General features: G+C 39.2%; 4 protein-coding genes, 1 long non-coding RNA gene and 1 other non-coding gene across 12 annotated transcripts; 2 read left to right on the top strand and 4 right to left on the bottom strand.

Moving 5' to 3' along the window:
* Window positions 1–25,020: 25,020 nt before the first annotated feature.
* On the bottom strand, window positions 25,021–25,127 carry LOC122673686. The gene has a single exon (XR_006334796.1). It is a non-coding gene; the product is annotated as a U6 spliceosomal RNA (small nuclear RNA).
* A 4,095-nt stretch (window positions 25,128–29,222) lies between these two features.
* SPP1 (secreted phosphoprotein 1) lies at window positions 29,223–36,289 on the top strand. Its single transcript, XM_043871261.1, has 7 exons — window positions 29,223–29,369; window positions 30,461–30,528; window positions 30,651–30,689; window positions 33,071–33,151; window positions 33,700–33,741; window positions 34,528–34,833; window positions 35,536–36,289. Exons 2-7 carry the CDS (start codon window positions 30,475–30,477, stop codon window positions 35,854–35,856), a joined length of 843 nt encoding a protein of 280 aa, XP_043727196.1. The 5' UTR covers window positions 29,223–29,369; window positions 30,461–30,474; the 3' UTR covers window positions 35,857–36,289.
* Window positions 36,290–51,011: 14,722 nt separating this feature from the next.
* On the bottom strand, window positions 51,012–56,316 carry LOC122673311. Its single transcript, XR_006334664.1, has 3 exons — window positions 56,061–56,316; window positions 53,419–53,486; window positions 51,012–51,719 (listed from the first exon to the last, which is right to left on the bottom strand). It is a non-coding gene; the product is annotated as an uncharacterized LOC122673311 (long non-coding RNA).
* Window positions 56,317–56,419: 103 nt separating this feature from the next.
* PKD2 (polycystin 2, transient receptor potential cation channel) lies at window positions 56,420–114,979 on the top strand. Its single transcript, XM_043870960.1, has 15 exons — window positions 56,420–57,141; window positions 65,617–65,730; window positions 85,893–86,026; window positions 87,661–87,911; window positions 91,845–92,069; window positions 94,965–95,193; window positions 97,568–97,735; window positions 100,195–100,376; window positions 101,518–101,638; window positions 104,814–104,912; window positions 107,339–107,460; window positions 107,715–107,832; window positions 109,163–109,326; window positions 112,275–112,422; window positions 112,776–114,979. The coding sequence occupies exons 1-15, from the start codon at window positions 56,541–56,543 to the stop codon at window positions 113,010–113,012; spliced, it is 2,913 nt and encodes a 970-aa protein (XP_043726895.1). The 5' UTR covers window positions 56,420–56,540; the 3' UTR covers window positions 113,013–114,979.
* Window positions 114,980–122,358: 7,379 nt separating this feature from the next.
* On the bottom strand, window positions 122,359–253,128 carry ABCG2 (ATP binding cassette subfamily G member 2 (Junior blood group)). 6 transcript variants are annotated; one of them, XM_043871255.1, is made up of 16 exons: window positions 252,836–253,128; window positions 166,425–166,643; window positions 159,417–159,476; window positions 158,435–158,549; window positions 157,463–157,615; window positions 154,672–154,829; window positions 146,921–147,072; window positions 144,803–144,907; window positions 143,420–143,670; window positions 135,286–135,368; window positions 130,664–130,753; window positions 129,061–129,185; window positions 127,680–127,834; window positions 125,795–125,884; window positions 124,895–124,977; window positions 122,359–122,569 (listed from the first exon to the last, which is right to left on the bottom strand). In XM_043871255.1, the coding sequence occupies exons 2-16, from the start codon at window positions 166,631–166,633 to the stop codon at window positions 122,422–122,424; spliced, it is 1,977 nt and encodes a 658-aa protein (XP_043727190.1). In that variant the 5' UTR covers window positions 166,634–166,643; window positions 252,836–253,128; the 3' UTR covers window positions 122,359–122,421. The 6 variants fall into 6 exon arrangements, with proteins under 6 accessions (XP_043727190.1, XP_043727186.1, XP_043727188.1 ...); XM_043871251.1 differs by lacking the exon at window positions 252,836–253,128 and adding an exon at window positions 241,008–241,590; XM_043871253.1 differs by lacking the exon at window positions 252,836–253,128 and adding an exon at window positions 232,925–233,060.
* Window positions 253,129–256,888: 3,760 nt separating this feature from the next.
* On the bottom strand, window positions 256,889–281,006 carry PPM1K (protein phosphatase, Mg2+/Mn2+ dependent 1K). Of its 2 annotated transcripts, none has more exons than XM_043871020.1 (7): window positions 280,803–281,006; window positions 274,404–274,905; window positions 273,167–273,267; window positions 265,874–266,039; window positions 265,579–265,723; window positions 264,366–264,500; window positions 256,889–260,758 (listed from the first exon to the last, which is right to left on the bottom strand). In XM_043871020.1, the coding sequence occupies exons 2-7, from the start codon at window positions 274,829–274,831 to the stop codon at window positions 260,627–260,629; spliced, it is 1,107 nt and encodes a 368-aa protein (XP_043726955.1). In that variant the 5' UTR covers window positions 274,832–274,905; window positions 280,803–281,006; the 3' UTR covers window positions 256,889–260,626. The 2 variants fall into 2 exon arrangements, with proteins under 2 accessions (XP_043726955.1, XP_043726956.1); XM_043871021.1 differs by lacking the exon at window positions 280,803–281,006 and adding an exon at window positions 280,011–280,662.
* Window positions 281,007–288,358: the final 7,352 nt, after the last annotated feature.

The raw sequence follows: 288,358 nt of genomic DNA, 5'->3' as shown, positions 1-288,358 counted from the left end.
CTGGAAAATGTTCCATGTGTGCTTGAGAAGAAGGTGTATTCTTCTGAATTTGGATCAAATGTTCTGAAGAAATCAATGAGATCCATTTCATCCAATGTATCATTTAAGACTTGTGTTTCCTTGTCAATTTTCTCTTTTGATGATCTGTCCATTGGTGTGAGTGGAGTGTTGAAGTCTCCTATTATTATTGTGTTACTGTCCATTTCTCTTTTTATAACTGTTAGTGTTTGTCTTATGTATTGTGGTGCTCCTAGGTTGGGTGCATAGATATTTACAATTGTTAGGTCTTCCTCTTGGATTGATCCCTTGATCATTATGTAGCGTCCTTCCTTATCTCTTGTAATATTTATTTTAAGGTCTATTTTGTCTGATATGAAGATTGCTATTCCAGCTTTCTTTTGCTTCCCATCTGCATGGAATATAGTTTTCCATCCTCTCACTTTCAGTCTCCATGTGTCCTGAGGTCTGAAGTGGGTTTCTTGTAGACAGCATTTATGGGTCTTGGTTCTGTATCCATTCAGCCAGTCTGTGTCTTTTGGTTAGAGCATTTAATCCATTTACATTTATAATAATTATTGATATATATGTTCTTATTGCCATTTTCTTGATTGTTTGGGGTTGATTCTGAAGATCTTTTTTTGTTTTCCTTGTATTTCTTGACTATAGAAGTCCCTTTAACATTTGTTGTAAAGCTGGTTTGGTGGTACTGAATTCTCTTAACGTTTGCTTGTCTGAAAAGTTTTTTATTTCTCCATCAATTTTGAATGATATCCTTGCTGGGTACAGTAATCTTGGTTGTAGAGTTTTCCCTTTCAGTACTGTAAATATATCCTGCCATTCCCTTCTGGCCTGCAGAGTTTCTGCTGAAAGATCAGCTGTTAAGCGTATGGTGTTTCCATTGTATGTTACTTGTTGCTTCTCCCTTGCTGCTTTTAGTATTATCTTTTGTGTTCAGTCTTTGTTAGTTTGATTAGTATGTGTCTCGGCATGTTTCTCCTTGGGTTTATCCTGTATGGGACTTTTTGTGCCTCTTGGACTTGATTGACTATTTCCTTTTCCATGTTGGGGAAATTTTCAACCATAATCTCTTCAAAAATTTTCTCATATTGTGGAGCAATCGCAGGGCAAGGGTTGCTGTTGACTGTGGAGAGACACATCAAGGGGATGTGAGAGAGGAGATTGTGGTGGGAAATGCCTATGGAGGAAAGCTGGGCAACCATGGAAGCAAGGCGATCTGTATTGTTTTTCAGTTAGGTTTTCTCCTAGAAGAGGATGATTATTTATATGAAGAGTCGGAAGCCTGTATGCTAATTATTGCTGAATATTTTTTAAATTTTCAAAAATTAATAAATGTTACACTAAAGGAGAATTTAAAATGCAAGTCTGAGCATGTCACCACTCTGCTCAACATCCTTCTTTGGCTTTCCCCACAGTTTATCAGATACATTTAGAGGGGGAATCAATCTATGTGTCCTCATTCCTACAGCTTCACTCTGCAGTGGTATGTTGGAAATGTTCAGAAGAATTCTGCCACATGTATTAGCAAACATGTATAAAAGCAGTTGTTAGCAAACATGTATAAAAACACAGTCACTGATAAATGTTTGAGAAAGAAATGAATCATACTTCCTTGTTCTGTTGAAATTTTCTCATGGGGAGTTCTGTTAAAGAATCATGCCAATGAAATGATAGTTGAACTAACATTTCTAGTCCAGTCTACTCTTATCTTTAGGATAATACATAAAAGAAGAACTACTTGCAGGAAAACATTTTGTTCAGAAAGTACCCTCTCCTCTTATCCACACTGTCTGAGGTACAAAGATCAACATGTGGATTTTAACATATTACCAAGTCTACTAGTTCTTTAAAAATGTCAGTGTAAGCAATGAATCACTAGCACCGGATATTTAGAATTTCTGAGACAAACCATAACTTGAATGGAACGTCCCAGCCCTGGAGAGTAGGAATGTTGTTAAGACAATGTTATTTTGTAAAAGAAACATTGGAATGAATCCTTGTTCATGTATTACTTTCAGTTTCTGGGTAATGACTGCAGTATCATGGGTCATATTTATGTGAAAGGACAATCAGAGGTAATATTTATATGGGCACCAAGTTGTGGGATGACACATAGAAGATGTGTCATCTCGTTAGCAGAGCTCTCGTTCATCCTCATCCAAGCAGAATTCATTGGGTCCTCATTTGTTTACACTGTATCATCATTTTATCTCTCAACACATTGCATAGTAATCAGTTCAGACCCCTGCCATGCCACTTACCCTTTGTGCAACCCTGGGTTGGGAAGATCCCCTACTGAAGGAAATGGCAACCTATTCCAGTATTCTTGCCTGGGAAATCCCATGGACAGAGAAGTCTATCAGGCTACAGTCCATGGGATTGCAAGAGTCTTAATGACTAAACAACATGGGGCTGTTAGTAGGATTTAAGCATTCAATAAAAATTAGCTATTGATTATGTTTATGCCTCTCTTCCCTACCATGACAACTTAGGAAAAAAGGAATTCAGAAGAACCAAATACTAATAATACTCATCAAGCATTTAACTTAGATATCTATAACACAGTGATTCTTTATTATAGGCAGGTTAGGTCCAAAAGTTCCAGTTCTGGTGACATTTTAGCTGGGCCCTAATGACACACACATAGAAATGCATGAAGGGCAATATCAGCACAATCAAAGGTTTTGTTCTTAAACCCCTCTTCAACCTGTTTATTTCCTTTGGACCCTAGCCACCGTGTTTCATTCTCTCGTCTCTCCTACCGGGTTTTTCATCTTGATTCACCTTTTGAACTGTCTCTTGGTTCATGAAGGTTTCATTTCTTTCCCAAAACTTTCACTGACTTGTGGCTTCCTGGAATAGTGTCTCATTATTTACTGTCCTTTGGCAGTGACCCAGGACGCCTTCCCTTCAGGGCTTCCCACCAACCACTGTGCCCCTCCCCCGCTGTATAGGGCCCTGCTGAAACCAGGAGGGGCTGGCCACAATTGCCAATATGTAAACTGATGTCAACTAGGATGGGAAAGTACAATGCAAAATTACTAACAGTAATCTTAGAGGACTATGATTTAGGGATAATCCCCCAAATATTCTTTTTCATATTTAGAAGGGGTCATGAGGAATATAAATTTGGACAGACCTTATGGTATCCAAATATTGAAGACAAGACTTAAGAGTGTTGAGAAATCCAAACTCTTGTGAGAGTTTGAAAAGTGGAAGTCTCTTATTTCTACTATTCTTATGCAGTAAAAAGAGTGGAGACAGTAGGACCTGGCAGACAGAGATTAAATTCAGATTCTGTCACTAAATAGCATAAGACTGAGACTCTGACCAATTAACTCTTATCTGCTAAGTCACTTCAGTCGTGTCCAACTCTGTGCAACCCCATCCCTGGGATTCTCCAGGCAAGAACACTGGAGTGGGTTGCCATTTCCTTCACCAGTGCATAGAAGTGAAAAGTGAAAGTGAAGTCACTCAGTCATGTCTACTCTTCAAGAACCCATGGACTGCAGCCTACTAGGCTCCTCCATCCATGGGGTTTTCCAGGCAAGAGTACTGGAGTGGGGTGCCATTGCCTTCTCTGAACTCTTATAATATCTACCTGACAGGAATGCTGTAAAGATTAAAGACAATATAGATCAATTGTTCAATAAAGACTTCTTGAGTGATGAGTGCCGAGAGTGCCCTTGAATTGAAAAGGAAGTCTTCAGTTCCAAGTGAAATTGAAGGAAGAGCTGTCAGGAGAGACTGTGGATGGAGAGGCATGGTGAGTCAGGTGTTACTTTGACTTATTGATGATGGGTAACAGTTACGCAATGGGTAAACTTTTATTTTTAAAAATATCCTGAAATGCATGTATTAGCAACTGAAAAGGTATTCCCTTTTCAATCTGAGTTAATTTTTATGAGTTCTTTTTGTAACTTAAGTGAATAAATTCAAGAGAAGATATATGAGTTGGAAGAAGGAAAAACCAAGCATCTCAGCCAACTCCATTCCATCCATTGAGTCTTGAGGGAACTCTGGGACAAGGAGAATAATCACATGTGTTCCTCACATGTACAAAGACTGATGGAGTACTGCCATGGAAATTATTTATATTGGAGGAGAAATTATACTTTTAAAACTTTCACCTGAGCTAAAAAAAATGAAATCTGAAAATAGACATCATTTTGTTTCAAACATACAGAGAGGTTTTTTTTAATGGAAAACAAATTTGTTCTGCTTTAGAAAAGGAATTGAAATTTGGGGACTGGAAAATGGCAATAGAACATAAAAGAAAGGACTTGGGAAATAGGAGACTTAATTGTGTCCCCCACCCTCCAAATTCTTATGTTGAAGGTTTAAGCCCTCAGAATGTGCCTGCATTTGAAGACAGATCTTTACAAAGATGATTCAGTTCAAATGAAGCGGTTAGGGTAGGCTTCATTCTGACTGGTGTCCACAAAAGAAGAGCGGATTAAGACACAGGAGAGTCCCCAGGGATGCATGCACAGAGGAAAGGCCATGCCAGGACACAGGGAGTAGATGGTCATCTGCAAGCCAAGGAGAGAGACCTCAGGAGAAATAAAATCTGCCAGCACCTTGATCTTGACTTCCAGAGCTCGGAGACAATAAATTTCTGTTTTTAAGCTTCCTGATCTGTGATATTTTGTTCTGGCAGCCTCAGCAAACTAATATGAGAGACAACAGGGAATGGTCAGGAGATGGAGGGTGAGGCCTTTACCAGAAGTGAAGGCAGAAAGCCTAAGGAGATATAGCCAGTAAAAAATGGTGGATGGATGGCAAATAGAGGCCACGGTAGGACCATAATGACTCCTGTTAAATTTTAATTTTTGGCTTGTAGTGAATAATGTATTTCCACCATAAAACTTTGAAACTTCAGCATGGTCTGCTACATATAAATGCCTTGTGTTATTGGTATTTTAGTCAATAAAGGAATGGAGCAGAGTTCAGAATGGAGAAAAGTGATTCAGAGAAAAGACTGCAGTTGCAAGAATCAAGAGAGAGGTTAAAAACTAAAAATTCAGCAGATCCAGGTATCAAAGCAAGAGGAGACAATGGAGATTTGATGACATTCAAACAGCTGCTCCTGGAGTAGTTGGTATAACCAGACAGTACTAAACGAATACCCTGTGGGAAGGTACATTTCTACTCTAAAGAGCCCAGAGGGATTGTAGAGTGCCTAGAAAGTGAATCTTAGGTAGATATGAAAAAAAAAAGAAATGTTTAATAGGTAGTTACCACTTGGCATATTACCTTACACTGAATTTCACATTAATGCAAGACCCACTGAGACTAAGCTCAGATTCCTTCTGAAAAGCTCCAGTGAAGTAGATAGTAAGGATTGTGCTACAAAGCAATAGCAAAAAACAGGCACTTAGGTAACGTGTACTGCATCTCTGCTTAGGCTTCCCTGATGGCTCAGCAGGTAAAGAAACCGCCTGTAATGCAGGAGACACAGGAGATGCAGGTTCGATCCCTGGGTTAGGAAGACCCCCTGGAGGAGGAAATGACAACCCACTCCAGTATTCTTACCTGAAAAATCCCATGGACAGAGTAGCCTGAGGGACTATGGTCCAAAGGGTCCCAAAGAGTTAGACACAACTGAGAGACTAAACACAACCTTGATTAGACTAATGTCTCAACACTCATCTTTGTCTTGATAGATTGCCACATAGTCACTAATAAATAAATATCCTAGTACATAACCAAGAACAAATATTCTAGTACACTGATGTAAAAGATAATGAAAAGAATGAAAATGGACTGAAATGATTCTCTCACATTCTAAATACTTCAGTACCTCTAAAGCACAATTAGATAACTGTGTCTAACATATAAAACAAAGTACTGTTTAACAGACTACTTAATTTTACATTTTACTTTATTTTTCCAGTCAGCTAAAGAAGTGATTCTATATAAAAGGAATAGAATTTTCCATCTAGTGACCACTCTTTGAAGAAGAAAATTTTTTTATTATTGAATTTTGCCTCTAGTAATTACTATTCTAAACAACGACTTTGGGGTGCTCAAGAACTGCTCTTGTTATAATTGTAATCTTTGTCAGTTTAGGTTTTCCAGTATAATTCCTAAGTTCTAAAATTGGAATGTGGATAGTGCAAGTTTTGTCAATTCAGCAAAATGTACATATATGCTGTGGTGAGGGTTTCATCTTCTTAATGCTATGCTTATGGGCAGGAAAAAAACAAAGTTTGCCAACAAACAAACTGTCATTATCGCTTGGTCAATAGCAGACTTTCCTAGACTTCTGTTCAACTACTTAAACAGGAAGTTAAAGAGACAAGAGCTTTCTTCACAAACCTAACTTTATATATTTGAAAAAAATGTTTAAACTAGAAACCAAAAATAACTGCTTATTTAGCTCCAAGTTACTCTCCAAATTTCTATACCTTATAAGGTATTCGACTGCATTTTACAAAGGAGTATGCTTTCCATTATTTTCTAAAAAGACAAAAATTAAAGTTTTATAACAACCAAATTTGAATATAAGTACATTGATAATTAACACTATGAACACACTCTACTACTTTAATACATTTATCATTATATAATGTTATATTGCATATTTATTTGTTAACTTTATTGCAATTAGCTTTGCCACTAAAATTCAGACCCTTTGAAGGCAGAGACTTTGTATGGTTCAATGCATTTTTGTTAATGGAATGAATGAATTTCTGATAGTTTTTGTACCTGCTTGTATATCACATTCCTTTTCTTCTAAAAATAATTAAATTAATTGCACCATAAAATTAGGTTACAAAATTAAGTATTTCTGTCACTTCATGACTACAGACCTTAACAAAATTAATCAAAAGATATTTTGTGACCACTTTGGGTAGTACATTCCTCATGTAGTGCTTTTCTATGTTCAAATACATAGGCAAAAAGTAGACGACATAGTAATAAAGATCCTTCATAAGACCATATATCTCTCAAGTTGATGAAATAACAAAAGGATGCATTATGCAAAAATGTGATTATCTTGTCTTGAACTTTCAGTATATTTTTAAATGGAATTGCATCCAAAAAATTCCATACACATTATGAACAAAACTAAACTTTAAGTAGAAATTTCAATTGACAATTATCCTTTTCTGTTTCAAGTTTTCCAGTAATTAACAAATCATTTCTGCATTATCTGCATTATACAGAGTATGCTAAATAATATGGATAAATCTACTGTGTCTAGTCAAGCACTATAGTCCAGAAAAAAAAATGATTTTTAAAAACCATTTGACCAATGAAATTAGATGTGGTATAGTCAGGCTCTCTTCTTTTATTTTGGGGGAGATCAGGGGATATGCTGTGGCCAATGGTTTGGCTGGGTGATCAGGGACTTGGAAGAAACATGATTGGGAAACTGGGGGCAAAGAAACTGGGGGAAGAGGTATATGGATCAATTAACAGAATAGCTAAAGATTGTGAGGGTATTTGTGTCCTATATGCATGCTCACCAGTAGAGGCATATTATAATAATAAGGATGACGTGTTCTGTCAACACCAGTCAGCCACGTTCTCTAGTCATTGCTGTAATCAGCTGGTGGGCTCATAAGCAGGCCTGGAAGTTTTGCATGGGCTCAGCAGCACGGATTCCCATTCACCAAGGCCCACCTGCTATGCCCACTGCTGAGTGCCTGATCTGCAGCAGCAGAGACCAATGCTGAGCCCCCTTACGGTGCCACTCCCCAGGGCAATCAGCCAGCTCCCAGGTAGCCAGTTTATTACGCTGGAACATTTCCATTATGGAAGTGAAAGGTTGTTGCTGAGCCATGAAAGATGCCAGGATCCTTGGCCTTTAGAGGAGAAGAATTCAATTCGGGACCACTGACGAGGCTTGATCACTCAGAGCTTTTGTGTAATAAAGTTTTATTAAAGTATAAACGAAATCTTACATAGACATCAGAAGGGGCAGAAAGAATGCCGCCTGCTGGTCTTTAGCCAGATGTTATACAGCTACTAGCGTCTGCTAATTGGAGAAAGGAAATGTCTCAAAACTCAGAGACTGGCACCAGGCCCCTCACCAACGTGCATTTTGAGATAACACTGGCACAAGGTGAGTTGTCCTGGGCCATAAATGATTGGCATGAATCTTGAAGAAAGGCAGGTTTCCAAGCAAATGGAGCCTTCCCTAAGGCTCCCTTCTGTGAATGTTCACTGAGTTCCAGTCAGATTGGCCTGCAATCAGCTCCTCATACACACCCACGGTCCTTTCTTTCCTTGGGCCTTTGTGCATGCTGTCCTATCGCAAACATTCTTTCCTCTGCTTTCACAGCCAGTTCCTGCCCATTCTTTATACATCTACTCCTCAAAGAGGCCTTTCTTGAACATACTATCCAAATAACTTATTTGTAAATACCAAATCTGTTTGTTTAGATTCATTCGCTGTATTATTTTTTTTTCCTTTTCTCCCACCCTCATCCAACTGAGAGGGAGAAGAGATGTGAGTTACCATAAAAGGGGGCATTTTTAAGTTCTACAATAGCTTAGAAATATTACTACTTTGAGGATGCTAGAAAAAATGTGTAGGAGAGATGCTGCTCCTTGCACACAGTGGGAGAGATGGCATTCCTCCTTGTCCAGGTGGCTCGTGGAATCAGTGTGAATATTCAGGACAAAGGGAAGAGTTGTCCCACATGAGTCTAACTTCCTCTCTTCTCTTAGCTTTGTAATGTTGCTGCCTAGTTGTCAATCTCACTACCTTCACTATGTTCATTTTTCTTTCCTCTGTTCATAAACTAGTGATTAAAAAGTTGTGATTCATCACATTTACCTTAGCTGTTCTGAGGCTTCATCCTTCTGAAAGTTTGCAAAATGGCACAGTCTCATGGGAGGCAGGAGTCCAGGAGCAGTGGTACAGAAACAATTCCACAGACTATGCAAATAAAGCCAGAAGAAAGAGTGAGATGGCTGAGAGAGGAGTACTGAAACAAATACTTTAACATATGTAAAGTAGACAGCCAATGGGAACTTGCTGTATGATGCAAGGAACCCAAAGCTGGTGCTCTGTGAAGACCTAGAGGGGTGGGATGGGGAGGGAAGTGGGAGGGCAGTTTAGGAGGTGGGGGACCTCTGGCTGAATCACGTTGATGTATGGTGGAAACCATCACAACATTGTAATTATCCCCCAATTAAAAATAATTTTTTTTAAAAAAATGGTACAGAGTGTCATGGGAGGTGGGAGTCCAGGAGCAGTGGGTATGGTAACAATTCCACAGACTGTGTAAATAAAACCAGGAGAAAGACAGTGAGTTGGATTTTTTGAGCCCCCCCAACCCATCCCTCCTCAGGCCAAGGCACATAATGACTGTCCACCCTCATCGCTTTTACTCACAACCACGTACTCTCATTTCTTGTTCTGTAAATTTTGCTCTACAGTCATTTTTAATCAATGTTCTGTGCTACCACTGCACAAATGAGAAAGTGAGGGCATTAAACTCAAAAGCCATCGGTGTTTCCCAAATCTAAGGAGGAGGTATTGGGGTCAAAATATGGCCTGTGTTCTACCTTAGGTGCCACAGGTCTATCAGTGGGTTCACTGTAAAGAACTGCTCAACACTTAATGAGCTCAAAATCACTTCCCATATTTTCCTAGATTCATGGGACTATCCCACTGGCTTGGAAATTTGTTCCAGTCAGATGAGTTGTGAGAGATGGGAACACCAGCTTATCTGAGCCACCAAGTATTAACTTTGTTCTAGCAGCGGAAATTATGACTGTAAGGTCCCTGACAGTATGTACCCAGTTATTTATACTTTCCTAAACTTGAGTGTATTTACAAATAGTGCCATTTAGCTATTTTTAATTAAATCTCTCATTTCCACAGTTCTCATACAGGAAATCCTGCATGGACCTGATCCACCATTAAAGTCATTGTAGCAGAACTTGGTCAAAACCTACTAAAAATTTATGTTTCAATGATGATAGTGATAGAATGCATGTCCACTCAAAATATAGCTGGCAGCCTTTACTGCTGGGTTGATATTTGTTAATATGAAGACTGAGACTACCACCCATCAGAAGGAAGGAAGGTGGGGGTAGAAAGAGGGAAAGAGAAGAGAGAGAGGGAAAGTTTCTCTCAATTGTTTTCTATCTAAGCACTTTTTAAAATTTTCATTTTCACTTCTCATGGAAAAGGTGATGTTGCTCAGTTAAGACATGTGTTTATTTTCCTAAATAGCTCATAATTTTCCATAAGTTAAAAAAAAATGTCATTTGACTTAAGTAGGCTAAAAATTCTCAAGAAACAAAGGGAACCTAAGATGAGTATTAATCACAGTCTCAGACCTAATAAATGCCCAGCTAAATGTGGTGACTTTATTTTGCTGCAGATTCCCCAATCCCAGTTATTCTGCTTTCTTTGCTACTGTAACAGAGCGTCACTTTTTTCTTCAATATGTACATGCAGAATGTGCCTATAGAAAGGAATTTCATTTTTTAGCGTTTTAAATGTTTTTCTACTACTATTTGTTAAATCTCCCAGCTGTCAATAAAGTGGGTTTTTTTCCTTCTCCTTGGGCTTGTAAGCTAGAAGTTATAAACCAACAAAATTTTTACATCTAATATCATATATAAATGTATGCATTTATCTAAAATATATTTCCTATGCTTTGAATTTAACACAGCTCTAAAATCACAGGTATCACTTCTGAGCTATAATAATGTTTAACTTTTATTGTTTACTGAATTACAGGTGATGGTCTAAGCTGTATATGTAGGCACACATTTAATCCTCACAACAGAGTTCTGAAGGAGGTGTTGTTTCTGCCCCTATTTAACAAAGGAGGCCCAGAGAAGTTAACCAACTTGCTCAAGATGCCTCAATTAGGAACTAATCAAAGCAGCATTAACAACAAAACTCTTGCAGAAAATGGTACACTGTATAGCAATAACGCCTCAGGACATTTAAGAAAGGCATTTATATTTGTTGCCAGAAAGCAGTGACTGGATCTGTGACTTACACAAATTCTAGTTCAGGGTTTGACCTTGCCTAACAGGTCAACTAACAAGGCCCTTAGCTCACAAGATGAAAGGTAAATTTTCTGGAGTAAGGCATTTAACACTTATACTAACCAAGGCCATGTTTGTACCACCCCTCCATCAGGTTTGTGCCATTGCTGCCCATTTGTCTTTCACTATGAAAGATTATTCCTATCCTTTGAGGGCAAACAAAGAGTTCACTGAGAGGTTGTGATTATTAATATTTACAATGTCTATAACAAATATCATTTCCTATGTTGTCTATGGCTTATGATTTCACTCAAATAACTGAAACGTGTTACTGAACCTACAGGGTTATGGGCAACATTTCTGAGAAAATAGATTTTTTAATCCCCCTTTAATCAAAGCTATTGCCATTCTCTCTAAGAGGATAGCTCATTATCTGATTCCATGTCATCTTCCTATTTTTCCCCTTATCTCTGAACTCCTTTTCCCCTTCCATTTCATTCTTTGTTCTCTTCTCCCTTACATATTCATTTTAAGAATTATTGATCTAGAAATAATACCATCTCCCCTCCACTAGAAAGAATGGAATTATCTGTATTCCTTAAGAAAATAATGGAAGACTTTGAGGCCAAGTGCAGGTTCATGCTCTACTAGCCAAACACATTCTTAGGAATCATTTTATCTGGAAGATCCTGATCCAGAGCAGTTTTGAAAGACAGAAATCATTAGTGCTATAGGAACAGTTGTTCACTCATTTACTTGAAACTCCCTGAAGATGATGTCAAGGAGAAAAGAACATGGATCTTTGATTTTCTGATATTCTCTTAAAAATTTCCATGTTCCCTGTATCGAGCCAGGTCTATCCAGAAACCTAGAAACAAGTACATAAAACAGAAAGACTTTAACACAGGGCTACCGTGGAAGATCTGAGAGGTCAAATAGGCTCCATGAGGCAAACCCTCAGGGACCACTGCCCTTCTGAAACCAGAGCAGAGAATGGGAATGGCAAGACAGCCCAGGGCCTGGGGCCACCAAGGGAAGGCTAAGGCTAGGAGGAAGGCATGGGTTCTGTCAGAGATGCTGCCCAATGCAGAGAAAGAGGAGAAATCCCAGGCTGCTCCCTTCTTCTAGCCTATCTCCTGTCAACACCATCCTTTAACTTTTGAAACTAGCCAAAGGCAGGATGATGCAGAGGCTTGGGGGATGTGCTTGGGAATGCAGCCTATGGGGCCATTCTCTCTGATTCAGAGCTGAGCCCAGAGAATGAGAGGACTGGAGCTGACAGCAATCAGGTTCTGGACGGCACACACTCCCATTCTATCTTCCACTTTTCTGCGGCTTATACATAGTCATCTTTTCCCCACCAGAGAGCTATTAATCAATCTAAAAAAGTGGAACTTTAGAACTCATGTGGTAATTGGTCAGTCATCCAATCATATTACATCATCAAGATAAATTTCAAGGAATAATGTGTTTAAAACTACAAAAAAAATCTCCTAAATCAATGTACAAAGGACCTTGACACAACGCTCCATCTCTGGGACATTTACTGAAATTTAGTTGCAGACTATTTCCTTATTGAGTTTTGTTTTTCTGTTTTCCTGGAATATAGTTATAAAGTCAAATTTGGCAAACTTATACTGATAAATCATATTCTGCAAAATTGCATTTGTTTTTTATACTTCCACAGAGAGATTTCAGTGGTTATTTCAAAAGGGTAGAAAAGCTGATGAAGACTCAAAGAAAATAATGCAATGTTTGAACTCTAAAGTTTTTTTTTTAATTTCTCAGTTTTCAGAAAAACATTTTAGCCTTCAGCATTCACTACAGTTTTAAATTAAACTATAATTTAATTATAAATTAAAATGTATCATTTTAAAAACTTTGTTGTTCAGTTACTAAGTTGTGTCTGAATCTGCAATCCTATGGATTGAAGCATGCCAGGCTTCCCTCTCCATCACTATTTCCCAGAGTTTGCTCAAACCCATATCCATTGAGTCAGTGATGCCATCCAACCACCTCACCCTCTGGTGCCCCCTTCTTCTCCTGCCCTCAATGTTTCCCAACATCAGGGTCTTTTCCAATGAAACGGCTCTTTGCATCAGGTGGCCAAAGTATTGGGGCTTCAGTTTCAGCATCAGTCCTTCCAATGAACATTCAGGATTTATTTCCTTTAGGATTAACTGGTTTGATCTCCTTGCTATTCAAGAGACTCTCGGGAGTCTTCTCTGGCTCCACAATTCGAAAGCACCAATTCTTCAGCACTCAGCTTTCTTTATGGTCCAACTCTCACATCCATACATGACTACTGGAAAAACCTTAGCTTTGACTACATGGACCTTAGTCAGCAAAGTAATGTCTCTGCTTTTAAATGTGCTGTCTAGAATTGCCATAGCTTTTCTTCCAAGGAGCAAGCGTCTTTTAATTTCATGGCTGCAGTCACCATCCGCAGAGATGTTGGAGCCCAAGAAAATAAAATCTGTCACTGTTTCCACTTTTTCCCCATCTATTTGCCATGAAGTGATGAGACTGGATGCCATGATCTTAGCTTTTTGAATGTTGCGTGTTAAGCCAGATTTTTCACTCTCTTCTTTCACCCTCATCAAGAGGCTCTTCAGTTTCTCTTCACTTTCTGCCATTAGAGTGGTATCATATGCATGTCTGAAGTTGTTGATATTTCTTGCAGCAATCTTGATTCCAGCTCATCCAGTCCAGCATTTTGCATGACGTACTCTGCATATAATTTAAATAAGCAGGGTGACAATATACAGCCTTGACGAGCTCCTTTCCCAATTTTGAACCAGTCTGTTGTTCCCACTCAGTTCTAACTATTCCTTCTTGACCCGCATACAGGTTTCTCAGGAGGCAGGTAAGGTGGTCCGGTATTCCCATTTCTTTCAGAATTTTTCAGTTTGTTGTGATCCACACAGCCAAAGGCTTTAGCATAGTCAATGAAGCAGAAGTAGATGTCTTTTCTGGAATTTCCTTGTTTTTCTATGATCTAATGGATATTGACAATTTGATCTCTGGTTCCTCTGCCTTTTCTAAATCCAGCTTGCACATCTGAAGTTCTCAGTTCATGTACTGTTGAAGCCTAGCTTGAAGGATTTTGAGCATTACTTTGCTAGCATGTGAAATGGGCACAATTTTGTGGTAGTCTGAACATTCTTTGGCATTGCCCTTCTTTGGGATTGGAATGAAAACTGACCCTTTCCAGTCCTGTGGACTCTGCTGAGTTTTCCAATTTTGGTTAAAAAAAACCCAAAACACCCAAAACAGTAAATTCAAATTTAACAAGGCTTCTTATATTTTCATTTGCTAAATCTGGCAACATTATCCTAGGATTAAATATTCTGTTTTATCATGGTTTAAAAATGGCTTAATTATCAAACATACTGAATAGAGATTGCCACCTAATGAGATTAGCCAGGCATCAGAAAACAAACTAATATCTATCATTCTTATAAATAATTTTAATAAGTTTTCTGAATAAAACAATTCAGTTTAGAAATAAATAATCCAATAAATAAATAGGAAAAAAATCTGTGACATTTAGGAAAATTATGCTTGAGTCCTGATCCTATGATTAAGTGAACATATGCCATTGGAATGCCATTTATTCTCTATAACTTTATAAAATTATCCTAATTTCTTTTTCTTGGAAGAAAACAAAGACACAGATTAAACTATTATTAAACTATAAACTATTAAACTATTATTTCCTTTATACTCATTCCTCTCACACTCCCTTCCATAGAAGTAATCACTTCTATAGTATGAATATTTTTTGTCTTTTCACAATTCTATATTGAAGCCTAATCCCCAGCATGTAGACTTTAGGAGGTAGGGTCTTTTGGAAGTTATTAGGTCATAAGGGTGGATTGATTATGAATAGTACTAGAGACCCCAGAGAGCTCCCTAATCAATTCTGCCATAAGAAGACACAGCAAAAAGGTGGCCATCTATGAACAAGGAAGTGGGCTCTCACCATACATCTAATCTGCCAGTGTCTTCTCTAGGACTTTTCAGCCTCCAGAACTGTAAGAAATAAACCTTTGCTGTTTATATGCCACCCCGTCTACAGTATTGTTATTGCACCTTGAACAAAGACAAATCATTGATCTGTATCATTCTCAACATTTTGTGTGCATTTATAGACATACATGTATTTATGCACATGTCATTTTTTATTTAAAAAAATAAAAACATTTCACACATTATTCTGAGACTTCATTTTCATTTGTCTTAAATGCCTAAAATTATTTATATCATTTCAGTAAATAGATAATACACACAGGTGTGACAAGCAGACTCTAAAATGATCTCTCTAGGATCCCCAACTCCTGGTATTCATGCCCTCAAGTTATTCCCTACCCTTGAATGTGGGATGGTCTAATGACTTGTTTTAGCAGAAACAGGCAAAGATGTCCCACAGAAGTATACGATGTAAAATTTTGACTTCTGTGTTGCTATCAGACTCCTTCTATTGCTTTCTTAGCTTGCATGCTTTGATGAAGAAAGTTGTCATGTTGGAGAGGAACAGAGGCCTCCAGCCAACAAACAACTATGAACTGAGGCTCTCAATCCAAAAGTCCTCAAGGAGCTGAATACTGCCAATAATCATGTAAGCCTGGAAGCAGATCCTTTCACAATCAAGTCTTCCAATGAGACTCGCCTCAGCCAACACTTCACTTACAGCTTGTGAGGAAGCCATGCCTAGTTTCTTGACCTACAGAAACTATGAGGTAATAAATGTGTGTTATTTTAAGCTTCTAAATTTGTGGTTATATTGCTATCCAGTAATAGGTAACTAATACACATACAATACAAAATTTAAAAGCTATCCAAGTTAGGTCTGTGAAAATTTAAGTCTCCTTTGCATCCTTGTCTCTAGCCAATCAGATCCCTTTCCCACAAACACCATTACAAGATCAGTTCACATCATCAATGTGAAAGCACTTTAAATGCTTACAAGACAATAAATAAAGGTATTAAAATTATTCATACTAAAATTCCCAGATTTACAAGAGATACTAAGATTTTGAGTTGCTGGAGAGTAGGAACAACAGGTGTCATTGTACAATTATCTCACAAGGGATCATATAGACAAGGCAGAAAAAGTGACAGGTATCAGATGAGCACATGGAAGAAGGGCTATTTACACACAACAGAAATTCCAAGGACATTTACCAGATTGTATCAAATGAACAATTGCTTATAATCAGAAAGAGTTCTAAGGATCATTAAAGGCTTATCTTTAATACAGTTGATTCAGTGTCCTGTGTTCACTGTAAAGCAGGACATTATGAGGATGAGAGAAAACAAAATAGAAAGCGTTGTATTGCATGATTCAAAGCCAGGTCCCTATATCAGACACCACACATGGAATACTGTTCACAACTCAAAACTGGCTTGAAGTAGCTAGAAATGACAGTGCTGGAACTAGGGTGAGAGACTGACTCACATACTTGAGTTAAAGAATAGATTTAAAAAGAAAGATCTTTCCTCTGGAACAGGACTGAGCCCTTAAAGGGACAGATGGTATTAAATATTTTAAGCTTTGCAGGCCAGATGGTCTCTATTCCAACTACTCAACACTACTCTCTAGCTCTAAAGCAGCCATGAAAAGTGAAAGTGAAGTCGCTCAGTCGTGTCGGACTCCTTGTGACCCCATGGACACCCACCAGGCTCCTCTGTCCATGGAATTCTCCAGGCAAGAACACTAGAGTGGGTTGCCATTTCCTTCTCCAAAAGCAGCCATAGACACTACATAAATAAATGGGCGTGGCCATGTTCCAATAAGACTTTATTTACAAAAATAAGTAGTGGATTTGGCCCAAGAGCTTGCTGAGAGATATCTAGAAAGGTAAAACAAAAGGTAAATACAGTTGGAAGTCTTTCAATTTGGCACCTGGTTAAAACAGATACCAAGGGTGGGAGGGGGGATCGGGATGGGGAATACATGTAAATCCATGGCTGATTCATGTCAATGTATGGCAAAAACCACTACAATATTGTAAAGTAATTAGCCTCCAACTAATAAAAATAAATGGGAAAAAAAACAAACAAACAGATACCAAGAAGAAGTCCCCCAGCTCATGCCAATTCCCATGATGCTTTCTCAATACACTGATTTGACTATATTTGGAGATACCTTTCTTTGTTTTATTTTTTATTGAAGTATAGTTGATTTACAATGTTGTGTTAGTTTCTGGTTCACAGCAAAGTGATTCAGTAATATGTATATATTCCTTTTCAGATTTTTTTCCCTTCATAGATTATTATAAGATACTGAATATAGTTGCCTCTGCTGTTCAGTGGGCTTCCCTGGTGGCTCAGAGGTTAAAGCAAATCTGCCTGCAATGCGGGAGACCCGGGTTTGATCCCTGGGTCGGGAAGATCCCCTGGAGAAGGAAATGGCAACCCACTCCAGTATTCTTGCCTGGAGAATCCCATGAATGGAGGAGCCTGGTAGGCTACAGTCCACGGGGTCGCAAAGAGTCGGACACGATTGTGCTGTTCAGTAGATCGTTGTTGTTTATCCATTTTGTATATGGTAATGTGCATCTGTTAATCTCAAATTCCTAATTTATCCCCCTCCCTTTTTCCCTTTGGTAACCATAAATTTTTTTCTGTCTGTGACTCTATTTCTGTTTTGTAAATAAGTTCATTTGTATGATTTTTTAGATTCTACATATAAGTGGTACTAGGTCCATCCTTATTGCTGCAAATGGCATTCTTCCACTCTTCTTCATGGCTGAGTAGTACTCTATTGTGTGTGTGTGTGTGTGTGTGTGTGTGTGTGTGTGTGTGTGTGTGTGTGTGTGTGTGTGTGTGTGTGTGTGTGTGTGTGTGTGTGTGTGTGTGTACCACAGAAGATACCTTTTTACTTGAACTGAGACTGGTGCTCTGATCTCCATTTTTAGTGATTTTCTGCCCATCTAGAATCTAAGCAGTCTTAGAACTAGAAGAGAGCCACAAGGAAAGAACTACCCTTCCTTCTCTCAATGCCCTGCCCTGTTACCATTTCTCTTCCAGGTACTTGGGAGATTCTAGGACTATAACAATAGTGTTAGATTGGGAAATGCTATCTTTAATAGAGGTCTCCTCTTTATCTTTTGGGATTCCTTCTACCTATTTTTTTTCAAATAAAATTTTTTATTAGCTGAACAGTATATACAATCCACATTTTAAAATTCTATTGACTAGATTAGTGTTTTTAAGCATTTGGTACTAAATTATGTTGCTTCAAGGCAACTAAAATTAATATTTATAAGCCCAAATATATAATGACATTTTCTCATTTTCTATTTTTCTGCTAAATTTACTCAAATATGTATAATTTTTATTCATTTCATAGCATTTTCCCAAGATCTCTCAAATATTTATTATATATTTTTATGTTTCATGGATTTTTGTTTAAAAAGGAAAAAGACTCCAATCCTTCCTATGAAAGAGCTACACACAGACAGCTTTATGTTCACACATAGCTGGTACAGTGGAATAAAATTTAATTGAATTTATTTCCCAATCCTAGTTCTCTTGCTCATGTGGTTAACACTCAGGAGAGAAGATAGGACCACCAGAAATAAGTCAGTTGCCCAATTTAATGAAAATACTATGAAAGTAAAATATATTTTAGGAAAACAGACTTCCTGTGTATATGATTCTTGTCTTTTTCCTTAAAAAGAAGTTAAATGCTTTCATTAATTTACATCCCCAAGCATTCAAAGATTATGAGGTTTAAATCAAAGTGTGTCTCTTTCATCTTTCTAAATTCAGAATACTATCACCTCTAAAATACAAACTAGATCCTTAAGTGACCAAGCTTGATGAAGCAAGATATAAGTCTGAAATCTTACTAGAGGTTAAGACACCACAATTTCACTTGTGTCTGAACCAACTCCACATAAACAAAAATAAAGTGAAACTCCAGCCTGAGACATTCTGGCACTGTCTAAAAGCGGGAAAAGGCTGCTCTCCTGACCCCAACCTCCACTTCCTCCCAACCTAGACGAGTGGGTGTACCAGCTCTGCTGAGATGCCATATGCCACCTCTTTCACTGCCCCACTAAGAACTCTGGCTAAGCTATGATCCACAGACCAAAAGACCACTACGGTTTGGGGAATATCAGTGAAATATACAGGAAAGTGTCAAAACTCCAGCTCCCAACCATAGACAGTTTCTAACTTAATCTACCGTTTCCTCTAATTATGGTCATCTCTACAGTGGGAACCATGGTAAAATGTTTTAAAACTCTTCAAGTTTCCTCGAACTTACCACTTACACAATATTTAATCTGGTAAAAGGCAACTAAAACTAAAATCAATCTATAAATACATTCCTAGCAGGGAAGAGAAGTCATCCAAAACCTTCAGAGGATATGACTTCAAGTCCTCAAATATAACTAGGTAAGTTGATTTTAATTTCATCCCTACTTGCCCACCCACCCCTTGATGAACACAAGGCCCAAAAGCAAAAGGTACCCAAACGACACTAATTAGTCATCTAATTAAGAAATAAAAGCAAATGATACTGTGTGAATAGTCAGAAGTTCCAATATCAATTTATTATTTATTGGGCGATAACTGTAGCCTCTCTCTTTTCACAGGCAAACTAACTGAATATTTAATAGAGCTTGCAGTATAGTCAACAAAGACCTCAGGTTCCCTGGTTTCCAACATCAGACTCTATTCACTAAAACCTGTACCAAGGCTAATCCTCTTCTGTTAAAAGTGGGAAAAACAAAAATAGACAATCAAGAGAAACCTGTTAACTTAATCACTTAAAATATCTACTGATACTATACATCATCTCCTTTTAGAATTGATGTACTTAATGTATAAAGTAATTAACTCCAATTTTAATAGATGAGAATTTCACAAGGACTAATTCAGTGTTTTAGAAATGGGGAATCAAAAATGAATAGAAATTTAAATAAACAGAAATTATAAAATAGAAATCATATATGTGTAATATGTACATGTGAGTTATGGTACCACAGTTTAAATCCAAACTCATGTGTCTAATGATCTGGCACACAGATGCTAACATTCAAAAACTATGGATTGAGAATTATGATGTGTACAGAGTTGCATTAATTAATGTTACACCTGTTACTGTAACAGATAACTGGGGTATATGGTAACAGAAACAAGTTTCTCCTTCATACAGTATCCAATACCAGGGTCCCTAGTCAACTGACAGTTCAAGCTATCTCCTCCTTGGATTTCTGCCCTCCAAAAATGTTTCAGAGTTCTTTCCATTCAGCCAAATGGTGAAGAAGACTATGGAGGAGACATACTTAGTTTTGAGGCACTTGAGCTTGAATGTGAAACATACAACTTTATTTCCCATTCCACTGGCAACAGCTAGTCACTCAGCCACACCCAGCTGCAAGGAAGGCTGGGAAGTGTAGTTTCAGCTGGGCAGCTGCTTCCCAGCAACTACTTGAAGATTATGAATCTTCAGTGTAAAGCCAGCAGTTACTTACCACAACATTATGGTAGGTATATAAGTGCTTAGTCATTCAGTCATGTTGGACTCTGCAACTGTAGCCTGCCAGGTTCCTCTGTCCATGAGGATTCTCCAGGCAAAAATAGTGGAGTGGGTTGCCTTGCTCTCCTCAGGTAACAGTTCAGTTCGGTTGCTCAGTCATATCCGACTCTTTGCGACCTCATGGACCGCAGCATACCAGGCTTCCCTGTCCATCACCAAGTCCCAGAGCTTGCTCAAACTTATGTCCAGTCAGTCAGTGATGCCATCCAACCATCTCATCCTCCTGCCTTTCTCCTCCTGCCTTCAATCTTTCCCAGTATTAGGGTCTTTTAGAATTAGTCAGTTCTTCGCATCAGGTGGCCAATTTATTACAGTTTCAGCTTCAGTATCAGTCCTTCCAATGCATATTCAGGACTGATTTCCTTTAGGATTGACTGGTTTGATCTCCTTGCTGTCCAAGGGACTCTCAAGAGTCTTCTCCAACACCACAGTTCTAGAGCATCAATTCCTCAGCACTCAGCTTTCTCTATGGTCCAACTCTCACATCCATACATGACTATTAGAAAAATCATCACTTTGACAATATGGACTTTGTCAGTAAAGTAATGTCTCTGCTTTTTAATATGCTGTATAGATTTGTAACAGCTTTTCTTCCAAGGAGCAAGCATCTTTTAATTTCATGGCTGCAGTCACCATCTGCAGATTTTGGAGCCCAAGAAAATAAATTCTGTCACTGTTTCCATTGTTTCCCCATCTGTTTGCCATAAAGTGATGGGACTGCCATAAAGTGATGGGACTGGATGCCATGATCTTAGTTTTTTGAATGTTGAGTATAAAAGTACTAAATGTAGTAAGACATAAGGCTAACTATGAAATATGCCTGTCTAGATTTTTGGTCCCTGTCAAAATATGATGAGTGATTCACTCAAAATTTAGCTAATGAAAAAAAACTAATATTTAAGGTCATCATATTAAGTATGGGCTTCCCAAGTGGCACTGGTGGTAAAGTACCCGCCTGTCAACACAGGAGACAAAAAAGATGTGGGTTCAATCCCTGGGTCAGAAAGATCCCCTGGAGAAGTGGGTTGCATGGCAGCCCACTCCAGTATTCTTGCCTGGAGAATCCCATGGACAGAGGAGCCTGGCAGGCTACAGTCCAAAAGTCAAAAAGAGTCAGACACAACTGAAGCAACTTAGCACACACACATGCAATGATATTAACCCACAATCAGTAATCATTGAACTGCTGACTCACAACAGTACGAGATTACGAGAGACATACTAACCTTCTATCACATTGTGTGGCTCATGACTGTACCATGATTTAGCTGCATAGCATATGTGGAAAAATAAAGCTTTACATTTTTATTAGATTTGAACCTATTAACAAAAATGTTATTCACCCTCTAAAGGATTTCTCATCAATATCATTGTAACTTACAGCTTCTGCTGTATGCTTGTTTTTTTTTTCAATGAAGATTGGTCAAAGTTGAATGCTTATAATTTTGATTCACATCTTAGAAGTTAGTCTCTCAAAACTACAATTCAAAAAGATACATATATACCTACGTTCACAGCAACACTATTCACAATAGCCAAAACATGGAAGCAACCTAAATGTCCATCTGTAGATGAGTGGATAAAGATGTGGTACATATATACAATGGAATACTACCCAGCCATAAAAAAATGAATAATGCCATTTGAAGCAACATGGATGGACTTAGAGATTATCACACTAAGTAAATTAGAAAGAGAAAGACAAATACCATATGATATCACTTACATGTAGAATATAAAATATGACACAAATGAACTTACCCATGAAACAGAAACAGACTCACAGAGAACAGGCTTGTTGTTGCCAAGGGAGAGGGAGGAAGGGGCGATTGGGAGTTTGGGGTTAGCAGATAAAAACCATTACACAGAGAATGGATAAACAGGGTCCTACTGTATAGCACAGGGAATAATACTCAATATCCTGTCACAAGCCATAATGAAAAAGAATTTTTAAAAAAGAATGCATAAATGTATGCATAACTGAATCACTTTGCAGTACAACAGAAATTAATACAACATTGTAAATCAACCATAGTTTGTTTTTTTTAAATAAAAAGATGGAAAACATCAATTCCTCCTCCGTATTGTATTCCAGAGTCTTCTAGGAAGTCTTCCTACCCAAAATTGTAGAACTAACCACTCACTCCTCTGGGCCTTTACTTAACCCTAAACATATTACATTCAAAGTTTTTGTAAAGAGTGAATATAATCATGTATATAGAAGTGACTGCACAGCAGATGTCTTCTATTATAATTAACTGAAAAATTAAGGTCATAACACTGAATTCATAGATTGTTAAGCATATTAGACATAATATATACTTTCAAATCTAGTACATTATAGGTGTTCCACAAAAACCTATATAATTCCCTTTCTTATTATTTTGAATAGCTCTCCTTTTAATGAACAAAGGCAGAAACTCTGGGATTACTCTTTGTTACTATAGAAAAGATAAATTACAGGGAAGTATTTCTCACAGAAAAAACAAGCAGAAATTTGCTAAGCATGAAATGGGTGAAAAGAGGAGAGGAATAGGTCACAAACTTTGATTCTTGAATAATTTCATCACGTACAAAGTGAAATTAATAGGTTTCTAAACCATTCTTATCCACAGATGCTTGAAAATAAAGAGGATATGAGTGTGGGAAAGGAAAATCTAAAAACATCACCAGATTATGCAGAAGCCTGATGTTCCTGATCTGTTTGGCAATGAAATTGCCTCCTAAAACCACAGAGGGCATCTTCCAGGAAAGAAACAAGACAACCTTTTCAGTTACTTTGTCCTTGATCTCCTATTCTTGGTGTAAAAGAATCTGAAAGAAATTCACATGACCCATATTGAGAAAAATGCCTCTAGAAAACTCATTTTGGGGGAGGTAAGAATATAAAATTCTCAGACCATCAAAGATTGACTCATGAGAGTCATATGTTAGGAGTTATTTCTCTACTCTTTAAAAATTAAAGGTTTTACTTTTATTAATATTATAAAATTATTATATAAATTTTTATCCATGATTTAAAATATAGCAAAAAATACATGATAGTTTACTAAAAAACACCTTGAAGACTCTTCAACTTTTCACATCAGGGATTCTTTGTGTTTAAGTCTTCCCTTTTTACTGATGGACCTATTTGCAGGGCAGGAATAGAGATGCAGACATAGAGAACAGATGTGTGGACACAGCAGAGGAAGGAAAGAGTGGGATGAACTGAGAGAGCAGCATTGATACATACACACTACAGTGGGTAAAACAAATAGCTAGTGAGAGGTTTGCTGAATAACACAGGGAGCTAGCCCAGTGCTCTGTGACAACCTAGAGAGGGGGATGAGGGGCAGGGTAGGAGGGAGGCTCAAGAGGGAAGCAATATATGTATACTTACGGCTGATTCACATTGTTATATGGCAGAAACCAACACAGCATTGCAAAGCAATTATACTCCAATTTAGAATAAATTTTTAAAAAATCTTCTTTTTCTGGTTTTTAACCTGAACTTCTCTTACAATCTTGACACCATCTCTATTTTGAAAACCTGTTTGTTTTTTCTATTGCTTTGGCAATATTTTATTACTCATGGGACTATAAAAAAACAAAATTGCAAACTCTTAGAGCTGAAACTGATATTAAAAATCATCTCAATTAACTTTATCAAGAAACCTGAGATCCGGACAAGTTAAAGAGCTTGGCAAGAACCTCTTAGAGAATGAAAGAGGGGGCTGGCTCTTCAAAGTCTGCAATAGCATTTTTAAATGTATATATAAGTTGTTCTGAGGACCCAGCAGTTGTGCAGCTCTCTGGAGCTAACAGTAAAATTAAGTTAGTTGCAGCCCCCATAGGTGTAAGCATTATTAGTGTTCCTTCATTCACTGTTGCCCATTTACTGAGTCCTAGCAGGAAAATGCAGATGCAAACATGAATAAGATCCATATGGACTCAAGCATAGCACCCATGCATTGTATTGATAAACAAGAATTATATGTTCAGAATTAGGTGCTATGGATGGAGAGTTGATTGCTTACTCATTAACAATTTATTGAATATTTATTTACTCTATAACAATTCTATGGGTCTAAAATGAAACTTTTTTAAGTGACACTACTATTTATTGATAGACTATTTTTTAAGGAGCTGAGTTTTGTTGGCTAATTTATTGAGCAATAGGATACAAAGTTTGGGGGATTTTTTTTTGTATTTCTGAAATATTCTAATTTCATGTCTGAACTTTCAAAAAAACTTCAAACGAGTTCCTTTTTATGGCTGAGTAATATTCCATTGTATGTATGTACCACAACTTCTTTATCCATTCATCTGTTGGTGGACATCTAGGTTGCTTCCATGTCTTGGCTGTTGTATACAGCGCAGCAATGAACATTGGAGTACATGTGTCTTTTTCAATTATAGTTTTCTCAGGGTGTATGTCCAGTAATGGGATTGCTGGGTCATATGGTAGCTTTATTCCTAGTTTTTATTTTATTTTTTTAAATATGGAATGCTTCACGAATTTGCGTGTCATCCTTGCGCAGGGGCCATGCTAATCTTCTCTGTATCGTTCCAATTTTAGTGTATGTGCTGCCGAAGCGAGCACTATTCCTAGTTTTTAAGTACTAGCCATACTGCTCTCCATAGTGGCTATGTCAATTTACATTCCCACCAACAACGCCAGAGAGTTCCCTTCTGAGTCAGTTATAGTGAGGTGGATGAACCTACTGCCTGTTATACAGAGCAAAGTAAGTCAGAAAGAGAAACACATATATCATATACTAGCGTATACATATAGAGTCTAGAAAAATAGTACTGATGAACCTATTTGCAGGATAGGAAAGATCCAGACATAGAGAACAGACTTGTGGACACAGTGGGGGAAGAAGAGAGTGGGACACATTGAGACGGCAGCATTGAAACACATACACTACCATATGTAAAGCAGATAGTTAATGGGAAGTTGCTATTCTTCTACCCGGTGCTCTGTGACAACCTAGAGGGGTAGGATGGGGGAGGGGGAAGGTTCAAGAGGGAGGGGATATATGCATACTTATGGCTCATTCATGTTGTATGGCAGAAGCCAACAAAATATCATAAAGCAATTCTCCTTCAATTAAAAATAAATTTTAAAAAACCCTTATCATCAACCCTGTTTCCCTCCCTCTAATAAATAATTCCCTTCTTCCCTAGACAACATATGAGTAAATGATTGAATAGTAGGCTTCCAATTAAATATAATTCCCAACTTTTCAACGACAGATAGCAATGGCACAAGATCAGCGTTTTATCTGAAGCTTTACTCAAGGGAAAAAATATTTACAGAGCTGAAAAAGTCAAAATTGTTGATTATACTTAGTAAAATATAATTACAAATATCCAAATAAACTAGAAGTCAATATAATAAAGTCCAATAAAACAGGTGGACACAAATTTTCTTATATGAAAATTTTCACTTAATTTGTGGGGGAAAAAACATAATGTTTTTTATGCCTCCATACATCCTCTTACACGGTTTATATTTTATGATCACAACTCACTCTTCATTTCAGTTTATCACTAAACTTATTCCCTTTCTGGATACAAGATTTACAAGGAATTTGATCATGTTGACCTTTTGATTATAACAACCAAGGATTAAACTAATTCAAGAATGGAAATAGTGTGGAAATGTTACAGATCAAGCCTCTCTGATTCAAGTCATTTAACATGCTAATTCTGACAGCTGGAAAATCTTACTCCGAAAAAAAAAATTAAGTGTCAGCAGCATGTCTGATTATGAAAAGCTGGAAGCAGGAGTCTCTTCAAAAATCAGAATGGGGCTCCCTCAGTGTCTCAGTGGTCAAGAACCCGCCTGCCAATCTAAGAGACGCAGGTCCAACTAATCCTCTGCGCCACCTCTATTGATTGAGCCTGTGTTCTAGAGCCGGGGGAGCTACAACTACTGAAGCCTGAGAACTCTGGAGCCCGCGCTCGGCAACAAGAGACGCCACTGCGATGTGAAGCCCAGGCACTACAACCAGAGAAAAGCCCAGCAGCAACCAAGACCCACCTCGGCCAAAAACAAAATAAATAAGTAAAATTATTCAAAACAGTTAGAATGACGCACTATACATCTTATACTTTGCAGAACCGTCTCTACCACAAACCATTTTATCCTCTCTGAACATGCCAGACGTGTTCCTTAACCATGAATTCACAAGCCTTTACTCTGAGTGAGCCTTGCGATCAGTAACCTCTTGAGCGAGGGTGAAAAACAGGGGAGGAGTCCACAGGGTACACCTGGGGTTGCCGAAGACAACACAGCAGAAAAGAATGTTTTTCTTCTCTTGGCCTCTGTGTCCCCTGTTAATGTGTGACGGGTCATTGTTGGGAAATATATCCTCACCTGACATTCCAAGAAATGGAGGGCCTCACGGTTGTTTTATGGCTCGGTCATTAAATGCATGAACGTTCCATCCTGCCGCAAATCACTGACGCAGCCGGACTGTGAAGTCCTTCTCAGAAACGCTGCCACCGTGTGGTAATTGGGAGCTATGACCGGAAGAGCCGTGTGGGTCATATGGTTCATCTCAAGATGGCTGGGCGCCAGCACAATCTATTCCTATAACTTCCTGACTTCCTATTAAATCATTCCCGTGGGCACAGAGTAAACCATACTGAATCCTGTGGAAATCTTGGGGATTTTTTTAGAATGTGTGAGCTTCCCTCCGCTACATTGACAATATGACAGTTATGTGGGTAATGTGTTTAAAGGGAAACAACAGTTTTTAAGAGCAGAAATAAGAAATCTGTTTTTGCAACTTTATAACCTATGTGTTTTATATTTTATAAAGATAGCTGCCATTTGAGTTGTTAAAATGTGTGCTTAGAACCCACAAATAAATTTATTTGAAATGCATCCAATTTAAAAGAGCCATATTCCACCTGCTCCCCACCCTCAGTCCGCCACCAAATATCTACAAATCTATGGATTTAATCAATTAAATTTCGATTTTTTAAAAATTATTTTGATTAAATAATCCAAAAATTATTTAATTAATATTTATATTAAAAAGCAAAATTGGGGGGATGTCTCTGGTGACCTGGCATCTAAGACTCCACACTCCCAAAGCAGGGGGCCCGGGTTTGATCCCTGATCAGAGAACTAGATCCCAATGCCACAACTAAGAGATCCCACATGCACCTAGGACCTGGTGCTGCCAAATAATAGTTTTATAAAAAGCAATTTTGGTAAATAGGAGCTGACATGTTACATAGGGCCATTTATAATAAATAGGCCATTATAATAAATAGGGTCATTTATTGTTACTCTCACTTTTTACATGATTCTTACAATGGAAGTGTGAGATAAATGAATAGTACAATCTCCATTTCACAGCTGAGAAAGGTAGATGAAGAGGTTAAGTAATCTTGAAACAATATTAAATGTTTAAAATGAACTCAGAGCTCTGCTACCCCTAATTTCTGTTCCAATATTCAACCATCATCCATAATTTTCTTTCAAACACCTTTTAAATGCCCAGTAAAGTTTTTTTTTAATATAGAATTTTAATTTTCTTATTCAGTAACCAATTTTATATATCCTGAGAGAAAAATTAGAAAATGACAATTAAGAAATCTAAGCCAGTCCTTCAGAGGAGTGCAAAGTATCCTGTTGACGTGCAGTTTAAAATTCTTATATCCGATCTTATTCCAATAAACCATTCCATTTAGAGTTAATACAAATCATGACTACCTTCTTTTCCTAACAATCTTAATAATTGTTAACATACATACAGTGGTTAAAACATACAGGGCATTTGCAAATATGTGGTAGGTATTTTTAGTTTTACGCATTCTAATTCACTTAAATCTCTCAAAAACCCCACGAACTCTGCATTTGACAGACGAAGAAACAAGTATAGATAGGCTAAATGATTTGCCCAAGGTCACACAGCTAATTTGTGCAGAGCAGAATTCAAAGCCACATGCCGGTTCCTGAAACAGCACTTTCAAGCAGTAACCCTGCTCTCAGTCATAAGCTACTTTATTTCTGCCACAATGAAAATAAATTACCATTCTTTTATTTTATATAGCAGTTATCAGATCCATCAGCTCCAAATAATTCAAACCATGCAACAAAAATCCATGTCCTTGAAAGTCATTGTGAATCCAATTTAATGAACGTGACTGGGGATTTTAATGTTTCTAATGCCGTTTGTCTAAATGACAAGCTGCTGCATACTTGAAACTCAAAATGAAGCTTAAGTAAATATGGAGGAAGGGTATCTGAACTCTTTGTATGTAGCTGAACAATAGCCTGGTACCTCTTAAATAAGTATAATTCTGTTGCATATATCACATTAATCTGTTATTTAAACCAAAAGAAACAAAAATCTATTCTATTTAATTTTATCTAGGACTGATTTAGACAATATTTTCTTCTAACTCAGAAATAAACTCTTTTCCCTCTCCATATGTCTTCCTGGGCCCTCTAAATGCCCTTCCAGGATGCTGAGAGTCAGTGCTATGAACGAAAAAGACAGTTAATGATATTGTACATAAGTAATGTTTTAACTGCAGGGTAGTGGGTGTTTGCGTGCGTGTGCGCGTGTGTGTGTGCATGTGTTTGTTCTGTGACCACAAAACCAGAGGGGGAAGTGTGGGAGCAAGTGGGCTGGGTAATGGCAAAACGCCTCATGACACATCTCCCCGCCCCCCGTGTAGGTGGAGAGCATCTGGAGCAGCCTTTAAATTCTGCGAGATCCTGGTTGTCAGCAGCAGGGAGAGCAGGCCAGGAGGGCAGCAGTGAGCACTGCATCAGCATCACAGGGGACTGGACTCCTCTCTGCAGCCGCAGACCAAGGTAAGCCTGCAGTTTGCTACATGACCCCTGTCCCCTCTGTGCACTGCCTCATTTCATTGGCAAGGTCAATTTGTAAGGAAAAGAGTATAATGGTAAACGCTGTTAATCAGACTTAAGTTGTTCTTGTCTTCTGAATATGCATGCCAGATCCAGGGCGGATGTCCTGCAGGAAAGGTGGCCGGTTATTTTGAAAGACAGTCGAATATAAAACTTAAAAATATTTCCATGCAGTCCTCAAAAGAACTGAAACTACTTTTTTCAGTCAGGAAATAAAAGAAAAATTCTATGCCCCTTTGGAATGATTGAATATACATCATTTTAAATGGATAGATGACCATGGGACATTTAAAAGGAAAATCCTTTTTAGTATTCATATAAGCTGATGTTAATGCTAATTTTTAATGATTTGATTTATCCCTCTTTCAAGGGAAAAAACCCTTTCTGAATATTTTCACCTCTGTATTTAGCTATTAAAATTTCACCAAAATATCTATATGATACTGTTTAGACTTACAAATAGAAAAGCTGTTGACTTCAGTGTTTTCATTTTCATTTCAAACTTCTAGAATACCTTGACTTACTAACTTTAGAGACAGCTTCATCTCACCTAAGTAATACCTTTTAAATAATTTAAGTTGAAAATCACATTTGAAATGCATGTTGGAAAATGGAGACAGCAAGTTTCTCTTTCTTATTTTTATTTTCTCTCTTTGTGTTTTTCTTCTCTGAAAAATAAATATTCTCATTCTTGCTTTATTATTTTAATTCAATTACTGCTGATCTGTTTTTAGGTTTAGATGGCTGGAGCTATCAAGTAGTCATGGTGTAATCTCTGAAATCCTAAATGTTAAAGTTGAATAAATATAGACTTGTAAAATTCCTCTCTCCCTTGCCTAATAGTGAGAGATGGAAAATAGAGGTGGCAGTACAAATATTAACTCGAAAGATCATAATATTAAAAAGAAATTTGTCAAGTCTTTCCACACAAAATACATATTTATTTGTGGTGATTTTGTATTGTGGTAGCCTAAAAAAGCATCACTGTTTTGACCTTAGAAAAGATAAAATATTTCTTACAAAATATTTTGCAGGAAAAATCATTATCATGAGAATTGCAGTGATTTGCTGCTGCCTCTTGGGCATTGCCTCCGCCCTTCCAGTGAGTACCACTGAATCTTTTTTGAAAAAAAAAAAAAGTCCTTATAATAAATGAATTGTCTGTTTCAATGTTGCTAGGAACACACTCACACTGTAATCTTTCTTCACCTTTCTATTTCAAAGGTTCAACTGACCAATTCTGGCAGCTCTGAGGAAAAGCAGGTAAGCATCTTTTTGGTTTATTATATAGTTATTTATGCAACTGCTGCAAGATGTACTACAAACATATGACAATTTTACTTATTTGCACAGTCAAACAAAATAACCGATAAGTATTTATTGGGTGCCTGCTGTGGTTCTAGTGCAGTACCAAGCATAGAATTGCTTTTAATTAATACAGCCTCTTAAAACTAAACTAGATTTCTTAATACAATAAAATGATGCTTTACGTCAATCATTTCTATAAAATGAGTTCTGTGAAGTTGTGTGACTCTTGTTTCCATGAGTCAACCTAGTTCTAGAAGTAAAAAAATCCATCTTTCACTTTACTTAATGGCAAGCTAAGTTTAAAATTCACTTCACGTATTGGAGAGTTGGCATAACCATAATATTCACAGTATCTCTGAAGATATTTGCTAAGAAACCCATTGTCTTAAAAAAAAAAAGTACATTTATGCTGTTTGTATCTATTGTGCTTATCAGATGACTTTAGGTTTTTCTAACCAAACATAAGACCAAATCAAACTCTTCATAATTATTCCACCCAGCACCATAGATGTACCTGTCCCTCCACAATAGGTGAAACCATGCCAGCCAAACAACAAACGGGTATTGTCCCAAGGAGCTTGGACAAAAAGGCACACAGGGTTCAATCCCAGATAAATAGAATAAAGGCCAATATAGAGCTGTCTGAGGTCACTGCAGTTAGATTGCTCAATGAAGATGTTAGGAGAAGTGCTGCAGGGGGTGTTTGGATATGCAAATGGGCATGTGTAGTGTGTCTGTTTTCCAACTGATCTAATAACACAAGTATTGAATCACAATAATAAGCCAGAAAATTAACATTTCCAGAGAAAATAGAGGTCACGCTCTTCGAGGCAAGAATTAGTGCCTTTTTAATAGAATAAAATATGGCACATGAAGCTATGGCAGTGTAAGTGGTTAAATGTTACTTAAGAGATAAGTGGAGAGCAGAACCTTCTAGAATCCTAGAAATGTAGAGCCAGTTGGAAGTATGGAAAGTCTACAAAGAGACACCCCTGAAGATGAAAACACTGGTTATCTATGAATGATATAATTACTGAGCAATTTTAGTTTGTTTTTCTTATCTGTATGTTCTTCATATTACTTTTTAAAAATTATAAACTTATAAATACAGATAAAGCCTGATTACATATATCATCAGAAAAATATATTAATTATATATCAATTATAACATATTTGTGTAAATATAATATGTATTTATATAAATATATATTTTAAAGAAAAAATAGGGAAGCTTTGAACTCATCTACAGCAGTACTATTCACATTTTTTAAAGAAAGCCCTTCTTTCAGCAAAAACCTTCATAGAAGTCCAATATGAAACTGCTCTGGTTAGAGCCAGACATGGGGAAGCCCCAAGTGCTACTGACTAGTTTCCTTCCTTTCTTCCGCTCCTTGGCTGTGAAAGAATTCTTGGAGCCCCTACGGTGGCTCTTCCCAATGACAGAGATGTGAAGTGATTGCCCTGGGTCATGCAGCCCACTAGATGACACTTATTCAGAGCAATTTCCACTCCTCTGCACCAGCATCTTATTGCCATTTTCCAGATAAATAATTTGGCTGAGTGAAAGATCATTCCATTCATGTCTTTGGCAACTTACATCAAGAAAACTTTTATGCAGTGGTGTTGATATTATATTTCTGCACTGTCCACTAAGGTAGCCATAAACACGTGACTATTGGACAGTCACAATGTAGCTAGTGCCAGAGAAGATAGTTTTCTTTATTAACTTAAATAGACCAGTGCTAATTAAGGGCACCTCTGATTTAGTTGTGTTTCATCTGAGGAATTTCAGCTATCAGACATAGAACAGGAAGGCAGTGTATCATCAGTGTGAGGAGCCACTGGATTTAAACCCTGCTACTTACTATCACTGAATTTTATTGTGGGCTTCCCATCTGGTGGCTCAGTTGCTAAAGAATCTGCCCACAGTGCAGGAGACCTGGGCTTGATCCCTGGATCAGTCAGGAAGATCCCCTGGAGAAAGGAATGTCTATCCACTCCAATATTCTTGCCTGGAGAATTCCGCGGACAGAGGCTGAAGGAATAATAGTAATAATGATGAGACTCATCTCAGGATTAAATGAATTAGTATTTATAAGTCACTTTGATAGTGTGCCTGGCTTACAGTAAGTGTTATGTAAAAGTCTGTTAAATGAATCTATCAGAAAGAATAAATTATGAAAGACATCACTAAGGTTCTAATTGACTAAATAATGCATATTATGCTTATCTGTCAAGATTGGGGAAGAACAGTTATTTCAGCTTATCACTTAGAGGCCCCTGTTTCTTAAAAAAAATAATAATAATAATGACAAATATGTAACTCTCTTTTGTAGCTTAACAACAAATACCCAGATGCTGTAGCCACATGGCTAAAGCCTGACCCATCTCAGAAGCAGACTTTCCTAACACCACAGGTATTTTTCATTTTAATTAACTCTAAATATTAAAATTCTCACAATTAAAGAACAACCACCACAAAAAATAGCCACCAAGCAGGCCATTTGGGCTGGTTAAATGGATCTTTCCTGCCTGGTGGGCTTCCCTGAGTTGGTAAAGAATCCGCCTACAATGGCTTCCCTGGTGTCTCAGATGGTAAAGCATATGCCTGCAACGTGGGAGACCCAGGTTCAATCCCTGGGTCGGGAAGAGTCCCTGGAGAAGGAAATGGCAACTCACTCTAGTACTCTTGCATGGAAAAGTTCCATGGACTGAGGAGCTTGGTAGGCTACAGTCCGTGGGGTCACAAAGAGTTGGACACGACTGAGCAACTTCACTTCACTTACCTGCCTGTTTGTAAATGTGAGCTTAGGACACCAACTGATCTGTTAGGTTGTCTTCCCGCTTAATCCTTCCACCAATGAGGCTAGAAAAATAAGACCTGCTTTGGGTGGAAAAAGCAAACTTTTGAATAAAAAAGTTAAGTCTGTATGATGTACACTGATTTGTGTCTTTTCTTCTTCAGAATTCTGTGTCCTCTGAGGAAACTGATGACAACAAACAAAATGTGAGTTTTCACTTTGATTCTGATGTCTGTTGTGCCTTAGACTCAGGAAGGCACTCTTTCTCCTAATGACATTGCCCAGGTTCAAATTCTGGCAAAACTCCATTAGCAAATCCTCCAGGAACTAGTTTTTATTGGGACTATTAATATATTTGCTGAGCAAAGGGATAAGTTAAATTTGCTTTCGTTAAGATTCTATTTGAAGATGCTAAGAATCTGTAAGAGAAGTTAGGTAAATGACCCAGGATATTTGCAAATCAGAAATGTAATAGATATTAACTGGTTAACTGAGCTGCAGTTTCTACACATGGATAAGAGAGTCACCTTTTGATTATCCAGGCTAATAGGGAGGTGATTTCAGTTTTGGGGTGTGCATTAATACATGGATTCTCTGATCCCCTGAGAATTCTCATTTCAAATAGAAAAGGTAATCTCACAATTATGTATCTGTATTTATTGGATCATTGAATTTGGTAAGTCAGTGTTTAATATGAACAAGGAAACACAGTGTCATTGATACAAATCTTGTAACTCATACATTTGGCTTGAAAATATCTATGAAAATAGTTTTTATGAGAAAGCAAGAAAGATGCCTTAGGATTCCATTTACCCTTGTGTTAAAGCGGAAATTGGAATAGGCTCACTTTAGCATTTAAAAGCCATTAAGTGCTTTGTTGTGAATACAAAGATTCTAAAACTAAATAAAGATAGTAAAATACTAATTCACTGTAAAGACTAAGGGAAAATAAAAACCCTGACACCCATTTTTCTGGCCGTCTTGATTTCTAGACCCTCCCAAGTAAGTCCAATGAAAGCCCTGAGCAAACAGACGACCTAGATGATGATGACGATGAAAACAGCCAGGACGTCACCTCTAATGACTCCGATGATACTGATAACACCGATGACTCTGACCATTCCAACGAGTCTCACCATTCTGATGAATCTGATGAAGTTGATTTTCCCACTGACATTCCAACAACCGCAGTTTCCACTCCACCTATCCCTACAGAAAACACAAATGATGGCCGAGGTGATAGTGTGGCTTATGGACTGAAGTCAAAATCTAAGAAGTTCCGCCGATCTAGCGTCCAGGTGAATCTTGAATAGACACATCAGATGGTTATGATTAGAGCCCAATTCTAGGAAACTAGAGTCTGCGTGCTCACTTATGCATTCATTCAGCAAGCATTATTACTTTATGATCACTGAATACAAAACCTTTTCCCACTTGGTTTTTGCGGTCAAGTCCACGTAACTTCTCCTTAATTTTGTTTCTCAATCACAATGCAATTTTTTCAAATCCTGCTTAAAAAGCACTTATTGTATTCACTTTTTTAAATTAAAAATGACTTTGGAAAAGAGTAATTATTTTCACAATATAGTGGTCATATCTTGAAGTTAAACACATAAGAACTGGAGAGTTGCAAATCACACTGACTTTATAGTCAAAGGATCTGGATATGGTGCATAGCCTTGCCATTTACTATTGACTTTACTTTTAGCTTTCGATTCATTTTCCCTTTATGTAAAACAGATAATGAGACATACCTCATAGATTTCCTCACATACATAATTCATGTACTTATTAAACTAAAGGAGATGACATAATGAAAGGACTTGATTTTTTAAAAAGTAACATGCTAGTATTTTCTTTTCTTTTCCTTTTTTGCTTCAGCCAAATTTAGACATTTTTATAGAATACTTTGATGTGGAAGTTAGAAGGCATTAGAGAATTACAGTGCTTCCCTCCCTAGCTGTTCACTGAATTCTTCTCCTGTTTGTGCTGTGATTCAGAGTCCAGATGCCACAGAGGAGGACTTCACATCACATGTAGAGAGCGAGGAGATGCATGATGCACCCAAGAAGACGAGTCAGCTGAATGACCACAGCAAGGAAACCAACAGTAACGAGCTTTCCAAAGAACTCAAGCCAAAGGCCAAGGATGAGAGCAGCAAGCATTCCGATGTGATTGAGAGTCAGGAAAATTCCAAAGTCAGCCAGGAATTCCATAGCCTTGAAGACAAGCTAGACCTCGATCATAAGAGTGAAGAAGACAAACACCTGAAAATTCGCATTTCTCATGAATTAGATAGTACCTCTTCTGAGGTCAATTGAAAGGAGAAAATACCATTTCTTACTTTGCTTTTAGTAAAAAGAAAAGGATACATTAAAGCAGGGTGGGAGACAATATGAAGTGCATATTTCTCAGCTTAGTTGGTGAATGTATATGTGTGTAGATCTGGAAACAGGTCATGTTTTTGATCATTAGTTTAGTGTGTGGCTTCATAGTAACACCCTTATAAACTAAAAGCTTCAGGGTTTAGTCTATGTTCTTTCCACATAAAAAATGCAAACCATCACAGCATTTTAATGTTTGCTACCCTTTTATGAATAGAAATTTATGTAGAAGCAAACAAAATACTGTTACACACTTTTAAGAAAGAATATAAAATTTCATGTCACTATGATCTTTTGTTTTTTTAAATTAGTATATATTTTGTTGTGATTATTTTTGCTGGTGTGAATAAATCTTTTATGTTGAGTGTAATGAGAGTCTGGTGGTATCAGTTGTGTTTCTTATTTGGTTTCCTACAGTTGCCTAGCAATTATAAATGTAATCAGTTTAATTACATTAACATGCTGGACATAATACAGAGCAATCTAAGACCTGCTGGGTCAATCATACAGCCACTGAGCTAAAGTTCCTGTCAAGGAAAGAAAGAGTCAAGCAGGGGCTGATATTCAATCAGGAACACTCCAACCATGCAGGGGTCCGTGGGTCACTTCCACTCGGTGAAAGCAACCTTTTTCTAGTGTTCACAAAGCTGATGCAAAAGTTAATAAGGGCTTCCCTAGTGGCTTAGTGGTTAAGAATCCTCCTGCTAATGCAGGGGACGTGGGTTCAATTCCTGATCCAGGGAGATCCCACATGCAGCCCGAGCACCACGACTACCGAGCCCACACACCTAGAGACTGTGCTCCACAAGAGAAGCCACCACAACAAGAAGCTCCCGCACTGCAACCAGGAATAGCCCCCGCTCCCCATAACTAGAGATGGCCTGCGTGCAACAACAAAGACCCAACAGCCAAAAATAAATAAATCTTTTTTAAAAAACAAAAAGCTAATGAATGCCTAGATGCAACAACAAATAAATTTTATTGTTTCTTATCATTCTCCATTAATTCTCTCAATAAGTTTATTGCTTTCTTGCCCTTGGATGACAACTTGGTAGTTCCCATAGCTATTCTGATCATCTGTAGATATTGAACAAATAGTCCTTTTTTTTATTGGATAAAACCTAAATGCAGTTTCAGCTAATACTCAGAATTTTCAACTTCATTCAAAACTAAAAGTTCTGGAAATCTGAAGTGGAGCATGTGCCTTTATTTCATGCTTTGCTCCTCTGCTCTTCCTAAAACTAGAAATCCCATTGGAAAATTGTTAATTCTTTATTAAACAACTCTTCGGATAAAGTGGAAAATTTTAACTTGCAGAATTTCTAAAAAAGTGTTGTAATGAAATGTAAACTCAATAGAGTACAGTTAAACTGGTGATCACAGAAAATTCATAGCCTTAAATTCTTGCAACAACAACAAAATAAAAGAATGAAAATAAATATATAAATATATTTAGTTCCCACCTTAAAAATTAGAAAAGAACAACAAAGGAAAAGAAAGAATAAGGAAGGACATAATAAAGTTAAAAGTAAAAGTAATGAGGTTGAAAACAGGAAAGCAACAGAAACTAATCAATCAAAATGCTGATTCTTTGTTAAAAAACCAAATCAGCACAACAGATAAACCATTAGCTGAACCAATAAAGGAAGAAAGGGAGAAAACACAAATAAGAAATAAAAACAAGGAGATAACCAAGGGCATGACAAAATTTTAAAAATCAAAAGTGACTTACTTTGCACAAGTCAAACAGAAAATCTAGGTGAATTGGATTATTTCCTAGGAAAATACAATTTACCAAAATTGACTTTGCTAATCATAGAAAACACAAATGGAAATTTTCTATAGTGGAAAAAGAAAAAGTTATCAAAGAACTATCTATAAAAACTAGGCCCAAATGATTTTACAGTGGAATTTTATCAAAACTTCAAAGACTAGATAATCTCAATACCATTTAAATTGTAGCAGAAAAGGAAAACTCTCAAATGACCTTTATAAAACAAGTATTACTTTGACACAAATCTGGTAATGATTGTAAACACACACATACACACACACACAACTATAAATCAATCTCACTTGTGACTGGCAATGGGAAAATCCTAAATAAAATGCCAGCAAATAGAATCTAAAATCAAATTTAAAGAATGCATCATCATCAGGGGGATTTATTTCCAGACAATGATGCTTCAGTGTTAGTAAATTCATTCCTATAATGGACCATATCATTAAATCTAGACAGAAAGATGTCATATGATTAGATCTCCATCCGAATACTAGCATCATTATTAATGAAGAAGCATTACAGGTATTTCCATTAAGAACAAGGACCAAATAAGTTTCTCCTTTCTCTCTGCTATTATATAACATAGCTTTGGAAATACAAGCTAGCAATCATAAGCATTTAGATGCATAAGAAGTGAGAAATAATGATGTTTTTATGTAAACTAATAATACACCTAGAAAACAGAGAATAAGTACTAAAAATAACAACTAACAAGTTCTGTAAGGAAGCATGATATAAAATTTAGCTGAAAGCATATTTACAAAAAACACTAAGTGATCATTTGAAAGATATGATGTTATTAATATATAAACTAATAAAGATAAAATACTTAACAGAAAATGTGCTAAAACTATTTTGGAAAACTGCAACACTCCCGTAAACCAAAAAAAACGAGGCCTGAAACAAACGGAAAGGCTCTGTCTATTCTCACACAGGAAAATCCATCACTAACATATCAATACTCCCTTCGTAATATATAAATGCAATGTGATTCCAAATAAAATAAAACTCATTTTTTCCCTGAAGCTATGCAAGCTAATTCTATAATCCATATGGAGAAGTAAACATACAACAGTATGAAGGAAAATCCTGAAAAATAAAAGCAGTAAGGGAGAACTAGCCCTAACAAATAATAAGACCATAAAGCCTCGCTAATAAAAACACTGTGGTATCAGCAAATAAATATATTTTTTGTTGTCCAGTTGCTCAGTTATGGCCAACTCTTTGCAACCCCATGGACTGCAGCATGCCAGGCTTCCCTGTCCGTCACCATCTCCCAGAGCTTGCTCAAACTCATGTCCATTGAGTCAGGGATGCCATCCAACCATCTTGTCCTCTGTCATCCCCTTCTCCTCCTGTCTTCAATCTTTACCAGGATCAGGGTCTTTTCTAATAAGTCAGCTCTTTGCATCAGTGGCCAAAGTATTGGAGCTTCAGCTCCTTCCAATGAATATTCAAGACTGATTTCCTTCAGGATTAACTGGTTTGATATTTTTGCTGTGCAAGGGACTCTCAAGAGTCTTCTCCAACACCACAGTTTAAAAGCATCAATTCTTCGGCACTCAGCCTTCTTTATGGTCCAACTCTCACATCCATACATGACTACTGGGAAAACCACAGCTTTGACTAGATGGATGGACCTTTGTTGGCAAAGTAATGTCTCTGTTTTTTAACATGCTGTCTAGTTTTGTCATAACTTTCCTTCCAAGGAGCAAGCGTCTTTTAATTTCATGGCTGCCGTCACCATCTTCAGTTATGTTGGAGCATAAGAAAATAAAGTCTGTCACTGTTTCCATTGTTTCCCCATCTATTTGCTATGAAGTGATGGGACCAGATGCCATGATCTTTCATTTTTTGAATGCTGAGTTTTAATTCATTCTCCTTTTTCATCTTCATCAAGAGGCTCTTTAGTTCCTCTTTGCTTTCTGCCATAAGGGTGGTGTCATCTGCATATCTGAGGTTATTGTTATTTCTCCTGGCAATCTTGATTCCATCTTGTGCTTTGCATAATGTACTCTGCATAGAAGTTAAATAAGCACTGTGAAAATATACAGCCTTGATGTACTCCTTTCCCAATTTGGAACCAGTCTGTTGTTCCATGTCTGATTCTACCTGTTGCTTCTTGACCAGAATAAATAGATAGAGTGAACCAAAAAGCAAGCTACACCACATCTACTGATGCTTTGATCTTGTACTTTCCAGCCTCCATAACTGTTGGTATTTGTAAGGCACCAGTCCATAGTAGCCCAAACAGACCAAGACACCACCATCCTTGTTGTCATCATTAGTCAAGTATATCGGACTCCCAATATACTTGCTTTAATTGTCAGTTCATCACAATAAACTGTAGGTAATATCTTTATTAATTGTTATGGTGTACCAAAGAAGACAAGAATCCATTTCCCATTGGTAAGTGGTCTAGCACTATATTCAAATCCAAGGACATGACCAAGTTAATCCTGAAACTGCAGTTTGGAATGGTGGTACAATTAAAGACCATCCCCTGCACTGTATCAGTTAAGATTCAGTGAGAAGACAAGGAACATATCAGTTATTTAAAAAGGGAAAATTTAATATAAAGACTTATTAACAAGAAGCTGGGGATAAACTAGAGGACATTAAAAAAAAAATCACCTTAACAATACCATAGGATTACCTGCTTGCTCAGTCATATCTGACTCTTGGCAACCCCATAGACTGTAGCCTGCTAGGCTCCTTGGTAGATGGAATTTTCCAGGAAGAATATACTGGAGCTATAAAAAGGAACACATTTGAGTCACTTCTAATGAAGTGGATGAACTGTTATATTACACAGAGTGAAGTAAGTCAGAAAGAGAAAGACAAATATCATATATTAATGCATATATATGGAATCTAGAAAGATAGTACTGACAATTCTACTTGTAGGGAAGCAAAGGAGACACAGACATTTTGGGCACAGTAGGGGAAGGAGAAGGTGTCATGATTTGGGAGAATAGCATTGAAACATATACATTATCATATATAAAATAAACATCCAGTGGAACAATGTATGATGCAGTGAACAGAAAGCCAGTGCTCTATGACAACATAGAGGGGTAGGATGGGGAGGGAGGTGGAAGGGGAGTTCAAGAAGGAAGGCATATATGTATACCTAATGCCAATTCATGTTGATGTATGGCAAAAACCATTACAATATTGTAAAGTGATTATCTTCTAATTTTAAAAATTTTTTAATTAAAAAAAAAAAAAGAATACTGGAGTGGGTTGCCATTTCCTCCTTCAGGGGATCTTCCCGACCCAGGAATTGAACTCATGTCTCCTGTGTCTCCTGCACTGGCAAGCAGACTTGTTTACCACTGCACCACCTGGGAAGTCCACCCTAGGATTGAGAATACTCAAGGAACAATTTGGAAAGAGGGGCCCTCTCCCCAAGGCTGAGATTCAGACTTCATTAAAGAGAGTGTAGCTGTAGCCCAGGGGATGACGGAGCAGTTTGTGGTGTTACCCTGGGCCAGCCCTGGTCCATAGCTGGTGGGCTGAAGTTGTCAAAAAGGGCACTTCCCACCGGAGTGCCTAGGTCTACTCAGGAAACTACGGGCCACGACTGAGCAGGAGACTGAGCAGGAACTGCCTGCCAGAATGACAGCAAAACCAGCTGGAGAGTGAGCTGCATTGAATGTTCTGCAAGCACGTTACAGCAACGGTTCTTTAGGAGCAAAAAGAGGACCTACCCAAGCCCGGGCAGCCCGCTCCTGCGGTGTCCTTCCAGTGCCCTCTGCTGACGATGCCTGCCATCTGGCAAAGGAAACATGCTTACAAGGTCCAACTCCATTATCACAAAGCAGAGCAGAGGCAACGGACTCTGCGAAGGACCGCAGTCAGCTGAGAGCTGTCACAGGCCACTGGGAGGAGGAAAGGTTTATTCCTGTTCTTAAGCAAAACAAGTTAAAAAATAGGCCTGGAAAATCGCTTTGATGATAAAAGCAAGGAATCATTCAAAGACAAAATGAAATCATATACAAGGGACCAAAGAGCAGACTTCAAGGAGACTTCTATTGGCCGAAACTGGAGTAATTTGAGAATAAAAAGGATAATGGAAGTAATAGACTATAACAAATTGAATTTCTTAATTCCATTAGTATACAGTGAGACTGTAAGAGAGCATAAAAGAAAGGTCTTCTTTGTAGATGAATGCCAGTTAATAATAATAAATGTAGAGGAAAGAGAAAATTACAAACTCATTTTGCAACCCACAGTGTAATATTGATTCAGGAAACGATCACTAATGAATGTTAAAAGTCATTGCAGAGAAGGTTATTAATTCGACTGGTCTCAGAACATTACTTCACTAATTACTAATTCCAGGAGAAGAAGATGCTTTTAACTAGAAAGATTTACTACTCACTCTCTTCATCCAGTAATCAGACAGCTTCACTAATGGAACTGCTAAATATGTGCCTTCTAATGTGATCTAATAAGAAGATATACCATCACCTATGAAAAAAATTTTTCAAAAACTGTTTAACTGATTCAAATCAGAAGAAAATAGAGCAAACCTAGAAACAGCTGCTCAGCTATACAACAGGCCTCAACTTTCCAAAAAGCAGAGTTGCCAGATAAAATACAGGACACTCACTTATATTTGAATTTCAGACAACAACAAATCATATTTTAGTATAAGCACAGGGCATATGATAATAAAAGATGATTCATTGCTTTTCTGACTTTCAAATTAACTGAGCATCCTGAGCATATTTTTATTTTCTAAAATTTTTCAACCCTACCAAAAAAAGAAAAAAATCAATGTGATGAGAGAAAAAGGAGGGAGAAGATGAGAGGATACTAGATTAAAAGTTTAAACAGGCATAGCCAAAGGCAAAACAGGAATTTTGATTGACTCTTGGATTAAAAAAGAAATATAAGGACAAAGCACATTTGAGGAATTATGGCAATTTGAATATACACAGTATGTTAGGTGATTTGTGGAATTATTAATAATTTTCTTAGGTATGATCATTGCAGTACATTTTTGAAAGTGGTTCAGGCTTTATTCTTAAGAGATATACAATGAAATATTTAGGGGTAGATCTAGGAAAACCTCTAAAGCAATCTTGAGAAAGAAAAGCAAAGCTGGAGGCATCATTTCCTGATTTCAAACTATTTTATGGTACTGGCATAAAAAGACACACAGACCAATGGAACAGAATTAGGAGCTGAGAAATAAATATATGGTCAACTAATCTTTGACAAAGGCACCAAGAATACTCAATGGGAAAAGGATAATCTCTTCAGAAAACGATGCTAAGAAAGCTGGATGTCCACATGCAAAAGAACGAAATCAGATCCTTATACCAAACACAAATATTAACTTGAAATGCATCATACAGTGCATTATAGTGCTGGTAGAAATGTAAATTGGCCCAGCCCTTAAGAAAAAAAAAGGAGGTTCCTAAAAAGTTCAAAATAGAATGAACTAACAATGAGCTGTATGAACTAACAATCGCACTTCTGGATACATGTCGAAAGGAAACGAGATCAGGATGTTGAAGAGATGCCTGCATTTCCATGTTCGCAGCGGCACTATTCACAATTGCCAAGATATGGAAACAACACGTCTATTGACAGATGAATGAATAAAGAAGAAAAGGTGTGCACATATACAGTGGAATATTATTCAGTCATTAAAAAAAAAACAAGGCAATCCTGCTGTTTGCAATAACATAGATGAACCTAGCTGGAGGAGGGCATGGCAAACCACTCCAGCATTCTTGCCTGGAGAATCCCATGGACAGACGAGCCTGGCAGGCTATAGTCCATAGGGTTGCAAAGAGTCAGACACAACTGAAGCGACTTATCACACATGCATGCATGCAGATGAACCTAGAAGACATTATGCTAAGAGAAATAAGACAAGACACAGAAAGACACATACTATATGATCTCACCTCTGCATGGAATCTAGAAAATCCAGACTCACAGAACCAGCCATTGCCAGGGCTGGGGTCTGACAGAAATGAGGAGATGTTGGTCAATGGTACAAACTTTCAGTCACAAGGTGAATAAGTTCTGGAAATTTGATGCACAGCAAGGTGACTATAATTAATCACACTGTATTTATTTGAAATTTGCTAAGAGAGTAGATCTTTAGTATTCTCACCATGACACACACACCTACCCACAAAGTAATTATGTGAGCTAATGGGTTTGCTAATTAACTTGATTATAGTAATAATTTCACAATAAATAGGTATATTAAATCATCATATTGTACAACTTTATAAAAATCACATCATACAACCTAATTATATATAACTTTTAATTAAATCAAATCACAATAATGCTGGAAAAAACAAATATTAATAGATGAAGCCCCTATGTTCAAAGAGAGATCAGTATAAGGAGAAAAAGTAAGATCATAAAAAATGCTACATCATTTTTGTTTCTCTTTGTTTTATGTGTTTTCCTTATAAACAGAATCATTTTTTAAAAATGATTGCAACATTACTGTCAAATAAGTAGAATTAAAAAGCAAATAGCATGCAAGACAGCTATAAGTTTATTCTGTATTATTAAAGGTCCAATAAAAATAAAACTATGATGAACCATTACACACTGAATAACAGGAAGACAAAATGTTACATAATAAAAACTATTACAATCACAGTAAATAATTGATGAAAACATAATAATAGGAAAACCTAGATGACCTTGGATATGATGATGACTTCTTAGATAAGATACTAAAGTTGTGATCCATGAAAGAAAGGATTTGTAAGCTGGACTTTATTAAAACTTAGAAGTTCAGAAGTTCTGCTCTGCAAATGATAAAGTTAAAAGAATAAGAAGACACACTACAGACCAGGAGAAAATATTTTTGAAAGACACATTTGACAGAAGACTGTTATCCAAAATATAAAAAGAACTCTTGAAACTCAACAATAAGAAAATAAACAACACAATTAAAATATGGACCAAAGACCTTAACAGACATCTTACCAAATAAGCATAAAAAAACCCTCCATATCATATGTCATGAGTTCAGCTCACTCACTCAGTCATGTCTGACTCTTTGTGACCCCATGGCCTGCAGCACACCCGGCTTCCCTCCCGGAGCTTGCTCAAACTCATGTCTGTTGAGTTGGTGATTCTATCCATTATCTCATCCTCTGTCTTTCCCTTCTCCTCCAGGCTTCAATCCCTCCCAGAATTAGGGTCTTTTCCAAGGAGTCAGTTTTTCACATCAGGTGGCCAAAGTGTTGGAGCTTCAGCTTCAGCATCAGTCCTTCCAATGAATATTCAAGACTGATTTCCTTTAGGATTGACTGGTTGGATCTCCTTGCTATCCAAAAGACTCTCAAGAGTCTTCTCCAACACCATCAGGGAAATGCAACTTAAAACAATGAGATACCACCACACACCTATTAGAATGGCCAAAATCCAGAACACACATGACATCAAATGCTGGCAAGGATCACTGTTGATAGGAATGCAAAATGGTAGACAGTTTGGTAGTCTCTTACAAAACTAAACATACTCTTACCACCTGCGTTTGTGCTCAGTCATGTCCAACTCTTTGCAACCTCAGGGACTGCAGCCCACCAGGATCTTCTGTCCACTGGGATTTTTCAGGGAAGAATATTGGAATGGGTTGCCATTTCCTACTCCAGGGTATCTTCCTGACCCAGGGATCAAATCCACATCTCCTGCATCTCCTGCACTGGCAGATGGATTCTTTTACCACTGCGCCACCTCAGAAGCCCCAGTTCTGACCCCAGGATACAGCAATAGCACTCCTTGGTATTTAGCCAAATGAATTGAAAACATAACCACAAAAACCTGCACATGGATGTTTATAGCAACTTTATTCATAATTGCCAAAACTTGGAAACAACCAAAATATCATTCAGTAAGTGAATGGCTAAATAAACTGTACTTTTTCAGCACTGAAAAGGAATGAGCTATTAAAGCCATTAAAAGACACGGAGAAAAATTTAATGCATAGTACTAAGTGGAAGAAGCCAATCTGAAAAGTAGATGACTCTTAACTAGATGACATTCTGAAAAAGACCAAACCATGGACACAGTAAAAAGATCATCCCTCCTGGAGGGACGAACAGGCACCACTCCAAAGATTTTTACAGCAGAGAAACTATTCCATATACGCTAAAATAAGGGATATAATGTATGTCATTATGTGTTGTGTTATGCTGTGCTTAGTCGCTAAATTGTGTCTGACTCTTTGCAACCCCATGGACTGTCGCCCACCAGGCTTCTCTGTCCATGGGGATTCTCCAGGCAAGAACACTGGAGTGGCTTGCCATGCCCTCTCCAGGGGATCTTCCCAATCCAGGAATTGAACCCAGGTATCCTTTATTGCAGGCAGATTCTTTACTGTCTGAGCTACCAGGGAAGCCCAAGAACACTGGAGTGAGAAGCCTATCCCTTCTCCAGGGGATCTTCCTGACCCAGGAATTGAACCAGGGTCTCCTGCATTGCAGGTGGATTCTTTACCAGCTGAGCTACCAGGGAAGTCCATATGTCATTATACACCTGCCCAAAACCATATAATGTACAACACCAAAAGTGAACCCTAATATAAACTCTAGATTGAGTGATAATATTGTGCCAATATAGGTTTATTAATTGTAATTCATGCATCATTCTGATCAGTATGTTTATAATTGGGAAAGCTAGGCAAATGTGGAGGCAAGGGTTAGATGGGAACTCTGTATTTTCTTCCCAACTTTGTGTGAAACTACACTGACTTAAAAAATACAAAGTTGTTAAATACAGGGAAAGAACATAACAGTAGTAAAAAAAATCTAATGTATCACTTAGATTCACTTAGAAAACAGATGACATACTCAACAGACTGTTTTGACTAGATGTTTTACAGAACAGATCAGCTTTTACTATAGGTTAATCCAGTTTTTATTCTAGGCTAAAATCACTGCAGATGGTGACTGCAGCCATGAAATTAAAAGATGCTTACTCCTTGGAAGGAAAGTTATGACCAACCTAGATAGCATTTTAAAAAGCAGAGACATTACTTTGTCAACAAAGGTCCGTCTGGTCAAGGCTATGGTTTTTCCAGTGGTCATGTATGGATGTGAGAGTTGGACTGTGAAGAAAGCTGAGCACCAAAGAATTGATGCTTTTGAACTGTGGTCTCCTGCATTGTAGGCAGATTCTCTATCAACTGAGATACAAGGGAAGCCCAAAATTTTTATTTTTTAATTTATGTTTTTGGCCACGTGGCATGTGAGATGTTAGTTACCTGACCGGGGATCAAACCTGCATCCCCTGCATTGTAAGCATGGAGTCTTAACTACTGGACCACCAGGGAAGTCCTGGTAATTCTTCCCTTTGCCTCAGGAAGATTCTTCAAATGCTTTGAAGACTCAAAGGCAACACTTTGGACATCTCTGGAGCTCTTTGCATAGCTCTCTCCTCTCTGGTACTCTGTGACTTCCATAAACCTTGGCTTCCCCAAATTCTCAACTTACTCTGCCTTTTCAACTAAAGAAGACTGTACTGTAGCCTGAAATCACGCTTTAGAGAATTACTGGGGAAACCGTAGGATTCATGTTGTTTGTTTTTCTTCTTTCAAGGATTACTATTCATCACTGTCTATTGTCTAGTGTTTGAAACCATTTTTCATAAGTTTTAATTGGTTATTTATTTATTTAAGGAAAGTGGGTAAATATGCTTCTGTTGTTCCATGAGGTCCAGGAACAGAAATCCTTTAAAAATAATGTTAACTTTAAAAAAAACAAAAAGGAACGGAAAAGATCAAATAAAATATATGGCCATGCAGAAATGAAAAGCGAGCTGGCATAATTCATGAAGAGAATTAAAGATTTAAAATAAATAGCTAAGCAATATTGAAAACTACAAAAATATGAAAGTTAGAGTAAAATGAGGGATAGGACATGTAAAAACCCTAGTGAAAACAAAACCAGAAAAAGACAAAAGGAGAAACCATTGGAAAGAGGATAATATGTAAATTAAATAAGAGCTTCAACATATGCATAATTGGTATTCCTGGATTAATGGAACAAAACAAATGAAACAGAATATTTCAAAAGTATAAAAGTAGAAAGCCTTTCTAAAATACATGAAAATCTTCATTTACTGATTAAATTGTACAATATTTTCCAGAAAAACAATTATGCAGAATGATCAACCCATATATATATATATTCTTGGAGCAGAATTATTTTAAAAACTCACTAAGCAGGTAACTTTTGGACAGAAAAATCAACTCATATGAAAGTTGAGTTGAGAGAGAAAAATGTGGGTTTAATCGGACCTCCTACTTCTCCATAGCAACATTTAATGACAGAGGAAGGTGGAGGAATGTTTCCAGAATCCTGAAAACAAGAAAAAAAAAAGATTGAGCCAAAAATATTGTGCCCAGCCCATTTGTTTTATGTTTATGGCAACAGAAAAGCAGTCTCAATTTTGTACAGATTCTGGGAACAAAGAAGCATTAATGAGTCCTTCTTTTAAAAACAAAAAAAGAAAGAAAAGAAACTCCTTAATAAAAAATCTATCGCTAAAGGATTAAATCAAGAGAAGTAACCCAAAAAGGGGCAACTCATATTTTAAAAGTACTGACAATGAGTACTGAGCATATCTAAATATAAAAAATAGATATTATATTTATCATTTAAGGAAAAAAATGAAAGTTTATAGACTGGCTACATAAAAGTTATTATTCATTTAAAAAAGTGTTTGTTTGTGGAGAGTATACATTTGCTAATATCCTTATTTTTCAGAAAAAGAGTCAAAGGTTACTGAAAAATTGATGAATTAAAAAATAATTGCTTGCTTCATTAAAAAAAGGTGATTGACATTAAGAGTTTGTAAATAATTTCAAAATATCATTTAGAGAGAAAGCCAACATAGATCACTAATGCTCTGTGATAAACTGATTGGCAGCAGCCCTTTATGGGTTAGACCAAAGTAGGGACTGAGAGTGTCATTCAGTAAAATTAAACTATTAAAATTTACAACTTTAAAAGATCTTATATAGCCAGTGAGGGAGAATGTGAGGGTAGCTACCATAAACAAACCAGGAAGGAATTAGTAAAGGTTAAACACCTGAGTCAAAGGAACAGAACAGATTACCTAGAAATAAACTCACACACATGTAGCCCATTGATTTTCAGTAATGGTGCAAAGGTGATTTAATAGAGAAAGGATAGCCTTTTTGCTAACAGTGCTGGAACAATTGGATATCCATATGCAAAAAACAGAGACCCACCCTCCATACCTCACATCATATACAAAAATTATCTCAAAATGGATCATATGCCAAAATGTAAAATGTGAAATTATAAATCTTCTAGAAGAAAATGTAGGAGAAAATGTTCATGGCTTTGAGTGAAGCAAAGATTTTTTAAATATAATATCAAAGTTTCACAATCCATAGAAAAAAGTAATAAACTGGACTTTAACAAAATTGTGAAGTGATGCTATTAAAAATACTGTAAGAATGAAAGATATTTTTTAAAGGCCCTTTGGAAATTACACCAAAGATTTCAAAGATATTAAAAAAGAAAAGTAGGGTTCAGCATCCCTTCAAATCTCTAACCTGTTAACCCTTGCAGAGTGGCCTAGCCTACTAGCCATCTTGTATACCCTATTTAGCCAACTTAGTTCAGATTATCAATTATTCATATAGCATCTTACACACATCATTACCACAACTCTTACCAGTCTGTATGATCTACTTCTATTCCAATCTATTAACTAGTAGTATTTCAAGTGCAAGGAACAGAAATTCTAACCAAAAACAATCAAAAAAGAAAGTACTGGTTATTCAAGCCCAGGAACAGATCTAATTTCAGTGCTGGTTGCAGGGGCTCAAAAGATGTCATGAGAACCTGGTATTTCTCCATCTCCTAGGACCCAGCCAACATACAATCAATCAGAATCCCTAGGAGCTAGACTCCAGACCCGTAAATAGAAACCAGAATAAAAACAGCATCAACAACAGCAAAAACCTTCCATATAGCACTCACTGAATAATTGCTTTATCTGTGTATAGCTTCTCCTTGCAAGCTAATTACAAGTGTTGTAGGCAAGGACAACTTCTTTTGCACTCTTTTGCACATAATATATAAAACTATGCTAGATGGATATAAAGCATATATTCTGGCAAGTCTGATAAATCTGGGAAAGCTGTAAACATCATCCATGTTGGCATCAAAAGGCTCTGGAAAAAATTCTGACATCCTTTTGGAAATTGAACTAGTGAAAACAGAGCTATATTCAAAATTTTTGAACAACTGCACCCAAATTGTAATAGTGAAGAAGTTTAAACTGGTGAAGAGAAAAGCTTCACACAATATTCCAAAGAGCTCTATTATTGATCCTATATTATTCAAAATTCTTTGACTATGGATAAAGACATATATATCTGCATCTGACAAAACTGGAATATATTAAGTTATAAAAATGTATTTTACAAAGTTCTTGAATAGCATGGCCACCCAAACATTATCACCAGTTCAATTTTGGTATTCTTCCAGTCTTCACATTATATATTTTTATGTATATATATTGTTGGCTTCTATTTTTCCCCTGGCATAAACATTTTGGCTGCCAACTTGTCTAGACTTACATCCTTACAACTCCAAATCTAGTGGGAAGAAAAGCTTTTCTTTTCCAAGAGCTTGGAAAAAAATTATGATGTCCTGATTTCCATTGGACAGAACCATCTCCCATGCCTGTTCTTAAATACCATTCACAGGTGTCAAGGGGATGATATACTCTGGTTGGCCAAGCCTGAGACCCACACCCACCACTTGGGAGTTTAGTGATGGTGTCAGCCACATCTGAGGAGCTCATGGACTCAGAATGGGAGAGAGGGTGGCTCCCCAGGAAAATCTGATTACTGCTATAATAAGAAAGGGAACTGGCTGCTGGGCTGCTAAACTACAAATAAGCCAGGGTCTCTGCTCCCCAGGGGTTACATTCCTACTCAGAAAAACTACTGTGTTAATAGATAGTTTCAATATAAGGTGGTAAGTGTTCTGATAAAGGTTTGCAAGGTAGAGTGACAAGTAAATTCAAACAGCAAGGCCAGGATTGTGGCTAAAGAAGTTTCCAAAAGGAGATGATGCCTGACTCTAGATTCTTAAGTCTTTATCAGGTTAGAAGAGGGCTTGTGAGTGATGTAAAGATGTGTGTTTTTGGGGGGAGTGAGGTGGGAGGGAGGTCCAAGAGGGAGGGGACTTATGTATACCTATGGCTGATTCATGATGATGTATGGCAGAAACCATCACAATTTTGTAATTATCCTCCAGTTAAAAAAAAAGTAAAAAAATTTTAAATGCTTGTTTTGTCTTTTTATTGAGGTATTGTTAATTTACAACATTACATTAGTGTCAGGTATAAATGGCATCCTTGACTGAGAAGACCTGATTCCCTTGAAGGCAGGAATCATATCTTTGCCTCCCCAGCATTCCAAATGGTGCCTGATGACTAGTCTGTGTTTGATGAATTTATTAACATTCCCTCATTATGTCTTCAACAAAAACTCTGCAGTAATCTGTAAGGTTGATATTTAATCTCATTATTCAAAGTCAGAAACAGAGGGAGAGATTAGATCATCAAAATCACAGTGCCAACCAACAATGGTGCCATGGTAATCCCCCACAGAGGCAGGGACATATCCAAACCAAACTCCAGACATGAAGAATACCACAAATCCCAGCCTTGCATTAACAGAGCAGTAAAGTGAGAAATTGAATAAAGTAAACATTTTAGTATGCTTGGCAGTTCTTATAAAGCCCCAAACACCAAATTTTCTTCTAATGATTTCAGATGTCAAGTGATAAAAATTTATTTTAAAATGTTCTTGAATAAATAAGGACTGAGAAAAAAATTGAGAGGGAAATATGTTTGTTTGGGTGAGTTGCTAAGCAATCCCACACATGCCAGAGACTCCTTTTGGATTTCCTTCTGAAGGTGGAATCTGTGGGACCGACGGTACTTTGGCTTGCGTCGGCTTCATTGGTTCACACTGGAAAATTAAAGCAAAACAGGAAACAAACAAGCAATTCTCATAGTACTGAAGTCAGAGGTGTGGAGAAAACTAAGTATTAAATTAAGCTAGACTATTTTGAAAGTTGCCTTTCAGATGGCTTCTGAGTGTCCTCAGTGGCACTAACATTAATAGGTGAGGTTTTATAAGTGTGTCCCCAGAAGAATCAACCACACAGATGAAATAAAACCAAATTGCATTCAGGCTATTTTATCTATTCCACACAGTATTTTAGGTCCTATAGATGCCTGAAATTTGTAATATGGCAATAGAACGTAGCAACCAGATGAAGATAAATATGAGTTGTGTATCTCATTTAATTTAATAAGGGATAACTTCTTAGAAAAACAGAGTTTTACAATGGGTACTAAAGGAAGAAATTCTGTGAGAAAAGAAATTTACAACCTCAAGGCCTGAAGGAAGAAATTCTGTGAGAAAAGAAATTTACAACCTCAAGGCCTGCTTGAGCAAAAGTTAGGGAGCTCTGAAGGGGCAAAACATGTCAAAGTAAAAGCAGAAAAAGAATATTAGTAAGCCAGAAAGAACCAATAAATATTTGAGCAGGAAACATATTCAACAGCTGGGGAAGGGTTTAGAAAGACTAAGATAGAAATTAGTACTGAAATTCCTGGAATGTAAGATTTAAAGATGCTATGGATCAAGTACTATCCAAGTTACACTACACAAATATTGCTGTACATTTTAAATAATCACATTTTTTTTCAATGATTTGTGTTTCAAGTAAACACACATCTAAGTTTGAATTATGTATATGTGGACACATTTTCCATCAATCTGATCAATCCATCAATCTTTAGAGGACAGGGGTATCATCTTAGAATATTTCAGATTATGTTTTAAATAGCTGACACTGTAAAAGGGGATGTATGTATGTTATTATTATTAATTACAGAATAAAGTCTGTACTCCTTATCATGTGTCTAAGGCTTCTCATGATTCAGCTTGCCTACCTGCCCCTCCCACACCAGCCTGAGTAGTCTCTCCTCTCATTCCTCCCAAGTCGAAAATCTTCACTACTAACCTGATACTAAATTATATTCTCTTGTCTATTGTTATTTAGATTCAGTGTGTGTATCTCTCTAATGAGATTATAGCTCCCTGAAGGATCTGCCCAAATAGTATTTTGTTTCATATTTTCTAACTAAAATAGTAATGTTACTTATTATGTATAGTTAGCACAGAATTTGAACCCACAAATATTCTCCTCCTTATGTCTCTGTACTCTAGGCCTGCTAGCAGAAAATATTAATAGGAAGAGCAAACAAAAAATGAATAGGCAGAAACTTACTGTCTTCTAAACCTTGAACTCTGGAAAACCAAAATATCCTTGGGGGACAAATATCACAAAACTGAAAGCAGCATTTTGAGCTGGGAATGTGATAGCTTCATGTGGGCATAAGCTATTCCAAGGGACCTTGGAGCCCAGAGGAGAAATGGTGGTCTGCAAAAGTTAAAAAGAAATCTACATGAAGAATTAGGAACTCCCTGTCAGAGTCAGCAGTCTAGCTGTGTGGCTTAAATGATTGTATCTGACTAGATTCATTCATTCCCCCAACCAATCTGCAGGGAATACAAGCTCTTTAAGGGTGGGGCTCCTCACTGGTGTCATTGCTTCACTCTCTCCTGGTGTTGGGCCTGGCACCTAGCAGGTACTCACTTAGTACTTGTTATGGAATCCTCTGTCCTGGTCATGGAGTGGTCATCCTCAAGAAGTTCACTCTCTGCCTAGGACAAAGATTTCCAAATATGCAATTATCACAGATGAAAATATTTCTCATGAATAAGCTATAAGAGTGCATAATGTTTACACTTGAGCATTTACCCTGTGCCAGGCGGTGTTCCACATGCCCTTACATGTATAAATTCACCTAATCTTCACAACAACCCTACGAGGTGAATATTATTATTATTTTCATATTCACAGACACAATAAGGTTAAGCCACATGCCCAAGGTCACAGCTAGGACGCAGCAGAGCAGGAACTGAAGCAGGGTTCATAATTAGCACACTGTAGGCTCAAAGAGTTAGTCAGATTTAAGGACCACTGATGTTTCTTCTAGACCTGGATTGCAGATGATGGTACCACTGGTGATAACAAAGCAGTAGAAATACCGGGGAAATGTTTCATGAAACTCTAACCACTTGGAACATATCAGGACTTCTCAAATGTAGGGTGCTCCAGAATTCTTCAAGAAGATACAGAATTTTAGGCCTGAAATTCTGGAGCTTCTGAATCAATAAGGTTGCAGTGGGGACGTAGAATCTGTATTTTTAACAAAGCATCACACCAATGTCGATAATCATATTTAAAAAAATACTATACTAGACCTATTCAGACATGATTTAGCAGTTCAACAAGACCTATTCTACAGTAGAACACTTTGGTTGAGATTCTGCACTCTTTTTTCAGGCCTGGCTCTCCTCTGGCCAGGTGTCTATTGGGATTTCTTTGACTACTTGATCTGATAATGCTCTGCTGGGGGCACTGACATCTTTAGAAGCTCCTCAGATGACAGGCATCAGAGCCCTTACCTAAGACAATTATTTCTGGTTTATTTATCTATCTTCTCTTGATGTGGCTCAGATGGTAAAGAATCTGCCTGCAATGCAGGAGACCCGGGTTCAATGCCTAGGTCAGGAAAGATTCCCTGAAGAGGGTAATGGCTACCCACTCCAGTATTCTTGCCTGAATAATTCCATGGACAGAGGATCCTGGTGGGCTACAGTCCATGGGGTCACAAAGGTCAGACATAATTAAGTGACTAACACACTTTTCTTGAGGGCAGGGACTGTGTCATACTCTGCTCTACATGCTAGCTCCTAATTCAGCAAGAAATGTCTTCTAAAGGAATTGATGGGTGGCATGAGCCAGGTCAGTGATTGACATCCACCAGCCCTGTCCTTGAGAACATCATAGTTAAGTGAAGGATACAGATACCTGCAGATAAACTGCAGGATTAAGTGATAAAATGGCTGTGATTACCTAAATCCAAGTAGCATTTGATGAGGGCACAGGGAACCAGCAAAAGGTGCTGCATAGGTGGCTGTATGGGGTGGGAAACCATGCTAGAAGAGCAGACAGGGAGCTTTAATGGGCTGAATTGTGTCCCCCTCAGAAATTCCTATGTTGAAGTCAAACACCCTCCTCTCCCCCACCAGAGCACCTCAGAATGTGCCTGTATTGGAAACCGGGTCTTTTTTAAAGGTAATTAAGTAAAAAATGAGATCATTAGAATGGGCCCTCATCCAGGAATCTGACTGGTGTCCTCATAAGAAGAGGAAATTAGGACAAAGATGCACACAGAAGTAAGGGCATGTGAAGACTCAGGGAGAAGACAGCCACCTACAAGCCAAGGAGAGAGGCCTCAGAAGAAACCAGCCTTGTCAGCACCCTGATCTGAGACTTCTAACCTCCAGAATTGTGAGAAAATAAATGTCTGCTCTTTGAGACACCCAGTCTGTGGTACTTTGTTATGACAGCCCTAGCAAAAAATATAGGAGCAGATTGTGAAAATTTACTAAGTCAAACTACAGAAATTAAACGCTATCCTTTAAGCTGTCAGAAGCCTCGACAGAGGTCTAAGCATCAAGGTGACATGAATAGGTTTGGTTCCAGAACATGCTTTGGAAACAGTGGATATCAGCAAGTGGAGAAGCAAGGTGGAGTTGGCAGATCCATTGCTCCAATGAAGAATAAAACAAGTTCTAAGGGCCCTGGACAAAAATCATTGACAATGCGAATGGGTATCAGAGGTCCTATCAGAGAGATATTTGTGGGGCATAAGTAAGACAGTTTGGGGAAAATGAAGTGTAGGAGAAGAGTAGGTAGATGAGGATAACATGAAGTGTAGTTTGGGGAGTTGAGGGATGCCTCAGATCGCAACCGGTGATACAGAAGGTGAAGCAGGCTTAAAGAAGAGGTGAAAAGATAATAAATGTCGTTTGGGATGAACGAAGTTTGAGACAACTGCAGAGCGTCGAGCTGGACGTGTAGGATTCCACCAGTCACGGGTGGTGGGAAGGGGTGGAGGACCTCACGCGGAGTACCAGCCATTCAGGAGCCCCAAGACCATATCCTTGGGGTCCCCACAATGTGTGGAGAGAGAAGCCAACCAAAGAGCCCATCCAAAAAGCAGCAGAATCGGGGCGAGGAGGGCCGCCCTCCAAAGGCCAAGGAAGTCAGCGCTAGGAGTTTGTCGGTATTGGTAGTTTTCAAACGAAGGAAAGATTTTGCCCCTGCTGCGGACATCAGTTCAGGCTGGATCGCGTTTTTTCTCACTATCCCCTAAAGTGGTTTACCTCTCTTCCGCACTTTGGTCAATCGAGGTAGAAGTGGCTGGCGGCTAACGGGGACCCAAGCATTATCTCAAGTCACGCAGGCAGTGACAGCTCCTGAAGCCCTTTGCCTGCGGGCAGGCAAGCGGGCGGGTCAGCGACTCCCACCCCGCCCGCGCCCTTCCACCCGAATGGAATGTGGGCGCCCGCGCCCGGGCTCCGGCTGCACTTGGAACTCCGGCCCGGACGCCGCTCCCCGAGCGCGCCGGCCGCGGGGGCGGCTTCCTCGCGCCTCCCCCTGCAGCGCGCCGCGGCCGCTGGGCGAGGCGAGGCGAGGCGAGGGGGAGGCGGGCCGAGGGGGCGGGAGAGGGACGCGGGACTGCGGGGAGGTCGGGGGCGGGGAGCAGGAGGCGGCGGGCCGGGGGAAGAAAGGAACATGGCTCCTGCGGCAGGCGGCGCCGAGGACCGCGCGCGGGGAGGGCGCCCCGGGCACCAGTGACCGTGATGGTGAACTCCAGCCGCGTGCAGCCGCAGCAGCCCGGGGACGCCAAGCGGTCGCCGGCCCCTCGAGCGCCGGGCCCCGGGCGGCTGATGGCGGGCGGCGCGACGGCCGGCGCCGGCCTCGCTGCCCCGGGCGGCCTCCGCGAGCAGAGGGGCCTGGAGATCGAGATGGAGCGCATCCGGCAGGCGGCCGCGCGGGACCCCCCGGCCGGAGCTTCGGCCTCCCCCTCTCCTCCTCTCTCGTCGTGCTCGCGGCAGGCGTGGAGCCGCGACAACCCGGGCTTCGAGGCCGAGGAGGAAGAGGAGGAAGAGGAGGTGGAGGGAGAAGAAGGGGGAATGGTGGTGGAGATGGACGTCGAGTGGCGCCCCGGCAGCAGGAGGTCGGCCTCCTCCTCGGCCGTGAGCTCCGCGGGCGCCCGAGGCCGGGGGCTGGGGGGCTACCACGGTGCGGGCCATCCGAGCGGGAGGCGGCGTCAGCGAGAGGACCAGGGCCCGCCGAGTCCCAGCCCCGCCGGCGGCGGGGACCCGCTGCATCGCCACCTCCCCCTGGACGGGCAGCATCCCCGAGTGGCCTGGGCCGAGAGACTCGTTCGCGGGCTGCGAGGTAAGAGCGCGACCCTCAGCGGCTGACGCACAAACCAGAACTGCGGGCGCTGTGGGAGCCTTCCCCGCGGAGGGCAGCTCTCCCGGCCTCCAGCTCGCATCCCCTGGGCGTCCCCGCCTCCCTTGGAAGCGTCTTCCCCACCTCTGCTAATTCTGGTCTATTTCCGGTACCTAGCGCCGAATTCCACGGCGCCCTTGTTGGTGCAAATGTATTGGATACCTCCTTCTAAAAGAAAATTTGTCAGCTTATGTTTGCCTTTGGAAATAAGTTGAAAGTCGTATTAGAGTGAAGAGGGTACATCTGAAGATTTTTATCTTGTCGGGGAAAGATATTCTAAGGCTGCTAATGGTGGTTGCAACTGCATATTTGCTAATTTCACGAAATAAAAACGAAAATTCTGTGCTAGCACCCATGGTCCTCCACTGGCCTGGATGCCCTGTTGCCCCTTATCCCGTTCTGGAAAGGGTAAGCAACGCAGTGTCCCGGTTATGGGAGGGGTGTCATTGTGTAGTCACTGATGTTGTTTTGGTGATGTCTGTGGTTGTTTAGGGGAGAGGGAGCTGTTGAGAACACTACGAATAGAATAAAATGCTTAGGAAAACAGTTATTTGGCCATTTCTAATTCTAGGCATTTTTTTCCCTAAACAGTTGCAAAGTAAATGTTAACATTGTTTGAAAAACTTGAAAGTATGTTTTTTAAATAACTAAATTAATGTTCTTTGACATTCCAATGAAACAGTGAAGTCATCAGATACCAGCTGTGTGGAAATATGTCAGAGTTCGGTGCACCCAGCTCTCCAAAAGGCAGAAAAGGAATTTTCAAAAATTGCCAGTGCCTTTTAAGAGGACACACATTTTCCAGGAGCAGATGGGATCCTGTTTTTGCAAAGTTTTGTCAGAGGCATCCTTGGAAAAGAGTTGCATTCGATCTTACCATCCAAATGATTTTAATCTCTGCTTTTAAGAGTTTTTTCCATTCTCAGTCTTTTGAAATTCCCCCTTCCCTTCCGTTCCTGTCAGTTTTGAAAATGTTGCACAAAAAACTATCCAGGTATTTTCATAGCAACATGATTAACACCAAGTCAGGCTTATACCCGAATCCCAGTTCTACCACACGTTGACTGAATGACCTTTAGCAAACTGCTTAATTGCTCTGATCTCCAATTTTTGAATTTTGTTTTAAAAAAGAGAAAATCATAATACTTAGCTCTTAACATGGGAGAATTAAATGAGATGAGACATAAAATATGTAGCAATGTTGTTGTGATTGCTTCACAAGAAGAGATTAAATCGTGGATTCTAAAAGTGTACCTTTTGGTGCTCTTACATAGTGATTGTACTAGTTTAATTGATTCAGAGCATGGTGGGGACCAAAAGATCCTTTTTAGTCACCTGTGTGAGAAGATAAGTAAAAAAAAAAACTCATTAGTACTTTTTTAAGGTTCCAAATTGTATTCAAAGTTTATTTTGTTGAAAATTTTTGAACTATATATTGAATATTTTTGAACTATATTCAAAGTTTATATCACTTTGTATTAACTGTGCTTTTTAAAATCTTCACTGAAATGAGAGGTTTCTTATAAGTTAATAAGTAATGGAAAGTCATGATTCTTTTAACTCAGCTTAAGTATTTAATAACACATTTCATATTGTCTGAAAAAGCTCAATAATTGAATATAATTAAGTGAAATATGTGAGTGCATTTATAAGTTTATTTCTTTTAGAGAAAAGTTTCAGAAAATTTACAGTGAATAAAGTAATAGTAAAATTTCTGGTCCAACCTTATCAGTGGTTGATAAGATCTCCTAACCTTATCAGTTAGGAGAGTAGAATCATGAGAATCTTTTTTTATAGAAAATTTTAGAAATAAATTTTAATTCTTTGTGAAGGAATATGATTGATATCCTTGTCACTTATTAAATAACCTTTGTTAGATAATCAGTAGTACCTACTGTGAAAATAGACTGCTAGTTGCCACAGGAAAAAAAAAAAAAAAAAAAGGACTAAAATAACACATCACCATTTACCTATGGACAGAAACCCAGAAATGTGAAATGAGTAACCGTGAATGAGTTGTGATATTTTTTTCCCTCATGGGATATTGTTATTGTTGTTTAGTTGCTAAGTCATGTCTGACTCTTGTGACCCTGTTGACTAGCCCGCCAGGCTCCTCTGTCCGTGGGTTTTCCCAGGCAAGAATATTGGAGTGGGTTGTCATTTCCTTCTCCAGGGAATCTTCCCGACCCAGGGATCAAACCTGAGTCTCCTGCATTGGCAGGCAGATTCTTTACCACTGAGCTATCAGGGATCAAACCCCCGTCTTGGGATACAATGACAGAAATCTTTAGTGCATTATATAAGTAGTGCCCAGAGTCAGAAGAGAGAGAGTGACTTGGAATTTCTAAAGATAGGAGCCAAACTCAAGTTTGGCGTTTTCAGGCGCTCCCCTGGAGGTCTCACATCAGACTTCCTAGCCTTAGTCTGTCATTTATAAAATGGAAGAGTTGAACCTAATCTTCAAGGTCCCTTCTAGCTTCAGCATGTTGTTTAATGACACGAATCTGAGTTGGAAAACAAATTATCATTTCTCCTTGGACACTGAATAGATCTGTTCTCTTAGCAGGAGTAAGAAGGCAAAGAAGAAGTTTGAGGCCTAATTATGGAAAGCATTGTGTCTAACCAAGGAATTAAGAAATTACCTCTAAATATTAGGAAGCAGTTGAAAGTTTTTGAGCAAGAGCAGAACATGCTGAAAGGGAATATGAGTCAGGCCTCGTGTGTGCAGGAGAGCTTACAGAGGGAGGGAGGGAGGCAGGAGACCAGGTAGGGGGCAGCCAGTGAAGGGGAGATTGATGACCTGGACCAGAGGCAAAAAAAAGAAGGCTGAAAGATTGAAAGACTTCTCCAAGCTTAAAAACATCTCCAACCCAGTGATCTTGTTTACTTTTTTCTTAGCAAACACTTTTTAATGCAAAGATAAAATTTGAGACTCTATATGAGTTATCAGATTTTCTGAATTTCCAAAGTTGAATGTGTTTTATGGATGTATCAGTTTATTAAAGTCATTTTCTGTTTACTGTTTCAGACAAATGTCATCACTGTCCATGTCCAGAACTTTTTCATCATCCCAAACAAGTCTGCCCATTAAATACTAACTCCCAGCTCCCCTCCTGTTCCCTGCCCTGCAGCCTCTCTGTCTTGATGAATTTTCCTGTTCTAGGTACCTCATATTAGTGGAATCATACAGTGCTTTCACATCTGGCTTATTTCACTTAGCATAATGTTTTTAACGTTTACGTATGCTGTAGCATGTATCTGAACTTCATTTGTTTTGATAACTGAATAGTATCCCCTTGTATGTATACACTACATTTTGTTTATCCATTCATCAGTTGATGAACATTTGGGTTGTTTCTACCTTTTGGCTATTATGACTTTCCCTTTATTTTTAATCCAACCCTCACTCCATAATTTCTTCCTTTTTACCTTTTTATTTGCACTATAATTGTGAACAAATGAGACTTTGTATTTTCATTGTGAAGGGATTTTGTTTGAGGGAGGGCTGTTACTCTGTGGGGTATGATAAGACTCTGCTAGTAACAGAATTTGTGCAGGCAACAAACATTTATGGAGCATCTCCTTTGTGGTAGGTACTAGGGATACAGAGATGAATAATATAAGATCCCAACTCCCAAGGAGTTTAGAGTTTAGTAGGGGGATCACAGGTGTAAGTAAATAATTGCAGTGCCAGGTCCCAGATATGGCAGGTACCCAAAGAAGAGAGGACCAGTTCTATCTGGGGAGGTTAGAAGTAAAACTTGAATTACATTTTGAAGAATTCAGTGGGGGGAGTTGGGAAGGGAAGAATAGCAGAAGTAAAACCAAGATGGCCAGTACCTCACTGGTATTAATACTTTTTCCTATAGACAGAGACAGTGAGGGCTTCAAGCAGGGGGCTGATACAGTCACATGCCAACCTGAAGATGATTCTAGCAAGGATGTAGAGAATGGGGTGTGAAGGGGAACAGGTTAAGAAAAGGTGACAAAGGCTGCAGCCAAGGATTGTGAGCTGGGATGGAAGAAAGCTAGATTAAAGAGAGGCAGAAACCCTCAGAATTGTGGACCAGCCCCATGTGAGGGTTATGAAAAGAGCCTATTCTAGAATGAAACCCATGTTTCTGACTTGGTACCGTTAACCCACCTATTTAGCCACAGGGAAAACAGTTTTCTAGACAAAAGGAAAAAAGAGAGACATCTCGGTTTGGGGCATGTGAGTGTGAGTTGTCTGTGGAATATGCGTGTAATCTGTGACACATTCCTGTCTTCACCTCAGGAGGAGGCTGCCTAAGAATTGGAGACTCAAAAGTCAGTATCATTTAAAGTAGCAACTGACTGTTCTATAGAAAATGGACCAATAATAAAAAGTCACTTCCCTTTCTGAAGATCTCCGAGCAATTCAAATGACTATTAGGAAGGATTGTATTCATCTTTCTAGCAAGGTCCACATGTGTCCAAGCACAAAAATGGAATTCTTTTATGACATGAATCCAATGAGAATTCGGTCAGGCTATTCACAGTGACTTCAAAGTCTATATGGATTTGGGTCTTCACACCAACTTAGCATCAGAAGTAGGATGTCTCACAAATTTGAACCTATTTCTGAAACCATAAATGGGCCTCTTCCAACCACTCTAAATGCTGTACATATATAAAATTTCTTATTCCCAGAGCAACCACAGAGAGGTACTCTTATCCCATTTCCAAATGAGGAAGTGAAGGCTCATGGTTTGAGGTAAGGTCTCATAGCTCCTAAGGGCTGATTCTTCATTTAAACACAGCTCAGACTCCAGATGGAGAAGGCACGGGCAACCCACTCCAGTACTCTTGCCTAGAAAATCCCAGGGACAGAGGAGCCTGGTGGGCTGCCGTCTATGGGGTTGCACAATCGAACACGGCTGATGCGACTTAGCAGCAGCAGCAGACTCCAGACCCCCCACCACACCTTGTCATGATCAAGGTGTCCTGAGGGGTTATTGCATTTCAGATGAGACAGGGTTAATGTGAGGCAAAAGATCCACACTGAATCTTTTTACCATAGTACTGAGATGTTATATTAACAAGATGAGATGATATGATTACTGCAATTAGTTTCAAGATAATTGAGGAGGACTTCCTTGGCAGTCCAGTGGTTAAGGCCCAGCCAGTGCTTACAATGAAAGGGGCGTGGGTTCAATCCCTAGTCGGGGAACTAAGGACCCACAAGCCCTGTGGCATGAGCAAAACAAATACAAAGAAACAAAAAAAATTGAGGAGTCGGTGAGGGTTTTGAATAATCAAGGTTAGTGTGGAGTTGATGGTAATTGTTAAAGCTGGGTGAGGAATACCTGAGAGTTCATTATATTGTTCTCTCTGTGGTACTTTTTATAAATTGCAAAGTAAAAAGGGCTTAGAAGCATTTGGGCTTCCCTGATAGCTCAGTTGATAAAGAATACGCCTGCAATGCAGGAGACTCCGGTTCGATTCCTGGGTCAGGAAGATCCTCTGGAGAAGGGACAGGCTACCCTCTCCAGTGTTCTTGGGCTTCCCTTATGGCTCAGCTCATAAAGAATCCACCTGAAATGCAGGAGACCTGGGTTTGACCCCTGGTTTAGGAAGATCCCCTGGAAAAGGGAAAGGCTACCCACTCCAGTATTCTGACCTGGAGAATTCCATGGACTGTATAGTCCATGGGGTTGCAAAGAGTCGGATATGACTGAGCGACTTTCACTTAGAAGCTAAGTGAATAAAAGAGTTGCAAAATGGCATTTTTTTCAAAATCTTTTTGTTGGCTGTGCCACACAGCCTTTGGGATCTTAGTCCTCCAACCAGGGATCAAACCCATGACCCTTGCATTAGAAGCCCCTAGTTGTTTTTTTTTTTTAAGATTTTTTGGTAGACCTTTTTTTTTTTTTTTTAACGTCTTTTATTGAATTTGTTACAATATTGCTTCTGTTTTATGTTTTTTGACTGCAAGGCAGGTAGGATCCTAGCTCCCTGACCAGGGATCAAACCTACATCCCCTGCATTAGAAGGCAAAGTCCTAACCACTGGACCACCAGGGAAGCCCCATCAAAGTCAGTTATGTTGGAGACATTTTTGGTGTTTTGGATTATCCATCTCAGAATTCCCCCATATGCATATTAATAGGGAACACTATTTAGGTAATGTGCTCTGACTTTGGGCTCTGGCATTGACTAAGCAAGCACCTTCTCACACAGGAAGGAAATTGCATATTGCCCCATGTCCTCTTAGATCATATTCTGCTAACAGATGGAGACACGTTATCTATAGAACGTGAGTGCCTTCAGGCACTCCCTCCACAGCTGGGACAATGGTGGGAAAAGACAAGAGTTACTTTTGAAGAATGCTGCCATTTTGGACGTGAACTCTACCCATAACCATTCCTATTGTATCATTCCTGCTAAACATGGGAAGTAGTTGGCTGTAGGACAGCTATTTTTTCCATTTGTAGTTGTAGCCATTTCTCACCCATCAAGATGTGAGGGGGTCCCTGTATCCGAAGACTGACCCTACATATACCCCCAGTGGGGAAACTCTGAAATTTTTATAGCAATACATGTTTGAGGAGTTAGCTATAGTAATTTAGAAAAAGCAAATGCATAGAAATACACTTTTATAGAATATAAATAAAAGGGCTTGTTTCATTTTTTTTGAAATGTTTCCTTCAAGGGCTAGAATTAAATTACCATCGACCATTGCAAATTTAGCTTAAAGAAAATTTGATAGGAGTTTGGTTTTTCTATTTATAGGTCAAGCAAAACCATTTGTAAATATTAAGAACTATGACTTTTCCTTAGTGCATAATTGTTTATAAACCATGGGAAAGAGTGAGCTCACTGACCAAGTGAAGCAAGGCAGCCGTCTCTCCTGATGGTCAAGGGACTAGCAATTTCCGCTTATGTGTATGTTTTAGGCCTGGCCTCCAAAAGAAATACACCCAAAGAAATGGTGTGGTCGTGTCCAGGGCTACTGAGCCTAATATTTGGCTGCCTCTGTGTTATTCTGAGTTGTAATTTTCCATGTCATCCAAATTTGTAATAATTCTTTAATATGATAGAGCTTCAGCGAACAAACATTCTACTTGCTGCATTTCTTCTGAGTGAGTAATTCCCTGACAACTACCAGATCTTGGCAGAAGCAAACCTTGTCATAAGTTATGCTCCACTTTCGGCGTGGTGAAACCTGGGACGCGTAACACAGTGTCTTTGAAGGCAGATGCTGATTTTTCCAAAAGAAGTTTGGGAGAGAAAAAGAGAAGGAAATGAAATACCCCAATTTAGGAGTAGAACTAATGTATGATTATAAGACTTAAAAAGTACATAAACACTAGCGATGAAGTCATTTCTTCCAAGTGCAAGACCATATACCATTTCCCCCCGTTCTCTGTGGCTTGATTGTGGCGTCAGTAGCTGTGTGAGTTTCCATGAGGAAGGGGTTAAAATCTGTATACTCAAGTGTGAGGCAATTTGCCATTCACAGCCAAGTTAATCTAACAAAAAGGATGGAGAGGTTTGTCTTTTTTGGAAAATGCTAAGGCTCTTCCAAGTAACCAGTAATGTGACTTGACCACACTCTTCACTAGCGGGGGTTTGGACGGCCACCATGTCTGTCTGCTGGCCACGTCCAAAACTGCGGGATCGCACTCCAGCCAGCTCACCAAGGCTTATGTCATCTTTGCTCAGCCGGCCCAACACTTTTTCCATCTGCTAAAAGTGGAGCACGGTTGCTGATTTTACTCTTTCTCCAAAGAGAGAGAGAAGGCGGATGAGTTGTTGCTTTTAATTCAAAAATCATATGCTACTTGAAATTTTAAAAATCTGTTCAACTAAGCATGTTTAGTGTAATCAGTCAGCATTGAATTTCTTAAAAGGCAAAAATGGGTACAGAGCAGAGATTTTACACCAGTGTGTTAGAATATTGATAGATGTTTCCACAATGAAGTGATGCTCCAACCAGGACTTCTTTTTATCAGAGGTGACCTAAAATGTATCATTTACAATGTAGTTACTTAAGAGGATAATTAATTTAGTAGTACGATAATTCCTCCTGCATATAGGAAGAGCTGATATGTATGCATAATTATTTAACCTCCTCTCATAGGCTGCCCAAATTTCCTCTTCTCTTTGTAATTTTTTACTAAGATATTTTCTAATGAGATTGGGAGCTTAGACGGTGATCAGACTGTTGCCTTGTGTTTTGCACATCTTGTGGGGGTGAGACAGTGGAGACTTATGTGTTCCCAAATTAAAGGTACTTCTACTAAAACCATTTCTCAGTTGTTTTTAGAGCATGCTTAAAAAAAAAAAAAATCAGGAGAACCTCCCTTAAAGTACACTATTTTTTATGTGTTTTTTTCTTTCGCCATTCATGAGATTTTTGAAAAATACAATGACATCTTTTATTATTATTTTAAAGGTCTCTGGGGAACAAGACTCATGGAGGAAAGCAGCACTGACCGAGAGAAATACCTTAAGAGTGTTTTACGGGAACTGGCCACATACCTCCTTTTTCTCATAGTCTTGTGCATCTGTAAGTAGAACATTTCCTTCCAATAGAGGAGCAGTTTTGAAAATATTTGACCTGTCAAAATCATGACTGAAAGGAACTAGGGATGCACCTAACCAGTTACTTCAGAAGTCCTCTTCTCTGTTATTAATTCTAGTTTAGAATTTGGTAAAGTTCTCACCTCTCCTCAGATAAACGTGGCTCAAATTTCGGCATTATCTGATTGGCCACTTCATTATCAGTTGTGACCATTTTCACTGTGACATGCACGGAGCAGACACCAAGATTCCCAGACATCAAGAAACCAAGTAAAAGGACTTTTGTATTAGATGTTTTAGCAATAGTTATAGTGTCAGTATCATTACATCAGTTAGTGTAAAGTCTATATAGGAATTAAGTAGAGTATGTAGTTTAACTTTCAGAAAATACATATAGTGTCACCTAATATTGCTTTTATGGTTCTATGTATTTAGAAGTCCCCTTTTTCTGGATTTGGATGTGTTGTGTGAATGCCTTCATTCTCATTCTTTCTTCCAAATCTTCAGTAATTGTGGCTTTTCACTCTACAGGAAACTTAACTGCAGACTCATCTCCTTCTTTCAATACATACCCACATCTTCGGAGAACTGGGGAGGGATGCCTTAGCTAGAAACATGTCTTTGAAACCATGTGCCTCAAAATCCAGAAAGTCACGGGTAATGGATTACCTCTGAATCAAAGGATGTTGGATGATAGAGTGTTGTCCTGTCCCATATAAAACCCTTTATGAGAACAGAGAGGAAACAGGTTTATGACTAACAGGCCCTCTTGCCATATTCCTCGGGGAAAGGAGTTTGTTCTTACAGTGTCCACTAAGAAATGCTTAAAAACCGACACCACCTTTGCAAAGTGTCCCCTTCTTTGTAAATGGACAGAGTTAGGATTTAATCAATACTTTAATAATGCCATTCTTATTATATTAAAATTGACCACCTTGAATTTAACCGAGTGCTAAAAGCTTACTTAAAAAATGGATTTTTTTTACTAGATTTATAAAAAGATGTGTAAGTTGAACATAAAAGATTAAGAAAACATTTAAGTTTTGATATTTATAATTTTAAGAAATTAAATATTGATTTATTTAACATCCCCACACTGGTTTTTATTACTACTAGTAAGCTTTTAATGAGCTTCAACAGAGCATGACTTCTTCTTACACTTTCAGAGACTTTGCCTATCTGAATGGGAACTTAAGGGGGAAAAAAAAGTTAGTTAAGCTAAAAAGTGTATATGTATGAGGGGCTTCCCTGGTGGTTCAGTGGTAAAGAATCCACCTGAAATGCAGGAGACACAGGTTCGATCCCTGGGTCAAGAAGATCCCCTGGAGAAGGAAATGGCAACCCACTCCAGTATTCTCACCTGGGACATCCCATGGACAGAGGAGTCTGGTGGGCTAGAGTCCATGGGGTCACAAGAAAGTTGGACACAACTTAGCAACTAAACAACAACATATATGTATGAACAACATCCATCTTCTTGCTTTTTTCTACCTAATTATCAGAAAATTTCTGTTATTTGTTTAGGAAAAAATCTTTCATTACTTTTGAAAAAACATGTTATCTAGGCAGTGCTGAAAAGCTAGAAATGATCTATTCAGTTCTTTAAAGGTTATAAAGCAAGAGATGGGATATTTTGAACTTTTATGTTCTATGCTGTTAGAATAAATACTAAAGTCAAGTTTGCTTCCCCTGTAGAAATGGTGCTTAAATATTAAACTGTGTTGTTTTTGTCCAGTCACTCAGTCATGTCCAACTCTTTGCAACCCCATGGATTGCAGCATGCCAGGCTTGTCTGTCCTTCACCATCTGCCAGAGCTTGCTCAGACTCATGTCCATTGAGTCGGTGATGCCATCCAACCATCTTGTCCTCTATCATCCCCTTCTCCTCCTGCCTTCAATCTTTCCCAGCATCAGGGTCTTTTCTAATGTGTTGGCTCTTTGCATAAGGTGGCCAAAGTATTGGAGCTTCAGCTTCAACATCAGTCCTTCCAATGAATATTCAGGGCTGATTTCCTTTAGGATTGACTGGTTTGATCTTGCAATCCAAGGACTCTCAGGAGTCTTTTCCAATACCACAGTTCCAAAGCATCAATTCTTTGGTGCTTAGCTTTTTTTATGGTCCAACTCTCACATCCGTACATCACTACTGGAAAAACCATAGCTTTGGCTAGACAGACCTTTGTGGGCAAAGTAATGTCTCTGCTTTTTAATATGCTGTCTAGGTTTGTCATAACTTTTCTTCCAAGGAACAAGTGTCTTTTAATTTCATGGCTGCAGTCACCATCTGCCGTAATTTTGGAGCCCAAGAAAATAAAGTCTCTCACTGTTTTCATTGTTTCCCCATCTATTTGCCATGAAGTGATGGAACCAGATGCCATGATCTTAGTTTGCTGAATGTTAAGCTTTCAGCCAACTTTTTCACTCTCCACTTTCACTTTCATCAAGAGGCACTTTAGTTCTTCTTCACTTTCTAGCCATAAGGGTGGTGTTATCTACATATCTGAGGTTATTGATATTTCTCCCAGCAATCTTGATTCCAGCTGTGCTTCATCCAGCCCAGCATTTCGCATGATGTACTCTGCATATAAGTTAAATAAGGAGGGTAACAGTATATAGCTTGACGTACTCCTTTCCCAATTTCGAACTAGTCTGTTGTTTCATGTCTTATCTAACTATTGCTTCTTGACCTGCATACAGGTTTCTCAGGAAGCAGGTAAGGTGGTCTGGTATTCCCATCTCTTGAAGAGTTTCCACAGTTGTTGTGATCCACACAGTCAAAGGCTTTAGCATAGTCAATAAAGCAGAAGTAGATGTTTTTCTGGAACTCTCTTGTTTTTTCTATGATCCAACAGATATTGGCAGTTTGATGTCTGGTTCCTCTGCCTTTTCAAAATCCAGCTTGAACATCTGGGAGTTCTCAGTTCATGTACTGTTGAAGCCTAGCTTGGATAATTTTGAGCATTATTTTGCTAGCATGTGAAATGAGTACAATTGTGAGGTAATCTGCACATTCTCTGGCATTGCTCTTTTTTGGGATTGAAATGAAACCAGACCTTTTCCAGTCCTGTGTCCACTGCTGAGTTTTCCAAATTTGTTGGCATGTTGAGTGCAGCACTTTAACAGTGTCATCTTTTAGGATTTGAAATAGCTCAGCTGGAATTGCTTCACCTCCACTAGCTTTGTTCATCACGATGCTTCCTAAGGCCCACTTGACTTTGCCTTCCAAGATATCTGGCTCTGGGTTAATGATCACAGCTCATGGTTATCTGGGTCATTAAGATCTTTTTTTTGTATAGTTCTTCTGTTTATTCTTGCCACCTTTTCTTAATATCATCTGCTTCTGTTAGGTTCATATTGTTTCTGTCCTTTATTGTGCCCATCTTTGCATGAAATGTTCCCTTGGTATCTCTGATTTTCTTGAAGGGATCTCTAGTCTTTCCCATTCTGTTGTTTTCCTCTGTTTCTTTGCACTGATCACTGACGAAGGCTTTATCTCTCCTTGCTGTTCTTTGGAACTCTGCATTCAAATGGGAATATCTTTCCTTTTCTCCTTTGCCTTTCACTTCTCTTCTTTTCCCAGCTATTTGTAAGGCCTCCTCAGGCAACCATTTTGCCTTTTTGTATTTCTTTTTCTTGGGGATGGTTTTGATCACCACCTCCTGTACAATGTCATGAACCTCTGTCCATAGTTCTTCAGGCACTCTGTCAGATCTAATCCCTTGAATCTATGTGTCACTTCCACTGTATAATTGTAAGGGATTTGCATTATGTCATACCTGAATGGCCTAATGGTTTTTCCTACTTTCTTCAATTTAAGTATGAATTTTGCAATAAGTAGTTCATGTCTGAGCTACAGTCAGCTCCCAGTCTTGTTTTTGCTGACTGTATAGAGCTTCTCCATCTTTGGCTGCAAAGAATATTATCAATCTGATTTTGATATTGACAGTGTGGTGATGTCCAGGTGTAGAGTCGTCTCTTGTGTTAATGGAAGAGGATGTTTGCTATGACCAGTATGTTCTTTTGGCAAAACTCTGTTAGCCTTTGCCCTGCTTCATTTTGTACTCCAAGGCCAAACTTGCCCGTTACTTTAGGTATCTCTTGGACAAGGAGGCCTGGCATGCTGTGGTTCATGGGGTCGCAAAGAGTCGGATACGACTGAGCGACCGAACTGAACTGAACTGAACTGACTTCCTACTGTGCTTTCCAAATACTAAACTATAGTGGCCTTAAAGTTCAACAGGTAGATTAGAATCATTATTATTATTGTTTTTTTCAAGCATGACACATATTCATACACATATATTATGCAAAATACAAAAATTTGTATAAGTAAGTCTAAAATTTCAGTGTTCCCCCAATTGCCTGAACATCAGAATCACTGAGAGAATTTTTTTTATATAATTATAGTATGCCCAGATCTGCTAAGTCAAAGCCTTCCAGTTGTGGCTCAGAGAAGTGAGTTTTCAGATACACTGACAAGGTTTGGGAACTAGGCCAGATAAATAAACTAAATAGCTAGCTAGCGTTTTAGGAAACAAGCTTGTTGTATAACTAACTTGTCATTTCTTGTTTATTTTAGAATTTTTATGCTTTTTGTTCATTTTCATACTCATCACATTTTTTTCTTATATCAGCTACCTTTTATTTACATCAAAGTTTTATTTTTACATCAAAGTTTATTATTTTTAATTTTTTTATTTTTACATCAAAGTTTATTGTAGAATCTCTGGGTAAGAGGGAATTTTGGCAGTCATGGATCAAGCCTCCTCTGAATGGTAAAATTCCCTCCTCTGCCTGGCAACATCTTTCCTAAAAGGTCAGTCATCCTGCCTCTGACTGAGCAAGAGTTCCAGATTAAAAGGAATTGACTCCTTTGAAATAGTTCATTTCATTTTTCTATGACTGTGTTGGAAAGTTTGGAAAGTTCTTCCTTATGCGAAGCCAAAGTCCATCCTCATCTAACTTCCCCTCTTAGTTCTGCTCTCCAAGCCCACCTAATACCAAGGACTTTTTCCTTGTCTCTCCTGCAGCCCATCAGAAGTTTGGAGACAGACATTCGATCTCCTCCAAGTCTGCTCTAAGTTAAACCTTTCCAGTTCTGTTAACTATTGATCATGTGATTGGAGACGTGCTTTTAAACAACCCATGTGATAGAAATTCCCTCCAGTTTATCATAGTCTTTGAATGTACAGCAGGAGCCTCACCACGAAAGAGTGGAGACATGGGGCCATGGGCATTCTCGTCCAAATACTACACTGCAGTCCATGCATCCTACCATTACCTGACTCTTCAGATACATCATTCCTTAGTCTCTTCACCACAAACTATAAAGCACTGTGTCCCCCAGCTAGTATTTGAGTATTTTTCCTGGAATGTAGTGAAGGCCTTCCCTTTCAGCTCTGTTCAATTTTAGCTCATTAGGATCTGCTCATTCCAATCTGTTGAAATTATCTTGGATCTAGATTCATCCATCTCATGTATCAGTTAGCCCTCTCAGCTTTACAGCATCAACAGAGTTGATATTATCCAAGTCCTTATCCTAGTAAATTAATAAATCAAAAAGGTTTGGTCCAAGAACATCAGTCCATTAGTCAAAGCTTTTTGGGTGGAGTTCACTGAATTATATTATCTTCTAGCTCAGACTGCTCATGAAATAAGATAAGAAAGGTTTTTTTCAAATGCTTACCTGAGAAGCATTACTCAGAAGAACATTACCGTTCTTCTGATCTGTTAGCCAGTCTATCAGCTGTTGACCAATTTAAAAAGGAAGTGAGGATAAGTAGGCATGATTTATTCCAAGCAGAGCATTACTGGCTCCTAGTGATTGAGTCGTTTCCCTTTTGTTCAAAATCATGTTTTTAATTACCAGTTTTAAAATCTTACCAGCAATATCAATATCAAAAGACTACTACTAATATCCATCTCTTTACTCTGTGGGTAAATAAGATAAGTACTTATCCTTGTGCCTTGCATATTGGAGGCCCTTTATATGAGGTTGATAGGGTTCGAGAAGGCAGCCTAAATGGTAGGAAATGTGATTCTTTGGCATCACAGAGATCTAGGTTCAAGTGCCACCGCTTACACACTAGGTGAACCTGAGCAAGTTATTTAACCTTTCTGAGCCTTTGTTTTCTCATCTGTAGAGTACTTATCTTGAAAGATTCTTGTTTTAAAAGTGGCAATTAGGAGTAATACACAAAAAGATCTGGGATGCTGTCTGTCATTTATTATATTAATAATAGTATATAAGAGCAAGATTTGTCCCAAAGATTGTTGACAATGGCTGACTTCTCTCATCAGTAGGTTCTACAGAACTGTAGTTTCTAATAGATTGAACATTCATTTGGAGCAGTTAAGTGCCCATAAAGAGGTTATTTTCCACCTTAGCAGTGTTGGTTCTAGCCTCTGTGGCTTTAAAATCAGTCTGATTAACCAAGAGGATAGGAATACCATGGAAATACCAAGTATTCCCACTTCCCCTGTAATTTAGGTTTTATTCTTACATGAAACCTAAGACTCCTATGAATTGGTCATCAAAGTACTTCCTTATATATATGCTGTTGTTCAGTCCCTAAATTGTGTCTGACTGTTTGTGACCCAATGGATTGCAGTCTGCCAGGCTTCCCTGTCTTTCATTATTTCCCAGAGTTTACTCAAGCTCATGTCTGCTGAGTCGATGATACAATCTAATCACCCCATCCTCTGCCTCCCCCTTCTCCTTTTGCCTTCAATCTTTCCCAGCATCAGGGTCTTTTCCAGTGAGTTGGCTCTTTGCATCAGGTGGCCAAGAATTGGAGCTTCACTTTAGCATCAGTCCTTCAAATTGTTCAAATCTCTTATGTTTAAACATAATAACAGAAATCACACAAGAAGTTGAGTCAACATCATAGAAATTAATAATTTCTATACGTCAAAGGAACAGACAGAATTAAAAGCCAGGAAACAGTTATAAAGAATACTTACAAGAAATACGACAAAGGATTAACATTTTAACATGTTTCAGTTCAGTTCAGTTCAGTCGCTCAGTCGTGTCCAACTCTTTGCGACCCCATCAATCACTGAGAAAAACACTAAGATTACACTAAATATTTTACAGAATAGAAAATAAAACCTATTTCACAGAGTAGAAAGTATAAACAATTAGTTTGGGAAAGTCTTTAATCTTAACTCTCTAGTAGCTAAAGAAGTAATGAAAATGGAGAGAGAAACAACATATCATAATCCAGTATGCTATGTCCTAGGATGGGCTTCCCAGGTGGCGCTAGTGGTAAAGAAGCTGCCTGCCAATGCAGGAAACACAAGAGCCAAGGGTTTGATCCCTGGGTTGGGAAGATCCCCTGGAGGAGGACATGGCAATCCACTCCAGTATTCTTGCCTGAACAATCCCCATGGACAGAGGAGCCTGGCAGGCTACAGTCCATAGGATCGCAAAGAATCAGACACAACTGAAGCCACAGCATGCCCTTTTAAGAAGAAACCTAGGAACCTCCATTTCTATATCTTTGAAAGAAGGAGACTTTGCCTTATATTCTACAAAGAGAAATAAATAGTATCAAATCCACACATTGTACGCCTTAAACTTAACACTATAGTATTTGTTAATTATATGTCAATTTAAAAGGGAATGAATGTTTTATTTTACTTGTAAAAATCTTGTAAGCATGATAGTATACAGATAGGTTTCTTAATTCATAAGAGAACCCATGCAGATTAATTGTTGACAACCAGGTCAGTGAAGTGGAAGTCAATGGGTTAATCATCACACTGGCGGGAGCTAATTCCATTTCTGGTGACAAATAGTCAGATCCCCATGGAGGTCCCCATAGCAAACATGTGCAGTTTTAAGTTCGCAGTGCGGTTTTAAGTTCGCAGGCTTCAGTCTGTGGGAAGTAACTACTGAAGACCCCCTGTGGCTAGAAAGCTGTTTGTCATTTTTGGTAAACTAGACAAAAACTACAACAGCAAGAAATGTATATCTTCATATAAATATTACTTTAAGCACGGCCTTTACGTGCATAGTTTTCTTCGTGGTAACTTCTTTGTAAATATTACATATCCTTCTCTCTTGTTTTTTTTTTTTAAAGTTACACTACTTAATATAGGCATTCACTAAAGCACTTGCATTGACAACCTCTATCCCTCAGAGATTTCCATCATAACTTCTTACTTACAAGTTCCTTTGAATGTTAACCAAAACTGGATTAAAATATTTGGGAGTTGTACTAACTTTAATTCACTAACATTTTAGTGACTGAATTTTACTAACTTTTTCTGCAGCTTCACTCTGCCTCCTGAAAGGCCCTCACCCAGGTCACCAGGAACCTCTTAATCACCAAATTTTATGGGCTGCTCTTAGCCTTTCTCTCACATCTGGTCCTGTGGCATTTGGTACTCTAGAAACTTCCCTCTCTGGCTTCTGTGACTCCCTCTCTTTCTGTATTCCTCTTTGCTCTATTCATTTTCTTAATTTTTTTCTTCCCAGAATGTGTCTAGACAGAGGATTTTCTGTGACTGAGTCTTTGGCTTTCTCCTTTAGGGATCTTTTCCACAGCTTCAACTGGTCCTGTGTGCTGCTCTTTCCACATCCCTCTCAACCTCTCTCGTGAACTACAAACCTCATGCCGACTTTTACTGGACCCTCCCCTGCTGCATCTCACAGGCATCTCCTCCTTAACATTCCTCAACCTGGACTCATTATCCTGTCCTTCCAAACATGCTTCCTCACATTCTCTAACTAGATTAAAGTTAATTTGATTACTTAATATTAATCTAATTGGATTAATAATGCCCGAACATGGGCATCATCCTAGATGCTTTCCCTCACTCTTCTCCTGAGATTGTTCCACATAATTCTTCCTCTGTGGTGCTTCTCAAATCTGTCTTCTTTCATACATTGCTGTTATCTTTTTTAACCTTAATCATCTCTTTCTTCACTCATTCATTTATTGATTCAATGGACTGTTTAATAATTTAATTAAAAACATATATAGCCCTAACTTTAGATGTGGTAGTAAGTGATAAGAAAGACAATTGGGGAAGAGGGTTTCCCTACAGGGAAGGCCTCTCAGACCTGAAGCAAGAATGGGAGCCAGTCAGTTGACGAAGGGACAGCAAGAATGAATAGTATGAGGCAGGACAGGGTTCAGAACATTCTGGAAGCTGAGTGCGGTGACTGGAGAGAGTGCCATCAGATGAGGATGGAAAGGTGGTCACAGGTCAGGCCCTGCAGGTCCACTGGGCTTTGGTAAGGGAAAACCAGGGTTTTGAGTTGGGGGCTAATAAATATATTTAAATTTTAAGAAGATGGCCTTGAACACCATTGGAACACAGGCTGGACAGCACCCGATGTCTGGACTTTCAACTCCCAGGTACTGCCTCCAGACTTCCGTCTCTGACCCTGCCTCCAGACTTCCGTCTCTGACCCAGGTTAAACCAGGTCATTCTTCCATTGAACATGCTATAATCACCTCACCTTCCAGATAAAGTCTGAATCTTTATGTAATAGATTTCACTGTATGGTCTTTGCTTACTTCTTCCAGCCTTCTATTCCTTTTTTTTTTTTCTCTCTCTTTTTTTTCTTCTGTTCCTTTTGAATATCTGGTATTTTCAGTTCAGTTCAGTCGCTCAGTTGCGTCCAACTCTTTCCAACCTCATGGACTGCATCATGCCGGGCCTCCCTGTCCATCACCAACTCCCGGAGTTTACTCAAACTCATGTCCTTTGAGTCAGTGATGCCATCCAACCATCTCATCCTCTTTCTTCCCCTTCTCCTCCTGCCTTCAATCTTTCCCAGCATCAGGGTCTTTTCAAATGAGTCAGCTCTTCGCATCAGGTGGCCAAAGTACTGGAGTTTCAGCTTCAACATCAGTGCTTCCAATGAACACTCAGGACTGATCTCCTTTAGGATGGACTGGTTGGATCTCCTTGCAGTCCAAGGGACTCTCAAGAGTCTTCTCCAACACCACAGTTCAAAAGAATCAATTTTTCGGCACTCAGCTTTCTTCGTAGTCCAACTCTCACATCTATACATGACCACTGGAAAAACCATAGCCTTGACTAGATGGACCTTTGTTGGTAAAGTAATGTCTCTGCTTTTTAATATGCTATCTAGGTTGGTCATAACTTTTCTTCCAAGGAACAAGTGTCTTTTTATTTCATGGCTGCAGTCACCATCTGCAGTGATTTTTGAGCCCCCCAAAATAAAGTCTGTCACTATTTCCACTGTTTCTCCATCTATTTGCCATGAAGTGATGGGACCAGATGCCATGATCTTAGTTTGCTGAATGTTAAGCTTTCAGCCAACTTTTTCACTCTCCACTTTCACTTTCATCAACAGCCTCTTTAGCTCTTCTTCACTTTCTGCCATAAGGGTGGTGTCATCGGCATATATGAGGTTATTGATATTTCTCCCAGCAGTCTTGATTCCAGCTTGTGTTTCATCCAGCCCACCATTTTGCATGATGTACTCTGCATATAAGTTAAAAAAGCAGGGTGACAATATCCAGCCTTGACGTGCTCCTTTTCCTATTTGGTACCAGTCTGCTGTTCCATGTCTAGTTCTAACTGTTGCTTCCTGACCTGCATACAGGTTTCTCAAGAGGCAGGTCAGGTGGTCTCGTATCCCATCTCTTTCAGAATTTTCCACAGTTTATTGTGATCCACACAGTCAAAGGCTTTGGCATAGTCAATAAAACAGAAATAGATGTTTTTCTGGAACTCTTGCCTTTTTCATGATCCAGCAGATGTTTTGACAATTTGATCTCTGGTTCCTCTGCCTTTTCTAAATCCAGCTTGAACATTTGGAAGTTCACGGTTCATGTATTGTTGAAACCTGGCTTGGAGAATTTTGAGCATTACTTTTCTAGCGTGTGAGATGAGTGCAATTGTGTGGTAGTTTGAGCATTCTTTGGCCTTGCCTTTCTTAGGGATTGGAATGAAAACTGACCTTTTCCAGTCCTGTGGCCACTGCTGAGTTTTCCAAATTTGTTGGCATATTAAGTGCAGCACTTTAACAGTGTCATCTTTTAGGATTTGAAATAGCTCAACTGGAATTCCATCATCTCCACTAGCTTTGTTCGTAGTGATGCTTCCTGAGGCCCTCTTGACTTCACTTTCCAGGGTGTCTGGCTCTAGGTGAGTGATCACACCATCGTGATTATCTGGGTCATGAAGATCTTTTTTGTACAGTTCTTCTGTGTGTTCTTGCCACCTCTTCTTAATATCTTCTGCTTCTGTTATGTCCATACCATTTCTGTCCTTTATTGAGCCCATCTTTGCTTGAAATGTTCCCTTGGTATCTAATTTTCTTGAAGAGATCTCTAGTCTTTCCCATGCTATTGTTTTCCTCTATTTCTTTGCACTGATCACTGAGGATGACTTTCTTATCTCTCCTTGCTATTCTTTGGAACTCTGCATTCAAATGGGTATATCTTTCCTTTTCTCCTTTGCTTTTTGCTTCTCTTCTTTTCACAGCTATATGTAAGGCCTCCTCACACAGCCATTTTGCTTCTTTGCATTTCTTTTCCATGGGGATGGTCTTGCTCCCTGTCTCCTGTACAATGTCACAAACCTCTGTCCATAGTTCATCAGGCACTCTGTCTATCAAATCTAATCCCTTGAACCTATTTCTCACTTCCACTGTATAATCGTTAGGGATTTGATTTAGGTCAAACCTGAATGGTCTAGTGGTTTTCCCTACTTTCTTCAGTTTAAGTCTGAATTTTGCAATAAGGAGTTCATGATCTGAGCCATAGTCAGCTCCCGGTCTTGTTTTTGCTGACTGTATAGAGCTTCTCCATCTTTGGCTCTAAAGGATATAATCTGATTTCGGTGTTGACCATCTGGTGATGTCCATGTGTAGAGTCTTCTCTTGTGTTGTTGGAAGAGGGCATTTGCTATGACTAGTGCATTCTCTTGGCAGAACTCTATTAGCCTTTGCCCTGCTTCCTTCTGTACTCCAGGGCCAAATTTGCCTGTTACTCCAGGTATCTCTTGACTTCCTACTTTTGCATTCCAGTCCCCTATAATGAAAAGGACATCTTTTTTGGGTGTTAATTCTAGAAGGTCTTATACGTCTTCATAGAACCTTTCGACTTCTGCTTCTTCATTACTTCAGCATTACTGGTCGGGGCATAGACTTGGGTTACTGTGATAGTGAATGGTTTGCCTTGGAAACGAACAGAGATCATTCTGTATTTTTTGAGATTGCATTCAAGTACTGCATTTCAGACTATTTTGTTGACTATGATGGCTACTCCATTTCTTTTAAGGGATTCTTGCCCACAGCAGTAGATATAATGGTCATCTGAGTTAAATTCACCCATTCCAGTCCATTTTAGTTCGCTGATTCCTAAAATGTCAATGTTCACTCTTGCCATCTCCTGTGTGATCACTTCCAATTTGCCTTGATTCATGGACCTAACATTTCAGTTTCCTATGCCGTATTGCTCTTTACAGCATCAGACCTTGCTTCCATTACCAGTCACATCCACAACTGGGTGTTTTTGCCTTGGCTCCATCTCTTCATTCTTTCTCCAGTTCTTTCTCCACTGTTCTCCAGTAGCATATTGGGCACCTACCGACCTGTGGGGTTCATCTTTCAGTGTCCTATCTTTTTGCCTTTTCATACTGTTCATGGGGGTCTGAAGTGGTTTTCCATTCCCTTCTCCAGTGGACGACATTTGTCAGCACTCTCCACCATGACCCGTCCGTCTTGGGTGACCCTAAGATCATCTTGGGTGGCTCAGTTTCACTGAGTTAGACAAGGCTGTCGTCCATGTGATTAGATTGGTTAGTTTTCTGTGATTGTGGTTTTCAGTCTGTCTGCCCTCTGATAGAGAAGGATAAGAAGTTTATGAAAGCTTACTGATGGGAGAGACTAACTGAGGGGGATACTGGGTCTTGTTCTGATGGGCGGGGCCACGCTCAGTAAATCTTTAATCCCATTTTCCATTGATGGGTGGAGCTGTGTCCCCTCCCTGCTGTTTCCCTGGGGTCAAACTATGGTGGAGGGAATGAAGAGAATGGTGACCTCCCCTAGGAGATCCCAGGCGTGTACTGCTACAGTCTGTGCCCCCAGCCCTGCAGAGGCCACCACAGACCCACGCCTTCGCCGGAGACTCCTGACACCCGCAGGCAAGTCTCCTGTGGGCTCACTGTTCCTTTCTCCTGGATTCTGGTGCACAAGGTTCTGCTGTGCCCTCCAAGCGTCTATTTCCCAGTCCTGTGTAAGTTCTGGCAGCTCCATACTGGGGTGAATGGCGACCCCCTCCAGGAGGACTTATGCCACACCCACACCCAGAGCCCCTGTCCCTGCGGCAGACCGCTGCCGGCCCGGCCCTCCACAGGAGACGCTCAGACACAGTTCTGTCTCAGTCTCTGTGGGGTCCCTGGGCCCTGGTGCACACGAGGTTTGTTTGAGCCCTCTGAGCGTCTCTGATGGGAATGGGGTTTGATTCTAAGTGCAAATTCGCCCCTCCTACCATCTTGCTGGGGCTTCTCCTTTGCCCTTGGACATGGGGTATCTCCTCACAGCCGCTCCAGTGTCTGTGGTCTTACTGGGGTTTTTCTGACCTTGGACATGGGGTATCTCCTCACAGCCGCCCCAGTGTCTGTGGTCTTACTGGGGTTTTTCTGACCTTGGACGTGGGGTATCTCCTCACGGCCAGTCCAGCGAAACGCAGCGCCTGCTCCTGACCTTGGACGTGGGTTGGGGGGAGAGGTTCCTCTGGTACTTTAACCACATCAAAATGCTTACAGGTCTCAAAAGGGTTTGGACTGTGCTGTCCCCTTCCTGTCGGTCTGTTTAGTTCCTCTTCATCCTTCAGGATCAGCTTGAGAGCCAGATCTCTGGAGAAGCCTTTATCAACCTGCCCCCTCCCCCAAGTGTCTGCCCCTCAGGCTGGGTTGTCAGACTAGTTCACACACGTCTTCCTCAGTGCCAGGAGGCAGCAAGGCAGCGGGAAGGTGCATCTCAGAGATGGCACACCAGTGTTCCCACTCCATGTGGATGACTTTGCCCATTTTCATTTTCTCTCACATTCATTAGTACTTCTTTTCCTTCACTGCCTGCTAAGTCGCTTCAGTCGTGTCTGACACTTGGCAACCCCATGGACTGTAGCCCACTAGGCTCCTTTGTCCTTGGGATTCTTCAGGCAAGAATACTGGAGCGGGTTGCCGTTTCCTACTCGCGGGGATCTTCCCGACCCAGAGATCAAACCCACAACTCTTACGTCTCCTGCATTGGCAGGCAGGTTCTTTATCACTAGTGCCACCTGCGAAGCCTCTTTCCTTCACTAATACAGAGCTTTTCCTAATATGACAACTGGAACTGTGCAAGCCTAAACTTTCTTTGATTTCTGTGTAGTACTTTGCGTTTGTAAGCACTTTTTAGTTTGTAGAGTCCCTTCAAATATCTGTTGCTATTTAATTTCCACCACATCCCTGTGAGGATACAGTACAACCAGAGGTAGCAGAGAAGTCACGTTTCCTGTTAATCGTGATGGCGTTACTCCCTCTGTGGTAGATGATCTGGAATACTGAGACTTGGGCACGTTGGTCCTATTGCCTTTACATCTGGTATATTTATATTTGTGTGACAGTTTTTTCTTTCCTCTTTGGCTGGCCCAAGAATTATTAAGAGAAAACATTTTAATTTCTACGTGGTTTGATTTTATCTGTATCTTTGTTCATCCTTTAAAAATAAATTTCTGCATTTATGGTCTAAAAACTACTGTTTGGTTGGTTTTGGGAGGTTTCTTTGATGGGGTTGTTTATTTTAGAGGTTTTTGTTTGCTTTGGGTTTTTTGGCTTTAAACAACAAAACTACTCTGGAGGATAGAAGTCTGAAATCAAGGTGCCTGCAGAACCATGCTCCCTCTGAAACCTGCAGGGAGTTTTCCTTGCCCCTTCCTCACTTATGGTGGTTTGCCTGCAGTCTCTGGTAATCTTGGCATATAGCTGTATCATTCTAATCCTCCACCTTCACAGGCCTTCTCCCTGGGTCCCTCTTTGTTCACATGGCCATCTCCTTATAAGGACACCTGCCTGGTTGATCTTTTTTTTTTTCCATTTATTTTTATTAGTTTGAGGCTAATTACTTTATAATATTGTAGTGGTTTTTGTCATACATTGACTTGAATTAGCCATGGATTTATGTATTCCCCATCCCGATCCCCCCTCCCACCTCCCTGTCTACCCAATCCCTCTGAGTCTTCCCAGTGCACCAGGCCCGAGCACTTGTCTCATGCATCCAATCTGGGCTGGTGATCTGTTTCACCCTAGATAATATACATGTTTCGAAGCTGTTCTCTCGAAACATCCCACCCTCGCCTTCTCCCACAGAGTCCAAAAGTCTGTTCTGTACATCTGTGTCTTTTTTTCTGTTTTGCATATAGGGTTATCGTTACCATCTTTCTAAATTCCATATATATGTGTTAGTATACTGTATTGGTCTTTATCTTTCTGGCTTACTTCACTCTGTATAATGGGCTCCAGTTTCATCCATCTCATTAGAACTGATTCAAATGAATTCTTTTTAATGGCTGGGTAATATTCCATGGTGTATATGTACCACAGCTTCCTTATCCATTCATCTGCTGATGGGCATCTAGGTTGCTTCCATGTCCTGGCTATTATAAACAGTGCTGCGATGAACATTGGGGTGCACGTGTCTCTTTCAGATCTGGTTTCCTCGGTGTGTATGCCCAGAAGTGGGATTGCTGGGTCATATGGCAGTTCTATTTCCAGTTTTTTAAGAAATCTCCACACTGTTCTCCATAGTGGCTATACTAGTTTGCATTCCCACCAACAGTGTAAGAGGGTTCCCTTTTCTCCACACCCTCTCCAGAATTTATTGCTTGTAGACTTTTGGATAGCAGCCATCTGACTGGCGTGTAATGGTACCTTACTGTGGTTTTGATTTGCATTTCTCTGATGATGAGTGATGTTGAGCATCTTTTCATGTGTTTGTTAGCCATCTGTATGTCGTCTTTGGAGAAATGTCTGTTTAGTTCTTTGGCCCATTTTTTGATTGGTTGATCTTTAATTTTAAGGACTTGCAGGTGTTTTCTTTGTGGCCTAGAATATTCTTAAATGTACCATGGAGATTCAAAAAGAATGTGAGTGATCTCCTTTGACACAGTATTAAGTTTTATATATATACATTAGGAATTCTCCTGGCAAGAATACTGGAGTGGGTAACCGTTCCCTTCTCCAGGGGATCTGCCCAACCCAGGGATCAAACCCAGGTCTCCTACATTGCAGGTGGATTCTTAACTGAACTCCAGGGAAGCCCATACGTTAGGTAATCTATCCTGTTAAAACCCCTACTATCCCTTGATCATTTTTATCTTTTTTTTTCTCTGTCAAAGTTTGAGAGAGAAAAATTTAAGTTTCCAACTACTATTGTGGTTTTGGTAATTCCCTTCTATGTCTCTTGATATTGTATCTTATGTGTCTTGGTATTGTTATTCAGTACATAAAAGTTCACTATAGTTATTGTCTAAAGTATCAGTTATCAACATAAAATAATCTTTCACTTTAACTCAGTATTCACCTTATAATCTCCTTATCAGATTATTGTACCACTTTACACCGTTTGTATATATAATGTATATTTTCTCACTCCTTTATTTTTTAATTCATTTTGAATGGGTCTCATAAAAATTCTAAAGATATATTTAAAAATTTTAATTAACATTTAAGACTTTGTCATCTGGTAAGTTTAACCTCTTCACATTTCATGCTTTTGTCCAATATTTCTGCCATCCTATTTTTCCTCTCTTTTAATGCTTTCCCATTACTTTCCATTTTCTTTTCTTGTTGTTGTTACGTTGGAAATTTTCTCTTTGCTTTTTATTCCACTGAATTGAAGTTTATACAGTGCAATCCCCTTTATATAGTTGTTAGTATTTGAGCCAATACTGTTTCAACCATATTAAGAATAAAATGAAAAAAAATAAAAAATAAAAAAAAATAAAAAAAAAAAAAAGAATAAAATGGTATTTATAGCCTATTTTGAAATGCAGCCATGTTTTAAGAGAGATTCAGTTAGTTTACAGGCTGATTCTTTGGTGATATCGTGATAATATTTTTTATTCTGGCTTATTTCTTAGAAAATCAAATTTGAGAATTAAGGACTAAATGGCAGAAAAAGATGCATGCACATGGGGTGTATATGTGTTCTTTACCTTATATTTTAAAATATTTTCCTTTCTTTTCTGAGCTTCACTTATGGTTGTTTCAGGCTATAACTTTTTTTCTTTACAATTCAGTTCCCCTAAAGAGCATATGTTACCTTCCATGTGGGCTTTCCCTATCAGAAACTGAAAGGAGAAATGATGTTAACAGTCTTACATTTCTGTTATATTTAACAGTATGCAAAATGTGTGTTAACATGCATTATTCCAGGTAAACTACACAAAAAGCCCTAGATGTTGTTATTCCTATTTTCTAGATAATAAAACTCAAGCTCAGTAAAGTTTAATACTTGTCCCAAGATCCCAAGATACTGAAACCCACAATTAACAACATAGAGGCTGACTTAAGGGTGAAGCAAATCTGAAAGTCACACCCAAATCATTCTAACTCCAAATCCCAAATGTCCTTTAGCTACAGCCTAGGTAGACTTAGGGTGCAGCTGACCCCTGGAGAGTGTGGAGCTGTCCCTTGAAGATAACCAGCCCACTGCCTGGCACAAGGGAGGGGCTGAGTTCCTGTTTGCTGATTCAAGGTGTTAGAATCATCATCCCCTTCAATGCTGGGTGGGCTTGTTCCTCTGCATGTCCAGCAGGTGGCGCTGTGTAGCCAAGAAGCTGTATTACTTCCCTTTAGTTAAACTGTTAGGTTCCATACAGGTCCTGAGAATTTCAAAAGCAGTCTATTAAAAATAGAGGCCAATAAAGGAGATACATTTAAAAATCAATGGCTAAATATATATACATATCTATATACGTATATATATATATACATGATATTTATAAATAAAAACATTTAAATAGTTTGTCATAATTCTTTTTCAACAACCAAAAAACCCATATGTAAAAAATTTAAGCATGATCTACATTAACCAGCCAATCCAAAGCAAATTGTGATTTTAAGTAAACTGAAAAAAAATCAGTTTAATAATTGTTTAGTTGACTTTGGGGAGCCTTCACACGTCCTCTTGAGTGTGGTATCTGCTTTGGATCTGAAGGCCTTTTGTAGAGTACGTTGTACTTTGTCCACCCCTATGTGGGGGCTGGTAGGCAGCATGCCCCTTGGGGACACCATGAGCTCCTCTTCTTGAGGACAGAGATCACATGTTGCTCATCTTCATGTACAACATCTTGTCCCATCAGTGTGAGTGGATTAAAAGTCCAAACCTGTAACTCTGGTCCAATATGGTTTTAAGAGGTGGCAAGCCATGTAACACTGAAAGAGGAGTATTCTTGTCCTAATTAGTGGGTCATAGGATGACATGGAGGGAGACTAAGGGAAGGGACTGGAAGCTGTCCCTACCCGTCTGGATATAGCACACGAGCCATGTGGTTGTGTGTGTTTATTGCTCCACTGACTGCTCCAGTTGGACTTGCAGACTCATTCATGTTTGATCACTGTTATCCACTCCTCTTTTAATTCTCTGTTATGCTTGGGTGGGAAAGGGACCTAGGTGAGGGAAAGATTTTACTAAATACCATTTAAACCCCTAATCACTTACTATGAGATTTTAAAATGCATTTTATGCTGTCCCGAAGATTATTACAGAGTCAACTAAGTATTCATCACTTCCTGAGTGTTGAGAACTGTGGTCAAAAGACATATAAAACCTCTGTGATCAAAGGAAACATAAGAAGTATTTCCTTCTTCTTGAAGTATATAGGCATGCTTAGGTATTAGAGCGTATTATACCTGTAGTCATTAGGGTTCAGCGCAAGACAGCACTCACGAAAGTGTTGAGATTTTTGATAGATTTGTTGTAGCGGTTTGGATAGGGAGGAAGTGCCACCATTACTAGACTGTTAAGTGTCAACCACTGTACTGGATAAATTTTAGTAATTTTTTTTTAAGTACCAAAAACTACCATGAGATAACTCATTATCTCCATCTTATAGAAAAGGAAACTGAGGCTTAGAAAGTTTAAGCTACTTGTACAGGTCACAGACCTGATTTGTACAGATCAGATCCAAATCCTAATCTCCTGTGACCCACTCAGACTGTGTATGATCTCCCCACCTTTCTCCAAGACCATTCAGAATGGGCTGGTAAGATCAGCAAGTCTTCATGGCAGGGCTGTGGCTTGAGTTTAGAGTGTGCCATATAAGAACTGGTAGGTGGTAGGAGGCAGATGTGTCTGTGTTAGTCAGCATCCCAGAAGGAAAGACATGGGAGACACAAGTGGTAATTAAAGAAAGTTTAACAGAGGGGCTGTTTACAGAGGTGTGGCAAGGTTACAAGAGTCAGTAAGGGGACATGAGGTGCTGGAAAGGATTCCCACCTCCAGGCCTGAAGAGACAGGAGAGGGAATGGCATGGCGTGAGGCCAGCGTGACTGGAGAAGAGATGCTCCCAGCAGCTGTGGCCACAGTGAGAGGGTCCTGCCAAACTGCATCCAGGTAGTGAGGGAGAGGGCGGAGGGGGAAACCCAACTCCTGGGCCCCCCGATCTCCTGTCCTGCCTCCTGTTGACTGAATGCAGGGGAGCCCAGTGGTGCGGTCTGTAGGGGTCAGCCGTGAGGCGCAGAGTAGAGCAGAGAAGAATGGAGAATTGATCTGAGAACAAAGGGCCTGCCCATCCTATTGTGGGGAGAGTGAGCAGCAGCCCACAGCAGGGGATGAGAAGCTCCAGGTGGCCTCTGCTGGGGGCATCAGGCTCACTGGTGTGGAGAGTGTTTCGGGAGGTGGTGGGAAGTGAAGTTGCAGGGCACGCTGGAAGTCCCATGTGTCAAGATCAGAGATGCCCGATCTTAATCTGATATTCAGTAGTAAGCCAGTTCTGTTTCACATAAGCCAATGTTAATTTATTTCTTTTATAAGCCAGAGAACTGGGGAGGAACCCTGGAGGAATGATGAAGGGAAGGAAGGCAGGATGGCTATCAGCGTGTCCACTGGGATGGTGTGAGCGAGTGTGCCAGGTCCTTTGCACAGTTCATTTGGCTTATTCTGTCTTGCAGTGACCTATGGGATGATGAGCTCCAGTGTGTACTACTACACCCGGATCATGTCACAACTCTTCCTGGACACCCCAGTGTCCAAAACGGAGAAAACTAACTTTAAAACTCTTTCTTCAATGGAAGACTTCTGGAAGGTATTTGCAAATGACCTCTTTATCATTGAAAATCGTTCATTTGGCTTCATAAATTCAGTTCAGTGGTGTCTACAGATCCAGCTATGCACTTAACACTGGGTGAGATGCTCTAAGTTATGGTGAGTTGTTAGCACTTCCATTGAGAACCTTGCATGTACCTTGTCTCATACCTTACCTTATTTAACCCCCATTGTAACCTAATAAGATAGGTACAAAAATCATGTCCCAGATTGTAAATGAAGAAACTAACATGCAGTGTTTACATGTGGCTAAGAAGAATGGACTTCTCTCTAGTGTGGACTTCCTCACCCTAGGTTGTCATTCATTCAGTCATTCATGATGCAGTAAATATCTGTTGAGTATCTCCTAGGATATAAGGCCCATGAGGGCAGAATTTGATTGTTTTGTCTTGTCTTACTTCTGTTTTTGTCTCTTGTTGATGGTGGCATGTACCCCTGAACAGGGATTCATGTGCCTAGTACAAGGCAGGCACATTCTTTCAAAGATCTCTAATGTAAAATTCAATCCAGCCCCTCCCCAAATTGTCACAAATTCCAACATTAACATTAGAGGATAAGCAATGAGCGATATCATAGGAAAAATATTAAACTGATCTCAAAGATATATACAGAATCTAATATGGGGAGGGAATTTGGAGAGAAAATGCTTGTTACCTCCTGGGGAAATAGTTTCTAACATTCTTCTTAAACTCTGGCGTCACAGCTGTTATTTTAAAGATAGAGGAACAGGATCACAAGAACCAGAGTACACTAAATAATGCCTAAAAATTCTTGGAATCAAAAAATCACATATATAAATCTTCCCCATCTCAAGAAAGCAACGCATTCCATCTCAGTTGACCATCTGATAAAGATAAGATACTGAGAAACAGCTGGGTTTGTCATCCCTAGAGGCAAACTAATAAGAGATACCTCACATATACACAGTTCTGTGATGATGAATGCCAAACTCTAAAAACGGAGAGGAGGAAGAGGTGGTGGGCGGTTAGAGAGTTCACAGTATGACAGAAAACTCCAGACAATTTAAAGATCCACCAGAAAGCAGGCTGGTAATCAAAGCGATAATCTTTTTTCTCTGCAATGATAATGAACCATGATTACTGTGTGGGATGCTGTTTTAATAAGGGAAAGTGAAATTGATGATGGTTATAGATTTATGCAAATGACACCATCCCCCCCAGCCTTTAGAACTCGGGTAAAAATCCAAGTTATTATTTATGAAGTGCCCACTCTGCCAGGTATAGCAACCACACAAAAGATAGATATTACAGGGACTTTCCTGGTAGTCCAGTGGTTGGGACTTCACACTTCCACTGCAGAGTGCGCAAGTCTGATCCCTGGTCGAGGAACTAAGATCCCACGTGCCACATAATGTGGCCAAAAAATAAAATTAAAAAAAAAGATAGATATTACAGACGCTCAAGTCCTCGCAGCTAGCAATTAAATGGTGGAACACGACTGGAGCAAGATCCAGTTTTTCTGACAGCAAAACCCACCCTTGTCACTCTACCCTATTCACAGAGTTGTCAAACTATGGGTCACACAAGCATTCCAGGAAGAAACAAGGCAGCCTCTGAGCTTGAAGCTTTTCAAAAACATTGCCTTTGCTTTCAGTTCGCAGAAGGTGCCTTGTTGGATGGGCTGTACTGGAAGATGCAGCCCAGCAACAAAACGGAAGCCGACAACCGAAGCTTCATCTACTATGAGAACCTCCTGTTAGGGGTACCACGTATACGGCAACTCAGAGTCAGAAATGGATCCTGTTCCATCCCCCTGGACTTGAGAGATGAGATTAAAGAGTGCTATGATGTCTACTCCGTCAGCAGTGAAGACCGGGCTCCATTCGGTCCTAGAAATGGAACTGCGTAAGTGTCTGTGACTGAGGACCTGGGCCCTGGCTTCTCATGGACATTCATTCCGTCATTCTCTGACCCCTTCACCAAGGAGAATATGCCTTTAATGCTTATATTTAAGGCTGTGGCCAAACTTTGGCTTCTGAAGTTTTCTTTACTTTTTACATGCTTCAGCTTCCACATACATATTTTTCAAAAGAGTTAATTATTGACCACATCCCCACAGGCACAAAGCTACCTGGGCCTTCAGAGGTTTCTTTTAAGATGCCGGGATCCTATGTTTATAGTTCCAGTGCCATGGTTCACTGGGTTGTTACTAGGAAGTTCTTTTGATACAGAAATTCTTTTTTATTAGCTGTTAGAAACAAATTTGTGTTCAGAGTACAATTATTTAAAGTGTATAATAAGTTTTTGAGGCCGTTTTTCTGTTTAGTTTAAAACCTGTCTTCAAATGTGTGTTTATGATTTTGAGTCCATATCTACGTTGTATATATTTGCAGGGATTTTTTAGTGCTCTTTGATAACCATACTTAAAACATCTTGTGTATTAAGGGAGTGCAGTCATTATTTCTAGAATTATTACAAAAAGTGAGAAGAGCTCTTGGGCTGTCCCAAGGTGGATCTCTTGGGTCATGGGCCCTGGGTAAGTCACTATGGTTAGAATTTTCTCCTAAGCTTTAATTAAACTCTTTCAGTTTATCTAGATCCCTTTGTTGGGAACTAAGACACCAGAATCCATATTAGTTGACACATATGAGGGCAAACACCTTTTCGATAACCATGTTCTTTGTTATCCAGTGCACACCCTCTTTAATGCCCCGGCCTGTAAGAAACAAACTCACTACACATCAGATGTAGAGAAAAGGGACTGAATCCTCAAAACACAATTTTTCCAGGTGGTGACAAATGAGTTTGTTCTCTAATGCTTCATTTTCTAGTTCCTGCAAAACACAAGCATGAGTTTAAACTGTGGCTCCTTATATTATTTATTTATTTATTCTTATCTCATATTTTATTTCATGTCATTGGTAAGAGAGATGTATGCAACCTCTAGTCCGTGCCAGATGCTATTTAAAAAGTGAATTCCTGCATTATCTCCTTTACTTTTCACAGAACAACTTTGAAATAGGTGTCAGCTCCACTTTATAGATGAAAAGATGGAGGCTCACTTACGCAAAGTGTTTCTTCTAGTAAATGGAATCATGCTAGGATCTAACCAGCTTGACTCCAAAGCCCATGTTTCTTCTGTGATACCACATTGCTTCTTCCATATTAATTATGTTACTCTGGTCGCTGCTTGTTGCCCTAAGCTTTCTGTCAGAATTCAAGCTTCTTGATGGCAGGGACTCTGTTTTGTTCAACCAGTATATTTCCAAAGCTTTGAACAGTACCTAGAACATCCAAAATGTTCAGTAAATACCTGTTGGATACACAGTGAATTAGTGATTTTCTATGCAGGGTGGGCTAATGAAGGGATCCTTCCTGTGTGTAGTTCGAAACCATCCCTGGTCCTGCCAGAATCTGAGTTATTCCCATTTCTCCTTCCCTTCATCACCATACTTCTTGAAAGAAGAGTCTTCACGGCTTCCTCCTTTTCATTACCATTGATTCACACCTTAACGCTTAAGCCTTTGCTTTTGACATCTCTCTTGGAAGCTACTAGTGGGTTTGTTCTATTTGCCGATCCACGGATCCATTACCAGCCTAATCCTCATCAACCCCTCTGCGGGATACGGTCTTGTTGATTGCTTGTTCTTTTGACTTTGGTGAGTGATAGTGAAATAGAGTTTCTCTTAATTCTACAACCCCCTTCCTCTCTCTTATTTCCAGGTTCTATATTCAGATATCTATCTTTTCTTTCTTTATACTCTCTCCTTTGATATTCAGATGGCTCCCATTCTCATCTCTGTTTGATGATTCATTGTTTCTTCCACAAATATACTGAGTGTTAACATGCGCCAGGCATGTTCCCAGTGAATTCTCCCTTTTCTAGGAATGCCCTTGGTGCTGGCTGGAGTGAAAAAGCAGCAGTAAACACAACAGAAGCACACGCGTGTCTTGGCACTGCCAACATTCGAGTGATAGAAGATGAGTCTGCATGCCCCCTGTAGCTCCTGTAGTTCAAAATGCCCCAAACTGAGCTCATCACTTTCTTGTTGGAGCTGAACGCCCTCCTGTACGTGCCACCACTATCTTTGAATTGTCCAAAAAGAGACTCAAGTCATTTTTCAGAGGTCTCCTCTCACTTGCCCCAACTTCCAGATCAGTGCCAGGTTCTGTTGACTGCCATGGCCCTTTTCCTTCCCACCTAGTTCAGGCCTCGTCACCTCTTGGTTCTTGTAGGGACAGCTGACTCAGCTGTGTTGGGGTCCCCGGGACGACCCCCAGGTTCAACAAGCTGCTTGAAGAGCTCCCTGGATTCAGCTTATATTCACAGCTGAGGTTTATTGCAGTGAAAGGATAGATGGAAAAGCAGAGAAAGGGATAGGCACCTGGGGCCGAGACTGGAGGAAACCAGGTGTAGTCTGCGAAGGTTGTCTCCCAGCGGAGTCGCACGGGGCATGCGTCCTTCCTCCAGGAACACATGGGGACAATTCATAGGAAACGTTGTCTGTTCAAGATGCTCATCAGAGAGTTGGTGCCTGTCCTCTTTTACTGGGTACTGGTCACACAGGCAGGCTCTGCCTGGCACATCCTCAAATCCCAGACTCCCAGAAGAAAAGCAGGCATGCAGCATAAGCCATCTTGTTTGTATAGAAGCCTCGGTACCTCAAGCCACTGTTTCTGGTCAGAGAAAGTTTTTTATCAGTGTAGGGAGCTATTTATCACCTAAATTCCATATACCAACTGAGGACCAACCTGGCAAGTAGGGCTTTTTAAGAAAAGGTGGTCTAAGACCCACTATATTGACTCTTTTCTGCCCATGAATTCTCTGTTCCTCACCACTTCAGGCTTGTCCTCACCTCAGCCCCCAGAGTAACCCTGTTCTGTGCCTCCCAGAAACCTTCTCTTTGGTGACCCTGTGAGGCCTGCCCCTCACTCCCTGACCACAGTCTATCTTTCAGCCTTCTCTTCTTCATCATATGGGAGCCAAACCAAACTACTTAGCAGATACCTTGTACTTCCTTGGCTCTGCCAGGCTCAGGCTTAAAAATACCATCCCCAACTCCCTGTGTAAGTCTGAATCCTGCTTACCTTCCACAGCCTATGTTCAACATGTTTTCTTCCCAAATCTTTCTCTCATTCATGTTTCTCTTCATCATTGAAGCTTCAAAGAAGGCTAGCTTCCCTCAGATTGGTCCAGGCAATCTCTCTATGCTGCTTCTTTGGTTCTTATTATCTGCTACCTTGCAATTTCATGGTTTAATTACAACTTTTCTCTCCCTACTTATTATAAATGGGGGAGAGAAAGGATCTTGGTTCGTCTTTCTATCCTCATTAATGCCAAAGGATCATCTGCTTCCTGAGAGCCTCTGTAAATGTCTGTGGATTAAATTCCCAATGCTCTGTGGAGTCTCACTTAGTTCGGTGGCTGCCAGTGGCATTTGATGAATTTGTACCTGTTTTGGCTGCAATTTTGGGGAGGCCTTGGGTCATCTAGTCCCAGAGTTACCCTGGGAAGGCAACCATATCAGCTGAGGACTAAAAGAATAGACCTCTGAATACAGAAAGTTCTGGGATAGGTTTCTGACTTTACTGTAAAAACATTTGAGACAAGAGCTGACCTCACTAAGCCTCAGGGCCCTTATTCCTAGAAGGGGGATAATAGCTATGCCAGAATTATGTAAGAAAACACAAAGCACAGTGGAAAGCACATTACCCAGCTTGATGAGACTTGCATTTATTTTTTATCAATACCTATTCTGTCTTACCAGGAACCAGTTGTCTCTGTAATTGCTCCAAGTGTTCCATTGATTTTACCTGTTTGTTTTGTTTTTTAATTAGTTGGATCTACACAAGTGAAAAAGACTTGAATGGGAGTAGCCACTGGGGAATGATTGCAACTTATAGTGGAGCTGGTTATTACCTGGATTTGTCAAGAACGAGAGAGGAAACAGCCACTCAAGTTGCTAACCTCAAGAAAAATGTCTGGCTGGACCGAGGAACCAGAGCAATTTTTATTGACTTTTCAGTGTACAACGCCAATATTAACCTGTTCTGCGTGATCAGGTGTGTATGAAGGGCACTCATTCCTTCTGCTTGTGTATTTGTAAATACATCCTAGTCTGGATTTTAAGTCAGAAAACCATTGCCTGCAGTTGTCTGCATGAGAGTGTCAAGGATCAGAACTAATAACAAGGAGATGAAAACCAAAAGCTTATTGGGATGGGGACATTTAGGGGAAAGGAGTTAGGTTCCCTGAATATTGCAAGTTAGGAAGAACCTTAAGTCGGGTCCAAGTTCATCCCAAAGCTAGAACTTTCTCAGATAAAGCACTGTGTTTTGCTAGCATTTATCCTTTCCCATTATGAAGATGCTCTGTTACCAAGGAGCCCTGGCATCAAATCTTGTCTCACTTTCCTGAGTTTCCCACTCTCATACGATGCGCCTGCTACCAGAACATAAGCCCAGTAGTCAAGGGCTATGCCTGGGTTGAGCAGGATACCTAGGTATCTGCTCACACTTAAAAAGATTTACCAAAGACACATAAAGTTCCTTCTACCCATTCTGTGATGTCACCATCATGACCACTCTGCTGATAGTGAGGAAACTAACAAAAGATCTCACTGGCTTGTTTGGACCTCTCATCCATTCATTCAACAAACCTTTATTAGACACTTAGTATATGCCAGGCACTGTTCAAGTCTTTTGGCCTGCATCAGTGAACAGAATAAATTTCCCTGTCCTTGTAGAGTTAGCATTCAATCAGGAGGAGATAATAAATGATAAACAATAAACAAAATAAACAAATAGCATGTTAGAAGGTAGTGTACTATAAAAAAGCAGAACTCTGGAGATTCAGCATCCACCCATTTTAATCCTCCTTGTGAACATGGTGGCAACATCCAGACACTGCCAACATGAATTACTTCCGCATACGTTTGTTTGTCTGTGTTGTGTGCTCAATCACTCAGCTATGTCCGACTCTTGCGACCCCACCAGGCTCCTCTGTCCTTGGGATTTTCCAGGCAAGAATACTGGAGCAGGTTGCCATTTCCTATTTCAGGGGGTCTTCCCAACCCAGATCGACCCACATCTCTTGAGTCTCCTGCCTTAGGAGGCAGATTCTTTACCACTGCGCCATCTGGGAAGCCCTGCACATATGTTTACCCACCACATCATAAGGATAAATTGTTGTAGTAGCTTTATTTTTGAGACTAAACTCAAACTCTACATTATATAGCCAAGTGGATTTTCCCAGTCTTTATATCTAACAACTTTTATCACGTTAAATCACATTGTGATTTACATTAAATCAAGTAACAGATATTACTAGAAAGGAATGAACATTTGCTGCAATTATTACTGAACATCGCCTAATGATTCTAGTGAACACAGAAAGAGGATAAACACAAGCAAGCAACTCTGGTTGACATTTAAGGAAATAACATATATATAGAAAGTATAAATGAATATGTCTCACTTCCTCCCCATACTTCAAGAGCGAATATTGTCAAGACAGTTGCTTCAGTTTTCTGCATTGTTGCCTCAGTGTCTGGAGGGGTTGACCATGCAGAACCACAACGGGCAGAGAGAGATGACTCAGCACACAGGCCACTTCCTGCCCTTGCGAGTTTACACTGAGGCTGTCACAAGGCTCTTCATTTCAGTATTGCTCTCTGGTTTGTGGTTCTCACCCCTATTCTCTAGCACATCAAATAGGAAGGAAACAGGATACTGATACTACGAAGGAAGGAAAATGTTTCACGCTTCTTTGACCAATTCTAATTTGCTATAGTCCCTGCATGTACTTGAGTGTTGCTCATGCTTGAACCTTAGATACTCAGGTTCTAGAGGTCCTGTCCCGTCTATCCTGTAATGGGACAGATAGTTATGCCTAATAGCAGATTGGACGTCTTTTAAAAAAATCTTAAAGTTAAGGGTCTAGAGAGTCTATTTCTAGTGTGAAGGGAAATTATACTATTAAGTGAATCATTTAACCTTCTCACTGTGACACCTGCAAAGGTGAATTTGACAAGAAGCATCTTCATTTCAATTATGATAAAGCACTAAAGACCAGGGCCTTCAGTGTGAATGTAAAAACATATGTTACTATTTCAGACAATCAGACATTTACTAAGCACCAATTCACTATAAGGTTCTAGGAAGTTCCAATAGCAGAAAGGTTTTCCTAGGCAAATATTTGATGCTGATTCACCAGATGCATGAATGAGAAACTCGGTCCCTATCTTTATCTGTATACAAAATAGACATCCTACTTCTCAGCTGGGCCATAGGTGTTTTGAAAGATGACACAAACTTCTTATGTTCTTCATTGCCCAGTTGAATGACTTACATTTAATAGAAGTCTGAGAAAGGCTTGTTTGATTAATTTCTGCATTTAAAAAACAATTATACAGCATTCTGAGTAGTATGAATACCAGAAAGGTAAATGGGAGACTGAGGAGAAATAATCTCTTTGGTCTGGGAGGATTTGGGAAGACAAGATTTGTTCTTCTTGTGACACAGAATTCTATAAGGAGGGGGTTACTGGCTGTGATAAGAACATTTTGTCACTTGTTTGGAGTGACTTGTGGTGGTCATCCCAAACTAGGATGACTAGGGCTTCCCAGGTGATGCTAATGATAAAGATCCCACCTACCTATGCAGGAGATGCAAGAGTTGCAGGTTTGATCCCTGATTTGGGAAGATCCCTTGGAGTAGGAAATGGCAACCCACACCAGTATTCTTGCCTGGAAAATCCCATGGACAAAGGAGCCTGGTGGGCTACAGTCCATAGGGTTGCAAAGAGACACGATTGAGCACACACACACAATTGGGGTGACTTGTGGTTGCAATTTTATTACCTTCTAGTGCAGGGACAGAGTAGATGATGTTCTTCCCTGACTGCATCCATGGGTTGTTATTGATGTTATTGTTTTAATTGTTCTTATCACAATGCAGGTTACTGATCGAATTCCCAGCAACAGGAGGTGTGATTCCATCTTGGCAATTTCAGCCTGTAAAGCTGATCCGCTATGTTACAACTTTTGATTTCTTCCTGGCAGCCTGTGAGATTATCTTTTGTTTCTTTATCCTTTACTATGTGGTGGAAGAAATATTGGAAATTCGCATTCACAAGCTACACTATTTCAGGAGTTTCTGGAATTGTCTGGATGTTGTGATCATCGTGGTAGGTTGGAGAACAACACCAAATCTCCTCTCTGTTATAGAAACATGTTAGAGTCTCTGCTGTCCTCACTATTGTGGATCTTTATATTCCTGAAGGAGAGTCTAAAGTTCTCCTCCGTAATAACAGCTTCAGTGTTCCTAATTGTCTCATTTTGCATGAGTAACCCTTCTGCATATGAAGTGGAGAGGCATTTACAATAGGCTGTCGTTTGGCCACACTAATAATAAGAATAGCTTAGTAATTCATATTTGGCTTTGGCATGCCATATGAGATGTGGGAGAGAAAACAATGTTTTGTTTATTCTGTTTTGGTAGTGGTGTAATAGGTACATTTGCAAAATCATACACATCATAGAATTTTAAATGTTTGGATAAAAATAAATACAGAATTCTAACACTTTATTATCACTTGTGTAGGAGTTTTAATATTTTCTTTCTTGTTGATATCATGGAAGTTGAGGCTAGTTTTTTGGCTCAGCAGCCACAGAATTTTGCAAGTATTTTCTTGGAAACTTGCTTCCCTATGCTATTGTTGTTATTTTTTTTAACTCTTAGTACTGACAAGACAACAATTCAGACAGTGTGCTTTTTTAAGTTCAGGAAACAGTTACTGGAACTCTACTTCTCCTTTGAAACCATTTCTGACCCTGTAGAAATAGGGCATGCTTTCTGTGAAGCTTATATCCAAAAAAGAAAATTCTTCTGTAGATAGAGCTGAGAATCTCAAAACTCAGAGTCACATAATGACCCAAACTCTCATAAATTCTCTTTCTTCCCTTTACTCTCTCATTCTCTATTTTGAAGGAAGAGTCTCAAGGAAATTCAGTGTCTTTCTATGATATGATATTAATGGGCTTCCCTGGTGACTCAGCTAATAAAGAATCCGCCTGCATTGCGGGAGACCTGGGTTTGATCCCTGGGTTGGGAAGATCCCCTGGAGAAGGGAAAGGCCACCCACTCCAGTATTCTGGCCTAGAGAATTCCATGGACTGTATAGTCCATGGGATCACAAAGAGTCGGACATGACTAACTGACTTTCACTTCACTTTACTTCCATACTTTTATAAACATTTGCCCTGGGCAGAGCTAAAACAAAGGGTACCTAGTGAGAGTTGATAAAAGTTATTTTTAGCTTCAGTCAGTCAGCCATTTTTTTTCAGCTAAGTCTATGCAGAAAACACTTATCTGTGTATTCTAAAAAGCTCAAAGGAAATATTCCTACCACCAATGCTAAAAATACTAGGTTAAGACTGGAACTCCTTTACAGAGAAGAAAAGGAAGGTGGTGAGGTGGTCGTTTTCATCTGTGGCTGGCAGCCAGTCAGGTCTTGACTCTAATACAATCACCAAGGCAGCCACCCCCGGAAGGGCTGATGAAGTGGTCTGTGATCATGAGAAAAGAAAGAGAATGAACAGCAAAGGTCACGGCACTTGCCACAGCCCAGCTGCCATGGATTCAAGATCTACGTGAGGGCCAGACATTTATGGTTGACCGTTAGCACTTTCCACACATACATGTTCGTCCAGTGATGATGGGATGCAAGTAGGGCCCAGTATTCCCCTCAAACCTGGCTTTATAGCCCAGAACCAAAGCAGATATGAAGAATTGTATGGTTGTGAGTTAAAGGACAGAAACAGGCAAGGGGGACCTCTGGGCTACATCTTCCCACTGCAAGCCTTCTCAAGCCCTCCATCATTCCCACCATCTAAGACCAAGCTCCTTCTTTCTTCTCGTGAGCACTCCTTTTAATACGTCTCGATTCACCCTTCACCTGTGTTGTATGATGTCAGCTTCATCGAAGGTTTTTGTACTATTTGTCTTTGTGTGTTTATTTGCTCTTGAACCAGAGTTTAAGTTTCTCGAGGACAAGGTTTGTACTTCTTACTTCCATTTGTTCCTCTTGATCCCTGCCACAGTGCTGTATGTGCAGATATCTATGTATTTGTTGAATAAAGGAAAGGATAGATGGCTAGGGAGTGAGGAAATAGCCCCACAAATGAAAACAGAGAGTGAGATGAGGCCTGAGAAAGAAGAGTAAGTGATTTAAAGGAAGGTGGCAGAAAAAACAGAAGGCGTTCCTGTGTGATTTGTTTTGTAGTAAAGTGACATCTCGGGTGTGTGCACACACGTGCTCTCACTGAAATTCTGTTTCTAACTAAGGAAGTGCAAGCAGTGTATTGTTTCACTTTTTATGGCAGTGCTTAACACTTTCTCTTTGGGTATGTGAGTGACTTTTATGAATGCCATTGGGTGAATAGAGTGGTGAGCCCTGGAAATAATACACTGATGAAGGAAAATAAACTAGTCATTTTAAGGTGAGCTATAGATTTCTAGAACACTGTAATAATATCTTTATTTACTCTTTTGTTTTCCAGCTATCAGTGGTCGCTATAGGAATTAACATATACAGAACATCAAATGTGGAAGTTCTGCTACAGTTTCTAGAAGATCAAAATACTTTCCCCAACTTTGAGAATCCGGCATACTGGCAAATACAGTTCAACAACCTAGCTGCTGTCATAGTGTTTTTTGTCTGGATTAAGGTAATTTATAAATCTCACCTTCAGATTTTTCATATTTTTTCTTCTTTTTGTTAGTGTGAGTCACAGAAAATGTTGAAGGACCTGCATTTGTTTCTGTGGCCAGATTGAAGTAGCCAGAGCTGTTCCATGTATTATGACTGAAACAAACGAGCAGGACTCTCATGATCTTTTATCTCACTGTTGAATGAGGCTCCTGGTTGCTTGCACTCTTGCAAGAACTGTCTTTGTAGGTTTTGTTTAATAAATGCATCAAGAGCCCTTTTCAGCGTGTCTGCTGGCCTAGGGCCCCTGGCTTTACGGAGACAGAGACGGGTTCAAATGTTACCTAACGTGGGGTGACCAGGTGAAGTAAAAGGAACTAAGAAGGGGGAAGGGTGGGGAAGTGGAAGGGAGAGAGACTGCATTGGAAATGTTCTCTGGAAACATAGCCTCCTTTCCAGGTGGAGGTCTTAAGGAAGCTTTACCTAGAATTGAGATTGGACGGACACCACCTCCAAGTAGTGCCTTCAGGACTCATTTCCTTCTAAGGCATCATGTGCATTTCCTTATATGTGAAAGCGTGAGTCATGTCATAGACAACAAGCCTCAATTCTGGAGATGCAGGACATTTTAGGTCTTAGACAGCTGCCAGACTGTCACCAGTTAAATTCTATGATTGTGCCATCCAGATAGTAGCTGCTATTAAGTCACAAGTGACTAGATTTTAATTTAAATTTTAGAGTTCTGTTGAAGAGCACCTTTACAGAAGGTACTTTCCAGCAGTTACTTATTTTTCTGGATGGTATTCATAGCTGGAAGGCCTGAGATTTATCAGGGGGGTTAGACCTTGTCCTGAGTCTCTCATGCCAATTTTTCGTTTACATATTTGTTCAAGAGAAACCATCACTAACATACCAAGCCATTATCACAAATTGCAACAATGATCACAATCTCATAGAAATACTTCTGGGAGCTGTATTAAGTAATGTTTCAACAACCATCGAAAATGTCTTGTTACGGCCAGAAACAGTTTATAAGAGGTCTTTAAGTAAAATGCTGGATATTTTCTTTCAGTATGTGCCTCAGGCTGAGTGTTGAATTTAGTGCTTCACCTATGAATATTTTATTCCCAAGACCATGGGAGCCATTAAATTCTTTAAGGCAGGGATTAGAACTCTATTTCTGATGGATCTCTCCACGTCCTTCCACCAGGGCTCCTAGCTAGAACTGTGTGGGATTCATACCCTCTGGGCTGGAGCTGCCCAATTTGGGCAGCATCCTCAATGCTTTGTCTACAAAAATGCACAGTGTGGCTATGCAGTCAGAGCCTGGTGCAGATCCTTACTCTGAGCCCTGGCCAATGCCTGGCACACAGCTGATGCTCAGTAAATAATAGTTAATAATATTCAATAAGTATTTTCTGGAGTTTTTTTAACTAGTGTTTTTTTTAGGTTAACTCTTTTTGTTTTTTTGGACTCCAGTTAATTTACAATATTGTGTTAGTTTCAAGTGTGTAGCAAAGTGATTCAGTTATATATATCTATTTTCAGATTCTTTTCCATTATTCCTAGAGAAGGGAATAGCTACCCACTCCAGTATTCTGGCCTGGAGAGGTCCATGGACAGAGGAGCCTTGCAGGCTGCAGTCCATGAGGTTGCAAAGAGTCGGACACGACCGAGCAACTTCTACTTTTCCATTATAGGTCACTGCAAAATACTGAGTATCGCTCCCTGTGCCTTACCTAGCTAGTTTTCATTTGTGGGTTTTTTCTTTTTTCTTTTAATCTTTCTAGGCGAAAAATGTCACTGATCATTTTAATTATAATTGAACTTGTTTTCTCTGTGTTTTAACCAACATGTGAACTGTAAGTGACATGAGGGCAGGGGCTTTGCTCTGTTCACTGGTGTATTCCCAGCTCCACGAACAATACCTGGTGTATGGTAGTCCCTCAACAAATACTTCATGAATGAGATTTGGGGGAAAAAAAAATCTTTCTAGTCTCTCTCGTTTTTTGTTGTAAAATATATGTAAAAAGTTTACCATCTTAACTACTTTTAAGTGTATAATTCAGTGGTATTAAGTACCTTCAGAGCGTTGTGAACCATCATCACTCTGCATTTCCAGAACTTTTTCATCATCTGCACTGCAACCTTTTTATCCACTCAACACTAACTCCCTGTTTCTCACTTTCTGCAGCTCCTGGTAACCTCTATTCTCCTTTTTGTCTCTGTGAATTTCCCTATTCTAGGTATAAGTAGAATCATGTAATATTTGTCTTTTTGTGTCTGGCTTATTTCACTTAGCACAGTGTTTTCAAAGTTCATTCATGTTGTAGCATGCATCAAAATTTTATTCCTTTTTAGGACCGAATAATGATCCATTGTATGTATATACCACATTCATCTGTGGTATATTTTGTGGTAATGGGTAATGTGGTATATTACCCATTCACCTGTGTGTATTTTCCCTCTCTTTTGCAGCTCTTCAAATTTATCAACTTTAACAGGACCATGAGTCAGCTCTCTACAACCATGTCTCGGTGTGCCAAAGACCTCTTTGGCTTTGCGATTATGTTCTTCATTATTTTCTTAGCATATGCTCAGTTGGCATACCTTGTCTTTGGCACTCAAGTTGATGACTTCAGTACTTTCCAAGAGTGTATGTAAGTATATATGAAATTAAGAAGACAAATTGAATCAGAGAAAACACTGCCTTCTCAAGGTTAAAGAAACCTTCATGGTGGCTGTGTAACTACCAAATATTTAAAAGTAGTGGTTTAAAATGAGAATTAATTGTCTTTCCAAAAACATTAACCCACCAATGCAATTAGGACAATAATTTCTGAAATGCTAATGTTTAAAATAGAGCCTATAAGTACCATAGTAAGATATAGAATAACAGTTATCATAAACCAGCTCTGTACCAAAGAATGAGGTCTTCTCAGCACCAAATGCAGATGGTAGCATTTAAGACACAATTTGCCTCTGTTTTTATACCTATCAAATATTGTTGCCATACATTTAAACTTCAGCTTGTTTTCTAAGAAAAAAAGCTATTTCTAATATTCGAGGAGAAGCACAAACTAATACTGGAATTTTCAGGTTTTTTCCCAAAATTCATAAATATTATGTTACAAACAGGTAAAGTAGCCAGTATCATACTTCCATGGCCTGTAGAAAGGAGTTAGTTAGGAAAGATGATGGTAATGATAATAGAAGTTAATAGGGCTTTGTGTACACGAATGCCTAAATAATGTTACTCTTTCATGAAAGTTGGGAATGGAAACAATTTTACTGATTAAGACCCAACATCTGGCAACACACAGCAGTTCTTGACCCCACTTTAAGTGCATTGAGAATATTGGATCTTCAAACACGTACAATTTTGGCTATCCTTCAAAAATCTTTTTTTCTTAAGAGATTTAAAATTCATATGCAGGGTGACCATTGTGAAGGTTTAGAGTTATCATCTTTTACCTAGATTATGTATTAAATTCTTATAGTCAATTGCTTTGTAAGTCATCTAATAATAATTATTATGTTTTCTTTTTAACCAAATGAAAATAACATATTTTGCATGAAAGCATATTATTTTTATTCTAGAAGGTTTTTAATTGCTCATATAAGTAGCAAAAGTTTTCCCAAGGGGTTGACAATTTTCTGTTATTTGGCAGCTTTCCACATTGATTTTTAAAAAAATGTCCAAAAGTATGAAATTATCTTTTGAGAAATGTTATGTCTAAAGAATGCTGGACACTCTTTGTTTTTGTATTTGTGGTGTTGTGTTGTGTTTTGTTTTTATAGCTTCACTCAATTCCGTATCATTTTGGGTGATATCAACTTCGCAGAGATTGAGGAAGCTAATCGAGTTTTGGGACCAATTTATTTCACTACATTTGTGTTCTTTATGTTCTTCATTCTTTTGGTATGTACACTTTTGTTTATAGTGAGGTGATTTAAACTTTATAAATCACCATCATAAATGATCATCTTTTCTTTTCTCTCACACTTTATTCTCTATCAGTTTTTTAAAGACCTGAGAAGTAGAAAAATGTAGATATTAGAAAACATGTTTTATTTCTCATTCATTCACAGTTTTAAGTCTTCACCAACTATCTTTTCCATGATCTTTCATCTATATATATATATATATATATATATATATATATATACTCAATTCAAAAAAAAAGTAGTAAATCAAGTGCAGATTTAAAGTTACATAAAATAGTGCTTTGCCTAAGAAGTAGAATATGCTTGCATGCTTTTTTTTTTTAACACAAATGTCAGCACTTTCATGGTCACTTGCTTGCATGACTTTTCATTTCTCTCCTTCTTCTTTTCTTTTTTAAAAATAGAAAATGACAGAGCAAGCCAGATGCAGGGTACCAGGAGTGACCTTTGAGTGAATTGTTACTTGTTGAGGTCAAGATAGGTTGTTTTAACTTATTCATATTTCATATATCTAGAGACTACATGCAAAGACTATTTCAAATTTTAATTTAAAACTAAATCTCACAATGAATGGAAGTTGTTTTAAATTTTATTTTAAAAAATATTCCTCTTATTCTCTTGGTTTGGTACAAATTCAGGTTTTTAGCATTTTGGCCTTTAATTAAGTTTTTTGAAAGGCATTTTGTTCTTCACCTTAGCATTTATACATTTATTTGTCCACTCCACTAAGTTTTAACATAGCTTAATCTGGGCAGTGAATATTTTTCATTTTAAACACTATCACTTAAGATTTTCCTTATATTAACTATATCTTAAGAAAAAGCAATGTTTCCATTTTTAATTGATTTTGTAAAGATCCTTTGTATCAAGTTCATTATTTCAGTTGTAGGAGCTCCAGAGTTGGTCCAGGTATTTAGTGGTCAAGTATATGGTGTTTACTGATTGAGAATTAGATGTACTTTAATTGGACTGAAAGAATCAGGAATAGCATTTATATCTTGCTGTCTGTATGTATCATGATTAGTTTTAAACTTAAGCCTCTTAAAAGTTTCTGTTTTCTGTCATATATTAAAGAAAAAAATGGACAAGTAAGCCTTTGTCACTCTCTTACATTAGTAATATTTTGAATTCTGAAGCATCTGAATCCAGAGTCTCTACTAAGAGAACAGAAATCAGGAATTGAGAGTTCTGTGGCAGACCCTTTAGTTTACTTCAGGCCACTAAGTTTTCTCTGTACCTCAGTCTGCCAGAGAGAGACATGATCATGGCAATTGGAAATGCTCAAACGCGGACATATTTGAATGTTGGCTTCTAACAGGAAGTGCCTCCTAAATTGTTCAGTCATTTTATCAGATCAATGCCTGGAACATGAAAAGCTCTTAGTTTTTGTCTTTATACTGAAATATTTATTTGTACTGCTTCACAAAAAGGAATTGTTCTCCGTGTACCTTCCAGAGAGAGGGGAGGCTACTGTCAGTACAAATCTTTTTTTTTTTTTTTTTTATTCCTTGTAAATGGCAAGCCAAGGGCAGGGCTGGCCACCACTCTGAGATGACTGCCAGGTCTTAATCTATTGCCCCTGCTTAAGAAACCACAGTGGTGTAAGCTGGCTTGGCTTAGCCAGGAGCAAAAGCCCCTCCATCAACAGGGAAAGACCTCCTATGCAAAGTCTGCCCCTCAATCAAGTGATAGGGAATACAGAGGCCGTGAACCTCCTTTCCCCACACCTTCAAGAACCATTCTAGCCACTTCCCATTTTTTGAAATCTCTTCAGAAGACGCACACTGTAATTTATTTCAACTGACATTTGCAGATGTTAGTTATTGATCATTTGGAAAAGAGACATAAAACATTAGATGCCTGTGTGGGAAGAATGAAGGTGGGTTACCGTCCACTGACTGCAGCTGTCTGCCCTGATTATTGAGCATTAAGCCACAAACGTCTGTGTCTTTTATATTCTGTTCTCATTTCTGATACAGAATCCTAAATGATGTTCCTCCTTAATTCATAGAGATTTAGTAGCTCATTAAAGTAATGGAGCTCTGATTTGTTTAGTCATCAGTCATCAATAAATATTTATGGAGCCACCACATTTCAGGCAATATACTAGGTACTGGGGATGCAAGTAATAAGGAAAATAGATACCAACTCTCCTCTCATGAAGATTCTGTGGACTTGTATGGAAAACAGACATAATACACAATTGTATAGTCACAAACCATAGTTACACGCTAAAAAGGAAAACCAAAGGAAGAGCATGTTAAAGAAGGACCTTATCAATTAGGTGTGATACTTTGAGAAAATCCATTGGAAACAGGCATTGGAAATGCAAATCATTATAGTGGGGGAGAGAAAAGTCAGGAAAATGGACTAACCACTACTGAATGATAATTGCTATAAATAATGTAGCACCTGCCATCTGTTAGATTCTGTCTTAAGTACTTTACATAGATGAACTCATTAATCCTTACCACGAATCTGTAGTGAAGATACTACTATTTCTCTCATTTTATAAATGCAAAAACAAATTTTAGAATGAAGAATATAAGAATGAATACAGTCTTGGCAGTGCCATGGTAGAAACCCAAGTTTGCTTGACTTCAAAGTCTATGTCTTTTCCACTGAGCTTTTCTTGACTGTCTTTTCTGCTAAGCCTACCATGTTTCCATTTGCGGAGGTATTTTTAACTACTTAAAATATGTTCTGTGAACCTCAACTATTATAACAGTATTTGAAATGAGCATAGACTCCACTTGTCTGGCTTGACTACTGAAATTTGAGAACCTATTTAGAGTTCTACACCTCTAATAACTTATGTCAAGTGAAAAATGTACAGAACATAGATAAGCAAAAGTAATAAAATAACCCCACCATTCCTAGGTAAATATGTTAATATTTTGTTGTATTTAATTCTTGTATCTTTCTGCAAAAATGCATTTGTAAGCAAGAATATATATTGCATTTTTATTTGCCATAACAAAGGAAAAACTAATTTTCTCAAAGAATTTGGTAGCAAAACTATTAATTGATGACTTCTTGAAACACTCAGATTGTTTAAAAAAAAGGTCAATATCAAATTTTAGATTGATGTTTACAAAATATATTTAGGTTTCTTCTCTAATCTCTACATTTCTTTGATTTACAAACAGAATATGTTTTTGGCCATCATCAATGACACTTACTCTGAAGTTAAATCTGATTTGGCCCAGCAGAAAGCTGAGATGGAACTCTCGGATCTTATCAGAAAGGTATGACAAGCCCTAATTCTCAGAATCATTTTCTTTTCTACATGAAATAAATGTCTTTTCAGCCAGATTGCCAAATCAACATGATCCACTGTCTAAAATAAAGAGTAGGTTGGTATGTTCCAGGAGTAAGTTAAATGTTCTCTACGTTGGAGATAGAGATAGATATACTGCTATCTTGGACTTAAATTCTGGGAATCCTTTAATGCCCTAGAATCGAATTCTCAATAATCTCTTGCCTCTTAAGAGCTTAGCTGCTGGGTTCATCCTCTTTATTTATTTTGACACCTTCTCTAGTCAGCTCTCACTTTTAGATCCAGAGTTCAGAATAAACGGGAAGAGAAGATTATATAAAGACATTTTCCCTTCTTCTATCTTAATTTTGATTTTTGAAAAAAGAAAAGAAGTTTTAGAGGCAAATATTTTGTTGTTCACGCTTTACCCTTGACCTTCCAGGGAAGTTTTAAAATAGTCAAAGGAAGAAGTCCTTGGACCAAGTCCACAGCCTAAGGTCCTGAGAACTTTCACTTACCCACCTTCTCAGGAAGTGTTTGTTAAATGGAAGGGCAGGACAGGAAATCTGGGCAACTTTGTTCTTCTCCATGTGACTTCTTTACTTGATTTAAAGTATAAAACTTCAGCAACAACAAATAACTACATCTGAAATACACAGCTTGTTGCCAGTCATCATTCTGCTGGATACAGTGGCTCCTTGAACATAATATTTTTCTGTTTGGTTCAACCCACAGGACAATGTTGTCTGTGAATCATGTTGAAACAGAGAACTTCCGCTTTGTAAAACAAAGACCTTTGGACAACACCTAACATTTGTGTTATCCTGAATTTTACATAACAGTTGATTATATTCTAGCAAATCCCCAGGGTAATTACAAGCAGTCTTCACTTTGCTCTTTGGGTCTGATGTGACTTCAGTTAAATAACACCAACCTTTCAACACAGTTCAAATTTCAGTTATTGCAGTATACTGACCAAGTAACAGCATACAGTACAAACTTCACTTTCAGTTATCATAGTATATTTCAGTTATCATAGCATATTAACTGTGAATAATAGCAGGAAGGACAAACTTCACTACCAGCTCTGTAAGTCATTATATAAATAAGAAATGTGCATCATCATCAGTGACTCATAATGTCACTTCTTTCAGAGTCAAGGGTTGGTCCCTGATCATCTGCTATTCAGTTTATGCACAAAGTTTATAGTCATATTGCCTCCTAATCTCCCAGTGATAAACCCATGTGACATTTTCTAAATATGCATAATTAAAAGAATAGGCCAGCAAAGAAGAAAGTATAACAAACAGACAAAGAATGATAACACTGGAAGTGAAATTAAAAACAAGCAATGGATTTTTAAAAGAAATATGTAGCTGGCCATGGGAGTGTTGACATTGCTACCTCTCAAAAGCTTGAGAGCAGCCAGAAGGACTAGTGAAGGTATGTTTATCAACATAAATGAGGAAAGAGATTGTGACAAATAGGATGAAGATGTCTTGATGCTGGCAAACTAATTTCACTTTAAAGGGACTCTCAGAGATATTTCACAACTTTGGAAGTGCAAGAGATAAAATATTGGAAGCTGATCCAGGTTAAGAAAGGATTATAACCCACCAAGACGTAGAAAAGATGTTCACTTAATAGTGTATGTTATACAGTAACAAGAAGAAGGCAAGTATTGTTCGGAGTACTCTGAATAAGTTTCTTAAAAAGAAATAAAACTTCAATTTTCAATGTTTCTACTGTTTAAAACATCAGTGTACTAAAATAATCATTTTACTCTTTTTAAAATTTCCCCACAAATTTGTAGCCTACACTGAGGGAGTTTTTAATGTTTTAACAAAAGTTTCAAAGGTCACAGAACAGTCATAATTTTTCTCATTGATTAATTAACATTGCCTCACACAGTTGCACTCTTTTCTACAGCCCCGCATTGCCATGTATAGCAGGGACTGCAGTGTATAGTGAAAAATCCTCATCTCCTTGTCACTGAAATGTTTTTTACACTCATGACCTATGAAAGGAAATTATCAACTGTAGATAATATAGAAAATAATTAATCTATGACCCAGGTTTCTTAGTTTTCTTAAGAACTATTGCACATTCCTACATACTCTGAGGCAGGCAGCTGTGGAATGTACTGACTTTCGTCCTGTACACTAACTTGAATACAAACCAAAAGATCCCTAGTTCTTCTTCATTTACTAAAGATCTGACTCTTCCCACATAACTCTCCCACATGAGCTTCATGGAAAACTCAGGGTGCGTTTGTCATTTATCCAACCCACACCTGTTTTGTGGTCCATTTATGTCAGATACTGTTCTGGTCACTGCGTTTACATTAGTTACCACTGTAATTGACAGAACAGATGAAAAAGGAGGATAAACTAAAACAGTCTTTCTTTCTGGCAGGGTTACCATAAAGCCTTGATCAAACTAAAACTGAAGAAAAATACTGTGGATGACATTTCAGAGAGTCTGCGGCAAGGGGGAGGCAAGTTAAACTTTGATGAACTTCGGCAAGATCTCAAAGGGTAAGAATCTCAATTTGCCAGTGCTGGGAAAGTCCTCATGTAAAGATAAATCCTTAGTGCTAAGTCTCCTTCTAGCCCAAGTACTCATAGAGACACGTTTGTTTCAGAGGTGGGTGTCTTTCTGAAATGTATTGTAAGAGGAGGACTGGCCCTGACTCAGCAGTTTCTCCTTTCCTCCCGAACGTGAGTGTGTCTGTGTTTGGGATGGATCGTGTGCATGAATGAGTTCATCTGTAACCTCTCACTAATTTCAGGAAGGGCCATACTGATGCAGAGATTGAGGCAATATTCACAAAATATGACCAGGATGGAGACCAGGAACTGACTGAACATGAGCACCAGCAGATGCGAGACGACTTGGAAAAAGAGAGGGTGGGTCTGGTTTAAGGGAATGTGATTGGTTCAGCACCTGCAACATTTCAAACGGCTTATTAAGTAGTGGGTTATTGGGAGCATATGTGTGTCTCTCCTTCTCTCTCTCTCTCTCTCTCCATTGATACAGTAGTACCGTGCCTACTCCAAAAAGGATATATAACACCATAATATATTGAAATGCATTAAGTTAGCATAAATGTAGAAAAAAAAGAGTGAAGCAGAACAAAGCGGAGATATAAAGGCAAGCCTGAATGAAACTAAAAAATGCACTTCACAAAAAAATATACTTTTTTAATTTTTATTTTTTATTTTAATTGGACAATAATTACTTTATAATGTTGAATTGGTTTCTGCTGTACAGAAGCATGAATCAGCCATAAGTATACATATACCCCCTCCCTCCTGAACCTCACTCCTGCTCCCCACATCCCACCCCTCCAGGCTGTCACAGAGCACCAGGTTGAGCTCCCTGTCATGGCTCATAAGATTGAGCAGCAGAAAGCCCTAAGCTTTCTAGTAACCGGCTTGAGGAAAACTTTGAGTAGTTACATACTTCACAGTGTCCAGGAGAATAGGGAAAAAAGATTTCTCAGAAGAGATAAATTTAGTTGTTCTTTAAATTATCATGTATAATAAAACTAACCACTGCCTTCCATTTGAATACTTACTATGAAACTGTTAAAAATAAGCTTACATGAGCTTTTATAATCACGAAAAATAATTTAAAGTTTTAACATTAACTTTAAAAATAAATAGTTAAACACACCCCAGAAAATCCATGCTAATTGAAATACAGAGAATACGAATGAATGTTACACAAAAGTTAGTTCCTATGAGGAGACAATATGGAACAGTGGTGTCAAAATGCTACTCCACAAAACAATGCCCATAAGTGGAAAAACTTCACCAGTCATAGTGAAATATGAGCAAGAAGACAATGAATAATAGTTTCACATGGCTGTATTCAGTCAAAATTCTTACTCTGAGATGGTATCCTTCCTTACTTTTGTAGCTATTACATGTGTTCACTTTTATGAAAAGGTGAAAACATATTTCTTCATTTGCTTTTTTCTTTGCTTTTCTGTATTTTTACTGTTCTTTCTTGTCCAGACAAGAAGTTAGCAACTTCTTGCTGGTCATTAAAATCTATTTGGAACATTTGCCAATACATGAAATTGAAAAGTGTGAGGATCACAGTCTGGTGTTAACCTCACAGGAATCCTAGGTAAATGGCACACACCCATTTCCCGTTTGCCCCGGTCCTCCATGAAGCTTCTGTGGGGCCGAGGGGTTCCTGCCTGTCACTCAGTGATTCCGTGTTGTTCAGGAGGACCTTGACCTGGATCACAGCTCTTTACCACGTCCCATGAGCAGCCGAAGTTTCCCTCGAAGCCTGGATGACTCTGAGGAGGAGGATGACGACGACAGTGGGCATAGCTCCAGAAGGAGGGGCAGCGTCTCCAGTGGGGTTTCTTATGAAGAGTTTCAAGTGTAAGTATTGAGGAAATGATAATTTGAGTTGACAAGGGGCTTCCCGTTTGGCTCAGCTGGTAAAGAATCCACCTGCAATGTGGGATACCTGGGTTTGATCCCTGGGTTGGGAAGATCCTCTGGAGGAGGGCATGGCTACCCATTCCAGTATTCGGGCCTGGAGAATCCCTTGGACTGGGTAGTATGTGGGGTGGTAAAGAGTCAGATACAACTTAGTGACTTTCACTCACTCATTCACTTGAGTAGACAAGAGTCAAAATGACACTAACTAGCTTCTCCCACCACTCTCATTTTGTCTTTTCCATGACTAATTGTCAGTTCTTTTTAATAAATATTATTGGTGTTCTTTTCTCTTTATGAAAGTAATTTGTTTATTATAGGAATTTTTCATTTCTTATTCTTTTCAACTCCAGAATTTCTATTTAGTTCTTTTTAACAATTTCTCTCCTTTGTTGATATTTTCTATGTGATGAGGCAGTGTCATCACAGTGCCCTTTATTTTTTATTTTTATACATGACTTAGTTTAGTTCTTTGGATATATTTATAGTAGCTATGTGGACTGCTTTGTCTACTGAGTCTATCTGGGCCCTCTCAAAGGCATTTTCTGTTGCCTGCTTTTTTCCCCCCTGTGCTTGGGTCACATTTTCATGTTTCTTTGTGTGTCTCATAATTTTTTTTGAAAACTGGAGATGATAATAAAATACTTATAAATTCCCCTTCCCCTCGGAGCTTGTTTTTGTTGTCATTTGTATATTTGTCTTTTAGTGACGTCTAGTTCCCCCACATTGTGAACCTCCAGTGTCACTCAGAGGTCACAGCCCGGACCACGCACACAGTTATCCTGAGGAGACAGGACTTGCAGGTCTTCCCCTGGTCTCTCTGTTAAGCCTTCTGCCTCTGTTGATCCTATGTCTGCCTCTTCAGTTCTCATAATTGTTGGCTGATTGGTCTGTGATTTTCATCAATGCCTTGGGATACAAATTGCTTCACAGTCTGATCCAGTGAAATTCAGGTGCCTTCTCAGGGGGAGTTTTTGAAGCCAGTCTTTGGCTGACTTCTCTTTCTGGTTCTCTCTGGTAAACTAGCTGGTAAATGGTTTAACTTGATGATCTCATGAAGTGACCAGCCTCCTCTTAACTGCTTATCACCATAGTCTCCATTGTTTTCAAGAACACCCTTAGGCTTAAATTTCCCGAAAGTTTGTTCCAAATAAAGCCAGTTCACTTGGGGAAGCTTTGGAGCTCCGTTCTGTGGCCTGACTCTCCTTCCAGGCAAAACCTTGGTGTCACTGCTCCAGAGCTAATGGGCCATTTCTCTCACAATGACACCCCTGCTTCATGAATAAGGCATGAGCCTTTGGTGTTCTCAGCTTACTTTTCTGAGCCTGGAACAATCTACCCTCCAGCTGGAAGTTGAGTGGAAGAAAAGAATCCCAACTCTTCAGCCATTCTTGTCTGAATTAGAGTCTCTGCAGTGTAGATTTGGAGGTGGAGATACAGGAATGAGAAATACTGACAGCCTGACCTTTCCTGGGAAATAAGTATAGCCCTCCAATAGGAGCTGACATGAGAGGGCTAGGTGTTCTTTGCTGACTCACCCCTGGAGGTGGTAAAGAATCCCTTTGCTGATTCAGGAGACACAAGTTCAATCCCTGAGTCAGGAAAATCCTTGGAGGAGAGCATGGCAACCCACTCCAGTATTCTTGTCTGGAGAATGCCATGGACAGAGGAGCTTTTCGGATTTGAGTCCATGGGGTCACCAAGAGTTGGACATGACTGAGTGAGCACGCATGCGCCCCTAGAAGAGCTCTGTCACGCTGAGCTAGGGAGCAGGAGAGAGAGCAGATTGTAGTTCAAATATTACTCAAAAAATAAAAGCTTCTTATTCTATGCCCTTAAGAAAATTTCCAGCAAGTTTTTTAAAAAATAGTAATTTTCAACAGTTATGGTTGTTTCAATGGGGAGAGGTCCTCCAGGGCCCTCATGCTACCATTCCAAAAGTTTTGTCTCCTTTTTTAAAAGTATTTCTATAACATTGTGTTTATTCAAAGAAATGGTATCATAAGTGAGCATACTATTTTCTAATTGCTTTATTTACATTATAAATAATGTCATTCTATTTCATGATTGGAATGTGAACACCATTCTATTGCATGAGACATTCTGTCACAATATAATTTCTGGTGTCTTCGAATTTTATTGTGTAAAGAAACAATAATATATTTAAGCAATCTTCTATAAATGTTTAGCCATTTTAATGACCTACTATTAATAAGCAGAACCCCAGAGAATATCCTTGTAGTCAAAAATTACACATATACTTATTTCCTTTAAAACTTCTCAAAGGACAGCCTGGATAGGAAGAGCGTTTCAAGGAGAATAGATACATGTATATGTATGGCTGAATCCCTTCGCTGTTCTCCTGAAACTATCACAACATTGTTAATTGCCTATTGTTGTTTAGTTGCTAAGTTGTATTGAACTTTTTTTGTGATCCCATGGACTATATAACCCACCAGGCTCCTCCGTCCATGGGATTTCCCAGGCAAGAATACTGAAGTGGGTTGCCATTTCCTTCTCCAGGGGATCTTCCTGACCCAGGGATCGAACCCTTGTCTCCAGCATTGGCAGTTCCCCAAAAATAAAATAAAAAGTTAAAAAAAAAAAACTTTTCAGAAAAAAATGGAATATCTGAAAGAAAGGATAGACATACCTTCTATGGTAGACATACTTCTGATAAAATCTTGATTTGCAAAAGAATTGTGCCAGTTGGCATTCCCACCAGCAGTGTATGAGAAATCTCTAAAGTTCTAGAATATTTAGAAAGTGTTTTAGATTATAATGTTGTTTAAGGAAAAAATCTTAGCATTTCCATTTGATACGCCAACTGGGCTGCTAAGTCAACAACACAAGATGTTTTTGTCCCTCTCAACTGTGGTTTCCTGCAGCCTAGTGAGACGAGTGGACCGGATGGAGCACTCCATCGGCAGCATCGTGTCCAAGATTGATGCTGTGATAGTGAAGCTTGAGATCATGGAGCGAGCCAAACTGAAGAGAAGGGAGGTGCTGGGAAGGCTGCTGGATGGAGTGGCTGAGGTTAGTGGTCACTGAAACAGAAACACCCTGATTCTATAAAATATCAAGGTCATAGTTTAAGTAACCCTTAATCTAAGAGGATGTTTTTCTCCATACGTGCAAATCAGTGCAGATAATGATAATCCAGAGGTGTTGCTTTCTTAACACTCTTCACACTGATGATACTGCCTTCACTGGACCCTCCTCCCCCCAAAAAATTGCTCCAGTGATTCTGAGAATTGCTGTTAAGACTGGTTTTGTTCTAGCCTTACCTAAGTGGGATTATTGGATCCCCAGACTTCCGAAGGCAATTCCTAAATCAAAGAATATACATCAGTCCACCTCAACATCTTGTTTTCTTTTTCCTTCATTAGGATGAAAGGCTGGGTCGTGACAATGAAATCCACAGGGAACAGATGGAACGGCTTGTGCGAGAAGAGTTGGAACGCTGGGAATCTGACGATGCAGCTTCCCAAATAAGTCATGGTTTAGGCACACCCTTAGGACTAAATGGTCAGTCACGCCCCAGGAGCTCTCGCCCTTCTTCCTCCCAGTCTACAGAAGGAATGGAAGGTGGAGGTGGAAACGGGAGTGCCAATATTCATGTGTAGGACATGTGTTCTTAATAGGTGAGAAGGTGCCTGTCCTGAGTTGCCATAACAAGTACACTATTTATATGCCCTGACCACCATATGATGCTGGTCTTTGTGACCAATTATTAATTCTTCTGCACTTTAATTTATTTTAGATAAACTTTGCCCATGATCAAAGAAGATGTTTCTTTTTCTCATATAAGAAATCCAGGTGTAAATATTGAGTACGGAAAAAAATTCTTTGTAAAGTATATTGAGTGGTGTGCCCACTTGTTACCATGACTGAGTCTCCTCAGTTGACAATGAAGTAGCCTTTTAAAGCTAGAAGAGAACTGTCAAAAGGCTTCTGAGTTTTACTTCCAATCACAAAAATCAGTATTGTCATTTTTGCTAAGTGTGTGAAGGGAAAATAGGGGCATTCCTTTCCACTCAGGCTTAGCTCATAGGCTTAATGCATAGCTTTCTTTTAAGAAAGGAGGCTTCTATTTTAACTACCTTCCTGGGGTACACTTTTCTGAAAGACTAATTGGGAAAGAACCCCAAACCATAGACTGGGTATGTAGTCATTATGCTAGAATTTGTATGAATGGTTATGATAAATGTTGAACACTATTTTTTTTTGTTATTTTATCATATCTAATGCCTGTGGGACTAACCATTTCACTTAATTTTTACACTCTTTTCACTCTCATTTAAAATGAGCTGCATGAAACCATCAAAGATCAATTGTGAGTTAAATGTCATATCTGACAATAACAGGAGAATTCGAAGGCACCAAATCATTAAATTTGATGTTTTCCTAATAATTAGTGTAGTATAAAGATTTATCTGTATCGTCTTTTGCTCATGTGGCTGAACTTATTTGCAACTAATCTAGGAAGATCAACTTACTAAAATTTTTAGGATGTATCAAAAGTTTTGATTCAGCAAATATGCTCATTTTAAACAAAATATTAAGAAATTTTGAAATTCATATAAAATATTATAAATCTAAGACTTGAGTTTTAGACTGTTTTAAGAATACAGAACTCAAATACTCTTGATCCTGCATTTCAAAATTAGAATTTATAACCTAAGTGGGATTCATTTTAATGAAAAGGAATTTTGGTTATTGAAAGTTCAACCATCATCAGAAGGTATCAGCCAAAGTTTGAGTTTGCAGGGGTTTTTTCCCTCTCTTTTTTTCATTAGGAGAGGGGCTCACCAAATTTATGGGGAATAAATCTGTTTCTTAACAAAAACTAAAAATCTTATTTTTCAAAATTGTTATGTATGGTGACCTCTTGAGAGCTAATGAGACAAGCAAGAGAGAATGCACTGGTGAATAATTCTTACTTGGAGAATAGCAAAGAGACCTGTTTCTCATACTATAGCTTAAATTCACATAGTCGCTTATTTAACTGGTAGACTTTGTCAGTCAAATTTTCAACGAAAACATGAGCGAAAAAACCTTTTTAGCTGTCTTTTACAGAAGTGATACAGGTAGCGTTTCTTTAACAGTTATTTCTTATGGCTCATCTCCATCTTTGCTTTCTTTTCGAATATTTTTTTTTTAATAAAGTTCTTTATTATTAGGTACTAAAATTTGCATTCCAGGGATATTGAGTGTACGTATTTATGTATGTGTACCATGTTGTTACATGTAAACAAGCTTCAATTTGAAGTGCAGCTATTATGTGGTATCCATGTGTATTGACCATGTGCCATATACCAATTATGGTCACTAGAAAGTCTTTTAATGATACTTATTATTATTCTGTTTTTTCACCTGTAAAAATTTGCAAAGTTCTTTCTTTTTACCCATAAGTTACACATTTTTCTTCTTTAGTCATGAAGAATTTCCACCTCGTCCCTCCCCTATCATCTTCCTCTTTATATTGGTACTATTAAGAAACTGTTACATATGTAAGTCTCAATAATTGGGAATTTCATTAATGTGTAATGCTGAGCACTTTACTTCTTAATAAAGACTTGATATAATAGCAGATATAAGAGTTGGTCTATTTCTTAAGTAGAAGCAGTTGGGTAATTTGTCTTCTATCATGAGACTAACAGTAAAAACTTAAACTTTGAAAAAGTTATCTTTTTATGTTCAAAAACAACAATGGACACATTACTTTTTCTGTAGGATGTACCTCTAGTAAATTATTCTAATGATTACATAATATTTCCTAGTGTACAGCCACCACATTGTACTTAACCATTCTGATTGGCGCCAATATTTCTGCTATTTCAAAATCTGTTCATAATTCCCTTGCTGACTTTTCACTCTTTCCTCAGTGGCTACATGAAAAGAGTTGGAATGTTGAGTCCCCGGCACATATTTAATTTTACCCAGGACTGTCAGGTTGCTCTTCAGAATAACTGCAGTAGTCTACAATTTCACTACAAGCATGAAAGCACCAGTTCTACCCACACCCTTACCAGCATTGATACCATCCAGCTTCCCAAAATCTTTGTAATGGAATGGTTTTGAAATAGGTCTTAGTCTATTTGGCATTTCTCTGATTCTTAGTAAGACTGAACACTGCCTTATATAGTTGTTCAACATGTGGATCTCCCTTTTTGTAAATTGCCTGTTCAAGTCTTTAAAATAGTACACACTTTGATCTAACAGGAAACAGGTGTGTTTTTTGTTCAGTGCCCATTTTTCACTGAGTCATGATCTTTTTTGTTGATTGGCGTAAGTTCCTCATGTGGCTTAATTATTAATCCTTTATTGGTTTTGGACTCCTAATATCTCTCATCTGACTGATAATTGTTTCGAGGTTTCCTTAGTTTTCATGTAGTGATGCTTGTCACTTATTTGTTAGTTGCTCAGTTGTGTCCAACTCTGTAATCCCATAGACTGTAACTCACCAGGCTGCTATGTCCATGGAATTCTCCAGGCAGGAATACTGGAGTGGGTTGTTATTCCCTTCTTCAGGGGATCTTCCCAACCCAGGGATCGAACCCAGGTCTCCCGCATTCCAGGCAGATTCTTTACCATCTAAGCCACCAGGGAAGTTACTGATCACTACATGTAGTGATATCCATCAAAAGAAATTTCTTTTTGCTTTATTGTGTTTGGGGATTTTAAAGAGACCTTTGTAAGGTCACAGACTTATTAAACATATAGTTTTATTTTCACATTTAATAAATCTTAAGAGTAAGTTTGCATAAGGTCCATAGGAGTTTTTTACTATATAACTGAGCCAGTTTGTCAACACTCTATTAAATTAATAAAGTCATTTTCCTCATTATTTCATGGCATCACTGATGTATTTCAGGTCATGTTAATATACATGTGTCTATTTTTTAATCCTTTAAACTGATCTATGAATGTTCCTGTATCATAATTTTTATTATTGAGTTCGTAGTGTATCTTCCTTCATATGTACTAAGGTTTTCATATATATTCTCCTCTTTGGCCCTCATTTTATCAACTAGACTATTTTCATCAACAGTTATTTTTCCATATAAATGTTAGACAGAGTTTGATGGGTTTCTGGGCATTTGAGTGGGGGAGGAGGAAAGAAAGGGGGAAAAGTCCTGCTTAAATTTAATTGAATTGCACTGAACTTATTGATTAGTTTGGGGAGAACTGGCCTCTTTATAGCATCAGGAACATAACTCTCCATTTTTATTTATTTATTTGGCTGTTCCAAGTCTTAGATATGGCATGTGAACTCTCATTTGCAGCATGTGGGATCTAGTTCCCTGACCAGGGATAGAGCTTGGGTCCCCTGCATGGGAGCACAGAGTCTTAGCCACTGGACCACCAGGCAAGTCCTGATGTAACTCTTCATTTATTCAGAACTTCCTTAATACCCTTTAAGTGTTTCTTTAAATTTCTTAAAGATTTTATGCATTCTTTAATGATTTTATTGCTACCATGAACAGTATCTTATCTTCCATTAAATTTTCAAGTTTGTTATTGATGAGATAAAGGAAAATTGCTACTTTTTTTTTTTTACAAATTAATCTTACATATATCATACTTGTTGAACAGTTGAAGCACTCTTAAGTTGAATGCAGGGGTCTGCAACCTTTTCTTAAAGGGCCATATAGTAAACATTTTAGGTTTTATAGGCCATAATGTTCTCTCCATTGCAACTACCTTGCCATCATGGTGCGAAAGTGATCACAAACAATACAAATATGAATGAGCAGAGCTATGTTCCAGTAAAATTTTATTTACAAAAAATAGGCAATGGGCTTGATTTGACCCTGATTTGATGCATACAACACATACTGGTGGATGGCACTACTCCAGTCCCTGCCACAGAGGTCAGGCATGATCTGGCATTAGCATGATGCCAATAACCATTGTGATGTCCTATGGAATATGATAGTAATCACTAAAATGTATTGAGCACATCCTATGTGCCAGGTACTTCTAGTCACTTTACATGGATTACTTTATTTAATCTTCACACCTCTATGGAGGTAGATGCTATGAGGATCCCTATTTCATGGATAAGAAAGATACAGACTAAGTTAAATTAATCAAGTCCACAGACCTGATAAATGGAGAAAGGACAAAGGGGGAAGTAGTGGAAAATTTTGCATAAGTAATTGTAAAGATAAACAGTTTTGCACATGTTTGGCTTCTGCACGTATTTGCAAAAGTGACACCCCGCCCCACAGACTGGGTGCTGGTACTATTGTAGTATGTTCCAAATCTCAGCAAGGAAATATTGCTCATCTGTCACAAATTATTGGGCTAGTCACAGTTTCTGAAACTCAAATTTCCTCTTCTGCAAAATGAAGACAGAACAAAGTCCCAAATCATTCCCTTTAATCATTGAGATGATGCCTCAGCTTTACTGCTTGGGAAGGGGGGCAAACCGAGAGGCCACATCCTCGCTGAACTAAAGCAGTCCTCCTTTCAGCTCTCATGATCAGAAACCCATGCCTGCTGTTCTGTGGGGTTTCCAGGTAAAAGAATGATCCTGCAGGTTAAAAAGATTTCAAGATCCAATAATGATAGTGAGCTCACTTAGTTCTAAATGTGATTCTGATACTTAGGTGGATACAAGATAGATGGCTTAGAACACAGACATTATACAGTGATTCTTGCATCAAAATTAAATCATCACAAATGTAGGTTAAATGGTCTTAACTCCTTATTACAACCCTCAGTATTTCCCGAAGAATCACCTGGAATTTCCAGGTCCACTCCTCAGAGATTCTAAGTCAACAGGGGAAAAAAACGATAGTTCTTCTTTCCTTTTTTCTTTTCTTACATAAGCATCTCAGATGATCTTGATTCTTATCAGGCAAGCTTGGGAAATCCTGCCCTGCTGCTGCGTCACTTCAGTTGTGTCCGACTCTGTGCAACCATATAGACGGCAGCCCACCAGGCTCCTCTGTCCCTGGGATTCTCCAGGCAAGAATACTGGAATGGGTTGCTATTTCTTTCTCCAATGCATCCATCACGCTAAGTCATTTCAGTCGTGTCCGACTCTGTGCAACCCCATAGACGGCAGCCCACCAGACTCCTCTGTCCACAGGATTCTCTAGGCAAGAATACTGGAGAACCCAGTATTCCCCAGGATTATTTTATTTTTTGCTGTTACCCTAAGTAACAGCAAAAATAATAAGTTGAGAAAATGTCTAGAAAATGAGTTATTTTGATTTAGAACATAAGTATTCTTTGTTCATATTGCTCAGTGGCGACAAAAGGTTACAATCGCCATGTGAGTCAACCACTTTTTTAAAAATGTGCATATAGAGACAGAAGGCCAGGAGGTACATTAAGTTGGTAACCATGTTTGGTGGAGTTCCAGGTATTTTTCCTTTGGGCTCTTTAGTCCACTGAGGATAAACACATACCTTTGAGGGTGAGGTGAAGATACTGATTTTCTCCTGCACTCTTTTCTTTTCTTTTTTTAAAGATGCTCAGTTGTGTCTGACTCTTTGCAATCCCATGGACTCTACAGTCCGTGGAATTCTCCAGGCCAGAATACTGGAGTGTGTAGCCATTCCCTTCTCCAGGAGATCTTCCCAACACAGGGATCAAATCCTGGTCTCCTACATTGCAGGTGGATTCTTTACCAGCTGAGCCACCAGGGAAGCCCAAGAATATTGGAGTGGGTAGCCTATTCCTTCTCCAGTGGATCTTCCCAACCCAGGAATCAAATCAGGGTCTCCTGCATTGCAGGCAGATTCTTTACCAGCTGAGCTATCAGGGAAGCTGTTGCAACTATTCAGGTTAGCTTAACGAATTCCTATGAATGGAGTAGATATCCTTTGAATTAGTCTTTTTTTAAAAATTAGTCTTAAATCCTCAGGAATAAATGAATGTTGGCTATTATTTTTACTCCTTCATTTGCTCTGTGGGGCTTTCAAAGAAGAGTGTGAGATGACTTGCTCTGGAAGGTTCTGTGGCATGTTGGATGTTGTTATAAAAAAAGGATGGAAGGAAGAAGGCTATTCATGGGTTTAACAGCCTGGTGGCTTTTATTTTAAATGAAAGTAATTTATTTATCCTTTTCATTATTAACTAGTTCTTCTGACATGCAAGAAAATAAAATCGAAATTCAAAAGAATATAGACATATTCTGAAATAAACCTCTGTAAAAAATTTATTTTCTACTTTATAAGACTTACCCTTTCACTACATTTTTAAAAAGTGTTTATTTGACTGTATTGGGTCTTAGTTGCAGCCTGAGGGATTTTAATGGTGTGCAGCTTGCGGGTTTGTGGGATCTTAGTTCCCTGACAAGGGGTTGAACCCATGTCCCTTTCATTGGAAGGTGGATTCTTACCCACTGGTCTACCAGGGAAGTCCTATACTTTTTAAAATGTTCCTCAACTTAAAAATGGTTAAGATGGTAAATTTTATGTGTTTCTTACCATAATAATTTAAAAAAGAAAAAAGATAATCGTAATACAAAGGGAGGGTAAGTAGGACAAGCGATATTTAAATTCTTACTACTTTTAGAAGTAGGTATTAATATTTTGGCTTTACTATCTCTTTTATTAAGTATATTTTGTTTATAAAGTATAAGTATGTATTTCTGTCTGTACACAGAGAACTGTGTCCTATGTTTCTTCCTGTGTAAGGAAGAGTATATACAGAGAACTGTGAGTAAGCCAGGGTTATGTAAAAAGAAAGAACTATACTAAGAAGAGGAAAAAACTCACTAACCCTATCAGTTCATTCATGCACTCAGTTGTGTCCAACTCTTTGCAACCCCATGGACTACAGCACGCCAGGCTTCCCTGTCCATCACCAACCCCCAGAGCTTGCTCAAACTCATATCCTTGGTGTCAGTGATGCCATCCAACCATTTCAACCTCTGTCGTCCCCTTCTCCTCCCAACTTCAATCTTTTCCAATCAGGGTCTTTTCTAATGAGTCAGTTCTTCGCTCAGGTGACCAAAGTATTGGAGCTTCAGCTTCAGCATCAGTCCTTCCAATGAATATTCAGGACTGATTTTCTTTAGGATTGACTGGTTGGATCTCCTTGTACTCCAAGGGACTCTCAACAGTCTTCTCCAACACTAGTTCAAAAGCATCAATTCTTTGGCACTCATCTTTCTTTATAGTCCAACTCACATCCATACACAACTACTGGAAAAACCATAGCTTTGACTAGACGAATCTTTGTTGGTGGTCCTATAGTCACACAATAATCAGGTAAAAAGGGGGTGTGATGATGTATTGCAAGATGATGTATTAATCCAATGTCATAAAACAAGAAAAAAATTCCTTAAAGTTCAAAGATGAAACTATAATGCTATATCCCTGGATTGATGTTGCAACAACATGGCAGGGCACCCACTGACATGAACTGATATTCCAAGATGACCAGTCATAGCAGGTCTACACACTGTTTCCTCAGCTTCACTTACTCCCTATAACACTGAAAAGTATTTACTTTTACAAAGGGAATAAATTTAACAGAATATCCTGAACTGCATCCTAGAACAATTAAAGAATACTGATGGAAACATAGTGAAATCTGAATAAAGTGTGTAGTTTAACAGTAATGTATCAATGTTAATTTCTTAGTTTTGACATGTATCATGGTACACAAAATGTTAACATTAAAGGAAGCTGGGCAAAGGATATACAGGAACTTTTTGCATGATTTTTGCAACTTTTCTATAAAACTAAAAGAATTACAAAATGAATAGCTTATATTAAAGAAGTAGGGGGCTTAATTAAGGATATATTTATACACACAGAAACACAAAACTGAGCTGTAGTAATATTCGGATAGTAGCAACAGACAGGAGTGCACAAGTGTCATTTCAAAAATAATCCAGAGAGAAAGGAGAAGTAGTCTTGGGAGAGAAGCCCAAGGTGGGCTTCTGTGCACTGATAATGTTCTGTTTCTTGATATGGATTAATGGTTGCACAGGTCTGTTCCTTTTATAATTCACTGGATGGTACCTCTCCCTATAAAAAATGTTTAAAAGCACTCCCCTATTACTGGTAAATGTTAGAATAAAGAGAAGCTGTGTAAATATATGAGGTGTATATGTAGGAAGGTAAAAAACCTGGATAGAGCCAGTTACAACAGTTTTTCTATCATAAGTCTAAAATTTTTAGAGCTGGGAAAGATCATGGGAATTACCAAATCCTGCGTGGACAGTTCTTTACACAGGTAATCCTGGCGATTACAATCCAGTAGGGCTCATAGGACCCTGAAATCTATGTTGGAGCAAAATTCCTCAAGAGATTATGATGCACACCAAGATTACAGACTACTGAACTACTCAAGAAGGGTAAGTTGCCAGAATCCTGGCCCTCTACACCTGGGGTACAAAACCCAGCTAAGACTCTTGAGATACTCTAATTCCACTAGAGGGAAACCTCAGTAAATTCTAATAACATTAAAAAGCTTATTAAAGTGCTTTCTATTATAAAGGCTTTTTTATCCATATATGACACCATGTTTTTTCAGCATGGTTTGGATTTCATACTTCTACTACGGCATCAATATATTTGTTATTTATTATTTATAAAATAATGGAGGACATAGGTTTATATAATATTGAAACTGGAGGGCCACTAGCCTGCCTATTCACTTTAAAGGGAAGGATACCAATACCAGATATATTAGTAACTTAACACAAGTTTCTAGAACTCATTTCTTTTTCAGGTCAGTAAATTAAATTAGATTTCTTTCCTATGGTTACTGTCTGACAAGATGAACTAATATGTAGGACATAATATCACTAGTTTATGACTTGGGTTCTTTCAAGTATAATTTAGTTCATTGTGATTTCTATAAATGTTTCTGTTGAAAATAATTCTTGCTGAACAACAGTATGAGGCAAGTGAAAAGAAGACAACCAAAAATAATAAAACACATGGGCATAATATAAATAAATAAATAAAAAGATGAAAACAACCAAAAAAACTTCACTGGATATGAAAATCAAGATGTCCCTTTTTAATGGGGGGTAAATCATTGAAATTAAAGAGGAATTTAAGAAAATTTTTTAAGGAATAACAATTTCAGGTAGGCAATTGTAAGGAAGACAATAATCATGCATGCCAAGGCTACGTGATTCTTCCATAGGCCCCAAGGTGAGATATCTATGCCCTGGTCTGTCAGGAATTCTTCTCCAGTACATCTGAAATTCAACAGAAAAAGAATATGACTTCATTTTTAGCATCTGTCAAATTTTACTCAATATATTCAGTGTTCCTTAAAGAAACCTACAGGTTACTAAGTCTTAAATAACCATCCCTTCATTTATAATAGAAAACAGTTTTAGAGGGGTTTTGTGGTGTGAGTGTGTGTGTATGTGTGTACGTGGTTTTAGCTTTATCATTCTATTTTATTGGGATATAACAGGGGTTCATAGGTCAGTCATCTGCATCATAAAAATATACAGAAAACAGTCATTGAGTGCTTATAATTCTGTTAGATACTATGAAGCAACCTGCACATAATAGTTTGTGTGTGTATGTGTTTAGTTGCTAAGTCATGTCTGGCTCTTTGCAACCCCATGGACTGTAGCCCCCCAGGCTTCTCTATCCATGGGACTTCCCAGGAAAGAATACTGGAATGGGCTGCCATTTCTTTCTCCAGGGGATCTTCCTGACCCAAGGATAAAACTCACATCTCTTGTATCTCCTGCATTGGCAGGCGAATTCTTTACCAGCGTGCCACCTGGGAAGCTCCCATATAACAGTTTAGTTAATCCCTAAAACAATCCAAATTTAAAAGATGAGGAGACTAAAGTTTAAGAAATTTGGTCAACTTCACAGATTCACACTTTGAATCAAGTTGCTAGTCTCCCCAAATAGGCTGGTTTCCAAGTCTATGATGCTGCCTCTCTTCAAAGGACAGAAACATTTATCAAGTAATTTTTCACTCACCCCTAATGGGGAAAGTCTCAGCTTTAGCAGATGATACTGAAGGCAGTTACAAAGATGACCAAAGCTGTTTATAGGGCTCATTACTCACAAATCAGCCATACCAAAAAAAAAAAAGAAAAACCACAGGCTGAGAGTTCTAAAACTAGGGGAATAGGTGAATAGAGGTTTCCTACCAGAGTTGCACTCTGTCAGCTCTTACACCAAGACTGGAATGAGTATCATAGATGTTCGGCTCTAAGACATTACCCGCACGTCAAATTATCAGGTATGCCTTAGTGGGAGCTGGAACAGAGCAGAATAGGATGGAGTGGGCCTGATTAGAAAAGCACCTGGTATGAAAAATATCTGGCACAACCATAATTATTACCTGATTCCATTTTTCTGCTACTCTTGGAATTTAGCAGATTGGAAAAAAAAAATGTTATACTCAGATCAAAAGAAAGGGAGTAGGCAGGATAAGGAAAGCTACTCTTCATAGAGGTTTTCTGGCAATACTTCTAAATAGCAATTTGTCCTATTATTAAGAATTACTTCTAACCCACTTGAATATTCATGAGATTTAGGATACCAGCATTCTCTTTTCTCTCATTAATTAACATATCAAAATCAAACCATGAACAACAATCATCAAAAGGAAGTGTTACTTAACTTTAAAACAATAGCTTTATTTCTATTAAAATCTGGTTTTGATTATACCAAAAAAAATGAGATTTCCTTCTCAAGCTTACTGAAATATATGTTCCTTTCTTTAGAGGAAACATCCTTCAGTAGCGAGTATTCCAAGCCAGTCAAAAAAAAAAAAAAAAAAGGGTTGTGAAGACTTTGATTTCATGTTGTCTCCTGGATACAGAAGGAAGAAGCAAGAGCCAGACTGAGGCAGGAAAATGTTCCCTCCTGCTCCTAATGCCCTTTTAGCTCTTACTACTAGCCATGGGTTGGGCTTCCCTGGTGGCTCAGATGGTAAAGAATCCACATGCAATGCAGGAAACCTGGGTTTGATCCCTGCGTCAGAAAGATTCTCTGGAGAAGGGAATGGCTACCCACTCCAGTATTCTTGCCTAGAGAATTCCATGGATAGAGAAACATGGCGGGCTACAGTCCATGGGATCGCAAAGAGTCGGAAATGACTGAGCGACTAACACTTTCACCCTGGCCGAGGGTTGAGCTCACAGGAATCCTAAATTCATGAGTCCATACACTTCATGTAATCCATACAGTTCCAGTACTGTTAAGCCTTGATAAAAATACCAAAGCAGCTCTCAGTTCAAACTCAAATGTTCTGAAAAATAGAAATCCAAACCCACAATCCAAACTGCAAAAGGATCTTTCAAAAGACCCCAAACAAATAAGTAACACATAAGAAATGATTCTCCAAGTAAAATACAATTTTGACCTAAATAGAATACCCAGGAGTTGTAGAGCACTTTCACATGCATTAATGTATAACTCACTTTATAAATGAGAATATTCAGACTCAGAGAAGTCAGTGTCCGTGAAAGGCCTCAGCCCAGTGGTATTTCTGTATCATACCACAACAGTAAGCAAACCCATTATGACACTGTACGCAAACTTACGTTGCATAGTTACAGGTATTGTTTGTTGTTACATTGACTCCTGGGCAGAAGTTTTGTCCCAAAAATTCATTATGCTGCAAAGCCTATAACATAAGTGGGAGCAGGATAAAGAAAACAGTTTTAAATTTCAAAAGGTTCCCAAAGAATTATTACAATTATGTCCACTAAGTTTAACCTCTGTTGTTATCTCTAAAAACAAACTTTCACATTCACAGTCTTTGTCATACCAAAGCAACTAAAATTATTTTTCCTGGCAATCAAGAGGCCTAGGATTGGGATTTTTGGCTCTAATACAAAAACCAAGAAGAGAGATCTCTGGCTATATTATCCCATAGCTCTTTCCTTCTTCTCCCCCCATTTTTATGGGTACTGTAATTAAAATGATACAGTGATACTCAATGATTATTGTTAATTTATAGTAACAATCTTTGTATTTTTCTTGTTCTCATCAAAATCAGTTATAATTCTTAGGAGTTAGAAATCTAATTTTACTATATTAAGGCACATTTTTCTCTGGAGTTGATTAGCTTTCTAAAGTCAATAGTAGCTGTGAGTATGATATGGTTTTTCTTCTAATTTCCCTTTCAATTTAAAATATGTATTCTAGGCCCTCATCTCATTAATTTCTTTGATGAACTGAAACACTATATTTTTTTATATCAATTAGTCAATCTTTGTCCTTAACTATGAGTTATCTCCCAATCCTTCAGCTCCCTCAGACAACAAGGTGACTGGAGAAATCCCAGGTGATTATCAAGTTGACCCAAGGCTTAGTAGGAAACTCTCCTTCATTGTCCTAAAACTTGCACAGCTCATGACCAGGGACATGAGAGGCTTTATTCTGGTTGTTTCCAGCATGGGGACAATGAACCAGCACAGTGACAGACAGGGAGAACATACCGCATAGCCGTATCGAGGAATGCTCAAGTATTGAAGCCAAGACAACCAAGGCACAACGGTTTTGAGATTTACCAACAGCCCTGCAAATATCTACAAAAAACAAATACCAAGAATCAGATCTGGGGCCATGATTTCATGAAGAATTCTAGCAAATAGCCTCTTTAAGTCCCTGACAGTCTCAGGAATATTTCTGCTAAGGCCAACTCTTCTTTGAAATTCTTTCCACTACTCTGAAGACTTACCCTATCCTCTTTGTATGTGTATATCTCTCTGGAGCTGAGGTTGTTTAAGGATCTAAATATATTTATAATATACATTTTATTTAATTGGGAGATTTCTAATTGTTGAGGCTTTTACTTTCTCTGTAACTGCACACAATGGAAGGTGAATAGTACTGATTTGCAATGATACAACAAACTATATATTCCCACCAATAAACACACCCGAACGTAATCTGAGCAACTCGCGCCCTGATTTCTGTAACACAGTAATATTTGTTATTTACAAGGGTTTACATTCTATCTCTGTATGACTTTAGGAATAATTTTGGGTTCAGTTCGCATGCTTAAAATAACCCAAAGACTGGAACTGGTACACAGCATAAAATATGGTCAATTCCTTCATTTAAAGCTGCAAAACGGAGCGTTACAATGAAGATTCCAGAAATGACTGCTCCAGCAAGAGATGGCTACATGAGAAAATGTTCTCATAAAACACTTCCTACCTGGCACAAGGTATGCTGGGATGGACATAACAATGACAATGTTCCTGGTGTGACCACATAGCTTTAAACTTCACCTAACCAAGTGCTTAATGCATAACACACAATATCTGAGTAAAATACGGTCTTATGGCTAGTTTCTGAAGTTTTACATATAATACAAATCCTTAAATAATAACAAATCAAAGTACCTAATATATCAAATAAATCATTTTAATTTTGAAGAACACCTTATTTATTATATGACACTATAGAAAACATACATAACATTGACCATTTTCTCAATAATGTTTAGATTGGTAGTTTTCAAACTCAGTAATGGAAGAATTAAACTTTGGCGAGAGTTTGTGCTAATACCTACCTTTTAAAGACATGTACTGCTATTCTAGCAGAAATGGCATGTGTATGAAGTAAAGAGGCTACACATTTCTGTTTATTTGATGTTTGTGGGGCAAAGTAGTAACTGGTTCCCTTCACCTACTGATTCATCATTGTGTGTGCAAAATGTAGGGCCATGTAAGGTTATGATTAAGTAACTATTTTAAAAGGTAAAGAGAAATATATTGATATAAAGAAATGTCAGGAACCCAGAAAGGAGAGGTCCTAGTACTGGAATTTTTTAGTATTTTTAAACATTCCTTTTCAAAATATAGGAGGGGTCCAAGACAGACCCATGCACATGTTGCACTATTTTCATGGGACTTAGGTTTTCCCTCGGAAAGTAGTAGATTCAACCAAACCATCTCAGCTGCCACTTAAACAAGCCAGCAGTTCTCTCCCACCAGCAGGAAAGTCAGACAATGGACCTGTCATTTCAACATTTTTTTTCAATTCTAAAAATAAAAATTTTTCTGGTTTTCAAAGTTCCAACTTATTGAGCTTTCATGGTATGTCACCAAGAGGCCTCTTTTTAAAGCCCATCAGTAACAATACATTGACTAATGTTTTAATAACTGGATTAGAACAGTAGCAAAATTAGCTGGGTGAGATCAAGAAAAACCTGATACATTCTCTAATAATATAAGCTATATTTCAATATACAGCCTCCTTGAAGCAAAGAGCCCAATGTACAGAATCCTCAAGCAGATCTTACAGGATAGGCAAGTTTGGGGGGAGGAATAAGGGGCAATGATAATGCCTCAGGGAAGCACAGTTTGTACTTACCATCATAAACACAAAAGAGATGGTCATGAGCAGAGTTGCTATGGATACCACACTCTGACCTGCTGCTATAGCCAATGCCATCGAACTAGCTGAATAAGCCACCATCATCAGGGTAAACATCATGATGAAGAAGGCCTCCGCCTTTGGTTTCAGTCCTTAGGGAACAAAGAGCGGATTAACCCAACACTGTGTATCAGGGATGGTTTATTATGCAAAAAACATTGTAACACTTTGAGAAACTACTATCACAGTCAAAAAGTTCATCCTTTATCTAACCACCCAATATAACCGTACAAAGTCATATGCAGTTTTCTTCTTTATGCTGACTTGTATAAGCACTTTTCCATGTAGTGCTCTTGCTTCTTTATTGTAATTATTAACAATTTCTGAGTGTCTGAGATGGAGAGCTGTAGACAACTAGCCAGAATTCTACTGCTTTCTCTTCTAAGAAGGAAACTTGCCAAGAGCACATTCATTTTACCTAGACATCACATTACTCACTCTTTGCTATAAAAGCATTACTGCAGATAACTGGTAAGGTCAGGATTACATGACCACTCAGTGGTTTTAAAATCTGGAGGAGTGGGTCCATAATCCACAAGACAAATCACTCTATAACTCTGGGATTAAATGGGGTTAAATAAGCTTCATAAAACTGCTTTATAAACTAAAATGGGCTAATACTATGGATCAAACAAGAATCTGAAGACTTCAGAACAGCCATAAGAACACCAGATAGGAATTTAAGAATCTAGGTTCTATGCCTGATTCTTGATGGCACACCCTCTTATTTGTAAAATGGAAGTTTAAACTCAATCAGTAGTGCCTTGTCAAAAAAGAAGTATTTCTGGAGTGTGTGTATGTCTGTGTGTGTGGGCATCTGTGTATGTGAGAAATAAAAGAGAATTCTGATACAATGAGCCTGGGGTATAGGCTAAACAAAATGCACAAATCAATCTTTCTATATCTATCAAACAAATATTTTATTACCAGTAAGCCCCAGAAGTCACTATCTTCATTATCCTTATATATTCATACACAAAAATAAAAACATAAATAGATAAGTAATAAATATCCCAGCTCCAGCTCCTCCTATATAGTGTAAAGTAGTTTTAGGAATTATTTCCATGTTTATATATAACACACAGTATGTCTATATATATAATTTTATAAACTTTTTTATATAAATAGCTTTAAAAGTTATTTTGGAGAAAGCCTTGACAAAAATCTCTTCGGAGAACAATTATTTCAGAGTGTGCATAATGAACAGATGCTTCCGAATCTCAGGACTTGATTTATAGTTTTGAGAACCAAAGCATGTTTACAGAAAGTCCCCTCCCATCCAAGACTAAAGACACCCATCTTTTGTCTTATTGCTTACCTAATAGGAAGTATGTTATACAAGTAAATAGAATACTTGGTAACATCCTCATGGGGAGTAAATCAGATAACAGTTTTCCAAAGAAGTAAGATGACACTCTATAGTATCCACTGATATATTCATGTCTAGAAACAAAAATTCACATCATACATCCTACATTAGTTTAAGACCAGGAGATTAAACCATTTGCTATACAGATGTTCTCCCTGCTATACAGATGAGATTGGTAAAGAATCCTCCTGCAATGCAGGAAAACGGGTTCAATTCCTGGGTTGGGAAGATCCCCTGGAGAAGGGATAGGCTATGCATCCCAGTATTCTCAGGCTTCTCTTGTGGCTCAGCTGGTAAAGAATCTGCCTGCAATGCGGGAGACCTGGGTTCTATCCCTGGGTTGGGAAGATCCCCTGGAGAAAGGAAAGGCTACCCACTCCAGTATTCTGGTCTGGAGAATTCCATGGTCTGTAGAGTCCACAGGGTTGCAAAGAGTCGTACAGGACTGAGCGACTTTCAATTTCACTTTCATACAGATTTCCACTGCTACCAGAGGTCTAATAACCACCGCATCCCCATCTTCAAGGTTAGCCCACCACCCTTCTTCCCGGTCAGCATCAGGCATGTCTCACGTGTGCGCCTCCCCTCGGACATCACCCCCGAAGGCTCTGTGCAATGACCCCTCTTGCCGTTGCAGAACTCCCTCCAAATGCTGGCCAGTTCGCCTCTGAACACCTACTCCGGGGGAAGAGGTCCTGCATCGCCTCCCTTTCTCCAGACACTGGCTCTCTTTGAAGGCCAGCCTGTCAGGAGCTCATTTCAGTGGTTCCTTTCTCCCTGCTTCTAACTATGAAGAAGGTGCTGTTGCTGTTCTCTAAGCTTCAAATGCAGCTTTGAGTCACTCATCTCTTTTACTTCTTCCACTCTCTTGATAAAAAAAGAAAATGGCACTTCTCTCCATGATCATGCCTGCCAACCACAGTGCCTGCCAACCTGTCAGTGATCAAATTCTCTTTTCACCCCTCTTAGATTCTAGATCCCTCCTTTTCCTGAGATCTTCCTCCTATAATTCCTAACTATTCCACCAAGATCTTCATTTTTTCCCTCTCTAATGATTCCTTTCCTCAACATGTAAATATGCAAATCTCTATGAAAAACAAAAGAAACAAAACAGCTTACATTTTTCAAGGCTGCTCTCTGGCTCCTTCACTCCCCCTCCCACTGAAGACTTGGTCTGTATTCTTGGTCACCTTTACCTCCTCACCTTGAATACACTGTTCAACACACTACCTTCTCTCTACCAAGTCCCTCAAACTTTTCTTGTGACAGTCATCACAACTTCTTATTTGCTAAAAACAAAAGATCCTTTTCAGCCTCTTATTGCTTGCTTTCTCTGCAGCAAGATTTCTCTGTAGATTTGTGGACAGTGCCCTAATCTTGAAACTCCTCTCTCCCTTTTGTATCAGGCCCCACGTGCTTATCGTTTTTCTCCCAGACTCTGGCTGCTCTTTCCCAGTCAACACTGGTAACCCCCAGGAACCAAGCCACGGCTCGGTTCTGGATGTGACCAGTCTGACCAGTAGCCGCCTTCCTAAAACAGAGAGCTACTCACATAAAGAGCTTCTTCTCCACCACCAGTAGCTCCACGGCTGACACACTGCTGAAACACTGGTTGGTCGTCAGGAAGAAGAGCACCCCGGCTCTGTGACGTGAGAGAGGAAACCAAAGCCAAAGCACTGCAGTCAGTTAAACATTCTCACGTCATTTCTCTTCTTGCAAAATTCTTCCCTCAAATGATATCTTCACACATTAAACACACAACCATTCTGGTTAAAACAGAGAGGGAAGCATGAGCCCCATTAGGTCACTCCCATACCCCTGTGTCTCCACAGTGGTACCCTTGGGACTCCACATAGCACAGTCTGAAATTCATGACCAAGTCTGCTGTAGATTGAACTGCATCCTCCCCAGTTCCTGTGCTGAAGCCGGAATCCTCAATGTGATGGCATTTACAGATGGTGACCCTGGGAGCTGGTTGGGTTTAGATGAGGTCATGAGGGTAGGGCCCTCACTGTGGATTAGTGCCCTTAGAAGATAAGGGAGAGACATCAGAGTTCTCCTTCTCTGCCATGCAGGAACATAGCAAGAAGGCGGCACATCAGAAGAGTATCCTCTTCAGAACCCGACCATACTGGTAACCTTATCTCCAGAACTTCGAGAAATGAATTTCCGTGGTTTAAGCCACTGGGTCTGTGGGTCTTTGCACCAGGGCTTCCCTGGTGGTAATGCATCCTGCCTGCCAATGGTAAAGAACCTGCCTGCCAATGCAGGAGACATAAGAGACATAGGTTTGATCTCTGGGTCGGGAAGATATCCTGGAGGAGGGCATAGCAACCCACTTCAGTATTCATGGCTGGAGAATCCCTGGGACAGAAGAGCCTGGCAACTACAGTCCATAGGGTCACACAGAGTCAAACACAACTCAAGTCACTTAGCAAGAACACACAGTCTGTGGCAGTCAAGCCGATGATTACGTATTCCATAAAAATACTATCACCTTGGATTTTAACTAACAAAATGCCAATTATAGTTCTTAAAGTAGGAACTGAGAAACAGTGAGCCAAATAGCCTGCAAAGGTTAAAAACCTCTATCAGCCACTTTTTTAAAAGTCAAGTAAAGCAAAAACTAAGACAAGGAAAAGTGAAAGCCAGAGGAGGGAAACATTGACCACCACCTGATCATATCCATCCATTGCACCACCAGCAGCACAGACTTGATACTCTACTCTCCTTGACCACCCCCTGCTAATGGGGTCTCTTTCTAATGAGCTCAAAACAGAAAACAAAAAAGAATGCTCATAAAGAAAAAATTAATGTGTGTACCTGTGAGAAAAAGGAGACTATTAATGCTTGTCTCTCAGTAAAATAATCTAAGTTTAAAAAGGAAAGTACTCAGTTAATCTACACTTGGATAGATATATGAATTTTATGAAAGCACGCCAACACTCCTGAAACATTGCTGAGCATTCCTTCCTAACAAAATGATTTAATTGACATTGAGAATGTGAGTTGAAACTAAAAGAGAGAGAGGAAAAAAAAAGAAACTAAAAGAGATGCGGTGGCACATCATTTAAATGATACAAGAGAATTTTGAAAAAGGTAAACCCAAGTGTATAACCTTCTTGAAAAAAGAGTCCATAGACAGTCAGTAATTGTTTTTTAGACTTCTTTCTCCCAAAATAAAGAACTTGGGGAATAGGTTGTTTTAAAAGTAAATGTTTATACAATAAAGAAATGGGAAATAGCCAGGCCTACGACACAAGCAACTATGCTACTTGCTATACACAAATAAGCCTAACATCAACATGAAAGCTGATTTCAGAAAGTGGGACATAGCAATGTTCAGCTCATTTGTTAAGTGTAACATCTAATAGTACAATAATGTTCACAATGATTTTGAACTAGCACATAATGAAATTTCTTCTAAATCACAGAACAATTTATTTTATACTAAGCAGATTTTATTGTTAAAGAATTTAATGTAGTCCAGTTCTTTCCCAGGTGGTAATTCATGTCTGTAATACCTATTGATTCAAATATTCTTAAAGTAACTTTTCCCTTAATTAATTATGATTTGTTTAGCTATCTCCACAACTCTGTAAGGTAGTTGTTAGGTCACAGAGCTCATATTCTATACATCATTATACAGGTTAAGAAAAAGAACAGAGAGAATTTTTCTGGAATAATTCACTCCCCAAAAGGAGAACCAAACCACAGTGGCCTCCAGGGCAACTTCAAACGATAAAAAGTGGCAGTAAGCTTAGGTCAAAAGTACAAATTAAAATAGCTCCAATGCTTTATTTGTCCAGAAAACATTTGAAGAAACAGTTAAGGATCTTCTATATTTCTCTGCATTCTTTTACCAAGAGCTTTAATAACCAGATTTCTTAAATCCACTTGAGGACAGGTTTCCCAATTTTTTTTTTTCCAAATGCTTCCTGCTACACAACACAAAAGTCCCCAGGCTCTAGAGTCCTGTGATTACAGGAATCTGCTCTGTGCTTCACAAAAACACAGCCATCTACAAAGGGTACACACTGCCTTTTACTAACAAATTTCCAAACAGGTCAGAGAAGAGCACATCCTTCAGGAAAGATAAAAAGAAAAACAATGACATAACCCTGGAAAAAAAGAAAACGAAACTCCAAGAATTATCTCATGATCTGCTGCCACATAGGAGATATTTTACTTTACGAGGCACTGACCTTTATGCTTGTTCCTTCTTAACAGTCACCCTTTTCCAGATATCAAAACAGATTCAACTTAAACCACTGCAACTTTGCCCAATAGTGAAATGGGGATAAAACCATCCAGCCCTCTGGCTGGAAGGGTAACCTGAGGACCCCAGATGTAAAGCCCAGAGGACAGTGCCTGGCCCAGAACAGCTCTCAAAACACAAAGCCAAGGAGAACTCTACAGTCTTCCACTCTGCTCAGCTCCTTTATTCAGACTATACTGGAGTCCATTACAAAGTTTCATCAGGGAATATAGCTTTAACAGCATGTTGTAACCAAAACCAGGTAAGGTAGTACTAACCCGACAACAGAAAAAACTTGAGTCCCAATCACCACCCCATGTCAAACAAATCAAAAATCGAAAAGAAATTAACTCACATGAAACAAAAGGAAAAAAACAGATAAACTGGACTATGTCAAATTTTAAACTTTTATGCATCAAAGGACACACCAATTGAAAGAAAAGACACCCCACAGAATGGCAGAAAATATGTGCAAATTTATATCTGTTAATGGTTCATATCTAGCATATACAAAGAATTTTATAGCTCAACAATTTTTTAAAAGCCCAATTAAAAAGTTGGTTAAAGAACTTCAATAGGGCTTCCCTGGTGGCTCAGTGGTAAAGAATTGGTCTGCTAATGCAGGAGACGCAGGTTCTATCCCTGGTCTGGGAAGATCCAACATGCTGTGGAGCAACTAAGCCCATGCACCACAACTACTGAATCTATGCTCTCAAGCCCAGGAGCCACAACTACTGAAGCCCGAGTGCCCTAAAGCCCATGCTCCACAATAAGAGAAGCCACTGCACCAAGAAACTCATACATCGCAACTAGAGTAACACGCCCACTTGCCGCAACCAGAGAAAAACCCATGCAGCAATGAAGACCCAGAAGAGCCAAAAATAAATAAACAAATAAACAAAATTTTAAAAAAGAACTTCAACAGACATTCTTCCAAAGAGGATACATAGATGGTCAAGGCACATGTGAAAAGATGCTCAACAGCACAATAATCATTAGGGAAATGCAAATCAAAACCACAATGAAATACCATCTCCCACTAATGAAAACAAAACAAAAAAATACGTGTTGGTGAGGTTGGGAAAAAACTACAAGCCTGAGCACTACTGGTAGAAATGCATAATGGTACAGCTGCTATAGAAGAGAGGATGGCAGCTCCTCAAAAAATTAATGGAATTACCAAATGATCTAATAATTTCACTTCTGGGTGTATATCCAAAAGAATTTAAAGCAGAGACTCAAACAGATATTTACTCGTATATCCACATTCATAACAGCATTAATCACAACAGCCAAAAGGCAGAAACAGCCAGTACCCATGGTCAGATAAATCAATACACAAAATATGGTATATCCATACAATGGATATTATTCAGTTTTTAAAAAGAAATTCTGACACATGCCACAACATGGATGAACCTTAAAGATACTATGCTAAAAACAATAAGCCAGTCACCAAAGGAAAAATATTCTAAGATTCCAATTATACGAGGTACCTAGAATACTCAAATCTAGAGACAAAATGTATAACAGTGGTTTCCAGGGGCTGGGAAAAATAGGGAGTGGGGAGTTGTTATTCAATAGGTACACAGATTCAGTTTGGGAAATGAAAAAGTTCTAGCATTGGGTGGCGGGGATGGTTGCACAATAATGTAATTAATGCCACTGAAGTGTACACTTAAAATTGGTTAACAGGGTAAATTTTATGTTCTGCCTAGTTTAGCACTATATATATATATATATATATACATGTTATATATGAATATGAAAACTCTCATTTGGCTTTCAATTCACTGACTTGTCCTACTCCTCAGTTTACCCTGTGCTTGTTTCAAATTCCAATTCTTAATGTAATTTCATAAACTTGAAAGAAAAGTAACCACACGGTCTCAAAATCAAGACCCAGATTTACTCACCTGTTCTGGATTCCTGAAGGATCATTTTTTAGACCATAGAAAATGGCACCTAAAACCAGTCCCAGGATGACTGTCACAATTATCTTTTCAAAAAGAAAAAAGAATTTCAATTAAAGGTAAAAACTTAATACAACCTTTATTATTAAAATATATCTGGCTACATAATCAAACCTCTCCACTGATACAGATATTTTAAGTGGCTTGAACACAGTTCTCAGGAAAACATAAAATGTACATGTTACTAGACTGCTTTTTAAGTTAAAGTAAAAATAATTTATCCATGTGTTCAGGAGACTGACAGGAAGACCAAGTAGAAAAGCTAAGATTCCCAGCGTTTTAGCAGGACTGCCAGCTCAGGTCCAGTTCAGGCTATGGGGCCTGGGAGCGACATACAGTGAAGCAGAACAACGCAAGCACCCAGAAAAGTAGTTTGGGGAGCAAAATAAAGCCCGACTGGCTAAGAGTTGTGGCTTAAACTCTCAACCATTGTGCTAATGAACATGCATGGTGTGACATTTCAAGAGGTTCCAATAAAAACAGGATATCCTTACTCTTTTAACATGAAAAAACAAATAAAAATAAATAAAAACTTTAAAGTACACTTAAAAAAATTCTAACAATGGAACTTCGCACAATAAGGAAGTAGGGGTAAGCTGAGGTCATCTATCCAACCTGGGGAGTCCACACCTACAATGGAAAAGTGCACTGTTGCTGTCACCAAAGCATTCGGCCAGCTCTCTCTGAGGGCACCCGAGTGCTTCCATTACCCACCCTCCTGTCACTGCTTCTCCAGCAACCTCAGCCCTGAGGGTCTACCACCAACAGCTGGACTAAGCTGCCAATTCTTCGCCATTCTTACCCACCTTCACTGACTCCTAAGAGTGTTTGATGACTCCTAAGACTGGATAAACATCACTTTCATTTTTAAGATTTTTAAGGCTGATAAAAATCTCTTAAGGATACTTTTATAAACAAAGGTTTAGGGTTATGTTATAACTTATACAAGGAAATTATATTTATTATACTTTTAATTAAATTTTATTAAATGTATAAATGTAAAGATACAAGATATGATCATCCAAAGAAAACAAAATATCCTACTATATACCTTGGAACCTTCAGAGTTAAACAAAAAAAAAAAACACCTCAGCACTACAACAGTGTAATGGTATCAAGGCTTATAGTAACCTGTCAAGACACTTATGGCATGAGGCAAACAAAATTGGAAAACAAGATCATGATCTGTGAAGACTAGCTTGTGAAGACGAGTCTGGAAAGAATATGATTTAAGATGTACTTTAAAATCGCCTTGCTAAAAAACACAGTCAGAAATTTGAAAAAAAAAATTACTACCCTGGCTTATCTTAATTACCTTCAAAATGTACTATACTTCATGTCAACAGATCAACTCCCAAAATAAATAATGATGACCCCATTAGCATGTGTGCATGCACATGTATACAAATCTATACTTTCACACTGTAAAACTCCAAGAATATTCAGACTTTTAAAAGCAGACACTCTACATGCTTTGCTTCTTTTGCATTCAAACTTAATAACATTAACAGACTGTCAGTTTTATCATTAAGATGTTTCTTAAAGGTTTCAAAGCACTAAAATATTTTCAAGGAAAGTTTTCAAACACTGACAAAGTGATTAACCTCATAATTTTAGCATGCTTTTACAAGGTGTGTCTATGTTATCCCTTTTTCCATTAAGGAAAAGAAAACAAACAGGAAGACTAAATTTTTCTCATTGGAGCAAAGAGACTCTATCCTATGAGTTCTGTGCAGCTGGAGTCTTTTGAACAAAAGGGGGAAGAAAAGGAAATTTCCTAAATATGTAATTCTAATTTTGTTCAATTCTGTTTACCAACATTTTTCAAGGTGAATTTTGAGGGATGTTTATGGCTGTTGCTGAAAAAATTAATCCATAGTCAAATGTTAAATGTGCTAATAGAAACTATGACTCTCCCAGAGACATGCTAGTGTTTTCCAAATTGATTTGACCAGGAAAACTTTGGGACATTAAATGAATATTAAATCTTATCAACAGGAGGAGGAGCCAAGATGGCAGAGGGATAGGACCAGGAGTCCACTTTCTCCCCCTACAAATTCATTGAAAGAACAACTGAACGCTGAGCAAACTTCACAAAACAACTTCTGATCGCTAGCTGAGGACATCAGGTGCCCAGAAAAGCAGCCCATTATCTTTGAAAGGAGGTAGGACCAAATATAAAAGATAAAAAGAGAGACAAAAGAGCTAGGAACGGAGACCCGTCCCGGGAAGGGAGTCTTAATAGAGGAAGTTTCCAAACACCAGGAAACCCTCACACTGGCGGATCTGAGGGAAGTTTTCGAATCTCGGAGGGCAACCTAACTGGGAGGAAAAATAAAACCCACAGATTGCGTGCCTAAAAGCAACTCCCAGCAGAAAAGTACCCCAGACGCCTGCATCCGCCACCAGCAAGTGAGGGCGGAACAGAGAGGAGCGGGCGGCATTGCTTAGGGTAAGGACCGGGCCTGAGTGCCCTGAGGGCAATCAGAGGGAGCTTTTGTGAGACAGCAACTTAAACTGTGGGATAGCAAAAGAGAGAGAGAAAATTAACCGGCCGGAACATACTGCCGGCCGTTCGCAGAACAAAGGGACCAAGCAAGTCCAGAGGAGCTAGCCTACTGCGGACAGGCCCATCCCTGCCGGAGGCAGGAGGCAGGGGGGAGGGGAAAGGGGCAAACTCGGCCCCAGAGACGGCATCCCCTACCACACTGCAAACAGGCCTCCAGTTTCTAACCAAAGACCTCCTGAGATTCTGGATGGTCAACATCCACCGGGAGGGTCGCGGCTAAACACAAGGCGCACGCACCCGACTGGCGCGGGCGGAAACTGAGGCTGGGGCCACGGAGGGGAGAAGGCGCACAGCACCCGGGGAGAGTGCGCCCTTCCAGCTCCTGGCTGCCTGAGCTGCTCGGGCGGGGGAAGGCACAAAACGCAGGCGCAACCGAGTCCGCGCTTTTGTGGAATACCCGAAAACTGGAACTGCATGCAATGCAGGGCCCACTCCATATAGAGCAGCCGGGAGCCTGAGCAGCATAGATGGGGAGAGCACACACCCGGGAGCAGGGCAAACCCAGTGTGGCCGGAACACTGCGAATGCTCCCCACATACAGCGATGTCTGCCTGCAGCGCCCCTCCGTACCCGCAGCAGGACTGAACTAGCGAACCTGAACAGGAGACCACCTCCGCCCGCCTGTGTCAGGGCGGAAATTAGACACCAAAGAGACCGGCAAACAGAAGCCAAATAAACAAAGGGAACCGCTTCAGAAGGGACCGGTGCAACAGATTAAAATCCCTGTAGATAACACCGACTACACCGGAAGGGGCCCATAGATATGGAGAGGTATAAGCTGGAACGAGGAGCTATCTGAAACTGAACTGAACCCACACTGACCGCAACAGCTCCAGAGAAATTCCTAGATATATTTTTACCTTTTTTTTTTTAATAAAAAATTTTTTTTCTTTTATTTTCTTTTAAAATTCCCTATTACTCCCCCATTACTCCTTAACTTTCATTTTCATATATTTTTACGATTTTTTTAATTAGGAAAAAAAATTTTTTTTCTTTTTTTTTTCTTTTCTTTTTTTTTTACTTCTTATTTTAAAGTCCTTACTCCTCTACTACTCTTTGATTTTCATTTTCATTGCACTATAACCTTGCAAAAAAAAAGAGAAGCCCTATTTTTAAACCGAACTTCATATATATTTCTAAAATTTTTTGTGATTTTTTGTTTTTGTTTTTAATATTGTATTTTTAACAGTCTAACCTCTACTCTAGATTTTTAATCTTTGTTTTTCAGTATGTGATATAAATTTTGGACATTTAAGAATCCAACATTCAGTTCCCATTTTTACTCAGGAGTGTGTTGATTATTCTCTCCCACTTTTGACTCTCCGTTTTCTGCCTCAGAACAACTCTATTTCCTCCTTTCCCCTTCTCTTCCCAATACAATTCTGTGAATCTTTGTGGGTGTCTGGGCTACGGAGAATACTTTGGGAACAGAGAACTGTGTAGATCTGTCTCTCTCCTCTTGAGTCCCCCTTTTTCTCCTCCTGCTCATCTCTATCTCCCTCCTCCCTCTCCTCTTTTTCATGTAACTCTGTGAACCTCTCTGGGTGTCCCTCACGGTGGAGAATCTTTTCACCATTAACCTAAAAGTTTTATTATCAGTACTGTATAGTTGGAGAAGTCTTGAGACTACTGGAAGAATAAAACTGAAATCCAGAGGCAGGAGACTTAAGCCCAAAACCTTAGAACACCAGAAAACTCCTGACTACACGGAACATTAAGTAATAAGAGACCATCCAAAAGCCTCCATACCTACACTGAAACCAACCACCACCCAAGAGCCAATAAGTTTCAGAGCAAGACATACCACGCAAATTCTCCAGCAACGCAGGAACATAGCCCTGAGCGTCAACATATAGGCTGCTCAAAGTCACACCTAACACATAGACCCATCTCAAAACTCATTACTGGACACTCCATTGCACTCCAGAGAGAAGAAATCCAGTTCCGCGCACCAGAGCACCGACGTAAGTTTCCCTAACCAGGAAACCTTGGCAAACCAATCGTCCAACCCCACCCACTGGGTGAAACCTCCACAATAAAAAGGAACCACAGACCTCCAGAATACAGAAAGCCCACTCCAGACACAGCAATCTAAACAAGATGAAAAGGCAGAGAAATACCCAACAGGTAAAGGAACATGAAAAATGCCCACCAAGTCAAACAAAAGAGGAGGAGATAGGGAATCTACCTGAAAAAGAATTTAGAATAATGATAATAAAAATCACCCAAAATCTTGAAAACAAAATGGAGTTACAGATAAATAGCCTGGAGACAAAGATTGAGAAGACGCAAGAAATGTTTATTAAAGACCTAGAAGAAATAAAAAAGAGTCAATTAAAAATGAATAATGCAATAAATGAGATCAAAAACACTCTGGAGGGAACCAACAGTACAATAACGGAGACAGAAGATAGGATAAGTGAGGTAGAAGATAAAATGGTGGAAATAAATGAAGCAGAGAGGAAAAAAGAAAAAAGAATCAAAAGAAATGAGGACAACCTCAGGGACCTCTGGGACAATGTGAAACACCCCAACATTCGAATCATAGGAGTCCCAGAAGAAGAAGACAAAAAGAAAGGCCATGAGAAAATACTCAAGGAAATAATAGCTGAAAACTTCCCTAAAATGGGAAAGGAAATAGGTACACAGGTCAAAGAAACTCAGAGAGTCCCAAACAGGATAAACCCAAGGCAAAACACCCCAAGACATATATTAATCAAGTTAACAAAGATCAAACACAAAGAACAAATATTAAAAGCAGCAAGGGAGAAACAACAAATAACACACAAAGGGATTCCCATAAGGATAACAGCTGATCTATCAATAGAAACCCTTCAAGCCAGAAGGGAATGGCAGGACATACTTCAAGTAATGAAAGAGAATAACCTACAACCTAGATTACTGTACCCAGCAAGGATCTCATTCAGATATGAAGGAGAATTCAAAAGCTTTACAGACAAGCAAAAGCTGAGAGAATTCAGCACCACCAAACCAGCTCTTCAACAAATGCTAAAGGATCTTCTCTAAACAGGAAACACAGAAAGGTTGTATAAACGTGAACCCAAAACAACAAAGCAAATGGCAACGGGACCATACCTAAATCTTATCAACAAAATCCATTCATTCCAAGACCTTCCAAAGACAACTTTTGGTTAAATGCATTACCAGAAGCAAAGTCTAGCTCATGTAAATGACTAGTTCAAAACTAACTATGGCTATAAGACTATCTACACCAGATTTATCAACAGGAATCCATAAAACATTTTAATAGCTCCACATTAAAATACTTGGAGAAGTAAAAGACAGACTCCCAAGATTAAAAAACCTTAAACCAAAGTCAGCAGCTATGGCCCCTAGGCATAGTTCTGTTCAGTCCAGGAGCTATAACTGGTTTGTGGGGTTTCTTGACCATTTTTTTTAAATGGCAAAAAAAAAAAAGAATAATATTTCTTATCATGTGAAATTCATATACAATTAATATTTCAGTGTCCATGAATAAAGCTTTATTGGAACACAGTCATGTTTATTTTTTAAATGTATTTATGGCTACTTCCTTGCTAAAATGGCAGGGTTGTGACCCTTTACAAACAAGTTTTGCCTATTTCTGGCTTAAGCTAACTTTTCAGTACTGACTCATCTGAAGAAGTTCCCGCCCCCCACAGGCAGATGCTCAGGGAGATGCAAGATTCTGTCCTTGTTCTGTGAGATTATCACTGCTGTGAACATTGTTGGGATTCCTTTGGTGGAGCTGAGTTCACTGAAGAGGAAAGTAGGCTGAACATGCAACCTGGAGACACTAGGCCTGCCTGGAGCTGGAATCTGAAGAAAACCTAGCATCAAAAGATGCAGAAACCTGGTGTACTGTTAAACACAGCCCCACATTCTAATCACCCCTGCCCAGAACTACCACATAGAGTCATTTCCTGGTATCAGCAGGGGGATTCCCTTGGATATCAAAATCTACAGATGTTCAAGCCCCTCATATAAAATGGAGTCATACAGTCAGCCCTCCACGTCTGTGAGTTCCTCCAACCTCAGTGGGTGCAGAACTTGTGGATACTGAGGGCTGACCATATGTGACTTGGAAAAGATATTTAGAAACCACATTCAGAAATAAGAGAAATTTCTTTTCCAAATAAAAAAATCTAATGCATAAATCACACTAAATAATCAACACTCTTATATCATTTTACTGTTAAACAATGTTGATAATGAGGTTGACTTTATTTACAGAAGTTGTTCCCAAATGACATCAAATCTACTAAAAGAATTAAAAAGTATCCTTGACTGAAAGTACATAAAACTGTTCATGTTCTGACAAATGCCAAATAACAAGTAAAAAGTGTCTGGAACAGTATGTCTCGAGGGATATAGGCTCTCGAAATTAATATTTAAAAGGCAACAGTACCACAGTGTGAAAATGATGGTATGTATAGTAAGAAATCAGTGATATTTCATTAGAGCCAACAACACGCCATCTTTCAGTACTCAGCAGAAATTCAATGAAAATAAAATCAGCTACTCCAAAAATAACTGGTTAAATTGACTTCCTTAGAAAGGATGAAAAAACAAGGGTTTTGGATGACAGAGGGTTTAAGAATAACAGAAAAATCAAAAGGAGTAATCATCAACAACTATCAATAAAGTCAGGTAAAAGAGAAAAAAACATTAATTCAACTTAATTAAGAGAAGGTGAGTCTGACAGTGAAGAGTCTTATTGAACAGAATTCCAGTCTGCTTGCTACCTTTGTGCTAACTGCACACTGTTTTAGGTATTTAGTACTCTCCTAAGATCAGAACCCCTAAATGAGGAAGGTTGATTAGAAAGGACAGCATCTGTAAACAGGCTCTTTGAGAAAACAGTGAGCGGCCCACTGATTCCAGGGGCATTCAGCTACACCAAGCTGAAGGTGTCCCTGCCACCTGATATAAGATGCAAACCAACCAACCTCTTTCCTTTCCTTCCCTCTTCCCTTCTTCCCTTCCTTTCTCATTTCCTTTCTCCATTTCTCTGCTTAAACTCTCTTCCCAGCCCCTTTTACCATCTGACATGCTATTTATTTCTATATTAATTTATCATCTGTCTCTCCTCATAAGTAAGCTCCCCAAGAGCAGGGATTTTATTTTTGATCATGGCTATATACAAGCTCCAAAATGCAGCACATAATCAACAAGAACTTACTGAATGCATCAGGAAATGAACATGTGCAGCCATCAGAAAACCACAAATGTGGTCAAACATTTTCTTTACTTCACAATTTTTGGAAAAAAAAATTTTTTTTCTACAAAGATTATCCATTACAGCTTGTCTGAACCAAAAAAATTCTGAGTGGGTGATCCAAAAAAACTAAAAACGAAGTCTTTCTAAAAGTAAAAACCTAATTAGGTTTTGCTTGTTTCTATACCCTAAATGGAATGGGGATAAATAAATACAGCGTGGGCAGAAGATAAGCATAATGTCCCCCAAATGAGTATTTTACAGCATAATTAGAGACTCCAGTAGGTTACCTGAGCTATAGAAGCCTGGGGATTACCCAGTAAATTTTTGAATGAACGCTTGGAAATCCATCTGAGCTGATGACAGAAGGAGGTAGCATAAGTGATCTCCTTGTAGGATGAAAGCTTCTTCCTTTTCTGACTCCCTGAGAATTTATCTAATTCAACTTTTGTTTCCTTGAAGAAGGAGGAGTTGACATAAAACTCAGCTAATTTTTCTATGAGTGGAGTATCTTTGTTGGAAGGTTCTTTGGTCTCATTGACTGTGGAATAAAAGCAGATAAAAAAGAAACATTATTAAAAAAATAATAACAGATTTAATCCACTTTTCTATAACCCCTTTCTTAGATTCTACCCTAACACCTTCATTCTAAAGCTTGAGTATAAAAAAATTATGGGTTCTGTCACTGCTTTACAAGGTAAGAAAACAGACTAAATTGGTCTCCCTCCATAAACTTATGGATACAGCAAATTCACTGACCTTTTCCTAATTATAATATTTGGACCCTAAGTCTTTCAAAATAGACTTCTCAAAATTTGGAGTTATAATTCCTAAAACAAAACAAAACACCTGGTCCTTGCTTTTTGCAATGAATAAATGCAAAAATTACCAACTTTCTTATTTCAAAACACTACACAGTTGGCCCTCTAAATCCACAGACATGGAACCCAGGGATATAGAGGGCCTATGGGATTTGAGCATCCTTGGATTCTAGTATCTACAGGGCATGGGAGGAGGGGGTTCTGAAACCAATCCTCCATGGAAACCAAGGGACTACTCTGTAAACAATGGGCACTTCTTTTAAAATGGGAACTCCTGTTAGAATTGACATTGTCCTATCAGTGCTCATTTACAGATTAAATAAATAGCACTCCCACAGATGAAAAAAAATCTGCGTTGACTGATGCTATTAGATTGAACGTTTGTGTGTCCGCAAAATTCATAGGCTGAAACCCAATCCCCAGTGTGATGGTATTTGAATGGAACGACTTTGAGGGATGATTAGGTCATGAGGCTGGAGCCCTCAGGAGGTGGGATTAGTGCCCTTATGAAATAAGCCCCAGAGAGCTCCCTCCCCACTCCCACCACCTGAAGAAGCTATAATATGGTCACCCATCTATGAACTAGGAAGCAGGTCCTCAACAGACACTGAATCTGCTGGTGCCTTGATCCTGGACTTGCTGTCTCCAGAACTGAAAGAAGAAAATGTCTATTGTTTAAACCATCTGGCCTATGGTATTTTTGTTGCAGCAGCCAAACAAACTAGTACAACCAGTATCAGGAGATAACACTGTTATAAATTCACACAGCCATGGTTTAACAAGCTACCACATTGCTAAACTTCAGCCAACTCAATTAGAAAATAATCTGTGATTCTCAACAGATTTGCTTACCTTCATCACCTGTGTCTTCTCTATTTAACACCACAGCAGAAGAGTCTCCATTAATGATGTCCAAGAAGAAGTCTGCAGGGTTATTATAGGGCTCACAGTGGAAACCTGCAAAAGAAGGTAATTCAGGTACACAAAATTGGTAGTGCTGGTAAATACAGACTGTTTTAGAGAGTGAGGGAGGTGCTGCTAGGGAAGACAGAATCTAATAATTTCTCCCTCATTTTCCTTCTCTCTTCTCGCCTCATTAATTCATATTTTCCTTTTATATATTTAATCACACACTATTTCAACAATTTTCTGACTCTGCACAAAACAACATACTCCAAACCAACCTTGGACTATTAGAAAGTCTTACATTAGAGCTTGGTCCTTACCCATCATAATTCATGAGACCTGAAATAGCTAGCAATATGCTGTGGTGCTTAATCAGAACTTCTTCAAAAATCTAGACATGGGTCTAAGAAAAAAAAAAACACATTGAGATAAAAAGCCATGGAACGACTAGTGTTCTTTAAAGCAAGACAACAAGCAAAGCCAGCTAAGGCACAGAAGGACTGTGTTGGCGAGAGGCCTGGGGCATGTTCTGCTCTTCAGGTTCACTTAGAGACTGCTAGAATGCTAGTACCAACTTCAGCAATGATTATTTCTGCCCCTACTAAATGCAGGTCCAAATGGTTATTTATCATGCTATTATAATTCCAATATAGAGAACAAATCACCAGACCAACATTTTCAAGAGAAGGTAGTGGCACAGCACAGCTGAATGCTTACCTTGACCTCTCGTGGCGCTGTAACAGGGAAGAACAAATCTGACTCCATACTGGATCTGTTTCTTTTACTTTAACCTTTGCATTCGATTGCTTTTGCTACAAGTTAAGAATGTTGCCTGTAGCCTTAAATATATGGGACAGCCCATTCTCCAGGGTCTGATCTCTAAAGGTGTAACACTTTCCCATTCATATAGAGATAAAAAGTTGTAGAACAAAGAAAAACATTTGTCTTGTTGGAGGTTTATAGGAACACCATGACCAGACAGACACAGGCAGATGCAAGAACAAAGGATTCCAATACCAACAAGTTTGCAGCAATCAACCACACCCCCTTTCCTTTTAGTATAAAAGAGGCCTGATTTATAATATGGGTAAGATCGTTCTTTGGGATGCTAACTCATCATCTTCTTGATCTGCTAGCTTTCTGAATAAAGTCATTGTCACTTGACCCAGCAAATTATCTCTTGATTTATTGGCCTGTTGTGCAGCAAGCAGTATGAGCTTAGACTCAGTAACAACATGATCATCTGAATTCAGCTTTGCCTGTAGTCTGACCCTTAGGTTCATCTCCCCAAAACTCTTGACCCATGTAGGCTTATGATAGAGATTAAACAAAGACATTTTAAATTATGGCTGGCAAATATTTTAAACTATATTTGAGGTCATGGAGCATCACCTATAATCATATCCAAGTACCTCTAAAACAAAGTAGACTGCATGAGTCATTTTAAAAATTATATATTTCCAATTTAAACAGGCAGTCCAGAACCATCAGAAATGTTGGCCCATTGAAGTCAGACTTATGACTAGCCATTGTATTGACAGGTAAGTTCCATACATGCTAAATCCACAACCTAATATCACTAGAAAATTAAATATACTAACATCTCCATGAACCCTCACCAAGGAAAACCAATATCCCATGGATAAGCCTTAATCTGTATTAGCTAAGAAGACAAATAACTTAGGGACATTAGATCTTTCCAAAAATATCCATGTGATGGATAACTGGCCATGAGATCAATACATTTATTGAACTGTTAGGGAAAGGTCACCAGAACTGAGGACAAGAGATATAGCCCCGTTAGAAATGCACACACACACACAAAACGTATATGTGCATGTGCATGTACGCAAACAGGACAAAAAAGAGTCATAAATAACAAACTGGCACTGCAAAGTAAAGAAAAATTCTAGCACCAAACTAACCGAAGATGTTTCGGAGCAGTGGAAACTGTGATACATGTATATCTACTCAAAGATCAAACAGCACTCCAAGTGACCCCTTTGTTCTCTTTTAGGATACTATTAGTGAAGGATCTTAACAGCACAAAAAAGTCAACCATACCAATGGACTGAAAGTAATCCAAGGCCTCCTGAGCAGGCCCGTGGAACATCAGTCTTCCTGCGGCCAACAAGGTGAGGCTATCAAACAACTTGAAGATGGAATAACGAGGCTGATGAATGGAGAAGATGATTGTCCGTCCTTGTTTAGACATCCTAAATTAATAGTGAGAAGATAACAATGAGTCATTAAACATCTGAAACTTATATTTCTTGGTACCATACTTTATTACTCCTGCCTTTAGATCATTTATTCCTCATTCAACTTGATTTTCTCTTACTAACTTCTCATCTCATATAATCATCTCTATCTGATATTTAGGGAATCTAAACTCAATGTTTTCAAGAAACTAGAGTTTCTAAAGTGTTTTCCACGGGCAATCTAGAATCAACCAGAATATTAATTAAAAATGTATATTCTTGGACAGTCTACTCAGACCTGCTGGGTCCAGGGAAGCATATTTTAACAAGCACCCAGGTAATTTGTAAGTACACTCAAGTTTGAAAACTTATTTGAACTAAATCTTAAAACAATGGTCATATGTCCCATCCTTATTGATCATTTATTTAAGTCTTCTGGCTCTTTCAGAACTAGTTTTCAATTCTCTGCCTTAATGATACAATTAACATTACTGAGTACTGACTATATCTTTGTTTTTATAGATGACCTCATCTAAATTCTCATAATATTGTTACAAAACAGTACCAATAATTTTACCTTTATATAACAGATAAGGCTCAGAGAACTAAGCAACAGCTCAAAGCATCACAGTGAGAAGGGGCAGGGCTGGGATTTGATCCCTGATCTAATACCATGGCCAAAAGATAGTAACTCCTATCTTCATACAGGAGCTACTACTTATGGATAGAAGAAAGAAAAGCCAAAATCACCACTCAAAAACTATTATTGAAAACAATAAACTACTATTATTAGTGGCAGTAAGAGAAGAATCACATCAATTTAAACATTTTCTGAGTACTATATGCTAGCCATAGATATAAGTTTGTTCTACCTCAAAAAGACCAATCATTTTGATACAAGGAGGAATAAAAGTAGCTGAAGGTGACTTGTAAGCCAAATAGGAGACTATAACCCATCTGAAGATGATGTAAGTAGTGTATCAGAGGGACTGACAGGGAGAGAAAGTGGAGGAAGACAACAAACAAAATGTGCCATAACAAGATCTACTCCAAAAACTGCAAGTAGTTCAGTGTCATTGCACAGCTGAGGTATATGTGTAGAGGCAGGGACTGGAGACTGCAAAAACGACAGCAACAAAAAACAGGCCCATGATGAATCCTGTCACTCTGAGTTGGCTCATTAGTCAGTAGACAGTAAGGAGTCAGTAAAGGAGTGGCAGCAGGGAAGTGGACTGGTGTGAGAACTCTGTTCTCCATGTGTGGTCTGAGGTATCAGTATCAGTATCCCCTATTAGAAATGGAGAACCTTGGCCTCCCATTCAGAGATCTAGAATAAGAATCTGCATTTTAATAAGACCCCACGTGATTAGGATACACAGTGGAACTCTAGACAAATGAGGTTAAAGCTCTCCAATGTGAGGAAAGATGCTTGTGAGCTAACTAGTTCAAAACATAATGAAGCATAACACAGTATGACATTCTATGTCAAGTCATCATTGCAAAAAGAAAAAAAAAGCAAAATGGCTGTCTGAGGAGGCCTTACAAATAGCTGTGAAAAGAAGAGAAGCAGAAAGCAAAGGAGAAAAGGAAAGATACACCCATTTGAATGCAGAGTTCCAAAGAATAGCAAAGAGAGATAAGAAAGCCTTCCTCAGTGATCAGTGCAAAGAAATAGAGGAAACAATAGAATGGGAAAGACTAGAGATCTCGTCAAGAAAATTAGAGATACCAAGGGAACATTTCATGCAAAGATGGGCTTAATAAAGGACAGAAATGGTATAGACCTAACAGAAGCAGAAGATATTAAGAAGAGGTGGCAAGAATACACAGAAGAACTGTACAAAAAAGATCTTCACGACCCAGATAATCACAATAGTGTGATCACTCACCTAGAGCCAGACATCCTAGAATGTGAAGTTCAGTTGGCCTTAGGAAGCGTCACTACAAATAAAGCTAGTGGAGGTGATGGAATTCCAGTTGAGCTATTTCAAATCCTAAAAGATGATGCTGTGAAAGTGCTGCACTCAATATGCTAGCAAATTTGGAAAACTCAGCAGTGGCGACAAGACTGGAAAAGGTCAGTTTTCATTCCAATCCCAAAGAAAGGCAATGCCAAAGAATGCTCAAACTACCGCACAATTGCACTCATCTCACACGCTAGCAAAGCAATGCTCAAAATTCTCTAAGCCAGGCTTCAACAATACATGAACCGTGAACTTCCAGATGTTCAAACTGGTTTTAGAAAAGGCAGAGGAACCAGAGATCAAATTGCCAACATCCGATGGATCATCAAAAAAGCAAGAGAGTTCCAGAAAAACATCTATTTCTGCTTTATTGACTATGCCAAAGCCTTTGACTATGTGGATCACAATAAACTGTGGAAAATTCTGAAAGAGATAGTATCCTAGACCACCTTTCCTGGCTCCTGATAAACCTGTATGCAAGTCAGGAAGCAACAGTTAGATCTGGACATGGAACAACAGACTGGTTCCAAATAGGAAAAGGAATATGTCAAGGCTGTATACTGTCACCATGCTTATTTAACTTATATGCAGAGTACATCATGAGAAACGCTGGGCTAGATGAAGCACAAGCTGGAATCAAGATTGCTGAGAGAAATATCAATAACCTCAGATATGCCAATGACACCACCCTTATGGCAGAAAGTGAAGAAGAACTAAAGAGCCTCTTGATGGAAGTGAAGGAGAAGAGTGAAAAAGTTGGCTTAAAACTCAACATTCAGAAAACAATGGCATCTGGTCCCATCACTTCATGGCAAATAGATGGAGAAACAGTGGAAACAGTGGCTGACTTTATTTTGGGGGGCTCCAAAATCACTGCAGATGATAACTGCAGCCATGAAATTAAAAGACACTTACTCCTTAGAAGAAAAGTTATGGCCAACCTAGACAGCATGTTAAAAAGCAGAGACATTACTTTGCCAACAAAGGTCCATCTAATCAAGGCTATGGTTTTTCCAGTGGTCATGTATAGATGTGAGAGTTGGACTGTGAAGAAAGCTGAACGCTGAAAAATTGATGCTTTTGAACTGTGGTGTTGGAGAAGACTCTCGAGAGTCCCTTGGACTGCAAGGAGATCCAACCAGTCCATCCTAAAGGAGATCAGTCCTGAGTGTTCATTGGAAGGACTGATGTTGAAGCTGAGTCTCCAATACTTTGGCCATCTGATGTGAAGAGCTGACTCATTGGAAAAGATCCTGTTGCTGGGAAAGATTGAAGATGTCAGGGAATGTTTAACAGGATTCCTGTGTGCTGTTTCCTATCTCTCTTGAGCCCTCTGTTCCTTATTAGTCTCTGTCAGGGGCAAGAGGATCAGGCAAGCCGCTCCCAGGAGGGAGATCAAAAAGATGGGATGCTTGCATAGGATTCCTTCATTAGCTTTTCCATTTGGTGAAAGGAATTATATACAACCCTCTTTTGAAATGGATTGCCTTTTGGCCTTGTGGCCTCTATTGCTCCTTGCTTCCTTGGTAACTTGTAAAGTCTGGTCTCTTAATCTTTATCTGAAGAAGCTACCTTGCATTATGGTATATATACTCACACAGAATTCAATAAAGCACCCTTGCTCCATCAGAGACTTGGGTCTCTGTGTCCTCCTTTCTCTCTCTCTCTCTCTCTCTCTCTCTCTCTGTCTCTCTCTCTCTCTATTTCTGGCTGATTCGCCAGAGTGCGAAGGCCGGCTTTGTAACCCAGGGAATATTAGCCTCTTTCCTTCTTTCACTTTCTTATGTCGACTCCGGACCACCAGGTTCTGGTCCAACAGAAGGCAGGAGGAGAAGGGGACAACAGAGGATGAGATGGTTGGATGGCATGACCGACTCAATGGGCATGAGTCTGAGTAAACTCTGGGAGTTGGTGACGGACAGGGAGGCCTGGCGAGCTGCAGTCCATGAGGTCGCAAAGAGTTGGATATGACTGAGCGACTGAACTGAACTGAAGTCATCATACTCTAATGAACACTGTTAATATAATTAATTACAGATAATAAAACTATCATGGATGTATTTTGCAGCTGATCCTGAATCCCAGACCTGTTACTTGACATCTTCACTTATATGTGTAATTGATATCTCAAACTTAAAACGTCTAAAATCTTAGACATTTCTATCTTCCCGTTCCTTCTTACTCTAGCATAGGGGCTTGCTTACAAGGGCATGGACATCAGAAGAAGCAAGGTAGGGTTTTCCCTGGTAGTCCAGTGCTTAAGAATCCACATGCCAAAGCATGGGACATTGAGTTCGATCCCTGCTCCAGAAAGACCCCACATGCTGAGGGGCACCTAAGCCCATGTGCCACAGTTACTGAACCGGTGCTCTAGAGCCCATACTCCACAATGAGAAGCCACCTCAATGAGAAGCCTGTGCACTGCAACGAAGTGTAGCCCCCACTTGCTGCAACTAGAGAAATTCCCCATGTACAGGAACAAAGACCCAACATGCCCCCTCCAAATATATATATATATATATATATATAAAATAAAGAAATAAAACTTTTAAAAAAAGATAGATAATGATAAGGAGGGGATGCCATATAAAGATGGTATGTCCAACAGGTTTTTAAAAATGGGGAGTAGTGGTAATTGTCCCAGAGGTGGTGAGCATAGGGAACCACCAGAGTGACTGGGAAACTGATTAAATTGAACAATTAAGTTAGTTTACTGAGGAAGAAGGAAACATACTGAGATAATGGGAGCCAAGTTTCACATTGTCTGAAAAGTCATTTAAAAACACAGAAAGGTGGAAGGCTAAAAAGAGCACTCAAGTGTTAGATCAGGATTAGAAATAATATAAATCCACTTTTTTAAAAAAAATATGTACACACTAATAGCACAATAGCACACTAATAGCACAATACAAATATGCTTATACATGTAAGTTCTATTCAAACTATTACACACATACATATAACATATTTATAGTAAATATATTTCCAAATAAAATACACATATGTATTTCTATGTTATATACACATACATACACATACACATTTCCTAGGCCTGTCTGCTAAGTGGATCTAGAAGCAATGACACTCCCATAGCAGTGAGCACACCAAGTAATCAGATCTTGGTTTTCAAATCATAGCTAAACTGGGAGGAACCAGGACTCCATGAAGAAGCATCTGATACAGGAAAAGTACACGATGAGCCTGGAACATCTTGCTGACCATAAGGTAAAGAAATGCTTAAAGAATGACAGGGACATGTAAAAACGACACAAAAGGCAGACTGAGGAGGCTTCCACTGGCCAAATCAGGGTGAATTTTGTCATGAAAATAAAGAAGAATAACAGATTATAACCCACTTAATAAAAGGAGAAAATGAGTAAACATATGAACAGAGAAGGAAGAAAGTTTCTTTACAGTAAAAGACCAACGAATACATGTTGAATGAATGATGTAAAAAGAAAATCACCACTTGGTTACCCTCATACTCATAGCTGACAGAGGCAGTTTGTGAATATAGGCTAAAACTGGTGCATGGAAGATTTGATGAGGAACAGGATACTGGTCTAATATCTGATTATCTCCCCTAATAAAATACTAATCAATTACAAAGGGAAAATAGTTATTTCATAGCAGACAAAGTGAGCAGATACCAACATGACCAGCTGATGAAAGGTTAACATCATCCATGATGGGAGAAGTCAAAATCACACAGCCTGATGTTATCACTGAGAATACAGCATCATTTCTGCAGCATCCCTGCCAAGAATTCATGGCATGAGTCTGATCATGAGGAAACACTGGATGGATACAACTTGAGGGTCACCCTATGAAATGTACTCTCGAATATGTGTGAGGATGTGAGAGGCAGGGAAAGAATAAAGAACTGTTCAGGATTAGAAAAGACCAAAAAAAAAAAGGGGGGGGGGGGCGCTGCTTCTGGAGATAATCCTGAGCCAGAAAGGAACAAAAAATACACTTCTGGGGCAGCTCGGAAAGTATGACTGGAGTTCATGGACTGGATGGTGTGGCTGGGAGGTGTTTAAGGTGGTAACGTAGTACTTGGTGCTACTCTTGTAACTGTTCTGTGAGGTTGAAACTTTTTAAAAGTTAATTTTAAAAAAGATGTCCAAAACTTTTGAAATTTCTCCTATAACCATGATTCTCCTCCCATCTTCTTCGTAAAAGTTAAATGACATTCTTTTTTTTAATGAATTTATTTTTACTTGAAGTACAATTGCTTTACAATATTGTATTGGCTTCTAACAAACATCAACATGAATCAGTCATATGTATACCTATGTCCCTCCCTTTAAACCTCCCTCCCCATCACACCCCTCTAGGTTGTTACAGAGCCCCAGTTGAGTTCCCTGAATCATATAGCAAATTTCCATTGTCTACCTAGTTTACATATGGCAGTGTATATGTTTCCATGTTACTCTCTTCATACATCCCACCCTCTCCTTCCATCTCCATGTCCATGTAAATGACATTCTTTACTCCATTCTCCCATTTTTCAGGCCCCAAATCTCAGAAGTTATTCTCTCAATAATCACATCCCACATCCAGTTCTAACCTAATCCTGCTGATTCTATTTGGAAAACAGATAGAACCCACTCACTTCTTCCCCTCTTACCACTACCATCCTAGTCAAAGCCAGCATCATACCTCAACTGTGTTAATACAAACAGCCTCCTGACTGGATTCCTCCCACTCACCCCTGACCAATTATACAGCCTTTTCTCTACAGAACTGCCAGTCCTCGGTTCCCACATCACCCAGACATTAAAAGCCATAGTTCTTAGAGTGGCCTGTAGTCTATATAATCTGCCAACCACTCAATCCCATCTCATATCCTTTTCTAACTGTTATAAACTGAATTGTGTGTCCTCAAAATTCATGTTGAGGTCCTGACCCCTAGCACCTCAGAATATAACTGTATTTGGAGAGAGGCTCTTTACTATAAACAGGCAATTATGATAAATAAGGTCATGTGAGTGTCATCATTCAATCAGGACCAGTGTCCTCATAAGAAGAGGAGATTAGGACATGGATACATGGAGAGAAGATGAAGTAAAAACACAGAGAGAAGACTGCTATCTACAAGCTGAGGAGAGGGACCTCAGAAGAAACAATTCTGCTGAATGCCTGATCTTGGACATCTAGACTCCAAAAACGTGAAGAACTAAATTTCTACGTTAAGCCATCCAGTCTGTTATACTACGCTAAGGTACCCTGAGCAAAGTAATCAATAAGTAACACCCACCCCCCTCCACAGCTTACTGGATTCCAAACACAGGAAGCACACTCTGCCTCAGGGCCACTGGCTGTCCCTTCCACTAGAACTCTCTACTCCCATATATCCAGGTCTTGTTCACTTGCTCCCAGCTCAAGACCTCTTTGAGGTCTTCCCTGATCATTCTATATATAACACAGTATCTCTATTCCACCATAGCCATATTTTGCTACATTTGCAGCCTGCCTCATTTTTCATGGAACACTTACATTTGTTAACTGACTTTCCCTGCAACCAAGGAAGACATTTCTGTCTGTTGTGCTTACTGATGTATCCCTTGCACCAAGAATAATACCTGGTACATACAGGTGACCACCCAGTGGATGAGTGAAAGAATAATGTTCTCATAGCATTTACCTCTTCAGGAGCAAAAGGACAGCATTTGCTGTGCTTGAATCTAAGCCAGTTGTGGGCTCATCCAGGAACAAGATGGATGGATCAGTAATAAGCTCCATTGCAATACTAGTCCTTTTTCTTTCTCCTCCAGACACACCACGGGTAAACTGAGTTCCAACCTAAAACACAAGTATTAGTATTACCAATAACATCCTCAGCCACTGTCATTTATTGAGCTCCTAAAATGTTCCAGTCCTATAAGAGGTACTTCATCGCATCATCCTTGTTTATTCGGAATAGCAAATAAAAACTATATGGGAGAAGAGGTAGGCTTCTCTTTAACTTGAAGAGTAAACTGAGGTTTAGGTCAGAACTGGTAAGATATGAAACCTATGCTTTATATGTTTCTTATCAAGCCAAACATTTAGTTTTAAGACAGTTAAGCTACAACACTGAAAGATTTGGTCTGAAATCACAGACCAAAAAGGGAGATGAAGATAGGAGCAGAGAAGCTGAAAGCATCTATAATTGTTAGTCTTCTTACAGCCTTCTGACCACACCCCCCCACCACCCCATCCCAAAGAAAGTCATCAGTGTGTCTTGGTAGCTAGGAAAGTTTACCTTCTATTATACCACATTAGCACCTCTTAAATCATCGTAAGTCTTCCCAAATTGAGCCCTCCTGTACCTTAACTTACGAAAGAAGTCCTGACTCATATTCTACAGGGCAACTGGATGAGTAGACTATTCTATAGGGCTATTCTATATGGGAAGGTAGACTATTCTACAGGGCAATTGGCTGGGTCTTTTCAACCAGTCAGCATTACTGTGTGGTGGGGGACCAGGAAGGTTTTGGGGGAGAAAGGAAGTAGGAAATAATTCTTATATTAATAGCCATCAATAACCTTTTGTAAAAGATGTAGAGCCAGCATGACTAAGCACAGGCAACAGAGTATACAGGTTAGATCTAAAGGAATAGATTTAATATGAAGTCAGGTTAAATCATATTATCACTTCAATTCTTATGAGTCTTCAAAAAGATGATAATCAAGTGCTACTCATGCCTGTGACTGGATCCTCTAACAACTGACCTGTAACAGACATTTTGGAGACAAATGAGGAAATGTGAATGAATATGGTTTACAGCCCATACAGGATAGCCCATTCTCAAGGATCTGACCTTTAAAGATCAGAATGATTAGATTTTTCCATTCATAACAGAGAAAAACATTTGTCTTATTAGAGGTTTATAGGAACATTGTGACCAGATCCACATGAACAGCTGCAAGAACAAAAGATTCCGACATTAAGAAGTTTGCAACAACCAATCACACCCTCTTCCTCTTTTACTATAAAATAAGTCTAATTCTAATTTGGATAAGATAGCTCTTGGGAACATTCATCCACCATCTTCTCAGTCTGCTGACTTTTCAAATAAAGTCACTTTTCTTTGCCCCAACAATTCATCTCACAATTTATTGGTCTGTACATGGTTACTGTACAAACTTGGACTCAGTAACAACTAAGTAATCAGACTATTCTCTCTACATTTGTTATGCTTAAAATTTCATAAAAACTAAAAACATTAAGTGAAGTATTTCAATTAATTAGATAAATAAATTCTAAGTCAACAAACTGTTTCAGCTTATTTTCCCTGGAAATCCATACAAGGAATGGGTAATGACTGCCTATTGGTAGAGAACTTTTACTTAAAGGTAAAGAATGGTAAATACCTTATTGGAAAGACAATATCAAATAAACAGAGCTAATACAAAGGAAACCCAATCACTCCCAAAATGAATTTAGTGGAATATGGTGGCATCTCAAAGTTATTTTTCCAAACAAAATATAGCAAAATATACTTTACATTAAATAATGTCAGAAAGTATCATCTGAAACAGCAGCCAGCAAAATATCCCCATTCTTTGTTACTTCTACCACAAGGGGACTAAACTAGAGCCATCACAAGCCGAAAAGCTCATCTTCACCAAAAGATACAGATGTTTTCCAGAAAAATTTTTTATACCTAGTCATAAACTGTAAAGGTCACTTATTTATCTCAATTCTTCTTTCTAAACTTGCATAACTCACAAAAGGAGTTACTTTACTCTCCTGCCTACAACTGTTATCTCTAAAGCCTAAAATAGACCAGCACGTAACAGTCTGTAAGTAGATATTGGGAGAAGAAAGGGAGAGGGGAAGTGAGGGAGGGAGGGTTGGGAGACAAAAATGTCAAAAGAAAGGCTTCAGAAAAATAAGTTCGAAGCTACACAAACTACAAATAAATCCCTAGTTTGACTGAATATAATTTCGGAAGCCAACTGACAGCAAAGTGAAACATACTGAATCCTTGAATTTTCATCATTTATGAACTCCAGAAATATAATTCTCAAAAGCAATGGAAGAAAGCCTCGTGGAAGGACAGAAAAAGAACAACTACAAGGGGAAAAGAAAACAGGAAGAAGCAAAGTTAGCGTGAAGACACTGAATGAGCTGTGACAATCAACCAACCAGAGGTGGGAGAGGCTCAAGAGTTGTAATCACAGAAAGGGTCACCTGTTCACAGCAAAGAACACGTCCACATACTAGAACACACTGCTACACTTCCTGCCCAAGAGTTAATCACTTTTAGTATTTTTTAACCTGGTTAACTTCCATCTTCGTGTCAGGTAACCAGTCACTTTTCTCATGGCTTCAGAAAGCAGCCAATCTTGACCATACATATTACAGAAAATCTCTGAGTAAGTTATACCATCCACACAGGTGAGGTCCTATTTGCTGACTATGATATTATCAGTTTTTTCCACATTACCTTGGAATCTGCCACTTTATCCAGACCTAACTCTTGAATAACCATGTTAATCCGTTCATTTTTTTCGTGATTTTTCATAGTTGTTGGAAGCCGAAGGGCTGCTGAGAACTGTAAGTTTTCTCTCACTGTCAGAGTTCCCATCACGACATCATCCTTAAAGAAAAATGGCATTTTAACAAGATATGTCAGGTCTTTTCTAATACCACCACTCTGTAGTATATGTAACTTATCCACAAAAATAAGGTAGGTACCCAAGTTCTAGCTAATAATGAACTTGTTGTGTGTTGTATGCTCAGTTATGTCCCACTCTTTGCAATTCTATGGACTGTAGCCAGCCAGGGTCCTCTCTCCATGGGATACTCCAGGCAAAAATACGGGAGTGGGTGGCCATTCTCTTCTCCAGGGAATCTTCCTGACCCAGGAATGGAACCCACATCTCTTGCATCTCCTGCATTGGCAGGTGGGTTGTTTACCACTGTGCCACCTGGAAAGCCCCAATAATGAACTTGGCAATTAAACAAATTACAATAACTCCATGTTCAGACAGTTGCATAGCCTGATGAATTAATTTTCATTTCTAACCTGTATACCCAAAGAGAACACAGGTAATTATGATTACTACTGGCAGACATTTATAGACTGCTTTACACAAGGATTATATAACACTGTTCTAAGCTAAGGGAAGGAGAGAGGTGAGGGTAAGGCAAAAAAAAGTAAAATAGTAATGTGTTTTAGAAATGATATGATAATAAGAGTTGATACTATTGCCCTTACAAGGGTCATATTCCAGACTTTCTTTTCATTTAATACTATTCTGAATCTTATAGGAGATTATGAAAAGTTAGTATAAAGAAAAGTTGTTTCTATGATTATGTCATGTAGTCAGCTGGAAGCACACTCAACTATCAGCCAAGGCACTTGCCCATAGGAAAAATCAAAAGAAATCTAATAGGTAAAGTCACAAATACTTACTTGTACCACATAACCTGAGTTACATTTAAAATTGGCAGGTCGAGGTGCTCCATTGATCAAAACATCTCCAGATAATCCACGTGGATCCTTCCTTGCAGCTAAGACATCTAACAACCTATAAAAGACATATATTGTTGGTTTTTTTCCCCTCCAAATCAGGCTTTACCTCTTAGCTAATTTTAATCCAAATTAACAGATCAAGAAATTATATGGTTTAACTAAAATTATATACATATATTTTAAATCTTACCTTCCTTTTAAAAATTATATGCTATAATAAAGCCCAAAAATATGAAAGTAAGCTCTCTTGCCTGATCCAGCACAGACCACCCAAACTGCCCCCTAGGTTGTCTGACCTTGGGGGTCTCCAGGCAGGCAATGTGCTCCTTTGCTTAAGATACAAGCCTTCACTATGCTGTTGGCTCCTCTCCCCACTTTCAATTTTATCCCCTACCTTTTCCACTCCATATGGCTCAAATCATAGCTGACAGCTGTATGCCAATCACTTTATTATGTCCCGTTAGTGCCCTATTAGTAAAGTTGACCTAATAAGACTTCCTCAGGACACAATCACAAGCCAGCACAACTGCATCTTATCCGTAGCAACCAGTACCAAACTAGACATGTAGAAAATGTTCAACAAACACCTGCTCATATGAAAGTGTTTTTTAAAAGCACCTTAAAACTGGGGGTGGGGAACAGGTGAAGGAGATTTGAGAGGTACAAACCTCCAGTCATAAAATAAATAAGCCACAGGGATGTAACACACAGGATAAGGAATAGGGTTACTAATACTCTAATAAACTTTATACGGGGACAGATGGCCTGACTTATCATAGTGATCAGTTGATGAATGCAAATGTCAAATCACTATGTAGTACACCTGAAACTAACATAATATTTATATTGAATATAATTCAGTTTTTTAAAAACCACACATGAAAACTACAAAGAAAAAGCTTACTTATACTGTTATACTCACGAAGATTTGCCTCCACCTGTGGGTCCCAGAATGGCATTGAGGCCAGGTTTCATGACTCCACTATAAATGCAGAAATATATCCAGTTACTGACCCAGTTTAAAACCAGTTCTATAATTTAGGGCTTGTATTTAATACACTCAATGAAGGTTAATAAAATGATAGGAGGAAAAAAAAAAGCACAAATCAACTCTTAAAGGAAAAAGAAACTGAATTGTTGACTAATAAAAATCTAGCATACTACAAAGAATGTTAATCACTAGTCAGAATTTAGAATAAAAATGACTTGGGTTCCTCTAAACTCCTTTCGCTTATTCTCTACACCATTTAAATTTTTTTAGAAAAGGACACAAGAACTTTCAAAGTTCCCTGACATAACAGATGTTGGTGAAGCATCTCTGTTACACTTACTTTCCTTTCACAGTGTAAAATAAAGTGCATAATAAGTCTTGAGTGATGCTTGATGATTATTATCTTCACATCATGTGACTCGCTACCTTGTCAAGTTCTACACAATTAATGTCAATGGATTTCTAAAATCATCAGTAGTACTATTCTCATTGCTCAAATCTAGTCAGACAAGCCATAAACCTGCAATGAAAATTCAATGGCTGGAATAAAGCACCTCAAGGGGGTTAAAAAGAAAATATCACCAGTTCTAAACCCTCACAAAATTCCTAATCAAATTAGAAAAATAAAATATATACCCTCAAGATATATCATTCTCTTTCTTATAAAGTATAAGCAGAAATTTTTTCCTATTTCTCAGTTTAGAAGTGGTGAGAGGGGATACATATATATATTTTCTGGTGGCTCAAATGGTAAAGAATCTACCTGCAAGGCGGGAGACCTGGATTCGAACCCTGGGTTGGGAAGATCCCCTGGAGAAGGTATAGGCTACCCACTCCAGTATTCTTGGGCTTTCCTGGTGGCTCAGATGATAAAGGATCTGCCTGCAATGTGGGAGATCTAGGTTTGATCCCTGAGTTGGCAAGATCCCCTGCAGGAGGGCATGGCAACCCACTCCAGTATTCTGGCCTGGAGAATCCCCATCCCCATGCCCCACTGTAGCATGGCAGCTACAGTCCATGGGGTCGCAAAGAGTCAGACACAACTGAGCGACTAGGCACAACGTTTGTGTGTGTGTATATACACACACAGTATATATAACTATACTGATTTGTGTTGACATATGGCAGAGACCACCACAACATCGTAAAGCAACTATCCTCCAATTAAAAAAAAATGGTGGATGCCACTTCCTACTGTAGTAGATAACCTTTAAGGATATACAGTCATGGTGTACACACAGCATGTTCCAAACAGACAAGGCAGATGTTTGAGGGTAGTCAATATTCAGCCAGGAAGCAGGAGGGAGGGAAAAATTAAGGTAGTGTTGACAGTTCTGAGTCACAAGAAGAGGGCAAATATTTTGGATTTTATCCTATAGGTAGCCGGTAGAATGGTTAAAGAGGATGAATAGGAGAAAGAAGAATTAAGGGTAAGGCCTCCACAGTTATAAAGGCATGATGAAATAAGAGGCCTGTGAAGCCCTTTCACAACTCTGATGACTAAGGCCAATCTCTCTTTGAAACTGGTAGGCAAGTCAAAATTTATTCCACAGAGAAAATGGCATCTATTCCAAGTGGAAGGTCCAAAACCAAAGGGTATTTCATTCCCACATATTTTCACAGAAACAATTCTTTGATTACACAAGTGTTGTGAGCGATAAACTTTACAATGTGCCTCAGTGCTTCCAATCAAGAGGACCTCAGCATTTATTGACTTTTGAGCTGGCATCATCAAAACTGTGAAATGGCTGATACTAGGATGACATGCATGTTTCACTTTGCTCATTAGCTGAAACACTGGCAAATAAATGAGTTAAGTAAACCAGGAACAAACTGTAAAACAGAAAAATCTCTTATTTTTCCAATGACCTTTCCCTACAGATGTAAAAAGACATGCTAATGGTTGGGTGAACTTTCAAGATGCATTTATCAATAGCTCTTAATGTACCCAATATAAGCTTGTTATTCATTAGGACATCATTGTTAGTACTTCCCTGGTGGTCCAGTGGCTAAGACTCTGTGCTCTCAATGCAAGGGGCCAGTTCAATCCCTGATCAGGGAACTAGATCCCACATGCTGCAACTAAGATCAGCGAAGCCAAAAAAAAAAAAAAGATTTAATTGTCAAAATCTTTCCAGGTTTTAAAAATATTTCCTCAAATTAAGGTCAAACAATCTGAAATAATTAATTCTGAACTGAATATAAACATTCTAACGCAGAACTTTACAGGTTCCTGAGTTGGGCTTACTTTGGTACCAATCCCTAGAATTACAGGAAACAATAGCATACAATCACAACTCCAACAGTTCCAGTGTGGAGTGGTGGCTAATTCTCCCTTCACTCATTCAATACAGTTGTCCAGTGTCTCCTGTGTATAACAAGATACTCTTCTAGAACACGGGACAGAGTTGAGAATAAATGTCCTAGCCCGAGTGGAATTTACATTCTAGTAAAGCTGGCCACTTGTCTTCTGCTTCCATAAATGAAGTGTTACTGGAACAGAGTTACACTCATTCATGTACATATTATCTATGGCTGCTTTCATGCTACAACAACAGAGATGAGTAGCTGCAACACAGATGGACAGCCCATAAAGAGTCTATGGTCTGTAATTCCCTTGTTTCCCCACCCTACCCTCTGACCTACTGTCATCCCTCAAAACCGATTCCCCACCCTTAAGTACTGCTCTACAGTCTTTACATGCAGGAAAGTTCCCCTCTCTATACTGTAAAACTTTGCCAACAAGAATTATGTCATCTTGTCTTATCCCCCCCCCCCAAAGCATGTAGCACAGTGGTTTACAATGGGTAGACCACCTGGATACTGAATACATGAAATGAAACCTAGCTAAAAGATTCACATCAAATGTATTACTTTTTAGTGGATAATGGGTTAATCCTTTGGTCTTGGGTTGTAGTCAATGCCATTCCCACTGCCTGGAACATGACCTTTCTCCACCCTCTACTCCCCACCACCCCCCCACACACACTCACACATAAGCGTGCACATATACAATTTTCACCTTTTCTCTCCCCACACCTCCAAACAGCTGATTTAGGGTTAGTGACATCCACGGTTTCTTCTAACCCTTCTATTATAGTAGAATGACACAGTGAGGTACGCTAGTTGTCTGAGTCCCCCATCAGAATAAAAGGTTTCTGAGGACACAGGACACATCTGTCACTAGCATCTTGCACAATGTCAAGTACCTAGTAGACTTTGGACATTTGATGAATAAATGAGTCTCCACATTTCCATAAATGACAATTACTTATAGGAAAATCAAAAGAAATATTTTCAATAAAAACTAACATCAATAAGTAGGAAAGGGACTTCCCTGATAGTCCAGTGGTTAAGAATCTGAATGCAAGGGATGTGGGTTCAATCCCTGGTCGAGAAACTAAGATCCCACATGCTGCAGAGCAACTAAGCCCACACACAACTAGAGAAGCCTGCACATTACAATGAAAGATCCTGCATGACACAACTAAGACCCAATACAGTCAAATAAATAAATGTTTTTTAAAAAAGAAGTAGGAAAAGTTTATGAAAAAGAGGTATAGTCTGATTGGGAAAAAACTTAGTTATATTCCCTATTTGTTATTTGATGTTCAAATACGTCAATAATTTCTATTAGACTTCTGCTTCCCTTCTCAGTAGGAAGGTGATGAAAGTGGGAAGAAGTATCCAAGAACATAGTATCTTGCCAGTATCCAAGAACATAGGCTGCAAAGGGAGGTGGGAGGAAGAGGGGCAATAGGTGAAGGGGCAGGAGTCTCCTTAATACAGAAGAATAAGAATATTGATTGAGTAAACCAATAGGTAACTCAAAGACAATGAGAACCAAGCTTGTCACATTCTGAAATGATGTTTCACAAACATGGATATGTGGAAAGAACGTTGGCGTATTAGACAAAAATTGGAGAATGTAATAATGAGAAGTCATGGGTTTTAATCTACATACACAGATATAGAAAGTTTTAGATATATGTGTAAGTACACATGTGAATATACTGAAACATACATATGTTCCCTAGGTCTGTCCACTAAGAAGTCTAAAAGCAATAATACCCTAATAGCAATAAACATTTCAAGCACCCAGATCTTGGTGTGCAATTATTTCCATCCTCCACAAAAAGGAACATCAGCTGATTCCAGGTCTGACACAGGTTAAGTACACAATGAGTCTGAAACCTCTTGCTGTACCAACAAAGTATTCAAAGAATGAGAATATGTCAAAAGAATGAGTTAAAAAAAAATACAGAACCTACCATGAAAGTTCCTCACTGAGCAAATCAGGAATAATAAGAGTATCAAGACAAATAATGACAATAATGCACTACTATGAATGCTATTGAATAAAATACAAATCTATGGGTCTATTTTTATACAAATGCAAATATAAGAGATGGTGAATGAAGTTCTTCCTTTCACTAGAATGCAAACTAATACATATAGAAGAGATGGATGAAAACAGAAAGTCACATTTTGGTAAATATAGAATAATTAACTACCAAAGCAGATTGTTCATGCTGATTCAGGCAGAGGTCATCAATGGGGGCTAGAACTGGTGGGTTGAAGTTTAATGAGAAATAGAATTTTTGAATAATGTCACAGTATCTCTCTTGTAAAATTTGTCAATTACAAAGGGGAAAATGGTGACATATGGTAAAGAAGGCTGGGAGACATTAACATGACCAGATGACCAAAATTAAGGTGCAGGATGGGAATAAATCAGCTTAGATGAGACTGAAGAGACATGATGCGGTGGTCAGTCAACCATGTGAAGAGCTTGGTTGACCAAGGCTCCATAAGACCCACCATTGCATTCATTATGAAGCTACATTTCCCCTGAGCTTATTATAGACAATGACCTGAGTTTATCTAATAGAGGGTCACTATTTCTAGAAAATATACACTGGAGGAGTTAGGAATACTGAAGCATCATACAGACTGCTTGCTCTCAAGTGGTTTAGAAAAATATTAGCGACAATGGGTGGATAAACAAAGTGATGCACAAATGCAGTGAAATATTCATAGCTGGGAATCTGGGTGAGAGGGTTATGTTCCCACAAGGTTTAAATTTGAAATTATCTCACAATAAATTATTAATTCAAAAAATTCCCAAATAGTATAATGGATTTCCCTGAAGATGGTAAGATAGCCACATAGCCACTGGAATGGATCATTTTTTATAGAAATCTTCAGCTTTGGTGAGAAAAAGTTCAGCTGCTGGGTATAGAGAAAAACAAAGCAGGAAGATTTTTATAAGGAAGTAAAATCTCACCTTTTTGAATTCATATAGTCAGATTTTATTTTAGCATCTTCTCCCCCAGAAGGAAATGAGAGTCTACATTGATTCTACAGGTGAGATTATAAAATGTCCAAAGGAAAAACAAAAAATCAAGATCCTCATCAGCTTTCCTGGAACACAGTTACTATTTTGAATGCTGATGGTGCTATCAAACACAAATCAAAAATGAAATAAATGAGAGCACCCTTTTCCCATCCCAGAAACTCTACTTAGTTGAAGCCAGCAGATAGGGGGAACATAAGAAACACTACTGCCTAAACCAGCAGTGAGAGCAAGCAAGGAAAAAACAAACAAACAAACAAAAACCTTGTACCATTTTATCTGTAAAATTTGAAATGATTACAAGATTTGACTGAGTTTTTATGAACCTAGGAATGCATGTTAAGGATGAACTCAGCCGTTGCTAAAATGAACACCACTGAACCATAAAAACATTATGAAGCCTTGAACAGATGACGCTTTTAGTGTATCAAGTTACTAATTTACTACCTTTAAAGCATAAGCAAGGTAAATGTACCCTGGAGCAGTGTATGTTTTAAATTTATCCAACCTGTACATATTCAAATGATTTGTTACCTTCCACTCATCAGCACAAAATCTGAAGTGACCAGCGTTTTTCTCGATTATTATGCTCCACCAAAAATAAGCTTTACAGAAAGATCAGTCAATGCTAGTCTAGATATGGAGCAAAAGATAAAAGCTTTTCATAAATTATTCCTCTCCTGATACACAGCGTTTCTCAACATAAGAAGGCAGTACAATCTGTGCTATTGCATGGAGAAAAATTTATTTAATTCTACACTGCTCCTGGCCTTCTGGCAACCTAATCGATTTTAAATCCCTGATGTTTTTTCTCAACCCACATCCCCACATTCTCTCCCCTATTTGTCATTTCCTAGCCCTCTGGAAGCAGCTGGCTGCCAATAATAGAAAAGACCACAGTCGCATATAACGCACTAAGAAAACGTGAGAAGCATCTGATTCCATACAGGTTTGTAGCTGTACCTGGACAGAGTTCTTAATAAACCATTCCTCCAGTCTTGGAAAGCCAGAAAAAGCTGTTTTCTTTATCTAGGAATAATTATTCCCCTGTTAAACAAAAAAATTAACAAAACACACAGGCTGTGCTATCTAAGCAAACCCAGATGCACTTCCCACTCCACAGAGAGGAAGAATCCAGCTCAATTTTCTAGAATTCAGAAAAGCAGTAAAACCCTAAAGGCTATAATATATGAAAAAGATATCTTGGGACCCAGTAGATACTGAGTGCTCATTTTCCCCCTCCTCTATTGCCCACTTCATCACCATTTAATGCATTAGTTGCTGGATGAAGAAAATCAAGAATCATAGTTTTGTATTAACCTGGATTCTAAAATATAATTAAATATTAATTTGGATCCTAAATTCTCTTATCACTTTGGACTTCAACTGCATAACCGAAGCTAAGCTATAGTTGTCTTATATTTATATATACTTAACATGTGTTCCAACCCTTTCACTGCTAGTTTAGACAAATGAAATGAAAGCATGTGTCTATATATCTGTACAGACTTGCACACCTTTATGTGCAATAAGCAAAACTTGCATGTCAATGAACCTACTTAAATAAAAGTTCAAGCACATACTTGATATTTGCTAGTACTTCTTTCTCAGTTGTTTTCCGACAAAGTAGAAAGCCAGTCTTCACTTTTACTCGATAGCAGATGTTATGAAAACTCAACACAGCTCCTTGAGTCACCGTCTTCAGGTCCTTAGAGCTTGTCCCCGGAATGCCGTTGGTTTTTCTTGACATTGGGATAGAAACCTCGTAACTGTTGGAAGACATTTTGAGCATTTCCGCCTTCCTGCGGAGGGAAAAGCAACAATAAGTTGGTAGTCCAGATAAATGAGACTGTAAACAGTAGTTAACAGTACACTCAAAACTGCTTTGGAAGCTGTGGTACATATACACCATGGAATATTACTCAGCCGTTAAAAAGAATTCATTTGAATCAGTTCTAATGAGATGGATGAAACTGGAGCCCATTATACAGAGTGAAGTAAGCCAGAAAGATAAAGAACATTACAGCATACTAGCACATATATATGGAATTTAGAAAGATGGTAATGATAACCCTATATGCAAAACAGAAAAAGAGACACAGAAGTACAGAACAGACTTTTGGACTCTTTGGGAGAAGGCGAGGGTGGGATGTTTCGAAAGAACAGCATGCATATTATCTATAGTGAAACAGATCACCAGCCCAGGTGGGATGCATCAGACAAGTGCTCGGGCCTGGTGCACTGGGAAGACCCAGAGGAATCGGGTGGAGAGGGAGGTGGGAGGGGGGATCGGGATGGGGAATACATGTAACTCCATGGCTGATTCATGTCAATGTATGACAAAACCCACTGAAATGTTGTGAAGTAATTAGCCTCCAACTAATTATAAAAAAAAAAAACAAAAAAACTGCTTTGGTGCAAACTTCTAGTTATAAAATAAATAAGACCTGGGGATATAATGTGTGGCATGGTAACTATAGGTAATAATACTGTATTGTATATTTGAAAGTTGCCAAGAGAGATCTTAAAAGTCCTCACCATAAGAAGAAAAAAATGTGTGACTTTTGTGTGTGATGGATATTAACTAGGTTTATTTTGGTGATCACTTCACAATATATACAAATATTATGTCATTATGTTGTACACCTGAAATTAATGTTATTATGTCAATTATCTAAATTTGTTAAAAATTTTAGAGATCAAAAAGGTTTAACGTAAAGTGCCTTATTGGTCATTTTATATTGATAACATGTTTATTTAAAACAAGTCCATTTTAAACTTCAATGCAATAAATAGCTCCATTTTCAATGAACAGGCCATATCACAACAACAATAACAAGCTTGGAACCTACATTAGGGAGGTAGACACAACTCTGAATACATAAACTCTAATTAGATGTCAATTAAACATCTAACAAGTAAATAGGGAGAGTATGAAAATTACTCAAAACTCATGAAGCAGCAAAAGATGAATGGGAGTTAGAGCTGACTTAAAAAATATATTATAATATGACTCAAAATCAGGGACAGGCTACATGATCACCATCACTCCATTCTTATTTGAGTCTACGACAGAGATATTACAAAAAGGGGGTTGGCCAAGCAGTCAGGGACAGCAGACATTTTTTTGAATTTAAAGCTCCTGACTTTACATCTCTGGTTGCTATGTTCCTTTAGTCAACTAAGAAGACAAACTGCAAAATTGTTTGGAATGATAAACTCATTTTCTTAATGGGCAAACATATTTAAATTCAAGGAAGATTTAGAATTATATCTAAAAATGACTGAGAAGATCAAACCAATAGTTAAGCAGTTAAAGAATTTAAAACAAGTGAGTATTAAATTTATAAGTGAAGTTTAAAATATCTCATTTAGCAAGTTAAAAAAGGCCCCTTTATAAGGATTTAGAGTAGGATCTTAAGGTGAACTTAACAGCTTGTGCAATAGCTTTGAAAAATGAAACTTCCATAAACTTAGTTTTAATTCTTAAAAATCAAAGTAATCAATGAAGAACTTTCTCTCTGGCTACAGTAGAGTAGCTGGTCCAAACCAGTCATCCTCCTAAGGACAACTGTAGAAGCAGACAAAATATAAGATACAACTCTTTGAACAATGTTTTCTGATGGGTGCAACCAAAGCAGCCAGGACTTAAGTATCTAAAATTCTGGAAAAGAGAAAAGACGAAGCATTCCATGCCCAGCATTCTTGAGGCAAATTACACATACATGGGGCAAAAGCCAGAAAAACCAGGCAGAAAGAAGCTGCTCAAAAGCTGAATGAATATATTTAAGTAGTCTCTCATTAACAGGGAGACAAAGTTTGGAGCTGTGAGTCTACCAGTTGAAAACTCCAAGTTTTTGAAGTCATACCAGTAGGGCTATGACCTGGAAATATGAGCAACCTAGAAACAGACCAGCCTTTACTCAAGCAATGTGATCCATTCATATTTTGCTAAAAGAAATTTAAATCTATTCCAAAGTCATCATCATCCAAATTTTCAATCAAAAATTACCAAGCATGCCAGAAAATAAGACCTAATGTTCCAAAACAAGAAAACAGAAGTAGACCCATAAGTATTGCAGATTCAAGTCATCGGACATCTGCGTTAAAATAACTGAGTAATACGTCTAAGAAAATAAATGAAAAGATAGACTATCACCAAAGAACTAATCAATATTTTTAAAAAATCAATAGATGAGTTTAATAGCAGTTTAGATACAGACTGGGAAAGAATTAGTGAACTGACAGATTGCCATGTAGAAAACATCCAGATTGAAGAGTGTATGAAAATTATCACCATGGAAAAGAAACAAAAAACTTCAGACTGAAGAGAATGAAGAAGGAGCCTTTTTTTAACTACATGAAAGAGCTAAAGAAACATATGAGATATGATGAAAAAGATCTGGTATACATGTAACTGGAGACCTGAAAAAGAGAAAAAAAAAAAAAGAAGAAGCAGAATCAGTATTTGAAGAAATATTAGCCAAGCATTTCCCAAAACTGAAGGTATCAAGCCACAGACTGAAGAAGCTCTAGGAACACCAAGATAGGATATGTATAAAAAAACCACACACACCTGACCATATCATTGTAGAACTTCCCCCAAACCAAATAATCTGTAATTGTTCCTATAGCCAGAAACTGCTCTATTGTTATCACATTTAAAACATATTCCATTTTGGAAACTTCAAAAGTAGGAGACCACTTATAGACTGGCACCCAGGAAATTAAAAGAGCTTAGTTTTAATCTGTGAGCACAATGAATGGTAATAATTAGCTAAAGTCCTACTCTCTGAAAGCAGTGAAAGAGAAGGCTCAAGGTACAAACTACTATAGAGACCTTGTATCTTGACTTTATAAACTTCTTAAGCCATCCCCCATGTCTTCAAAAGCCAAACTATACTAGTCTGACATGACCAGTTGCTTCTCTTGCCATTCCCCATTTGATGTTCAGGCACCAAGGACACTTTCTAACACTCTCCCAAGGCTGTGTGTGTGTGTGTGTATTCAGCATGTCCAACTCTTTGTGACCCATGGAATGTAGCCTGCCAGGCTCCTCTGCCCATGGAATTTTCCAGTCAAGAATACCAGAGTGGGTTGCCATTTCCTACTCCACAAGGCTCATTAAGAGAATCAAATAACATCCCACTTGAATTTAATTAGGCCATTTGCTTAAGATAGACATTAGTACAAAATCTTTCTGAGATTTTCTGTTAATAAAAGGCACCAACTGGAACTATAGTACCCAAGAAAGATCATCCATACCCATCCATCCATCCAAGATAGAGAACTGATAAATACAATCACAATTTTAGAAGTGTGTGCATACTGAGTTCGTCTTCACTGTGATAGGATTAAGTTAGTAATTCACATTGCTAGGATGTGCTGGATTCCTCACTAGGAGCCTATTAATAATAATGTTCCTCAGAGACAGCAGGGTCTTAGTAATTCATGTGTCACAAATCAAGAGATTAGTAGGCATAACTGAGGTACACCATCCAGCTGAAGCACATTATACCAAAACCCAAACTTCTTTCTAACACCAATATGAAACAATATATTACTCTAAGATGAAACAAAAAACTTATAGGAATGATTACAAAATTTTAAAAACACACATCTCGGCACCATATTAACCTCAAAGTACTCAAGTCTCCAGTTTATACAGTATCCTGGGTATACTGTATACAGTATACCGGGTTTACCAGGTTTATCCAGATACTGGATTTATCCCAGTATCCTGGGTTTTTAGAGGAATCACTGAAAGTAACTGTCTCTAAGTAAACATTAATCTTTCCCTACAGATACATATATATACATACATATATGTGTGTATATATATATACACACACACACACCCCACATCTAGATTTCCCTATGACAAAAACCAATTTCCCAACTACTTGTTGCTGCTTCTTGCTTCCAGAGCATGTGTTAAATTGCTTTCTGAATCTGAGAGCCACTTCGAAGACTTTAAAAATAAAAGAAGCATCCAAATGGCTTCATACAACTCGCCTGAACCAGCCTGCTCTGTTAACTGGCCTGATTATCTTTTACCAGCTGGAGCAGTCCTTCCATACATGACTGAGGGGCTTTGAATAACGAGATTGTTTCCCCCTTTCCAGCTATCTCTTTCCCACCTATGTCTACCTTTGGAAAACTTTGGAAAACTCAGCAGTGGCCATTCAATCCCAAAGAAAGGCAATGCCAAAGAATGCTCAAGCTACCGCACAATTGCACTCATCTCACACACTAGTAAAGTGATGCTTAAAATTCTCCAAGCCAGGCTTCAGCAATACATGAACTGTGAACTTCCAGATGTTCAAACTGGTTTTAGAAAAGGCAGAGGAACCAGAGATCAAATTGCCAACATCTGCTGGATCATCAAAAAAGCAAAAGAGTTCCAGAAAAACATCTATTTCTGCTTTATTGACTATGCCAAAGCCTTTGACTGTGTGGATCACAATAAACTGGAAAATTCTGAAAGAGATGGGCATACCAGACCACCTGACCTGCCTCTTGAGAAGCCTGTATGCAGGTCAGGAAGCAACAGTTAGAACTGGACATGGAACAACAGACTGGTTCCAAATAGGAAAAGGAGCACGTCAAGGCTGGATATTGTCACCCTGCTTATTTAACTTATATACAGAGTACATCATGAGAAAGACTGGGCTGGAGGAAGCACAAGCTGGAATCAAGATTGCCAGGAGAAATGTAAATAACCTCAGATATGCAGATGACACCTCCCTTATGGCAGAAAGTGAAGAAGAACTAAAGAGCCTCTTGATGAAAGTGAAAGAGGAGAGTGAAAAAGTTGGCTTAAAGCTCAACATTCAGAAAATGAAGATCATGGCATCCGGTCCCATCACTTCATGGCAAACAGATGGGGAAACAGTGGAAACAGTGGCTGACTTTATATTTCTGGGCTCCAGAATCACTGCCGATGGTGACTGCAGCCAGGAAATTAAAAGACGCTTACTCCTTGGAAGGAAAGTTATGACCAATCTAGACAGCATATTAAAAAGCAGAAACATTACTTTGCCAACAAAGGTCCAGAGTCTAGTCAAGGCAATAGTTTTTCCAGTAGTCATGTATTGATGTGAGAGTTGGACTATTAAAGAAAGCTGAGTGCCGAAGAATTGATGCTTTTGAACTGTGGTGCTGGAGAAGACTCTTGAGAGTCCCTTGGACTGCAAGGAGATCCAACCAGTCCATCCTAAAGGAGATCAGTCCTGAGTGTTCATTGGAAGGACGATGTTGAAGCTGAAACTCCAATATTTTGGCCACCTGATGTGAAGAGTTGACTCACTGGAAAAGACCCTGATGCTGGGAAAGACTGAGGGCAGGAGGAGAGGATGAGATGTTTGGATGGCACCACTGACTCAGTGGACATGGGTTTGGGTGGACTCCGGGAGTTGGTGATGGACAGGGAGGCCTGGCATGCTGCGGTTCATGGGGCTGCAAAGAGTCGGACGTGACTGAGCTACTGAACTGAACTGAACCTTTGTTACCTTTCCTCTCTTCTTGTTGTTTTCTAACTAATGAGGTACATTTTTACTTTTTTGAAAAGTCTTCTTCCATAGACACGTATTTCTATTATAAGAATGATAACCTGCATTAAAAATACCACTTTTGAACAAACTTTTGGACTCAGTGGGAGAAGGAAAGAGTGGGATGATTTGAGAGAACAGCAATGAAACAAGTACATGACCATATGTAAAACAGATGACCAGTGTAAGTTCAATGAATGAAGCAAGGCACCCAAAATCAGTGCTCTGGGACAACTAAGAGGGATATGGTGGGGAGGGAGGTAGGAGGAGGGTTCAGGATGGGTGGGGGGACACATATACCTGTGGCCGACTCATGTTGATATATGAAAAAAGCCATCATAATAGTATAAAGTAATTATCCTCCAATTAAAATAAATTAATTAATTGAAAAAAAAGAAGCCAAAATAGGCCTGCTGCCTCTGAAGCCCACACACTCAACCATATATAATTCTGCTCCCTATTGCAGAATTCAATAATATATGACTCACTTTAAAAAAAAAAAAAAAAAAAAACACTTTTCTCCATCTTACTCTTTACCATGCTCTTACTCAGACAGTCTTCTATAAACAGAGTGCATAAGTCAATAGAAACTGCACACAGGTAATAAAAGTACAGAGTTCAATTCTAAAGTCCTCAGCCAGATACCTATGTCCATAGCTGTAAATATTGCACCTGTTGGTAGACGCCAGAGCAGCCTCAGGTCAAGAGTTCAGGCCCTCTTCTTACTTTTTTTTCCCCTAGGGATAATAATAGCAAAAGTGGCACTCTGCCTCACAGCCAAGAGGACATGCTGGGTAAGCACACCTTCTTCAGCTATTTACTGTTATGCCAAGACCTTGCTACCCCGACAAGGAATTAGGCCTCTTGGGTCACTGTCAGGAGACTGCTACAAAACTTATGAACACACAGAAATAGAAGCAGGATAGTTTTGAACATTGTTAGAAAAGGAACTCAAAATCTGAATTGTAACTTCCATAATTAATCCCTGAAGTTTATTTTTTTTTATTCTTAATCTATTTAAGCTTGTTACTTTTTCTTTTTCCATTTATTTTTATTAGTTGGAGGCTAATTACTTTACAATATTGTAGTGGTTTTTGCCATACATTGACATGAATCAGCCATGGATTTACATGTGTTCCCCATCCCGATCCGCCCCCCCCACCCCCGCCTCCCTCTCCATCCCATCCCTCATCCCTGAAGTTTAAAGAGTCCTCTATCCATCAATGGGTTTTCACATCGTCTCTGATCTGACAGTTCCACCCTGAAGCAAACATCTGGTGTTGACACCAGCAGGGTAGAGTTGGAGTCAGAGGGCTGAAGTCTTTAGGTCAAGGGAGCTATCTGGCACTCAAGGCCCCCATAGCACTGCAGCAGAGTGATCTGGGGAGGGCAGCACAAAGAAGGAGGTCAGCCAGACAGACGGGAAGAAATACCACTGTGGAAGGTCTGTATAGTCCAAGAGGAGCCACTGAGGCCTTTCAAGCAGGAAAAGCTCATGATCTTAACTGTGCTTTTTAAAAATCACTCTAGCTGCTGCTGTGAGACAAGTGTGGAAGCAAGGGCCAGTCAGGAGGCTACTGCAGAAAACCAGTGAGACACGCTAGGACAAAGGAACGGGCCTGGTAATGAAAACTTTTTCCTCCCCTCCTCTGTAGCTAAGAGAAGGATTTATCAAGGACTGAGTGCTGAGGATATGTTTAAAATAGTGGAGATTAGGAAGCACCAGCTAAGAGATATATAACTTGACAAGATAAAAATTACCAACTCTCTGGAATTCCCTGATGGTACAGTGGTTAGGATTTTGCGCTTCCAGTGCAGGAGGCATGGATTCAATTCCTGGTTAAGGAATTAAGATCCCACATGCTTAGCAGCACACCATCCCCCCCAAAATTACCAACTCCCTTCATTCTCACAAATTACACAACCACTGATCTTATAGATGGTAATATGGTTTCTCATGTGTAAAAAGGCTATAAATAAGGCCCAAGAAGTGATTCTCTTGAGTTCAAGATAATTGGAGGTCAGATGGAAAAGTGCCTGTGCTTCTTTCCATGTTCTTTATTAATAGGCATAGGGATAATAAAATAGTGCTGTCCACCAGACACATATGGCTACTACTCAGCACTTGAAATATAGCTGGTGAATGTTTTATGTTATTTAACTTACTCGCTTATATTTAAATAGCCACACGTGGCTAATAGTTACCATATAGGACAACACAGGTCTAAAGCACTTACTTTTTAAAAATGTATTTCCTCATTCTTGGGTTACTTTATAAACAATCAATTTTATAACCCCATAAAAGACACATATACTTTACCACTATGAGGCCACCCCAAGCACTCCCATATTCATCCTGCATCAAAAACAAAAGATACTTGCTATATGCTATTATCAAAATCATTCTCAGATTTCAAAATACCATAAAACTACATGATATTTATTTCAAAAATAGGACAGTGCCATATATTTCAGGTTCAGAATAACAAATCTACAAAATGATCATGTATACAATGGCTGAAAAAAGGCAATGTTTCCATTATTTTAGAACTGTCTTTTGAACAATAGCTAAATTGAATTAAATCACTTTCCTCAAGCAAAACAAACAAGATAAATCCCTGAAGAATTAAATCTGATCCCCAAACAGAATTCACATTTTACCCAAACATTTTTGACTATTGAGTGCAGGAAGGGGACCCCCTTACAGGGCCCAAGAGGGAGCTCTTGTCTAACACTCAGAAATGAATGGTCCAAGGAGATACACGAACTGACAAAGCAAAAGACTTTATTAGAGGGGGTGCCCCGGCGGAGAGCAGCAGGGGAAGAGAACCCAGGAGAACTGCTCCGCCACGTGGCTCACAGTCTCAGCGTTTATGGTAATGGGGTTGGTTTCCAGGTTGCCTCTGGCCAATCATTCTGACTCAGGGTCCTCCCTGAGTGCATGCCTCTCTCGGCCAAGATGGATTTCAGTGAGAAGGATTCCGGGAGGTTGGTAGGACAAATTGACTCCTCTCTTCTCCTTTTGGCCCCTCCTGAACTCTTTCCTGTTACTTTTTGGAGGTAGTTCAGCTCAGTTCAGTCGCTCAGTCATGTCTGACTCTTTGTGACCTCATGAACCGCAGCATGCCAGGTGTCCCTGTCCATCACCAACTACCGGAGTCCACCCAAACCCATGTCCATTGAGTCAGTGATGCCATTCAACCATCTCATCCTCTGTGGTCCCCTTCTTCTCCTGCCCTCAATCTTTCCCAGCATCAGGGTCTTTGCAAATAAGTCAGCTCTTTGCATCAGGTGGCCAAAGTATTGGAGTTTCAGCTCAGCATCAGGCCTTCCAATGAACACTCAGGACTGATCTCCTTTAGGATGGACTGGTTGGATCTCCTTGCAGTCCAAGGGACTCTCAAGAGTCTTCTCCAGCACCACAGTTCAAAAGCATCAATTCTTCGGCACTCAGCTTTCTTTAATAGTCCAACTCTCACATCAATACATGACTACTGGAAAAACTATTGCCTTGACTAGACTCTGGACCTTTGTTGGCAAAGTAATGTTTCTGCTTTTTAATATGCTGTCTAGATTGGTCATAACTTTCCTTCCAAGGAGTAAGCGTCTTTTAATTTCCTGGCTGCAGTCACCATCGGCAGTGATTCTGGAGCCCAGAAATATAAAGTCAGCCACTGTTTCCACTGTTTCCCCATCTGTTTGCCATGAAGTGATGGGACCGGATGCCATGATCTTCATTTTCTGAATGTTGAGCTTTAAGCCAACTTTTTCACTCTCCTCTTTCACTTTCATCAAGAGGCTCTTTAGTTCTTCTTCACTTTCTGCCATAAGGGAGGTGTCATCTGCATATCTGAGGTTATTTACATTTCTCCTGGCAATCTTGATTCCAGCTTGTGCTTCCTCCAGCCCAGTCTTTCTCATGATGTACTCTGTATATAAGTTAAATAAGCAGGGTGACAATATCCAGCCTTGACGTGCTCCTTTTCCTATTTGGAACCAGTCTGTTGTTCCATGTCCAGTTCTAACTGTTGCTTCCTGACCTGCATACAGGCTTCTCAAGAGGCAGGTCAGGTGGTCTGGTATGCCCATCTCTTTCAGAATTTTCCAGTTTATTGTGATCCACACAGTCAAAGGCTTTGGCATAGTCAATAAAGCAGAAATAGATGTTTTTCTGGAACTCTTTTGCTTTTTTGATGATCCAGCAGATGTTGGCAATTTGATCTCTGGTTCCTCTGCCTTTTCTAAAACCAGTTTGAACATCTGGAAGTTCACAGTTCATGTATTGCTGAAGCCTGGCTTGGAGAATTTTAAGCATTACTTTACTAGTGTGTGAGATGAGTGCAATTGTGCGGTAGTTTGAGCATTCTTTGGCATTGCCTTTCTTAGGGATTGGAATGAAAACTGACCTTTTCCAGTCTTGTGGCCACTGCTGAGTTTTCCAAATTTGCTGGCATATTGAGAGCAGCACTTTCACAGCATCATCTTTCAGGATTTGAAATAGCTCAACTGGAACTCCATCACTTCCACTAGCTTTGTTCGTAGTGATGCTTCCTAAGGCTCACTTGACTTCACATTCCAGGATGTCTGGCTCTAGGTGAGTGATCACACCATCATGATTATCTGGGTCGTGAAGATTTTTTTTGTACAGTTCTTCTGTGTGCTCTTGCCACATCTTCTGTTTCTGTTAGTACCTCCTTCTTTACCGGGACCTCCTATTGTGAGACAACTCAGGCAAGCAATTTTCATCATGCCTGGCCAAAGTGGGCAATTAATGTTTCCCTAACAATAACATAAATTTCATAGCATTTTCATGGTAAATTTCAGACTACTTTATTCCGAATTTCAAATACTGAAGGTGGGCTGATGAAAGAAAAATAATTAATTTAAATAAACTATAAACCTTCCAGCCACCCTCCAAAGCTTTCCAATAATAGTCACAAAGCTTTCTCTAACAATGTACGACCAGTATTTGGATCACAGCTCATCAAGCAAATTAGCAGTAAAATGTTTTTTCTAGCCTTAGCTCACAGTGCAGGAACATTCTTCTCATGCCCTTCTGACCTTCAGCCATCTCCCAAATTATAAGTGAAATAATAATATTTTAAAGTTATCTCCTTTGGACTTTATTGCAAAGCTGCCATTTCAGAAAGCCATATATGCATATGTAAAAGCAGGGATCTAATGTCCATTAGTTTTGCAGCCTCTGGAGTCACTCATATCATGTTCTCAATTATTCCCACTGAATGAAAGACTAAATTACAATATGCCACACCCCTGTAAGCAAAGTAGCTTCATAAAGATATTCTGAGCACAAATAAGAGGAAGTCACTAACCACCCTATCTAGAGAGGTCATCTAGAGAAGTTAAATTCTGCTAGGATTAGTAAACTACATGTACAAATTAGAAAGGACACAAAAACCACCGAAGATTTCACCTGGACTTTGTGAAAGGTAAGGACAAAACCTAATGAATACCCCCTAAAAACTCACGTATTAACCCAAGTGGAGTTGAGAGAAAATATAATTATCCTGTTTCAAAGCAGAATTTCCAGCCAGGAATGTCTTCCCAACCCCTTTGCCTAGAGCTTCAAAATTACTTGAGGGATTAAAACCAGGTTCATCTCTCAAGGAGTACATGGCTTGGGGCAGGGCAGGTGGGTGGGGGTTGGGGGCTCAGAGTGGTTAGAAGTGGCCTCCTAAAGGAGACTAACCAGTTATATGGGAAGGAGAGAAGAGAAAAGAAAGTTGTCCTAGTAAAGGAAAGCAAAATCACTAAACTGAAAGAGATTGCTCTGGGAAATGCACGCAGTTTGAGAAATAGAGTACTTCCTGCCATATCAGTAAACAATGAGGTCACAGTCACCAGAGACCCAGCCCTCCAGGGCACCCAGGAAGGAGAGGAATACCAGCAAGATCTGGCAGCCCCCAGGCTGCAGCCACTCCCTGTGGGGAGCTCAGAAGAACTCCTGATGTGAAAAACCACAAGATACTGGCCCCAGATAGCTGAGATACATACAAAAGGAAAGACTTCAGTGAGCTCAGAGGCTTGCATCTTGCCATATACAGAAAAGTGCTAAATTCCTTAACTTGAGATAGCTGGTTTTCTTTAATTCACAAAAATACTTTTAATGTTCAGACTACCTGTCCTTTGTTGCAAACATCTATATAACCTGACTCCTCCACCCTACCTCCTCGGAGTTCTCTCAAGGCCGCTTGAAATGCTGCCTCCCAGGCCTGAAGTCCTAAAAATTCCCACCAAATACAATATAACCCTCAACTTTTAGGCTTTGACTTTTTTTCAGTTGATAAGTTCATTATATTAAAGTTTAGCTTTAGGGAAAGGGCAGTAAGAAAATTAGGCTGGAGAGGCAGGAAAAGCCCTTAAGGGTGACGTATGCCCTGTAGGGAGCTAAGACTTGACTGTGGAAGCTCCACGGGTCCCCTCAGCCATCTCCTCACTCATTCTACAGATCCCCGTCCTTCCTGCACTGAGGAGATACACAGTAAGGCCAGTGACGGATCCACGGAGAATTGGTGACTTATGGCTCAGAAGGTAAAGACCTGGGTTTGATCCCTGAGTTAGGAAGATCCCTAGTAAAGGAAATGACAACCCACTCTGATATTCTTGCCTGGAGAATCCATGGACAGAGGAGCCTGGTGGGCTACAGTACATGGGGTCACAAAGAGTCGGGCACAGCTGAGTGACTAACACACACACAACACACACAACACAGAGGAAAAAGGAACAGATAAAAACAAGAGGGGGAACGTTTTGGTACATATAACATTCCTTCCAACATAACACCAGCTCTACTCATGGTTCAGCCTAATCTCTGTTTTTTGTCATGTTTATTCAAAACGTGTCAATAGTAAACAGTATTGTAGACAGTCAAACATCCTCTTTAAGTACAGTTTTTGGACTTTGAAGATGCATACAGTCATGTAACCATGAAAAGTAGGACACAGACCATTTCTATCACCCCAAAGAAATTCCCTCTCCCACCCTAGTCCATGACAACCATAGATCTGTTTCCTGTCCCTTTTTAAATTTAATCTTTAAAAAAAATTTTTTTATTATTACTATTTTTTTACTTTTTGGCCACACCCTGAGACATCTGGGTTCTTAGTTCCCTGGCCAGGGATTGAACTCACACCCCCTGCATTAGAAGGCAGAGTTTTAATCACTTGACCACCAGGAAAGTCCCTCAATTTAATCCTAACCCTCTCTTTAAATAGATACAACTGTACATAATAGAACTACAACTGACCCTTGAAACCTGGCAGGACCCTGTGTGGCCCTCTTGCATACAAAAGTCTTTCTGTATCCCCTGTTTCTTGTTTATAGGGAAAAAACTTCAGCTTCTCAGACCTTCCCTGAGTTTCAAAGGGCAGATACAAAAACGGTCGCTAATTGGAAGAGTGAAGGAATGCAGAAACCAAGGAAAGGCAGTCAAGAAACAATAGCGCAGCCATGGAGCAGGGTCCTGGTTCCTCCTCAAGGGATATACATTACAATATCTTTGAGTTTCTCTATAGGAACTAAGGCCCCCACCAGGATGGACAATGGTAACTTCAGGCTGAGCACAAAATTCCTGAAACACCACCATGTTAACTCATCACCAACCAATTAGAAGTCACACCCTGCAGCTCCCACCCCAAATTTTGCCTATAAAAACTTCCCTGAAAACCATCAGAGTTCACATCTTTTGAGTATAGCCACCCATTCTCCTTCCTTGGTCCTTGCAATAAACCTTTCTCTGTTCCAAACTCCAGTGTTTCAGTTTGGCCTCACAGTGTGTTAAAGCATATGAACTTGCGTTTCGCTATACCTTGAACAAACAGATTTGAACTGTGCAGGTCCACTTGTATTGTGGATTTCTTTTCAATAAATATATTGGAAGATTTTTTTTTTCAAGATTTGCAACAATTTGAAAAAACCTGAAATACTGAAAAAAATCAAGAAAGATATGTCATGAATGATAAAATATATGTTGATATGCATATAACATGCAAAATGTGTGTTAAGTTTTGGAGGAGTCAAAAGTTATAATGGATTTTTGACTGCATCGGGGTGTGTCCCTAACTCCTATTCCTTTTTCCTTTTGATGAAAATGTCAGAGTCAGCAGGGCTAAAGAGAAAAAAATAAAAGTGAAGGAGGAAACTAAGTCAGGGAAGGCCTTCCCAATGAGGCCTTTGAGCAGAAACCTGAGGGTGGCTCTCTGGAGGTGTGATGCCAAGATCAAGTGCTAGCCTAAGGAATAGCACAGCCAATGGGACTTAAGCAGAGGGAGGGAGAGTATAGGATGTGAAGTCAGAGGTTCAGGTCAGCTCTGGCAGTGTCCATACCTCAGGCCACTGTAAGAACTTTGCTTTGGCTTCTGGGTGGAGGAATAACATAACCTAATTATGTTAAAAAAAAGATCACTCTGACTTGGGGGTGGGGGTGGGGGTGCTGGAGAGAGGAACAGAGCAGGGAGACCACATAGAGGCTACTGTAGTCATTCAAGAGCCAAGATGGGGACACTGTCCTGCCTGTGACAGCTAGGTCCTGCAATGCAGGCACATTCTTTGCCATCTGAGCCACCAGGGAAACCTCTTAAATACAATACCAGACACAAAACAAGCACTCTGAAACTGTATGTAAAAACATTATCTGGTTTCTAAGGAAGAGTGTATTCAGATATATATCTTAGGATGCCAGAAGTACCCTTGGTGTGCAGCCTTTATCCACAAGAGAGTGGGGCTGGGAGAGCAAGGAAGATCCAGCATTCCAACAAGCAAGAGGCACCTATACCCAAAGCCAATGGAAGTTTTATAATGACTCTCTACTGTTTGCCCCATTCCAAAGCAACCCCACTCTCTACCTCCCCCAAATCTGCCCAATTAAGGGAAAACAAGCACAAGTATAATGGTCCAGCTTTGGGTCCATGGAAACTCATTTACACTTTATATTCATTTTACATTTACATTCACACTCATGTACATTTAAGAGGAAACTGACAGACATGGACAAGGAATGTTGCCTGCCATTCTAGTAAACAAAGAATGTTGCCTCTTACTCCAGTAAACAAGGATCAAGCCATTAGCCACTGCAGCCACATTTCCCAAACCCCCCTGGTACAGCTGAGGAGAAATTGGGATAGAGAAAAGAGGAACCATTATGTGTTCTGGGCACTGGCCCTAGATAGTTAAGGTGCATATCTCAGGAATCATTACAATGAGCCCAGAATCTTTTATCTTCTCATACAGAAAAGCACTAAAATCATTAACTAGTAATGTCTATTTTTTGTGACTATCAGTTATCTTTGATGTTTGACTACATGGTTTGGCTTTTCCTGTTGTTTTTCGTTTCAGCAAAATCTCCTAAATATCCTGGCTACTCCCTTATTCTTTTGTCTTTGGAGCAGTTCCTCAGAGCGATCTGAGAGGCTGTCTCCTGAACCACAGTCCTCGGTAAGGTCCTCAAATAAAACTTAACTTGCAATTTTTCGGTTGTGCGTTTTTCTTCAGTCGACTGCTTTAGTTAGCGACAAAGGGACCCAGAACAAACTTCTCTCCCTCATCCAAACTCTACAAGAATCTGGAGCCTTGGTACCAGCAAAGACCTCTTGTGCCTAGCCACCTCCTCAGAGTCCAGATGAATTTAGGTAAGTCTCTTCTGGGTCCTGGATCTCCACTATTGGCTGATTATCCTTAGTTTTATTTGGTGGTGAATAAAATCCTCGCTGGAGGAGTAGGTTTTCCTTGAACTTATTTTCAAGAAGAGGTACCTGGGTTATCCCAGATGAACTGACAATGGAAAGATTTTGCTCAGTTGAAAACTGGATTACCACAGTTGAGAGACGGTGGGAAGACTGTATTATTTATGTACAGGATTTACTCCCACAAGTACCTGCTTTGTTGGGAATTAAAGAAAATCTCACTTTAAAAAGGACCAAATGTGGGTTCTTTTAACACTCCAAAGTTAATTTTTGTGTGCGCGTGTGCAACTAGAAAAAGCCAGCTTGGTAAAACATCTTCTCGGAATTCTGACCTTAAAGGAACAAAAAACTTTTCAAAGGAGGAACTAGCATTTCTCCCACTGTGTCTTTGAGATATAAATGTTTTACCTGATCTTCTTAAGACTTTTTTTCCCTCCCTGTGTTATGAGAGCTCTGACAATGGCCAGACAACGGAGATTAAAATTGAAGAAACTTCTAAACTGGTAAGTTTTTAGAGAACTCTCACTATTAACAGCTGGATTATTGGCACCTATGAAAAGACCAAAGTAGAAAGTGGATACAAAAAAAATATAATGGCTAACCTTAATAATTCCCTTAGTTTAAGACAAACAAAGAGCAACAACAAAAAAGTTTGGGAAGCTGAATCTATGGTCAATTTCCCCTCAATGGGTCTTACAGATGCCAATAAAAGCATTAGATTGTTAATTAGGTTGATTAAGAGGAATGGGAAAAAACTGCAGAGAAAGTCTAGAGACATCTTCCCAATAAGGTAGAAATTTTAAAGGGACTTGTTCGAAAACAATAAAAATCTTTAGGTGGTTAAGAAATGGGATAAATAAAACAATAAATAAATGTATCAAAACAAACATTTTGATACAATGCTAAGGTTGGATGGCCAAAGGGACTCCCTATTGGTCCCCATTATTAAAGAACCCCAAATAAGTCCATTCTATTTACCCCAGTTTGGGCTCCCCTGGTGGCTCAGACAGTAAAGAATCTGCCTACAATGCAGGAGACCTGGGTTCGATCCCTGGGTTAGGAAGATCCCCTGGAGGAGGGCCTGGCAACCCACTCCAGTATTCTGGCCTGGAGAATACCCCAGGGCCAGAGGAGCCTGGTGGGCTACACTCCATGGGGTTGCAAAAAGTCAGACACACTGCTCAATTAAGCACAGCAAAACATACATATTTAAAAGGCTGCTAGAAAATTCAACTGCTTGGGGCAACAGTTAGGCCAATTAATCAAGTTAAAATATCAACGAAAGGTCCTGAGTCCCTTGGCTCAACCCCTCAGCTGGGAAACCCAAAGCCTTTTACATAAAAATAGATAATGTGGTCAGGAAGATAAAAAGAAACATTTCTGGGACTCTGTATAAGACCAAGATAGGTTGATAGGGACTTAATGGAGGTTAAAATTACAGATATAAGAGCGGAGAGAATTGGGATGAATATGTATAAAAGTTGGTATGTTTAAATGGGCTTTATATAAGATGGTTAAATCTCTTCTGTCAATTATCTTATGGGATAAACTTAGGTCTCCCTTGCCTGGTGTAAGATAGGGCTTATAAATCTGCCCCTCAGGCAACATTGATTAAACACACTAAGGAAAATCAATAGGGTTACCTGAGCCCACACAATGTGAAATAAAACTGGGGGTTAATATTCAGGAGTTAATAAAAAGAATGAAGACTTTTAGCCCCTAGGGTAAACTGCTCTGGGTTTAATTTATACACTCAAAAAGAGGGCCTTTATTGAATGGCTTGTGCAAAGTTTGGAAAGCAGGATAAACTGAACCCTAAAGTTCTAGAACATATAACTCTTGATTTTCACAGTAGTTGGAAATCTTTTTACTGATATAAAGAAGCAAATAAAGAAAATGTAGCTGGGCAAATCAATCTTTCAGTACCGTATCAGTTCTCTGAGGAATTAAAAACAACTGTCTTGTCTTACAAATCTCTACATATCAGAAACATAAGCACATCCCACAAGGACCTGGGACTGAGCTGAATTAGTTCAATCAGGTAGAACCTGCACCAAAAAAAAAAAAAAAAGAGAGAGAGAGAGAGAGAGAGAAACAGGCTTTGCTGAACTCAAACTGCTGGAAAGCATCCCTCACCAAATCTAATTCACAGCCTCCTTCAGGATTTGTCAAGGACAAATACAAACCTTAAAATATTCTCCACAAAACAGTGAAAAGCTTTAGTCATCTGAGCAAATATATTTAACTTATTCAAATTGTTATTTATAAACTAGTAAATTTATAATACAATAACTTTCAAATGAAGCTATGAGGGCTCTATTTATGCCTTTTCATATTTCTGTGTGTACATTACACATATGATATGTTCCTAACTCCAGATAATATTATCAAAATTAAACATATAAAAAAGCTGTATTTAACTGATGTAAAAGTTCAGTTCATTTGCTCAGTCGTTTCCGACTCTTTGCCACCCCTTGGACCGCAGCACACCAGGCCTCCCTGTCAATCACCAGCTCCCAGAGTTTACCCAAACTCATATCCATTGAGTCGGTGATGCCATCCAACCATCTCATCCTCTATTGTCCCCTTCTCCTCCCACCTTCAATCTTTCCCAGCATCAGGGTTTTTTCCAATGAGTCAGCTCTTTGCATCAGGTGGCCGAAGTATTGGAGTTTCAGCTTCAACATCAGTCCTTCCAATGAACACTCAGGACTGATCTCCTTTAGGATGGACTGGTTGGATCTCCTTGCAGTCCAAGGGACTCTCGAGAGTCTTCTCCAACACCACAGTTCAAAAGCATCAATTCTTTGGCGCTCAGCTTTCTTTAGAGTCCAACTCTCACATCCATATATGACTACTGGAAAAACCATAGCCTTGACTAGACGGACCTTTGTTGACAAAGTAATCACTTACAAATTGATATTTTTAAAATATAATAAAAAACTAGCCTGCAAGTTCCCTGGCAGTTCAGTGGTTAGGACTCTATGTGCTCACTGCCGAGGGGCCTAGGAATGATCCCTGGTCAGTGAACTAAGATCCCACATGCTTCAGGGCTTGGCCAAAAAATTAAAAATAAAAAATCTTAAAAATAAAAAAAATTTTTTAAGTTACTTAAAAGAAAGCCAACCCAAATAAATTTCAAGTTCCTGTGATCTGGGAAATAGTCAGTATTATACTAATAATCAGTTTTAAAGTTTAAATTTGTTGGTTTAATGAATATAGACCATTCTTACTTTTACTGCACCTAGGTTTACCAAAAGTTAAATAGGTCATACTATCCCTGTTATAAAATTCTCAAGAAAAATATCTTGAAATGATGGCTTATTTTGTGTAATGTCTCATTAGTTTTCATGGGTAATCTAAACATACTATAATTCAACAGATATAAATGGAGTAACAATTTTTAGGTAAATTCTTTAAGAATAATTATGTCTTACGGTTTGTCTACTTAAAAATAGTTTCTCCAGATTTTTGGTGATTTAATATTTATAGGTTTGCTAAATTAAGTAAAATGATGGAAATTATTAAATATCTGCTGCTGCTGCTGCTACTCACTTCAGTCGTGTCTGACTCTGTGCGACCCCACAGACAGCGCCCACCAGGCTCCTCCACCCCCAGGATTCTCCAGGCAAGAACACTGGAGTGGGTTGCCTTTTCCTTCTGCAGTGCATGCATGCATGCTAAGTCGCTTCAGTTGTGTCCGACTCTGTGCAACCCCATGGACAGCAGCCCACCAGGCTCCTCTGTCCATGGGATTCTCTAGGCAAGAATACTGGAGTGGGTTGCCATGTCCTTCTCCGTTTAAATATCTAGATCATTCCCACATATCTAGATCATTCCCAAATAAAATAAGATACTGAAACATTAATTACTCAACATAGGCTGCCTTTTTACAGAGAAGATATTTAGGTCTATTAATAAAAATATCACATTGAAAAATTTTCTATTAAAAAACCACATATTTTTTAGAAATCATAAACAGTATTTGTGATTTTGCCAATCTACAGAATAATAATGTGAAAAACAGTTTATAACTGCATACTTCTTAGTTTTCACTAGAAATTAAGGATTTAAAAAATTTAGAATTCTGGTTAATGCATGTAATTGAGACAACTAAAATTGGTAAGGAAAACATCTTTTCATGAAAGGAAAAAAGGTATAAGAAATGAAAATACAATTTGTTGAGGGAAAAGAAAGTAATTTTATCCTAGAGAGAGAGAAAGGAAAAGCATAGGAGAAAACCTAACAGTAAAAAGAAAGTTAAAGAAGGTTTGTGGAAATAGAACCCTTAGAAAAGACTTCTGTACATGGTCTGGATTGGCTGAGATTAAAATAAAGTTTAACTGAGTAAATTTCAATATTAAAAGTAAGCTGGCATGATGAACATAAATCAGATCTGAAATTAAACTGAATCTTTTAAACCAGTGAACCAATAAACACACACTAAAATTATAACTAAAATATAGAGAAAGGGTCCATAATTTCTGAATATTAACGGGTCCTCTGAGCCCACTAAGAGACAAGAGAAATGAAAATCTTGCCTAAAACCTTTCTTTTCAGAATGAGAAAGTAGGCTCAAAGACTTACCCAGAAATCTTTGTCGTGTGGGGAAGTGGGGGCCAGGATCTCACAATTCATTTAAAGAAATTTTGCATTTCTGAAAGATATAATCTATGCATATCTCCCCTTCACATACAGTCAGTAAATAACAAGCTACTTTCTTACCAGAGCCTGAGTAAATAAAAATTAATGTGTTTATGCTACTTGATTTATAAACACTTACAGGTCTTCATTTGAGAAAAACTGGGAACTTTTAAAATTCTAGCCCTTCCAATTTTATTTCTTTCTCATAAGAGACTGAGTGCAAATTGGCACTATGGTCTCTAGAGTCTTTGAAATTTAAAGCATTACTCCTCCTGTAGATGTGCATTTGCTAAGTCACAAATCTATGAAACTTAAAAAGTTCAAAGCAACTTCAGTAACACACCTAGTACCCAGATCTTAGTTTCTTATAATAACAGCCTCCAAAACAAGGAAACAGAGTGCCTTGGAAAAATGGTTGATGCCAGGGTCGGGGCATGGAAAATAGAAAAATGAGCCTGGAGCATTTCATGATACCAGAAAGCAAGGAAATGCTTTTTTAAAAGGGAGGGGAGGTGGTATGTCAAAAGGGCACAGGGGCCAACCTGAAAGAAGAGCTGCCAGTGGCCAATGGTAGAACCATTTGATCAGCAATTAAATAATGACTGTATTGAATTATAACTTACACAATAAAATAAATATCCATGAGTCTATATTTATACAGTTGAATAAATAAATGAAGGAACAGCTCTTGCTTATAAAATTCTCATTAATAAAGAGAAGTACTGAGAAAAACAATCTTTAAGTCACTGTTAGAACAACACAGTACCATATACATCCAGTTACACCAATGGCCTAAAACTAGTGAATAAAGACTTAAGGAGAAACAGGATATTTGCAAGGCCCAAGTTTCTCTCCCATGATATATATTAAATACAAAAGGAAAAATGTTAACCATCAGGGACCTGACAAACAGCACTTAACCAGAGTTTACATCAGTTTACATCAGTAATAAGACATCATGTACCCCTGATATGATGCACTGGGATTACTTCTAGTGAAAGTGAAGTTGCTCAGTCATGTCCGACTCTTTGTCACCCTATGGACGGTAACCTGCCAGGCTTCTCCATCCGTGGGATTTTCCAGGCAAGAATACTGGAGTGGGTTGCCATTTCCTTCTCCAATTTCTTCCTAAAATGCATAACTTCAATCTAATCATGAGAAAATATCCAGTATTAATTGCAAGACATTCTACAAAATAACTGAACAGTATTCATTATAAGTGTCAAGGTCAGGAAAAACAATAGAAGGTTGAGGAGTTGTCATAGTTTGAAGGAAATTAAGGATATACAACAATCAAATGCAATGTGAGCTCTGAGGCTGGATCCTGAATAGAAAAAAAGATAGCGAAAAGCTGATGAAATCCAAATAAGTTTATAGTTTAGTTTCAACAATGGTACTATAGTTACATAAGATGTTATAGGAACTCTCTGTACCGTTTACTACAACATTTAAGTAAGTCTAAAAATGATTCTAAAATTAAAAATTAAAAAAATAATAACCCCAATATTTTTCAATGTTTATAATGCTAATGTAATATTAGACTTAAACTGCCATCTTTATTCTTTAAAACTTCCTCGTCAAGACCTATGCAACCCAGCCGCAGCTGTATATATTTGGAAAAGCATTGTTTTATAAAGACTAATGCACCAAAGATCTCTTTTCCTAGTTTCTCATATTATAGAGGGAGAGAATAGCAATTTTATTTTTGTTGAAAAATTCAAACCATTTGAATTTACTTCTGGGTAGGGGTGGCATTCTAGGAGGCTAGATAGAACATATCTCACTGGGGGAGAGGGAAGGTATATATCTAAGTATGAAATCAGAACACAAGGAATAGCTTGTAGCTAGAGGAAAGAGTTAAACAGCACATACACTGTAGCAAATGTAATGAGTCACCTGGCCCTAGGTTGCTAGTAATAGCTGGGTATAAACATTGCACATGTCAAATGGATTATACTCATAGCTTAGATTCCAGATGGAAGCAGTGAATGGTTTGGCATGATAATAACAGTATTATTAGATTGAAGCGATAACTGAAATGATACTATTAGGTTTCTAACTACAGTTAGCCTGCTACTTTAGGTTTCTGAAGTATGTATGTTTATTTGGGGTAACTATTAATATCATATGAGATAGCCTAGAAAGACATATAACAGTCTCCCTATGTTATGATAAGGAGAAATGGATCAGAAAGATTCTAAATCAAAATAGATGGTTTGCAGAATCCTTTGTTGTCGGATCACATAAAAATACTAAGAATTCTCAGCATACCTAACACTTACTACTATTCTGGCAATTTCTACTAACCCATATTCCACTTCTGGACTCCTTAAATAAAATCAGACCACTCTTGCTCAAATTCCTAAATTCTTTAGTCCCATGAAGAAACTGTGGTCCAGAGAGATGAAGAGATTTCATGGCACAGTGACTAGACCCAAGTTAGGTAGGTCTGGGCCTCCCTGCTCTCACAGGCTCTTTTCATTGTCCCTGCATGCCTTTACAATGAACTGTGTCGCTCTGTGAACATGGAAAGAAAATGTGAAACAAATGACCAGGCTAAGTTTAAAAAAAAAAAAAGAAAGGGTTGGTGAACTTTAATAAAGTACTTTGTCCTGGTAATAAATAACCCTGTCAATTCTCTGCCTCCTCCTCTGTAAGTACGAAACTCTAATACCTCCATAAAAGGCTTGGTATGAACAAAAAATGAGAATAAATATAAAAACCACCTGCAGACAGCAAGCATTCACCAGTTAATGCCCATTTCCTTTTATTAATTCTGAAAACCTGGTAATTTAGTCTTTGTTGTTGCTGTTCAGTCATCGTCATGTCCAAGTCTTTGCGACCACATGGACTGCAATCCGCCAGGCTTCCCTGTCCTTTACTATCTCCCAGAATTTGCTCAAATTCACATTCATTGAATCGATGATGCCATCCAGCCATCTCATCTGTCACCCCCTTCTCCTCCTGCCCTCTTTCCCAGCATCAGGGTCTTTTCCAATGAGTTCGTTCTTCACATCAGGTGGCCAAAGTATTGGAGAAAAGTGCGATGGAAAATATAGCTACTGCTTCAGCTTCTCAAAATTTTTTTAATTTCAATTCTGTTCAGTTGCTCCGTTGTGTCTGACTCTTGGCGATCCAATGGACTGCAGGCACACCAGTCTGTTCTTCACATCAGGCGGCCAAAGAATTGGAACTTCAGCTTCAGCATCAGTCCTTCCAATGGATATACAGGGTTGATTTCCTTTAGGATTGACTGGTTTGATCTCCTTACAGTCCAAGGGACTCTCAAGAGTCTTCTCCAACACCACATTTTGAAAGCATCAATTTTTCAGTGCTCAGTCTTCTTTATGGTCCAACTCTCATATGGCATTCCAAACTAATATGGGATGGTAGAGGAAAAGTTGTAAAATGAAATACTTTATTCTCCCTTTCTAAGGATTCTGTGTGGTCCCTCTACCTTTTGTGTCCCTTCTTTTCACTCCTCTAGGGTGAAGTCATTGGAGAAGGAAATGGCAACCCACTCCAGTGTTCTTGCCTGGAGAATCCCAGGGATGGGGGAGCCTGGTGGGCTGCCGTCTACGGGGTCGCACAGAGTCGGACACGACTGAAGCGACTTAGCAGCAGCAGCAGCAGGGTGAAGTCAGGGTGTGGTCAGCGTAGAACTGCCCACGCAGCAGGACGAGAAGAGAAGAAACAGGTCTCCTGTACAAAACATCTGAAGTTTGGGTACCCCCTCAGGCAATCTTTCCTCTTTCCTTGTAAGACACTCAGCTCAAGTATCTTCAGAGGGAGCTAACAGGGCTTGCTGCGTTCTAGAGACTTTCGTTTTTTTGCTTCCAGATAAGAACTTAAATCCTGTGAAATGACAGAGAACTACCTACTGCTGACTGCATCTAAGCAGTAATTTCCAGCCAACCATTGCTCTAAAGAGTAACAGGTCTTTTCAGTTGCAAAGGGACTGAGCTAGTAATCAGCATTTTCAATGGAGTTTTAAGATTTCATTCCACCCTTCTTGCCTAAAACAAAACTTCTTCACTGGAATTGGGATGCAGGCAGCACTTCTGCTGCAAGCACACCCACCCACCTCATTTTAAACAACAGAACACCACTAAATTTCAATGCTACGATTCTCTGAATATTTTACTTATTTCTATAAACAAGCTAAGTATGTGGCTCAAAAATTAGATGTCCACTTTCTAACAGTCTCCTTGTGAAGCAGAACACTGGTTTCCAAAAAACTACAGGGGTTAAAGGGATTATGGTGAGAAGAAGGAGTGAGTGTTAATTGGTTGTTAGGGGCGAGAATGATGAAAATGTGAAGACTGCAGAGAATGTACACTTTAAGTAGGTATGAACTGTATGATATGTGAATTAGATCTCATAAAACTGCTGTTGGAAAGAAAAAAAAAAACTATGAAGCCTAATTCATCTAGATACTCCATCATTATTGGTTCACATCCTGAACTCAGAACTGATTTTTTAAAAGGATAAACTTTAGCTTACTGTAGACCTATATGGGCTTCCCTGGTAGCTCAGCTGGTAAAGAATCCACCTGCAATGCAGGAGACCCTGGTTGATTCCTGGGTCAGAATAGGGTTCCCAGAGAAGGGATAGGATACCCACTCCAGTATTCTTGGGCTTCTCTGGTGGTTCAGACAGTAAAGAATCCGCCTGCAATGAGGAAGACATCGGTTCGATCCCTGGGTTGGGAAGACCCCCTGGAGGAGGGCATGGAAACCCACTCCAGTATTCTTGCCTGAAGAATCTCCAAGGACAGAAGAGCCTGGCAGGCTACAGTCCATGAGGTCGCAAAGAGTCAGACATGACTGAGCGACTAAACACAGCATAGCACAGACCTATATATCCTGTATCAAGGATGGTCATTCAGGTTCTTTAAGTTTCACTAAAAGAGCTCAACCTTAACCTCTAACCCCAGTAAGCAACAAAGAATAAAACTTCTCACTTGATATAACCTTCAACTGATACCAAACTTCTGTCAGAAATGCCTGAGAGACACAGAGTATCTGAAGACATGAGGTCTACCTGCCCCTCTATAAAATCCAGATTTATTCCCAAACTATCAAACCACAGCATGTGGGACCATAGAGGCTTAGCATCCTACGAGTGTTTCTCACAATACTTACGGTAAGCAGAATGACAACTACAGCAAGCAGTTCTAGAAAATGCACGATTGCATGTACTATGGGTGAGCACACAGGAGACTCTCCCACCGCTATACTTCAGTCTCGGCTGTAGCTTCTGGGATATAAGACATTTCCCTCAGACGTAGATGCCAGGAAAAGCCTCTCTAAGGAGCTCGTGTATATTTCCTGCCTTTGTCCTCACTGAATTGTGTGACTGATTGGTCCATTTTTATTCTAGCTTCCAAGATATAACTTTAATTTGCTGTCCACATACATTCAAATGTATTCCCCGACACTAACTCTTTTCGTGGTGCATTTCCCTTTCCATTTGTAATACTTAGGCTTGCCTCAAAAGCTCATGAATGCTTAACACAAATAAATGTAGAAATTGATTTTGGCTGTAAGTGTATTTTAATATTATTTTAATGCAACAGCACTTAAAGGAGTTCTAGCTAAATGTTCAGGGTCCAGAACAAAGATGACCAATAAGCATTTGTTACTATAAATCTTTTTTTTCCTGAAAGTGGAATGAGCTTTTATATTTCTACCAGTGAGTGAGAAAATCAAATGAAGCAACATCATGGGTATTTTTTTAACTGTTTTCTAGATTTACAATCTAACTTTTTTGGTAATATATTTTTCTGTATTCTAACTTCAGCAGCATTTTTAGTAAGTATTTTTAATAAGCTGGTTAATTTTTTGAAGTTAATCACTGAGTCAACTATCCACAGATAAATTACAAAAGGCAGCTCAGTAACGCTTTAGCACACCAACCAAAGTTGTGGACAAACTTTATGTCCTAGGAAGAAAAAATAGGCATAGAATATATCGGCTAATCCCTTTAAAGTTACCAATATTAACAAGTTTCTCTGCTACCTCCATACTCAGTAACTTTTTATCTATGCAATATCATACATTTGGGGAAAGGTAAGAGTTTTACCAACTGGCTAACACACACTCAGTTCAGTTCAGTTCAGTCGCTCAGTCGTGTCTGACTCTTTGCGACCCCATGAATTGCAGCATGCCAGGCCTCCCTGTCCATCACCAACTCCCGGAGCTTACTCAAACCCATGTCCACCGAGTCGGTGATGCCATCCAGCCATCTCATCCTCTGTCGTCCCCTTCTCCTCCTGCCCCCAATCACTCCCAGCATCAGGGTCTTTTCCAGTGAGTCAACTCTTCGCATGAGGTGGCCAAAGTACTGGAGTTTCAGCTTCAGCATCAGTCCTTCCAATGAACACCCAGGACTGATCTCGTTCAGGATGGACTGGTTGGATCTCCTTGCAGTCCAAGGGGCTCTCAAGAGTCTTCTCCAACACCATAGTTCAAAAGCATGAATCTTCGACACACAGTACCAGACACGAAATCGGTTGCACCAAGGAGCTGTTTTCTTGGAGGGTCGGGGTGGGGAGGGGGGAGTCTAAATTTTCAGTCTGTTTCATACTCACTTTCAAATGAAACTGAGAGTGAATAATTAAAACCCAGTCATTTCAATTGTACAGTTTTCTATTGCCTACCAAACGCACACGCAATAGCCACGAACCTTTCATGCCACATATTCCAAACGGTTTTCACAATTTACTCACTCAGTTAGCGGTTCAGTTGTAACCGAGGGCTTCAATCTCAGGAGCTGTTGTGCTCAGAGGCAGAGCACGAACAATCATTTATATAAAACGCTGAGTCAGCCGGACCCTCCAAATACATCCTACGGAAGCAGCTCCTACTTAACAATGACATCAGGCATCCGTACAGTGTTCCTAAATGGTGAAAGGCTTTTACAAAAACTCCCTGGCTCCTTTCCTCCTTCCAGCGTCTCCCCAGTCCCTGTCTGACCGCCGGGGACTCCCTCTAGCGTCTCGCGCGCTCGGGACTCGCGCTCGGGACGGCGCGGGATTCAGGACACAGTCCGCGCTGGCGGCAGAGCCCGGCCGGGGGCGACTTGCCGGGACCGACGCCCACGGCCCCGGGGGCAGCCCACCCACCGCGCCCGCGCGGCCCCCTAGCGTCCCGCACTCACCGGCGCAGCGGCTGACCTGGGAAGGCACTGGCCCCGGGTTACCGTCACGTCGGAGAGAGTGGGCGGCGAGCCGGCGGTCTGGGGCCGACGAGCGAGCGCAGGCAGCACCGGCTGCAGCTTCACTTGGCAAACTTTAGACTGCTGACCCGGACGGCGCCCGCAGCGGCCCCTCCCTCGCGCCCCGGCTCCCTCGGGGTCGATGCCCGAGGGCCCGTGAAAGGCGTGGCGCTGCCTGCCTGGCTGCGATAAGCGCCCGGCGTCTGGGCTGAGAGCACGCTAGTGTCATTAGTGGACCCCGCCAGGTACTGGACCTGACCGTAACCCGGCCTCGGGGAAGGGGTCAGGGAGAAGACTGTTCCTGGGCTCGCGGGGACAAAGCTACAACTTCTGCTTCCCGAGCTGGTATGAAATAGACAGTGGGGAGTACCCCTGGAGACCAGAAAATGCTACCCCGAGCGGATCAATACCTGGTCTGGCCTGGGCGGATTTGGCCACTGCCAGAGTCCCACACCCCTAAGTACCAGGGGACCCTGGCACGGAGGTTTTTTCCTGTCACACATATTGTCCACCCCCAGGGCAAGTAGGCAGTCTCTAATGAATGAGCTTCTGAGAAATGAGGTCCCTGCGCCCCAGGGCCAATAAAATCAGGAACTGAATCTAAGGGTGTCCGGAGGGGTAAACAAAACTTTTTGAATGAAAATATTACAACGAATAGTTTAAAAAAAAAGAAAGTATTACAACGAATAGTTTAAATATGTTCCTCACAATCCTGTAATGCATGCATCTGTTCAATAGTCTGATCGTGTAGAAAAGCTATGAGAGTGTGCAGATTCAGGAAAAGAGTTCATAACCTCTTCCTAATGCTTTCTCAAGCGGATCATTGCCATCAAATTCTGTTCGAAAATATAAGATTAAAGCCAGCATTTCACAATTGCATTGCATTGTAAAGAAATGAGTCGTTTTAACTTTTAAGTTAACATTTTATTTTGGGCTAAGCTTCACAGGTGGCTCAGTGGTAAAGAATTTGCCTACTTGGTAGTAAAGAATCCACCTGCAAGCAGGAGGCACAGGTTTGATCCCTGGGTCAGAAAGAGCCCCTGGAGAAGGAAATGGCAACCCACTCAATCTTCTTGCAGGAGAATTCCATGGACAGAGGAGCCTGGTCGGCTGCAGTCCATGGAGTCAGAAAGAGTCAGACACAACTTAGAGACTGAACAAAATCAACTATTTTCAAATGCCTGTTTTCTCATTTAGTGTTTGGGTATTTTAGGTAACAGATATTAGGGAGGAAGGAACCTAAAGACTACCTTCCTAATTTTAAGATGACCCACCTGGTCCGAATGAGGCCATCTTGCACAAGGTCAAAAGTTAGGAGGATAAATGGAGACTCAATTTCTCAGACCACTGCCCTCTGCTCACCCTCTCTGAACAAAATAACTGCCCAGTATTCATAGTGCCTGGTTATTGGGACAACTACTAAGTGTGTTCTCTCTTTTTTTGACCCCACAGCACCCACTGTTTCGGCCAATGAAGATCTTAGTTCCGGGCAGGGATCGAACCAATGCTTCCTGCAGTGGGAGCACGGAGTCTTAACCACTAGACCACCAGGGAAGTCCCTAGATGTGTTCTTAATCTAACAGTCTTTCCTTTCCATTTAACTAAGCTTTTTGTCCCTCTGTTATTACATATCAAGAAATAGATGAAAATCTGTACCCATCAGCCACAAACCATCTGCTTTTAGTCTTTTTCTCTGCATACATATTTTCTTAAAAAACAAAAATGGGCTTGTATACAAAGTACAGGGATGAACATCATCATCTCTGGAGTCAGATAGTCTGTGTCTGAATTCTGGCTCTCCCAAACCCTGGAGACCTGAACTAGTTCCTTAGTCTTTAAGTGGTTATTGGTAATCAGGGGAAAGGCTCTCTCAGGATAGTTACATTAAATGAGATAATGTGTGTAAAGCACTGATAATGTATGTAGTGTCATTAGATAGCACTTAATAGATGCTGGGGCTTCCTAGGTACCTCAGTGATGAAGAATCCGCTGGCCGATGCAGGAGTCCATCCTAAAGAAAAGCAGTCCTGAGTGTTCATTGGAAGGACTGATGTTGAAGCTGAGTCTCCAATACTTTGGCCACCTGATACGAAGAGCTGACTCATTTGAAAAGACCCTGATGCTGGGAAAGATTGAGGGCAGGAGGAGAAGGGGATGACAGAGGATGAGATAGTTGGATGGCATCACCAACTCAATGGACATGAGTTTGAGTAAACTCTGGGAGTTGGTAATGGACAAGGAGGCATGGTGTGCTGCAGTCCATGGGGTCGCAAACAGTCGGACACGACTGAGTGACTGAACTGAACTGAATGCAGGAGAGGCAAGAGACCAAGGTTCAATCCCTGGGTCAGGAGCTCCCCTGGAGTAGGAAACAGCAACCCATGCCAGTACTCTTGCCTGGAAAATTCTATGAACAGGGAAGCCTGGCGGGCTTTGTGGAGAGTCGGCATAATTGAACGTGCACACACACACTAGATGGTAGCTATTACTATTAATATTTTGTAAAACTGCTATTTTGCAACATGTTCATGGTTCATGGAATGACATGGTTCCCTGTCATTCAAAATCTTTCTACAACTGTATATTTAATGGGCACATGGTATTGTGTTTGTTATGTACTTTAACCAATCTTCCTATTATTCCCAAAATATCTTTATAAGCTCTGTCATTACACACACACTCAGGTAAATTCCAGACAGGGAATTGCTGAGGCAAAAGGTATGCTCATTTAAACATTTTTAATACATATAGCTAAATTTCCCACAAAAAGTTGGTGCCAAATTCAGTCTCCCAACAATTTAAGGCTGCTTTGTGCTCAGTCCCATTTGACTCTGCCCTTGAAGTCATAGTCATATTATATGCCTTACAGTCAAATCGTAGACTTATCAAAGTCAGGATTTCCCAACTGAAAACTCTGAGGTCAACTGGAGTTCACACCTTTAACACACATATCATTGATGCTGTTCAGTAGCTAAGCCATATCTGATTCCTTGCATCCCTATGAACTACAGCACATCAGGTTTGCCAGTCTTTTACTATCTCCTGAAGTTTGCCCAAACTCATGTCTCAGTCGGTGGTGCCATCCAGCCATCTCATCCTCTGTCTCCCCCTTCTCCTCCTGCCCTCAATCTTTCTCAGCATCAGACTATTGGAAAAATCATAGCTTTGACTATATGGACCTTTGTTCACAAAGTGATATCTCTGCTTTTTAATATGCTGTCTAGGTTTGTCATAGCCTTTCTTTCAAGGAGCACATTTCTTTTAATTTCATGGCTGCAGTCACCATTTACAATGATTTTGGAGCCCAAGAAAATAAAATCTGCCACTGTTTACATTTTTTCCTGATCTATTTGCCACGAAGTGATGGTACTGGATACCACGATCTTAGTTTTTTGAATGTTAAATTTTAAGCCAGCTTTTTCATTCTCCTCTTTCACCCTCATCAAGAGGCTCTTTGCTTTTGGCCATTAGAGTGGTATCATTGGCGATCTTAAATGATCACCAGAAGGGCCGAGGTGTCACCATGGGTTTTTGTAGGCAGTGCACATAGGCATAACTAGATGATTCAGAAAAAATGCCTTCAGGAAGGAAGCCAATAGTCTTATTCATAAAATCACTTGAGCTGCCCTTTTGAAAACTCTAAAAATAACTGGGAGATTTTGCAGTGGGGGCAGGGAGGGAGCCTAATATTCCTTTCCAATCATCACACCAGTGAAGGGTGTTTGCTTGTATGGAGGTACAAACTTCCTGGGCCTATAATGCCATCAATCAGGCAACCCTATTATCAAAGCTCTTATATGGACCTATAAGAAGCTCTCTTCATCCTTCTCATAGAATTCTTAATATCCTCCAAACCTCTCCCAGCCCCCCTGAGCTCTCTCTATCTGCTTGCCTGGCTGCCAACTGCAAGGAAGTGGTAAGGACTTGGCCCATTCCTTAGTGTGTTCTCCAAGTGGTGAACACAGTTCCCCCTTAGCAAATTCAGGTGTCAGTTCAGTCCAGTCGCTCAGTCATGTCTGACTCTTTGCAGCCCCATGGACTGCAGCACACCAGGCCTCCCTGTCTACCACCAATTCCTGGAATTTACTCAAATCCATGTCCATTGAGTCGGTGATGCCATCCAACCATCTCATCCTCTGTTGTCCACTTCTCCTCCCACCTTCAATCTCTCCCAGCATCAAGGTCTTTGCAAATGAGTCACTTCTTCACATCAGGTAGCCAAAGTATTGGAGTTTCAGCTTCAACATAAGTCCTTCCAATGACATTCAGGACTGATTTCATTTAGGATTGACTGGTTGGCTCTCCTTGCAGTCCAAGGGACTCTCAAGAGTCTTCTCCAACACCACAGTTCAAAAGTATCAATTCTTCAGCACTCAGCTTTCTTTATAGTCCAACTCTCACATCCATACATGACTACTGGAAAAACCATAGCCTTGACTAGATGGACCTTTGATGGCAAAGTAATGTCTCTGCTTTTTAATATGCTATTGGTCATAACATTTCTTCCAAGGAGTAAGCGTCTTTTAATTTCATGGCTGCAGTCGCCATCTGCAGTGATTTTGGAGGCCACAAAAATGAAGTCTGCCACTGTTTCCACTGTTTCCCCATCTATTTGCCATGAAGTGATGGGACCAGATGCCATGATCTTCGTTTTCTGAATGTTGAGCTTTAAGCCAGCTTTTTCACTCTCCTCTTTCACTTTCATCAAGAGGCTCTCTAGTTCTTCTTCACTTTCTGCCATAAAGGTGGTGTCATCGGCATATCTGAGGTTGATATTTCTCCCAGCAATCTTGATTCCAGCTTGTGCTTCCTCCAGCCCAGCATTTCTCATGATGTACTCTGCATATAAGTTAAATAAGCAGGATGACAATATACAGCTTTGACGTACTCCTTTTCCTATTTGGAACCAGTCTGTTGTTCCATGTCCAGTTCTAACTGTTGCTTCCTGACCTGCATACAGATTTCTGAAGAGGCAGGTCAGGTGGTCTGGTATTCCCATCTCTTTCAGAATTTTCCAGTTTGTTGTGATCCACACAGTCAAAGGCTTTAGCATAGTCAATAAAGCAGAAGAAAATGTTTTTCTGGAACTCTCTTGCTTTTTTGATGATCCAACGGATGTTGGCATTTTGATCTCTGGTTCTTCTGCCTTTTCTAAAACCAGCTTGAACATCTGAAAATTCATGGTTCATGTACTGTTGAAACCTGGCTTGGAGAATTTTAAGCATTACTTTCCTAGCATGTGAGATGTCAGGTGTCAGGCAGGGCTTATTATAGCCCTGGGGGCATTTGGGAATATAATATCTGTATTGGCTCCCAGTGTATTTATTTTCACTACTACTTAAGTTGAAGAAAATAAAAACCAGTGCAAGAGGTTGTATGCACCATGACCCCCCACCATGGCTCTGCTTATCAGCTACCAGGGGCTTTTGATCAATTCAGTGAGAGAACAGTTAGTTTCTGAATAGAAACAGGGTATAAACAACACTTTCCAAAAGTCTCACTATAAAAGGAAGGTGAGAGAAAGCAGTATTTCGAAAGAGTATCTTGGGGCTCAGAGAAAATATTTCTTGTTTGGTTTAAATTAGGCCAGAATAGGTGTGCATGCCAAGAAGACAAGCCATAAAGAAGAAAAGGTGGTTTATCAGGTAACTTAGAAAACAGAATAGATTTAGAATTTAGAGGAATTAGAAAAGAAAAGCAAATATTATATATTTTAAGTTGTGACAAAAGGGGAGGGAGTCAAGATGTGTCCTTATGTAGATAAATGTTTTAATTAGGGAACAGAGAGAAAATTGAAAGAGATATCTTTGCTTCTTTCCCTAAAAGCCTACTTGTCTTTCCTAAGTCTTTTGTTTTTCCATAGAATCCCTTTCTCCCCACCCCACTTTCCCCTATTAAACTGGTCTATAAACCCCAGGACCTTATCTTTTTTCCTTTAATCTGTTGTCAATTAACTTTCAGCTCCTGCCCCACCACCACTAGACCTAAATTGGTAGACGAAAAGTGTTTCTTCCAAGGGACCTAAAGAGAGATTGCCGGGCACCAAGACTCCTAAGACTGGATTCTATAAATGTGGTGACATCAGAGTTACAAATGGGCATGACTTCCCCAGTCACAGAGAAGTAAAGCTAGAGCAGGTTAGAAGGCTGAATAAATTTGAGGATGTGGTTTTGCTGGGTGGGTAAGGCAATAGAAAAATAGAGCGAGAGTTTGAGCAGGTTAAGTGATTCATCACAGAAAAGTGAAGGCAGGAAGATAGAGGTGGTAAGGGGATCTAAATTAGGGTCACTTGGAGGCTGAAGAGCTGAAACCAGAGGGTGAAGTCACTGAATTGGAAACTGGCATATTATATTAGCAATCCATGCTTGACAAGGTCCCATGGTTTGAACGTGACAGTAGAATTACAGAAATGGAAGAAAGGTATATCTGTCTTCTAGTGCTGAGTAAGAACTTGGCATCATTTTAGCATCTTAAAGCAACACTCATTTATTATTTCACAATTCTGGAGGTCAGGAATCTAGGTGGGCTAGGCTGGGCTCTGCTTAGGCTAGCATGCATCCAAATCAAAGTATCGGTCAGGTGGATTCTTATCTGAAGACTTCCATCTGAAGAATCTGCTAAGAACGGATTGTTGGCAGAATCCATTTCTTTGTAGTTTTAGGACTGAGGTCCCTGTTTCCTTGCTGACAGTCAACCATCTTCTTCAGGCTGCCCACATTTCTTCTCATGTGACTCCTCTCTGTCTCAAAGCATGTCCTCAAACTTCTCTCGGATTTCATCACCCTCTTTTCAAAGGGCTTGTGTGATTACATCAGGCCCGTCTAGATAATTTTACTATTTTGGGGTGAACTCATTTGGAACTTCAGTCACAACTTCAGAATTTCTCAGAGCAGTTCCTGGATTAATGCTTGGTTAAGTGACCAGGGGACACTTGGACCCTGGGGGGTGAAGGGGAGCTTTAGAATTCTACCTACACTGAAGGTTAAGTTGAGATCAAAGAACACAAAAGCTAGGGTGATGGATTGGTCATCTAAATAAACACAGATTCTACCAAGGTAGTGACCATCTTGGAAAGAAGAGAAATACCAAAAACCGATTAGCAATGTCTTTTATGGGTATGGAGAAAAGAGGCTGGCATTAATACAGAGAGAGACAGCATAATGGAGGAGGGGGAAGGGAGTGGTGAGGGAGCAGGGTGTGGTGGTGGTGTTGAAGACAGATGTGAAGCCAGATCACCTTGATTCTAATAATTTTCTTTATGTAGCAGACAAGAGACTAAATACATTTGGTTGTAAAGTTCACAGAGGTAGTCAAGCCCTAAAAAATAAGCATAGTAGAGGGAAAAATGTATATAATTAGGTACAGATAATTAACCTGCAGAGTTAGAAAGTGGGGCACAAAATGTAATATTTGTCCTTGAAAAATAGACTGAAAGTTTAAATGTTGAGAGTTCACCAAACTAAATTTTACATATCTATAAAGTCTTTAAACTTTTTAATTGAAGTATAATACACATATAGAAAATGTACAGAAAATCTAAGTAAACAGCTTGATGTATATTTACAAAGTAAGCACACTTGTATATCTGTTACTCAGGTCAAATATATGCATATATATATTTGTGTGTGTATTTGTTATATGTCAATTATATTTCAATAAAAATAAACAAGCAAAAAAAAAAAAAACCCCAATAGACAAAACTCATGTATAGTGATTAAAGTAAGATGAGTAGTTATCTTTGGAAGGGACAATGACTAGGGTAGAACATAATGGGAATTTCTGGGATATTGATAATAAACAAATATAAAAATATGTATACATATATAGAGAGAGAGAACGAGGTTAGGGTGGCAGATATACAAATATGTTCACTTTTTAAATATACATCAAATCGTTTACTTAAGATTTTCTTTGCTTTTTCTGTATGTATGTTATATTGCAATTTAAAAGTTTACTTAAACAAAAAACTTTATGAACACATGATATGGGGAAAAGAAAGATGAGGAGATGCTAGATTAAAACAAGTTGATTAAGTAGGTTTTATCATTGCAGAACACATATGCAGCATTTGTTCATGGAAGCTCTTCACCAAAAAGTAGCTCAATGGCTGTATTCTTAGAAACATACTAACAGAAATATAAGAGAATCTTCTGGGGTCAAATGTGGAGGCCCTAAGACCAAACCAAGAGTGCAGATTTATCTTGAGAGTGAGAAACCATTGAAAGTTCAGGGTAGAGGGATGACACTGTCAAAGTGGTGTTTAGGAAGAGTAATCTGTTTATGTATAGGATGGCTGGCGGATGTGGGAAAACAGTGAACAGTCTGGAAGTGAAACAAATAGACTGAACTAGAGTTTTATGGTGGAAAGAAATTTGTGAGGAAAGAAACCTCGTAAAGGAAGAATTTACAGTCCTGGTAACAGATAAAACATTGAATGTGAGAGACAAAGAAGCCGGAATGTCTTGTGGGTCACTAAAGGGAATTACGAGAGTAGAAAGTATGTCTCCACCTCAGTGTATTTCCTAAATGTTGCCTTGCTCAGAGCCTTGAACACAACAGATACGTGATACATATTTATTGACTGAATAATAAAAGTGAGTTTATCTTATGTAATTCAGGGGCTTATCCACCCTGACCTGAATGTTGTAAAAGTGGAGAAGGGTTTATTGAGACTGACCTTTTTCATATGATACCTTACTGACTACTATAACATTTTGTTGACTGTAGAGATAAGAATTCATTCGTGGGAGCAACTGGAGTTAAAGTGTAATGAGCATTAAATGACACATCACTCATTATATAATGCCTTAGATTTTTTTCACTTCTGGCTGTCATGCCATCTATTATAACAGATGATGTCAACGGAGCCAAAGCTTATAACCTCATCCAGAATGAGATTTTAGTCTTCTCCATGTCATCACCCATATTAGACCAAGAAATATGCATTAATTATTCTATTTTATAACAAAGTCAACAGCCAGTCTAGATGTACCCAAGGTTCATCTCACCTCGACAGCTTTTGCTATTTGACCCTTGGGTGCCTCAATTTCTTTACCTCAAATTAAGGGTAATAATACCTATATCACAGGGTTGAATAAAGACAATAAAATAATGTATATTTGGAAAACATAAGGTAGCCTCAATCTTTCCCCAATACCAATAATAGTAGCTAATGTTTATTGAGTACTTGGTACTTGCCAGGCAGCGTTCTAAGTGCCTTTAGGTTTTGTGCAGTTTTTTCTAAATCTCATTTAATCTTCACAGCAATGCCCTTAGGTAGGTCCTGTTAAAATTTTTATCTTGAAGATGAAACTGAAGCATAGTGGGATTATGCAAAAACTGCTAAAAAATTTCTTTGGAGAGAGAATGTGAAATATTTGTTCACCCTTCAAAATCCCGCTCAGTCACAATGAATCAAAATAAAAGATGAAAAACAAGAAAATCCAGGCAGTTGCAAAACGGAGATGAATATCTCCATGAAAGAAACCCAAAGTGGTGAGAATTACCAAGCTTGTGGGTTGAAGGTCTTGATTCCAGAAACAGGTAATGGTGGTAAGGAGCTTGGCTAAATAAAGGGAACTTCACTGACAAAAAGCCTGGAACCAGGCTCTCTGCTTGAAGCCCAGGCAGGGATGAGGCTGCCCACTTATAAAAGGGTGGAGTGGGACTTCCCTAGTGGTGCAAAAACTCCTCGCTCCCAATGCAGGGAGTCCAGGTTTGATCCCTGATTGGGGAACTAGACCCCACATGCCACCACTAAAGATCCTGCATGCCTCAATGAAGACTGAAGATCCCATGTGCTGCAACTAGGACCGTCACAGCCAAATAATATTTTAAGAAATACACTATTTTTAAAAATAAAATAAATAAAAGAGTGTAGATAGTGGGAGAAAGTGCCTGTGGGTGTGTGGTGTGGATGGAGATGTTGAGTCAGAGACACCACCTGATGGTGAAGCCCCTCAGCCCATCGTGCCTTGCTGGTGCCTCTAGGGGGCTCTGTGCCTCCATAAAGGGGGAGCCACTGGAGTGGACCTCTGACTGTGATGTGCCTGGTCTCGCCTGTTGCCTCTGAGAAGGTCTCTAACACTTCTGGATGAACTGTGGCGCCTCCGCGGCCTTCTGTTCACTAACAGACTGTTCCTCAACAGAAGTGTGAAATTCAAGCTACAATCCAGGCTACAGTCCAACCTCAGTAATTTGTAAGACTGATAATGAAATAAATCATGTTAATCCCCAAATTAAAAAAAAAAAAAAGTACAGCTAAGCTCTGGCTAGGGATGTAGCCAATGGGCTGCTCCATTGTAGGAACAGGAAGACACATAACAGTCTGATGGGCCTTCTTCCTACTCCTTGTTTTTTAATCCCCTTTTCATATTTCCACATCTTACCTCCCTGTGGCTATACCTTGGATAACTTCTTCAGACATATCCTCCCAGTCACTAATTCTCTGTTGTTGCTGTTTAGTGCTAAGTCATGTCCGACTCTTTGAGACCCCATGGACTGTAGCCCACCAGGCTCCTCTGTCCATGGGCTTTCCCAAGCAAGAATACTGGGGTGGTTGCTCTTTCTTTCCATTAATCTTTCTTTTAACTTTCTATCCATTTGAATCCTTAATTTCAGTAAGTTTTTTTTTTAATTTCTAGGAGTAATATTTTGTTCTCTTCAAATTGGCCTAATCATTAGTCTCCTATTTTTATCCATGTTTTCAATGTCCTTTTTTAATCTAAAAGCATTTCAAGCAGACTTATTTTTTTAGTTTAATTCTGATAATTAATTATAAAAGTTGAACTCTCTGTGGTTCTGGGTTTGCTATCTATGGCTTGCTTGAGTTTTGTACTTTTTACTATGAGCTTTTTGTTGACTGTCTCCAGGAATTCTTTGAGGCCTGCTTGAGGGTATGCTCATCTGGAAAAGTCTATTTTTACTTCTCTCAGGCACCTGGGGATAGTGCCTAACCTGATACTCTTTAAATTATAGGCTTGTGCTTTTGGATCAAGCAAAATATGTGGACTGAGTCCCCAACTATGTAACATCTAGCCAGTAGAAACCCAAGAAAATGTTGGTTTTTTGTTGTTGTTTTTAACTTTCATTCATAGGCCAGTCCAAGACAGAAACGTGTTCTTGTGGTTCACCTTTAGTTTGCCCATTTTGAGGGTGCGCCTCTCTTAGATCTAGGTCTTATGCTTCCATTCTACGTGAGTTCAGGCTTTGCTTCTGTCCCCTCTGTGCAATACAGTTCAGAGCGTCAATAAAGACAACTGTAGGCCTCAGAGGATCCAAGGCTCTAAAATTTACTTTACCTGCCTATTGTGTACTCCATTCTGATCTTAGTGGGAATCATCCAATCAGTTAAGAGTGGCTTCAATATTTTCAACAAGTGCTACTATAGAGCACATGGAACTCTGCTCAGTGTTATGTGGCAGCCTGGATGGGAGGGGAGTTTGGGGGAGAATGGATACATGGATATATATATGGCTGAGTCCTTTCACTGTTCACCTGAAGCTATCACAACATTGTTAATTGGCTATACCTCAATGGAAAATAAAAAGTTCAAGTTAAAAAAAAATAAGAGTGGTTTTAATATTTTATCAAGCATTTTTAGATATTATGTAGCTGAGTAGTTTCAGGGCCTCTTAACTCTGCAATATTGCTGAAACTAGAAATTCTCAAATGTATCTGTCATCTTTTTCACTTTTTCTTACCACTGTGGTGGTTCAGACAGTGAAGAATCTGCCTGCAATGTAAGAGAACCAGGTTCAGTCCCTGGGTCGGGAAGATCCCCTGCAGAAGGGAATGGCTACCAACTCCAGTATTCTTGCCTGGAGAATTCCATGGACAGAGGAGCCTGGAAGTCTACAGTCTCAAAGAGTAGGACATGACTGAACGACTAACACACACACACACGAAAATTTCCAAGCATTTCACAAGTAGAAAGAACAGTATGAGGAATGACTATGTGCTCATCTCAACTGGTAGTCAATTTTCATTTCACTGATACTCCTCTTTTCTCCCCCTTTCCCACACATTATTTTGAAACAAATTTCAGACAACAAATAATTTTATTTCATAAATATTTTCTTTCATGTATGAAGATGTGGATCTTGGTAATTTTCATTTTATCTCAAATATTCATCTTTCACCAACTTTTTAAAAAATAATTTAATTAATTAATTTATTTATTTTTGGCTGTGCTGGGCCTTCATTGATGCCTGGTCTTTTTCTCTAGTTGTAGTGAGTTGGGGCTACTCTCTAGCTGCAGTACATGGACTTCTCATTGCCACAGCTTCTCTTGTCGCAGAGCACAGGCTCTATGGCACACGGGCTTCTATAACTGAAGCACCTGAGTTCAGTAGTTGCGGCTCCTGGGCTGTAGAGCACAAGCTCAACAGTCATGGCGCATAGGCTTAGCTACTCTGTGGCATGTGGGATCTTCCCAGATCAGAGATCAAACCCATGCCTCCTGCATTGGCCGGTGGGCTGCCAATTGATCCTGACAGGCTATAGTCCATGGGGTTGCAAAAGAGTTGGACAAAACCTAGCAACTACAACAACAACAATAGTCAACATGGTACTGGAAGTTGTAGCTAAAGCAAATTAGGCAAGAAAAAGAGAGGCGACCAGACTTGAAGGAAGTAAAATGATTTCTGTTAATAGGTGACATTATTTTTTATGAAGAAAATGCTAAAGATGTCACCAAAAAACTGTTAGAGCTAATAAATTCATCAAAGCTTCAGCATACAAAGTTGATACATAAAAATCAGTTGATTTTCTATACTCTAGCAATGAACAATCTGAAAAGGAAATTAAGAAAACAATTTCATTTATAATAGATTCAAAAAGAATAAAATAAATTTAACCAACAAAGTGAAAGACTTGTACACTGTAAACTATAAGACATTGCTATAATAAATTAAAGAAAACATAAATGAATGAAGAAATATCATGTATTCATGGGTTGGAGATTTAATATTATTAAAATGACAATACTACCCAAAATGATCCACAGATTGAATGCAGTTACTCTCTAAATCCCAATGTGTTTTTGCAGAAATAGAAAAACCCATCCTAAAATTCACACGAACCTCAAGGGACCCCAAATACCCAAAGTAATCTTGAAAATGAAGAACAAAGTGGAGTTCTCACATTTTCTGATTTCAAAAATTGCAGGAGAGTAACATCAGCATCATGGCAGTATAAGATGCTTATTTCTCCCCCTCAATCTCCAGCTAGTAAGACATCCATAACTTGCCTCTGCTCAAACTACCAGGATGCTGGAGAGATCCACACATCTGTATATCTGAAGGTGGGTGGTTTGGAACACATAGAGAAGGTGGAACTAGGGTAACAGTGGAGGCAGTGCCTACAACCCAGCTTCTCTTCTGAAATGGCTAAGCCTGCAGTCCCAGAGAACCAGGTAGCATCTGTGGAGGCAGTGCATATGGCTTCCTGCTCATGGTAGACCCAGGCAGCAGTAGTGGCAGGGCCCATGACTCCGGTCCCTCAAGCCATGGTGGTGCCCGTGACCCTCATCCCCCTGCCCATGGTGTGCCTATAAACCTGACAACCCCAGGTGTGGTGGAGGCACCTGTGTGACCCCAGCTTCTCCCACCCAAACTCTCCTGCTGAGGCTAACTGTGCCAAGCCCCAGGCACAGTGGGGCACCCATCATCCCAGTGCCCCTGGCAGCAACGACAGTGACAGCAATGGCACCAACATCAGCAAGGCAGCAAAGAGCCCAGAGGCACAAGCAGGGACCACAGAGGCCACCTGTGACACCTCTGGCAAAGGCAGTGAAGGATGCAAAGTGCCAATATTGCCAGAGGCGGCTCAGCAAGAAAAATCAAAAACTTGTGCGATAGCACCATCTACTAAAAAACAGAAGACCTCTAATTAACAATCTGTTGAATTGTTAGAATCTAAGTAAACAAAACTTTACCTAAATTAGAAAGGGGTTTGCTACTTCAAATGCACCAGCAGAGAAACAACTCATCAAACACTGTGAAGAAACCCACAGTCACACAATATCACAAAAAGAAAATGACCAAACTTGAAGTCAAGGAAGATTGTGATCTAAATGAGAGAGAATTAAAAAATAGCCATCATGAAAAAACTCAACTGGCATGAGAAAGCTCAGAAGGCAGTTTAGTGAGCCTAGTAATAAAAGTAATGAGTGGACCAATACTTTACCAAAGACATTGAAACTTTTAAAAAAGGACCAAATGAACTGCAGAGCTAAAGAACTCAATAAATGAGACAGCGAATGCACTACAAGTATTGGGAAATTCCATTTTCTCACAAAGAAGAGAAAACTTGTGAGCTCAAAGAAATCTAGAAGTGATTTAGGCAGAAGAGGAGAAATCTGCCTAAGAGGAGAAATCTTAAGAAATTGAAGAAACTCTATCCAAATCCATTAGAGAAGGCAACATAAAGAAAATGGGTATCCCAGGAGAAGAGAGAGAACATGGAGCAGAAAGCTTATTTAAAGAAATAGCAGCTGAGAACTCCCAAAGCTGGGGAAGGAACTGGATATACAAGTCTCACCACTCCCCCCCAATAAAACCAAAAACATTAATTAAAAAAAATACATGAACTCCATGTTCACAGCAGCAATATTTACAATTGCCAAGATTTGGAAGCAATCTAAGTGTCCATGAATAGATGAATGGATAAAGAAGATGTGGAATATATATTCAGTGGAAAACTACAGTCATAAAAATAATCTTGCCATTTGCAACAACATGAGTGGATCTATAGGGTGTTATGCTAAGTGAAATAAATCAGACGGAGAAAGACAAATACTGTATACCCTCATGTATATGTGTAATCTAAAAAACAAACACAAAAATGAAAACAGACTCATAGACTCAGAGAACAAAGGGCGGTTGCCAGAATGGAGGGTGGGGGAAGAAATATTTTAGTATATGTGCTGCCGAAGCAAGCACATGGGGGAAGAAATAGACAGAAGAGATTAAGAGGTACAAATCTCAGGTTATAAAATAAATAAGCCATGGGGATGTAATATACAGTATATATGGTTAACAATATTGTAATAATTTTGAATGAGAGATGGTTATTAGACTTATCATGGCAATCATTTAATAATATATGCAAATGTCAAGTCACTATATAGTACACCTAAAACTAAATAATATTGTATACCAATTATATTTCAATTTTAAAAAACGGTACTGGGAAAAATAAATCTATGTGCAAAAGAATGAATATGGAAACTTTCTTTACACCACAGACAGAAAACTAATAAGATGGATAAAAGAACTAAACCTGAGAGCTAAAACTATAAAACTTTAGAAAGAAGCATAGGAGAAAATCATTCTAAGAATAGATTTGGCAATGATTTCTTCAATATGACACTATTGCTTACCTTACAGTACGCTTTCCCTCCTTGGACTATGACCACTACATGCCAATAGCAACCCTCAGACATTATGACCAGCAAAAAGGGTACCAGACATTTCTAAACATCGTCTGGGAGAGGGGCAGGGGGATGTACCGCTTTCACTTGAAACCACTGCAAGACTGAAAAAAGATTTGTGTGATGTTAATAGCATATTTTCAGAGTTGGAAGAGAAAACTTCATCTAGTGGGGTATCTTTCTTGACAACTATCCTTAACTTAGAAAGTTAAACTGGCTAACTGACCCTTTGGGAACTTTATTTATTTAAAAATTCTTTTTTAATATAAGAATTATGTATCTCGTTTCAAGTGATTCAAACAGTTCAGAAATTTTAAAAAATGAGTGAAAAAAAAAATTCACATCTCTTCATGGGATTTCCCAGGCAAAAAGACTGGAGTGGGTTGCATTTCCTTCTCCAGGGGATCTTCCTGACCCAGGGATTGAACCCACATCTCCTGCTTGGCAGGCAGATTCTTTATCATTGAGCCACCTGGGAAGCCTTTGTTGAATAGAAGTGACAAAAGCAGGCATCTTTGTCTCATTCCTAATTTTAGGGAAAAGGCTTTGTCTTTCACCATTGAGTAAGATGTTAGCTATGGATTTCACATATATGGCCCTTAGGTTAAGGAAGTATCCAACTACTTCCAGTTTGAGGTTTCTTTTTTTTTAATCATGAAAGGTACCGAATTTTGCCAAATGCTTTTTCTGCATCAATTAAGATGATCATGTAATTTCTTCCCTTCATTATGTTACCTTGGTGTATTACATTAATTTTCCTATGTTGAACCATCCTCATATTCCAGGGTTAAATCCCACCTGGTCATGGCATATAATCCATTTAATGTGGTGCTCAATTCAATTTGTGAGTATTATATTAAGAACATTTGCATCTATATTAACAAGGGATAGTGGTTTAATTTTCTTTAGAGTGTCTCTGTATGGCTTTAGTATCAGGGGGCTGTTGATTTCACAGATGAACTCAGTTCAGTTCAGCTCAGTCGCTCAGTGTGTCTGACTTTTTGTGACCCCATGAATCGCAGCATACCAGGCCTCCCTGTCCATCACCGACTCCTGGAGTTTACCCAAACTCATGTCCATCAAGTCGGTGATGCCATCCAACCATCTCATCCTCTGTTGTCCCCACTCCTCCTGCCCCCAATCACTCCCGGCATCAGGGTCTTTTCGAATGAGTCAACTCTTCACATGAGGTGGCCAAAGTATTGGAGTTTCAGCTTCAGCATCAGTCCTTCCAATGAACACCCAAGACTGATCTCCTTTAGGATGGACTGGTTGGATCTCCTTGCAGTTCAAGATGAATTAGGAAGATTCAATTTTTTGAAAGAGTTAGTTATTTAAATATTTGGTAGAATCTACCTGTCAAGCCATTTTGTCCATTGCTTTTCTTTGTTGGGGAGGTTTTTAATTACTGATTCAATCTCCTTCCTAGTTATAGGTCTATTCAGATTTTCTATTTCTTCATGAGTTGGTTTTGGCAGATTGTATTTTTCTAGCAATGTGTCCACCTTACCTAGGTTACCCAATTTGTTGACAAACAATCCTTCATAGTATCCTCTTATATTATCTTTATTTCTATAAAATTTATAGTAATGACCTCACTTTCATTTCTGATTTTAGTGATTTCTGTTTTTCCTTAGTCAATATAGTTAAAACTTTATTGATCTTTCCAAAAAAACAACTTTTTGCTTCATGGTATTTTTATACACAAAAATATACCTACTTATAAAATATGTTAGAGTACTTACTCCATAATTTTATAACTGCTACTTATGTATTTTTTTATAAGAGTGAGAATTAATTTTTAAGGCTAGTATCTCATTTTAAATAGGTAGTCAATAAATTCATTGCTAAATGAATGAATAAGTTTAAAGAGGTAAACAAAAAGGAATATACATAAATCACAAATGCAAATGAGGCATGGCGTAGTCTGAGGTAAATGTACAAAGTTAACCCTCAAATACTGAACACAATACAATTCCCTTATCAGCATTAGTTTTATTTCTTTGTTAGTATTTACAACAGTCATTGAGGTGGATTTCTATTTTTAAAGCCTGGTTTCTACAGAGTTTAGAGTTCTTCCTTACTCTTCTTTGAAGCTTAAACTGTTTTTTATCATGAGCCAGCAAATAAATCCCCAGTCTTATCAGGAAACATTGATTTTTTTGTACTCCCTGCCTTAACTGAACTTATGACTCCTGGTGTTTTTGTTTGTCCTCAAATTCAGCTATGCCTCCAGTGCTCCATAAAACCTTTCATACAGCATTGCAATTAAGTCATTCAAACATGTAGGAGTTTATTGACAGAATTAGAAGTGTTAATTCTGCTTAATTTTCAGGTCCTTTCCAACTCCATCACCCACGATTCTGCTAAAAATGAGATACTCAGTTTGCTGAGTTGAAATGCCACTCAAACACCTCCTACCAGTAGGTTGCAAATTATGGTTTAATAATCCTAGAATACCAAGAAAAGGCTTCAGGACTTCACAAATCTTTTATTTAAATATTGTTTTTAAACTATTTTATCCATTAAAACAAACAAACAAAAAAGAACAGACGAGTCACAGACTGACAGAAAATATTTGCAAACTGTATATCTCACAACAACCTCTATGATTGAGGTTGTTAATCCTCAATGATTCCCCCCTGCACCATAAATAATATTTATGCATTTTGGTTTCATTCTGTAAATGAAATTAAACATATAAATATTACCTATGCCTTTTAAAAAATGTATGGAGTAGAGGAACAATTTGTATTCAAAATATATAAAGAATCCTTACCACTCAATACCATAAGGTTGGTGCAAAAGTAACTATGGTTTTGCACTGTTGAAATTTGCTGTTTGAAATTGGAGTACATTCTTGAATAAATGTGGTTATGTTATACATCGTTTTAATGCACATTTCTCACTTTATGTTTTCTGCTAATGATTTATTACTTGCTGTTTATTTTATATTTATTTTGGACTAGGGAAAAGATGTTAGACAAAAAGTAAATTCAAGCAATTTTCTTATTCAAGTTCAAAATGGATCGTAAAGCAGCAAAGACAACTTGCAACACCAACAAGGCACTTGGCGCAGAAACTACTAAGGAATGCACAGTGCAGGGGTAGTTTAGGAAGTTTTGCAAAGGAGACGAGAGCTTGAAGATAAGGAGCACGGTGACCAGCCACTGGAAGTTGACAACAACCAACTGAGAGGATCATCACAGATCGGAGCTACAGAAGGAGCAGGGGCTACTCTCTAGGTGCAGTAGTTGTGGCGCCTGGGCTCTAGAGCACAGGCTCAGTAGTTGTGGTGAGTGGGCTTAGCTGCTCTGCGGTTGCTGTTTCAGCAGCAGGGTCAGCCAGAGAACTGTGTGAGCTCCACTCCTGTCTTGCCCGCATAGCTGGCAGAGTGACCTCATTTGCTAGTCAAGGAAGAAGTCTCCATAGTCTCATGGGTTTTTGCCCAAACCCATCCTTTGTATCACTTCTTTCCTTCTTTAACATACTTTAGTACATTATGATGTAACTGACTATCCCTTGTCACCACTTTATCAATGAGGTCAGCTACCTACCCCAGGGCCTGTTTCACACCTGCTTAGTCCAGCTGGTACAGCTCACCTGTATCTGCTTCAAAACACCATTGTTCACCTTATCAACTCCAGAAAAAAAGGAAGTTCTAAATCCCATGGAGTCAATCCCTCAAAAGCAGGTGGGGGAAAGTCCTGTGTAGTGTTACTACTTTGACTAAGAGACAAACAATTTTTACTGAGGTCAACTTTTACAGCAGTTTTGTAGAAGCAGCAAGTGTCCTCTCAGAAACAAAGATGAGAGTTTGTGAAAGATAGCAGTTCTTTGATTACATACTGTGTATAGTGAACCGGGAGCTAACTGTGGCTCGGATCATGAACTCCTTATTGCCAAATTCAGACTGCAATTGAAGAAAGTGGAGAAAACCACTAAACCATTCAGGTATGACCTAAATCAAGTCCCTTATGACTATACAGTGGAACTGAAAAATAGATTTAAGGGACGAGATCTCATGGACAGAGTGCCTGATGAACTATGGACGGAGGTTCGTGACATTGTACAGGAGACAGGAATCAAGACCATACCCAAGAAAAAGAAATGTGAAAAAGCAAAATGGCTACTGAGGAGGCCTTACAAATAGCTATGAAAAGAAGAGAAGTGAAAAGCAAAGGAGAAAAGGAAAGATATACCCATTTGAATGCAGAGTTCCAAAGAATAGCAAGGAGAGATAAGAAAGTCTTCCTCAATAATCAATGCAGAGAAATAGAGGAAAACAATAGAATGGGAAAGACTAGAGACCTCTTCAAGAAAATTAGAGATACCAAGGGAACATTTCATGCAAAGATGGGCCCAATAAAGGACAGAAATGGTAGGGACCTAAATGAAGCAGAAGATATTAAGAAGAGGTGGCAAGAATACACAGAAGAACTATACAAAAATGATCTTCACGGCCCAGATAATCACAATGGTGTGATCACTCACCTAGAACCAGACATCCTGGAATGTGAAGTCAAGTGGGCCTTAGGAAGCATCACTACAAACAAAGCTAGTGGAAGTGATGGAATTCCAGTTAAGCTATTTCAAATCCTGAAAGATGATGCTGTGAAAGTGCTGCTCTCAATATACCAGCAAATTTGGAAAACTCAGCAATGGCCACAGGACTGGAAAAAGTCAGTTTTCATTCCAATCCCAAAGAAAGTCAATGCCAAAGAATGCTCAAACTACCACACAATTGCACTCATCTCACACACTAGTAAAGTGATGCTTAAAATTCTCCAAGACAGGCTTCAGCAATACCTGAACAGTGAACTTCCAGATATTCAAGCTGGTTTTAGAAAAGGCAGAGGAACCAGAGATCAAATTGCCAACATCCACTGGATCATCAAAAAAGCAAGAGAGTTCCAGAAAAACATCTATTTCTACTTTATTGACTATACCAAAGCCTTTGACTGTGTGGATCACAATAAACTTGGAAAATTCTGAAAGAGATGGGCATACCAGACCACTTGACCTGTCTCTTGAGAAAACTATATGCAAGTCAGGAAGCAACAGTTAGAACTGGACATGGAACAACAGACCAGTTCCAAATAGGAAAAGGAACATATCAAGGCTGTATATTTCCACACTGCTTATTTAACTTATATTCGGAGTACATCATGAGAAACACTGGGCTGGATGAAGCACAAGCTGGAATCAAGATTGCTGGGAGAAATATCAATAACCTCAGATATGCCGATGACACCACCCTTATGGCAGAAAGTGAAGAAGAACTAAAGAGCCTCTTGATGAAAGTGAAAGAGGAGAGTGAAAAAGTTGGCTTAAAGCTCAACATTCAGAAAATGAAGATCATGGCATCTGGTCCCATCACTTCATGGCAGATAGATGGGGAGACAGTGGAAACAGTGGCTGACTTTATGTTTCTGGGCTCCAAAATCACTGCAGATGGTGATTGCAGCCATGAAATTAAAAGACGCTTACTCCTTGGAAGGAAAGTTATGACCAACCTAGACAGCATATTAAAAAGCAGAGACAAAAAAAAAAAAGCAGAGACATTACTTTCCCAACAAAGGTCCATCTAGTCAAGGCTATGGTTTTTCCAGTGGTCATGTATGGATGTGAGAGTTGGACTCTAAAGAAAGCTGAGCACCAAAGAATTGATGCTTTTGAACTGTGGTGCTGGAGAAGACTCTTGAGAGTCCCTTGGAATGCAAGGAGATCCAACCAGTCCATCCTAAAGGAGATCAGTCCTGAGTGTTCATTGGAAGGACTGATGTTGAAGCTGAGTCTCCAATATTTTGGCCATCTGATGCAAAGAGCTGACTCATTTGCAAAGACCCTGATGCTGGGAAAGATTGAGGGCAGGTGGAGAACGGGACGACAGAGGATGAGATGGTTGGATGTCATCACCGACTCAATGGACATGGGTTTGGGTGGACTCTGGGAGTTGGTGATGGACAGGGAGGCCTGGCGTGCTGTGGTTCATGGGGTCGCAAAGAGTCAGCCACAACTGAGCGACTGAACTGAACTGAACTGATAGTGAACTTACTTACTTAATGTCAAGTATTGTATCTAGCAAGCATGCCTTCAATTTTGTTGGGTATTGTAAGTCTTCCTTCTGGCAGCCATCCAAAGCCACAGAGAATGTCATCTGCAACTTGCCCATCAGCAAGAAAGCTTTGGGCTTCCCTGGGGGCTCAGTGGTAAAGAAGCTGCCTGCCAATGCAGGAGACACAGATTCTATCCCTGGTCCGGGAAGATCCCACATATGCCCCAGACCAACTAAGCCCGTGCGCCACAGCTGCTGAGCCTGTGCTCTCCAGCTCACGTGCCACGACTACTGAAGCCCGCTGGCCTAGAGACTGTACCCTGCAACAAGAAAAGCCACCGAAACGAGAAGCCCACACACTGCAACTAGGAAGTAGCCCCTGCTTGCCACAACTTGAGAAAAGCCCTTGCAGCAACAAAGACCCAGCACAGCCAAAAAAAAAACACAACACATAGCGTTATGTAGTGAAAACTTTGGACATCAGAAGAATTGTCCTCTGATACCATATGAACATTCCAGTTCAACATATAACACAATTCAGTACCAGTTATGCATTATTACATAGTACTTACGATGAATCAGCTCACAGGCCTCTCAATGACAAAATCACTTTCCATTTTTATCTTTGACTACAAGTTCTACAGCTATGTTCAGACACTGTTTACAGAAACACAGATCATGGATAGTTTTACACAGGCATTAGGACACCAGCTTTCAGACCATCTATCTCTCTCAGGTAAAGAGGGGGAGGAAGCAGAGGGGGTAAAACTGGCACCAGTAAGCATAAGTTTGTTGCAAGCTTTTTGAGGTGATAGAAAAGTTCTAAAATTAGATCAGTAATGGTTACACAACTCTATACATTTATGAAAATTCATTGTGTGGTATCCAAATTTCAATAAAGCAGTTTAAAGCCAATCAACAATAATATGTTCATTTTATATATAGTATATTATATACATTATTTATATTTTATATATATATTGTATATATATATATATATATATATGTTGTTGTTCAGCCACTAAGTCACCGACTCTGTGACCCCGTGAACTGCATCACCCCAAGCTCCTCTGTCCTCCACTATCTCCCACAGTTTGTTCAAACTAATGTCCACTGGGTCAGTGATGCTCTCTAACCGTCTCATCCTCAGTCACCCCTTCTCCTCCCGCCTTCAATCGTTTTAGCATCAGGGTCTTTTCCAGTGAGTCAGCTCTTCACATCAGGTGGCCAAAGTATTGGAGTTTCAGCTTCAGCATCAGTCCTTCCAATGAATATTCAGGGTTTATTTCCTTTAGGATGGACTGGTTTTGATATCCTTGCAGTTCAAGGGACACTCAAGTGTCTTCTCCAGCACCACAGTTTGAAAGCATATATGTGTATTTATCTATTCACTTAAGACATTTAAGAAATTGTGCAAAAACACACTTCCTGTGCCTTCTCATGTACTATCTACCACACTGGAAGCCTCTGTGTTAACTTGTGTCATTTTTATATGTATCTCAGAATAAATCTTCTCTTTTCATCTCTGTTTAATCAAAGAAAATCATAAAATTGCAAGATGAAAAAAACTTAAAAAACCTGAAGCTATCTCCGACTACTAGTCTCTGAATCAGATTTTTCTCAATATTGCACAGCCAAATTTAGAAATAAATTTATTTCAGAGACTTTCTGCAACTATAAAAAATTACTTTTGACACCATTTCTGTGCTCATCAAAAATACTGCTTTTACTAACTTCCTAATAAGTAAATATATAAATTTTAACATTTAAAAATACATTTTTAAAATATTGGAGCTGTGCATCTATTTTTAATTTTTAAAAATGTTTCTATTGTTAAAACAAAAAAGATCTAAACTCTCCTGGGCCACAGGTGGTACAAAAAGATCAAACTTAACTACACTTTTACTAGTACGGTGATTAGAAATAAGTTCAGTTTAAAAGAATACTTTATTATTGTCCTCTGAGGCTCCTGTGAAGGTAGATGGGATTTTACTTAGCAAAGTTTTGGGTTGTTTTTTTTTCTGCCATCAAAGTTTTAACTTCAAAAAACATTAAAGAATAACAAACTCAGGGTTCCATTTCCTCCTTTACCCAACATTTCTTAGAAACCTAGAATGCTCTCTCCTGCTTCCTCTTTCCTGTGGGCTGGAATTCAAACAGGACTGGCATTCCTATAGCTATCACTATCTTGGACAGTGAGATGACTCAGAATAGCAGCCACAGATGGCAAAGGAAAAAGATAGAAGGAATGTGAGTTCTTGAAACCAGGGAATTGCTATAATGTCTCCAGAATGCTTACCTCTGAATTTTTTGAACATGAGAGATAAACATCTACATAGTCAGAGAAAATCATAAAATTGTAAGATGAATGAGACAATATAATGACTGTTTTATATCGTTATATAGACTCATTCATCTTAAGAGCACACCGAGATCAGAATGGTGCTACAGAAGGAGCAGTAGGCCCAAAGTTCTCAGATTGGAAGCACTTGGCATCTCCATGGACCAGCAAGGTAAACAGACTAGGGTCTTTGTAATGGGAAGGAGAATGTTAGGAGATGGGGTGAGGGCTGATGGGGAGGCAGATGGTGTAGGCGCTAATGGCTCACTGGGTCTTTGAGTTTTTATTTAAATGTAAAAAGCCAGTAGAGGGTTTCAAGAAGAAAAGTGACTTGATTGATTTATATTTTAAAAGAATTTCTTTGCAGAAAATAGACAGATGTTAATGCATAAAAATCCTCATGGTAGATACATAACTATTTATTACAATATGCTCATATTTTTATGTGTGCTGTGCTCAGTCACTTCAGTCGTGTCCAACTCTTTGTGACCCTGTGGACTGCAGCCCATCAGGCTCCTCTGTCCATGGGATTCTCCAGGAGAGAATACTGGAGTGGGTTGCCATGCCTTCCTCCAGGGGATCTTCCCGACCCAGGGATCGAAGCGGCACCTCCTTGTCTCCTTCATTGCAGGCGATTCTTTACCACTGAACCACCAGGGAAGCCCATTTATTACAATATGCTTTACATTTTTACTTGTTTAAAATATTCTAGTACTGATTTTAAAAATAAAAGTCAACTATTTTACTGGCAAAAGAAGGGGGGGTTTATCTGGGAGTAGCAGAGAATTACAATTTGGGACAAAAAGTCATGGCAGAAACCATAGGCAAGCCCAATGAACAAAGGAAAGAAACATTGTTTTTAAAAAGAAACATTATTTTATGGAGAAAAGAGGGGATGTTGCAAGAGGGTGTTTTGAATCAAAGTCCCTTGGAGAAAAATGAGAGTTCAGAGTGATGATGCTTTCTCACTGACTGAGTTGCTAGGAAGTGGATTTCTTCTAAGAGGTGTGATACATATCTTTTCCTGGAGATGCTATGTATACTTTTTCCTTTTGGAGACTATAAATGATGAGTCTTTGTTGATGATTCTTTGGGGCTCTATCATTGGCATTTCTTCCTGTAATTGATGTGGAGTTGTCCTGCATGAAAGCTCCCCCTCTGCCCTCCCAGCTTCATTTTAGTGTCAGTTCAGTCACTCAGTCATGTCCGACTCTTTGCGACCCCACGGACAGCACGCCAGGCTTCCCTGTCCATTACTAATTCCTGGAGTTTACTCAAATTCATGTCCATTGAGTTGGTGATGCCATCTCATCCTCTGTTGTCCCCTTCTCCTCCCACCTTCAATCTTTCCCAGCATCAGGGTCTTTTCCAGTGAGTCAGCTCTTCGCATCAGGTGGCCAAAGTATTGGAGTTTCAGCTTTCAGCATCAGTCCTTCCAATGAATATTCAGAACTGCTTTCCTTTAGGATGGACAGGCTGGATCTCTCTGCAGTCCAAGGGACTCTCAAGAGTCTCCTCCAACACCACAGTTCGAAAGCATCAGTTCTTAGGCACTCAGCTTTCTTTATATTCCAACTCTCGCAACCATGCATGACTACTGGAAAAACCTCATTTTAGTGAGGTTTCACTTGTTAATTTTCATACTAGGTTATACAATTTCATGGAAAGCTTCACACAGTGACCTTTATTAACTTGCCGAAGCTAAAGCAGAACCACTGATAACTAGTTTTATTTTATTTTATTTTTTTTTTTTTTGATAACTAGTTTTAAAGTAACCTGTCAGAAAAACTAATGTGTTAACACAACGGTTTGTTCTATTAATACATAGAAATTAAAACTGGTCTAAAATAGTGTATGGAGGGCTCAGAGAGTACTATGTTCAAATCCTGTCTCTGGATTTCATTAATTCTGTGGATGAGCTCGAATAAATCATTTATCCTTCCTAACCTACCGAGTGCAATCATCTTTATATCTGAAGATTTTGTGAGGATGAAGTTTTTAGCCAATTTTCTGGCATAGAAGAATCATGTTCTATGATAAATGATAAATCACATCTTCTATGATTTATCACCTTCTATGATAAATGATAAGCCACATCTTTATCATTACTAGTCACAATTATTAGAGTTTAAGAATATTTAACTACATTTTCAACGTTAGACCAGGGCAACATGAAACACGCAATTCCTAAAGATGTTTTCCTCTGTCATAGGTTGAGACAGCTGATGCAAGCATTTTCCATTACTTGGATGAAACATCTCTCAAGCGTATACACTTATCTTTACTCTCATACCCAGAAGTGACTGCATAGGTGACCTGAGTACTTCTGTCATAGGAAAGAATGTCCCTTAAGAAAATCAATTAATTGTCATTTTGATTCAAGCTGATCACCTCAGATTCTTAAGTTTAAATGTCAGGAATCAGCAACTATGAGTTCCAACCTAGCACAAGTACACAGTGAAAAGATCCAATTTCCGAGCCTGCAAAGTGAAGCCAGCATAGTAACTAAGTTGTTCTTACCTCAGTACAGTTTAGTATTGGGGTCCAGGGCAGGCTACCACAGAATACGCCTCAATGGCATGATGATTACTCTGAATTAAAGTTCCATGAAAAACAGCTTGTGGGAAAAAATATTTTAAAAAACCTCAGACCCTCCTCTTTATCCCTTCAGCGGGAAATGAATCTCCCCCATGAAAGCTCCCTCCCTATACCAGGAGAATAGAAAGCAGTCTTGTCAAGAGAGTTAGGGAATTCGAGGCTAAGAAAGCTGCGTAAACTTTGTTATTTCTTCATTAATCTGATACCCCAAGCATAAACCCAATTGTTTTGTTAAATCTTTGCAAATAGTTATTTCTTGGTCTTGATATGATATATCAACAGCCTGCTTCAGTTGCTTCAGGGGGTACCATTTCTAGAGACCTTCATGCATACAAATTAAATTGTTTTATTCTCTTGTTAATCTGTCTTGTGTCAATTCAGTTATTAGACCAGTCAAAAGAACTCAAGAAATTTCCCCTTCCCCAATACTACCAAGTACTAATTATTTCTGCTTGAGCATCAATTAATCACTTTGCAACTAATTCGTACATAGAAACACATCAAAAAAATGTGTTTGCCATCACTGTTGAGGACAGAAATTGGCATTTAAAACCATTCAGGCAGACTCCCAATTTTCATTCAGATCCATAAAGACCTTGGAAGACATCACTCTTTCCTAAAAACAAACTTAAAAAATCAGTAATTTTTCTTAGATCTGTCAGAGAAGTGAGCACATGGGGCAAAGTTTCCCCTAAAATTGGATGTATAGAGAAAATCACAACTTACAGCAGAAATCCACAAACAAAACCTCTCTGAGAAGCAGTGCTAGGGTAGGAGAACCTGGACATAACTGATGAATTGTCAGAGACTCAGAGTGGACAAGTCTGTGAGTTAAAAATTCCAAAGGGTCCCCTCTCTTGTGAGTTTTACCTCCTGGAGTTCCCCCAGGTTCCCAAAGAAAAGATCAGAGAAAAATCCCCTTGGGCTTCCTGCAGGAAAAGCAACCATTTTGAAATACACCAAAGCATTCAGTTCTTAACAAAGCTTGCCCTCAACAGAAATTATTTCACCAGAGTCTAACTGCTCTGGGGAAAAGGAACTACCTAACCCCATCTAACCCTCTCCAGCCATCGTGTCTTATCTATGTTTGGGGGTGTGGAGATAAACAGAAGTACTTACAAAGTTCATAACCCAGGGTACAGGTTAACTAAACAACTGAGACCTAATCATAGGACTATGGAAAGCTTCTCCTCTCCATTATCTTACCATCACGTCACTTAAGACCTATTTATCAGAGTTCCTCTTACCCAGTAAATGCCTGGCTTTCAGCAAAAAATTTTAAGGCATACAAAAAGGCGAACAAAAAAAAAAAGTTTAAGAGACAGAGAAGGCATCAGAACCAGACTCAGATATGGCAGGGATGTCGGAATTATTAGACCATGAATTTAAAACAACTATGATTAATATGCTAAGGACCCTAATGGAAAAAAAAGTAGACAACATGCAAGAACCAATGTGCAATATAAACAAAGACAGAAATTCTAAGAGTCAAAAAGAAGTGTTAGAAAACAAAAACACTATAGTAGAAATAAAGAGTGCCTCTCATGGTTTATTAGTAGACTGACACAACTGAAGAAGAATCTCTGAGCCTGAGGTTATGTCAAAAGAAACTAAAGCAAAGAGAAAAGACTGAAAAAATTAAGAGTCTAGAACATTAAAGAACTGTAGCAGAACTATAAATATAGTAACATACACATAATGGGAATATCGAAAGAAGAGAGAAAGGAAAAGAAGCAATATTTGAAGCAATAAAGACTTAGAATTTCCCCCTATTAAGATCAGAAACCAAACCACACATCTTAGTCAGCCTGGGCTCCCATAACAAGATACTACAGATTGGATGACTTAAACAACATTTATTTTTCACAGTTCTGGAGGCTGAGAAGTACAAGATCAAGGTGCTGGCAGATTCCGTTACAATGAGACCTGGTGTCCTGGTTTGTAGGTGGACAATTTCTTGCTGTATTCTCCTACGGCAGACAGGAAAGAGAGTGACAGCAAGCGCTTATGGTTCTTTTTATAAAAGTACTAATCCTGTTCATGAAGGCTCCACCTTCATGACCTAATTACTTCTCAAAATCTCCACCTCTTAATACCATCACAAATGGGTTAGGATTTCAACATATGAATTTTGGGGAGATACAAACATTCAGTCCATGACATAATAAACCACAAGAAGCTCAGAGAACGTCAGGGAGAATAAATGTCAAATAAACTACACCTGGGCATGTCACATTCAAACTGCAGAAAATCAAAGACAAAGAAAAAAATCTTGAAAGAGGCCATAGGAAATGAGTATCTTACTAAAGAACTCTTAAAACTCAATACTAACAGAACAAACTTGTAACGGAGGAGATGCACATTTGATCCCTGGGTCAGGAAGATTCCCTGAAGAAAGTCATGGCAACCCACTCCAGTATTCTTGCCTGGGAAATCCCATGGACAGAGGAGCCTGGCGGGCTATAGTCCATGGAGTCGCAAAAGAGTCAGAGATGACTTAGTTAGTAAACAACAACAAAAAAAAAGAGAACAAACCACATTAAAGAAATGGACCGAACACCTGAACAAACACCTCACCAAAGAAGATATATACACAGGCAGCAAATAAGTATATGGAGAGATGTTCCACATCATGTCATTATGGAATTGCAAATTAAAACAAGAATGAGATACTGCTACACACCTATTAAAAAGGCCAATTCCAGCATGTTCTCTAACAGTCCAGTGGTTGGGACTCAGCTCTTTCACTAGAGGGGGCTGGTTTCAATCCCTGGTCAGGGAACTAAGATCCTGCCCACATCAGACGGCCAAAAAAAAAAAGTCAAGCTCTGAAACACTGACAATAGCAAATGCTGTATAGGAACTTTCATTCATTGTTGGTGGAAATTCAAATTCATACAGTCACTTTGGAAGACTGTCACAGTTTCTTATAAAATTAAACATACCCTTACTACCAGATCTAAGAATCACATTCCTCAGTATTTACCCAAATGAGCTGAAAAGTTAAGTTCTCACCAAAACTTGAACACAGATGATTAGAGCAGCTGTAGTCATAATTGTCATATTAAAAAGCAGAGATGTTATTTTGCCAACAAAGGTCTGTCTAGTCAAGGCTATGGTTTTTCCAGTGGTCATGTATGGATATGAGAGTTGGACTATAAAGAAAGCTGAGCCGAAGAATTGATGCTTTTGAACTGTGGTGTTGGAGAAGACTCTTGAGAGTCCCTTGGACTGCAAGGAGATTCAACCAGTCCATCCTAAAGGTGATCACTCTTAGGTGTTCATTGGAAGGACTTATGTTGAAGCTGAAACTCCAATACTTCGGCCACCTCATACGAAGAGCTGACTCATTGGAAAAGACCCTGATGCTGGGAAAGATTGAGGGCAGGAGGAGAAGGGGACGACAGAGGATGAGATGGTTGGATGGCATCACTGACTCAATGGACATGGGTTTGGGTGGACTCCGGGAGTTGGTGATGGACAGGGAGGTCTGGCGTGCTGCGGTTCATGGGGTCACAAAGAGTCAGACACGACTAAGCAACTGAACTGAACTGAACTAAATCATAATTGTCAAAACCTGGAAGCAACCAAGATATCCTTCAATTGGTGAATGGATAAATAAACTGTGGTAAAACCAGACAATGAAATACTATTCAGTTTCAAAAAGAAATGAGCTATCAAGCCACGAAAAGACATGGAGGAAACCTCAATGCATATTACTAAGTCAAAGAAGCCACTATGTAATGGCTACATACTGTATGATTCCAACTGCATAACATTCAGGGAAAGGTAAAAGTATACAGACAGTAAAAAGTCAGTGGTTTCCAGGTGCGGTGAGACAGGGAAGAATGTGGAGCACAGAGGATGTGTGACACTACAGTGAAGGCTGCATTTGTCAGAGTCCATGGATACCTAAAATGTACACCACCAAGAGTAAACCCTAATGCAAACAACGGACTTGGGGAGACGATGAGTCAGTGTAGGTTCACTGATTGGAATAAATGAACCACTCTGGTGGGGGATATTGATAATGGAGGAGAGTACGTTTGGGGTAGTGAGCAGAGGATATACAGAAAATCTATGTATCTTCCATTCAATTTTGCTGTGAACCTACAACTGCTTTTTTTCTTTTAATGTATTAAAAAATTAGGGGAAAAATTACTTTGAAAGTTGTGACTACATAGGTAAAACCATAACACATATCCAGTATTGATAGCTTATGGTGAATGATGACGGATTCATGATGTCTGAAGATGATTTAGCTTTGGGACCAGGGACTGGACTTGATCACTCAAGAGCATTTGTGTAGCAGAGTTTTATTAAAGTGAAAAAGGGACAGAGAAAGCTTCTGACATAGACATCAGAAGGGGGACAGAGAGCGCCCCACTCGCTAGTCTTAAAAAAGGGAGTTACATACTTTTTCAATAAATCAAAAGAATGTTTCAAGGTTGTATAGATCTTACTAGACCCACTCCCACAATTTACATTTTAAGATGACAGAATTAGAACTAACAGTAGAAAGATCTGACCAGACCCACTCCCATATAGATAACAAGATTAGTCAGAAGGTTCTTGTTAAGGAGAAATATGTCTTTGAGCAAGATACATTGTTATATTGACTAAGACATATAGAAAAGAAATTTGCCCTTTTCTCCTAGAGAGCCCCAGACCCTTTTCTCCTCCTCGGGGACCCCGGACTTCTTATCAACCTGCCTAGGAATTGACTCTCTCAGTATTCTAATAAATATTCTAAAAAGTGTGGTCTTAAAACATAGCAACAATATGAAAGAATGAAGAATTTCATTAAGTTTAAAAAGCTTTAAATTTAGACCAAAATAACAATTATATTACGGTCTCTCTCTCTCCCACAATTTAAAAAAAAAGCCTCCTCCAGTCAATGCTTAACCTAGGGTAAATTGTAGACTTCAGTCAGCAATCAGAAGAATTAGCTAATATGTAACCTAAATGCAGGGACATGATAATAACTCATTTTAAAGTTATCTAATCAACTACAATTCATGGTCAGGGCAAGAAGTCAACCTCTGCAGAAATCTCCAGTTCCAGGTCAGGCTACCTTACTAGCTTAGTGTTAAGGGTGACATAGTTTCCTTAGTGTTAAAGCATCTTTCTTTCTAGGAAGGATTGGGAGTAATTATAGAAATGTTTAAGATAATCAGATCCATGTTAATACTTTGATATTAAAGAATTTTTATGTCTTGTTTATACATAAAAAAAGAAATTTTATATATTTACATTATTTAATAGAATTTGACCCATTAGAGTGTGAGAGCAATCTTGTCAGTCTAGTTTCAAGTGTGTAATTAAATAAGTGATTTAGGCTTTTGATTTAAAGTTGAAATCCTACTAAGTTTATAGAAAATAATAGGATATTTAAAAGAACTACAGTTTATCATATTTATAATTTCAATTATTTGCTTCATATGCATTATTTGAGCAATTGGGAAAAGTTTGTTAAATTAGAAAACAGAAGTAACACAGTAGGTCTGAGTCTGCTATCCTTAGAAAGGCCTGCTCTCAAAATTGGCCCTTGGTTGGGATTTGGAAGTTAAGTCACAGAGTATTCCCATGCCACGGTTAACTGATAAGGATGGTCCACTTTGCCTAAACTGTTTGTGCAAGCAATATGATTTATGCAGAATGCCTGCTCACCTTCTGGGAGTCTGGAATTCTGGTGCATGTAAGGCAGAGCATGAATGCCTACATACTCAGCTCCCAATAAAAACCTTGGGGTTTAGGTCTATGGTTTCCCCGGGCTAAAATACTGCACACAAGAACAGGGACCTATTGCATAGCATGGGGAACTCTATTCAGTACTCTGCAATAACCTACCTGGGGAAAAAATATGAAAATGAATGGATTATATGTATATGAATAACTGAATCATTTTGCCATACACGTAAAACTAACAAAACATTGTAAATCAACTATACTCCAAAATAAAATTAACATTTAAAAAATATTGCACACATGTTGAAGAGTTTCTATTGCTGGGGGAGCAGCATGTACTATGTGACCCCTTGTGAGAGCGGAAAAGCATAGGAGAGCTTATAGATGGCGTCCTCCAGACTGTGCCTTTGTCTTCCCCTTACTATCTGTGTATCTTTACTATGTTCCTGTAATAAATCTTAGCTATGAGTAGACCTATACATTGAGTTCTGTAAATCCTTCCAGTGAATCTGAAGGTGAGGGCAGTCTAGGGGGTCCCCCAACACACTAGGGAAATTGAATATTTTTCCTCCACATACAAAGTATTTGGAAGTGTTAAATTAACTAAGTTTATAAATTAGATCAAACACCATTAAAAGATCTGTTAGAAGTAAATAATAAAATCTGCTAGACTTATAAATAAAGCAATAGCATTGGTAAATTGAATTTATAGACTTAAGGAAAACTAGAGCTTTGAATTTACAACTTTGATCACCAAATATTAATTTCTAAAACTCAAGTAAACTTTTGAAAGGGCCTTTCAGCTCCCCCAAAAGTCCCTTGAGGGGATCAAAATAGTTCATATTTAGTATATCTCATCAGCCCATAGCAGGCTGCTTGTTTTAGTCTCAGTGGAAGAAGGGCATTTGTTCAAATCAACCACAGTTTCATGTCACTTAGATTTCAGTTAAAAAGGAGCCTAGGATCCAGCCTTGTTTATACTACTTAATAGTTAACCACATTACACGATCTCACTTACAGAATCTGCTTCTAATGGTGATATTAAAATACAACTTTTATAAAAGCACCAGTAGGTAGGGAGTCCAACTGGACTCATGTAGTAGCTGGTAACTCCATGGTGTTAAAGACCCAGGAAAAGTTAATAAAAATTATCCTTTTAATACACTTTAAAACCTTTGACAGATTTCCCCAGTGGGTGATGAAGAGGGTGGCAGGAGTCTCCACTACAGCATCATGCCTGAAACTGCTAGAGTCCATGGGGTTGCGGAGAGTCGGACACGATGGACTAAGCACAGCACAGCAGTAAACACAGTAAATACGAATAAATGAATGAAGGAGCTAATGATTTAGTTGAAGGGATAAGATAAAAGCATCCCAAGGTGAAGTGATAATATGAGACAGTGGTTCTGAAGACATACAAGAGAAGAAAGTAAGTGATAAATTGCCAAATTAATGGTAATGAGATTAAGTGTTAAGATCTCAAAGTAAGAGATGCCTGCAGGCTACAGGGGTCAGAAAAGCTTCACAGAGGCAGTTGAAAAATACATTAGGTTTGAAGATGTAAGAATGGGAAAAGGTCTGAGAAGTAAGAGTGTGCCAAAAGATGAAAGTGAGAAAATAACATATGATAGTGAGATGCATGTTAACTCTCTCGCATTGCAGCCCAGCTCTTTAAAAAAGAAGAGAGGGAAGGGACTTCCCTGGTGGTCCAGTGGCTAAGATGCTATGCTCCCAAGGCAGGTGGCTCGAGTTCAATCCCTGGTCAGGGAACTGAATCCCCCATGCCACAACTAAGACCTCTCGCAGCCAAATAAATAAATATTTTAAAAAAAGAAGAAGAGTGAGGAATGGCCTCTAAGCCCCAGGTTCTGATGCCATGTTTCTCAGGCTCAGAAATTCAGACTTGATTCTTTCCATAGGGAGAACAATGAATGGTTTTTCAACAGTAATGATAGGTGAAATAGTTTGGTGGCTCTGGAATAAAGATTATACCAGGGATAAGGTGTAGGAGGGTTTAGGATGGATTAAAAGAGTGAGCATTGCTGGCAGAGAATACAGTAGCTGGAAAACAGTCCAGAAATAAAGTAATAACGGGCTAAACTAAGTCATATTTCTTAAGTATTGTAAAGGAAGAAGTGATAGGATAGATTACCACATCCAAAGGAAAGATAAGAGTATGTTTGTGAAAGTGAAGGAGGAGAGTAAATTTTCAGAATGAAGTATGTATCTGTGCATTGTTTATATTTTCATATCTTCTTTTTACACCAAATGAGTTGGAATTAGCATGTATATCAGAAGGTAGTGTGAAAAGAAAAGTTTAGATCCCTACTTTTCCAAGAGAGAAAAGAACATTTGCAACTCAAAATGTAATTGGAATGCATGCCCAAAAGGTTTAATGTTTATATATTTTAATATTAGAATCTTGGTTTTACCAAATAAAGCTCAGAGAGAGTCAAGAAGTTCATATCTAGAGGATAAACTGGCATATTGCAATCTGCTGAGGTCTCGGGAAGATTTTTCAAGACTTTGTAGAGAAGAGCCCAAGACACAAACAACTTTGGTGATTGTGTTTCAGGAAAGAGGCCAGGCTGTCTGGTTCTCTGCCAGTGCAAGTTGAAGGAAATAGATTTGGGGGCCATTTCCTAATGTGTTCCAACTGGTAGACGTGCTTCAGGAAAGGGTGAAGAGCCCCTGGCCAAGGAGGAAGCAGCTTTAAGAAAACAAAACCAAAACAAAGAACTGGCAGCACTCTTAAGAAGCTGAGTAGCACTGTTTAGGCCAGCCTGGCCTTCCTGTTCCATGGAATCACAAACATTCTGTATTTAACTGACAAATATTATAGCACCTTAAGATCTGGATTTCAAGCTTATTTCCATGCAGAACCAACTACTCTTAAAATTATGAAATCAAAGATTCCTATCAGCATCCTAATCCTCTAAAACCAGGCAATTATTCAATCTATTATGGAAAGAATAAAACATTTTTGATCAAAAGCAAACAAAATCCTCTATTCCTTCAAAACACTGCCAATCACCCCCTTTACTTGTAGGAAGCAGAATAATATAAAATGTCACTTTCTTGTTCTGCCAAAGAGGCCAACAGATCCAGAACCTAAAAGGTATTGAAGATGTACAAAACTACTATATACGCATGATACACGGGCAACTGTGGGTGAACAACTTTATGCTCACACTGCTGATTACTGACCATCTATAGCAAAATCATCCTTTGTACCCAAATGGTACACTGAGAAAATATAATCAATACCTGTTATTCTTGCAGCACAGGACTGCCTTGCTTGAGTTCTTTCTAGGTAGAGTATGTTGGCCCTTTCAGAAACAAACAATCCTTTCCTACTTGAAGAGAAGAAAACGATAGAAAAATAGAAGCTCTGCAAAGTGATTAAGGAAATATGTAATTATCTTTATTCAGTTATATTCTCTTTTCAGGAATAGAAATACTTTTGGCCCAGCTGCTGCTTTAGGGCTTTCTGGTGCAAAAACAAAGTAAGTATTTCTGGGTAATCTACAAAGATTCCCAAGTGGTGCCATGGTAAAGAATCCACCTGCCAGTGCAGGAAGTGCAAGAGACGTGGGTTCAAACCCTGGGTCAGGAAGATAACCTGGAGAAGGAAATGGCAACCTACTTCAGTATCCTTGCCTGGGAAATCCCATGGACAGAGGAGCCTGGAGGGCTACAGTCCAAGGAGTCTCAAGAGTTGGACATGACTTTGAGAGTAAAACAACAACAATTTCACTTTTGGGGATCTAATGTAAATGGTACTATGTCTTTAATGTTCACAGCTAGTATATAGGAAAGTGGTTGATGTTTAACATTGTCTTGCAACCTTGCTATATCATTTACTAGTTCTAGGAATTTTTGTTGTGTTGTTGTTGTTGTTGCTATTGTTTGTTTGAATTTTCTACATAGACAATTTTGTGATTTGCAACCCAAAACAGTTTTATCCCTTCCTAAATGCCATGACTTCTTGTCTTATTGCGTTGCTAGGACTTCCAGTGTGATCTTGAAAGTGTTGAGAGAGATCATCCTTGCCTTGTTCCTGATCTTGGTGAGAAAGCTGTTATCTTACCAGAAGTATGAAGTTGACTGTAGGCTTTTTGTAGATTTCTTTATCAAGTTGAGGGAGTCCTCGTCTATTCCTGGTTTGATAAGAGTCCTTAATCAAGAATCCATATTGCATTTCAGCAATTTTTTTAAAATCATCTTTTGATATGATCACGTATTTTTTTCCCCCTTTGGCCTGTCAATGTGACAGATTACAAAAATTCAGTTCAAAGGTTGAACCAGCCCTGCATACCTGAAATGGAGGCCATATTATGTACAATTTTGGATGAACAAACCCAAGAGAATGCACTTTTCATGGTAAACACCCTCTTCCAAGAACATAAGAGATGACTCTACACATGGAAATCACCAGACCGTCAATACCGAAATCAGACTGATTATATTCTTTGCAGTCGAAGATGGAGAACTTCTATACAGTGAGCAAAAACAAAACCAAGAGCGACTGTGGCTCGGATAGTGAATTACGTACTGCAAAGTTCAGACTTAAATTGAAGAAAGTAGGGAAAAACCACTAGGCCATTCGGGTATGACCTAAATCAAATCCCTTATGATTATACACTGGAGATGATGAATAGATTCAAGGGATTAGATCTGGTAGAGAGAGGGCCTGAAGAACTATGGACAGAATTTGTGACATTGTACAGGAGGCAGTGATCAAGATCATCCCCAAGAAAAAGAAATGCAAAAAAGGCAAAATGGTTGTCTGACAAGGCCTTACAAATAGCTGTGAAAAGAAGCAAAAGGAAAAGGAGAAAACGAAAGATAAAGAAAAGCAAGGAGAGATAAGAAAGGCTTCCTCAGCAATCAATGCAAGGAAATCGAGGAAAACAATAGAATGGGAAATACTAGAGATCTCTTCAGGAAAATCAGAGATACCAAGGGAACATTTCATGCAAAGATGGGCACAATAAAGAACAGAAATGGTAGGGACCTAACAGAACCATAAGATATTAAGAAGAGGTGGCAAAAATACATAGAAGAACTGTACAAACAAGATCTTCATGACCCAGATAATCATGATGGTGTGATCACTCACCTAGAGCCAGACATCCTGGAATGTGAAGTCAAGTGGGCTTTAGGAAGCATCACTACGAACAAAGCTAGTGAAGGTAATGAAATTCCAGTTAAGCTATTTCAAATCCTAAAAGATGATGCTGTGAAAGTGCTGCCCTCAATATGCCAGAAAATTTGGAAAACTCAGCAGTGACCACAGGACTGGAAAAGGTCAGTTTTCATTCCAATCCCAAAGAAAGACAATGCCAAAGAATGCTCAAACTACTGCACAACTGCACTCATCTCACATGCTAGCACAGTAATGCTCAAAATTCTCCAAGCCAGGCTTCAACAGTACATAAACAGAGAACTTCCAGATGTTCAAGCTGGACTTAGAAAAGGCAGAGGAACCAGAGATCAAATTGCCAACATCTGTTGGCTCATAGAAAAAGCAAGACAGTTCCAGAAAAACATCTACTTCTCCTTTATTGGCTATTCTAAAGCCTTTGACTGTATGGATCACAACAAATTGTGGAATATTCTTCAAGAGATGGGCATACCAGGCCACCCGACCTGCCTCCTGAGAAACCTCTATGCATGTCAGGAAGCAACAGTTAGAACTGGACATGGAACAACAGACTGGTTCCAAGTTGGGAAAGGTGTACATCAAGGCTGTATATTGTCACCCTGCTTATTTAACTTATATGCAGAGTACATCATGAGAAACACTGGGCTGGATGAAGCACAAGCTGGAATCAAGATTGTCGGGAGATATATCAATAACCATATGCAGAGGACACCACCTTTATGGCAGAAAGTGAAGAAGAACTAAAGAGCCTCTTGATGAAAGTGAAAGAGGAGAGTGAAAAAGGTTCGCTTAAAGCTCAACATTCAAAAAACTAAATTCATGGCTCCGGTCCCGTCACTTCATGGCAGATAGGTGAAACAATATATTTTATTTGGGGGGCGGGGGGGGGGGTTCGAAAATCATTGCAGATGGTGACTGTAGCCATGAAATTAAAAGATGCTTAACTCCTTGGACGGAAAGTTATGACCAACCTAGACAGCATATTAAAAAGCAGACACATTACTTTGCCAACAAAGGTCTGTCTAGTCACAGCTTTGGTTTTTCCAATAGTCATGTATGGAGGTGAGAGTTGGACTATAAAGAAAGCTGAGCGCCAAAGAATTGATGCTTTTGAACTGTGGTGTTGGAGAAAACTCTTGAGAGTCCTTTGGACTGCAAGGAGATCCAACCAGTCCATCCTAAAGGAGATCAGTCTTGAATATTCATTGGAAGGACTGATGCTGAAAAGATTGAAAAAAAAAAAAAAAAACCCCAATATTTTGATCACCTGATGTGAAGAACTGACTCATTAAAAAAGACCCTGATGCTAGAAAAGATTGAAGGTAAGAGGAAAAGGGGACAACAGAGGATGAGATGGCTGGATGGCATCACTGACTCAATGGACATGAGTTTGAGTAAACTCCAGGAGTTGGTGATGGACAGGGAGGCCTGGCGTGCTGCAGTCCATGGGGTCACAAAGAGTCGGACACCACTGAGCAACTGAATTGAACTGAACTGAACACAGAGTAAGAATCCTACAAAACTGCCCCAGTTCACCAGTCGAGTAAGAATCCTACAAAACTGCCCCAGTTCACCAGTCGCAAGTCCCAGGTTTCCAGCCACAAATCAGGTGTTCCCACGATTCCTCCTCAAGTATGATAATTTGCTGGAACAACTCACAGAAATTGGGAAAATGGTTTACTTACTGGTTTACTATAAAGGATACAACTCAGGATCAGCCAAATAGAAGAGATCCATAGGGCCAAGACGGAAGAAGCAGCATAGAGTTTCGTGCAGTCTCTGGCTGCACCCCCACCTCTCAGCACCTTGATGTGTACACCAACCTTGAAACTCTCTGAACTCTCTCTTAAATTAGGGGGTTTTAGGGAAGTTCTGTTACGTAGGCATGATCGATTAAATCAATGGTCAACAGTTACTGATTAACCCAACTTTCAGCATTCTATCCTCCTGGAGGTTGAGACTGAAAGTTCAACCCTCTAATCCCATGGTTGGTTTCTCAGGCAACTACCCCCATCCTCAAATTCTATGGTGGCTGGCTAGTAGAAGCTGATGGTATGTTTTCAAGAGCGACATAAGAAATACAATAAGAAATACATATTTGGTCTTTGCCCTTGGTTCTCAACACAGCTTCTAAAACTCTTTACTTTTTTAAGTTTTTGGCTATACTGCATGGTGCATGGGATCTTAATTCCCTGATCAGTGTCCTCTGCATTCGAAGTGTTGAGTCTTAACCACTGGCCCGCCACCAGGGAAGTCCCCTAAAACTCTTGTAATTTATTGAGTGATAAGACTCATAGGAGCATCTTTTGTTATTCACCACAATCTCCTTTCAACCATACTTTGAATTTATGCTAGTAACAGGACTCTTTTAATTTTCTACTTAAGTGAGATGATGGATACTGACTAAACTTATTGTGATAATCACTTCATGATGTAGGTAAACCAAGTCATTATGCTATATACTTCAAACTTATACAGTGCTAAGTTATATCAATTATATCTCAATAAAACTAGAAGGAAAAAAGAGCCATTTTCAAAACCTATTTTTTCACATCCTCAGCATGTGAGTCATGTTCAAAAGAATAAATAAAACAAGTATATAAATAATTAATATATAGTATAGAAGATAAGAGATATGCAGAAAAGAACTGTGAGAATTTAGAGAACACTTTAGACCACTTTCAAATGACTGAGATGATTTTGGATAAAACAATTCTCTTACTTGAGGGTATAATCAAACTAAGATCACACTAAGGAGAAAAATAGGATAGGCACTAAAGATAATTAGGGAAGTAGGGTACAGCAGAAAGCCTTTTTTGATCTTCGCTTCAAGATAAAAGCAAGTTTGGTCACTATTCTTTCTAATCTGTTCGTGTATCATAAGCATTTGTAGTGATTTTGAGAGTGAGAGCCTTTAGTGTAGAGCTAGCTCATAATTAAATTGGTCATGCTCATATTGTACAGGGCTTATGTCCCAGTTTGCATAGGAAAAGTCCCTGTTTACAAATATGGCAGACTGCAAAGGAGATCCAAACAGTCCATCCTAAAGGAGATCAGTCCTGGGTGTTCATTGGAAGGACTGATGCTGAAGCTGAAACTCCAGTACTTTGGCCACCTCATGCAAAGAGTTGACTCATTGGAAAAGACCCTGATGCTGGGAGGGATTGGGGGCAGGAGGAGAAGGGGATGACAGAGAATGAGATGGCTGGATGGCATCACCGACTCGATGGGCATGAGTTTGAGTAAATTCCAGGAGTTGGTGATGGACAGGGAGGCCTGGTGTGCTGTGATTCATGGGGTCGCAAAGAGTCGGACACGACTGAGCGACTGGACTGAACTGAACTGAACTGAACTAAATTATTAATTGCACCCCTTCTTCAATGAATATTCATTGGAAGGACTGATGCTGAAACTAAAGTTCCATTAAAGGTCACTTAATGTGAAGAGCCGACTTCATTAAAAAAGACCCTGATACTGGTAAAGACTGAAGACAAAAGCAGAAGGTGGCGACAGAGGTTGAGATATCAGCATCACCAACTCAATGGACATGAATTCGAGCAAACTCCAGAAGATAGGGAAGGTTGGAGGAGCCTGCCCTACTGCAGTCCATGGGGTCACAAAGAGTCGGACTTAGCAGCAGAACAACAAAAAGCTTTAGACAGGGTATTCCCAGGTGACTCAGTGGTGAAGAATCTGCTTGCCGATGCAGGAGACACAGGAGATGCAGGTTCTATCCCTGGATCAGGAAGATCCCCTGGAGTAGGAAATGGCAGCCCACTCCAGTATTCTTGCCTGGAGAATCCCCATGGTCAGGAGCCTGGCATGCTACAGTCCATGGGGTTACAAAGCGTCTGACACGAATGAGCAACAGAGCATGCACGCAGCTTTAGATGAAGAAAAAAGTGATCTTTTGCTAGACTCTGGTGCCCTCTTGTGATTAAAGCATAAAAAGTCATTACAGAAGTAAAAGTGCTTTCCATGATGTTATGATGGAGAATTTCATATTCTGATCTTGCTTATTTTGAGAGAAGAAACCATTGCAAAATGTCAACATCCCAGAGTGGATCATCTATGCATTTCTCCCAAATCTCAGCTTTGAGTTTCACGTCACCAGACTTTATCACTGGCTACTTTCCATGGCTGCTGCTATCTTTGGACTCTTTTCCCATTTATCAGTAACTGAGACACTAAGACACTAAGATCATGGCATCCGGTCCCATCACTTCATGGGAAATAGATGGGGAAACAGTGGAAACAGTGGCTGACTTTATGTTTCTGGGCTCCAAAATCACTGCAGATGGTGATTGCAGCCTTGAAATTAAAAGACGCTTACGCTTTGGAAGCAAAGTTAAGACCAACCTAGACAGCATATTAAAAAGCAGAGACATTACTTTCCCAACAAAGGTCCATCTAGTCAAGGCTATGGTTTTGCCAGTGATCATGTATGGATGTGAGAGTTGGACTATAAAGAAAGCTGAGCACCAAAGAATTGATGCTTTTGAACTGTGGTGTTGGAGAAGACTCTTGAGAGTCCCTTGGATTGCAAGGAGATCCAACCAGTCCATCCTAAAGGAGATCAGTCCTGGGTGTTCATTGGAAGGACTGATGCTGAAGCTGAAACTCCAATACTTTGGCCACCTGATGCAAAGAGCTGACTCATTTGCAAAGACCCTGATGCTGGGAAAGATTGAGGGCAGGAGGAGAAGGGGACGACAGAGGATGAGATGGTTGGATGCCATCACCGACTCGATGGACATGGGTTTGGGTGAACTCTGGGAGTTGGTGATAGACAGAGAGGCCTGGCGTGCTGAGGTTCATGGGGTCGCAAAGAGTCGGACACGGCTGAGTGACTGAACTGAACTGAACTGAGACACTATTGCTGTCTCCAACACTACTTCTGTCTTACCTCTCAGTGAATCAGTATACACATGGGTGATTTTTCCAGTATGCTGATCTCTGCCTACCTTGAACTTCTCTAGAGACACTAGAGACATTTGTTTACTCTTCTCCAAGAACGTTAATGGTATTCATGTAGTTGGTCTAGAAATATGTATTGAACACCTACTATGTTTCAGGCACAGGCTTCCCAGTTGGCTCAGTGGTAAGAATTTGCCTGCCAATGCAGGAGACATGGGTTTGATCCCTAGTCAGAAAGATCCCCTGGAAAAGGAATTGGCAATCCACTCCAGTACTCTTGCTGCAAAATCCCATGGACAGAGAAGCCTGGCAGGCTATAGTCCATGGAGTCACGAAAGAGTCGGATACGACTTAGCGATTAGACACCAACAACGACATGTTTCAGGCACACTCTTAGATACTGAGGATAGAACAGTGAACGAAACAGAACCCTGGTCTTGGAAGAAGACAGATAATAAACAGTAACTCGATCTATATAGCATAGTATGTTAGAGGTGAGAAGTCCTGGAGAGAGGCACATGGTAAACGAAGCGGTATTCTAGAAGGCAAAAGAAGGTTTTGCAATTTTCAGTAGAGCAGAGGAAAGCATTTGGGCAAAGGAAATGGAGGCAGGAGTATGTCTAGCATGTGAGAGAAGCACCTCGGCAGCCAGTGTGGATGGAGGAATTATTCCTCTCAGTGGTCCCCACAGCCACACATTCTGGCTCTCTACTCTACTGGCTGCTGCTTTAAGGCATATACCCCATGCTGTGGGTTTCCCTGCTGGCTCAGCCAGTAAAGAATCTGCCTGCAATGTGGAAGAACCGGGTTTGATCCCTAGGTTGGGAAGATCCCTGGAGAAGGGAATGGCTACCCACTCCAGTATTCTTGCCTGGAAAATCCCATGGACAGAGGAGCCTGATGGGCTACAGTCCATGGGGTCACCAAGAGTCAGACACAACTTAGCAACTGAACAGCAGCAGCAGCCACTTAGGGAAGTGAAAATATTATTTGCTCACACTTTCTCCTATGCTGCCATGGCTACTTTGTATATGGACCCATTGATGGGATACCTGGAGAAGGAGGCTTCCTGACATTTACTAATATATCCTCTTGATCATCTGATTTTCTTTGACAGCCCCCACCATTGGGGCTTCCCATGTGGTGCTAGTGGGAAAGAACCTGCCTGCCAATGCAAGAGACGTAAGAGGTGAGGGTTTGATCCCTGGGTCAGGAAGATCTGCTGGAGAAGGAAATGGTAACCCACTCCAGTATTCTTGTCTGGGAAATCCCACGGACAGAGGATCGTGGCGGGCTACAGTTCATGGGGTCACAGAGAGTCGGACACTCTTAGGCATATATCCAGACAAAACTATAATCCAAAAAGAAACATGCACCCCTAGCAGCACTATTCACAATAGCCAAGACATGGGAACAACCTAAATGTCCAGATGAAGACATAAAGAAGATGTGGTACATATATACCATGGACTACTACTCAACCATAAAAAAGAATGAAATAATGTCATTTGCAGCTACACAGATGAACCTAGAAATTATTATACTAAGTGAAATAAGTCAGAAAGAGAAAGACAAATACCATATGATATCATATATGTGGAATCTAAACCATAAATAAGTTATTTTAAGATACAGCTGAGGCTATGCCTGTAGTCTAAAAGCATGGTCTCTGGATGGTAGCATTAAAATCATCTGGCAGCTATTAGGCATGTGAATTCTTAGGCCGGGTCCTTGACCTACTGAATCAGATCTCTCAAGTTAGGACCCAGAAATCTGAGTTTTAGCAAACACCCCAGGTAATTTTCAGTCAAAATAAAGTTTAGAGGCTCTCCTCTAAAATGTTTACCCTGGGGACTAAAGGTTTTAATGGATACAAAGGTCGTGACAAACACACTAAAAATTTTGACAAAACAAGTAGAAACAGGATTCTTTTTAATGCTTAAAGGTTTCTGCCGGGGTCCAGCCCCAGCGGGTCCAGGAACACCCAAGGGATGAGTGGCATTGGCGAAAAGAAGTACACAGACTCTGATTGCAATGCAAGAACTCTGTTTATTTTTTAACAGCTCAGATTATATAGAATTGTTTTTCTTGCCTCCCCCTTACCATCACCCCATGTTACATCAGATGTTGGTTTCATACTTCCGTCAACATTTCCCTTCATGTCTTTTCCAATGACTTCATCTGGAACAATCTCGATTACAGGGTTTTTTCCTTGAATGTCCCGTACATAGTCTTCTTGCCTCAATGGCCTAATATTTTAATAGTGAAATAATGGCAGTGAGGCTGGTTAATATAAATCTTCTATTGAAATCCTATGCAACACATTTCCTAACTCTACAAAAATACCAGTAATATTCTATGTTTATTAAGGGAATGGAAACAGTGGACAAATAGCAGCACTGAAATAGCAACAATGAAAACCCTCTTGACCAAAGAGCAAGTAAATTGAAGCAGTACATCTACTTCTGAATCTAAATGCCTCCACTCTTTTCTAAACTAGAACATTATAATCTTCTAAGCAAGCCGCCAAACTATGCCTGTGGCCTTTTCCTTATTTCTGCCCATAGCCATGCCCTCAGCTTGGGCTATTCCGGGGAGGCCTGATTACTACATATTACATTTCCAAGATTTAGTAGAAAGCACAGTAACAGTAAGACAGAAAGAGAAAGGGGACAAACTGGGTTCCCGGGGCGACCCCGAGGGGAAGAGCTGCCTTGCAGGCTCCTCTCTCGTCCCGTGACCTTGTCACGGATTGGGTGCATCCCGGCGGCTCCCGACAGGTTTCAAATTTTGACAAGGAAAGCAAATGAACTCTAGTAGAGGACAACAAGGGGTGTCATAGGTCTTGAGAGGATGCTTGGGAAGATGAAGCAATGTACATGATAAACCTGAACTTAGAGCAAACAAGCGAGTTTAATTTCAATACACCCACTAACCAGCTGTGTGCCTTCTCACAAATTGCTTAACAGGGGCTTCACTTTCCTCCATGACAGATAAAAACAAAAATCCCCTTGACATGACATATCCCCATGATAGTTGTGAAAAATCAAGCAAGGTAAAGTATGTGACAATGCTTTGTATGGAAAGATAGTGTGGTGATCATTTCATTTTCTGCAGTATCTCTTTATCAAAGAGTATAGGCATTTTCCCTCTACTCAGAGAATGGATAGGACTTTTGAGTCACCTACAATGACTTAAGAGAACCCTACTTTCTTTAGTGAAGGTTGGAGGAGATACACAGCCAGAATGAAAGATTGCTCTGGGCTTGGAAAGACAGAGAAGTGGCCTCACCGGAGAGAATGGGGCTAAAGTGCTGACAGATGCTGGTAGGAATATATGTCTCTGAACTCTGAATATATGTTATAGGTTATATGTCTCTGAATTCATTTGTAGCTTTACAATTTCTCCCCCCAATAAAAGTTCATGAAAACCTAGCTTAGGCTGATGTTCAACCCCATGTACTTCTTACTGCCTACCAAGTGGTTTGCCATTACATGGGCTGTTTACCATAGTTACTGTTCTGACTGGTGAGTGTTTGTGCCATATAGGTTGTTAAACTTTAACGTAACACCTCTGTTATACTCTATAATAGAAAGGAAAGTTATTTGAAGCTTATTTCAAACAGAAGCAATTCCCCTCTGTCTGAGATGGTTTAAATGGATTCATCCTGGGCCTCACCAGCTCTGTTCATGCCACTGACCTTTGATTCCACTGACTATCCTTGACTCGATGACAAATAGTTTCAGCATGTACTTTAAAACAACACAATTTTTAATTTGCCTATTCTATCTTAAGCACATTTCTCTACCTGAGGAAGACACAAGCTACCACTCTAGAAAAACTCCCATGCATGTGGAAAAAAGAATCCTATTTTCAGGCTGGGGTTTCTTTTATTCATTTTGCAAACTTGACTTCCGTGGCCATCACCTTCCTTTCTTTCCCTGTTTTTATCCCATTACTGTTTTCTACCCTCAGCAAGACACACTTCCTATTATTTATTTTATTCCCTCTTGGCTTGGCACTTTTGGATTAAAAGCAACTTTCAGATAAATATGTACCATTTAGGGCAGGGAGCTATTCAATTTAAAGAGGAACACTCTCACAAGATGATAAAACATATCAATTATATTCCTTACTCAAACTGACTTTAAATCATATCATAGATTCATACGCCTCATAATCTTAACCTCCAAATGGGGGAAGGAAGACATCAGTTATTTTTCTAGATGCATAATTTTCAATCAAAGCTGAAATATTCAAATGACCACTAGTTATCCCAGTTAAGGCATGATATGAATACTATTCCCCAAACTGCAAAAATATTTCTGGCTCTGCTCAAAGTGGTCCATGCAATCTAAGGAGCAGACCAACATTCTCTCTCACTTGGGGTGACATGGCTTACCATATCTAGGAACTATTTAACACAACCCCCAAAACTCTGAGCTAGTCCATCAAAGCAAGTCAATATGGGTACTGACAGTGTCTGATTTTCCTTCCAGGTGCTCTACACAAATCATGTGCTCAGCCAAACACCTTTATTCTGCCAACATCTCCCAACCCCTTGCCCCACAAAGCAATAAACCTAGAAGGTTTTAAGCTGTTATTACTCTCTTTCATGGACCAGCAGCACTGAGGTCATCTGGGCACTTCTCAGAAATGCAGAATCTCAAGCCACCCTAGATCCACTGAATTCTGCTGCTTTTAAACAAGATCTCCAGGTTCATATGCACATTCAGGTTTGAGAAGTACCATTTTAAAATGACACACTCGTTAAAGCACATACCGAAAAAGAATGAAGTTTTCTCCACTCAGTACGAACATTTGGAAAAAAAACAAAAACAGACAACTCACCTCAGTTATGATCTGTGATGTTGAAAGGAAAACAGCCCAAACCTCGGTAGAGAGGCAGTGGGGACACAGAGAAGATTTTGACTCTCGTCGACTTTCTCATAGAAACTTCAAGCAAGAGCCACATCTATTAAAAGTCCAGGAGCTTCCCTTCCTGCCAGCTCTCAAGGCACAAGAGAAAGTATCAGATAGGAACCTTATCAGCTCCCTGCAACTACCAGAAAGACTGAGGCTTTCCAAATAAGCTAGTCTTGGGAAAATGTCCAGTTCTCATATCTCCTTGAATTCCTTTTTCTCCACTGTTAGCTGGTTATTAACCACAGTTCCTTCTCCATCACTGGGATTCAAACTGACAACCTAATGCTTCTAACCAGCCTGGGATCCTTTTTTGGTGTTCCTGGCAAGGAGATGGGAAAAGGAAAAGTTCACGTGTCAGAGATATCCTTCTTTTTGTGCAATAGAATCCCGACGACAGTATCTCCGACACTAACGGCAATTTTAATGAGGACTAAAGTGATCTGAGCAAATAGTTTTCCGCTGTGTAAACTTCCTGTCTTCTGCTAGGTCTGACATAATGGGGTCTCCTTTTACAAGCTCTGTCTTCTAGCAAGAGTGCAAGCAGGAAGATAACACTAATTTGGAAAGGAAGTGAACGGAACCAAGCACAGACAGTGTTAGGTTTCATTGCAAAAGCCCACTAGGGATTTGAAGAGAGGAGTTTTATTTGGAACATGCCATCCTTCTAATGTTCTCTTTCCTAACCCAGAAGTATAATAGGAAGTTAAGGCTGCATTAAACAGGCATTTCATATTCTGAAAACATGAAGCATGTCAAGTGACAAAATATGACATCTACTAAGAGCTTCTGGCTCCATTCTTTACAAGCCGTGACAATTTTTTTTTTTTTAATCCAAGCCTTCTCAATATAAACTGGCAGTAACAATAATGCATTCCTTAGAGTTGACATAACAATATTAAGAGATACTTGAAATGCTGATTACTAAATCAGCCTTGCCAAAAGTCCTCTTTGGAATCAAGTCCTAATTTTCCTCTCTATGGTGCATACCTAAGCACAGGTCAGGCAGTCAATAAATATTTATTGAAATGAAATTAAAGTTTAAGAAATCTGGATGTTGTTAAGAAATTCTATTTCTTTTTTTATCATTTTTACTGTGGCTAAATACATATAACATAAAATGTGCCATTTTAGCCATTTTTAAGTATTTGATATAGTGGCATTAATTACATTGTCAGTGTTGTATAATTATCACCACTATCCATTTTTGAAACTTTGTTATCAACCCAAACAGAAACTCTAATCATCAAGAAATAACTCCTCCAGGGTTTTTCTTTAATATGAGGATCACTTTTTAATGAGGGGATCCCTCTTCCCTCATGGTAGTAGTTGCACTTTAAGTTCCCCTCAATAGAAAATACGTAACACCAAGAATAACACGGATAGCTCTTTTAAATTATTTGCATTTTAGTCATACAAAACAAATCTTCACACATGTGAAATATGTGTGAGATTACTCTTTATTCAAGCTAGGAAAAAGGTTTAGAACAAACCTTGGAATAAAATTTCTGTCATATATGGATATATTTGAACTTTTATCTGTGTTCTCCCTTTAAATAAGGCTAATTATTTCCTGTTGAAGGGAGAGGAGAGGAACTAGCATTTACTGACACCCACTGCATACCAGAGAGGATTTAACTCTCATCCTATTCTTTATCATAAATATAAACGTGCAAAATTATTTATATGATATTACTGTGATTCTGTGTGGTAATTTCCTAGTCATTGCACAGTTGACCCTTTTGCTGTGATGTAAGCATGGGCTTCCTTGGTGGTTCAGATGGTAAAGAGATGGTAAAGACTCTGCCTGCAATGTGAAAGACCTGGGTTCAATCCCTGGGTCAGGAAGATCTCCTGGAGAAGGGAATGGCAACCCATTCCCTGGAGAATTCCCTGGACAAGGAGCCTGGTGGGCTACAGCCCATGGTTTTGCAAAGAGTCGGACATAACTGAGCACTTAAAACTTTCACACTTTTCCTAAGCATGGACAAAGCAGAGGTAAACTGCATGTGTGTATTAAGCTAACAAGTGGAATTGTCTGTATATAAGCAAAGTCTGGGGGTAAAAAACAGACCAGTGCAACATGATAAACTTAAAAGAAATGCCAACACATCCATAGAGATGGAAGAAATTTTATCCCAAGATTTGTTCTGAATCAATTAAAACTTACTTGGTAAATATACTTTTAAGGATAATGAAAACATATGTTAAGACTAAATAACCATGATTCTAGAGATCAGTTCAACATCATGAGATTGAATGTAAGATATGGTCCTGTCCTTCAGGTGCTGACATCAAGGTTGGGTCGTCGAAATTTACACAACATGAGCTAACAACAGAGTTGGCTGAACATCACACTGGTGCAGGCTGCACATAAGTAGTTGGTAAAAAGAGTGCCCAGAAAAGAAGATGCAGATTGTGGATAATGGATCCTCACTCCCTACTTATAAAGACCCATGGTCGACTAAGTTAAGGTGACTGAGTGAACTCATAGCAAGTTGAAGTGTCAAAGTGTTAGTCGCTCAGTTGTGTCTGACTCTTTGTGACCCCATGGACTGTAGCCTGCCAGGCTCCTCTGTCCATGGAATATCCTAGGCAAGGATACTGGAGTGGGTTGCCATTCCCTTCTCCAGGGGATCTTCCCGACCCAGGGATTGAACCTGGGTCTCCCGCATTGTAGGTGGATTCTTTACCACCTGAGCCACCAGTGAGGCAAAGCTCAGAATAATTGGGCTCAAACTCTCATAACTGTCATTTATTCCAGAACAATAAACATTACATAAGTCCTTGCTGAAGAAGTAGATGAAGCCTTTGTTTCCATTAAGGTAAGTCTAAATGATTCTAATTTAGGAAACACTGCTTTTCTGAGAGAAGGTAACACAAATTTAATTTTTAAGTTTCCTCCCATGTTTCATGCAACACGTAATTTTATGTTATTAAATGTAATATTAAGGCAGTAGCAATTCAACATGAAAAGGAAAGGAGGAAGGAGGGAAATTAGAACTTAAATATTCCAGAATTCTTAATGGGAAAATGCCATGGACAGAGGAGCCTGGTGGGCTACAGACCATGGGGTCACAAAGAGTCAGACATGACCAAGCGACTGAGCGCATGCGCGCGCGCACACAAACACACACACACACACACTTACCAATAAAGGTATGGTTAAACAAAATGTAGTATATGTGTACAATGGAATATTATGTAATAGTTAAAAAAGAATGAAATAGAAATATCTGTACTATCGTGACAAAGAAAGGTCTCCAAGACACGTCAATTATAAAAAACAAGTTGCTAATTAACACAAGTCATATTGATCTTGGAGAAAGAGCAGTGAGTGGTTCTGAAGACAGATCTTAATTCCATGCCCAAGAATTGAACCTGGGTAACCTGGATGAAAACTAGAAATCCTAGCTACTAGACTGCCAGGGGCTAGAGGTTAAAAGCAAAATGGCCCTTTGCTTTTCCCTGATTTGAAAGCAAGAATGTTTCAAGAAGGCGAAAGCTGTAAAAACACGTACAAAGATTATTATTAGAGATACAACACAATGTATGGGAAAGCACACTGAAAAAACTGTTTGCTAATTTATGTCAAAAGCAGGGCAGAGATACACATCCAGAGAGAAAGGGCATGGGCATCCTCTCTCACGAGGAGTGCAGTAAATTAGAAACTAGGCAGAGATACACACCCGGAGAGGAGTCCAGGCATCCTGAGTGAGGAGGAGCACAGTAAGAAGGTGACTTAAATCCCTTATATAGGGCAGTCCTTCCTGGTCTTTGTATATATTTGACCAATCATCTTGTTTCTTTCTTCACATCTGATTGGTCCTAGGACCCTCTCCAAGAGGGTCCTTGGGGAGCACAATATTTTTCTAAGATAGATCCCACTGCAGAGGCTTATGGATGCATGTCCATACTTACTATGGGGTGGGGACCCCTCCCTTTTAAGACCCCCAAGAAGCCTTCCTGTGCATGTGTAGACAGGGAAGTCTTCCTTGACCTCAGGAGTGGGCACCTATCTCTTTACTTTAGCAGAGCTCTGCTTTTGCCACTAGCTTTGTCCTTGGAGTGTCTGGGTGAGAACAAAGCTTGAATCTTACTCTGCTTGAGAAACACCTGATGTCTGGCCCTGTGTGTGTGCTCACTCGGTTGTGGGTTGTGGCTAACTCTTTGTCACCTCATGGACTATAGCCTGCCAGGCTCCTCTTTCCATGGGCTTTCCTAGGCAATAATACTGGAATGGGTTGCCATTTCCTTCTCCAGGGGATCTTCCTGACCCAGGGATTGAACCCACGTGTCCTGCGTCTCCTGCATTGCAGGCGGGTTCTTTACTACTGCACCACCTGGGAAACTGTCCCGCACAGAGGTCCACTGTCTCCTACCTCCACAGTGAATATGAGTTCATTGGGCTTCCCTGCTGGCTCAGCTGGTAAAGAATCCACCTGCAATGCGGAAGACCTGGGTTCAGTCCCTGGGATGGGAAGATCCCCTGGAGAAGGGAATGGCTACCCACTCCAGTATTCTGGCCTGGAGAATTCCATGGACTATATAGTCCATGGGGTTACAAAGAGTCAGACATGACGGAGTGACAATTTTTTTTTTATGTTAAAATGCACACGTGAGACAGAGACACACACATATATCCTTACAAAACAAAATTGTGTATTTCTATTTGTACCCATCTATGCACGTAATGGACTTCCCAGGTGGCGCTAGTTGTAAAGAACCCGCCTGCCAATGCAGGAGACATAAAAGACACGGGTTCGATCCCTGGGTGGGGAAGACTCCCTGGAAAAGGAAATGGCAACCCACTCCAGTATTCTCACCTAGAGAATCCCATGGACAGAGGAGCCTGGCAGGCTACAGTCCATGGGTCGCAAAGAGTCAGACATGACTGAAGTGACTTAGCACACACACACACACATGCATGTAATCACGGAGAAAAACCTTTAGAAAGATATGACCCCAAATGGCAGCAATGTCTGGGAAGTATAGGGTTAGGAAGTGGAGATACTCTTTTGAAAATACATATCTCTATTGTTTAAATACTTCCCACCATGTATTCATCTATTTTCCTATTTCTCTTAAGAGTAAAAGCCAAACACCTTTACAATATGTATCTTCCACCGCTACTCTGACCTCACGTTCCCCTTTAGTAATTGTAGTATATCGAGACATATCTCCCTGTTATAGCTCAAATATACACACACTGACCCAGTTCCTGGACAGTGCCCTAGCTGCTCTGGGCAGTCCTTCCCCTATTCATCTATTTAGCTCATTCTTTCACTTCCTTCAAGTTTTTCCTCAAATGGTAACCTCTCATGAGGCCTACCCTGACCAACTAAAAATTGCAATTCCTCCTACTAGCATTCTTGGTCTGCCATATCTTATTTTTGTTAATAGCACTTAATACCTTCTAACATATTATGTAATTTCCTTACCTATTATATCTGTATTTCTGATTCCACTAAAATATAAGCTTTATGAGGGTATGAATTTTTATCTGCTTTGTTCACTGATAGAGCCTTAGTCCCTAGGATTGTACCTAGTATACCAGTAGGAACTTGATAAAATATATTAATCAATTCACAAATTGTCACAAAAATATATTTGTGTATTTTTAAAATAAAAAATATCCACCAATCCACAAACAAAAAGTCAGAACAAAATGTTTAGGGACTCACTGGGTTCTGTGAAATAAGATTTGAACATCTTTGATTTAAAGTTATTAAATAAGGTAAAACATATGGGAAGGCAGCTTTTTGAATGGAATCCCTTCTATTGACTTTGGCATTTTATCTAACAATGCATATTATCTTGTCCCAGATCACCTATTTTCCAAGCAACTGGGAATAAGCTAATCATTCCTAGGAACTTCTGTGAAATCCCCAGCTATTTCTTTACAAAGGCAAAGAACCAGTGATGATCCCTTATTCCTTATAAAGGAAGCATTGTGTCCAAGTGAAGAGTTGTAGCAAAAATCCTATCTAATTCTTGGAGTCCTCCTTTATCTTTCAAAAATATGTATATCCCTTAAATGAACATAAAGTTTAATTCCCAATTTTGTTTGAGTAGATATTGAACACTTTGGAATAGTGTTCAATAGGGAAAGTGAGAAAGGTTTCAAACAGCCAGCTTCATCCTCTAACTCAAAGAACAATGAAGTCCTTCAGCTAGAGAAAACTTTTTTTTTAATCAGAATCCATGGCATGGAGTAAGGAGGAAGCTAATCCAAATTATAGAGGTAGAGAGGTTGAGAAGATGGCCCCCAGGCAAATATTTTGCCAGTCTTTTTTTCCCTTGACTTTAAGCACTCCTCAGTGCTCTGAGAGGCTATAACAGACAGCAGTGCTTAGGTCAGTTACTTGAAAATGGTGGAAGGACCTTTGATATTATGCCAAACTTGTTTCATTTTCCAACCTGTGTTGGTTTATGATGGAGTCTTCAGAATTCTCCAGAATGCATCCATGAAAATTTATGATGATCCATTCCTTTGTTCCAGGGTATGGAAAAGTTGCTCCAAATTTTCTTTAAGGTTTAGAAGCAAACTCAAGACAGTATTGTTTATAAAGAGTCAAAAATCCTATGCTGCATACTTTTATTATCAAGACTCTCAATGACTATGTACAAGTACCTCAGAACTCATAGTTTGTGTTTCTCACTTTGCCAGTTCTAAGCTCCTCCAGAGTTAAAGGCCATGTCTTAGGCTTTTGTAGTCCCATAGTACGGTGCTCTTCACATGGTAATCATTTAACCAAGACTTATAATCATAATTATAAACCATATGATAACATAAACAGAGGCTATGAACATTATTTAAAATCACTCTTGTGGCAGAACTTTGAAACACCAAATCTGCTTCCATGGTGCTTTTAAAATTTTAAATTTTAAAAGCCAAACACCACAGCAGAAAAGCAGTAATCCTGACAGACTTTTCTTGTAAACTCTTCATACATGTTATTTATGTACTGAACTGGCAGCACAGAAGTTCTAGGAGAGAAGAGGGAAACTCAAATCAAAGCAATCATTTTTACTGTACCAACCAACCCCACCTCTCTTCATTGCCTCCCATGTTTATATGGTTATTAATAAATATTTAGAGTTTAAGAAATCTAGGTACAATAGCTTATGACTGGTGCCTTGATCACCTCTATAAAGAGAGACTTTCAAGAGGGAAGCACTGCCTGATGACTCAAAAACTAAAGATGTAGACAACAAATGCAGCAAATTTTATATATTTACATAATTACACATGTGTATGTTTGTATATATCTATGAAATAGAGAAGGCAAGGGGAAGTGTCATAAAGGAAGGATATAGTTAAAGAGTAAGAAAATCAGAATCAATCAATGAGCCCCACGAGAGAGGAATGTGACAAACTGTGGTATATGAACCATAGTCATAAAAATTAATAAGTGTACGGTCTAAACTGATCATGGCATATGGGAGGAAAAATGTTTGCTCTGCCCGCTTAGGTTTAGTCCCTGGGGACCTCTGAATTAAGCTGACAAAAGACAAAGGAGAAAAAAAGGGCTTATTCATAGGGAAGTAGCTAGTAGCTAACTGGTTAAGGATAGAAGCTTATGTACCTAACTTAGTAGGAGAAGGAGGGAAATGCAGAAAAATCTTCTATGGAAAGAACAAGTAAGTTTCTGTAGAAAAGACAAATGGATTTTTAGGAGAATAAACTGGAGATAAAGTTTGAAATAATATTTGTTTGTGAAAATGCAAGTGGTCTTTTCTGTCTTCATGGCCATGAAACTCCCAGAGAGACTTACAGTATATTTACTTTTATCTCTCTCCTAGGAATAAGCCCATCCTGAAGAGGGAATTTATGACAGCCTCATTTCTCAGAAGTTTCTGCTTTTTAATCAGATAAGGGAAATGCTGAGAAGGCTTCTTTCTGCATCTGCTGATTCTTAATTGCATTCAGCTCAAACTAATCCTCATGCCAAAGGGCCATATTGGGGAAGGCCATATCCTGACCCTTTCAGTATAAAATTATATTAAGTGAAGAAAATCAGAGCTAAATTAGCATGAACATATTCACTGATTTTCAAATATAAAAAAAGTATGCATAAACACGGCAGAGATGAGAAATTAGTTTGGGGAAAAGAAAATAGTGTTTTAATAGTCATTATTAACTTTCTTATTCTATGAGTTTACTGAAGTTCATAGCCATCAGTCATTTTTTAAGTGAGTGATAAAAACTATGAGAATGTTAAGAAGAAATGAGCACTTTCCTGGCCATTTGGTGGTTAAGACCCCGTGTTTCCACTGCATAGGGAGAGGAATGCATCCTTGGTAAGGGAACTAACATTCCTCATATGGCCAAAGGGAAAAAAAAGAAGAATTTGGTTAGGGAGAGAGATAGTAAAAAAAGAGAAAAAAGCAGAAAGGTAGTGACAGGGAAAAAAGCACAGAAGTGGATGGAGAAAAAACAGAGATGTTTCCTGCCACAGTGAAAGGCAAAATGACACCTAGAGAAATAGGAAATAGTGGCAGAAAATGGGATACAAATTACTTCGTAGGTTGTGTATTAACTATTTAATGTCTCTCAACAACCCAAGTGGCATAATCATCCCCATTTTACAAATGACAAAACTCGTCTGTTAAATAACTGGGCCAAATAACTTGCTCAGTTTTCCAGGTAAGGAGGCCAGGATTCAGGCAACTCCAGACTGGACCATTTTGCTTTGACCCCTCTTACACAGACAAGCCAACATTTCAGAAGATAAGTTTCCATCATCCTCTGAAACAGTAACAGCTGATTTAGCAACTTAACATAGACCTTTGTGACATCTAAAAGAGTTTTTTGCCTTTACTTTGATAAGTTTATTTTCAAAGTAAATATTTACTTTTCCCCCAGATTCTAAAGCTTTCCATCTTTGGAGAAATGACAGTGCCCTCCCCTTTCACCTACACCCCTCTGGTAGAGCACATTTATTCATTTCTCCCTTCATTCAGCAAGCTGAGTGCCCACTGTGGCAGAATTGTGACAGGTGCTGTGTGTGTGCATGACTGAGTAAAACCACCTAGGCCCTGTCCTCAAAAACCGCACAGTGACCTATGGGGTTTATGTTCAGTCACTTCAGTCGTGTCTGACTCTTTTGTGACCATATGGACTGTAGCCTGCCAGGATCCTCTGTCCATGGGATTCTCCAGGCAAGAATACTGGAGTGGGTTGCCATGCCCTCCTCCAGGGGATCTTCCCAACCCAGGGACCGAACCCCCCTCTCTTGTGTCTCCTGCATTGCAGGAGGATTCTTTACCTGCTGAGCAACTGGGGAAGCCCCATGGGGTACAGCTTGGAACAATTTCTGGATTAACACCTAATAAACTGACCTTGAAAATAAGAGATTTTACTATTAGAAAACCCGATTCCACTATTCTCTGACTTTCCAAATTGAAACCTTGAGGCAGGGATTCTCTTCAATGAACTTGGGTTTAGACTTTGGCAGTAGACAAGCTTCTCATTATGTTTTGTTGTTGTTCAGTCACTAAGTCATGTCTGATTCTGTGACCCATTAACTGCAGCACTCCAGGCTTCCCTGTCCTTCATTATCTCCTGAAGTTTGCTCAAACTCATGTCCATTGAGTCAGTGATGCCATCCGGCCATCTTATCCTCTGCCACTCCCTTCTCCTCTTACCCTCATCAAAGTAATGTCTCTGCTTTTGAATATGCTGTCTAGATTTGCCATAGCTTTACTTCCAAGGAGCAAGTGTCTTTTAATTTCGTGACTGGAGTCATCGTCCGCAGTGATTTTGGAGCCCAAGAAAATAAAATCTGTCACTGTTTCCACTTTTTCCCCACGGATCTGCCATGAAGTGATGGAACCGGATTCCATGATCTTTGTTTGTTTGCTAGCTTTTGATCTTAGTTTTCTAAATGTTGAATTTTAAGCCAGCTTTTTCACTCTCCTCTTTCACCCTCATCAAGGGGCTCTTTAGTTCCTAAGTTTAGCATCAGGGAAATATCACAGTGTAAAGACATTCTTGGCAGGACCCACAAAAACTCATAGACTTGGACATTCTTACATTGTCATTATTTCTTACTTCAAGTACCACTGTCATACTTTCTCAGCTGTGCCATCCTAGCTTGCTAGAACTGACTGAATAAGATCTTCATACAATGGTGCTGGGCCCACCTGCCCACTTTGGTTGTAATTTTAGAAATTTGAAGGCTTCATTTCTCTTAGTAACGCAGTGCATTTTATTCTTTCCATGATTCATCATTTTGGAAGGGTGTATACTCAAGCGCTAAGATAAGGTTCAGGAATGAGATAACTTCTCCATTTTAAGTATGCCATTCATGCATTCCACACCTTACCAAACGCCTACTGTGCTGTGAGGATTATTTAGGAAAGAGACCTAGCCCCTACCCTCAAAGAATTCAGCCTAATGGTGAAGAAAGGGAGGGAAACAAAGAGTTCTGATATAGGGTAATAGGTAATAGAACAGAAGTAAGTATTGGATGGCATAGGACTAAATGGAAGGGACATTTAGACTGAAGCAATGGCAGAATAAAACATCCCATGGGAAATGACATCTGAGCTTGACGTTTACCTGGGAAAGAAGTGGGGTTGTGTTACAGGGAGAGAGAAAAATGTGCACAGGCTGGGATAAAGTTTAAGAAGAAAAGTTAGAAAAAATGACAAGGGAGTGGTAGCAGGGAATAGACCAGGAAGAAAGGGCTTTTTTTTTTTTTTTTAATGCAGTGCTAAAGTGTTTTAAATTATCTGGGAGGTGAGATTGAAAGGATGCAAACAGGAGTGTGTGGTGATCAGCATGTGGAGGATGGACAGAGGGAGCCTGACACATTTTCTGATTATTCTATTCCTCCTGGCTTTCAATGAACAACTGCAGCATTTTCAGTTCCTTCTGAAAAGTTTTTCCACATAATTTTTGATATATAAGTAGTTATTAACCTTACCTGACTTCTGTTGTGGAAAAATTTGCAATAATAAGGCTGTGTTTTAATCTCTAGCTGCACCCTCAGGCAGTAACTTTTTGTATTTTGTTATCTGCAGGAGTTTAGGCCTGTACAGAAGTCCTATCAAACTAGCCATGGGTTGGAACTGAGACTCTACTAGGGTGGAGGCAGGCTTTCCAGGTGGTGCAGTGGTAAGGAATCCACCTGCCAATGCAGGAGCCGCAGGAGATGAGGGTTCTATCCCTAGGTTGGAAGGGATCCCCTGGAGAAGGAAATGGCAACCCAATCCAGTATTCTTGCCTGGAAAATTCCATGGACAGAGAAGCCTGACAATCCACGGGGTGATAAAGAGTCAGAGGCAACTGAGGACACACACACACACACACACACACACACACACGGTGGAGGCAGCTGTTCCCTCCATTCGTCTGTCGCTCTCTGGGGAAGTATCTCCTCTCTCCAAAGTCAAAAGTGTGTGTACTATCTAGAAATGGCCATGCCAGCTGACACAATCTCTCAAAACCAGCTCCTCCCATTATACAGCTAGAGAGCTGATCCTTCCTTTAGTATAGACTTCGGTCGCTGACTAGCTAAGGAATGGCTCTCTTCAGGATCCTGCCATCCAAACAGCAAAAATGTGTCAGTTGGGACACACATAGCCACTCGGGCCCACCGTTTCAGCAAGAGCTAGGAACAGGGCAGTTCCTGGGGATGAGGATTTGTCTGAGGTTTTAAACCTCAGCCAAGTCCCTCCATCTCTTCAGTATTATCGGTAAAGAGTTAATACACAGCAGTTGCTGTGCTGTGCTGTCCAGAACATACCTCCAGGACCGAGGAACTACACCATCTCCCTGGCTGCGGGGACACTGCCAGGGGGATAGCTCTCATCCCTCTCTCCTCTCCAGCTCTCTTCCCGGGCAGAAGAGCGCCTCTCCGCCGCCAACAGTCTCATCCTCTTTCCAAACAGTCGGGCCCCGGGCAGTCGCTGGAGGACGTCGGGGTGTAGAGGCCAGTCCCGCCAAGCCCACCGGGGGCGCTCAGAGCAAAGGAGGCCGGCAAGGAGGCGGGACCAGCGAGCGCCCCCGCGCGCAATTCTCTCAGCTTTGGTATTTAGCGACGTCGTTTGTCAATCCGGCGCAGCCACCGCGGGGCGGGGAGAGGAGAGGAGAAAAGGACTTCGGATGGATGGAACCCGAGAAGAAAGAAAGCGGGAAAGGAGGATGGGAAGGGCAGCTAGCTGTTCGGACCGTTTTCTGGCGCGGGTCCGGGTCTCTGCCAGGCCCTCCCGAGGCGCAGCCGCCAGACCAGTGGAGCCGGGGCGCGGGGCGGGGGATACAACGCTCGGGGCGCGAGGGTGGAGGGGCGCGGGCGGGGGTTACAGAGTCTGGGCGCAGCCTCCGCCCCCTTTCTGAGTGAGGAGAGCGCCCCACACCGCTCTTCTCTTCTCAGCCTGTGAAGCCAGGATGCGAGCTGCTCCGGGTGTACCTGTTTGGGGAATCCGAGGCAGCAGCCCTAGTCACCACCTGGGACCAAGCACCACAGTGCTGCTTGTTCAGTGCTGGAAGGCCTTAGGGGTGCAGTGAATGGGCGCCCTACTTTTGCCCGTGCTCTGCATTAACTTGCCGCGTTTGCTTTGAGAGTATTTCCGCTCCAGATACGGGGGCACGACCTGCACGGCTGCACAGGACCCAGCTGGTGACTTAGATGGTAAAGAATCGCCTACAATGCGAGAGACCTAGGTTCAGCCCCTGGGTGGGGAAGAGTCCCTGGCGGAGGGCGTGGCAACCCACTCCAGTATTCTTGCTTGGAGAATGCCTTGGAGAGAGGAGCCTGGAAGGCTACAGCCCATGGGGTTGCACAGAGTCGGAAACGACTGAGCGACCAAGACTACAAACCCTATACTCGTTTTAGGGCTTTGCACTTGTTGTCTTGAATAAGGGCCTAGCATTTTCATTTGTCATGAAATATGTAACCAGTCCTGCCTTTGGTCGCTCGCTTCCTATGACATAAGTCACCTGGTTCTTGAAAGAATCTACCCTTGTGAACAAGGTTCAGTGACTTCACTGGTTAGATCTCTCTTGGCTCCGAACATTTTTGCTTCACCTGTCTAGGTGAACACTGATCTTCTTCTGGAAATGTTGTGGAATCCAGAGTTGCAAAACACACCTCGGGATACTCAAGACTGGAGTACAGTTTATTATGCCAGTAAGTAAAGGGGAATCAGTTCCCAACAAGGACCTGATGTTTCTGAGAGGCCCAGTTTTACACACACACGTGACTGGTTACATGTTAACAATCTCTTTGTTGTATATGATTGAGTTTTACAAGTAGGTGCTAGGAGAACAAACAGTTAAGGTTAAAGGAGGGGGAACAATGATTATACATCAAGGGGGGATGTCTCCATGATTAATCTAACAGGAGCAGCCTGACCGCAACTACAATCTCCCTTTGCCATCTGTAGGGAGGGAAGTCTCCAGGAGACCTGGTTTTCATTAGCAAGTGTTTCCTCACTCTTGAGCAGGGTTCAGGCCCAGTTCACATCCTGTCTTTAAGATGGATGACAGGCTTCAAGATGGAGTCTCTCCTGCTTTCCTCACACTGCCCCAAACAGTATAACTCACTTTCCTCACTTCCTGGTCTCCTGACCAAGTTCTGGTAGATCGACTTATTGGACTTCCATAAGTGATCACCTCTTGGGAAATAGATGGGGAGACAGTAGAAACAGTGTCAGACTTTATTTTGGGGGGCTCCAAAATCACTGCAGATGGTGACTGCAGCCATGACATTAAAAGACGCTTACTCCTTGGAAGGAAAGTTATGACCAACCTAGCTAGCATATTAAAAAGCAGAGGCATTACTTTGCCAACAAAGGTCCGTCTGGTCAAGGCTATGGTTTTTCCAGTGGTCATGTATGGATGTGAGAGTTGGACTGTGAAGAAAGCTGAGAGCCGAAGAATTGATGCTTTTGAACTGTGGTGTTGGAGAAGACTCTTGAGTCCAAGAGTCCCTTGGACTGCAAGGAGATCCAACCAGTCCATCCTAAAGGAGATCAGTCCTGGGTGTTCATTGGAAGGACTGATGCTGAAGCTGAAACTCCAATACTTTGGCCACCTCATTTGAAGAGTTGACTCATTGGAAAAGACCCTGATGCTGGGAGGGATTGGGGGCAGGAGGAGAAGGGGTCGACAGAGGCTGAGATGGCTGGATGGGCATGAGTTTGAGTAAACTCTGGGAGTTGGTGATGGACAGGGAGGCCTGGCGTGCTGCGTTTCATGGGGTCACAAAGAGTCGGACACGACTGAGTGACTGAACTGAACTGATCATCTAAACCCTGCAGTTTAAAGCATTATTCGGTGCAGTCACTCATTTGCTCACCAGTTATACTCCTTTGCCATGGACATAATTTAGTTCTCTACCCTAGTCTTAGATGACAAGTGCTCAGTTACTGTCTCTATTATGTTCATTCATCCACTTCAGTTTCTGGATCATGTCCTGATGACTTTTTCACGTCCACCAGAAAGCCTTCTGCAGGTGAATGTTAATATGTTTGATAGCAGTGAATTAGTTTTGCTTTTGTTATTAGGGAGGTATGGTAAGATAGAAGAAAGACTCTAAAGTCAAAAGTGTCTGGATTAGATCTTACTGTTATTAGCTAAAGGCTCCATTTCCTCATCTATAAAAATGATAATTAGAAAGGCTTCCTTGAATAGTTAGATTGAATATTAAGATTAAATGATCAAAACCAAGTCTTTCTCACTCTAGGGACCATATTGTTAACACCTACACTGTACTATTCACAAATATTCTCCCCATTCCACCCCCCCAAAAAAAGATTAAATGAGATAATAGAAGGATTTCCTTGGCAGTCCAGAGGTTAAGATTCTTCACTTTCACTGCAGGGGTACAGGTTTGATCTCTGGTCAGGGAACTAAGATCCTGCATGTACCACATTGCAGCAGAAAATGAAAAAAAAAGAGATAATATATGCAAAAGAAAATAGCACAGAGATCCTTAATAACCATTTCCCTTTCTCAGCCTTTTAAAGAAGTAAGGTTATAGTCATCCATGCAGCACTGCTCCTTAGGTTTTGTTCAGAACGAAATTCTGTACCATACTTATACTAACATCCTTTACAAGGCAAAACTGACACAGGCTAAGGAAACATGGAAAGACGTTAAATACTATTCCTTCACCATTAAATACTATGTATGGCTTAATATTTAAAATAGCTAATGCCCGTTTCCCCACTAACATAAAATTAACGAAAGTGTAATTCAATGCATTAATTAATGAAGTAAATTCACTTATTCAATAAACATTAATGATTTCAACAAACATTTTATGCTTATTGCTAAAAGCATAAAACATTCTTGGTCAGGAGTTTCAACAAAACAAAATTTATCTCTGCTACCATGGGGTTTACCAAGTTACCTTCAGAGGATACTCTAGAAGAGATCCTTGTGCCAAAAGACTGCAACCATGACATTTTATTCAATCAATGAGGACATTAAAACTTGCTTATTTGTGGAATTTCCTTTGAACATTTGTTTCTCATTTTTAATACATGGAGATGCTGCTGTGAAATATCACAGGCAAAATACTGTAGAAATAATCACAACCATTTTCTTCTGATGTGCCAACAAATATTTTAGATGAGGGACATGCAAGAGACAAATCTTATTTTAAATCAAATCAAAAAGATTTGAAAATATATAATATTTTCAAAGATTCTCATGTTAGTTTTGCTAACAGGCAGAAATTGGCTGCTAAAAAATTTCCAATCATTCATTGACTCCTTTATATCCGTGTTCATAGGGCCACATAATAAATATTGGAGCATGTGGATGCCAAACAAACACAGTTGGATTTCAAAAGTGTTTAATGCATGTACTTTATTTAAATGTTTTAAACACTGTGATATGATTTTAGTATGCTTACAGTCACTCTAATTCATACTTTCAAAACAATGGTCAAAGCAGCGATTACATCAACATACTACAGAAGTGCTATACACCCAAATAGTACTTTAGTAAATTATAAAACCAATGTACACAAGAGCACTTTGGCAGAACTTAATTTGGAACACAGCTCTGTACAGGAATCCAGTGAAGGATGAGTCATTCTTGGAGATGGAACAACATGATTTCACAGCCTGGAACGCTCAATAGGACCATCAACGGATTGTTTCAACAATCTAACAACCAAGGGGAGCTGCCAGAGAGTCAGGCGGTCTCATTCCAGATGCCAAAAGCAACAGGCAGACCATCACAGTTTGGCCTCTAAAGACATGACTTTTTATTTCTGTTGAACTCATCCAGAGAAGTGAATCTAATAAATACAGTAAAATGTAACCCAACCAAGATTTTATGTCACTTTCCACAGATGCAGGTATATGAAAAACTGGAGTGCTAAAAGAAAATACAAGTGAGTATTTGTGTTTAAGTGTTCAATACTAAACTTTAACTATCCCTTCCCCCACCCCACCTTGGAGCATTTTCTTATTGTCTGTCATATTATCATGAAATTTAATCCTGTCCATTCTTTGAAAGGAAACTAAGTGTCCTGTTTTAGATACTGAAAAGTTAACATAGGCCTACTCATTCTCTGCCAAGATTCATTAAAAAAATAAAATTCAACTTTGAAAAAATAATTTCTATTTAAATTACATGCTAACAATTCTTCAAAGTAAGTAATTTTTTAAATGGAACTTGAGAAATGTTCCCATCATAGAGTATAGAAATTCAAAACTGATTCCACCAAAACTCTTTTTTTCTCTGGAAAAAATGCATAAAACTTTGAAGCACTTAACACAAGGGTCTGTAGCAAATGGTTGATAGAAAGCAGGATTCCATTTACACTTGAATATATAAGGTACTTAATTTATACTTGTAAAAAATCACAATGATTTTCAGAATATTTTGCCAAATCAATGATGGCAAATAGTTTGGCAACACATTTTAGAAAGATGATTTATATACTACATATAAATGAAAGGCAAACATAAATATGATTGATTTAAGTTTAATTACATTAATATAATTTACACCATACCAATACCCACATGGTAATAGCCACATGGCAAATTCACAGTTATAACTAAAAAAACTATTTAGAACAGTCCTTTTGTTCCATTATTTGCATAATTTTCAGTAATAGACTTAGAAGCCTAATACATGTATGCTTATCTTTTATGGGTTATAATAATCTAAAAGTTATACTTCAACATTGTGGCTTAAAAAACAAACATCAGTGTGTTTTTATGCTGTAGTCAAAGCTGACTAGTTTCAGGTTTTAAAAACTTTCAGGTGGATCAGAGCAAACTCTATCCCAGACCAAGGCCTATGTAGTCTACAAATTCTTTGTCACAGTTGGCAATCCACCCAATGGGATCAGTGACTCTTAAACCTCTGAACTTGACATCACTCCCACCCCTGTTTTTTTAAAACAACAGAGAGGAATAGCAAAGTGAAGAATTCAAAACAAAAATAAAACCTACATTTTTAGGAGGTCATCTTGTGCTTCAGAGTTTCTGTTAGCTTCCTAGTTTGGAAACCCTTCATACTCCTAAGTGTAGCCTCCATGTTTCTGTCACAGGACCCTACACAGAAAAAGCGAGAAAGTTTTCCAGCCTTCTTAGACCACTTTGGTTCCTCATTTTCCAGGCAATAAATAGAAGACCATATTCTTTCCTGTAATATTTTCCTTTCTTTTACCAAACTTCCTTGAAAGAAAAAAAAAAAAAACTTGAAATATTCCCATACCACTTTTTTCCAAAGGAAAATTCCTAACTAATACAGACAGGAAAGCTCAAGATTTATTTTCTTCCACTCCCAAAAAGGTGAGAGGATGTGAATATATTGTGCCCTCTTCCTTCTAATAAGCCTTGAGTAAAACTTAAAGAAGAAAAAAACATCAACCAGAAAGCTAAGAGTTTAAATCATATCAGTTTTAAAGTTTTGGTGTTTCCTTTGTTTCTACAACAAAACTCCACATCTTTCTTAACATTTAAGCATTCTTCTCACACCCTATTATTTTATATGCAAATTACCATTATAACAATGTAGCTTCAACATGCTGGTTCTGTTCCTAGCTTTTTCCACATAGCTTACCTACTACAAAATATCTCCTACAATAATTTTAACCTATCTGCCAGTAACTGTTGGTTCTCCACTATAAAACTTCCCTCAGTTTGTCAAGAGTCCTTAGAGATAAATGTATCAATAATATGCAGCTAACTGGTGAAGGAGCTATGAAAGATTGTTCCCTTTCATTTTCCATTAGTCCAAAATATACACATGTACATACACCTACACATAACAAATTTACACTGTCTGCAGAAATAAACTGCTGATATAATTCCATACACATATTCAGGGATTCACATTTTAACAGTAAACTTATACACATATATAAGGAAATATAGTTTTATACCCCTAAATTACATAGCAAGCTGAAATAGATACTGCTTTAAGATTTTATTCTTTATGAGTCTTAGAAAAAGAAGACATAAACTTCAAGCTATGTCTGTAGCAATTATCAGTCAATGTGGGATTATCTTTAGGGACAAATTATCCGACTTGCTTACTGTATACAAAAAGTGATATAAACAGACTATTACAAAACACAAAATTTGGGATTAGAGATAACAAATAGAAACTTCATACAAAATACCTGATACTATCAGATGTACTTTGTATAGCTTTGACCAAAGAACTCTTATATTGGACATTCTTTTCTGATATGAATGAATAGTCACAGCTATATATTAGCAACAGAAAAACAGGAATGAATTGAGTGGGGGCAAGAGAGACCTGGGGTTTCCCTGGTGTCTCAGAGGTAAAGAATCTGCCTGCAATGCGGGAGCCGCAGGTTCGACCCCTGGGTCAGGAAGATCCCCTGGAGGAGGGCATAGCAATGTATTCAGGCATTTTTGCCTGGAGAATCCCATGGACAGAGGAGACTGGAGGGCTACAGTCCACAGGGGAACAAATAGTCAGACATGACTAAAGCAACTTAGAACAGCACACATAGGAGAGAGCTGGTGGCACAGCTGAAATATGTAAGTGCACTGTGGTACATATGTATACAGTTTAACAGTGTCATGTTAGCTGAATTAATGTCTTTTGTATTGTTAAGTTCACTAGTAAGTGATGCAGAATACAAAATATAGTAAACACTTGCAGATAACAGATTGAGTAGCCGTCAAAATATTGACTAGTTTTGAAGAACTTGAAGGCAAGAACCTGGTCAAATGAATCAAGATTAGAAATGATCAAAAGAAGCTCACAGCTGCCTAAAAGTTTTAAAAATTAGAAATTTAACACTCAGCAAGTATACCAAAACCATGTTTCATTTGCTCACTCAACGCAGAGGCTCACTCACAGTATCTGAATTCCACATATTTATGCTGAGTATATACAGTTAGCAGAACATAAATATCACAGGTACTTATGAAAAACTACTATGTAGATGGTTACTAAGTTTATGTTGATTTATGTACTGGTCTAGTGATTTCTAGGGTCGCCACTTACAGTTGACTTTTTAAATCTAATCAGTTTCTTGATACACTCAGTGAAAAACTGTTGCACAGAAACTCCAAGTCCCAGCAAGCAATCAGGCCCATCGTCCACTGGAGGCAAAGCTTCTGCTGAATGAGAAGGTGATTTCAGAGTTCTTGTATTTTCCCCAGGCACCAAAAGGCACTACTACTGCAGTAGTGTTATCTTCAGTACCATATTGTATTGCCTGCAAGGTATGGCAGGAAGGAAGAAATGAAATGAAAATCAGGATCTGTACAAAAAGAAATCAGCCTTTCCCTGGAAGGCCAAACTGGTTTAATACACAGTTACAAGTTATTTCACAGTAATTTGTGATTCTTTCCCCAGATCAATGCCCACAGTTTTTTAGATTGTGATAGGATAACTAATGACCCAAAGTATATACCACTGTAGCAGTTTTGGCAAATTGTACCAGTGAACTAATAAGGTATAAGATATGTAGCTCCTGAAGAAGAAAATACACATAAAGCATTTAGCATTGGGACTAATGCAAGGTTACACACAGATGAGATGGTTGGATGGCATCACCAATTCGGTGGACATGAGTCTGAGCAAGCTCTGGGAGTTGGTGATGGACAGGGAAGCTTGGCATGCTGCAGTCCATGGGGTTGCAAAGAGTCGGACACAACTGAGTGACTGAACTGAACTGAACTGAATGAAAGGTTAAGGATTCAGAGAGTGTTAGCTCTTAGCTAGCAATTCTGCTTCTAGGAATTTAGCTTAAAGAAATTATAACCTAAGAAATGGATGACTTCCCTGGTGATACAGTGGATAAGAATCCACCTGCCAATGCATGGGACCAGAGTTCAATTCCTGGTCCAGGAAGATTCCATATAACACGGAGCAACTAAGTCCATCTGCCACAACTACTAAGCATACGTTCTAGAGTCCATGAGCCACAACTATTGAGCCTATGTGCTGCAACTACTGAAACCTGCATACCTAGAGTCTGTGCTCTGCAACAAGAGAAGCCACCCCAATGAGAAACCCATGCACTGCAATGAAGAATAGGCCCTGCTCACCGCAACTAGAGAAAGCCTGTGTGCAGCAGTGAAGACCCAACATAGCCACAAATAAACAAACTTTAAAAAATTAAAAAGAAATGGAAGTATACAAAGATATAAAACTATAAGAGTTTATTATGGTCCATAGAAAATGGAAAATTGGCAGAAACTATACTTCCTACTGGGCTTCCCTGGTGGCTCAGAGGTTAAAGCATCTGCCTGCAATGCGGGAGACCCGGGTTCGATCCCTGGGTCAGGAAGATTCCCCTGGAGAAGGAAATGGCAACCCACTCCAGTATTCTTGCCTGGAGAATCCCATGGACAGAGGAGCCTGGCAGGCTACAGTCCACAGGGTCGCAAAGAGTCGGACACGACTGAGCGACTTCACTTTCACTTATACTTCCTACTGGAGAAGGAAATGGCAACCCACTCCAGTATTCTTGCCTGGAATATCCCATGGATGGAGAAGTCTGGTAGGTTACAGTCCATGGGGTCGCAAAGAGTCAGACGTGACTGAGCAACTTTACTTCATACTTCCTACAGTAGAATTATAAGTCAATTTTAGGAACAAATGCAAACAGCAAATGATACAGTCAGTATAATTCCACAGTGATAAGAGAACAGACTCTGTATGATTTTAATACCTTTAGACCATGAAATTTGTGCACCTTGTTTTTACATTTCTGGATATTTCCAGTGTCTCCTGGTTTATAGTCTATGGGAACTCGAATAGAATTTGTTGCTGTTGTGTAAAAATTGTATTAATCTTAATTATGTTGAATTGGTTCATGGTGCTTTTCAGGTCTGTTATATCCTTCTACTTTTCTGTCTATTTATTCTATTACTTTTTGAGACTTTGATATTGAAACTTCAACTAAAAATCTTAACTTATCTAATTGAGAAAAAAATTGCAATATATATATATGTAACTTTGTTCTGAATTTTCCAAGTCTTCTGTAAATGTGTTATCACACTTTTATAATTTAAAAAACAAAAAAGAGAAAAAATAATAAAAAAAAATAAGAGTTCTTGGGATTATATTTAACAGCAAATGTACTTCAAAAGACCTCACAGGTTGAGGTCAAAACTAGAAGGAAAGGATTGATAAAAATATGTGATATAAAAACCTTCTAAAATTTTTTTAAGTTTTACAAACAAATAAGAAGATAAAAAAATATGTATTTGCAATATTAGACAAAGTACTAATAAACTTAATACATAGGAAGTTCTTACAATAACCATGAACACAAACATGCCTATAAGATCATGGGGAAAAAAGCTATACACAGACAAGAAATACAAATGGCTAGTAAACCTGTGCAAATGGCTTGCTTTACTAACAAAGAAAAAAGGTGCAAATTTAAAACACTAAAATTTGATTTTTCCACCTATCAATTGGCAAGACATTACCTATGATAAGAATTTGGAGAAATACAGACTATAAAACATGCTAGTGAAAAGTATAACATGCATAGTATTTGTGGAGGGCAATTTGGCAAGCTTATTAAAAGCTTCAGAATGCTGTATATTCTTTTACCTAACAATTTTGCTTTGATGAATTTAACCTAAGAAAGTAATATCTGAAGGCAATAGATAAGCACAGATATATACAGAATGTTTATTATACAGCTCTCTCTAAAACATGGAAAAGTGAATGTAAACTAAATTAGTTGATTATGATAAGTATTAAATGAGTAATAGTACTCAGATGAGGGATAGTATGCCCTGGTAAGTTAGAAAATACATATCTAAGACAAGTGGTTGAAATTAAGAAAGAAGTGGTCATACACAACAATTGGGCTGTTTCTTAATTTGAGCATATATAGTTACCAAGTGAATAACTCATGGTTATCCATCTGTTTCCAAGTAAATAATGCTTTTAAAGTAAGATCTTACGTCTTAATTCCAAATGTTAGCACTTAAAAGTTTGGACCAAATTTGGCTCCCCGATTGCAAATGTAAAAATTGGGAATGCAAAAATAGCTGTATGTATGAGTTAAAATGTGCCTCTAATGATTCGTGATGGCTAGAACTTAGAAGAGCTATCTATCCAAACAGAACATTAAAACATGGAAATTTTACATTTTTTTACACTGAATATTATCTAGCTTCCAAATTTTAGCTCTAATTGGCACACTGGCATACAACTCATCCATATACCTTTTTGTATTTGTTTTCACGTACCCATTTTTAAAAACAAGAACTTGATTATGCCATAGTGTATGTTTTTTAACCATAGTGTTTTCATATTGGATATTTACATGGAGCAGTCTAGTTTAAAATGATCTAGTGGTTGGACTGAGAGCTCAGCTATCTGGGTTTGAAGCCCAGTTCTGGAATGTGACAGTGCCTCTGCTCTCCTCCTCTGTAAAGAAGAGTTAGTTCTAACCTAAGAGTGAGTTAGTAACCTCAGAAGGTTACTGTGATGATTACATGAGTTAAATACACATAAACAGAAAAGTGTCTGACATATAATACTTGCTATTGTTATAATTTACTATTGATGTTACTAACATTTCAAGATAGGTACAAAGCCAAAAATAAACATAGCTCGTTTTCTTGACAGATTAATTTTACTTAACTACTTGGGAGACCGGCCAAAAAAATTTTTTTAATTGTTAATACTATGGGGTCAAGTGTAAACTTTACTGTAATACTGAAAGCTAAAACACATGATTTCAAAGAAAGCTCCAGACAGTGGCGGCCCCTCCTGGCTGCACCAGGACCTGCACCTGGCTTTGTCCTCTCCTCCCCACTTCGGGATTTGTCTAGCAGAAGCTCTGCTGTTACCTGTTCAGTCACTGCATGGGCTGCTTCATTGGGATCATGGCACTGATTTACAAAGTCACAAATTTCTTGACTGTTCACCATGAAGTTAATTCCATCTGTAGTGAGGACCAGGAAGCTGTCATCAGCATGATGTAGCTGCAATCAGAACCAAATGTATAGAATTACAAACTAGACTTGGCCTTAGAATAATCTTCATAATTCAGTGATTTTTATCTGTTTACAGAGTAGTCATCTGTGTTTCAGAACTTACAGACAAACAGAGTGAAAACAGGCCTGCATTTAGGGCAAATACAGCAACATTTAGCATCAATCATGGAGGACAAACCTAACATTTATTTAGTAACACCATGGAGGAAGAAGCCAGATAGCTAAATGCTGAGAGGCAGCCTAATATAATGGCTAAGAGTCTCTGAAGCCAGACCTCCTGGGTGTGAAGCCCACCTCTATTTTTCAGCTGGGAAAACATAGGTAAGTTGAACTGTATACGCTCCAGATTTGTTTTCTCTATTAAATCTGTGGTAGGAGTGGCTATTTTGAACAGAGTCCAACACATTGTAAACTGCTATATAAGTATTTGTTAGATGAAATGAACATAAGTGGGATATCTATAAGACATAAAACTGTTCCATAAATTAATAATCATTTGCTGCCATTATTGGGAGCCTACCCCCATATACAGTGTGCGAGGTACTAGAGCAGGCTGGGAATTGTATAGGTAAAGTATCAGTTCACCACTAGGTGTATGCTGGGGGAAGTGTAGTATAAGAGAGACAATGATTAGTAGCAAGCAGAAGATGTCCCTGAAAGAGAGGTGGGGTGATTCTCTGGTTTGGTAGAAAAGGGAAGTCAGGATAGCTTCCAAATGATGGTGATGCTGAAGGATGAGGTGCAGGTGAGGAAGGGAGGTAAAACCAGGCTTCCAGCCAAATTCCATAGCAGGATGAAACAAAGCCAACACTTCATCATACATAAAGCCAGGAAAGTGGTATCTTACTTTATCTGAAAAGTTTATCTTTCCTTTCATTAATCACTTCTTTTTTAGAAGTCATACAGGCTTCAATTAAGGCTTCCAAGAAAGCCTGCGGCTGGAAACAATCCTGTGTTCATTCCTTGCCTGTGTAGCAAGTGTTTGCAAGTCTTTTCTTTCTTTCTTTTTTTTTTTTATTAGTTGGAGGCTAATTACTTCACAACATTTCTGCAAGTCTTTTCTTACCTTAATCCTCTTTGTTTCAGGTTCTGCTATCACACCACTGGTTTTAAGATCCAAATCTCCGAGACTCCTTGTCATTGCAAGTCTGCCATTCACGTGAGGCTGTCCCAAGCTATTCCAAGCTACAAACCCCCCACATTTCTTAATCCTGGTCAAAAAAAAAAAAAAAGACTATGATGTGATACCCAGAAAACCAAGGATTAAACTTAAGCATGAAGTCAGTTTAAAATGCAAGGTTTTATTTCTATTTTGAACGATATACATATCATCCTCATAGATGGATCAATGGATGTGTTACCTTTCTTTCTCATCTTTTCTTTCTGGAGTGTGGTCAATGGTCAGCTTCATGGGTTTTCCTTTTCTACACAAAATAGCTCGGCTGTCCCCAACACTAGCTATAACCAGTTCAATACCATCTCTCAACAGGGCTACTGTTGCAGTAGTCCCAGAGGTCAGAAGTGTTGCTGCAAATGATGAAGAACAGTACAAATCAGTGACAATCAAATGATTGGATCTGGAATGTTTATTACAAAATAAAACACAGGCATGTTAAACTAATGCTGAAATGTATCATTCTAATTTAACTAGAGCTATGCAAATAAAATGCAAATGAACTATGGAAGTAAGAGCATGCAGAAAAAGAAGTATTTAATTCAGTAACAAGGCTCTATGCAAACAGAAAAAGCTGCTAACCTAATCTGGTAAAAATGCATCACTATTTCAAAATGGCTTCTATTTATATAAAGTAGAACTCACTTGAATTTATCATTCTGACATCTTTTTGTGTACATCAGGTGTCAGGATTAAAAGTATTACATTTTAATTAGATTGGCTAATAAGGCAGAGTGATTTAGGTCTACAGAGTCCATTTAGGCAAGCCAACTTTTCTATAATCTACACACTCAGCTTTTTTCTTCTACCCCCATCCTATGGAAGTATTATCAATTAATAGGCTAAGCAAGATATGTCAAGTGTTTCATTGGCTCTTTAAGAACTGTATTTTATATTCTTTCCTTCTATAACTGCTTTAATTTTACAAATGTTCACCAAAAAAAAAAAAAAAGAAATCCTAAAATGGTTAAAGGTTCACATTCTTTTCTTGATTATCTTTGTCCTCCCCAGATGTAAAACAAAGTTACAGCCGTCATTATATTAGGAGAAAATCTGGAGGGCAGGGAATGAAATTCATTCTAGTTTCCCATAAACTTGGTATAGTTCACACTTCTGGTTCCAGCAGGATCTGAAACAATCAGTCTGTACCCAAATGCAGGAAAAGTACTGCCAAGTGCTGCTCCTGTGGTCACAGCCTGGGCCCAGAGCATTCCAAGAATGTTAATTTTCCCTGACCAATAACAAAATTATATGTAGCTTGGCCTGAGGTCATCGCTGTTTCCTTCATCCAATTCAAAGTGCATTTTTGCATCTTTCTTTAGTTTATTCTAAATTGTCTGCCCTAAGTTCGTCACTACTTGTTGAAATTTTTGAGGGTGCATTGAGCCTTGTCAAAGAGAGAATACTGTGAAAGTAGACTAAAAAGTAAAGCAAATTGAAAAAAATCTAAAAAGATAACAGTTAAAGCAGGTATTATCTTCAGTAACATGGTTAATTCTTTAAAGCATCTAAGTAAGATATTCAGGTGATCACCTAAAAATGATTTTGACTTCAAAGGCAGATTTAAGAAAAATGAAATGCTATTGACTGATTGAGGCTCATTCTTTCCAATTTTTTTAAGGAAATTTTTAAAACAGCAGTAATGCATTTGGAAAGATATATATGTATATATTTTCCAATCAATGTATTAAAATGCCTGCTTTAATCAGAAAAGTAAAAATGGGGGGAAAAATGAATAAACCCTGCTTAATCTCCTATATTCATGCTGAATTTACTGAGAAGTAGCATTTATAGTTGCACTATCTTCCCATTTATCTCTTGATTTTGGAACTGCTGTGCCAAAGTAATATCACTGTGGCAATACTAAAGTAGATTATATATTGTCATTGTATAACACAAAAGTTTTTGTGTTAAGTATCAGTGATGTTTATATTACAAACGTTAAGTTTTGAGTTTCATAAAACATTATATAAGGGAATCTTTACAGTTGAACCACTGTAATCTTTTCAAATGGTTAGAAGAGCCTGGTAAGAAACACAGGCATTTACTCAGATGCTACTTGTTCAGGGAGTTTAATGCTCCTCTCCTTTGTTTAAAATGTAACAAGCAGCTTTTTTTTTTTTTCTGAGTGTTTTTTAATTGGCTACCTCAAAAGAGTTAACACTTCATAAATGAAAAACTTCAAATTTAGCCATTTAGGATTATAATCCATGGCTCTGCCACCTAGATATTTAAAAGAGTTTGAGTTTTTAACCAACCCAACTTCACAGTTCCAAAATCCCAGGATTTATGGGAAAGTTTTTTAAACAGTTGATTCTGGTTTGCTAAGCATCTAAGAATATAAATATAAATCAGCATTTAGTTTCATTTAACATTTAACATGGGAGTAAAAATTCTCACTTTCTTCCTTAACAATAAAATTATAAAACTAAGACATCTTTCAATAAGTTCTTAACACTCACTGGACATTTTCTACTGCAAGTCATCTCAACTAATGGGACAAAGAGGATGTGGGAACCTTCCAGTAGTCCAGGCTAGGAACCGCTGGACTCCTTCACCTGGGACAAAATTAAGCAGATCTCTCTTTCCACTGAAGCCCAGCATATAGTGTCCACGGGCTCCAGGTCTAGAGCTGCTGACCAGGCACAGTTCTCTGCCACAAATAACACGCACAGAGGCAAATAGGAAATTCACCCAGGAATTGTGCTCAAACATTACAAACCTGTAACACAGGGGAGGGTAGAGAAAGAGCTGCAAAATAAGGGGAAGGGTTTTTATTTTGGTGAAATTTTCAGTAGCAAATTACATAATATTCCAGGAGATGCCAAGTCAATGATTCCAAAACTCAGTTTGACCAAGTTGATGGTATTTTGTAGTTGAGTCTGTTTTCTTCATCACAGAATAACACTTCTTAGTTTTGTGTCTTTCCAAGGTAGGAAAACCCATATCCAAATGTATGTGCACCAAGACACATATGTGGTGACATACACACAGACTCAGCCAATTCATCTTGAAGAGTAAATCAGTACCTTTACTGAGTTGAAAAAAATACACTGTAAATATGTTTGGTATCAATATCAGAATTGTCCCAGTAACAAAAGGGAAATTCACGGGTAGAGTACTTAATCATTCGTATCTGACAAGCATACTAGAAAGGATGTAAACTACCGGATACTACCAAATTGCTAGGATTAAAATATAAATCAAAAGGAATCAAAGCACCTCCTATACCAGATACAAGGAGTAGCTTATTTGTTATTGGTAAATGCAGGGATTTTAGGATCTAGACAGTATTTCCTGAATAGAATGATTAATTTAATTGTTTAGATAAAAGCTAGTAAGGCTCTTAAGTGCTAAAGAATGTTTACAATTTTATGTAATTCATAAAATGGGAGTTTCTGCAGCTCTCTCTTTCCCCCAGTGTTGCAAGTCAATATATCAAAAGAAAAAATGATCAAGATTTTGAATGGCAACATAAAGAATCAAGCTGTACTTTTCAAAGTATAACCTCCCCCACCCAGAAATCATTCAACTGTGTCAACAATATGGATAAACAAATATAGTTACAATATTTACCAAAATGATGTTCTAGACATGTATGAATCATAAACACTAAATCAGAGGAACGAGTTGAAGCAGTAACAGCACAATAAGAGTATCTCTCCAACGCTGTCCCTATTGTTTTGTTTTTGGCTGCCTCCAACATAACAAGGGTAATCAGACACATTGCATTTCTCATACTGGTTATTTTTTAGTTTAATCCTTCCATAAAGAGATCAAATAATACGAAGAGCAGGGAAGTTTCCAACAAGACTCACAATACTGCCACCAACGTCTCCCACTCTGAACGTCAGAGCATCTTCTCTCTTTGATCCATTTGTCTCTTGGGGAGCTTTGTTGCTTTCAAATCTTAAGTAATCTAGAAACACTTCGAAGAGTTTATCGGATATATAGGATATCATCTAAATTTTCTTCCATCTGGTTTAAGTGACAGTTTGTCCATTAAACAATAAACTAATGGGACAGACATCATTTGAACTTACTGGCTGATTTCATTAGTTGTAAAAATACACATGACTGGTATAAAATGAATACAAAATATTCAAAGATGATGATGAAATTAGCTATTTGTAAATAAGGGTAAATTCAAAATGCATCTACAACAAATCAATATAGATAGCCAGCAATTTCTTAAGGGCTGTTTCTTGATAAACAGTATTCTGATTTTATTCTCCTCAAACTACCCTCATTTAAAACTGAAATAATAAATATTTTAAATGCTAATGAGAAAGCTTGAAGTATTTTATGCAGATATGACAGCTTTAGATGAGAGTCTTAAAAAGATGAGTACGTTTTATTTTCGCCTTATTATTTTCACTTTCTTTTGAGAAAGCTAATAGTATGACATGGGGCACTCTTACACCACCTGAAATTCCACCATTAGTGATTCATTCCTGAGGTTTACCCAATCTCTTTTCAGCTTTCCTTACTCAAAATTCAAATACCCCCAGAAGTGGTAACACATTAAAATATATACATTAAATAATTTAGTTAAATTGGCTATAGGATAGTCAAGTTATAAGTTATAATTACTTCAGTGATAAAGGGTAAGCAATGGAGATCAGTTTAGTCCAAATAATTATTGAGTATTTTTCAGGCTCTATGCAGGATGCTGAACACTAGAAATTCAAAAATGAATAAGCCATGGTCCCTACCCTCACGCTGCTCACAAAAAGGGTTCAGTGAGGACAAATGGAGCTGATGCTAAAAGAAAAAGTGAAAGAAATTGGAGAGGGCAAACTGCGCTTCTTCACAACTTTATATAACTAGCACTGGTCCTACCCACAGCTATGCCAAAAAGAATATTATCTACTCTTATAATACTGATACTGCTTCAGTTCTACTAAAAAGTAAAAAAAAAGAAATTTTAATTTAAATAATAATTTTGAAATCTGAAGTGGTATGTGTTATTTTTAAATCCACAAATTGAAAAGTTTAGTATATTTGATAAAATAAACCCCAAATATCAAAAGCCAATTTTTGAAATCTTTGAAAGCCTGGCAACTGATTAAGAATAAACTTCAAAATTGTTCTCAAAATACTTATTTAAAAAAAAAACCACGGAGACTAATTGACCCATAAGAATACATCCAAAATAAGATTCAAGAAGGACAATGTCATAATAGATCCTTTCTTTTTCTTTTAGTAGTATGCTAACCATCATTCTGTCATGCTCCATTATACTTTTAAGCAAATTGCCATTAAATGAAAAATAAACTTTAGAATATCTTATGAAAGTTCTGAGATCATTAACTCAAAAATTATGACAGAGGAACCATGTTTAAATGAATATATTTTCATTTAATTATTAGAAATGAAGAACTATTTTATTCATTCCTTTGCTAAATTTATGTGAGAAAGGTGTCTGTAGAAAATTTCTTTTAAGATAGCAAGTTAGAAAAAAAAAAAAAAAAGATAGCAAGTTAGATCAATTCTCTCCCTAAATTCAAAATTCCCTTTAACTGTAATTTATTATTTCATAAATGAAAGGAGTCCTCTCACATTTTAAACTAAATCTATCACTGTTTTAAGCATTTTTATCAATTAGATCCTGCACAAAAGGGCTGACTACACCCATGAAAGGTTATTGGTTTTTTATTTTTGGCCACATTTCCAAGATATACTTGAACATTCCTTTCTGAAAACCTTGCCCAGTGAGCTCTACCTGTTTACTCAACAGCTGGGGCATACCACCTGCACTACAGCCGATAAACTTCATGGTGTGAGATACAGCCGACCTGCTTATAAATGAAATAAGAGCATACCAATATTCAGAGTTATGAAAATAAAACTATAAGAAAGTGTTTTAATGTCCTCTTCACCTTCGTATGTTTTACCCATTAGGAACAAGAATAGAATCTTATGCTAAAATCTACCCTCTCTCAACTCCTATTTTCACAAGCTCAGGAGCCAGTTGGAAGGGGGAAAACGTCCAAAGGAATGAAAAAGAGAGAATGGACCTAAGTAATCTACAAATGAGAAAATAAATCCTTGAACAATGAGAGTGGACTCTAAAGTTTTTCGGAGAAGTATGACAGTGATAAATGTACTGAAAAAGAGAAGGAAAATGTCTTAAGATGGCAAATGAAGCCATCCTAGAGTCATCCTAAACATCATTAAACATGCCCATGAGAGAGGCCACGGTGGGTGCCAGGAAAATCCCAGCCCTAGCTCTCCAACTGACCTTTTCTGTTTCTCTGAGTTTCAGTTCCTTATCTGCAAAATGGGGAGAATTTCCAGCCCTACACACTCCAACTGAAAATTACAAAGATAACATTGCTGTGGTGAGCTTTGACCTCCTCTAAACAAGGGAGAAGGCAATGGCACCCCACTCCAGTACTCTTGCCTAGAAAATCCCATGGACAGAGGAGCCTGGTAGGCTGCAGTCCATAGGGTCGCAAAGAGTCGGACACGACTGAGCTACTTCTCTTTCACTTTTCACTTTCGTGCACTGGAGAAGGAAATGGCAACCCACTCCAGTGTTCTTGCCTGGAGAATCCCAGGGACAGAGGAGCCTGGTGGGCTGCTGTCTACGGGGTCGCACAGAGTTGGACACGACTGAAGTGATTTAGCAACAGTAGCAAACAAGAGGATGAACAAAAGACAGATGAATATTATTGCATGATTCATTTTAAAATCAGTTATGAAGTGTATATGCACACATTTTAACGGTTTGCTATAGAGGTGTTCAAAAATTATGAGCAATAAATTTGGGGGCCAGCCAACTAGAAAACATTAGCTACATTTTCACGAAATGGTTTTAAAAAATTTAGCCAAAATCAGAGACATTTTTCTTTCAAAATATAAGGGCATCCAGTACACAAATTCTAAAATTCAGCTGTCATACCCTTGTGTTTAACAAATAAAAACAAAAATGTCAACTAGTTACCACAGGAAAGCTGCAAGATCAAGCTTTTTTTAAGAAGTGGAAGAAAAAATATCTTCCTTCTAATTTCACAAAGTAGTACATATTAACCATTGTCCTTTTGAGGACCAACTAGCAATTTTCTTGTCTGGACAACTACTCTCTGAGATTACCCTGTAGCAAATTTCAGTAATCGTTCATCAGATTCCTCTAAAAAACAAAAACAATAAACCCTCTCATAGTACAGGCATCTTGTTCATAAAATGAACAATCAGATTTTTTTTAATGTTTAATCTTTTTTAAAATCAAAATTCAACATCAGATCTATTTTGGAGCTTCAGTTTCTAAAACAACCTCTAATATGTCTCATTTAAATGTGAGATACTACCCCTAGTTTGGATTCCAAACAACATTTAAAATGATTATTTAAAAAGTCATTTTCAATGTAAGCATTCTTACAATAAACATTAAAATTCCCACCCCTGAAAAGCTTATATTGTTTCCTTCTTACCCCAAATTCCCCAGGACTTTAAGGAATGAGATTGTTTTACTTACCGTCAGCAGATAGGTGGGCGTGCCTTGCAAAGGTTTTATCTATTTCTAGAAAAGCCAAGGTCAACACAGTTTCCAAGTTCTCCTCCTTAGGAAGCAAATCCCTTCAGGGAGAGAAAAAAAGAGGCCAATCACTTTACAATAGGTTTCCCACCTTCCTCTTGGTCCCTCCAGCAAGCAGAGTCATTCCATACAATGGACGTCCCAGGTTTGCCTTCCAGATGCTGTTCAGTCTTTGCAACTATATGGACCAAAGCCCACCAGGCTCCTTTGTCCATAGGATTCTCCAAGTAAGAATACTGGAGTGGGTTGCCATTTCCTCCTCCAGGGAATCTTCCTGACCCAGGGATCCAACCCACATCTCTTTTAAGTCTCCTGCATTGGCAGGTGGGTTCTTTACCACTAGAGCCTCCCGGGAAGCCTTTCAGATGCTTAAGATCCACATATTAATAAATCAAATTGAGAAAGGATCAGGCCCAGGGATAAGTTCTAAAAACAATAAAATAAAAACCTAAGTCTCCAGTCTAAAGATATTAATCCTCACCATCACAATCCTGAGAGGTGAAGAGTTCTTTTATATTAAATTAAGCCACCGAGTTCCTTCGTGGAGTAAGGCAAAATATACATAAATCAACTGATGAACAGTACGAATAACTATGCTTGGGAAGAACAGTCACATGGTCGTAACTGTTACATGTTCTCCCCCTCTTTTAATTCCAGTAGTATGATCCTCAAAAAAACGTTAATATTGACTGCTGTAAATAAACTTTTTAAACAGCTCCAAAACACCCTCATTAAAAGCATTTTCCGCATGTTTTTGCCAATCATCTAACGCTATTTTCAACAAGTATTCAAAGCTATTCATACCACTTGAAAGAATAATTACTATTTATTGAAGCACTAAGTGCCATGCACTGAGAGAAGTAAGTGCTCATAGATTCTCAGAGTACATGAGATCATGTACTTTATTATGTGAATTCCCTTGAAATGATTACAAGTGCTGTTAGATTCTGGTCAGTGCTCTCACCAAGAGAGTGGTTAAAACATACTCATTTCTGAAATGGTAATACACATCAGCAATTAATAGCATGCTTGAGCTACTGCTTGTTCATAAAACAATAGTATGAAAGCAGTCAAATAACTACCTTAACAGTGGCTGTCTCAGCCAAAAGGTGAAAGTTTGAACAGGAAAGATAAAGCAAACTACAAAGAATGAAAGTCATTGTATCACTGTACGTACAGGATGCATTTCTCCATGTGGGTGTGACAGAAATCAGCCGCTGCAGGTCCGCCATGGCCATCATACACCGCAAAGTACAGGACCTCATTGGTCAGCTGAGCAAAGCCAAACCGGTCTTCATTCTCTTTCCGTTTGCCAATCTGCGATGCGCTGCCCACGTTTTGCAAGCTGACTTTGGGAATTGGCTTGCCATACTTAATGCTGGGCGGCAGCATAATTGGCTCCTCTAGGCGGTTATCCCAGATGCCAAAATTATCCCAGGTGGCTGGTCGGCCGCTACCATCAGGATCAAAGCGAGACCATCTCGGCTCTGAAGTGGAGCTATGGCACGTGGGTGTCACCTGCAGCCCATGGGCTCTGAGCAGCACTCTCCTCCTCACCTGGTTCCCACTGCTTCTTACCAAAGTAAGTAAGGCAGCTGTTGACATAACTCCAGACGGCTCGGGAATGAGAGAAAGTTCAATGGAACAATAATGGGATGCCTTCCAGAAAAATGATGCAACTGAGTAGAAAGAGAGACAGAGACACTCCATCAGTAACTTCAACTACAACTGATATATCATTAGATATTACCAAGAATGAAGTCTGTAAAGAAAGTGGCACTTAACAGCCTACCTCTGAGAATAGTGGTTCAAAAATGAATCCATTTACCTACCCCACCCACTCAGTGTTTATAAAAATTTGACAGTGTGCACAGATCACATAGAACAAGTGCTTCTCCAGCTTTAACCTACAAACACCTGGGGATCTTGTTAAAATGTAGATTCTGATTCAGTCTGCCAGGTGGTGCCTGAGATGCCTTATTTCAGACCACCTCCCTGGTGATGCCAAGCTGCAGTTCCGGCAGGCCCACACTTTTGTTTAGGGAGAATATAGAAAACAGATGTAAATAAATAGTCTTCCCTTCATCAACTTCATTGCTCTGAAGAAAAGGTGGAGCAAATATTAACAATAACAAAGTCTCTTACAGGGGTAGAAATTAGAAAAAAAAAAAACTGGTTAATAGAATATTTATTGTCGTGGGAGTATGTAATTTCCTTGGTTCTGTCTCATCACAATAAAAATTTGAAGCGATGGACATTAAAGCCCTCGGATAGACAGTGTCTCAGCTCTCGGACAGATCAGTGTTTCAGTTCCGTGTTACAGCTCAGTTTTATTTAGAAAATAAAAGAAAATACATCCTCAAGGCGTGAGCACATGCCGACCCAGAAGACACAAAGAGAAGAGAGAGACACCCCCCCCCGACCCCCGCCAGCCCTTTAGCTCCTCTTTTTATGTTTTTCCCTCCTGCCCCCAGGACTGCCCTATGTAAACTGGGCTAGCCAGGAGTGCTGTTTGTTCTACCTGAGGTCCTCATTCTGGTCCTCGGACCTTCCTTTGTTCTACTTTCTGGGCTTTTCCCTTCCTTGTCTTTTAGTCACCGCCAATCTGAACTCCATTTTCCTATTCTAACTACCTAACATTAAGATAGTTCTGTACTGAGAAAGTGCCCAAGTTTTAGCATAGATGCAATCTAGGATATCAGTTCTGTTTGTTTTAAGGCTTCTCAACATATTGAACTTTACATACTCTCTTACTCTGGTTAAAATAAACTGGCTCATGCAAACACCCACCAGAGGCACAAAGAAAAAGTAGTTCTGATGTGTGTGATCTCAGGGATTAGGGGAAACTGCATTCATGACAAGCAGTCTTTTCTGAGCCACCGATCTATGCATTTACATTAACATCTGCGGCTCATCCGAATGCCTCCCCTGGCTGTTGGCTAGGAGAATTCCTATGCCCCTGCAGGAAGGACTGTGTTGCTGGCAGTTTGCCATACAAATAAGGTTTAAACAGAAATTCATCTCCAAAGTATTTCATTCTATTACTTTATGAATTAAAAACCAACTTGAAAAAATAGCATATCAAGATTTGATAATGCCAGTGGAGGGTACACAGGTGTCATATTTTTCTTAATTGTATGTTTGAATTATTTCTCTATAAGAAATGGATTTGAAAAAAAATGTATCTCCCCAAAAGGCACAATCATACACACACAAAAAGCCCAGCTTGAGTGTATCTATAAGAAAATGTATTACAGATTTTAAACAATCATTTTCAAATAAATTTTTGGAAATCAGTCTAGTTATGTACAGGAAGAACCATTAGCCCTTTTAGTAAGTAAAAAGAAGTAAAAGAGAAGGATGCGGTTCCAAAGAACGCCCTTGTATATCTAAGCAATGGAAGACATATGAGCGCAGCCTTCTCAGAATTTAGAATGAAGATGGCCTCCCAAATAATTAATAGGTCATGAAAGACTTAGGAGATTGCTCCTTCTTGGCCTTTTAGCTAACATCATGTATTAAAGTCTGAAACTCACTTCTTTTGCATTATTGGGGGCGGAGGAGACACAGTACCTCTTTATCAAGTATCAAAGAGAAACAATGCATTCCATTACCAAAATAAAAAGAGAAATTTATTCCTTTGGTTCTGTTTGAAGGTTGTATTTTATTCAAAAACAAAAACTGTGTCAAATAAAGTTGAACTTGTAGAAAACTTTCAAAGTGTAATACCATCTTGCAAGTAAGAGAACTAATTCTTGATGGAGATAATTCACAAAGCAGCTTTGCATTATAGGAAAAATAAAACTTTAAATGTTTATCAGAAAACATTCACATTCGAAGAGTACACCAGAAATTAGCAAAGTACTATTATTCTTTTGGCTTCAATCTGAAAGCATGTATACCATACTCAGCCTTGGGTCATTTTGCAGTCACACGCATACTTTGAACAAGAGTTCTAGAATTACAAACTAATAAATACTGAATAGTTTTCCTGCAGCTCTTCTAGGATACTCTTGTCATTTCTCACTCTCTCCTCCAAATGAACAGAGCTGCATTCACATTAGGCAATATGCATCTACTGTAAACATTACTTAAGAATGAAAAATGCAGGTTGAGGAGTTTCTTTAAGCCTACATAAACTAAAATCAGTCTTCAACCTGGCCTCCTTCCTCATTCCTTATCTGCACAATCATCTCAGAAAGTAAGCAGAATAGTCACAGGAAAATATTTACTTTAAGGCATATTATCGGCTATTGGCATACATGAAGCATAACCCAGTTCACCAGTTTACAAAACTAGGTCAGCATCATTTATGCAAGCAAGGGAGTGTCTAAAGAAGTGATTCCATCTCCTTTGCAAAATGCAGTATAACGAAATCATACTAATCTCCATGTTCCCAAGGAAACAGTTCAAAGAGGACTTTGTTCCCAAGCTAATTAATAACTCTGAATTAATCTTACACATCAAGAACTTTCCTTCAAAGCTTCAAACTACCAATCAGCCGCTATTGCCACTCCCCTCCCCTAGCTCTCCAGATGCACATGGAAATCATTAGACACTAATTAGCAGGTAGAATTTGTAATGTGGGGGAAAAAACAAAAGTCTTAAAAAAAAAAATCAGTGTTCTTTATAACAGAAAGAGCTGAGAACAAATTGATAAATACCTAAAAAATATTTTTACTGTCAGCTGAATTCAAAATTGGCTTGTGTTTATCATTCTGCAAGCCAAAAATAGTTATTCAGGAACCCTTTATGTTGGTCTCTCAATCAGACATCAAGGCTAGCTTATTTTCCTTTTAACTGTTATATTCAATCTTTGAAAGTCAAAATAACCCAAAAGAATCAAAGGGCACAAATAATTCTGCTTGAAAGCCATTTGAAGACACAAAATGTCAAAGCAAAATTTAAATGAACTAAGAGTCCAAGAACACATTACGCAGCACACCATATTCTACGAGCAAAAACACTTTCGTTTTTCACATTCATTTGTGTGACCAAGCCTTCATCTTCCTCTGACTCAATGCTTTGGTTAATCTGATTAAAGTATCAGATTCTGACACAGAACTCTATTGAACAAAGTTGACTCCTGATTTAATATTGACTAGCAGGGGGACTCTCAGAAAAGAGGGTTAAATGAAATAAGTTGAGAGTCCACAAGAGTAGGCACTGAGATTCCACAAAAGAGTGCTGGTAAAAAGCCACAGCCTGAGAGTAGGAAATCTCAGGTAAAAGCATCAGGAAAAGGAAAAAATGCATTTGGTAAACTTCTGAGGTATACACTTCATTTAAAAATAATAGTGGTAGTGGTGAAGAAAAGCCACATATACCTCTACAAGACTACTATGCCAATTTTATACTTTGATCTTATTCCAATTTTATAATCCTGCAATGATTTAAATACCTCAGAGCTGGGCAAATGTATTTTTGGAAGGGGGAGGCACTCACGGTCCCTGGCAGTAGCGTGCACTTGGGATTTGAGTTAAACTGCTCTTGACTGCTGAAAGCAGGTCAAAAGGGCAGTTTATTGATGTCATGTTAAGTACATGCCAAAATTACTCAGGAGTTCTAAGGATCAGTACAGCTCAAACCTGCTTAGCTTTATATTTCTAGCAAAAATGTTTAAGGAAGTATTCATATCTACCCATTATAAAGTGGTACTCAGGTATCTTCATTATCAATAACTTCCACAGTGAAAACACAGGTAATTTTAATATTCTTAAAATGTTTCTTTAATGACTCTATAAAAAAAAACAACCAATTTATCCCAATAAATTCAAATATTATGGAAACCTCCAGAATGTATCTCAGGAAATTTGGACTCCAGTATCCTCTTTACCAATACCCTGCTAGGAGGAAGGGAAAGAAAATGTACTGGTCTAAATGAAGGAAAAAACAAAACCAGCAAGAGAAACCCCGAATGACTCCCCTTATGTTTGACCTGAACATATGTTTAGATGTGCAAACAGAGAAAAGAACAAGGGAGCAATGAAAAGTATTCATTATTCTAATTCCACAAATATTTTTTAAAACATTTTAGTTAACATGGATACAACTCACAGAACCATGTTCCAAACATTCATTTAAGAAGAATTTTCCAGAACAACTAAGTATAAGGTGTGTATTTTTCATTTCCTCTATAGCACCTAATACAATGTTGACATCTATACATTAAATTTTCAGTAAATTTAGATTTTTTTTTAAAAGGAGAATTTTCCTTTACATTCTATGCTACATCACTAACATCTTTCCCCTCTTCCTTCCTCTTAAGATTCTAGTCAAGTAGGTGCTTGAGTTGGTGGTCAATAGAAAGTAACTAAGGTTGCAAGAAAAATAAAATCTTGAAAAATTATAACTGATATATTTTATTACACAGTGTAGTGTTTTTTTCCCTAGGCTAAGACACCACTGTTATCTTTCAAGACCATTATAATCTGTCACCTTAGTTACTCATTCTGAAACCGCCGACAACCTCATTCTTTCCTCCGTACAGGCGAAGAGGGTGCAAAAGACTGAAGAGGCCTTGCTGCACATTTCCAGTCTGAAGCTCGGAAAGGCAGGTGGAGCTTTAGAGACCCAAGTTCCCTGTCTATTGCCACCCGGAGTCTCGTCTTTGTCACCTCCCGTGAAATCTCTAATCTACAGACAGCGGCTGCTAAAAAAGACATCAAGGGCCAGAAGGCCTTGAGATTACAGTGCTCTTTTGGCAAAGCAAAACCCACGTCCTCAGATCGACAGCAACCAGGGCTCTGCATCTTTCTCTGCTCCGATCCCCCGAAAAGCTCACCCTTGGACAGTTCGGGTCCAGCCAGTTGGCTGGCTGGCCGTGACAGATGAATGACCAGGGCGAAACACGGCAGAAAGCACACCCTCCCGCCGGCGCAGTCCGCGAGCAGTGCAGATGGCTGGGTTCCCTCCAGCACTTTCCGCCGCCCTGTCTCCGCCTCTCAACCACCCTCGCTGCGTACAGATTCCGGGTGTCGCCACGTCTCCCTCAGCCCGACCGCCGCTGCAGCGGCTAGGAGGCGCTGACACTCGCAGCATCCTCCCGCCCGCTGGTTGAGGGTGGGCGACTCGAGGCTTCGCTGAAGGGAAGCGCGGGCTGCGAGCCCCTTCCTCTTGTCCATCAGTTCAGTTCAGTCGCTCAGTTGTGCCTGACTCTTTGCGACCCTATGGACTTGCAGCACGCCAGCCAGCGTTCCTTCCAAGTTCCATTCCCTCCTGCCATCCCGGTCCAGCACACTCGCGGGCAGGAGCCTCCAGCCTTCCGGCCGAGTTCAGGCAGAACGTAAAATCTCCGCAGAAAATGCCAGCAGCGGGTGGCTCAGCCGAGGTGGGCCCCGCCCCGACATGCTGCTCCAGACCTCGAAACGGAAGAAAGCTGCGCACAGCGAACCCAGACACTGACCGCTGGGCATGCACTGAAGGGGCTGGAGCAATTAAACCGACATTCCCCCTCCTCTCCCTGGGGAACCCGTTTACTCTCCATTCCGCGGGTGGGGAGCAATGGGACGTGCCCCCTCCTGTAAATAATATAAACGGTTAACAGATAAATGAAGTGCACTCTCCAAGCTCTTACCTCGTGATGGCAATATCCCTGGAAAATGTTCAATTAGCTAATGGAGGGCGGGAGAGGGGTTTTCTGTAAATAAGACTGCCTTCTCCGATGTTTTCAATCTCTGAGGAAGCAGTTAGAACAGCCACTGGCTCAATCTGCTGGAAATTCTTGATAATTTTTCGCCCGCAGTGGGCCAGATAGAGAGGGGAAGTCTGTTCTCGCTGACTGACGGCGGCTCCAACCAACCCACGCTTCACGAGGAGGCGCGCCCGCGGCCCGGCCCTTAGTCGCAGCCAATCACAGGTTCCGACAGGAACCGTGCTCCCCGCGAGATCAGTTTGACTTGACTGACTTTCAGCAGCTCACAGCAGAGCGACGTCGACTTGAGCCAGTCGTGTCTTAAGGGGATGTCCGCCCTCCCGAAGGCCATGGTGCGCAAACCAACGAGGGAACGCCTCGGCGGTGGACGAGAAATCTTGGTACCTCGCCATAGGATTCCCTTGTAGCTCAGTTGGTAAAGAATCTGCCTACAATGCAGGAGACTCGGGTTCCATTCCTGGGTTGGGAAGATCCCCTGGAGAAGGAAACGGCAACCCACGCCAGTATTCTTGCCTGGAGTATCCCGTGGACTGTAGCCTACCAGGCTCTTCTGTCCATGGAATCGCAAGAGTCGGACACGACTTAGCGACTAAACCACCGCCACCACATAGGATTGAAGAGAGGTGGTGTTGTGTCGCTTGGGGCAATGGGTCGGTAGTTGTGACCACTAGGAATGAGAACGAAATGCAAGCATTTAGCACTTTGCAGGGCAAAGGTATTGAAAGGCATCAGGTTTCATTGCTATTCTTTGAAACATTCACAGTACACCTTTCTTCCTGACTGAGCAGGCATCTTGTGATCCCTTGGGAATGTTTTTTTGTTTTTTTTACCTTTTTTTTGGCTGCGCCCCACAGGTTGTGAGATCTTGGTTCCCTGACCAGGGGTGGAACCCCTGTCCCCTGTAGTGGAGCGAGAGTCCTGACCACTGAACCGCCAGGAAATTCTCATTGAGAATGTTGGTTCTTTCATTTGACAAGTATAAGCATTGATATTTGTTTAGGGAGGACCTTTTGAATACCTGGCACTGGGATATAATCTTGAAGCAAATAGATAATGATAGTCGCTTTCGTAAAGCTTCCAGTCTAATTGAGGAGGAAGAGGGAGAAGACAAACAGGTAAACAAGCCAATAAAATAATAACAAATCACCGACAAGGAATGAAATAGACAAAGTGTAGGTTTAGAGAATAATTGGAGGTTGAAGTTAGATAGGGAGGGTTGTTATGTAAGAACTTTATTACATTTAATGGAAGAGTGAGAAGATCAGTCAGCCATGGAACCTGGAAAGAGATGACTGTTCTGGGCAGAGAAGACGCAGAGCAAACGTCCTGAGGTGGGACAGCTTGACATTTTGGGAGAACAGAAAGAAGGCCAGTGTGGCTCTAGTTTAGAGGGAGAGCGAGAGCAGCATGACGAAAGGAGAGAAGGTAGACAGAGGCCTGCTGATGTAACCAAGACTTGGAATTTTCTTTACATTTTAAATTTAATGAGACACTATTGAGGCATTTTAGGCAAAGAAGCAAAAGAATCTGGTTTAGACTGTAAATCGCTTTGGTTAATGTGCAGAGAACAAGCAGAATAGGGTACTGGGAGACTGGTTAGGAGACTAAATCAGAGGAGCTTCAAGGCAGGAGATGACCTGGTTTAAACTATGGTGATTCCACTGGAGGTAAAGAAAAGCTGAGAGACTGAAGATTTTAAAGATAAATTATTATTATTTGCTATATCTTTTTACTGTAATAGACTGTAAACCACAGTCATATTGTTTTAACTTATTGGGTAGCCTGGTCCCAGGACAACTCTTTTGAATCCAATTCATTGAGTATTCTCTTTAGAGAGTGATTCTGTTTTCATGGGCCATGTGCAGTTTTCTTTTTAAAAACCTTTTATTGCCATCAGAGAAGGCAATCTTATTTACAGAAAGCCCCTCTCCCACGTTTGTATGTATATCCATATATCCATACATATATCTTAAGAGTATATGTGTGCTAAGTCGCTCAGTCGTGTCCTACTCTTTGTGACCCCATGAACTGTAGTCCTAGGCCGCCAGTCTCCTCTGTCCATGCAATTTCCCAGGCAAGAATACTGGAGTAGATTGCCATGTCCTTCTCCAGGGGCTCTTCCTGACCCAGGGATCGAACTCTCATCTCTTACATCTCCTGCATTGGCAGATAGGTTCTTTACCACTAGTGCCAGCTGAGAAGTCTCTACGTGTATACAGCTCAGTGAATTTTCACAATCTGAACATACCTGTGTATCCACTACCCAGATCAAGAAACAAAACATTATTTCCATCAAGGGACTCTATCATACTGCCTCCCAGTCATTGCCTATCCTGACTTCCCACACCATAGATTAGTTTTGCCTCTTTTTGGACTAGATATATATAGAATCATAAAGTATGCATTGTTTTGTGCTTGACTTCTTTACTCAACTTTATACTTACGAGATCCTTCCATATAGTTGTCGATTATTGATGTTATTTCATTCTGTAAGTGTACCTTTGAATTTACCTTTCTGATGGATGTTAGGGTAGGCTTCAGTTTGGAGCTATTATAGAGAGTGTTACTATAAACATACTAGTACCTGTCTTTTGGCCTTTTCTTTTGATGAAACATTTTGGTGGCTGAGTTTTAAATACAATTAAGTTATTTTTGAATCTGTTCATCTGTAACATAGTACTATATATTTCAATATCTCAAACATATAAACACCAGATCATGAAGGACTTTGCTCTCACAAATGTGAAAACTTTTGGCAACAAGAACTGTTGATGTGAGAAATTTTCAGTTTGGAAGTCTAAAACATTTGGAATTGCATTTGCCATTTTGACCTTCTTTTTAAGCAGTCACAAACTGCATGTCCAGGATTTGAGAACATCATGACTTTGCTACATCTTTTTACTGTAATGGACTGTAAACCACAGTCATATGATAAGCAAGGTCAGTAAGGCTGTCCTGAAGAATGTGCAAATATTTGATACTAAAACAGTCCTTGGCCTTGAAAATCATACCATTCTTTATCCTACCACAGTTGTTTAGGAATAAAGCCAGCAATTTATTTCTTTTGAATTATATATTTCTGTTTTTTGACTCTCTGAAGCATGGAAAGAAAGCCAGTCTCAGAGATAACTATTATCAGCTGAGAGACTCTTCTGCATAACAAGACAACCCTTATTTACTGTACATTCCTACTCTCATATTCCTGTAACTTGTCTTCTCCACTCAGAAACCCCCTTTCCTTTGTTTTGCCTAAAATAGTACATAAACCTCAATCATTTGGTCTCCTAGTTTCTTATTTCTTTATGAAATTTCCACACATACTTACATAATTAAAACTGTTTTTTCTCTTGCTGATTTGTTTTTGTCAGTTTAATTTCCAGGGCCCTTAGGCAGAGAACCTAAGAAGGTAAAGGGAAACATTTTTTTCTTTTGCTGCATTAGAATTGGCAATTCTCCAAGTAAGAATATGTGCTACTTTTGGCCTCATGCCTAAAGCATGGGATATTAGGCTGTATTTTTCCACAGTCAGGCAGTTCTATCCAGAAATGCTAGCCCAGCTGTCCCTTCTGTGTGTCACCAGAATAACTGTCAAAGCACTGACTCAAAGAAGTTTTACATCTTGTCTTTGGACCCTATTAAAACTTGTAGTGGTGATTTTATTTTAGAATATAATTGTTGCTCTTTTCCCACAAATAGGGGGAAAATAAGCTTCACTCAGTACCAGTGTTATAGAGATCTGAATTATCTTTCCATTTCTACCTCTGACTTTTCTATTTGACCTTTCAAAAGTATGTTAGTCACTCAGTCATGTCTGACTTTTTGCATCCCCATAAACTGTATGTAGCCTCTGTCCATGGAATTCTCCAGGCAAGTATTCAAATATTCAATTAAATATTTGAATAAGGGGTCCTTATTCAAATATTTAATCTCAATATACATCACTCTCATATAGAACTGTTGTGAGGAAACTGCATTTTATAAATGTAGAAAAGGTTATAAACAAAATTGCATTTTGTTACTTAAATTGCAAAAGCTCAAAATCAAGGAAATGAAATGTGATAGTCATGAACAACATTTGCAAATATTTCCTGCTCTCCACTTCCCAGGCAATTTCTATTCCTTTTGTGGGTGATGCTATGGGAAGATGGGGTACCTGTGACTAGTTTAGGTCAATGACTTGTGAGTGGAGGTGACAGGGCTGCAGCATTTAATGTTCCTCTGCACGACCCTTCAAGGTTTATTTCCCTCTGCCATTACAACCAGCAAAGTTCTAGATCATGTCTGCATCTATAATTTGGGTCCCCGAGTAACTATGAAGAACAGAATCCTGCTGCCAACCCATCATAGCCAGATAGCCTGAGCAAGAAACAAAGCTTTGTTGTTTTTGAAACCATTGGGTGTCATTTTGGGTGCTCCCCAACAGGTCCAGTACCACAGACCTTTAGGTTTCATCACAGAAAAGAATTTAGCAAGAGGCAAAGTGATAGATAAGAAGTGATTTACTAGAATAGGACGCTTGTGAGGCTAATAAGCAGGCAGGCATGAGGGTACCATGCCCAGAGAACTTACTGGGCTACAGTTTTACAATCAAAGAACAGTAGGGTGGGGGTGGAGGGAAGAATTTCTTTGTCTTTCTTGAGTAGACATCATGCTTCCATCATCAGTTCCTCCTCCAGGCTGAGCAGGGGAGTTTTCTTGTCCCTACATGGTCAAGCTAGGTCCACAAATTACTATTTTTTATGTGTGCAGAAAGCACATCCTAGGGATCACTAACTTACTGAGCTCATTGAGCAGGATATGGGTCTCATGTCACCATTGTTTCATTGTTTTGGGGCATGTCTCATGTTTCTGTTGCATGATTTTGTTGCTAAGCTAGACTGCTTGGTTTTGTGGTTGAGCAAACCTACTTTCCTGAGTAATCATTAATTTACAGAGGTCCCTCATACTTTTTCTACTTACAATCCTCTAGTGGGATTAACTATTTAATCACCACAGCCCCTTTATTCTGTCCCTATCATTTTGTACCACTGATATTGTTTGTTACTGCATCTTGAACCAACTTAACCTAGCCTATCCTGACTCATACAAGTAGCTCCAACTTAATGTCATTTGGTTGAATTTTTCTTGGGGCAATTTTAGTCAAAAAGAAATTTTCATTTATTTTTTCAGTAACTTTTCATGAAGTTCCTATGGGGTTTACAGCAATGAACGAACAATATACATGTCTCTATTCTCATGAAAATTGGGAGAGAGCAAAGGAGACATTAGGCATATATCTAAGTATGATGAATGCTGTAATTGGAAAAGTATGACTTTCTCTAAGTATTATTCTTAGAGTGCTGTGGTTTCTTTTCCCCTTTCTGTCTCTCTTTTAAATTAGAGATTATTCAGTTGCTGAATATTATGCAGGGCTACCTAGAAAAGAATGAGAATGAAAAAAAACCAAGTTTCTAACTCTTGAGAAGTATCTTACAATCATAGAAATGTACCTTGCCTGGTCTGCAACCTAGATTCCAACATTGCTTTTGAACAGTGGGCAGCCTCAGACAAGAAGCAAGTTTTGCTGTGTCTCTGTTTGATCAGATGTAAAACAGCACTAAATATAACCTCCCAGGCCAGACTTTCATAATTACTACAATAATTAAATTAAGCAGAGAATTAAGTGTCCCATAAAAAAGAAACAGTGTTATTATTCTTTGAAGATTTTACTTGAAATGCATTGGATGAGGCTATAAAAAAACAGTTAAAAAAAAAAAAAAGATTTGGTCTGCCTGTAAAGCAACAGATAAGCAAATTAAAATTAAAATTGTACCCTTTCAGCTGTGGGAAATTTTACAGAATGACACTGTAGAATTACACCTTCAAGAATCTAAACTCAGTGTTCATTGCCAAGTAATATCTGCTAATGTAGTGCTATTAGGATATGGTTGAAACATGCCAAAAATTTCCTTGTAATCTTCACAAGAAATATTCAATACTCTTCTTGTCAGTAGAATGAAATGAATGTACAAATACCTAGTTTTATAAAAGTGGATAAACAAAAGAAAAATGCATGCAGCATTAAAAACTGCCATTGTCTGTGAGATCTGTAATTTCAAAAGTGTATACACCTATAACTTGTTGGAAATACCTAATGTTCTCAACTCATTCCTCTTTTCTAAGTTTCATTTAGATTAGAGTTCAGAATCTCAAGGTAATGTTGTAAGAGACGTTGAAAGGCACATTTGTCACTGGTTGTCAGGCAACCTAAAGCATGAGTTATTGGCATGTACAAACACATCTCCTTATTTGGTACACAGAGTGGGTGTAGGTGCTGAACTGCTTTTCTATTGGTTAGTTTCCTTTCCAATGGCAGAAGAGAAAGTATTTTTCTCCCAGTTAATGAACATATTCTTGGAAAGACTGTGTTTCTTTCCCTGGCAGTGTTAAATATAGACTTGAAACCCAGCCTTTAGCATTTATCATTTAAAAGTTACTTTAACTTTGGGTGTTCTATATTTTTATGTACAAAAATACTCCAGGAAAGCCTTTGAAAATTCAAATAAATTAATAGCACACAATTATTATGCTATGAGAAGTTAGCAAGAGAGAGAGATTGGTTTTCTTGAGGATACTTTTATATAAAGAAAATAAGAATTGACAATTATCTTCCCAGATTGAAACCAGGAAAAATAACTCCAGGTCTGAAAGGACAACAGAAATAGTGTTCCTGATCCTCATCCCACCTTTACACAGACCACAGGGAATAGGCAGAAAACTGGGAAGAGGGCAGAGTTATAGCGAAGGAACAAAGGGGAGGGGACCAAGAGAGGGATATCAGTCTGCCCACATGAGGGACAGTCATATGGCCTGAAATGTGACCCAGTGAAAACAGTATGGAAACAGATGCTTAGTGCTCTTTGAACTGTATGTAACTGCATAATGCAAGCCTACATAATATTTTCTACATGTTTTCTCATTCTCTGGTTTCTGCCTCCCCCTATTTCATCCTATACTCACTGATACTATTTTTGCGTCATATAGCAGTGTTTTGCAAAGCTTCAGTAGCGCCCTATTTCCAAGTGTTAAATTTATAAAAGAAACCCTAAGCTTCTACAGATGGTATTCACAGTTTTCCACGGGCTGCTCCTACCCTTCAGCAACCTTCTGACCCACTACTTCCCTAAACAGACACTCACTCCACCAAAACACGTCATTTCCTACACCTGCTTTGAGGGTTCTGGCTCGCTTGCTCCCTAGCCTCTGATCAAGGCAAACCTTAATTTTCTCCTCTTAGTTTTCTTAAACCTTCAGAAATGGAAGGATCAAAGTGAAAGTTTGCCCGGTGATTAATGACAGCTTGTGCTATTAGAGAAGAACCAGAAGAGAGTATCACTTTATGCTGCAAACAGAAATAATAATTCTTAACTGTATTAGGGTTCTCCAGAGAAACAAGCAATAGGATGTGTGGGTGTGAGTGTGGAGAGACTGAGATTTAA

This window comes from Cervus elaphus, chromosome 17 (assembly GCF_910594005.1).
Source record: "Cervus elaphus chromosome 17, mCerEla1.1, whole genome shotgun sequence".
Classification (NCBI taxonomy): domain Eukaryota; kingdom Metazoa; phylum Chordata; class Mammalia; order Artiodactyla; family Cervidae; genus Cervus; species Cervus elaphus.
Note: the sequence above shows the minus strand (reverse complement) of the source record. Positions and strands in the feature narration are given on the sequence as shown.

Excerpts from the sequence above, each read along its gene's own strand:
- SPP1 (XM_043871261.1), top strand. The coding sequence starts at position 30,475 with ATGAGAATTGCAGTGATTTGCTGCTGCCTCTTGGGCATTGCCTCCGCC. Across the intron at positions 30,529-30,650 it reads GCATTGCCTCCGCCCTTCCA|GTTCAACTGACCAATTCTGG; the intron begins GTGAGTACCACT and ends TCTATTTCAAAG. Across the intron at positions 33,742-34,527 it reads CTGATGACAACAAACAAAAT|ACCCTCCCAAGTAAGTCCAA; the intron begins GTGAGTTTTCAC and ends CTTGATTTCTAG.
- PKD2 (XM_043870960.1), top strand. The coding sequence starts at position 56,541 with ATGGTGAACTCCAGCCGCGTGCAGCCGCAGCAGCCCGGGGACGCCAAG. Across the intron at positions 65,731-85,892 it reads TCTCATAGTCTTGTGCATCT|TGACCTATGGGATGATGAGC; the intron begins GTAAGTAGAACA and ends TCTGTCTTGCAG. Across the intron at positions 92,070-94,964 it reads AACCTGTTCTGCGTGATCAG|GTTACTGATCGAATTCCCAG; the intron begins GTGTGTATGAAG and ends ATCACAATGCAG.
- ABCG2 (XM_043871255.1), bottom strand. The coding sequence starts at position 166,633 with ATGCTCAAAATGTCTTCCAACAGTTACGAGGTTTCTATCCCAATGTCA. Across the intron at positions 158,550-159,416 it reads ACAGGTGGAGGCAAATCTTC|GTTGTTAGATGTCTTAGCTG; the intron begins GTGAGTATAACA and ends TGTCTTTTATAG. Across the intron at positions 122,570-124,894 it reads AATACCTGTAACTATGCAAC|ATGTACTGGAGAAGAATTCC; the intron begins GTAAGTTTGCGT and ends GTTGAATTTCAG.
- PPM1K (XM_043871020.1), bottom strand. The coding sequence starts at position 274,831 with ATGTCAACAGCTGCCTTACTTACTTTGGTAAGAAGCAGTGGGAACCAG. Across the intron at positions 265,724-265,873 it reads AGAAAAGATGAGAAAGAAAG|GATTAAGAAATGTGGGGGGT; the intron begins GTAACACATCCA and ends TTTTTTGACCAG. Across the intron at positions 264,501-265,578 it reads CTGAAACAAAGAGGATTAAG|CTACATCATGCTGATGACAG; the intron begins GTAAGAAAAGAC and ends TTCTGATTGCAG.